Source organism: Pelodiscus sinensis, chromosome 2 (assembly GCF_049634645.1).
Source record: "Pelodiscus sinensis isolate JC-2024 chromosome 2, ASM4963464v1, whole genome shotgun sequence".
In the NCBI taxonomy this organism is placed as follows: domain Eukaryota; kingdom Metazoa; phylum Chordata; order Testudines; family Trionychidae; genus Pelodiscus; species Pelodiscus sinensis.
The window spans coordinates 151558257-151846614 of record NC_134712.1 but is presented as its reverse complement, the minus strand read 5'-3'; the positions used below and the strand labels follow the sequence as shown (position 1 = coordinate 151846614).

Here is a 288358-nt window from a genome sequence, read left to right as displayed (position 1 = left end):
TGTCAGGATCCAGGAGGCCCTGAGGGAGAGCGTTCATCCTGAGGAGCCCTCAGAGCCACCATGGCCCTCCCCACCAGGGACTTGTGCCCCATTCCTCCCTCATATCCTTCCACTTACCCTTCCCTAGCCCCCTTTCCTGATGTCAAATAAAAGACACGTATGTTCAAAAATACAAACTGGGTTTATTGAACAAAACTGGGAGGGGGGGAGGATGAACCTCTGGGGAGACTGGCAAAAGGAGGTGGGAGAGGGGAAGAGAGGGGGTGGGAGAGGGGAGGAGGATACCTGGGAGGAGGGAGCTGGAAGGGGGAATCAAGGGGAAGAAGGGGGAGGGGAAGCTCAGGGTTGGGAGTCTCACTAGACTAACTTGGTTTTAATGCAAACCTGATCCTGGGTTCGCATCCTGCCATAGATGGCCGCATTACTCCGTCTAGTGCGGAGATCATGGATGTTGGGGGCATCCCCCCCAAACTTGAATATACTCCATGATCTCCACCCTGGACCAGGAAGGCGCCTGCCTTCTCCAGCCCCTGGCAGGCTCCTGGAAGCTGGCAGACTGCTCCTGGGGAGCAGGGCCAGCCTTAGGCCGATTTAACCAATTCCCCTGAATCGGACCACATGCCTAAAGGGGCCCCACACCCTGAACCCAGAAGTGTGCTTGGTGCCATGGGCGTGAGTTAATATTCAGAGCCGGAGACCCTGTTCTAGCAATATTTGGAGCTGGTTCTCTCCCCCGACTCTCCCTGGAGCCATCCCTGGCCCCCACCTGCTGGCCCCCCTGCACATTTTCCCACCCCAGCCCCGACCCTGTCCCCATCCCGTCCCTGCTGTGCACGGCTCTTGGTGTGGCTCTCCCTCGCTGGCTGCTGCTGCCATGTGCAGCTTTCCCATGAGCGGGGATATGCCCAGGCGTGATGTGATGTCATGACCTGGGACTTTAAAAGTCTTGGCACTGCATTGCAGGGCGTGGCCTGGCTCCGGGTTCAGAGTCTGGGGCCAGAGCACAGACTCCGGCCCCGCAAAGTGTAAGGCAGAAGGTAGGAGTAGGGGAAAACTAGGGGGAGGGGATGGAAGAGGAAGGGGCTTGTGCAGAGGGAGGAGGGACAGGAAAGAAAGAGGAAGGGGCTTGTGTGGAGGGGGAGAGGGAGGGGGAAGAGGGAGGAGCTTGTGTGGAGGGGGAGAGGAAGCGGGGCTTTTGGGGAGGGGAAGGGGAAGGAGGGCTTGTGGGGAGGGGGAGAAACAAATGCCAGGGGGCCAAGTGCAGACAATGAGGAAAAGGGCAGGAGGGGAGGTGTCAGTGGGAGGGGGAACAGGGTGATGCTGGGAGAGGAGAGAGTAAGGGCATTGGAGGTTAGAGGGGGGAAGGGGAGGTGCTGGGAGAAGGCTTGAAAGAAGGGGTGGGCATGAGAAAGGTGTAGAAGGAGCAAGTCATGTGTGAGGGCACAGGGGCAGGAGGGGAACAGGAACAGAGAGTGGTGAGGGGGAGGGCATCAGGGAAAAAGAGGGCAAAGGAGGCAGGGGCAGTAAGGGAAGGGGGAGGCACCAGGAGGATGCAGGGGTAAGGAAAGGTGCAGGTGCCAGGGGATTCTGGGATGAAGAAGAAGGGACCAGCACCAGAGGAGAGAGGCAGGGCAGGTGTGTAGAGGGAGGTGTTAGAAGAGGGGATGAGGAGGGGTAGCTCACACAATCAGAGTGGGGCTACTGGAGGAGTGGGCACAGGGGGGACAGAAGGGCTGGTGGAGGGGGGCAGGTCATAGGAGGACTGAGGGCAATGAGAAGGGCAGGAGTCAGGACAGCAGAGGAGGGTGAGGAGTTGGGGGGCAGCAGGCACCAGGGGAGCTGATGGAGCAAGGGGATGAGACATGGCAGCAGAGAGAAAAGGTAAAAGTTTATAAGATATTTATTAATAACTTGGGTGCCACAGTGACACATCCAAACAAGCCACATGAACTCGGCACAGGTGCACAACACAAAATCCATTCTGCTCATGGGAGGAAACTCTTAGGCTATGTCTACTCTGGCAGCTTCTTGTGCAAGAAGTCTTGCGCAAGAACACTGCCATGTGTGAGCTGTGCTTTTGCGCAAGAGCATCCATGGCAGTGTGGACGCTCTTTTGAGCAAGAAAGCTCCAATGGCCATTTTACACCTGTTAGAAAAGAGCATAGCTCTTGCGCAAGACACCCTCTCTTACCACGCCGTACTATAAATTTCCTTGCACAAGAGCAGGCGGGCAGTGTGACTGCTCTGTGGGTTCTCGTGCAAGAACGCCTATACTTGCGTAAGAAACCGCGAGTGTAGACATAGCCTTAGAGGGAACACTTCCTCCAGCCTCTCTGCCCCCAAGTTAATATCACACACATCGGGTTAATGCAATTGCAGGATATTTGCATGAGAGGGGTTTGGTGGGGGCCAAACTAATCCCTGTTGGTAGGAAGATGGTGGGAAAAGTCCTTCGAGAGGGGTGACATGACACCTTTTACTTCTGGTCATGTGTCCATCTTGCCCCAAGTGTGTTGCCTCCAGAGGCCTGGTTGATGGCGGTCAGGGTGTGTGGCTAATGGGGGTCGTGGTGTGGTTAATGTGGGTTGGGGGTGTGGCTAATGGGGGGTTGGGGCGTGGTTAATTGGGTCAGGGAGCGTGGCTAATTGGGGTTGCGGTGTGGTTAACGGGCATCAGGGAGCCACTGCTGGCTCTGTGCTGGCAGGCTTGGAGCTGGCACAGGCACTGTGGCCAGAGTCTACCCCTTTAATGGCTGCGGGGCTCGGGAAGAGGAGAGTAAGTTTTCTACACAGCACTTAATTCGAAATAGCTATTTCGAATTTGGCATTACTTCTCGTAGAATGAGGTTTACCAAATTCGAATTAAGCGCTCCGCTATTTTGAAATAGCAGTTTGCATGTATAGATGCTATTAAAGTTAATTCAAAATAACGGCTGTTATTTCGAATTAACTTTGCAGTGCAGACATACCCCTAGGGATTTTGCTGTGGGCCAACAACAAAAGAAACAAGGCAGAAACCCAAAGAGACCTCTCCTCCATATCATCTTTCATGAGCACCAGCTTTGATCTCCTGAGATGTTTAACTTATCAGCTGCTTGCCCAAGTACATAAGAACCTAAGAACGGCCATACTGGGTTAGACCAAAGGTGCATCTAGCCCAGTATCCTGTCTACCAACTGTGGCCAATACCAGATGCCCCAGAGGGAGTGAACACAACAGGTAATCCTCACATGATCCCTCTGCTGTCATCCATTTCCAGACAAACAGAGGCTAGGGACACCATTCCTATCAATCCTGGCTAATAGCCATTGATGGACAACTTTCACCCCATCACATATGTGTGAACTGGCAACACAGGGAAGGGTTGGAACTACAATTCACTCACAAGTTTAATTTGCATGTCAATGGTTTGAATCAGATGGCTGGGACATTATCAACAAACAAACAATGAAGGTGCCTATGGTTCTTTGTCTGTGTAGATTCTGGTGTTAGTTTTCTTCCTCTCTAATAGCTAACTAATGGTCCTTATCTGCTTCTTTTAACTATCCAGTTTTGCCTGTTACATACCTGCTCAGTTTTCCCTTTGATATTTATATACCCACTGCTTCCTTTTGTCCCCCCCTCCCCTTTCTGCCCTTTATTTTGGTTCTAGGCATACAAAACTCTGGTCATCTGAAGAAGTGTGTTGTGCCTACGGAAGTTCATAATACCATCTACATATTTTGTTAGTCTATAAAGTGCTACCAGACTACTTGTTGTTTTTTAAGTTTATCTGTACAGACTAACTCAGCTACCCCTATGAAGCTGATATAAAATGGACTTTTACCTGGATTCATTTGGTTAGAATAGCTTTTCTCCTCTGAAATCAGCTGATTCTTGTGTCACCCAAATAGGGAAGGAACGGTGTTTTGGTTCTGGAAACATTTCTTCCGAGTTGGTTGGCAGACAAGTCAGCAGCACTCTTCACTTTGTTTCCAAAGGTCACTGCAACTGGATTCATGAGGCAGATGCCCTTATCAAGAAGTCATGTCTGCATCTGAGAGAAAACAAGTAGGCAATGAGTCACGATGGCAGTTTAACAGCAACACAATGGATAACAGGCCCTTGCTCCTCTAAGATTCAGAAAGCCTTTCCCCCGTGGTAATGACGGGCCTTTCCAATGCTAATCAATGACCTTTCTTAAGACACCAAGGTTGGGATTTTCAAAGGTGGTTAAGTTCCTAACTCCCACTTAAATCAGTGGGAGTCAGGTCCCTAACAACCTTTCTAAATTTCACCCTGACTTGGCAATCATCCTAGAGAATACAGTGGGACCTTATGTTTTCACAATGTATCGAGAAGTGGACCTCTACCTTATAGTCTTACGTTCTTCACTAGCCCTTTCTAGCAAACATGACGAGCCATACAATAGATGGTAGATCCTTATGAGGTTCTCCTCCCCAGCCAACATCAGCTGCTACTCTAATGGGAGACATCGATTCTTCAGTGATTCCAGTTGTTAGAAATATGTTTCATATATGCTGACACTTAAAATATTTTAGAGTCACACTTTTGGGTTTGATCCTTCACTGAGATCTCCATAAGCCAGTGCTCCATGCAAGACTTAGATGTGCACCCATGTGGGTCTCAAAGCAGGATCAGGATGATAAAAGGAACATGGTGATCGGATACCTGGATAGGCCACATTGAGAATGCCACACTCAGGACAGAGGGCAAGAAATAGGGTAACCAATATCCCAAAAGGGTGGTTTATTCTAAAATTAGATTATTCAGGCTTGAAACAAAACAGCTCTTGCAATACTACACTGGACAACAAGAAGCCAAACACAATCGCTTTTAGGCAATCCAGCCCTTGGCTTCCATCTGGAGAGCCAAATCTAAGAGAGTGAGGGATTTCTGAAAACCTGATTCACCATACCAAAGATCCAGATGCTTATCTCCAGGTCAATATGAGTCTCAGATCTCACCCAGTAATCATGCTGATGCCAGTCCTTTAGTAACTAAAAATGATGGTTTAATAATAAAAGGAAAAAGAAAGGCAAGTGTTGCAAATGGTTAAAAGATCAATATCCATACTGTAAAGCCATTAGATCCATTTCATTGCAGAGATGGTGAGGCTGCTGATTTGTAGAAGTCTTTCTGGAATCAATCTAAAGGATTCTAGTCCAATAGGTAGTCCAGGTGTAGTGTCTGTTCAAGTCCTTTCATGCATTTTTCAAGGCATTACAAATATTTATTTAGATTATCTCTGTCTTACAATTTATACTTGCCCTGTCAAATCTTAAGAAGACTAGAGATTCTAAAATCAGGCTAGAGACTTCTCTTTTATAGTTCTTCTAACAGGCTGATAAGCCTCATCACAGAAGTTATCACAGCAGGGCCTTCTTCCGCACCGATGAGGACTAGAAAATGCAAACTTTTGCTTTGAAGCTAATCTTCCATTTCTCCTGCATAAACTAGTTACACCCTTTCACAAAAGGCAATTAACTGGTTCTTCATTATAACAGAGAAAGTCAATTTGAAGACAGATAATATTAGATAATATTATTAGTTTTCCTCCAGTATCTTTGATCTTAAGCAGCTGCAATGTCTTTGATCATAAAGTTAACTGGATGCTGTCGCATACATAATTAAGGCAATTAAAACATGAAAGGGGGTTATCATCACTAGGCTAATCTGGTTATTTAGTTAAACTTCTAACAAGATATAGGTAAACATAAATGCACTTAGCATATACCTTTCATTTCTAGAACTAGTTGAACTTCACTGGTCTAGCACCCTGTGGACCTGGTGTAGACAGACAGGAACCCCCCTGTAACATCCATTTTTGCTTGCCTGGAGCATACAGGGCACACAGAGCAGTAAAAGCCTTGAACAGAAGGCCCGGATATGCAAGCTGCTGTGACCCTGGATGGCTATAAACAGAGATACGCCAATTGCTGACCAAGAGCCTTCCAAGGAGTACCCTTGACTGAAACCCATATTGATACGAACACACACTGTCCTGGGGGAGGAATCTCCCGCCCAGTAAAAGAATGTCCAGTACTCACAATTTAGTTATTTCTCTTGCAAGTGTAAATTAAGTTGAAACTTGCTTGTAAGAAAAGGTGTCACAAAGACGGAGCAACACAATTTGGCATCATAGATAAGAAAGAGGATATGGGCCCCTATGGGTATAAAGATGGGTCCAGCAGCACAGTTACTCTGAGTGTCAATCTACCATCTATCTGCTGGTTGGGTTAGGTGTTTGACCTCCCAAGGTTCCACGGGGACGCCCACCTCGTATTCGTCTTTCCTAGGAATTGAGGGACTGGCCCTGGCCTAATACGCTGGAGTTGAGAGGCACAGAAGATGCAGTTCTTTCAGAAAAAAAAAAACTCTTTTTCAAAAGAACCCTGTACAGCTCATTTTTTGAGGAAGAAGGGTTCTTTCGAAATAGGAGTTTTTTCCCCCAAAAGAACCGTGTCTAAACTACTTTCAACTTTTGAAAAATGCTCTGTTGAAAAAGCTATCGGAAGAAAGTATGTAAATTAGCGCCGAATTTGCATATCCCTTTTGAAAAATAAACATAGTCCAGACGTGCCCTGAGAGTGAAACAAAGAATAAATTCCTCTCAAGTAAATGAATGTAACAGTATGGATTAGCATTGTTTAAACTCTTCATTTTGAAACAGAAAAACAGAACAAAAGTCTCATTAATCAAATTAAATATTCTCCTGGATTGGCTTCAGTTCCAAAGGGAGCCCAAAGTCTCTTGCTTGTGTAACCCACATACCTAGTGTGGTTATTGAGCAATGCAAGTGGTACCTAGGCCACAGCAACAGTTAAGACCAAGAGACCTCTACAGCATGGGCTGGGAGCCCACTGGCTTTTAGCTCAGAGGGTAGAGGCTCCTATACTCTGCTTCAGAGGTCCCAGGTTCAAATCCACCTGGTGGTAGTTACACATGGTCAGGGCTTGCCAAGCAGTGGCCAGCCGTGCAGTTCTGCGCTCTGCACATGCGCAGATCGCTCTGTGCCGGCTATTTCGGGTTGTAATCTACTCGCTGTGGGCAAGTAGATTACATTATTAGTCAAGCCCTGCACATGGTAAAACACATTCTTCCCTTTCAAAAGAAAGAAACAGAAGTTTCCAGGGAGCTCAGAAGTGGCACAGCCTTCTAGTACCAAGACTGGGATGCTCTCAGTGGGGCCAAGACAATTGTTTCAGGGGACGAGCATGGCAGTGAATCTTATGTTTCATAAGAAGGGAATCGCGAATTCCCATGGGAACGCCTAGTAGCTAGAGCAATCTCATGTATAACTATTTTGTGAGAGAAATGTCTGATTTTATTTGATCAGCATTATTTTTGCAATGTGTTTCCTTGCTTATCAGGCTTCAGTACTGTAAATGGCACATTGCAATCCATCCCAGTATTTCCCCAATTGTCTACTATCAAGGAAGGTCCTCCAGCAAACCCTGGCAACAGAATTTGCTTCTGTAGTTACTATCTAAAAAAATGAACTAAAATGTATAGAAATGAATTATGCGTTTTCTTTCTTGGATGTCAACATGAGTGGTGGGTAAATGCCCATCTGGGAAAGACAAGCCCCACCCTGCTTCTTCTACCTAAGACCCCACCTCATGGAGCCAAGCCTGCTCCAATAGTAGGCTGTTGATTAAGCTCAGTTAACTCATGTGATTAACTCAGAAAAATTAATTGTGGCCAATTTAACTGTTAAGCAATAGCCTGATTGAAATATATTACATTTTTGGGTTTTCTACATTTTCAATATATTGATTTCTACTCACACAAATATAAAGTGCTCACTTGATATAATTTTATTACAAATATTTGCACTGAAAAAATTATAAAATAAATAGTATTTTTCAATTCACTCATACAAAAACTGAAGTGCAATCTCTATCACGAAAAATGTAACTTACAAATGAAAATTTCTTTCATTATTTACTGCACTCAAGAACAAAACAGTGTGAAACTTTCAAGCCTACAGGTTCACACAGCACTATTTCTTGTGTGGCCAATCACTAAGACAAACAAGTTTGTTTACATGTATTGGAGCTGCCTGCTTCTTATTTATAATTCTCCTGAAAGTGAAAACATGCATTCACATGGCACTTTTGTAACTGGCATTACAGGGTATTTATGCACCAGCTATGCTAAACATCCATATGCCTCCTCATACTTCAGCTACCATATCAGAGGACATTCTTCTATGCTGATGATGCTCATTTAAAAAATAATGTGTTAGTTAAATTTATGGCTGCATTCCTTGAGGGAGAATTGTTGTGTCCTGTTCTATTTTTTACATGCATTCTCCCATATATTTCATTTTATAGCTGTCTTACGTGATTACCCAGCACATGTTCATTTTAAGACCATTTTCACAGCAAATTTGACAAAATGCAAAGAAAGTATCAATGTGAGATTTATAAAAATAGCAACAGCACTTGACCCAAGGTTTTAGAATGTGAAGTGCCTCCCAAAATCTGAGGGGGCTTAGTTGTGGAACATGCTTTCAGAAGTCTTAAAAGAGCAACACTCCGATACAGAAACTACAAAACCCAAATGTGGAAACTACAGGACCCAAGCCACCAAAAAAAGAAAAATCATCCTTCAGCTGGTGGCCTCTGACTTGAATGAATGAAAATGAATATGCATCAGTCCGTACTGCACTGGATTATTATCGAGCAGAATCCATCAACATTATGGATGTATGTTCTCTGGAATGGTGGTTGAAGCATCAAGGACATATGAATCTTTAGTGTATCTGGCACAGTGTCATCCAAATGCCTATATTCACTTTCAGTTGATTCTACGAGCAAGGAGCAGGCAGCATTATCTTCTACATTTGTAACAAAACTTGTTTGTCTGATTAATTGGATGAACAAGAAATAGGACTGAGTGGATCTAGAACTCTGCAAATGTACAGATAACCACTTTATAGCTGCAGGAATCTGTATCTACGGATGTCAGTGGGGCTATCCACAGCTCATTTTTGCAGATACAGATGTGGCTGCAGATACAAATTTTGTATCCATGCAAGGATCTATTTGTAGGCTCTAAAGCAGTGGTCACCAACAGGTCAATCGCGATAGACTGGTCGATCGCGAGGCCTTGACCAGTTGATCGTGAGGCATCCTGCCCAGCCCTCCTTATTTCCGCCCACCCCCGAGAAGCCCCACTACCTACCTCAAGTGAAAATGGAGGTAGTGTCGGCTTCCCGGGGATGGACAGAAGTCCTGCAGCTTAGTGCCACTTCTGGCAATTCCAGAAGTGCGCTAGCTGCTCTGCTGGGCATGCTGTGGGAGGGAGCATTGGCTCTGGAGGAGGAGCACAGAGACTTCCCTGCACCGTACAGGAAGGGTGAGCCAGCCCCGGGGCAGGCACGCACGGGGCTTCCCTGCACCGGGGGAGGGAGGGGAAGGGGCCCGGAGGAGGCACACACTGGCTTCCGGGGGGGGGGGGGAATCCTGGGAGGAGGCAGATGCAGGGGACTTTCTGCCTCCACTGACCCCCTATGCCCTGTCCCCACTGCCCTATTCTCGCTCCCCACTGCCCAGTTCCCTCTCCCCAGCCACAGATCTCTGTCCCCACTCCCCTCTCCCCATCCACAGATCTCTGTCCCCACTCCCCTGTCCCCAGCTACAGAACTCTGTCCTCATTCCCATCCCCACTCTCTGAACTCTGTCCCCACTCCCCTCTCCCCAGCTACAGAACTGTCCCCATTCCCATTCCCACTCCCTGAACTCTGTCCCCACTCCCCCGCCCCCAGCTACAGAACTCTGTCCCCATTCCTATCCCCATCCCCACTCTCTGAACTCTGTCCTCATTCCCCTGTCCTGAGCCACAGAACTCTGTTCCCACTGGCACCCTGTCCCCTGCCAAAGGACTCACTAGCACCCTTCCCCAGTACTATGTCCCTTGTTCCCACCAACACAGTTGGGCCCACATTAGTGAAGCTTGGGGGAAGGGGGGGTTAAGGAGTTTTTTTTTGCATCTTACTTGTGTGGCCCCAACTGACTTTTCTTGGGTCAGTGACCCCTGACTCAAAACAGGTTCCCTGCCCTTCTCATAAATAAAGATAATGCAGAAACTTTTTGTTTGACACGGTATTTTATTTTAAAATGAAGCCTGACAAACAAATCCCAAATTGGGGCCAAGCCCCATCTGGACACAGCATAATAACACTCCTGCACTCAGGAAGGATGGGCTCCACCTAAACCAGGGTGGAACCAGACTGCTGGCACTAAACATTAAAAAAACCGTAGAGCAGTTTTTAAACTAAGAGATGGGGGAAAGCCGATTGGTGCAGAGATGCTCGTAAATCGGAGGGAGACTTCTCTTAGAGGAGAATCCATTGATAGAGATTCTCTAAGCTGTAGTCAGAAACAGAGGAGGGGAGAGGGCAAACCATGGGCCAGAGCAGACAAACAACCGCATATAAATGAATCCAATGCATCAGGGAAGGGCACACAAATAAGCAGTGGCAAATTTTTAAAGTGCTTGTACACAAATCCTAGGAGTCTGACTAATAAGATGGGTGAACTAGAGTACCTCGTATTAAATGAGGACATTGACATAATAGGCATCACCGAAACCTAGTGGAATGAGGAAAATCTGTGGGACACAATCATACCGCGATATAAAATATATAGAAAGGATAGAGTGTAGAATCAAATGAAATAAAAATATTAAATGAATCAACATGTTCCATAGAATCACTATGGATAGTAGTTCCATGCTCCAATAATAAGAAATTAGCAATAGGGATATATTACCGACCATCTGACCAGGACAGCGATACTGACATTGAAATGCTGAGGGAGGTTAGAGAGGCTACCAAAATAGAGAACTCTATCGTAATGGGGGATTTTAATTACCCCCATATTGACTGGATACATGTCACCTCAGGAAGAGAACCAGAGATAAAATTTCTCAATGGCTTACATGACTGCTTCTTGGAGCAGCTGGTGCAGGAACCCACAAGGGGAGAGGCAATTCTCTACTTAGTCCTGAGTGGAGCGCAGGATCAGGTCCAGGAAATAGCTGTTACAGGACCGCTTGGGAATAGTGACCATAATATAATAACATTCAACATTCCTGTGGTGGGAAGAACACCTCAGCAGTCCAGCACTCTGGCATTTCATTTCAAAAAGGGGAATTACACAAAAATGAGGAGGTTAGTTAAACAGAAATTAAAAGGCAAAGTGACTAGAGCCAAATCGCTGAAAGCTGCATGGAAACTTTTCAAAGACACCATAATAGAGGCCCAACTTAAATGTATACCTGTACCAGTCTCACTTGCCTTACTGCCACCTGTAAGCCCTCGTTGCGGGGCACCGAGGTATTTTTTCCAGGTGCTACTTTTGACGCCAACCGCAGGCTGGGGGAAAGGGGAGCCCGGGCCCGCCCTCGCTCACGGGCCCCAGCCCAGGGCCCTAAGGACACAGAACCACCTAGCTCAGGTCCGGCTGATGGGGCGTCCTGCCGTAACGCGTCAGCCCACCAGCCCAACTGGGCTCTGCCCTGGGCTGCTTCCTTTCCCCACCCCCGGCTTTCCCCTGCCGGGGTGTTTACCTTGCTCTTGGTCGACAGGCTGCCGGCGCTGCTTTACCCCTGCCCGAGCAGGGGGTTTTGATTACACCCGCCGGTTGGGGCTTCCATCAGCCCCATGGGTGCCAACTCTGGTTCTTGTGCCCTGGGCCTCCCCCCGGTTCCGCGTCCGCTCTCTCCCCCCCTCCCACCTTGGCTATGGCGGCGGCGTTTTAAATGTCCCGCCGCTGACGTCCTCCCTGACATCACAGGTCTGGGCGAGGATGTGGCCGACCGGCTTCGCCACGGGTTGGCTGCCACCCGGGACTCTCAGGGTGGGGAACTCCTCCTGCGCTAGCTCCTCCTCTATTGCCGCACACCGGCGCGAGCCGGTGCAGCGGCCGGCGCTTTCAGCCCCGGCGCGGCATGTAAACACGCTGCGCAACATCGGGCTGACCCCCCCAGGTGCCGAGCAGCGCCTGCTCGGCGGCAATCACGGTGCGGGGCTAGGCTGCCCCATCACACACACACCCTTTTAAATTAGTCACCGCTCCCGGTCCTGTGTCCTCCTCTCCTTCGTGCCATCTTGAAAAGAAGTCTGCGTTTTGGTGTCGGGTGCTGGCCCTGTGGGCTACCTCGAATGCGTAGGGCTGTAAGGTTAAGTACCAGCGCATTAACCGAGCATTCGAATCTTTCATAGTTTGTAGCCATCACAGGGGGGTGTGGTCCGTTACCACCCGGAAACGGTTACCTAAAAGATAGTACCTCAATAGGTCAATCGCCCACTTTACCGCCAAGGCCTCCTTTTCAATCATTGAGTACTTACGCTCCCGCGTAAACAGCTTACGACTGACAAACGACGGGATGTTCATCCGCCCCCTCCCCTTGTGACAGTACCGCCCCTATTCCGCTTTCCATAGCGTCCGTATAGAGGGTGAAGGGTTGGTTAAAGTTGGGCTATGCTAACACTGGGGCCCGTGTTAGGCTGTCTTTTAACCTCTGGAAGGCTTCTTCACATTCTGGGGACCATCGTACCTTTTGGGGCAGGGCGGCCCATGTAAGATCCGTCAAGGGTGCCGCTATTGCCGCAAACTTGGGGACGAAACAGCGATAATAGCCGTTCCCCCCAGCGGACCAGGGAGACGCAGAGTGGCTTTGCTCCCCGCGGCTTTGCTCTGCGTCTCCCTGGTCTGCTGGGGGGGCAGCAGACAGGGGGGAGGGGCAGGGGGCCAGCAGACCAGGCAGACGCGGAGCAAAGGTCCCAAATTAAAAAACATAGCAAGAGACCTAAAAAAGTGTCACCGTGGCTTAACCACCATGTAAAAGAAGCAGTGAGGGACAAAAAGGTATCTTTTAAGAAGTGGAAGTCCAATCCTAGTGAGATAAATAGAAAGGAACATAAACACTGTCAAATCAAGTGTAAAAATGCAATAAGAAAAGCAAAAAAAGATTGAGGAACAGCTAGCCAAAAACTCAAAAAGAAATAACAAAATGTTTTTAAGTACATTAGAAGCAGGAAGCCTGCTAAAAAAACCTGTGGGTCCCCTAGATGATCAAGCTATAAAAGGAGCAATCAAGGACGATAAAGCCATTGCGGAGAAACTAAATGATTTCTTTGCTTCAGTCTTCACAGCTGTTGAAGGATGTTGGGGAGATTCCCGAATCTGCACCGTCCTTTGTGGGTGATGAATCTGAGGAACTGTCCCGGATTGAAGTGTCATTAGAGGAGGTAACAAATCTCCGGGACCAGATGGCATTCATCCAAGAGTTCTAAAAACTCAAATGGGAAATTGCTGAGCTATTATCTGTGGTTTGTAACCTATCCTTTAAATCGGTTTCCGTACCTAATGACTGGAAGGTAGCCAACGTGACACCAATATTTAAAAAGGGTTCTAGAGGCGATCCTGGCAATTACAGACCGGTAAGTCTAACTTCAGTACCGGGCAAATTAGTAGAAACAATAGTGAAGAATAAAATTGTGAAGCAGGTAGAAGAACATAATTTGTTGGACAAAAGTCAACATGGTTTCTGTAAAGGGAAATCCTGTCTTACTAATCTGTTAGAGTTCTTTGAAGGGGTTAACAAGCATGCAGATAAGGGGGATCCAGTAGATATAGTATACTTAGATTTTCAGAAAGCCTTTGACAAGGTCCCTCACCAAAGGCTCTTGTGTAAATTACATGGCCATGGAATAAGAGGGAAGGTCCTTTCTTGGATTGAGAACTGGTTAAAAGACAGGAAACAAAGGGTAGGAATAAATGGTAAATTTTCAGATTGGAGAAGGGGTAACTAGTGGTGTACCCCAAGGGTCAGTCCTGGGACCAATCCTTTTCAACTTATTCATAAATGATCTGGAGAAAGGGGTAAACAGTGAGGTAGTAAAGTTTGCAGATGATACCAAACTGTTTAGGATAGTCAAGACAGAAGCAGACTGTGAGGGACTCCAAGAAGATCTCACCAAACTGAGTGATTGGGCAACAAAATGGCAAATGAAATTTAATGTGGATAAGTGTAAAGTAATGCACATCGGGAAAAATAACCCCAACTATACGTACGGTATGACGGGAGCTAATTTGGCTACGACAAATCAGGAAAGAGATCTTCAAGTTATCGTGGACAGTTCTCTGAAAACTTCCACACAGTGTGCAGCTGCGGTCAAAAAGGCAAATAGGATGCTAGGAATTATTAGGAAAGGGATAGAAAATAAGACCCAGAATATTTTACTGCCCCTGTATAAAACTATGGTACATCCACATCTTGAATACTGTGTACAGATGTGGTCTCCTCACCTCAAAAAAGATATTTTGGCCTTAGAAAGGGTTCAGAAAAGGGCAACTAAAATGATTAGGGGTTTGGAATGGGTCCCATATGAGGAGAGGTTAAAACGACTGGGACTTTTCAGTTTAGAGAAGAGGAGACTGAGGGGGGATATGATAGAGGTCTATAAAATCATGAGTGGTGTGGAGAGGGCCGATAAAGAAAAGTTATTTATTAGTTCCCTAAATAGAAGAACTAGAGGACACCAAATGAAATTAATGGGTAGCAGGTTTAAAACTAATAAAAGAAAGTTCTTCTTTACACAGCATGTAGTCAACCTGTGGAACTCCTTGCCAGAGGAGGCTGTGAAGGCTAGGACTATAACAGAGTTTAAAAAGAAGCTAGATAATTTCATGGAGGTTAGGTCCATAAAAGGCTATTAGCCAGGGGATAAAATGGTGTCCTTGGCCTCTGTTTGTCAGAGGCTGGAGAGAGATGGCAGAAGACAAATCACTTGATCGTGTCTTCGGTCCACCCTCTCTGGGGCACCTGGTGCTGGCCACTGTCGGCAGACAGGATACTGGGCTAGAAGGACCTTTGGTCTGACCCAGCACGGCCGTTCTTATGTTCACTCCCCTTTCCCCCTGACCCTACATCTGAGCCTATCATACACTGGAACCTCCTTCCCTAAGCCCCTCATATACCCCAACCCAAATTCCTGAACCCTCACATCCAGAAGTCTGTGGCTTGCTTAGTACCCTAACCCTACATCTGACCCCAACACTGCCCGGCCTGGCGCCCTCTCCCCGAGCCAGTGTCCCCTTATCCACCTTCTCCTGCATCCATATTTCCTCCTAGAGCTTGCACCTCTCACCTCTTCCCACACCCAAATCTCTCATTCCCACCCCAGGGCCTACACATCCTCTCTCAACCCAGCAAGGTTATGGCTAGACTGCAGGAGTTTTTCAGGATTCCGGAGATATCCCAGAAAAACTCTTCTACATCCAGGGATGCATTTGTTCTTCCATTTCTTTTAGTGGAAGAGCAAACACGATCTTTCGGTCACCTCTATATTCCTCTTTCCACAAGGAATAAGGGGGCTTCTAAAAGAAGGGGTTTTTCTGACATTTGGTGCAGTCTAGACAGGCCAAATGTTGGAAAAACCTCTTCCTACAGAAGAATTGGGGGGAAAAGCAGCAGTATAAGGGTTGGGGATAGCAAGTGATGGAGAGGAGGAGAATAGAGAGGGTGGAGTTTCAATGAAGGGGCGGGGATTCAAGGAAGGGGCGGGGCAGTAGATCTTGGCTTGTTCTGTCATTTTAAATGTGATCTGGGGTGTGAAAAGGTTGGAGACCACTGCTCTAAAGTTTTACATTGTTTTATTTCTGAATGCAGTTTTTCTACATAATTCTACATTTGTAAGTTCAACTCTCATGCTAAAGAGATTGCTCTACTGTACTTGTGATAGGTGAATTGAAAAATACCGACCTTTTTATTTTAGTAATAGAGAAGTAGCCATATTAGTCTGATCTTGCTAAAACAAATGGAAAAACTATGTAGCACTTTAAAGACTAACAAGATGGTTTAATAGGTGATGAGCTTTCATGGGCCAGACCCACTTCCTCAGATCATATTCTGGAAGAGAATTGGCATCACCATATATACCAAAGGAATACAATGAAAAAAGTGAACACATTATTAAACTGACAAATCAGATTTAGTACAGAAGCTGAGGTGAGGGGGAGAGAGGAAGGGAATAAGCTATTTGAGTCAATGAATGGCTAATCAGGGGTGACAAGTGGGAAGCTATCTTTGTAATGGTTAAGGTAATCAGCATCTTTGTTAAGGCCCATTTGTAAAGTATCAAACTTAAGCATGAAAGAAAGTTAGGAAGTTTCCCTCTGTAATCTGGTGTTAAAGTCTCTTTGAAGATGCATGTAGTAAGGTTGTTACCAAAAGGGAAATGTCTAGGTAGGTTGAAATGAAAAGCAACTCGTTTTTCCTTGTGAAGATGTCTGATGTCTGATTTGTGGGCATTGATTCTTTGGCAAAATGTCTGAGAAGTCTGTCCAATATACATAGCAGAAGGACACTGTTGGCACATGATGGCATAAATTATATTTCTTCTTGTTAGTCTTTAAAGTGCTACATAGTTTTTCCTTTTATTTTTGTAATGGAAATATATGTAATCAAAATAAATGTAAAATGAGAACACTTTGTATTCTGTGCTGTAACTGAAATCAATAATATTTGAAAATGTAGAAAACATCCAAAATATTTAAATAAATGATATTCTATTATTATATAGCTGCAAAACTGTGTATTTAATTTAATTGTGTGATTAATCACAATTAATTTTAATCACTTTCTTCAAAAGGTCATGGAAGACTGGAGAGATTCCACAGGGCTGGAAAAGGAAAAATATAGTGCACATCTGTAAAAAGGGAAATAAGTGCAATCCAAAGAATTACTGATCAGTCTATGCCCGGAATGATAAATGAGCAAATAATCAATCAATTTGCAAATACCTAAAAGGTATGAATATGAAAATTTACTGTCAGCATAGATTTGTCAAGAACAAATCATGTTAAACTAACCTAATCGTTTTCTTTGACAGGGTAACAAGCCTTGAGGATGGGGAAGCTGTAGATATGGTATACCTTGAGTTTAATAAGGCTTTTGATATTGTCTTGTGCGACCTGTTCATAAACAAAGTAGAAAAATACAGCCTAGGTGGAGCTACAGTAAGGGGAAAACCATTCACAGAGAGTAGTTATCAGTGGTTCACCGTCATGCTGGAAGAACATAATGAGTGGAGTCCTTCAAGGATCTGTTCTGGGTCCAGTTCTATTTAATACCTTCATCGATGATTTAGGTCATGGCACAGAGTAAACCTACAAAGTTTGTGCAGGCTACCAAATTGGGAGGGGTTGCAAATGCTTTGGACAATGGCATTAAGATTCAAAATGATCTGGTCAAACTAGAAAAATGGTCTGAGGTAAATAGGATATTTAAAAAGTCAAATGCAAAGTGCTCCACTTGGGAAGGAACCATCAGTTGCACACATACAAAATGGGAAATGACTGCCGAAAAGAGTACTGCAGAAAGGGATCTGGGGACATAGTGGATTACAAGCTACATAGGAGTCAACAGTGCAATGCTGCTGCTAAAAAACAACAACCAACATTCTGGGATATATTAGTAGCAGTACTTAAAGCAAGATACTAGATGGAATTCTTCTGCTCTATTCCATGCTGATTAGGTTTCAGGTGGAATATTGTGTTCAGTTCTGGATACACATTTTAGGATAGATATGGACAAACTAGAGAAAGTCCAGAGAAAAGCAACAAAAATGAGGAAAGGTCTAGAAAACAGGACTTATTTGGAAAAGATGGAGCAATTGTTTGTTGTTCTTTGTGAGGAATTTTGTCTGAAAAAAGAGAAGACTGAGAGGGGACAGGATAACAGTTTTCAAGTAAATAAAGGGTTGTTACAAGGAGGAAGGAGAAAAATTGTTCTCCTTAACATCTGAGAATAGGACAAGAAGCAGTTGGCTTAAATTGTGGCAAAGGCAGTCTGGGTTGAACAATAGAAAAAACTTCCTTTTAGGGTAGTTAACCACTGGAATAAATTATCCAGAGATACTGTGGAATCTCCATCACTGGAGATTTTTTAAGTAGAGGTGAGACAAACACCTGTCAGGGATGGTTCTGGTGACACTTGGTCCTATCGTGAATGAAAGGACTGGCCCAGATGATTTCTTGGTCCCCTTCAGTCCTATGATTTTATGATTCGTGCTTTTATTCACATTCCATATTTATCTGGATGTGGCAAACAATGCAGAAATGAAACATTTTGTAGCTGTGCTCATATACTGCAACCTTTCCCATTTTTACTTATGATTTTTTCTTTAAGGATTTATTTTAATAACTCTAGCCTATTGACTAAAATCTGCTTTTTATGGCTTTTTAGATTGAATTGTTTGGAGGTCAAAAGAATAATTCCTCTAATAATGTAGTTTCTGCCATTTCAGCAGTAGTACTCATGAAATCATCTTTCTTTTGCGGAGGTAATTTCCCTGTCTTTAGAATACTCAATTTCCCTTTTGGTCCGTTAAGCATATTTTAATTAAAAGTGAATGGATTAGTCCAATGTCACACCTGATCATTCTTTTTGACTTGTTCTCTGAGAGCAACAAATTAGGGAGGAAGCCACTTAGAATGTAGGTAATAGTCCTTGCCAGGATCTCATTTTCAGCTATTCAGAGACAGTTACAGATAGCAGAATAGCTGAATGCTCTATGATCATTAAAAGCAACTTAGGTGGCCTTAAAGTGAATTGCTTTGCAAGTATGGTAAATAATACAACTCTTATATTCCGAAACAGGAGCTTGTAACTAATGAAAGGGATTTTGCACATATACGTACAGGTACACTCACAGATACAAGGACAAATCCTGATCCCATTGTAGTCAATGGGAATTTTGCCATTGATTTTACCAGAGCTTGGATTTGACAATATATCCACAGTCATTTTACAATATATTCAAACTGTTCCACTATCAGTGACGACTTCACAGGCTAGGGCCACATTCTGTAATTATGTGCTACTGCCATAGAAGTCATAATGGTCAGATGAAGACAGCTAGTAGATACTGCACCAAACAGAGGAGGATCTAGCTGCTGCTAGCAAAGTAAAAGAAGAAAATCTGTGGAGAAAGATTACAAGTATTTTGTAAGTTCAATAGGCCAGATCCAGAGGGTGCTTGAAAGGCCTCTCACTGCTCTGGCTACTGATGATCTAAGAAGGCTCCCCCAAATCACTCAGTACTTAGATATTTTCAGCTGAACGTTTTCTGAGCCTCAGGAGTCTTCTATATGCTGCTCTTAAACAGTTCTAAAAGATTTGAATTTTTCACAAAACAACAGACCATTTTAGGCATCTACCACATCCAATACATTGCAGAGGTGTTTAAAATATGTTCATGGAGTGGCTGTTTTTGAAATTGGAAATTTTTGCAAAAAAGTTCACTACTTTTTTTTTAAATCATTTCCCCTAATTTCTTTTCTTCCAAATGTCTCCCTTTTCCAGTCCCTTTTTCAATGGCAAAATGGAAATGGATCTGGGATGGCAGGAAATAAAAAGGTAATCCAAGTATGGCTATCACACTCCATTAGAGTGCAACGGAACAGTCATATTCACACACTAATTCATCATAGAACCAAGGGCAAGAACACAATATTAGGAGTACAATGAAAATGAGTTATGATGATTCACTTTCTAATTTTTAATAACACTCTACCTTGAGGATGAAGTAATATCAGAATGTGTATCACCTGCGTAGCTGGAGAAATGCATTAATATCGTGCACTATATCTGAGTTATATTTCTTAAAAGCTTACAGAGTGGCAGTGCAGGGGGGAAATGAGAACGACAGGTGAACGAAACATCACAACTTTTATTTGGCCTGTCTCTGCCTGCCAATCAGGAAATCTAAAGTAATCTGACCACACGTGGACTGGAAAGCCAATTATTCGTTCTTTGTGTTACAGCAATGCCTCAAGGCTCCAGTCCCACTGTTAGACAACGCACAAATATAACAAAGAAACAATCGCTGCCCCAAAGAGCTTACAATCTAAATATAAGACTACAGGCAACAGGTGAATACAGCAAAGGTGGTAGAGCGCAAAGTAACAGTCAGAGGCTTGTGATCAGCATAAGTAACTGTCAAAATGCACCAGCTGCTTGAGTGTTCTGTCGCTATTAGGACAGAGGAGAGTTTTAAGCAGGGAATCGGAAGAACATAGCGGCAGATTTGTGGATATTTTTTAAACAGAGTGGAAGGTCTGCTACCCCTCATCCCTTCAAAGTTCAGCTGGTGCCATTTCATTTTTCATGGCTTTTGGAGATTTCCTCCTCATTGACTAAAAATCAATGGCACACTTTGCACATGGAAGGCTTTTTTCATGCGAGGCTCTTAAAGTGATTTACAAACTTTCCCAAAGCCTCATTACCTCACAGGGCATGGCTACACTTTAGTAATGAACAAAATACCTTGGCACCAGATCCCAGAGCCCAGGTCAACTGACACAGGTTGTGGGGCTCAGAGGAGCAGTAGAGACGTTTGAACTTAGGGTGGAGCTCAGACTCAGAGGCCCTCCCCTCCTTGTGGCCTTTCAGAGCCCAGCCTCCAGCCCGAGCCCAAATGTCTACAATGCTTTTTAGCCCATCAGCTATTATAATACCCTTTCTTTGCATGACTACATTGAGGCTCATGCAGCAGGGCCAACAGCCACTGCGTGGCCTGAGGTAATGCATGTGGGGGTGCCTCTGCACTCCCGGAAGGGGCGGGGCTGAAAGAAGAAGTGGGCAGGGCTGAATGCAGTCAGCCCTTAGCACCACCCAGACCACAGTACACGCACACACACCAATCTTCGGAGCCACACAGAATGGCACTCCAGCAGCAATTCAAAGTGGCCCCCGGGACTCCAGCCAACATCATTGCCACAGTAGTGGCAGCCAGAAACTCCAGGCCCCTTTGACTCTCAGTTGCCCCCTTTGCCCATCCTGTTTCCACACACCCCTCTCCCCTGGTCGATGGGCCTGGGCTCAGGCCCATTTTATAACAAGTGTGTCCTGATTCTGGGTGCCCTTAATATCAGGTGTCGTATGAACAGTACTCAAAATTAGTCGATATTTTTAAAATGTTGGTCTTACTTGCACACATGTATCAGTTCTCTAGTTCCCTGACAGAGCCAGGAACTGAACCCAGGAATCCTGACCATCAGTTTCTCACTGTAACCACTAGACACACTCCATCTATTGTGGCCATGGCAGCAGCTGGAGACCCGTACAGCATGCTCTGGGCAGCACTGAGGGCTGCTCGGGGAAGTGTAGTGTGCTCCAGGTGATGCTGAGGCTGTGGAGGGGAGCTAGCCCCTGCCCCACCCTTCTACCTGAGGCCTCATCCCTTCCAGGCATACAGAGCCAGGCCTCCTTTGCCTTGCCCAAGGGCCCGGCGAGTCTGTTGGCTACACTGTCCACATGGGAACGCTGAGTAGAGAGTTTTGTTGGGCTTCTCACTGCTAAAAATGGTCAAGTAATGCTTTTCATTAGTATTCCTCATCCTAGAACTGATGGATGTCTCTTTCTCTAGACAAAACTGCAATGAGAACCGAAAATAGAACAACATAAATCTGTTGTGGTGATAGTGATTGGTTGTGGCCAGAATAAGGAATGGCTCACATTTAACTGAACTTTGCTACAGTTGTAACTTTTGAATCTACTGATCCCTCCTTAGATGCCACAGAAGAATAGTGGTAGAATTTGTACACCTTTTATAGCACCATTTCTATCCATTTTGGGGGTGCTCACAGAGGTATATGAAAGGGTCTCTCAGTGGCAATGTTGTAAGGGAAGGACATGGTTTAGTTTGGAAATTATTTATAAAAAATAAAGATAATGGAAATGGGTGACTCTAGGTGACCCAGATCAGTAGCGACTACATATTGTGACCAGTTTGAGGAGGAAAAAGAAACTAGTGGAATTAATCTCATTTCTATTAAACAGGTGTTCCATGTCATGAGACCTGGCCCAGTTGTTGGGACCCTCAACAGAAACACTGAAAACTGAATGAACATTGATCTATTTTATAATCCTTCAAGATGTGTCCTTATGTCTGGATTCGTGCACAATGATAGGAAAGCCTGGCCTGTTCTGTGGCTAACCAGAGGATTTACTCTCAAGAGCTGTCATATCTTTCCCAGACATAAAGTTCTTTTAAAATGGAAAATTATTTAAACCATACACACAGCAAGTGAAAGAAACACAAGTTAATTCGGTATGTAGCAACCTGAATAGAACCTTTTGCACAAGCTGCATGAGAAAAGAATGTGGATAAGATTCCAGGGAGTCAATCTGTATGCATGTGGTTGGAGTGCTAGCCCCAGGAACAGCATTTCTATAAATAGTTTTCTTAATAAAGAGCCCATTTCATTTTAGAAACATGGAGACCTTTCCTCTTATTGCTCAGTCCATAATAGAGTAGTTTGCAATAACACATTCTGAGAGCCAGATCACATCCATGGAGAAGCCCACAGGAGAGTGTGAGGGGAGAACGCCAGAAGGTTTATCTAGCAGTTTTCAGGACACCGTCTTCTTTATAGGAGTGCTAGAGACAAAGAGGCTGATGAAATGGCAGAGGGCAAAGCTCTTACAATGCCAGAGATCCTTTGGAGCCAAGGTCTCCTTCAGATCCAGAATACATTCTGAGGAGAAATACTGGAATATACACCTTAACACACTCAAAGCCACTTCCACTAAGCTAGGACATTCCACCAGAGAAGGAGACTGCATCAGGAAACAGGCCACCCAAAGATCCCAAGAGAACCTGCTTCAATAGCAAAGTCACCTACCACCTCACCTTGGAACCCATATGGGGTGTCAAACTACAGCCCATACTCACCAGAAAGAAATATTTCCTGAAGCCCCTCTTCTGGCCTTCATCAACCCTCCCTCTCCCCCAACCTCTGCAAATTCATCATTAGAAGAAGCTTCCCCAAAGGCCAGAACATACAAACTCAAAGCAGCGACAGACCTTGCCATAACACCACATGCAAAACCTGCAGAATACCTCGCCTGCTACAATCATCAACACCACGTGCAGTGGCTGAACTTAGGGCTGGGGGAGGCAAGTCCCCAACCCTGCTCCTTCTGCCCAACGCCCCACTCTCCACAGGAGCCAAGTCCCTTCCCCCACTGCAGGGGCAAGCCTCCAGCCCAGCCCCAGAGCATAGGGAGGGTGGGCAGCACATGGCCCCAGACTTTCTGGCCTTAGAGCACAAAATGGTCCAATAAGAGATATTGTATCACCCTTCTCGTCCTCCAGATCCACGCAAGCAGTAGTCATTGCCAATGGATGGTTAAACCCCTCCATTGCCAATGGATGGCTCTGCTGTTCCCTTTCCCCCTGGCAGAATGCCTCTTGGAGTAGAGGACTCAGTAGGAGCCAGTGCTAATTATAACACCATGAATACTTCCACCCAGATTTCTTTATTTATAGGCAGAGCTGGAGATGCTGCTATAAGTAGACAAACTGCTTCCCCCATCCACCCTCAAAGCCTTATGGAGGGAAGCTCCTAAAGAACATCTACACAGGGTTTCCTTGGAGAGCAGAGGATGAGGTGGTATAGGCACATTCAATGAGACTGCTGAAAGACTATTGACAAATAGAGTGGGAAATAAAAGAGGAGGTGAAAGCGATACATTTCTCACTACCCACCCACCACCAGTTTGGCATTGTTACTGCCACAATGAGAGGCTGGAGGATTAAATAAGAACCATCTTGACTTTACAATCTTTTCCTTCAACAAAGAGAAGTTTCAGTTTCAAATTTACATGTTGCTGCCTAAATCAGAGTGTACCGTTCTGCTACTTGTCAGTAATTAGCTGACATCTCATCTCAACTGCTGCTGATCCATGTTTTGATGCCAATAAAATAAGATAATCAGTACATTGTTGATAGTTCTTCCCTCTACTTAGTAATGATTAGGCCTCAACTGGAGTACTATGTTCTAGTTCTTGATACTACATTTCAGGAAAGTGGTGGACACATTGGAGAGAGTCCAGAGGAAAGCAACAAAAATGATTACACATCTAGAAAACATGACCTACAAGGAAAGATTGGAAAAAGTGGGTTTGTTTAATCAGGAGACGAGAATACTGATTGGAGGGTCATAGTACATAACTTTTGAGTACATAACAGGTGGCTACAAGAAGTTTAAAAAAATTGTTGTACTTAATCTCGGAGGATAGCTTGAGAAGTAATGGGTTTAAATGGCAGTACAAAAAGGAGGTTTTTCTTAATGTCCAAAACATTTTTCTTAATGTCCAAAATGTCAGGGTGGTTAAGCACTGGATCAAATTGCCTGCAGAGGTTGTGGAATCTCCATCATTGTCACTATTAAATAGCAGTTTAGACAAACACCTGACAGGAATGGCCTAATTGTTACTTAGCCCTGTCATGAATGCAGGGGATGTGACTAGATGACCTATTAACGTTCCTTCCAGTCCTACCATTCTATGGCTACATCTAGACTATGTAGAATTTTCAAAAAAAGGATATGCACATTCCATGGGAATTTGCATATCTTCTTCTGACCTCACTTTTGGAAGCAGATCTTTCAAAAGTGAAAGTAGTCTGGACGTGGTTTTTTCGGAAAAAACCCTTTTTCGAAAAAACCCCCTTCCTTAAAAAAGGAGGTTTCCCGAAAAAATTGCATCCAGACTACTTTCACTTTTGGAAAGATCCTCTTTCAAAAGTGAGATTGGAAAAAGATATGCGAATATGGAATTTGCATATCCTCGTTCGAAAAAACGTAGTTTAGATGTGCCCTATGATTCGTGTTTGGAGTCTTGCTGTTATGGGCTCACTGCATCCTTTTCCCCCAGACATATCTTTTTTGGCTCCAGATTTCAGTGTAGCAGAATGTAAACTGACTGTGAAAATAGAATGCTGTCACTAGGTTGCAATCTCAACTCCATATAATTTTTGCATGGCAGCTTGATATCCAACACTTCCTAAATAACTCTATGTCCTTTACGCACATCTGACAATTATATTAGTCATACAGTTTTACTATTATATAAAGCATTGTGAATTTCTCATTCCATGCCAGCTTAGAGGTGCTCTACCAACTGCTCTTGGCTATAACATGTCAGAAAATACATTTTAGAGCCAAAGTAAGTGCATTACTGGCTCCAGCATGCTTTGGGGCAGCCATTTGGGATGCTTTTTTATACTCGGCAGCTCAGAATACATCAGCACTTATGGAATTATTACCTTTTTCCCCACTGTGTTTTCATGGTGGGGCTAAAGGCTTGCCAAATGAGGAGTTTTATTTTCAGTAGGGGAAACAATAGACAAGTCATCTGTACGTCCTAGTCTCGCCTCTATTATTTTTCAAAGATCTGGTGCCCCCAAGATAACTGTTTATCATCAGCCTCAGAGACAGCATCCCATTGTGGCACGAAAGGTGTTCATCTCACTCTTCTGTTTTTCTGAATTATTGTGTCGTAGAACAAGATTAAATCTTCACTTTGCCAAGGATCCCCACCCACAGAAGAGAAGCCACATCCAACCCCTCATTCATGAGCTCCTATTTCAGATACTTCAGTAGCTAGACTAAACTTTTGTCCACAGCTTTGTTTCTCAGTTTCACACTGCCAAAATTATCACTGTACTACTTATTTGCAAACTCTGGTGCATTCCCAGTCTAGATCAAGCACCTTGTATCATCTATGCCCCTTGTTCATTCAACTCTTTCTCCTGTCATTAGATGTTCCTCACTCCACCTTTTCTGAGAAAGTAAACACCAAGGCTGCGTCTAGACTGGCAAGTTTTTCCGCAAAAGCAGCTGCTTTTGTGGAAAAACTTGCCAGCTGTCTACACTGGTCGCTTGAATTTCCGCAAGAACGCTGACGATCTAATGTAAGATTGTCAGTGTTCTTGCGGAAATACTATGCTGCTCCCATTTGGGCAAAAGCCCTCTTGCGCAAATGCTTTTGCGCAAGAGGGCCAGTGTAGACAACATGGTATTGTTTTGCGCAAAAAAGCCCCGATGGTGAAAATGGCGATCGGGGCTTTCTTGCGCAAAACTGCATCTAGATTGGCACGGACGCTTTTCCGCAAAAGGTGCTTTTGCAGAAGAGTGTCTGTGCCAATCTAGATGCTCTTTTCTGCAAATGCTTTTAACGGAAAAACCTTTCTGTTAAAAGCATTTGCGGAAAATCATGCCAGTCTAGATGTAGCCCAACTGCTTACTGCCTTGGCTCGGGGGGATTTCCCCAAGATGGAGATGCTTTTTGGGGTGCACCATACCACATCCTGCCAAAGCTCTGGGCGTTTGCCATGACAGCTGTTCACTAGGCTCACAGGTAAGACAACGGAACCACTTAATTTTTCTGTGCCTCACTTTCATTATCTGTAAAATATTCCTCTCTCTCATGGAAGACCATAATCATTTATATCCAAATTCACAGTCAGGCTACCCACTGTAGACTTCTACAGAAATTGTGTGTATTGTTATCATAACTGCTCACTAGAGGAAGAGTTGATTGCTTAAATGAGGAGTCTAAAACTCTTTTGTTACCGAGAGACATATTTCTATCTGCTTCATATTACATTTAACATACACTGCAAAGTCATTGCAAAAACAAAACAAAACAAAACCCCACCAAGACTATGTCTACACTATCACTTGTGTCAGCAAAATGTATGTAACTCTGGGACTGAATAAGTCACCCCCCTAAGCGACAGAGTAACACCAACAAACATTTGTGTGCACAGTACTATGTCAGAGGGAGAGTTTGTTATGACATTTGTGAAAATGAGAATATAAGAGTGGCCATAGTGGATTAGATCAAAGGTCCATCTAGCCCAGTATCCTGTCTTCTGACAGTGGCCAATGCCAGGTGCCCCAGAGGCAATGAACAAAATAGGCAATCATCAAGTGATCAATTACCTGTCACCCATTCCCAGCCCTGACAAACAGAGGCTAAGAAAATCATTCCTGCCCTTCCTGGCTAATAGCCATTGATAGACCTATTGTCCATGAATTTATCTAGTTTGTTTTTGAATCCTGTTAATAAGAACATAAGAACTGCCATACGTGGTCAGACCAAAGGTCCATCTAGCCCAGTAACTTGTCTGCCAACAGTAGCCAATACCAGATGTCCCAGGGAGAGAGATCACAAACAGGTAATCCTCATGTGATCCCTCCCCTGTCGCCCATCTCCAGAGAAACAGGGGGTAAGGATACCATTCCTACTCATCCAGGCTGATAGATTCATGGAGGTTAGGTCCAGAGATGGCTATCTAGCTCTTTTTTGAACCCTGTTAAAGTTCTAGCCTTCACCACATCCTCTGGCAAGGAGTTCCACAGGTTGACTGTGTGCTGAGTGAAGAAGTAATGTATTGGCCCTCACAACATCCATTGGCTGGGAGTATCACAGGTTGACTGTTATTTTAAAGAAATATTTCCATTTGTTTTAAACTTGCTGCCTATTAATTTAATGTGGTGACCTCCTAGTTATTGTTCTATAGGAAGAAGTAAATAACTTTACCTTACTTACTTTCACCACACCAGTCACAATTTTATAGACCTCAGTCATATCCCCCCCTTAGTCATCTCTTTTCTAAACTAAAAAGTCCTAATCTTATTAATCTCTTATTATATAACAACTGTTCCAAACCTCTAATCATGTTGTTGCCCTTTTCTGAACCTGGTGGGGGTAGAGATTCAGGCTAATGGGAGAACCCTGTCCTGTTGGCCTGTATCTTTATCAGCACTGATGCAGCACTGGACAGGTAGACATAGCAGTGGGTCATGACTTCTTGAGTGCCCCAAAATCATTTTAAAATGTTTACATCCTGATGGAGAGTATTAAATGTGCTTTAGTCTTTCCCTTGATCTGAACTTGAGGTAGATAAAACCACGCTAAAAAGGCAAGTGTTTCTTAGGTACTTGCCTCCTCAAATTGCTATTTTTCTTGAAGATTGCTTTTTCAGTGGTGGGATTTTTAAGAGGCCCTTCATTCCTCCAGTAAACAAACAATAGCTTGCAAAAGACTTTGAATCATAAGCTGTAATTTGTCACCAGTTTATCATCTTTTGAAGCTATGTGACCAGATATGGGGAAACAGACTGACCAGGCTGTGCCCAATTTATTCAATACACTTCCTGCAAATACTCCTAGAAGATAGGAAGTGTTATACTGGATCAAACCAAAGGGTCATGTAGTCCTGTGTCCTGTTTCTAACACTGGCCAACACCAGAGGCTTCAGAAGTTAGATTTAGACTTGTTCATTTAGGCTCTTTGTATGATACACTTGAATGGTTTGAAATTACACTGTAGCATGCTGAGAAGAAAATTGAAGGTACAGAAATCACATTTGGTGGCTAAAATGCAACTCAAACTGAGACTATTACCAACTAGAGAGCCGTGAGAAATCCGTTCGAAGAGGTGGAAAAGAACAACTGTGAAATGATATGCTATTGGGTGGCCATCTAGTGGTAGTTTTTGGAACTGTGTGTGTGTGTGTTTTGTTTTTTTCCCTAAAACCTAGACTTCTGAGAAGTGTCAGGTGGTATCTAGGGAGCTAAGGTGATGCTGTTAGAAATAAAAAAGCAACATGGTGCAGATCTGAGACCAAAATGAAGATGTATGTGTGTTTGTAAATACAGTATTTAAAAACTGGAAAGCTAGCTCATAAGAGATTGGCTATTTTAAAAGATGTAAGTGTAACTTTACCATCTATGCGGATATTTGAGCAAACGAGGAAATCAATCAAACAGATCCCAGAGAAGGGAGACCTTATATGCAGAAAAACATTCATTGAGGCATGAACATTTACAGTGTTGGGTTCCACAAGTTGAAAATGGAAGCACATGACATTTAGGCCTTGACAATTATCTTGTTGACTGATGTGCAAAATCAGATTTGACTGCAAATCGTTATTGAACTGCAGATAAAAACATCTTTTTTTAGACACTTGGAAGTACTAATGATTCCTGTAGTGCAAATTCAGTGTGAATGCTGTTAGAGAGGAAGTTTTCTTTCATTTGACACAAGTTCTGACAATCCACACCTAATCTATAGATTCGGACATTCTTGTCAAGGCAAAAGAGCAAAGTATAAAACACGGGCTAAGTTTTCAGCTGGTGTAAATCAACTCATTCAAGTCAAAGAAGGAACAATGACTTATGCTTAAGAGTTGTCACTGCATGAGAATTAGAAAGCAACCCCAATTAAAACTCCAGATCCAAACACAGGAATTTCCATACCAGATCAGCACCCAGGTCCATCTAATTCAGTGTCATGCCTCTGACAGTGGCCAACCTCAGTGACTCAGAAGAAGGGAAAAGAACCCTGCAACAGGCAGATGTGGGGAAATCGGTCCTCCATATTAGATCTCATCTTGATCTTTATTGGCTAGGACAGGCAAGAAGCATGAAGCTTAACATCCCCTCCACACATTTTTTCATACTATTGACATCTCTAGAAATTCTTGATATCCAGACAAATCTCTAATCCCTTTTTAAAATCTTGCTGAATTCTTTACCTCAGTGACTTCCTGTGGCAATTAATTCTGTGGTTTGTTTATATATTGTTGAAAAAATTATTTTCCTTTTGTGCGTACTGAATTTTCCACCTTCTAGTTTCACCGATTATCTCCTGGCTTTTGTATTATGAGACGGGGGAAACAATATGTGATTTACCTTCCTATACTGTTCTTTATTTTATATGTTTTTATCATGTCTCCACTTACTCATCTCCTTTCTAAAGCAGCCAATCCCAGTCTTGTCAATCTCTCTTTATATATAAATTTTCCCAGGCCCTTTTCGCTGGATCCTGTTCATTGCCTTTTTCTGAACCCTTTTTAATTTTGGGGGCCTTTTTTGAGGTGGGGGAGTGACCAATCATCCCTAGCCTTTGGTGAAAGTTCAGGTCTAGATGTGGCTCTCAACTCTTTAGCTCATCCCCAGATTAGTGTGTGTTCAGCTCATATTTAGATTGAAGTGACACCTGTAAAGTAAAATTTGATTCATGCAATCACAAGGTTCAGAAGCTAGCCCCAGAGATGGCCAGCAGGGTATTACATTTTCAATCTAAATTCCTTTGTTCCCTTTATGTTTCCTACAAGCAGACAGCAGCTTCGCCTTTTTTCAAAGGTTCTGCCTCAGCAGGGGACTAAATGTCCCACTTTTGACTAGATAGGAGGTTCTGACTTTGTCAGTGTGAGGCAGTTAATGACATTTGATCTTTGACTCAGAAAAAGGTCAAGGCTAGGAAGAATAAGAAAGAAACCACAAAATAGTTACCTGGTTATGGTGTTGCCAGTCACTGCTAGCATCCATGGTTGTCTGGGCCTGGGAAAATAGTTCTTGCTGCTTTGCCTGCCTCCTGGCATCTCATTGCTCACTATGTTATAATCTTCCTCTTGGGAACGTGGCCTTCTGGCCACTCCACCATTTAAAGACCCCTTCTGGGATGACAAAATCCAATAGGGCCTGTGTTCAAATGCTTTTCTCAGATGGTGGTCAGCCCTAGTTTGGGGCGCTGTGCTATTGTACCAATGGCAGGCAAAGGGATCTGGGCCTGCCCACTATGCCAGGTACCCGCTCAGGAAGCTTACAGACAGCAGGCCAAGTCATCAGTCCCTACCCCTGTTGCTGTTTCCCTTAGCTCCTTCCTATCCAGCCTGTGTGTCTTCTCTGACCTATTTCTGTGCTTACCACAGAAGCCTGCCTATTCATTTCCCCATTGTGGGAAGGGGAGGGGAATTCTGGTGCTCAGCAGCATGGGTACACCATTGCGGAATGTCCAAACAACCAGCTGGACTCCAACTTGGCTGCTCTTCTCCTTCCTCCCCTGCAGGCACTTTCCCACTCTTTTGATGGGAAACCAGACAGACACGTGACCTACATTCTGCCGAGCCACCACAGGTTATGTAAGAGTTGCCTCACCAGTTGTAAAGTGCTGCCCTTCTGAGTGGCAAAGTTTGAAGCTGCTTAAAAGTGCATGCCAGCACCACAAGCATAGGTCTGGTGGTGGAAGGGTGAGTTTACCAGCACAGAAGAGGTGTGTTACCAGCTGCCATTCCTCCTAGCTGAAGACATACACACACCCACAATGATGCGGGGGGGAGATTGGACCGACCAATGCAAAGCAGAGCTAACATTGCCTGATCATGCCTTACCTGTGATACCATCTGGAGATTGGATCTGGAGCGGTCTCTCCACCATGAGGGTCCTCAAGCTGCAGGACATGGTAGAGATTCCCTAATCCTCCATTTCTTTCCCCAGGTCCTGTCCTGGGGAAGGGAAGTCACCTGTGTTGCAATCAGCATACTACTGCTTGTTACTTACCTTTAATTGTGGGGGTCCTTGTTATACCTTGGTTCTTAATCCTTTCATTTACCTTGTTCTGAACTGTTAAATAAATACCCTGTTTGTTTGCACCCATATTCTAATTGGTTTTATTTCTCCTAAGGGGCTGAGACAAACCCCAATTATAGAAGCGGGTAGTGAGAGATTCCTCTAGGTTGGTTCCCTTTTGGCCAGGTATAGCAGTCAACACCATGGTTACTTTGGCCCCTCCTCACCTCTCCCTAGACTCCTTACTCCAGAACTGGATCCCAGGACAAATTCTTTCCCTAGACTTCTTCCTTGTCCCTCAGCCTCGACTTTTTTCTCCACCTAAAGCCTCTTTCTGCTCTCAAATTCTTGGCTTTATAGTGCTGTCCCATCTCCTCCCCAGCTGGACATCACTCAGTTAAACTTGGCCTTCCTTCTTTCAGGTGATTTAATTGGCTGCTTTGACCCTCATTGACCAAATCAGGGTTTGATGGGCTACACACCCCATCACAGGAATATAAACACAAGTTTGAAGGCAACTAAAATACACACACTCACATCTGCATCCACTTGGAATTAATGAGGAGACAAAAATTCATGCCTAGCAGTTCACCCTTGAAGCCAATTATGTTAAACTAGGGATATATTTGGCCCAAAAAGTTATATTAGGAGATTACAGCTTGACAGGACAAAAGGCACAAGAGAACTGAAAAGCAGTTACTAGTGCTGTGTGGAGGTTTCATTTGGTTTGGTTTTGAATAGAGAAATGGAAGCATCTAAGATATAGCCACACTTTTGAGACTGACATATTTTAGAGAAATCAGCATTGTTTTAGGGGAAAATAGATCTTGTCATACAAACAATTCTTTTGATGTGATTACACATCTAGTTGGTAGAGGTAAATGTGTAGACATAATAAACTTCTGGACGGTATTTGACTTAGTATTGGTTAGAACCGTTAAAATCAATGGAGAACATATTAAATGGTTTTAAAAATGACTCACTGATAAGTCCATAAAGAAACTGTATATTGAGAACCAGCATGCAAAAAGGGATGTGTCTACTGGGGGAAACCAAAAAGTTTGTTCTTGACACAATGCTATTCACTATCTTCAATTATCTGAAAGAAAATATTAATCATTCTAATGAAGTTTGCAGACGAGACATAGGGGGAGTAATATATAATACTGAGGACAGGTCTGGTTTTCACAGAGATCTGGAACACTTGGTCAGATTGGACTTGACTCCTCTGGACATCATGCTTTTTAATATAGCCATCACATGCAAGGTTACGCATCTAGGAGCAAATAATGTAAGTCACTTTTACAGGAAGAGGGATTGCATCTTGGAAATAATTGACTGTGACAAAGACCCAGTTCAATGCTGTAGCAAAGAGTTTGAATATTATCCTTGGATGTATATTAAGGAGAATACTGAGTAGAAGCATGGAGGTAATGTGACATTATCTGAACTATGTGAGACACTTTATGATGTTATTGATAAAAATATTCTAAAATTGCAATGAATCTTACCAGATATGCCATGTAAAGTATCAACAGAAAAGTTACAATTCGCTAAATACAATAATTACATGTGTATGCATATATCATCTTTGTATTGTGAGTTAGAAATGTGAGTGATGGAGCAACTTCTCTGCAATCTGAATCTTTGAACAAAGATCTGACATATCCATCCAAGTTTTGGATGTGGTCCAGAGGGACTCTGCAAGACAGCAAACTCACTAATGCCGCTAAAAACCTCATATATGGACTCTGAAGTCTCATGTATGCATCTGACTTTTTAGACCATTTAACAATTCTCTTCTTGTTTGTTTGTTTTTTTCTTTTATGTAAACCTTTAGTTTTATATATTATAGGTTTGGCTGGCAGCATGGTATTTTGGGTGAGATCCACAGTAATATTGAACTGATAAGATGTCTCGGCATTTGGAAATCACAAGAACATTTTGTACGGTCAACAGTTTTTAAATGACTTCTCACTTTATTGGACCTACATATTGACGGACAGAGAACTAGAATTCAATAATGAGGTCTATGTGATTACTTTTTTCAGCTTCTTGATAACCACGTGGGGACCAGGAGCACAGTTTGTGACTGGTTGGTGAATCTAAAATCATTGTAAACTTTTGAGTGAATCTGCCCTTCTTTTACAATGTGCCCTGACCTTGGCATTTTCAGCAAGAACTACCCTAGACCCCACAAGTCAAGGTGGTTTTATCTTTGTACAGCACTGGTGAAACCATTATCAGAATTATGCCTAGTGCTGATGTCTATATTTCACAGTGGATGTTGACAAAGGGTTCAGAAGAGAACTGTAAGACTGATTCAAATTCCAGAAAACCTTCCTTAAAAAGTTAATCTAGCTTGATTACAAGGGGTGACGTTTTTTGATAATACAGAGCTCTTTAATCTAGCAAACAAAGGCAAAAAAAAAAGTCAGACGCCTTTAGATATATACATTTAGGCAAGAGAGAAGATGAACACTTTTAATACCAAGGATAACTAACTATTGGAATAACTTACCTACAGATGTGGTGGATTCTCTACCGTTTAGTTTTAAATTCAAAGTTGGATGTTTTCCTAAACAATATGCTCTAGGTCCAGGCTGGGTGCAGAAATGATTGTTTAAAATTCTTTAACCAATATTATACAGGACGTCAAATTAGACCATAATGGTTTTCCTGCCTTAACATCTGTAGATCTGATTTCATTTCTCCGTATCACCTAGAATCTAGGACACCTATTACATGATCAAGTATCCAAAACAAAAAATACAAAAGCTTGTGCCTGCATAGACACATTTAACTATTTAACATCTTCCCTGTTTACACTTGCAATCTATTCATTGTCACTGTAAGCTATAAAATCATCATCCAATGTATTTCCAAACAGAACAGAAATACTTATTAAACAAGCCTGCATTAACAACAATTTTAGCATACCTGTCTAGCTGTGGAAGAAAGCCTTTTGCAGGGAGTGATTTGTTTGTTCTATTTTTAACATTTCTTTTTGTCCTTAACCCTATTGGCTACATACATGGAGATGAATTACACTCACCAATTATATCTGAGAAAGTAAATGTTGACATATACAGTTGGACAGTTCACAAACGGAATGACAATCAAGGGGACACACTTGTCATCACTGTAGTTCTTCTGAAGTCCAGAGATCTCTAGGGTCAAACTTTGCATGAGGTCCTTTTTACACTTACTGTGATTGTTTCTATAATCACCACCACCAAATTTAGGTAATATCTTGCAGCCCAAAGAACTGCACAACACCTGAAATACATTAGCAAAGTCTTCACAGGAATACTACTACCCATCAAGAGTAAAATGCAAAATAGAACACGCCCATAACACTTTTTATAGTACATACCGATTTCCAGCTTGCATTATTCATGGAACACATTTTTAAATGAGAATATACGCTATGTCTTTATGCTAATGAAATCATTGTAAAGAGTGCACAGTATGAAGCCATGTAAATTGTAGGAGGTAAAACCTCAAGGGAGGGAATCGCATTACAAGAGAATCTCACAGAGATACAAGGGCACAATGCAAGCTGAGATGAACCAAAATGTGATGAGAGGCATGAGGTGAAGCTCTAGGGAGGTACGACAAATTAAAATGCCCTGAAAGCTTTCTGAAGTAACACTTTGCACCCAGACAGCATTGTGCTCTTCAGAGTGCTCAGTGCTTGAGTGCCTACCTTGGTTATTAACCAGTCAACATTCAGCAATTGAGATTGTGCAGCTATCAACTTATTGCCTATTCTAAATACAGGGGAGACCATGTGGTAACTGGTGACTGTTTAAATTCTAACAAGGAGCGCTGTTCATCACAACCTTAATCTTCAACGTGCTTCCCACATTTCCATTTATGGAATCCTTACAGTTCTCTTTGCAGACCACTTTACTGAGAAGGAACTGAGATAGAGATCTTAAAGTCCCTATTTTCAGAGGCATGAGGCACTGTAGCTCTTAGTTAGACCCTAAGTAATTTGTCAAGACCACACAAAGGCAGAATGGGAACTAGGACTAAATCACAGGAGCTTCTGGCTTCTAATCTCATTTTGACCACACCTCCCTCTCATGGAAATGATTGGTCCTGATTAGCCAATCCATTTATCAGCAAGTGATTTACTAAGGGCAGTTTTTGTAACGGGCATTTCTATCCCAATTCATGTCATGTCTCTCAGCAGCTACGTTAATCTGTTTTCTCTTCTTTTGACTGTCTCATGCCCTTTTCCTCACTCATCCACCTTAATATATGGTCTTGTGCACATCGTAGGAGGACAGGAAAACTAAGCAAAACAGAATACAGATCCACCATCTGATAGTCTCCATCTTTACACTAGAGCTGGAATAGACATGGGTCCTTAAGGGCTAAGACCAACATTTTATTCCCCGATTTAGTCTGGGAGATGGGCCTAAGTTGCAACATTCAGACACAATTTGCAGCTGACTCATCACTGGAGAAACATGGATTCAGTGCTCTGACTGAGGCCAGCATCTGTTTAGTAGGATGGGGAATTAAAACCAGCTGGTGGTTAAGGTAAAACTTTGTTTTCTTTATACCAAAAAACAAAAACAAAAAACACTCCACATCATCCTAAGAGGTGAGAGAGAAAAATCAATGCGGTATTTATCTGCACTGCTTGAAAACCCACAGCACCGAAACAGCAAAGGAAAGTGAGGAAAGGTAATTCATTGGGCATAGAAAAACAAAGTAGTAGTTTATTTAGAGGAGGCAATGTTTCTTTCTCCCTCTCCAGCCCAAAGCAACCAGCCAACACTTTGGAATGGCCATATTTTCTCAAGCAGGATACCTGTTCTTTTAAGGCTTCTAGTCCCCATTACCTCACTTCCAATTTCTTTTCTGCATTCTGCTTTTCATTTCATTTATTTTATGTTCATCTTGACCCATAGCTTCCCCAGATCTGATGCTTATTTTTGACTCTGCACTTATCTGTTAATCTGACCCATCTATCAATAGTTGGCTAGCCAACCTTCCAGACTGTTCAGCCAGGGATTTTACCCAGACTTTTATCATTTTTATGTGCACTGCTACTGTCACAAGGTCACTCCTGGAAATGATACTATGCCTCAGTGGGTACTTTTCACCTAATAAAATATACAGGACTCAGTATATCCATCATGTTATTTAGAAACCAAATCCTATGTGGCAAAGTTGAGAGAAGAAAAATACCAATCCATTTGAATCAGGCTGCCCTCCTTTAGACACCAGCTTTTGGCTGCAGCAGAAATGGTCATTTCTTTACTGATGTGTGGATTAAAAAAGCGGCACCGAGTGGACAGAAAACCTGGTCCTGGCTGTCTGCTAAAATAAATGGTCTTGTGTTGGTTGCATAGGCAATGATTCACATGTCCCCACACTCCTAAATTAAAAGACACTGTGGAATGAATCAAGTTGCAGATCCAAAATGCCAGGTCAAATTGCATAGTGAATATTCCAGGACGATCCTTCTGACTGTATTCGGGCAGGCAGGGACTCCCTTTTTGTTCCAATATGTGTTTGTACAGCACCTGACCCAACAGTCCCTTGGTTCATGGTAATACAAACCACACCCCAGTGAGGGGGTTGGGGATCTACTCCAGGAGGCTTGGATGTCTGTCAGAAGTCATGCCTGTGTAACCCACACACCTTCTGGGTATGGGGTAATGTCCCATCTGGTGGCACTGAGGCCACTTGCAGAGAGACTAAGGAATCTGCTCTATAGCCTGGCTACTAGTCAGCTGGGTTTTAGCTCATGCGGTAGAGGCTCCTGCGCTAAGCTCCAGAGGTCCCAGTTTCGATTCCGCCCACAGATGACTGGGGTCTGTCAGCATTACACCGGTATTGTATTCACTGCTTTTGGCCAGCACGGCTCTGCTAAGGCCTGCAGCACTTTTCCCTTTACTCGGAGCCCCTTAAGAAGTCCACACATGCCAGATATTCAAACACATTCCAGTTCTGCAGTCCAGCTGGTTAAGTGCAGCACAGTCTTTCAAAATAGAACTCTCACATCCACAGTCTCCCTCCCACGGTCAGCTGGGCTCAGCCCCTTCTCCCTGAGGGTCAGTCTTCCTGCTCTTCCCACACCTCTTGCCTGGAATTGGATTTTCCCTATTGCTAACTCAAGGCCTTGCAATGTCAGAAAGCATCTGCCAACCTGCAGCTGTTTCCCCCTTTATAAGGCCTATGTGCCTTCCCTGAAGCCTAGCTGGGTAGCAAATTTTCCATCCAGATGCACTAGGCCCCACTCCCTCTTATAAGGATCGGCCTTCTAGTTCTGTGCTCATTATATTAGCACCTCTTGATGTGCTTTTGTAAATTAAAGTGTGTGTGTATCCATGACGGCGTCAAGCATCACAGCTGTGAGAAATGGTGAACATTTTATAGCTGTAGTTAGTTACATACCAGCTTTGGTTCAAATGGATGATCAAAACAATGGAGTCTTCTACCTCTTTTTCCCTTTGGCAAAAAACAGAGGAAAGATGTAGTATGTGTTATGTTGTGTTGGCATCCCAATGTGTGGTAAATGCTGCCCAGATACAGAGGAAGACAATGAAAAGTCACCAATTAATATACTCAAGGGGGGACCCCCCATGGGCCAAGCGCTTAGTTACAAAGGAGAGGAAACCCCATTTTTAAATGCACAGACATCAGATTCCCATTCCCAAACCATAAAACAATAAAACCTAACAGATTTATCTAAAATTTACAGATAGTGAAGAGTCTTTTCTTGGAGCGAGACTTTTTTTCTGTGCCCCTCAATAGTTGGAGAGAAATTGCTCCGAGACAAAGGAGGGAAAACCCCAAAAATTCCTTTGTCCCAGTTTGAAATTCCTACCTACATTTCTATTGGCTGCCTGTTACCTGGTTAGGTAAGGGGCATAGTTTACCTCTTAGTCCCCAGGCTGTTGGCTAACCCTCATGGTCATGACAGTATCACAGATCCCACACCAAAGACAATGCTTGTAGTCAATCCTATAATAAACTAAAAGTTTCTTCACTGTGAAAAAGAAACAAGAGACAGTTACGTACAGGTTAAAGCAAGCAAGTGTATACATACAAATGGGTTACCAGGTATGGTTCCCAAAGAAGACAGGTATAGTAATCTGTAAAAACAGCGGTTCCTAAACAGACCAGTGCTGGGCTGTGAACTGCAGGCTGCCAAGTCACAGTAGCTCTGGGGGCCGGGATACACAACCCAGTGCCATCCCTCCCACCACCACCACACACATGTACTGCCTCACCTCTCAGCAAACCAGCGCTGGGCAGGGTCCCAACTATGGAAGAGCAATTTGCTGCCTGGTGAGAGGACTGTGCAGAGCCTGGCATGGCATCATTAGAGCAGAGACAACCCAGGCAGCAGCACTCAGCTTGTGGCTGGGAGGCAGCACAGAGCTAGGTGAGGGGGCAGAGTAAGCACTGGGAGCTCCAGGGATGGGGCTAGTGCTGGGAGATCTGGGGTGGGGGCTCTAAGAGGTGGGGGGCTGGCACTGGTGGCAAAGCTAATACTGGGAGGACCTGGGGTGGGGCTAATTTTTGGGGCTGGGGCAGTGTCTGGGGGTTGGGTGCAGTGAGGCTCTGGAAACAGGATGCTGGCACTGGGGGTCTGGTAGTGGGGGGCTCTAAGGAGCAGGGGGCCTGCACTGAGGAATTTGGAATGGGGGACTGGCACTAGAGGGCTCTGAGGGCAGGAGGCTGGTACAGGGGGCTCTAGGGATTAGGGCTGGCACTGGAGGACTCAGGGCAGGGACTCGGTGGTGACTGCTAGAGTTGAAGCCAGCTGTTTGCGGTGTCTGAGGACTGGGGCTTTTAGTGGCCCAGTAACATTTTATTTGCATATTTGCATGTTCATGATTTGCATAATGAATATGAAAATATGCAAATAAAATGTTACCGGTCCTCCAGAAGTTTGTGAACTTGCATGCTGCATTTCCTATGTCTCAGAGAGTTTGCTGGTCCGCAGTATAAAAACGCTTGGGAACCACTGTGTAAAAATGCCTTTCAGAGTAGGCCCGAGGTAACCTCTGGGGATCTCCATCTTAGGTTAGTGTCACTGGCTCTGAGAGTTTAAAGAGCAAAGAAGGGGAAAATGTTGATGTTACCCTTTTTTACCTTTTATATGTAGGGCACTTACAATGCTGCATCAGCACAGCCCTTCACTGAAGATGCTCCTACACTGATGAGCGAGCTTCTCCCAACAGCATCACTTATCTACCTCTTCAGAAAGCTCTCCTGTCGACCCAGCGCTGTCTACATGGGGGTTCCATCAGTGTAACTACATCACTCAGGGCCAGGGGATTTATCCCACTTCTGAGTGACATAGTTAAATTGATATAAATCTACAGTGTAGACTTGGCCTAAGCTCCCTTGCATGTTGTATTTCCAAAGTGAGAGAGAATCATTTACCATAGTAGTACATGTATCCATAGTAGTGTGACGTTCCTTCATGGTCCATTTAATCTTGACAGGCCTGTTGAATGGACCAGAGTAGTGTGGAAGAGGGGGGGAGAGTGAGTCCCATGTCTGGGTTCAGAAGTTCAGAGCAAACATTTTCAAAATTAAAAAGCCACCAATATTTCCTTGTAGCATAGAATGCAGATGTTACAAGTGAAATTCATGTGTCCAGCAATTTACAAGCATTCCATAGAGTCTGAACACTAAATCCAGTCTTAGAAGACTAATCCCTTTTTTGAAAAAAACTAATATAGAGGTGAGCTCGTTTGATTTCCTGTGATGACTTAGTCCTTAGCTAACACCTATGGCCTTGGCCAGAGTCAGCATTTGGTTAATCAGGGCCACAGGAGGAGTTATCAGTCCTCTTTTCCAGAACTAAGTCACAGTTCATGGCCGCTGTAGGAGCCAGTCATCTTCTCTGTAGCTGCTGTTGCTTCTTCAAACTTCTCAGACTTCTGTTTCCTGAGCATCCCATCACTTATTGCCAGGTTGCTTACCTCTGGCAGTCTTGGGTATTTCCCTCCGCTGCCTTTTCCCTACACCTTCCTGCTAGCTTTTCTGGTTACGTTGCCTAATTCCTCTCATCTTATTTTGTAATCAGCACTGGCTTAGCTCCAGGCTCTTCAATCCATGGAACAAGCCACCCTACTACAGAATGATACAATAGAAAACCTCAGCATCACTTTAGGTTCCAGGGTAAGGTAAATTTTTTTCTACCAGCTCCCTTATTTTCAGATGAGGTCAGAAAACACCTGTCTCAGTGAACCAACTTCACTCAGTTTAACCCCTCCCCAGAAAAATCAGCACCTAATAACAGTGCGGAGTGTTTCAAAAAAACATGAACAGCCTGTGAATAAAACATTAAACGTGGGCTCAAGCTACGATATTAGGATCCAAATCAGAATTTGTTCAAAGTTCAGGGATATTTGGATAGAGGGTTCCAATACAGACTACTACAGAAATGGTCCCAAGATATTCAATTTAGGTTGAAAAATCAAAATTAATCTGAATTTCCAGAGTTCAAAGAGAGGAGGTAGCTTTGCAACCAGCTCAGGTGCAGCTGTGGTTAACAATATGATTCATGGTCCTACTGCTTAGTTGTCCCACAGGGGGAGACCCAAGGAATTGCACTGAGTTCCCACAGCCTCCCAAGTGGAAATTTGAGACTTCAAGACCGTGTCGCCATTTTGAGGTCTACAAACAAATCTGTTAAAAAGATAGGGTTTAACTATTCTCCACTGTAGGCAGCATCCACAGGGCAGGGAGAGGAACAGATGAGCTTCTGGAGAATGCTGAAGTCTAGACCCTTCCCACAAAAGTCCTTTCACTTTCAAGTCAGAGCGAGAAGAGAGCCAGACATAAATGTTATTCCCTAGGAGAAAGCCTCCAAGAGGGAAAGAGAGACCCAGATAAAGTGTTCAGTGTGACTGGTGATGGAGGGAATGCAGAAAACAGGAGGGAGGGTGTCTTTGTTTAACAAAAGGACAGTAACAGCACTACCCATTGGTCACAGTGAGCAGGTGCCAGTAAAGGGAATTGATGACTTTTGCATATATTGTTTCTGCGGCAAAATGAAACTCATATAAAAACTAAAGAGCAGCACTTCCACTAGGCACTAAATAAAGTAAGTCAGCATATTCCTCCAAACTTGCGTCTTTCGAGAACTCAACTGACCCTTATACGGGTAGCATAAGAGGATTTCAGCTTCAGTACTGTTTTTCCTTCAATAATTAATTCAGTGTGTAGAATGAATTTCCCCTGAAGGAACTGCTTGGAGATACAAGCTTGGTAGGGCAGGGAACTTACCTTATCTAAGTTTGCAAAGTAGTATGTAAATATACAGTGTGAAATAAATGCTTATTAATTAAAATAATCCACAGTCTTTTCCTTGCACTTCCCTTCGAAAGCTGACCTAAGGACACAGCACTGAGTAAAGCACATGTCTCTCACTGGAATTTTAATCTATGTTTACAGAAGCCCATTTACTGTTAACAGCAGTTGCAGTCCCACCAGCCAGAGCCATTAGCCACCAAACTCATTTCATTAAGAAATGCCAGTTGGATAGAAACCAGAATCCCCAATGTGAACACTAACAGCTTTAATTTGCCATGCTCCTGAGCTCTTCCTCCCAATGGAGATCTCTGTAGGTGGTGAAGAAGGAAAGAGGCCATGGCCCTAAATTACCCTTCTACTATCCTAACAGAGCTACCAACTACAGGGGGCACTGTACATGCCCATACAGTATAAGGTGGAGCAGCAGATGTGCCTCCTTCAGAGACAGCAGCATCTGGCTTCTGCAGTTCCTGTCAGGGTCCCATCCCATTCCGTGTCGACCCCCATGTAGTGATTAGAGCTGGTCATACATTTTAAATGAAAGTGTATCTTTGAAAAATGGAGTTTAAGCAAAATTCAAGCCGTTCACAGGAACGTGTCAATCGCAACCAAATTGTCAAGAGAAGAACGCCAAAACAAATTATTTCACCTGTTTGATTTGGATGTCAAAATGTTTTGTTTCAAGAAAGTCAGACTGTTTTATTTCAATTTCAACATTCTGCTTAGCCTTTTATAGTATTTTGTAATGCACATTTTAGTGTTTTATTTATACACACGCGCACACACACACACACACACACATTACTGTATTTAATATTTTATATTATAAAGTTTTAATCATGGTGGTGGGTGAAGGCCTAGCTGGGAAAGGCAAGCCCAAGCTCCGACCCCTCTGCTTGAGGCCAACTCCTGGAGCCAAACTCAGCCTACCCCGAGTCTAATCCATCCTATCCAGCTGGAGGGCCAGGGAAGCTGGGCTGTTGCTAGGGATGTAAGTGACTAGTTTCCCTCACAAAAAAAAGCTGGAGAAAGAGGTGAAAAAACTTCAGCGACCTGATTCAATGGTGTTGGTGTGGAGACAGGAATTAAAGATCTCAGAACACAGTGAAAACATCCTTAAGGAAAGGTTGTCTTCTTCAGAGTTTCTTGGCCTTGCTATGGACGAAAGCCTGGATATCATTGACATCCCACAGTTATTATTGCAGTTACCACAGATGCTATTTGTCAGAGCAACAACTGCAGAGCTTGATGTGACGGAAGAATGAGTAGACATGGTTTCCCTGCAAAATGGAACAACTGGGGAGGAAATTAAAATCACCGTAAATAAATGGAAAATGTGTAACATACAACCGGAAAAAAATTACAGCAATAACAACCGACAGCTCTCCTGCCATGCTTGAGGAAATGAGGGCAGTAGCTTTCTGAAATGAGCACTGAAAACAGATGAGAATGACTTTGTTTTATTGCGTTGTGCACCAGCAAGAACCATTATTTGTAACATTTCATTCTTAAAATGGCATAATGACAGATGTAGTTCAATGACGTCAGGGCCTGGGATAAGACCACCAGCAATTCTGGCTTTTGTGTGAGGAGTTTGAAACCCACTATGGCAGGCCTGGGCAAAATACAGCCCGTGGGCCATATCTGGCTGGCCAAGCCAACAAATCCAGCCTGCAGAGGCAGCAGGGAGCCCCAGGCAGGCTCCCCTGCTTGCCCCGCAGCTCCACGCACCGTGCAGAAACATGGCTGCAGGGATCTGTTTCAGTTTTAAAACTGAAGGGGAGGGGCAAAGTTTCAGGAGCCATTCCACCTCCAGCACAATCCCATTGGTGGGTTTCTGGCCAGAAACTAGCCAATAGGAGCTGCTTGTCTGAATAACAGGCAGCCAAAAAGAACCACACCCCCTCTCCTCGGCTCAGTTATGCACTGAAGCACATGGCCAGGCAAGCAGGCAGGCTGGGTGGCTGGGAAACATTTTAAGCTCTGCAACCTTTAGCTCTGCAGGCAGGCAGGCTAGTTTGGCTGCTGGCTGGTAAGTCTCCTGGCCACACCCTGCTACTGGCACCCCAGCCCTTCCCTGCCCCAACCTGCTGTCCTTCCCCCCCGCCAATATACCCAAACCCTCTGTCCCCCTCTTATACCCATACTCCTTCCCAGATCAGGAACCCCAATCTCCTGCCCCAGATCACAATCCCCTCCTCCCCCTAGGTCACATCCCAAACCCCTGCACTCCAGTCCTCTGCCCTGGCTCACAACTGCCTCCTTCACCCAAACTCCCTCCCAGACTCCAATCTCCCTCCTTCACCCCAATCCTTTACCCCAAGCTCCCTTCTGCACCAACCTCCATCCCAGACCCCGCATCTCCTTCATTAATATCATGGAAGAGTGTGGCCCTCAGCCACTTTCCAAAATCTTGGAGTGGCCCCCCCATCAAAAATTATTACCCATCTCTGCACAACAGGGATTTGGTTTTGCATTCTGAGATAAATTGACTTTCATGAGGGGGAAGGCAAATACTTTCTGCAGATGTTTTTGAACCACTTAAACTTTTCATTGCTGGCCATAGAGAAACCAAACAATCTTTGTTAAATGTGAAGATGCAAGGCAAGAATAAGACTACATACAAACTACATGGCTGTCAACACATTCTGTAGTCACTACACAGGAGTGGGAACAAAACGTGACCACTGTCTTTTCTCAAGCATGCAGATAGTGATAAGGCAAAACCTGACAGTGCAGATGCTGTTCCTCAAATCAAAAGCAGTTTTGTGATGTGGTAGATGAGCTGCATTAGAATTATGATGCCAGAATCAATGATTTTTAAGAATTATGACTTTGGCTTCTGGTGAATAATTCCACTTAGGTAGCTGAAATGGAAGAAACATGCTCTCAACTCAAGAGGTTGCGGAACTGAAGTGCTCTCACAAAATGGCATGCAAGTTCCATCAACATTTTCCGGAAATTAGTAAGTCATCTTTCAGAAATCTCACAATTAGCCAGGAGGTTTATTTCAAGTTCCCCTCAACTTATAGCCATGAAGCACTTTCAAAGAGTAAAAGCAACGGGTGAAATTGTCTTACTCTTAAACACACACATGAGTCCTTTCTATTTGCCATCTCAAGCACAGACCCCAAATTCACTGAGCTTGTGTCTCAGAGGGAGAGCCGGACATCAAACTGACAGCCAGGCAATTAGATACATGCCATAAATAAGTTAGCTAAATGCAATTTCCACATTGTTGTGTATTTATTTAAATTTTTAGAGTATTTGGTTATATTTATAGTTATATATTTAATATTATTGCAGGTGTGTGTGTGGTCAGAAGGTCCACAGGGTATACAGCAGTCTTGTGTTTCTTGTGGTTAGTGGTGGTTGCAAATGTGGTTCCTGAGTCACCTGACTTTAAAACTCACTGATTTCAAGTTCTCTGTACAGTGGGTTAGGAAATGGTTTAAGTCTTATGGTGACAGGGGCACACATTTTATTTCACTGTGAGGAAGGGACTCTGCAGACAGACAGACATACCCAAGGACAACGATTTAGAATGGTCTTATCTGATAGGAAGCAGCTTATTTCAAAGCTTTACAATATAGGGTTGTATTACACCTATATTACATCTGTACTACAGGAAAACTGATTTTTGGAAACTCTTGGGCCATCTGCTGGTGGGTTAAGAAAATACAAAAAAGGTTTGTATGACTTTAAACAACTTATGAAAGTGTTGCTTACATCCTATGAACTATAAACAATGACAACCCAGAAAAGTACTACACAGAGAAGTACTCATGTTAAAAGGAGTGATCCTAATAAAGCCATCTGTTCATGTCTGTAAATCCCAACAATTGCCAAAATTGTAACACTTTTCACTTACCATGCTCTACTCCAGTTACTTCAGTGAAACCATATGGTAAGCTATTGCCAGGAAACGACTGGAATGCATGTAGACTTCAAGCTCTTTAGGGTGGGAATTGTAGCTCCTCTGTGTTATAAAAGTACCTTGTAGATGATGGTCACTACCAAAACTGATTGAGTAATTCCAGTCGTTGACTATGTTGCTGCTTATATCACAAGAGTAACGCACCTCACAGGTGTCAGGCAGACACTCTTCCCACTAGGAGTGGGCCTCTCTTGGACTCTCTTCAAGTCCTGTCCAGCTGCTTCATGTCTTCATGCATAGAATCATAGAAATGTAGGGCTGGACATCTCTCAAGATACCAAGGTCAGACCCGGGTGCTGGCAGGATCCAGTAAACCTAGACCATCCCTGGCAGGTGTTTGTTCAATTTGTTCTTTGAAATCTCCAGCAAAGGGGATTCTACAACCTTCCTTGGAAACCAGTTCCAGAACTTAACTATCCTCACAGTTAGAACGCTTTTTCTGGTATTCGGCATTATGGATGGTCCGAATAGGAGAGGCAGACCCCAAAGAGAATGGGGAGATGATATAGTAGATTGGCGTGGAGCTAGTCTACAGAAATTAAGCCATTCTGCACTGGACAAGGAAAGATGGAAGGAAATAGTGAGGGAGGCATCAGACACCAATAGGCATTGAGCCCATGGTTGTTGATGATGATGAATATCTAACTGGACTCTCTCTTGCTGCAGGCTAAGGCTTCTATGCTTTATCCTACCTTCATGGAGAGCTACTGATCACTGTTCTCTTCATAAAAGGCCTTACAGTATTTGAAGACAGTTATCAGGTCTGTCCTCCCTTCCCCCTTCTTTTCTCAAAGCAAAACAAGCCCTTAAAAAAAAAAACCTTTTCCTCATAGGTTAGGTTTTCTAAATCTTAACATGTTTGTTGCTTTCCTCTGTATCTTTCTTAAAGTATGTCTCTCAAAATTGGACCCAGTATTCCAGCTGAGGCCTCACCAGTGCCACACATAGTGGGATAGTTGTCTCCTAAATCTTACACACACCACATCTGTTATTACACCCCAGAATCATATTGGCAATTTTTCAACGGTATCACCTTGTTTTATATTCGGTTGTGATCCACTATACCCCCTAGATCGGGGTGGGCAAGATAGGGCCCGCAGGATGGATCTGGCCTGCCAAGCCATTTTTCCATCTTCAGTCCCCAATTCTGGCCCAATGGCACCTTTTCAAGTAAGCAAGGACTATGGTTGCTACAGAAAAGGTATGAGAATGGAAATGTGGAAAAGAGGGGAAGTGAAACTGTGAAGATCTCAAGATGAAGATGCCGTGAAAAATCAAGGGAAAAAGAAGGAAAGATGGAGCTGGAGGGACAGTAACCCACCTTTAAAATATACATGATTTTAATAGCTAGCAAACATAACCAGGAAAAGAAATAAATATGAGAAAAGAGGTCACTCGAAATCCTATTTCTTTTTTAAGTTCTCCCATATGAAAGTCACTTTTCTACATTTTATAATAAAAGGAGTGACAGGAAATGCTCTTCACTTAAATTTAAAAAGTAGGATGCAAAGTGCTTCCAATTTCTTTTTTAAAAATGTATTTTATGCACCATTTACATTTTCATTACTTATGGTGCTTTTCAGTAATCCCTCCTGCTGGGAAGGAGATGCCCAAAGGCCAAAGTCTGTTTACCTTTGTTTACGGCTCAGAAAACAAAAGACAGATTTGTTCAGCTTCAATAAGAAATCAGACTGATTTCATTATTACTTTTCTAATACACATAAAAGTTGTTATATCAATATTTTGCTTAGGAAAAACATTACTGAAAGCTCTTTATCGCTTTAGGGTTTTACTTGTATTTTTTGCCAGTGTAATAAAAACAGCAGAGATGAAAAAAGACTAAAGGCTAATTTGTTCTCTCGCATGTAAAACAGAGTAATGCCACTGATGCCAATGGTGTTATCCTGATATAAATCAGGAATGCGTAAGAGTGGAATCAGACTTGTAGGGCCAAATTCTACTCTGTGTCACACCCAGGCAAAGTCACTGATTTCAACAGGGACTGTAAAAGTGTAACGGGGTACAAAGGTTGGCTTCTCTTATGATGGTGTCAATCCAAAGTAATTACACTGAAGCAAATGGAGCTACACCAGAGTAAATAAGTGTTATCTGAGGTATGTGTACACTCATGCGTGAAGCTATCATAAAGGCTATCCATGGGATTCCTCCAGCATAGATCAATGTCCCTAGAATACTTAGATCAGGTCTACATTACGGGATAAGGTCAAAGTGACCAACTTCAACTGCATGATGACACAGTTAATGTACTTGGATCTACTTGGTGTGGTGTCTTCACAGCATTCTGTTGAAGGGAAACACTCTCCTGTCAACTTCCCTTTTGCTTCTTAGCTCTGTGGAGTACCAGAGTCGACACAAGAATGATCAACCATCCATTTATCAAGTCTAGATTCAATAACTTGACCCTCACTGGATTGACTGCTGTCCCATCAATCTAGCTGGCAGTGAATGAAAGCCCATAAGTGTCAGCATAGTTGGCTTTATGCAGCAAAGTTTCCAGCAGTAATGGTTAGTGCCAAGAATGCTCTTCTGGAGGAGGTGGCACAGATTTCTAGATGACAAGGCCAGAAAGGACCTAGCCTGACCTGTCGAGCATGGGCCACCGAACTTCTCCACATTCCTAGAGCAGATCTTCTAGCAAAATATCCAATCCTGATTTAAAACTGTCCGTGATGGAAAATCTACCACAACTCTTAGGGTGTGTCTAGACTACAGGGTTTTGTCGACAAAAGTGGACTTCTCGACAAATCTATACCTGCAGCTACACTACCACCGAGTTCTGTCGACATAACGTTGACAGAACTCAGCAGTTTTGTCAATGCCGGTAAACCTCATTCTCCATGGAATAACGCCTTTTGTCGACAGAGTTCTGTCGACAGAAGGCATTATTGCATCTACACTGTCCTTTGCGTCTGCACTCTCATGTCGACAAAGCAGCTTGCTTTGTCGGCAGATCTGGATGTAGTCTAGACTCTCTGTCGACAAAGCCTCTGTTGACAAAAGCCTGTAGTCTAGACGTACCCTTAGTGTCTGTAAGCCTCTGCTATTTCCAGTAGCTAAAACAGCTTTTGGGTCTCCTGGCAACCATGCACAAGTAAAGGGAACCCCACACCAGCCTCTGATCTTAAATATGTGGGGGTGGGCTGTTAATGACATTTTTTCTTTCATTCTCTTTATCATGGATCATCTTAGTTCATTCAGTAGGGTCTGATTCTGTCAACCTTCCTCACCCTCTGGGATGTGGTATGGCTCATGTATCTCACAGATGCAAAAAGTACTAACCATCTCACGAAATGCTACTCAGCATAAGAGAGTCCTTCCGCTCACTGAATTTTGGATTTGAGCTGAACAAGGAGGTTGGGTTTTTACTAGTGATTTTCCTTCACTTTTCAGAAATATTTTATTTTACAGGGTGGGTGTGTGAAGGAGCAATGGCACGGCCCGTTCACTCCATGCCTGAATTGTAACCACAGGCCATGGTAGGCTAAATGACAGAATTTTGAGAAGCACATCAAAACCACTGACTGCAGACAAAAGCTTCATAGCTCATGAAAAGACAAACTCCCAAAAAGGGATTCAAAGGAAAGTGGTTGAGAAACTTCACTGCTTCCAGCTAATACACTGAAAACATCTTTCAGGACACTTGGCTGGCGATTGAAAGTACAGAACATTGTAATACAACTAGTGGGACAACTGCAGCAGACAGAAATAAGGACAGAGAAACAAATGACCTTGGTACAGAACTCCTACAGCCCTTGGAAACGCAATGTCCCTGTGAAAAGATTTGCTGCAAATTCTATTACTCCCTTCCTATTAATACTTTATTTTACCTCCAGGGCACAATTACTAATGCAAATATACCTAATATGTATTCTGCAGCACTTTTTAATTTCAAGGATAATATACAGTATCTAATGTAGCATTCAGAGCTGATTAGCTAGCCCCCAAAAAACTCCATGGAAGAATTTGATTTCATTAGGATTCATCTCTTATTCATCATTCATTCCCATTTATATGGAGAGCCTGCATATCCCTTCTTGGTACAAACCCAACAGACTAATTGCAGGTCTATGCCCAGAACACAAGTAACCCCCTGTGTTCAGGGGCTAATCACAGGAAGAATGGAATTCTTCTCCATGCTCCTAGCAGCCTCCTCCGGGAGCAGCTTTGGATAGTGGGGATGATCATCCTCAGAAACGCACATGAAATTGTGATTAGAGTTGGTTGGGAAATGAGGGGCGAGTTCTGTGGAACATGTCAACGTTCAGTCACAAAGAGCAAAAACCGCCACTAGGATTTCTGCAGGCACATCCTCACTAATTGGAATTATTGCTTGGTGACTCCAACAGCATGTCAAGCAATGGAGAGGGCTGATAAGCTACCAAAATGGCCACAGAAGTTTGCTCTACCCAGCTACCTCCCCAAACAGTTTGGCTTCCTACTACATTAAACATTTTCCAGTGTTGCCTACCAGCAGTAGGTGGAAATGCACGCAAACCATAGCAGGAGACATTTGCTAACAGCTGAACTGACTTCACCTCTTCTCCCCTCTACCCACAGCCCAGACAGCTTCCACAGACTGACAGGACTAGGAGATCAAGCACTGAGTTTCCCAAGGGCCTCTTCTATTTAATGAAAACTTATAACCCTTACCATCTGGGACAAGTATCAGAGGGGTAGCCGTGTTAGTCTGAATCTGCAAAAGCGACGAGGAGTCCTGTGGCACCTTATAGACTAACTGAAGTGTAGGAGCATAAGCTTTCGTGGGCAAAGACCCACTTCATCAGATGCATGTACTTTATTGGTCAAAATCTAGAAATCCCTCCCACTTAGGCTACACTTTCCCCCATAACAAAGAGGTAGGCACCACTTACCAGGGTGGGGATCTGATTCCTTGCCCTCTGCCTATTCTTCACCAGATTCTTCAGTACATGCATCTGACGAAGTGGGTCTTTGCCCACGAAAGCTTATGCTCCTACACTTCAGTTAGTCTATAAGGTGCCACAGGACTCCTCGTCGCATCTGGGACAATAATTTAATTCTAGTTACAGATCTGGTATAAATCGATATCATTCTGCTAGTGTATTGAGTTGAAAAGATGGCAGTATATATGAAGATATGCACTTGTGCTTGCTGTACTCTTAATGGTGTTATATTTTAATAAGAACTGAAAAGATAGTTAAAATGAAACAATAGCACGTGTTCGATTTTTCTCCCCCTCCAGGGGTTCATCTTGGATCATATGTAGGAAGGGGAAGAAAGAGTTGCCAAAAAATGTGGCTTCCTCTCTAAATTAAAGATAAATATGTCCCAATTACATGTACTAACCTCCACAATAGTAATTTTATTGGTCAAAATCTAGAAATCCCTCCCACTTAGGCTACACTTTCCCCCATAACAAAGAGGTAGGCACCACTTACCAGGGTGGGGATCTGATTCCTTGCCCTCTGCCTATTCTTCACCAGATTCTTCCTTGGGCCTACCCTCAAGCTGGATTTTGGAAAACAGATCCAGGACACCCGCTAGCCAATCTGCCCATGTAAGCTGACCCTCCATTCCTCCATCATAGCTGTTCCTGAGACTCTGACTCCTCCTATGTTGTGGTCTCCTCCAGTGCCCTCCCTAACCTCTCTTCCTCCAGTCTGAACATCGACCCATTCAGGTTTGGCAGCAAGTCATACAGGACAATGGGCTCTATGCTTAGGATAGTGGTGCACCGCCAGTCACATTTTTCTTAGATAGGGCATATAGATAGAGTGTTGTCAGACTCAGCCTTGCAGTAGGGAATCTCTAGGTGTTTGGAGAAAGAGGGGATTTCAGGTGCTTCTCCCAAAAATCATGATTTCTCCTATACTCTCACCAGAGGTTAGCCAGAGCCCTGGTGTGCTTCTCTGGCCAGCTAGTAGCATCCTAGGTGTGTTTACTAGAACTAAAATGAACTGCACAGCAACTAGAGGCTCAGCTGTTGACCTGATGTATATGAACAGAGCTTCTAGTATTGAGGAAATGAGGGAAGTGACTAGATAAAAGGGCCAGAAGACACACTTAAGGGAATTGTGGGATGGCACTGGAGGATTATCTAACCACCAGCTTGGGTGCCCATGCTTTTGTGGCCTCCACACTACAAAATGGAAGAGTAGGGATATAGTTCAAAGCATAACAAACACTTTGCTCTATCCTCCCAGCAACACCTGAAAGTGAGTGTTCAAAACACACTTGGGCCTGTGTTTAAGGAGTTTGGGTGTGGGGAAAGAGACAACACACAGTATGCTTGCAAAGTAGACATACCCAGCGTGGCCAACTGTGAACATTGACCTCCGGACCCCTGACCCTTTTGTTGCAAGAGGGAGACACTGTATCTGGTTGTGGATGCTCTTCCAGCTACACCAGAACCTCTTACTGAAGTTCCGTCTGCTCTTTCTCTCACACTTCCTCTTTCACGAACATCCCATCTGTGGCTCCACAAAGTCACGAGACTTCTTTGTCAGCTTCCTCCTGGTACTGGCCAAGATGGCCATCCATCGCTCCAGGAGAAGGAAGCTGGATACCCGTGTGCACACTGCTACTCTTAGACCTATTTCTGTTCCCTGGTTCAGTCCCATTTCGGGTAGAATTACTCAGGGCAGTGTCCACTGACTCTTCAGATACATTTGAGGGGCAATGGGTGCTGCCAGAGGTTGTCTGCTAAGTGTCCCCTCTATTGATCCTTGAATTTCTGCTTTTGCCCTCACTTCCACTCCTATTTTTTTCTATTTGCTGTCCCCAAAAGTCAATTGCAGCCTGGGCTTAGTGGTTCCTCCCCCTTAATTAAGGGGCACAGGCCTTTAATTATGGGTGGATCTAGACTTGCCAGGCCCAGTACTATCCATCGTCCACACCTTCCAACTTATACTCACCTCATTTGTTGTAGAACGTGCATGAGCTGCAATGCAGTTATCAGTGAATTCTGTATGTTGATTTGGTTAATGGGGTATTTACTGTGGGATTATATTGATTTAGTGTAATGGTGAGGTGTACGGAAAACATGCAGAAAGGGAATGAACTAAGCGCTGGCTCATCCTGAGCCGTTAACAGTTGTGGGTTGCTATGGGATGATGACAGAGCTCTGAGGATTCCGGTTCAGCTTCCTGCTGAGGGATTTCATCCATAAAGGCAAAAGCCTGGGGAGTGAGAAAAACTAAATGACTCTGGCTGGGTCTCCATCTCTCTCAAAGGAGGCAGCTGGGGGAGCTATTCTGGGAAACCAGACTGACACAGACACAAACAGAGACTATCCAAAAGGAGTTAGACCTGTCTAAGCTCTCACAAGGGAGTAGTAAACGTTGGGTCAGAATGAGATTTGTAGCATGGTGCTTGACACTTTTTCCTCTGAATGTTTCGTTCCTATGGTTAAAATTAATCAATACTGTGGTTTGAAAAAGGCAGGTTGGTCCCCCCCCCGCCCCTTCCAGCACTGCTCTCAGACTCCCAACAGGAAGAACTACAGAGGCTGAGCTTGGCTGGCCCTGCTGGTTGGGTGTGGCCCACATCCTTTACACTGCAGCAATCTGTGAGAAAATCAGAGGGGAGTGTGTGTTTGTGTGCGCACATGTGTTGGAACATTATATCTGAGTATATGCAACAGCAACAAAGGAGGTGGTGATAAGAAGTCCATCTGAGGAACACCAATAGCTTCTCTATCTAATAGCTTTTGTTTAAAGGTTATTCATTGTTTTCCACATACCATTTTCAATGTTTGATACTGCTTACATGGTTTTCTGTGGGTATTAAATGTTCGTTAGTGTATGGTATTCTCTCTTTAGCATGGACTGGGAACTAGTAATACCCGTGATCAGGGCTTAACATGCAATAGCCATAATGCTTAACATTCTGAGTAGTGCTTTTTAAAACATCCTGAACAGACAGAATTCTAGTCTTTGCTTCAGCAAAGTGTTAAGCTGAGGTGCAGGAAGAAGGGGAGTGTAAAAGAAATATACGTACTCTTGCCTTTCCAGCCTCCTACCCCATTACTCGGGCACAGTTGGTACATGGGGTAGCATAGCCAGGGTCAGTGGGAAAATGTTGGCATTCCCCCTCCCAGAGAGGTGAAGCTCAAGATCTCAGAGACCAGGAAGGAGTCAGAGGTGCAGCTAGTCTTCAACTGTAACAGCTGGGCTCCTGCAGAAAACAGCATCCTGTTTATGCAACCCTGATTCAGCCCCAGAGCAGGCCCATCCTGTGCACTGAATGAGGCAGGGCTCTGGTAGGAAAACAAACAGTATGTGATCGTGTCATTAAATACTGATCACAAATATGAAATCTCTGAGGGTTTTTTTTAACAAACTGGAAATACATTAATTTTATCACATAGGAGCACACATACTTACATGGGTCATTAGCAGGGTTGGGACCTTTAGATCTACTACAAAGACCTCTGCCACTTCAGCTAACGGAGCAACAGGCAACAACCATAGGCTGATTATGGGGATAAAGCACTATTTCTGTCCCATGCCACCCTGACTCCTGTTCCTTGCCTCTCCAGCTTCTGTCTGCCACTGCTTTCTCCCCCTTCCAGCTTCTGCATATCCCTTGCCTCTCTATATTCATGTCAGTCTGCTTTCACCTTGTTGTCCAGGCTCCTCATCCTTAGTTCTGGTGCCCAGCACCACGGCAGCATGTGACAGCAATTGCAGGGAAAGACAGGTTCATACCCTACTGTCCTGGGATGGACCATGCTCAGTCACTCTTGTGAGGATATTACATGAACAGGACAATTGACATTCAGGAGTAGAGAGGATGGAGCTTGCTCAGCAGACACAGAATCTTTGGAGAATTTAAACATCTCTAAACTCTAACAAGCCTCTACAGCACATGTGTGAACTGGGGCTTTTCAAAAACTCACAACTTGACCCAATTCTGATGTTTTCCCACAAGAGCAACCAAAGAAACATCCCTTCTAATAGGTGACCACCTGCTAGTTTTGACATACCTGCTCCAAAGCAGAGGAAGTATATATAAAAGATAAACTATTCTTACAACAACTTGTTAACCCAGGCAAAACAATGTATTGTTTCCAACAATCAGTCTCAGAAATGGCTGGACCATTTATGCTGAATCTTTCAAAACAATAATTCATCCTGACGCAGGCATCTGCCACGGATAATGTCAGCCCGACTAGTAAGAGATTGGCAAAAAATATAAACAACTGAAAACATGATCTTTTAATGGAAAGTATCAGGGGCTCTTAACTATAGATGGCGCTACCTTACCACTTACACACACACACACACTAAATTAAGAAGGAAAGGAGGACAGGCTGGTGGTTACTGTAGCATTTGGGAGACCTCAGGTCATTTCCCCACATCCACCAGACTGAGTGATGTTGGACCATTCACTTGTTCCCCATCTGAAAAATAGGGTTAATAGCACTCTCCTAGCTCACAGACGGTTGTGAGGAGAAGTACATTGAAAGGATAAAAGCACTTAGCTTATGACATTATGGGCGCCATAGAAATACCTAAAATAGACAGAAATTACATAACTGAATAGGGCTATATTGTTTTGGAATTGTGTTCTCCAGCTCTTGAACTGCTATAATGTTATCCAAACTCTGCCTACTGTTCACACTTACCAACACTCTTAATAGTACAGAATGTCTACCCCCGAGAATTAAATAAATACATTAATGGAGATTGCCTATCTCCTAGAACTGGAAGGGACCTTGAAAGGTCATTGAGAACAGTCCTCTGCCTTCACAGCAGGACCAAGTACCATCCCTGACAAATTTTTGCCCCAAATGGCCTCCACAAGGATTGAACTAACAACCCTGGGTTTAGCAGGCCAATCAATGCTCACACCACTGAGCTATCCCTCCCCCTCAAATTGATTTATAGGACTCCTGTTGATTTACACCTGCTGCGTGTATATGTTGTCTGTGGTATCAATAAGCAGTATGCAAACATTTCAGAGTCCAATTCGAGCTGGCTGAAAAAGGCAGAAAAATGTTCATGAAAAAAATCCAAGATTTTTGCTGAATTTTCTAACAAGTTTGACCGCCGTATAAACTGGTCAAAACCAACAGAAGTGCACATATGGGATCAGGGGAGGGGATTGTCACAATCAAAAATTCTCAATCAAGTGTAATCCCAACATATATCTTCAGTGTCGCTCTAGTATGGTCATCGACATGGCAAATGTCAATTTTTCAATTCTCAAATAAGATTTAAAATAATACAGGCCAAATTTGCTAATACTGGAGGCCTTTGCCCGACTATACAAGAGAGTATTCCTTTGCTTAGTTTAAAGAAACTCTCCACCCATCCCGTACTTTGAATATCTCCTTAAAATGACAGACTTCTCTGGTAAAGCAACAATCAGTACTGTCATGAGACTTCTTTAATGGTATTTAAATATGCACAAACGACACTGTAATCGTCTAGGCTGACTGGCTATGCCTCTCATTTTAGCAGTGACACTCGTCACTTTGCTTAATGGAACGCAGGCTTTTCTTCCTATTCCTTGGCAAGCTCATGCTTTTAGGGGAGACGCTCTCTCCCTCTGCACAGCAGGACCTTGGCAGCTCTGCAAGATCCATAATCCCAGTTTGTCTCCTGGTGCAATCCATACCCAAAAGCACACAGCACAGAATCAAATCAGAAAGAAAATAATTTCTTAATGAAGGCAAACTCTCCCAAGAATGTGTCTTTTCAAAGCAAGGTGGAGCAATCCAAGCACTCCCCATCTGCTAGAAACTATAAATCAATAGATACTCAATTCACTCTGAAAATATGGGAGACATTTCCAACATGAAAGCTCCTTCCTTTCTATTATTTTATCCGATGTTCTAATGTGCCTATTTCAGACTGGGAATTGGCCAGAACAGTCTGAAAGCTTTCAGTTTGGTTAGTTTTGTGCATTTAACGGCAGAAAAGATCTGATAAAGCAGGATCCTACTTAGCTAACTAAATCAGCTTTCTAACACCAAGAAACGGATGCAGCTTCAAAATGAGCAAACTTTCCTACAGACATAGGCTTTGGGCCAAATGTTGTTTTTTCCCCTTCCATCTGCTAAAAATAAAACCTACAGAGTGACATGCCAGTCTATCATGGGATCCTTTCCAGTAGATTATTAATCAGGGCAGCTGATTCATTTTCCCACCTGGCTTTAAAGTTTAATAGCACATAGCATTGGTTTATGTGCTGTGCACTGCTGTGAGAACCGACTTTTCCCACTTTATTGCAAAAATAATATTTGTTGCCCTTAAGCAAGCATATAACATGAGCATACAGCATCTTTGCAGAGATTTAAAGGAACATGGCCCCATCACTGAAGTCAAAATGAACCACATAACATTAAGCTATACATGCAGAAAGAAAAAGAAAGACTTCATGCAAAGAGATAAATGAGCTAGGACATGTCACATTGCAAGCCGTTCAAATATGCCACTGATACTTTTAAGTTGAGATTGAGCCCGGCAAAAAGGAGGCATAGGGAGAGTGGGAATGGAAATTGATTGTGGGAAGGAAGGTGAAAGGAGGAGAAATTGAGGAGGGATTTGTTAGAGGGCAGACACTGAGTACACACAGGGAGTGATGCCATGTTCGCCTAGACACTAGCATGAGAAAAGATACAAAGTTCATCTAGGAGGCAGAACAGAACATGGACAGGAGCAAACTTTGAGATGAGATGCAGGAAGAGACAGAGCCTTAGAACGAAGTATGGGGAGTTTTCACTTTGGGCAGGAAGAGACAAGGAGCCAGCAAAGATATTTGGGTTGTGATTGAAGCAACAGCAACAAAATAAAATTAAAAAAGCATTTTGTCTGTTGAATGTAGACTAGCCTAGAGTAAAGGTAACAGTAATCCAAGTATGGCCTGGACCTAGGCCTTGGCACCAGGGAAAGAAAATAAGGGGCAGAAATGGAGCTGGTTGAAATTTAGGATTTCCAATTAACAAAAGAATAATTCATATTTTGAAATTTGGTTTCATTCTGACTCAGGAAAAAAAAAAACAGACTTTTAAAATATTCTTGTGAACCAAGAGTTTTGTTTTGGCAACACTGACACATGGTGTTTCTGAAATGAAATGAACTGAACTGAAACTGAACTGAAATCTGAAATGAAATTCCTGGATGCCCTCTGCTGATTCAAATTAACTTTGTCAGGCTCAACCATTGAAACTGACAAGCTTGTCAATTTCAGTCAGCAGCTGCCCAACCTCACAGTCTGCTGGTCTGGGGAAGCCTGGCCATAGGGACTGCCCCAGATCTGGGAGCCTGAGGGTTTCTAGACCCCTGTGGCTGTGGTCTGGGGGCCAGATACCCTGGGAATCAGGCAGACTCAGGAATCAGAAAGCCCTGACCCCAGGAGAGACTGCATAGAAGGCCTGCCACAAAGCTGCAGATCCTGGATGCCCATTCTAGAGAACTCATCTGATAAAGTGAGTTTTACCCATGAAAGCTCATGATTCTATATTTTTTTCTTAGTCTCTACAGGTATCTACACTATAGGACAAAGTCAAATTAAGATATACAACTTCAGCTACGTTAATTGCATAGCTGAATTTGAAGTAGTTTAAGTTGGCTTTTGGCACTGTCTACACTGCAGGAAGTCAAAGGAAGAGCACTGTTCCCTCAACTACCCTTACTCCTCATGACAGCAGGGTTACCAGCATCAACCGGAGTGCTCTTTTCACTTTGAATTAGCTGTCTTAACTAGACCACTAATTCAAACCCTGGAAGATCAACAACAGCAGCTTTGATCTTCCTCTATAGTGTAGACGTACCCTAAGGTGCCACAGGGCTACTAGTTTTTAAAGTTACAGACTAACATGGGTACACTTCAGACTGATACATGCATATAAACATTTTTTTATCTGAAATTCTAAATATTTGCTATGTATTTGTGCCACAAACATATAGTGATTCTTGGGTGACACACCTACAAATAAATTTGCATGAGTATTAAACATTAAAAAGGCCGTAGAGCAGTTTTTAAACTAAGAGATGGGGGAAAGCCGATTGGTGCGGAGATGCACGTAAATCGGAGGGAGACTTCTCTTAGAGGAGAATCCATTGATAGAGATTCTCTAAGCTGTAGTCAGAAATAGAGGAGGGGAGAGGGCAAATCATGGGCCAGAGCAGACAAACAACCGCATACAAAGGAATCCAATGCATCAGGGAAGGGCACACAAATAAGCAGTGGCAAATTTTTAAAGTGCTTGTACACAAATGCTAGGAGTCTGACTAATAAGATCGGTGAACTAGAGTACCTCGTATTAAAGGAGGAGACTGACATAATGGGCATCACTGAAACCTAATGGAATGAGGAAAATCTGTGGGACACAATCATACCAGGATATAAAATATATCAAAAGGATAGAGCAGGCTGGGTGGGTGGCAGAGTTGCACCGTATGTGAAAGATAATGTAGAATTAAATGAAATAAAAATATTAAGTGAATCAACATGTTCAATAGAATCACTATGGATAGTAATTCCATGCTCCAATAATAAGAAATTAGCAATAGGGATATATTACCGACCACCTGACCAGGACAGCGATACTGACATTGAAATGCTGAGGGAGATTAAAGAGGCTACCAAAATAAAGACCTCTATAATAATGGCGGATTTTAATTCCCCCCATATTGACTGGATACATGTCATACCAGGAAGAGAAGCAGAGATAAAATTTCTCAATGGCTTAAATGACTGCTTCTTGGAGCAGCTGGTGCAGGAACCCACAAGGAGAGAGGCAATTCTCGATTTAGTCCTGAGCGAAGCGCAGGATCAGGTCCAGGAAATAACCGTTACAGGACCGCTTGGGAATAGTGACCATAATATAACAACATTCAACATTCCTGTGGTGGGAAGAACACCTCAGCAGTCCAGCACTCTGGCATTTCATTTAAAAAAGGGGAATTACACCAAAATGAGGAGGTTAGTTAAACAGAAATTAAAAGGCAAAGTGACTAGAGCCAAATCCCTGAAAGCTGCATGGAAACTTTTTAAAGACACCATAAAAGAGGCCCAACTTAAATGTATACCCCAAATTAAAAAACATACCAAGAAACCTAAAAAAGAGTCACCGTGGCTTAACCACCATGTAAAAGAAGCAGTGAGGGACAAAAAGGTATCTTTTAAGAAGTGGAAGTCCAACCCTAGTGAAATAAATAGAAAGGAACATAAACACTGTCAAATCAAGTGTAAAAATGCAATAAGAAAAGCAAAAAAAGATTGAGGAACAGCGAGCCAAAAACTCAAAAAGAAATAACAAAGTGTTTTTTAAGTACATTAGAAGCAGGAAGCCTGCTAATAAACCTGTGGGTCCCCTAGATGATCAAACTAGAAAAGGAGCAATCAAGGACAATAAAGCCATTGCGGAGAAACTAAATGATTTCTTTGCTTCAGTCTTCACAGCTGTTGAAGGATGTTGGGGAGATTCCCAAATCTGCACCGTCCTTTGTGGGTGATTAATCTGAGGAACTCTCCTGGACTGAAGTGTCATTAGAGGAGGTTTTGGAACAAATAGAAAAACTTAATGGTAACAAATCTCCGGGACCGGATGGCATTCATCCAAAGGTTCTAAAAGAACTCAAATGGGAAATTGCTGAACTATTATCTTGGTTTGTAACCTATCCTTTAAATCGGTTTCCATACCTAATGACTGGAAGGTAGCCAACATGACACCAATATTTAAAAAGGGCTCTAGAGGCGATCCTGGAAATAACAGACCGATAAGTCTAACTTCAGTACCGGGCAAATTAGTTGAAACAATAGTAAAGAATAAAATTGTGAAGCAGGTAGAAGAACATAATTTGTTGGACAAAAGACAACATGGTTTCTGTAAAGGGAAATCCTGTTTTACTAATCTATTAGAATTCTTTGAAGGGGTTAACAAACATGCGGACAAGGGGGATCCAGTAGATATAGTATACTTAGATTTTCAGAAAGCCTTTGACAAGGTCCCTCACCAAAGGCTCTTGTGTCAATTACATGGCCATGGGATAAGAGAGAAGGTCCTTTCTTGGATTGAGAACTGGTTAAAAGACAGGAAACAAAGGGTAGGAATAAATGGTAAATTTTCAGAATGGAGAGGGGTAACTAGTGGTGTCCCCCAAGAGTCAGTCCTGGGACCAATCCTTTTCAACTTATTCATAAATGATCTGGAGAAAGGGGTGAGCAGTGAGGTGGTAAAGTTTGCAAACTGTTTAGGATAGTCAAGACTGAAGCAGACTGTGAGGGATTCCAAGAAGATCGCACCAAACTGAGTGATTGGGTAACAAAATGGCAAATGAAATTTAATGTGGATAAGTGTAAAGTAATGCACATCGGGAAAAATAACCCCAACTATACGTACAGCATGATGGGGGCTAATTTGGCTATGACAAATCAGGAAAGAGATCTTCGAGTTATCGTGGACAGTTCTCTGAAAACTTCCACACAGTGTGCAGCGGCGGTCAAAATGGCAAGTAGGATGCTAGGAATTATTAAGAAAGGGATAGAAAATAAGACCCAGAATATCTTACTGCCCCTGTATAAAACTATGGTACGCCCACATCTTGTACGCCCACTGTGTACAGATGTGGTCTCCTCACCTCAAAAAAGATATTTTGGCCTTGGAAAGGGTTCAGAAAAGGGCAACTAAAATGATTAGGGGTTTTGTTACGGGTCCCATATGAGGAGAGGTTAAAGCGACTGGGACTTTTCAGTTTAGAAAAGAGGAGACTGAGGGGGGATATGATAGAGGTCTATAAAATCATGAGTAGTATGAAGAGGGCTGATAAAGAAAAGTTATTTATTAGTTCCCTAAATAGAATAACTAGAGGATACCAAATGAAATTAATGGGTAGCAGGTTTAAAACTAATAAAAGAAAGTTCTTCTTCACACAGCGTGTAGTCAAACAGTGGAACTCTTTGCTAGAGGAGGCTGTGAAGGCTAGGACTATAATAGAGTTTAAAGAGAAGCTAGATAATTTCATGGAGGTTAGGTCCATAAAAGGCTATTAGCCAGGGGATAAAATGGTGTCCTTGGCCTCTGTCAGAGGCTGGAGAGAGATGGCAGAAGACAAATCGCTTGATCATGTCTTCGGTCCACCCTCTCTGGGGCACTTAGTGCTGGCCAGTGTCGGTAGACAGGATACTGGGCTAGATGGACCTTTGGTCTGACCCAGTACGGCCGTTCTTATGGTCTAGAGAGACTTTTTACAAGCTAGCAGATCTAACAGCACTGATCTTATACTGACCTGCAAACTCTGAAATTCATTGTAAAGTATATGATTTATTTGACCGATTAATAACTATTCAGTTCTTTTTATATTAATAAATTATAACAAATGCAGTAAATTGGTAAGATAGAAAGTATGTATACAGTGATCTGGATGAGTGGCTGATTCTTTGGAATTAGAAGGACCTCATGTACAGGGAATCTGGTTTTCAGTAATCTCTCATCATAAATATCAGAAGTTTGGGAGGTATTTAGGGCTGGATTGCCTAAGAAAAATGTTTTTAGCTTCTTGTTAACCAAGATACACGATGGTGATACAAGAGCTCACTTTTGTCACTGGCTTGGTGAACTCTGTTAGAATAACCACCAGTTTTTCAGGGTGTGACTGCTCTGAATTTGGCACTCTTAGCTGTGACCCATGTGATGGCTGGAGAGTAGGTACTCTGCTTGCTGCGCCACTGTGCTGGGGTGTGGTCCAGAAGACCCCTTGAAGCGGCTTCCTGGGGTGCTGACAAAGCCACTGACACTTGCCTCCTTGCTCTCGGGGGTTTCTCACCACCCAGTCCTGCTGGGCCAGATCTTCTGGTCTCTGCCAGCCAGGGCACAGAACTGAGATCACTGCCCCCACGAAGAGCAATGCAGACACTGAAACTCTTCAGGTCTAAGGAGAAGGCAGTTTGGGGCCCAGCTTCCAGGGAATCCACTCCCCAAATGGGATCAGAACCCCAAATCATTCCGTTAAGCCCCCTATAACAATGAGAGGAGGATGTACACACTGATTGCTCCCCCAGGTACCAATTATTTACACTGGGCTTGATAGTAAATAAAAGTGATTTTATTAAGTACAAGCAGCAGGATTTAAGAGTTTGCAAGTGGAACAGACAGAACAAAGTAGATTACAAATTTAAAACAACAGCAACTGCTTAGCTAGTACTAATACACTAAATGCTCAGTGCAAACTTACCCTAAAACTGTTCTTATTTCATCTAAACCTCCAGGCAAGAGAAGATCTTTTTCCCTGCGGGTCTCTGGTTTATTCTCTTGGGAGTGCCATGCCAGCCAAAGACAAAGAGACTGAAAAACTTTGCATCTTAAATAGCCTTCCTTTTAGGCTGGAATTTTTTGTTTCACATTCTCCCCTTCCACAGAAAATTACCTGGTGAGACCCTACCAGTTGGGAGGCGGGGAAATCACATGTCTTCCCAAGACCAACTGCTGCTTAACTTTAAAGGACAAAGGAGGCTGGTTACAGGTGATTACTCAGACATTGAGATGCCCCAACATTGGAAACACCCTTGGTGGCTTTCATTTGCATGTTTAAAGTCATAAATCATTTCCTATTCCATATTTCTAACTTTACCTACAAGAGTGATACATACACCAAAATAAGATATACAGATCCAGCAGATTGTGACATTAAAACTGAAAGGTTATATGAGGTATTTTGTCCAAAGCATCTTCAAGTTATGCATATTTGTATACATAAGACAGTCATACAGCATGGCGGAGGGTGAGCCAAACTGTCATAACCCACACCAAGCACAGCGCTTCTCTGCATTGTGACATCATTTGTCCAAAACCTTCCCTGTGTACCTACCTAAGATCCTGTGAAATTGTTATCCAGTTTATTAGTGCTAAACTAGAGCTACATCCAGACCTAACCCATAGATCTTGAGAAAGTTCACAACCAGTTCAACGCAGGTTGGGTCTCTCTTTAATGGTAACAATTAATATGAGATGCAAGTTGTCCTCTTCTGCCTGTCCATATGACCTTTATTCCGCTGACTTAAGAGTTGTGCAGATTTGTTGAGTACAATGGAGCCATGGGTGTCTGTGATTTCACTTTGTGTGGGGGCATGTCAAACTTTCCTCCCATTTCACACAACTGCCTCCAAATTTTATTTTATGGTTTTGGGTCAAAGTTGGACACTCCCTCGACACTCAGTTGTAGTCCCTACATTTTACCCAAAGTCTAAATCATGAAGAGCAGTGCACTTCAAAGATACCACACAATCCACATTACATTTCAAGATGAACATCAATAAAGCAAGGAACCTGGCCTGAACTTTGAGTGTGAAATGAACTAGAGACTGGGAGAGTTTCACCTACTTTTGGGTTTCATCAGGAAAATCTCAGAACTTCCATTTACATGCACTGAACAGATATGGAAAACTTTCATATATTAGAGTAATCACTTAAACCCATCTATAATGATCAATAACACATGCAGGTTAAAAAGTAAAGGACATCTAGAAAGGCCAGTTCAAATGAGCAGATCTAGCTCCCTACTATATGAGAACCAGACCCACTTTGAGCAAATTCTCGCTTTGTCACTGAAAACAAGCAAACTTTTTCTTCTTCAGGAACTTTTTCACCCTTGAGAGTGGCAGTGAGAGTTAATTGTTGTGACCATCTGAAACTGGGCCTGAATATGCCCTATCCTAATGATGTTTTGCTGTTTTGTAGCATGCTTTGTATTGTGGGTAGAAAGCTGCAATTCTACCAAAAACCACTGGATGGGAGTAAAATATCAAGCTAATTTTATATCAATCAAAAGGTGGACTGAGTTTCCAGTTATAGCCAGTAAACAGAAGGTGCTGATGGGAAAATATATTTTTTTCTGAATTAGCTTCAGTTTGCTGGAGTGGTCTAGGTTGAAGAATTTAAGTTACATGCTTCTGCAAGTGCTGCAATAAAACTCCTACCGCAGACAAATATACAGAACATTCCTGACAACGTAGAGGGAGCAGACCTACACCAGATACATGGTTGTTGCAATTTGAGGGAAATACAGGGGCTACAACATGGACTAAATATTTTCTTTTTTTCTGTTTTAAGTGCTCATGGGATCTTGGGTGGTGCTGATATCTATCATGTACTCTCTATCATTTAATTACTCGCATCCAACACTGATGAACAGAACACACGCACCTTGAACAAGGGCTACACATTTCCTGCCACACAGGAAAATATGGAGTGAAAAAATTAAAACAAAGGAGCATGCACACAAACATACACACACTTTTTGTGTTCCCAGGACCACTGTCTGGAACTAATGCTGTTTTCTCTATTTTTTTAAGAGGTGACTGGGGGGGTGGTGGTGGGTTCCCCCCCCCCCTTCAAATAAACTGATTTCCTGTTAGTTTCCACATACACTGCATGGGACAAATTCCAGAGACAGAGAACACATTTTCCCTTGAATTGGAGGGGAGCTGTGTTTCACCCTTGCATACGATCCACTGGGCTATATTAGAACAAGATGTCTCGTGCCACATGCATCGTAAAAAGTTACACATCTGAAAACAGCAAGCACCAACATGGAGACATTCTTTCCGCTTTGGTTTTAATTTTTCATTAAAAAAAGCAATTACAGTTAATTTAGTGTTGATGAATGGTGCTAGAAAGTGAAGCCATGGGACAGAGTACGGGTTCTCTTTAGGTTCTAAACTGGCCCTTCAATACAGTGGTATCTGAGTATCTTATGCTCATCCATGAATTTTAGCTTCCCAATAGCCTGTGAGGTTGGGAAGTATTAGCCCCATTACAGACAGGGAACTGAGGGAGCAGATAGATCAGATGACTTGCCCATGAACATTGAAAGTCAGTGGCTGAGATAGGAATTGAATTGCCAGGAGCCTACTCAAGTCCCAGTCAGTGCTCTGTGCTTTAGAGCTTCCTTTCCACATTCCCATCTTTCCTAGCAAGATCCCTTCTGGATGAGCTGTTAGCCAGCATCCAGGACCACTCAGACTGATGACTCTGTATAAAAGGGTATCAAATTCAATCAGTGCTAAGTGCAAAGTGAAGCCCTCTAGGAACAGGTGGAGACGGGCAACTAGTTTCACACAGAACCAATAGTGTTCAGATGGGTACACGTTTTATTCATTAGTGACCTGAGCTGGGTTTGGAACCAGAGGCCTCAAGGGAGAATAACGTAGCACCTCATTACCTGAGCCCAATTCCCACATTTCAGCTTCACACTGGAAGAAAATGCTTTTAGGAAAGGAGCTAAGAAAAATGGTTGGGAGGTTGCATGGGGAATAGCATTCGGGCCATATTCATTGATTACAAGGGTGCTGTGTCTGGACTAGAAATAGTCAAATTTTCTGTATTACACACTGAACATTCAATGCCAAAAAATAGGCCCATTCCTACCTCTGACCTCATGGAGAGGTTTTAGTGGGAACCAGTTCAGACACTGTTGGCACATTTATAGCTGACTCGGCACTGCTAATCCAGGCCTTGCCACTAAGCATTGGAAAGCAGGCAATTGAGCGGTGCTGGCAAAGGGGACTTGGGCCAATCCTGGAGAACAGGTAGTGAGGTGTGCAATTTATCTGTACCTTTGGACCTGGTGCAGTAGAATGTGCCTGCACATAGGACGCCACTGAAAATGCTCAACACTACAAAGTTCAGTTCCAGGTGCCTATCTGTCTGCAGCCTGTCTAAAGCCACCCTTGTCCCTGCTCTGGAGTTGTGCCACACTGTGGACTTAGTGCTGGTGACAACACTACTAAAAAAGGAGACAAGCTAAAGATGAAGGTTTGCTTCTTATCTGCTGTCTGGGCTCATGCCTGCTCCTCTCCCACCCTTCTTCATTCCCCCCTATTCGCCCCCTTAATATTTCTCATCTTTTCTCTCACTTATTTTTTTCCCCTGTGACACAACTTTTCTGTAGGTGGCAAACACTTAATACTTCCCTTTAATAAAATAGAGAATATCTTACTGCTTCTGTATACATCCATGGAACACCCACATCTTGAATACTGCATGCAGATGTGGTCAACGCATCTAAAAAAAGATATATTGGCATTGGAAAAAGTTCAGAAAAGGGCAACAAAAAAGATTAAGGGTTTGGAACAGCTGCCATATGGGGGGAGATTAAAAAGACTGGGACTTCTCATCTTAGAAAAGAGGAGACTAAGGGGGGATATGATAGAGGACTATAAAATGGAAAGGGTACAGAGAAGAGCGACAAGAATGATTAAAGGTCTAGAGAACATGACCTATGAAGCCAGGCTTCATGAACTGGGCTTGTTTAGTTTGGAAAAAAGAAGATTAAGGGGGGACATGATAGCGGTTTTCAAATATCTAAAAGGGTGTCACAAGGAGGAAGGCGAAAATTTGTTCCTCTTGGTTTCTGCGGACAGGACAAGGAGTAATGGGCTTAAAGTGCAGCAGGGGAGGTTTAGATTGGACATTAGGAAAAAATTCCTAACTGTCAGGGTGGTCAAATATTGGAATAAATTGCCAAGGGAGGTGGTGGAATCTCCCTCTCTGGAGATATTTAAGAACAGGTTAGATAGACATCTGTCAGGGATGGTGTAGACGGAGCTTGATCCTGCCTTGAGGGCGGGGGGCTGGACTCGATGACCTCTCAAGGTCCCTTCCAGTCCTATTATTCTATGATTCTATGATCATGACAGTTGTGGGGAAAAAATGAAGTTATTTACTTGTTCCCATAACACAAGAACTAAGGGTCACCAAATGAAATGAATAGGTAGCAGGTTTAAAACAAACATAAGGAAGCATTTCTTCACACACCACGCAGGCAACCTGTGGAACTCCTTACCAGAGGACCAGCGGCTCCCCCTGCAATTGCTGAGTATGTCTGACAGCCAGGAACTGTTCTCCACTGCTGACGGACAATAGCTGGTCTGAGCAGCCACTTTCCATGGATGAGAAAGCAGGGGATGAGATGCAATACAAGTGGCTGTCACTTGTGGAGTGCAGGGCAGAGAGCATGAAAAAGTGGGAGACTGGTTGTATTTCTGTGAGTTGCATGTATTCCTGTGTAGCTTATTGATATGGCTCAGCAGGATATTGATGCTCACCATGATCTCAATGGAATCCTATAGAAAGAGGCTATTGAAACTTTTGGAAAGATCCTTGTAAACTCAAACTCTGCAGCCAAGCACTGTGCCTCAGTGCTCCACCGCGAGCAAACAATTCCCTCTTAGAGTCACACAGATTATGCAAAGCGTGACGAGCTGCAATAACCATGGGAATATTATCCCCAGTGAGGTCTAGCCTGCCATAGAGACATCTCCGCCTCCCCTTCAAGCTCTCAAAGGCATATTCAACCACCGTGCGGCACCTGCTCAGCCTTTGTTAAACGCTTTTGAGTGCTGTCCCGCATACAGTTTCATGAGCCTTAGCTGTAAAGCATAAGGCGGGTTTACTAGGATCACTATGGCCATTTCCACATCCTCCACTGTAATCTTGTAGCTGGGGAAGAAAGTCCCCGTCTGCATCTTTCTCTGCAGGCCTTGGTTCCTGAAGATGGACTCATCATGCATCTTTCCAAACCAGCCTGCATTGATGTCTGTGAAACACCCACAGTGACCCACAAGTGCCTGCAGCACCATGAAGAAGTATCCCTTCCTGTTGATGTACTCGGTGGCAAGGTGGGCTGGAGCTAAAAATCAGAATGTGTGCATCATCTATTGCTCCCCCCCCCCCCCCACACACACACACACAGAGCTAGCAAATTCTATGTCTACAAAGCCAGCCACTATGTCATGCAATATTCCAGAGTCATGTGGGATTGATGGTCCTGCACACTTGCGGCAGTACAGCATCAACAGTATACTTCCCCATTCCAACCTGATTTGCAACAGACCGATAGCAATCAGGAATCACTAGCTTTCACACAGCAATTGCCACACGCTTCTCCAGCGAGGAGACAGGTCTCATTCTGGTGGCCTTGTGCCGGAGTTTAGGGGCCAGCTCTGCACACAGCTCCAGGAAGGTTGCTTTAGGCATCCTGAAGTTCTGTAGCCACTGCTCTTCATCCCCCAAATCAGTGCTGGTTTCCCTAGTCCAAAAGTGGCACTCTAACCTGTAATAGCTGCTCTGTGACTGCTAAATGCACTGACAGGTGGCTGCTGTCCATATCATGCACACTGCCAGGCTCCTCTGAGTCTTCTTCCTCTGTCAGTAACTTCAAGATTCTCTCTGCTGTCATGTGCAAGGTCCTCAGGACAGTTAACAGAGCATGCAAGAGAACTGCAGTAGCCATTCTTTCTCACTGTAGATGCCAGAGCACACATCGCTGAATGGTGGTTGGAAACAATGCATGAAAGGATGCCAGAAGCACAAAGTGCTGCCTGGCAGGATGTTTTACATGGTCCCAAGATACCCCGCACTCTGTTCAGAGGTCCCAGAACACCTTGCAACAGATGGTATCACCAGGCAGTGTGGGGGACATACCCACAGTGCATTGCTCCCACTGTCAATAGGGGAGCTAAAGATATAGACACAATCTGTTGACAGAGGGAGCAAGTGGAAATACACCTTTTTTGGCAACTTCTGCCTGTTGACTGTTTCCTGGACAAAACCTGGTAGCCTAGGCAAACCTTTAGGTCATTAGCTATTCATGACAGGGAGGGACAATGCCTTTTATTTGTCTGAAAAGCACCCACCACATTTGGGCTACTATGTAAACAATCAAGTAGATTTTCCTTTCAGATTTGTTCTGCATTATCTGCTCTTCAATTTCAACAGGTTAACCCTTTTTATGTGGCATAGTGGATCTCCTTCATAATTCTGAATGCCTCAGTTAAATCCCCTCGTGTTTGCAAGATCACATACACTAGTTCTTTGATTCATCTTCTAGCTGTTTTCATTGCCTTTCAATAGATCTTTTCTCTCTCTCTCTCTCACACACACACACACACACACACACACACGCACAAAGGTGAGCTGTCTGTAACAGAACAAGGCAGGATCTGATTGAATCAGGATCATACTGAAAAGACACAGGATTTTAGATTTTAGGGAGTAGGGGAGGGGGAGAAGGCAATGATAAAGCAATTACAGGACTGATTTCTTTTTTCATGCTTTGTGAAAGCAGAACTATTGCAGCAGATAATACATGAACCCAACCTGAAAGCCAATTTTTTTTACTATTGCAAGTCTCATTTACCATGGAGGCAGTGAATACAGCTATTCAGTTGCAGAACAATGAAGTACTGTACTCACCAGATTGCTCTGTTACTCTCAGGTTCCCCATTACCTGCGGAATGTGCTTCTTTCAGAGCACAAAAATCTCATTTCCCTCCACTCTCAGTGACTGCCAGAACTGGACTCCAAGCACCAGATGCCCATCTTCCATAGCAACCCTCCTGGCATAAGCCTGAGTGTAAAGATCAGGGCTGGTCACTGCACCAAGCAGCCCACCACTCTTAGCTCCTTCTCTTAAAGCAGCACTCTAGAAATACTGGACACTACTGACTCTTAGCGGCACCATGAATCCCACATCCAGCATAGACTTGGTTTCTTTTTATATTGTTTCCAGGGACAGGTGACACAAACCAAAACTCCATATCGAACAGTCAAAGTTCAGGTCTCAGTCCAGCCTTTACACCTCGGGTCCATGTTGGCCTGCTGGGCCAAAGGCACATATTTAACCTTCCCAGTTCTGGTAGAATCTGGGTTCAATCTCCTCAAATGGAAACAATGCACCCTATGGACTGAATGGTTCTCAAGTTCTTTGTAGTCTTTTATTCCACGTCTCCGATTCAAACCCAGGGGGACAGTCGGCAGTGCAATGGCCTTTGTGAAATCAGTTGGTGGTTGTACACCACCAAAAGATACTGCCACACTGGCAGCCTTATTAACTGCGTCTGCAAAGGCTAAAGGCTGAATGAGAATGAGGACTGCCACAGCTTCTTATATATATCATCTGATACATGGTGTTCCTCCCAGTAACACTTTGGATAAGTTTAGGTGGCAAGTACAATTTGCTCCCAACAACAGGTTCTTTGCTCAGCAGCTACATACGATTACAGCCGCTCCCCGAGTTGCGAACGGTCGAGTTACGACCGTTCACACTTATGACCAAAGCTCCCATGGAGCAGCTGTAAAGGCAGTCCCCAAGTTTCAAACGTGACCCATGCTTACAAACAGCGCGGTCGTGTGTAACTCAATGGGGTCTGAGTTACGAACGGATTGAGTTACGGCCAAGTGTTTGGTCCGTAACTCGTTCGTAACTCGGAGAGAGGCTTATTACTGAGTGAGATTCATGAATCACACAAGCTGGAACTTACAGTCGAAATAAATCCAGATATCAGCATAATTATACAAACCTAAAGTGATAAAGAGTCCTCTGGCACCTTATAGACTAACAGATGTATTGGAGCATAAGCTTTTGTGGGCAAAGACCCTCTTCGTCAGATGCAACGAAAGCTTATGCTCCAATACATCAGTTAGTCTATAAGGTGCTCCAGGACTCCTTGTTGCTTTTGCAGATCCAGACTAACATGGCGTCCCCTCTGATACTATACAAAGCTAGGTGCAGTAGAACAAAACGGCCCCTAGACTGCGTGTACATCCAGCCTTGGCTGATAGGAGAGAAAAATCTGCCAATGCCAGCATATTTACCACATTGTGGAGACCAGCCACACCAAAGAGAGCAGAAAAGTAGGCAGAGATCATCACAAGAGGGCTTGTTCTTACTCAGACTTCTGACATCTTTGTGTCTCCTGTGCCCTTTCGTCCCTCGCACATCTGGCACAGCCCGTCTGGGGATTATCACTACACTGCTGTGCTTCACAATGGTTTTCATATGTGGATGGTATTTCACTTCCTGATCACATGTACCAAAAATCCCATCAAAATCCACTACAGGTTGAGCCTCTCAACCAGGACTCTGGTCCAGCAGCAACACGGATGACCCAGGACCAGAGAGCCCCGGTGGAGGGCTGGAGGCTGGGAACCCTGCAGTGGAGCTAGAGCCCAGAAGCAGGGCTGCCCTATGGCAGCAAAACCAGGAGCCAGCAGTAGGGCTGCCCCCCTACGCTGACACTGCAGGGGAGGGGAGGAGAAAGGCGGGAGGCAGCGGGGCTGGAGCCCAGCAGAGAAACTGCCCATCGAGACTGGGAGGCATCAGGGCCCCCTGGCAGCACAACCAGTCCTGCTCCTGGTTGTGCTGCCAAGCGGTGCAGCTGTCCAGTGGGACTGGGAGCCTGGCCGTGGGGCTGCCTAGCAGCGGGGCCTGGAACCCAGGAGTGGAGCTGCCTGGCGGTGCAGCAAAGAACCCGGCTGCCCTGTTACCACCCGGTGGAGCTGCCTGGTGAGGCCGCGAGGCAGTGGGTTGCCGCCCAGCGAGGCTGAAGCCCAAGCGGGGCTTGTCACCCGGAGGTGCAGCTGGACCCCTGCAAAGCGTCTGCCCTGCGGAGCTGGGAGCCCAGCAGTGGGACTGTGCGTTCCGGCAGCAGGGCTGCCACAGTGGAGCCAGGAGCCCTGTGTGCGGAGGGGCCGGTGGCAGGGGGAAGCCGGTGGGAGGCTGGCAACAAGGCCATGGTTTGGGTGGCTGGTGACAGGGGTGGGCCCAGAAATGAGCTTCCCTAGTCCAGCAAAATTCCTCATCTGGGACTGGTCAGGTCCTGAGGGTGCCAGACCAAGGAAGTCCAACCCATATTTCATGCTCAAACTGCCCTTTTGTGGTTTATTTTTTTTAATCACAAAATACATATTGATAAACTATTTAATCCCAGGTGAAGCATATTAGGCTAATTATATAGGCTTTATGCTGTTTATGCCTTACATTATTGGGCTAGGCTGTATATTGTAAACCCTTTTTAAAATTTGGTTACCTTTTATTTCCCCTACTAGCAACATCACAGTTTTAATTGCTTAGATTATCACCTCGTAAAGCATTTCAGCATGTTTTAGCACCTGAAATGCAGTTTAATCCTGCACACCAAACTTCCCTAAGATCAGGTCGGTCTCAGGGCTGACAGGTCAGCATAAAAGCAGTGATGTGCGGCCGTATGGGGAAACGTATTCTGTTGTTGCCCATGCTGTTCCCTTTCCAAACTTGAACACCTGCCTTAGTACAATGCCGTCTTCTCTTGTTAACTCTGCATCAGACATTCTACTCTCTGGTTCTTCAACCTGCCTGACAACAGGACTGTTTGCTTTTCATTTCTTGGACTGGGTTTAGCAAAAAGAGCAACGTGTTAGGGATTGTGGAGCTCCTCAGAAATGCCTGATCCTAAGCTCCCCACGTAAACGTTTTACATGACTTCCCATCTCAGTGGTCCTCCACTGTTGCCATACCATGACCCCCATGTTTCAGAGAGAAAAAATCCTTGCAATCTACTTGCTACCTCCTCCCAGGTCATGACCCCAGTTTGAAAACCTGCCCCCCCCCCCCCACCTCTGAGGCTCGAGGGAGGACTTCTATCTCCAGAGTCACTGATCTGTCACCTTATCTCCATCGCACAGTGGACAGTTTCAACTTAAAGACTGATGCTCCCCTGCCTTACACCTTGTGCCATCATTAACCCTTTCATACAGTGAATGCAGGACATGCCTGTTCAAGTAGATTCAGGCACTGGCGTGTGCACGAGGTGTGCCCAGGCACACCCTAATGTCTTGGGCCGGCTAGCCTGAGCCATTTTTGCACCCTGGGCCCCACCCGGCCCAGCAGCACTGTGCGGTGCCCTTAAGGCACCTGGGAGCGCCCCTGCCCAGTCCAGCAGTACGGTGCGCATGGCACAGCACCGCTGAGTTGCCCGGGGGTGCCCCTCCCCGGCCCTGAAGCTTGGGCTGGCTCTGACTCCAGCCCTATAAGGCAGAAGCTGAAGGTAAGGGGGGGGGGATAAGAGGAAGGGGTGGGAGAGGAAGGGGCTTTTGCGGTGGGGAGAGGGTGGAGGGTGGAAGGGGCTTGTACGGAGGGGGAAGGGGAGAGGGGGAATAAAGGGGAAGGCACCAAAGGGACAGGGTAGAGGAGACACAAATGCTAGGGGGGGAGTGGAGACAATGAGGAAAAGGGCAGGAGGGGAGGTGTCAGTGGGAGGGGGGTCAGGGTGATGCTGGGAGAGGAGAGGGGAGGGGAAGGGCACTGGGGATTGGAGGGAGAGGTGCTGGGAGAAGGCTTAAAGAAGGGGGGCATGAGGAAGGTGGGGTTGGAGCAAGTCATGTGTGAGGGCACAGAGGGGCATGAGGGGAATGGGGGCAGAGGGTGGTGAGGGGGTGGGCATCGGGAAAAAGGGCAAAGGGGGCAGGGGCAGTGAGGGAAGGGGGAGGAATCAGGAGAGTGCAGGGGTAAGGGAAGGTGTAGGTGCCAGGGGATTCTGGGGGTGAAGCAGAAGGGCAGACACCTGCAGGGAGGGACCAGCACCAGAGGAGAGAGGCGAGGGAGATGTTAGACAAAGGGATGAAGAGGGGTAGCTCACATGATCAGAGTGGGGCTACTGGAGGAGCGGGCACAGAGGGGACAGAAGGGCTGGTGGAGGGGGGCAGGTCTCAGGGAGGCTGAGGGCAGTGAGAAGGGCAGGAGTCAGGACAACAGTGGAGAGTAAGGGGTTGGGGGCAGCAGGCACCAGGGGAGTTGATGGAGCAAGGGGAGGAGACATGGCAGCAGAGGGGAAAGGTAGATATTTATTAATAACTTGGGTGCCACAATGGCACATCCAAACAAGGCACATGAATTCAGTACTGGTACACAACACAAAATTCATTCTGCTCATGGGAGGAAACTCTTAGAGGGAACACTAAGAGTCCCCCCCCCCACACACACACACAGCCTCTCCACCCCTGCATTAATGTCACACACATTGAATTAATTTAATTGCAGGATAGTTGCATGGGGAGGGGTTGGGGGGGCAAACTAATCCCTATTAGTAGAAGGATGGTGGGGAAAGTCCTTGGGTCGGGGGTCACATAACACTTTTTACTTATGGTCATGCGCCCATCTTGCCCGGAGAGGGTTACCTCCAGGGGCATGGCTAATGGGGGTCAAGGGCATGGTTAACAGGTGTCAGGGGTGTGGCTAATGGGGGGGTCAAAGTGCATTTAAAAAAATTATTTAGGTGCACACCTTAATGAAATGTGCTGCGCACACCTATGAATTCAGGCAAATGCTTATCGGATAGTCCAATCGACTAGTTAATCCCCCACCCTCCTTGCTGCCTCTATCAGATAGAGGCTCTTGTGCCCTGGGCTCTTGTGCATTTCAAAGCAAAAGCACCCACATGGAGCCCGGAGTCAGCAGGACTTCCTGCTGGCCCTGGGTTGTACACAGGATGCCAGTTTTGAAATGTACAAGAGTCCCCAGCGGGGACTCTTGTGCATTTCAAAGCAGAAGTGCCCGCATGGAGCCTGGGCTCCATGCAGCGCTGTCACTTTGAAATACCGCACAGAACTAGCTGACCCCAGGCTCCACATGGCATTTCCAAGGAACCCAGGAATCCCCAGCTGATCCCAGATTCCATGGAAATGCCACGCGGAACCTGGAGTCAGTTGGAGACTTCCCAGATGATCCCGGGCTCCGCTTGGCATTTCAAAGCGGCAGCTCTGCATGGAGCCCAGGATCAGCTGGGAACTCCCCAGCCAACTCCGGGTTCCGTAGATATGCTGCAGGGAGCCGGGGGTCAGCTAGGGAGTCCCCAGCTGACCCCAGACTCCATACAGTGCTGCCACTTTGAAATGCTGAGGTGCTGTTTCAAAGGGGCAGCACCGCATGGAGCCTGCTTTCAAAGCAGAAGCACCCGTGTGGAGCCCAGAGTCAATGGGACTTCCCACTGGCCCCGGCTGCACATGGAGTTCTGCACTCCTTTGAAATATACAAGAGCCCCAGCGTGGGCTCTTGTACATTTCAAAGGAGGAATGCGGAAGTGCCTATCAACTAGTTGAGTAGTCTATGCAAATTCCATCAACTATTCGACTAGTCAATTAATCAGTATTTAACATCCTTAATTTCTAGCATTCTACATGTTTGCATTTAGTGACAAATGTATGGAGACGCAGTGCTTTTACATTAGCAGCTAATACTTGGAAAGGAACAGCAGTTGCGTGGCACAGAATTAGGACTCTCAAGGCCCTCAGTCCTATCTCCTAACCAACCACTGATTCCCTGTGAGACTTTTGGCAACTCAGCTATTTTTGGTCTCATTTCCCTCATCTCTAAAATTGGGAGGATGCTCATTTACTGTACAGGAAGGGTTAAGAGCTAAATTAAAAATGTTTTAAATATTTGGGCTCCATGTCTGAGAATGTGTTATGTATAAATGTAGAAGATTATAGCTACTCTGTTATTGTGCAACTATATTTTAATGAAGTAATTTTTTTCCAAAAGTTCACAATTGTATTGATAGAAGGGGATCATTACAATAACACTTTATGTTGATGCCGGTTCTCAAGAGTACATGGATATAGGAATGAGGATGCCAAAATGGTTTTGTCCTATAAGATTTTTTTCCCTCTTTATACTGCAGTTAAAACTGGACGTAACCAGTTGTTAGCGACATTCAAGTTTAGCTATGTATACAGTGATATCAAATGCCATGTGCTATGTAGATAGCAAGTAATACCACCAGCCAAATTCATCTAGAAAGGAAAGAGTTGGACTGAGGAATAACCTTTGAAGAAATAACTAAATGTACTGTACCAGAAAAAAAGCTATTCAAGTGACTTTGTGTTTTAATTCCAGAACATTAGAGACTGATTTAGGGGGGAAACTGCTATTCAACAGCAAAATTACAGTGTGAAAGCTTCTCCAACTCACTCTTCCACATAACAACACCCAGCCTCTATTTCAGTGGTTTTCCAGACAGGAACCCATTTTGACAATTCAGGAAAACTTGATGAACCAAGGAAATTCAAAAATGGAGGGAGGAGGGAGGGCAGAGCTACCTGGGGAGACACTTGGCGACGCTTTTGAAATGTAATGGCGACCCATATTTGGGTCCTGACCATAGGATGGGAAACCCTGCTCTATTTAAACAGCTTAGAAAGTGAAAGCTGGCCAGTACCTTCAAGGAACATCTTTATGAGAAAGCTACTGACTCTATAATAATACCACATATTAATTAAACTGCACACAGACTATAAACATTTATCATTGATTTTACCATTTTCATCCCAATGGATCTCAGATTACGTATGAGGCCTTATATAACACATGGCATGCTCAAACATCAGCCACCTCTCAGGTGGAGAGCAGAAGTAGTAGCCTATGGAGCAGCAAGTTCAGGGAAAGATTAACAATGCAGAAAAACAGCAATAAAAGTCAGTGTCTCTATTACAGCAGACAAACCTTTGGCTCTTCAGGGCTCATCTAAAGGAATTTTTGTTACTAGCACTAGTACCACTAATCATTTAGATTAGAAAGCAAAGCACAAGGACAGGAAATGTTCCATTTCACAGTGAACTCTATACAGGCTAAGGAAAAATTAATTATTATGATTAAAACTTTGGGAGTTCTGGTGCCCAGTTCTGCTCCTTCAGAAGACAACAAACCTAATTTCATTGACTTTAATGGGACCAAGACTGAGTTGATAGTCTATTCACAATGTTTAGGTTCCCTTCTGAATTGAGGGAGGCCTGGAAGACTCATAGGCTACATCTACACTGCAGCCTTTTGTCAGCAGAGACAATGCAAATGAAGCACTCATTAGCATTTGTCGCACTCTCATTTGCATATTCTCTGCTGACGCTTTTTGTGGAAGAGGTTTTTGTGCAAAAACAAGGAGTGTAGCCGGGGCCATTTTGCACAAAAAAACCTCTTTTGCGCAAGATCCCTTATGCCTCAAAAAAGGGATATGGCCTCATTCTTCCATGGCTGTACATTTGCATAAGCATTTCATTTGGCTGGTCTTGAAAGGCAAGCTGTGTTAGAGAGCAAGTCTAGCAGTACATTTAAAGATCACAGTTTACTGACTGGAAAAGTACATGCTCAAGGACCAAGTCTGTTTCAAAATCTCAGCATTGTATCACAGTGTCTGGAAATAGTAGAAGATATTTAAATTTTTAAAAAGGTTGGCAAACAGCAGAGTCCTCCATGGTGCTGTCATGAAGTCTGGGGTTGGTGGAAGGTTTAAGTGTTTGTTAGTGTTTCTGTAGATGTTCTTCTGGGACGAATTTGTCTCTAGGTTTACTAGATGTTATTTTGCAACCATACGATAAAAGCTCTATTAGCCCTGACATCATTTGCATTTAGAATATACATTTTTCTCTGTCTCGCCCTTGCAAATGTTCTTTTTCCAGCTGCTTGTCATTCATGCCTAAGGATCATGGTGATGTAGTCACTAAAAATGTTTAAACAGACAGATGCTACAGTTAACAGTACATGGTGCTGCCAGCTGTTCTGATTTTATTGCTAGTTTTGCAATACTTCCCCCTCCCTCCTGGTTGAATGAAGTGAATAGGTGAGAATCTCAGCTCTTATTTCATTGAAAAAACATTTCTAGTCCCGGTGATTGCTGAAAAGCTGGGGGAAAAAAACTTCAACTCCTTAAGATTCAACAACAAAGGGTAAAAAAAAAAAAAAAAAAAACCCAATGCATTTGTTTGTTTTTATTTTTTTTTAAATCTCGTGATTTTTAAGCCAGTCTTGGGATTTTGAGGGGTCTAATTCATAATGGTTTTATCTTCTGGGTTGGAAATACTGCATTTACCAACTGTCACCATCACGTATTGGAGATACCAGGCATTTCCATGGAACACATCCCAGCAAAAGTGAGAGAATAGACACTAATACAATGAATAGCTGAAAGGAAGATTTGAGTAGCCCAGATCATTAAAGGCTCCCCTGATAACAATAACAGGGAAAAAAAAAAGCAAGGAAGCTCTTTCAAGGAAGCAGTCAGTATTTTTTCTATCAACTGGTACAGATAACTGCATAAATGACACACAACAGATATTACTCAAGAAATTTTAAACAATTCCCCATTTCTATGCAAGAGGGATCTGAGTTTACTCTTTTCCTAGGGTTGCCAACCTTACATGATTATCCTGGAGTCTCCAGAAATTAAAGATGAATCTTTCATTTAAATGATTGTCAGGTAATGAACCCTCCAGAATTATGTCCAACCAAAACTGGCAAGACAACCTGGTATTTCTATAGTATCTTCCATCTGGAGTATCTCAAAGCACTTTATAAAAAAAATTGAGTAACACTAAAAACAGTGGGAAGTAGGGATGTATTGTCCCTTCTCACTTTTTTAAAGAAGACCATAGCCTGGGAAGTGAGGTAGTGACTCATGCAAGGTTGCAAAGAAATGCTATCTAACTGAAATCAGAAGCCAGATTTTCCAGCCCACCACTTGTGATGGTTTAATCGTAAATCCATCTCCTCCTGCTCTCATGCAGTCAGCCATGCAATTCTAAGAGTTAATACTTACTCTGGCCCATGTTACCCACCTAGTGCATATACCTCAGGGGTATGCATTACATTACTAACCAATAGTACCAGAAGGTTTTACATTTAATAAAGAAAACAGAACAAGGACGTAGGATGTGTACGCAGCTGGTTCAGATTAGTACTGCAGAATTTTCAGTGGCCAGTAACACATTCTTTAGACATTCATAACATATTTCAAAGCTTATGCTTTCCTACCTGTGCTACTCATGAAGGCCTAGTTACATAGTGAGGCCTATTTCTTGGCTTGCCATCTCTGCAGACCATAGGCACCTTGGGGAATACACACTGAAGAATACAAAAGAAAACCAGTTAGTGCTGAGGCTTGGGCCCAAGGGTGGAGGGAAGCAAAAAAAGCAATGAAAATAGAGAGGTGCTGTTAGGAGGATGAATTTCAGAAAATAAAAATAAAATTTGAAGGAAATAGTCTCTGGTGATAATATTTGTAAAAGACAGGACAGCCTTCTCTAGTCGGTGTATTGTAATGGGAAACCATTTGCATTGGCAAGTCATTGAAAGTAGCAATCATGCCGTCCAGAGACACAAAATATTTTATAATTGTGACATGTCACGTGTCCACACAGGCAAACAATATGCAGAAGTAATTTATTCCTATCCAGGAGCCCCTGTCAGGAAGCCTGTATTGTTTTCTTAGGTTGATGTAATTATTACTCCTCCAGGTAAAAGACTGGGATGCTGAGTTATAAATTTATTTCCCTAACAGTCACTTCCTTGGATCTCTTTAGAGTATTTTCTTTCCCTCCCCTCCCCAACCATTGAAGCAGAAGCATTGGTGATGTTATTGAAAGTGGCACACCAGCTTTTCCATCATTTTAATTTCTCTTATGGAGGAACGTACTCTCCATGGAAATATAAAATGATACATGACAGTATGCCATGGGTGCTAATTGAAAAAAGCAGGGAACTATTTCAGAGCATGGCCGGGAGGGTGACATGTTATGCAGTTTTCACCATTTTCCTTTTTTTAACCCCCCTTGCAAGGCCTCAATTCAAGTGGCATATTGTTTGACACTCACATCATTTCCCAATTACAATTTTTTTTTACAAAAATGGCTGTGAATATCTGAATCAATCCCAACATGGCTCTATTGCAGGACACAGCAATAACATTAGCCTCTGGGTACCCTTATATTTGTATTTGAAAAATCTTGTGCTTTGGTTTCAACTCTCTTTTTCTCTTCCAGCAGCTCTAGTTTTGCAATATGTTTGTATCTTCTTTGCTATAATAGTTTCCCCCATGTAGAACTCCTAAAACAAGGTTGGAAAGAAAAGGAAAAAGGAAAAAGGAAAAAGGAAAAAGGAAAAAGGAAAAAGGAAAAGCCTATGTAGATATGCTACATTGCCACAACTGCTCAGTAATCAGTACAATTTAGGTCTATAAAGGGTCTGAAGAAAAAGGAAGGGTTAATAGCTCTGAAAATTAACTCATTACGTTCAAGGTTCCCGATTACATTTGGAGGAGGAGAAAGGTGAGATTTTTCAAAGGCCCAAATGGGAATTAGATGCCCAAATGCCATTAATTTTCAGTGAGAGTAGGCAAGTTTTCACTTTCAAAAAGCTCCCTCTTACGTGCCAATCCGTGAAACACTTATGCACACACGTAACCAATTTCATATGATCCATTTCATCTCTCTCTAATGAGACTGAGTATGCAATTCATGTGTGCAAATGTTTCCAGGGTGGGATTCTTAGTGTATTAGCTCTGGAGTGTGTCTTGGCACAAGGCTGCGTTTTGATGTCCACTCCCTACTATGCATGTCTGATATCCATAGAATTGGATGTGGGATAGTTCTGGTTCTGTCTCAAGGAGAGCGGGGGGCAAGTCCAGAATGTCAGGGTTAAGAAATTATGAAGATATTAACACTGATGTCTCAAACTTTTTCTTTGAGCCCTGACCATGCCATAAACATTCCACAACCCACCTGTACCACAATAACCAGGCCCACCCATGGGGAAAAGGGTGGGCAAAAGGGACAGTAGCTCTGGGCCTAGTGATTCTAAAACATCTGGGGCTCCCGGCCACTGCCACTGAGGCAGCGATAGCAGCCACAGCCCTGGGCCCTTTAGAATTGCTGTCGGAGTCCCGCATGGTACGCCCCAGAGCCCCATGCCCTACGGGGAGGGGAAGGGGCACGGTGCAGTCCAAGTAGTGCTGAGGGCTGGCTGTGCACAGCTCTGCCCTTTCCACCCAAAGGCCCCGCCCCTTCCAGGAAGCATGAATCTGCCCTCCTCTTCCCACCTAGGGACCCGGCAATCCTGTCTGTGTTCCTGACAACAACTATTGTGCTGCATATCTAGTTGATTAAAAGATGCGCTAAATTAATAGCTCTATAGGTAAACACACACACACACACACACACACACACACCTACAATAAAACTAAAAAGGATATGTAGGTACAGGTTGATCCTCTCTAGTCTGGCACCCTGGGGACCTGGCCAGTGCCAAACCAGAGATTTTGCCAGATCGTGGCAGGTCAGTATTGTCTAGCAGCATTACCATCACGTCCACTGTTTACTGGGCTATTAGAAGACATTTAGGGGTAAATTAGAGCTAAAGAACAGCACAGAACACTGAGCACCCAGGACTAGTGGCTGTAAAACTTTATGAGACTACAGGAAACTTGGCCACACCTGTGCAAAGTGGAAAACTGGCTAACTAAAATCCGGCCCACGAATATTGCCAGACCAGAGAATGCCAGACTAAAGGTGTTCAGCCTGTACACGAAAAGCAACAATCTTATTTCCGTTTCACTTACTCAGAGTGAAACTTATTGCTGGTGCTGCTCCACAGTTCTGTCCAGGCATGGGAGTACTTTGACAAGCACATACACATGCCACGAGCACACTTCATCCTGGCTGGGAGCAGGCAAGGGCTTTTGCCCCATATGGCAGGACTCAGGCTTGGGCTTCCTATGATGGGCCCCAGTCAGTCTAATGCCAGCTCTGCTCTCTAGTTTATTTTGGCAGGCCCCTGCTCACAGCCCTCCAAGGGGCCACAGACACCCAGCTGAGAACCACAGATGTACAGGATGTATTTTTGGATAACAAAATAGGCTTCACTAGTTTATGATAATTCACGAGTCCAGCTCTCAAACATGGGGTTCACATTAGCTAGCCACACACTCAGTAGCAAGCTCAGTTTCTCACATTCTGACAGCACCCCCTTTGTGGAAGCCCGACAGAGCTGGAGTGATAGTGCCTGGAGGTATGTGCCTTTTCTATACAACAGTTGGGAGCCTGGATGCTCTGTCGAATGGGGCACTCCCACGCACACACACAGGCTTTCATTCTGATGCTTTAAAAAAAGAAGCTGAGAGAGAAAATCAAACTTGGCATCCTCTGTCCTCTCCCTTCCGCCTACAAATGTCTGAAAACAATAGGCCTCAATCACTTCCATCCAGCCACTGCTAATACCAGTGGGGGCTGCAGGAACATGAGTGACAGCAGAGTTTGTCCATCAACATGCAGGGTGAGATTCTGGGCTGCACCTCGCAGGAGACAGCATATGAGGAGCAGCTGAGCCAGGGGGATTTCAAGGTGGCTTTATGCTGCCTTTCTTTGCGCCCTCGGAAATCTAGGCCTGACCTCCACCACAATGCAGTGCAGGGCCATAGCAGGACAATTGTAGGAACTGGATGTTTGCCAGAACCAGAAATCTGAGCCCCAGATTTGGGGTATTTGATCAACAAAACCCAAAGCACTGCTCTTTTTCAGAAAGTGCTACGCCAAATCACCCAGCCCTACACAAGCCTTACCTCCAGGCAGGAGAAGGTGTTAAATTTTGAGGCATGAGCCAGCATGAACTAGCAAACAGGGCATGGCAAGGGAGTCAGGAGACATAGGCTCTAAATCCTAGTTCAGCCAGTGACAAGCTGTGTGGACTGAGGCAAGACACATCGTCACTCGTCATAGTGGTTTCCCCTGCCACTATTTGTCCTCTTTGGATTGGAAGCTTGTGGGGTGGGGGAGGAGGGGCTGCCTTTCAGCGCATGTTTGTACAACACCTCCTGCGCTGGGGTTCCTAGGCACTGATGAAATAGTAAATAAGTAGTGGTGCAATCTCAGTTCACCATCCAACTCTGATTATCGGGGAGGCCCTCCTGCTGTTGGGTACTGACATGCAAACCATCATGTGGCATCTCAAAGAGCACAGGTGGCCCAGAGCACTGACAGGAAGATTTTTAATGTGTTCCCAGCCCCAATTCCCAGGGACTGCACTAGAATTATTTTGGGGACACCCTGGCAGTGAAAGCTTCATTTCTCATAGTGCACCCGTGCGCAGAGCTCTTCATGCCTTGCTTTATCTGCCCCAAGCCAGCTGATAGATTTCCTCCTTTTAAAATACATTTTAAATTAACCTCATTTTAAATTCATATAATAAAATCCTGACGTTTAGTGTTTGACAGCCTTGGGCTCAGTGCCGCAGGTAAGAAATAAACTCTGAAATAATCTGAGTGCATCGTTGGAGGACAGGTAGAATGCTGAACTTTTTATCTATAAGGGAGAGTGGTCATTGGGGTCATTAGAGGCAAACATACAAGTGACAAAGAAACATCTGCCTGACATTTAGAAAAAAAAGTTAATAGATCAACGTTACTGATGTATGCAACGTGACCAGCCTTCCCAGCTGTCAGATCCAATTACCAGCTGAGCTTGGACATCGCTGTCTTATATTAATACCAGTGGAAACCCTTATTACATTCAGTTTATCATGATGTCATGTCTTTCTCCTCCAAGACTACATGATTAACCTCGAGCAAGATTCCTCCCCATTTCCAGGCTGAGCTGCTATTTTCATATTCTCTTTGGTAAGGCTAGTTTAAAGAGGACGGTCACAAAGAGAGCAGGAACTTCTGATATTCAGTCTTTCCCTTATGATTAGCTTTAGTCTTTCCAAAAATTCTCTTTTGTATCCAAATCAGTAGTTTATTTTTTAACACAAATTCAAGCCCTTGCAAAGTAGCTCCATTCTCATTTCAGTTGCACAGGCTTATAGCAAGTTGCTTAGGCTTATAGCAAACTGGTGTAGGTAGTGTAATAACCCTGTAAAACCGTGGTCCCCAACACGGTGCCCGCAGGCGCCATGGTGCCCGTGGGGGCATTTGCATGTGCCCACCAGGTGCTTGGGGCTGGCCTGGCCCTGGGCACATGGCGCACGGTGAGCGCCGGCCCCAGGCGCGCGGCGCGCGGCGGGGGGGAGCGCCGACCTAGGGTGCGCGGCGCTTGGCGGGGGGGGAGGGAGCGCCGGCCCCGGGCGCGTGGCACGTGGCGCTTGGCAGGGGGAGCGCCGGCCCCGGGCGCGCGGCACTTGAGGGGGAGGGTGCCAGCCCCGGGCACGCGGCCCTTGGAGGGGGCACCGGCCCCCGGGCATGCAGCTATGGCGGGGCTGCCCCCGGGCATGCAGCTATGGGGGGGCCGCCCCCAGGCGCGCGCAAGTGTCCCTGCCCCCTGGCGCCCGGCGGGCGAACGGCCACGCCCCCTGGCACCCGACAACCTCAAAAGGTTGGGGACCACTGCTGTAAAACATTATCCCTTTTTGATGTGAGCAATGAGCTAAAATTTGGGATCTAGCAGGTTGGAGAAATTGATCATAAGAGTCAAGTTGTGCCTGTGTTTTGGACAGGCGTATCTATTGGTTTGGATGGTCTAGACAGTACTGGATTCTGCCATGAGGGCAGGGGACTGGACTCGATGACCTCTCGAGGTCCCTTCCAGTTCTAGTGTTCTATGATTCTATAAACTCTTGTTTCATAGAGCAGCTTGATGCTATGCCTACCAGTTTCAATGAGGTTTCGCCAAACCCAACAGCACAACAATAGGAATGTAGCACTCTACAGATGAGTCACCATAGGCTCGAAGGCTAACACTCAAAGCTATGGTGAGTCATGCTTTCCATTGGGTCCAATTAGCTCCAGTTAGGGTGCAAAGAGGAGGGGGTCTCTCGGAGTTCCCAGGGCAGGAATGTCCTTAGGATTTATGGGGCCCCATGCAGTACTATTAAACTTGTGCCCCTATCCCTGGTGGTAGCCCGAGGTGATGATGTTTTTTAGAGATGTGATTTTATAATCTTCAGGAACAGACCAATGGAATAGTTTTTAGAGCAAATTTTAAACTCAAGTCTGTAGACTAACACAGTAAATTCAGAAATTGGCAGCATGTACCTAGGGTTGGCTAATGCCTGTTAAATGGCTTCCTTACCACTTGAGTGGCTCTTTCACAGGTTTAGTGTTCTGCTAATAGCTCTGGCAGGCTTTTTCACTTTCAAATTAACTAGATCCTCTCCAGAAGAAGCAGAGTCACAGATCAGGGACAGGAAGAGCGGGTGGGTGGACATTAAAAACCCAGTGCTCCCTCAAATGTTCAGATGCCCTAACAGCTGCATATTCTGCATCTGAGTAAGGACAGCCCTGCCCCTGGAAACTAGGGAGCTAATCGAAAGGTGGCGTTGGATGGAAACTTTAGGAATGGTTCAACTCAGGCTATGTCTATACTGGCAGCTTCTTGAGCAAGAACTGTTTTATGGAAGAGTTCTTGCACAAAAGTCTTCCACAAGATCACATCTACTCTGGCATGTGCTTTTGCGCAAGAGCGTCTATGGCAGTGTGGACACACACTTGCGCAAAAAAGCTCTGATGGCCATAGGGGTTTCTTGCGCAAGAAATTCATGTTGCCTGTCTAAACTGCCCCCTTGCGCAAGAGCTCTTGCACAAGAGGACTTATTCCTTGTAGGAAGAGGAATAATTCTTCCGGAAGAAGCCCTGTTTTCCGACACTAGACTGTAAATTTACGTGCGCAAGAACATGCGTGCAGTGTAGACACCCAGCAAGTTTTTGCACAAGAACAGTTGTTCTTGCGCAAGCAGCCACCAGTGTAGACATAGCCAGGGAGTAAATTGAGGACAATATTATGCTATCGTTTTTTGAAATACCTATAAAGTAAAACCCATTGATGGGGTGCGGTAGTCACTCTCTCAGGGTCTGATTGCTCTGATGAGGTCAAAGTAGTGTCACACTGAGATTGCAGGAAGTCCTGAGAGAGCCCTACATCAGATGCAGTACGGACAATACCAGCACATCTCCCTACATTGAGCCTCAGTCATGTAATCAAGTAGATCTCTGTAGTCATTTCCCATATGCCATCAATCAGTCATCTGCTTGCAACAACTTTCCCCACTGATGACCTCCAAGACAGAGGCTCTACATTCATTTAAAATCCTTTCTGTGCCCTACTCCCTTCAATGCCACCTATTTAAATGCTTCCATCCCAGGGTACCATCCATGTGACCCCATTCTATAAAGCAGGACCCAGGTAGCAATGGCAAGAGTTTCAAAAGCAGTCTAATGGCAGTAAATGGAACTATATTTGTACATAAATTAGCTTCTACTGAAAAATCTTTCCTGAACTTCAATTAAACAGTCTTCTGGGGCAAGAGCTAGTTGCAACCTTTTTCACTTTTATTCTTTAATAGTGAAGAGAGCAGTTAATTTGACCCCTTCGTAGTACTACATAACCACAAATGTAATAGGAGGATAGTTTTTTATAACTCAAGCTACAGATAACATATATCCTGGACTCCTGCCTAAAAGTGTCTCAGACACACATCTAGAAGGAACCAGTGAGCCAGACAGCAAAATTACATTATTATTAATTTGGGGGAAAATATTAGAGAAATCCAAACCCCTTCATATTTCAGGAGGGTGGGAGCATTCAACTTACACTCTGCAGATAATATTGTGCCTTCCTTTGTGTTTCCACTTCAGGTCCAAACCTGGAAGGGGGCTATATTTTACCCAGTGTAGATTGTGGCTAAAATTTTAAAACAACACTTTAAAAAGAGAGTGCTGCTTTTGATGGCAGAAATTGCATGAGTGCTGCTCAAAGTACAAGAATGCTACAATTCAGGCTGATGGAAGCCTGAAGTCTTTCCCCATAGAATACAAACTCTAGCCCTAACTTGGTGTCAAACTTAAACTCCCCCCCTATCCCAATATATCTAATCCAAATAAAAAACTACCTTGTCATCCCATCTGCATTCTGAATATTAATTAGCAAATACTTGAATACATTACAAGTAAGTTTGGAATAAACACAGCCTCCCACTGTGCATCCAGCCCTTGTGTTATGTTAACAAATCAGTTTGCGACTGTGCACCACTTGAAAACAGGAAGATTATTCTCCAGCTACTGTTCTGCTGTAACTTTATTCTTACTACAGCTGTGTACACAAGTTTGGCTTTTAATCTGAAATAAATTCATTTGACTTTTTCACATCTGTGAATATAAAGTGGAAAGAAAACACCTTTTGTACTCAGTCATGGGTGGTGGGTGAAGGTAGGACTGGGGAAGGCAAGCCCCCAGCCCCATTCCCAGTCCCGCCTCTTCTTCCGAGGCCCCGCCCTCCCCATGGGAGCCAAGCTGCTCTCCCTCCCCCTCCCCCACTCCTCAGGGAGGGCAGGTCCAGCTTCCCTGGGCTGGAACACAGGAAGGATGGGCGATGTGCGACCACGCCTCCCTGGCCCCAGAGCATGGGGAGGGTATGCGTTTGGTGACAGCAACACTCCACCCCAGAATGGCTATAGTAGACAATCTGGGGGTGGAGTGTGGGTGGGGCCAGGCTGGCGGCTTGGGACAGAAGAGCCTTCCCCCAACTAAACCACTGGACGCTCATGGTCTGTTTAAAAAAAATATCTAACATACATATCCGTCAAAGCAAGGTTGGGGGGATTGTGCCCCAATATACATTCTGGAATTTGGCATAGTTTTGCGGGGGAGGGCGGGAGACGAGAATTCTCAATGCTAAAGGAGAGATGACAGGTGGGGCGGAGAGAAGTGTTGAAAGTGAGAGTTTTATATTTGCTAAGGTAGAGAAAGGGAAGCCAATGGACAATACAAACCAAGAAGCGATACGGTTAAAGCAATAGGCTAGGGAAATAATCTCAGGAGCAGTATTGGGAATGAATATGACTGGACCAAGAGTACCCTGTCTGTCAAGGCCAGAGAGAAAGATGTTACAATACCAGTAATGCGAGATGCTGAACCTTTTTAAAGCACCCTGGACTTCAGCTCATTCTATTTCTTACCTTAGGTGAACATTATTACAGCTGCTGGGCATGTTTCCATAGTCTCTGACTCTTGTTTGGAAGGGGAGGTAGCTCTGCTTCTGACACCAAGTTCCACAAACTGAAGCTGATATTTATAGCAGCTGCTTTTTGTGCCTGGATGAAAGGTTGCCCAGAACTGTTCATACACTGTCCATTAAGTGATCTTAGTAGTTCCCAATTTGAACATGTAGGTTCCTGCAGAAAAGCACGCAGCTCAAATTATGAACTGTGTTAGATGCAGCCATGAGGATCTGATAATCCCTGGTTTGTTGTTTCAGTGTCTGAGTATCATGTAGGGCACCCTAGTTCTCACCCTCAGCTGGTGCCAGGCTATTCCAGCAGGGACAGTCATGACAAGAGGAGATCAGACATTTCATCCTCTAGAACTTGCACCTCATCCTAAAGGTGCTGAGAATCCACAATGCCATCATGCAGTGGACTGCGCTACAGCTGCCCAGTAAATGTTCAAGATTAAATCTGAGGAAAGCTATTCTGGTGGTCTGAAAAAATGACTTCTTAATAATACTTACAGTCTGGGGAATCTTCTGTAAGAAGCCACAGAATTAGACGTATGAGGGCTTTGCAGCAGGAAGTTGTGAAAAAAATGGGAGAATCAAAGATTCCAGGTTCTCCTCTTCCTGGATTCCCTTTTTCTCCAGAAGTGACAGTACTACACTTCCACTGAGCTTCAGGTGTCTCTGCTGTAAGAATTTACCATTATTTCTTTGTATAGGACTCCACCTGTGCAACTCAATGGCAGCATAAACAGCAGTAATATGCACAGAGCACAGGGAAAGCATGTAAAATCATTTTTAAAATAATTCAACAAACCACCTGTGACAGTTACCCAGCAAAGCATTTTTGAAAGTTTTCTAGATAATTTTGATCTTCACAGAATAGAAAGTTTATTGCTTCAGCTATGCACCATGGAACATTGTTATTTCAAGCCAGTAAAGACCAATGGATCAAACTCCACTCTGACATAAGCAGGCAACTCCCATTGATTGGCCTGCATACATTTGTACTAGAGTTCAATTTGGCTCACTAGCTTGAATTTTTTTTTCTTGTTTAGCACTAATGTCAATAATAAAAACCGTGTAAACATTTCCATTGCAAAGGGTCATTTCCAGTTGCCTAGAACTTAGTTCATCTTTTACAGATGGTAGGGTTATTTTTCCAACTTGCTATTTTGTTTCCCTAAGTTGTGGATTGCCCTCCATATTGATATCCTCATCTTGTTTGCCAGGTGGTATCCTTTTCTGTTCAAGGTGGGAAACCTAAGGAGGAAACAGGGTCTTGTGATCCGTGTAAGCTGCCTGGACTTTCCTATTATGAGACTCTAGAAGGACTGCTCTCTTCCCAGTGGCAGCCAGTGTATATTATGGTCTAGCCAAGACAACGGGTCAAGAGAAGATGAGAAGACCTGCTTACCCATTGTTCCTGACCCTGTGGTGGTGTCATCCTTGGAACCTTGTGCTGCTTTTGTGGTTCTATATGCCTGTCTCCTGGCATTCACTGTAGCCCCGGTGTGCTCCCAAATCTGAGAGTGGTCCTTGTCCTGTGAAACCATCAGACATGGTGATGGATTAATCTCCTTGATTTATTTTTATACCTACCTGAGTTATTTTGGGATCCTTGGCATCAAGCCAGTTTGTGGGTTAAGAGTGGAGTGCTTTATACTGTTTATATCTTATTTATTATTCTTGTTGGGGTCCTGTTAAATACATTTTTGTTCTGTTTGTACCTTATACTTGCTTCCTTAGTGTTGCAGAGTGTCTATCGTCCCCCGTGTTAGATACAGGATGGGGAACAGATCTGTAACATGGTGGTATGTAGATAAATCAATAGCTCCTGTTGAAATAATCTGTACCAGGTTAACAATACAGGCTGAGATTCAGCATATTTGTTCTCAAGCCCAAGTACAAAGTTCTCTTTAGAAGTTGAGTAGTAGTGGTTCAGCCATTTCTGAGAATTAATATGAGGAGGTGGTGTAGGAACTACACCTACACATACACACTTTTAATAAAAAATAACTAGTGAGTCGGTGTAACTAATATGGGGGGGCATTGTCAGATGGGCCATTTTATGGGCTGATGAATATTAATTGAGATTGTTCACTTATAAAGATTTCTAAAATATACTTTGCATCCATACATGAATGCACAGTCAGATGCCTCTGCACATAAAAATATATATAAACCATAGAAGAAGTAAACCATAAATTAATTCTTGTGGCTGGCTTATGCCAACTTCAGTGGCTGTCATGTCTTAGAAGAATGTTTAAAACAATGTCAGGGTTTAAGATCAGAAAATGTAGCAAAAAGATTTGCCTTAATTGTTTTGAAATGCTATACAGCACCTTAATGGCTTGCAGAAAAATCTCAGAAGGGGTTTAAAAGTTGGAAAAATTGTAACTCTCTTACTTTGACATTAAAAGGGTGGTGATAGTGTCAAGACCCTTTGGAATGCACGTAACTAAGTTGTTTTAAGATTAAAGCTTTAATAAAATAGAAATTTAGAGTTTAGATTTAAGATATACAATATGGCTGACCAAAATGGCATATATAGGACAATTCCATCTTTAAGCAAGACAGTGCGATGTAGTAATTCTATTTCCTGTAACATAATAGAAGATTCTATTTACTGTTGGAGATTCTATGTTCTGTTGCATAATAGGAAATTCCATTTCCTGTAACATAAGAAATAATTCTATTTCCTGTGATGTAATGGTAGATTTCACTTCTGGTGGGGAATAACTCATCGGAAAGCCCTCTTTTGACTGACAACTGACGGTTACAATAGAGATGCATGTAGCTGGGAGGAGCTACCAGTCACGTGTAGGTACACATGACTGAGCAGGTGAAGTTAACCAATATCTGGAAGCTGATTGGCTAAGTTTGGATAAACAACCAGAATAAAAGGCAGGCAGCTCATAAGTTGAACCTGTAGTGAGTTTTGGGCTTGATGGAGAGCAAGAAATAACTGTCTAAAAGGAGATTTAGGTTAGATGTCTACCTAAATCTCCTTTTAGCCAGTTATTTCTTGTCCTACTTTCAGTAGACACAGAGGAAGGTAGGTCACTTACCCTGCACAGGAACTGTAGTTCTTCAAGATGTGCCTCCTGTGGGCTGCTTGCTTCACTTCAGGTGCACACATGCCCATGCATCTTCATTAACAGTGTGTGTTTGGTCCATGAATGCAGCCTACTCTCATGCACTGTGCTGAGGCAATACAGGGCTGCACTGTGAAATCCCATTAAGAAAACTTTAAAATAGTGGGGAGGAGGCAAGGTAGAGGAGCACTTATAGGGACACATATCTTGATGTACCACATTCACTGCCCAAGGTGAGTTAACATGAGTGGTGGATAAAACTGCTGGTTAAGTAGGCAAGGGGGTGAGCAGGAAAGAGGGAAGAAAAGAGGGAGACAGTGGGGAGTGGGTGAGGCCTGGGCAGAGTGGGGGCAGGTCCTGTGGTACTGCCCCATATGCCACCCCTGCTCCATCTCAGTCCCTGACCCCACTTTGCCCAGGCTCTGTCCCTGCCTACTGTCTCCCTCTTCTCTTCCTCTCTTTCCTATTCACTCCCTTCCAGCCAAATCACTGAACCCAAATATAGCAAACAACACTTAAAAAACAAAACAAAACAAAAAAAGTTTTCACAATTTCTTTCTAAAGAAAATGGAGAATGTTTTCCATTGAATGCCAGATTGTGAAAACTGGACCTGCAGAAGGTACTGCATCCAAAGTACAACATTTGAGAATAAAAATGTTGTAGTTTTACTTCATCATAAATACTTCATATTTAATGCACTAAAACAAAGATATTATTTAAAATTAATCAGTCACTGCAGTTTAGTATGCTCATAACAAAGTTCATTGTTTTTAGTAAAGAGGAACATTAATTTATTGTGAGTGCGCTCCATAACAATAGATGTTTATGAAATGTCATAATGTCATCATATGTTTCCAAAGATTTTAGACCTAACAAAGGAGTTTATACTGATTTTGGTTGAGAGTTCTCTTGAGGTTAGATCATCAAATAGAAGTAAAGAAAGGGAAACACGTTTGTCCAGCTATCTGAAAGAAAATGGTGTTGTACCTTTAAGGCATGGGTTCCCAAACTGGGGAGGAGAGGCGTGAAGAAATTCCAGGGGGGCGTGAGGGCTTCTCAAAAATCAAAAAGGGGGCATGATGCCGAAAAGTTTGGGAACCACTGCTTTAAGGGCTTTCTTCAACAAGGCAGTGAAGGGAGTGTGATGGGGCGTTGCACCGCCCCACACTCTGCATTGAACAGCAGGGAATTGCCCTGGCCCAGCTGGCTGAAAGCGCCCCACCCTCACGGCCATGTTGGGCATGCTCGCAAAGGAGACCAGGTATAAAAGCCCAGGGAGCCACTCAGTCAGGGCAGACCACCAGAGAGGAAGGAGCTGAGGCCTGAACACCCCAGGAGCAGCAGCTTCAGCTGCCACCGCCCCAGCAACAGCCCCAGCCAAGCAGACCATCTAGTAGTGTCGAACCACTGAGCAATGCCTTGAGAGTGGAGCAGCATGCTGGAAACAGTAGGAAGTGGCCCAGAGTGGAGGATTATCCTCCAGGACGTCCTTCTCCTCTGGAAACTTGGCGTGTTTTGGCAGGAATCCCCAACAGGGCCCTGGGCTGGGACTCAGAGGAGCGAGAAGGCCCGGGTCCTTCCCCCCCCCCTTCCCCCACAACAACCCAGCTTCCTAGCAGTCAGGAGGCTTACCTGTGGACTAGGCCTCAGGGCTATATTATATATACCCTAGGGCTATGTCTACACTGGCATGATCTTGTGCAAATACCCCAGCAGACCAGGGAGACGCGGAGCAGCTTTTCTCGCCCCGGAGGACGCGGGCGGCGGGACCGCGGTGCATCTGGGCATCCCGCTGCTCACGTCCTCAGGGGCGAGAAAAGCCCCGTTCGTAACTGCGGATCTGACGTAAGTCGGATCCGCGTAACTCAGGGACTGCCTGTATTTTAGATAAGGGCAATAATTTGAAGAATTCACTTTAGAAAACCTATTTGTTTGAAGAGCCAAACTTAAGGGTAAAGCTGAATACTCATGTAAAATCTATGCAAGGATTTATAATCTTCAGCAACAAAGTAATGAAATATTTAAAGCAATTTTAAACTAAGGACTTGCTGACATATTACAGTAATGCATAACTGTTTTTGTCAATACGTTCGGAAACTGGCAGCATATACCTCCCAGTTGGCATATGCCTGTTAAATAGGTTACCACCTAATGGGTCTTTCACAGGTTCATTGTTATGCTGGGAGCCTGCAGGAATGGTCAGAATAGGGATAGGAAGAGAGGAAAGCTTGGGCACTAAGGGGAGGTGATGACTTTTTAACCTCTTCAGTGACTACTAAAACCAAGTAGTCATTAAACACCTTGGCCCTCTTGATGGCATCAATAATTAGCTCCACTTCTCAATTAAATTGTGTAACTACCATCTTTCATCTTTCTCTTGATCATAAAGCATCTATAGACTCCATTATTATTGCTTTTTATGTCCCTTGTGCAGTGAAACTCTTTTTAGCCATTCTGTTCCCCCATCATACTTGTGCTATTCTAACATCTTACTGAGAAGTAAAATAATGTGCCCATTTTGGTAAAATTCCTTTTTGAGTTTCATGTCATTGATAAGCTCCTAATGCAGCAATATTAACCTCTTATTTTTTCTTTTATCTGCATTAGGATAGTCTGCTGTTGTGTCTTTAATATTGTCTCTTGGAGAAACTGCCAACTCTCCTGAATTCCTTTTTCTCTTAAGATTTTCTTTTCAACTTATTCTACCAGTTCTTTGATTTTTATTCAAGGTTGCTTTTTGGAAGTCCTTTGTTGAGCACACCCTCACTAAACGCTTTAGAACTAGCTGTGGTATCAATTTCTTACACATGTAATGAGTCCTCCTCCATATTCAAGGTTGGAGTAAGACTGGACAAACCATAGATCAATGAGTTAATGGAAACATACCCATGGACAGGTAGAGATGTTCTGGAGTGAGTCAAGAACAGTGGTGCAAATGGGCCAATATGGTTGAGTACACCACACTGGAAAGTTGTTTTTAGACAGTATGACGTACCCGAAAGACTCCCTGCCAGCCATCCCCAGCCCCTCCACTGGCTGCTACATCTCTTTGAACAGGGCTGGGACCTGGTGGTGGGATTGGGAGTGCTAGGGCAGCCAGAGGAGCTGCCGGCATTCAGCTCCTTTTTCCCCTGCCCTTTCCAGTGGGAAAAGGAACAGAACAGCCAGCCCTGTCCCCCATCCCTGTACACCGACATAGCAGCTCCATAGAAGGGCTGGGAAGTTCACCATTGGGAGGTGCAAGGTGAAAGGAACAGAACTGACAGCAACACCTCTGGCTACCATACTGCCTCCAGGCTCCCTTCCTCCCAGGAACATGGGATGGGGAGTGGAGAGAAAGAGCAAGTGGGTCCCGGGATGGGGGCATAGCGGAGTCACGTGGTGAGTTCACATGGCCCCTGTTAGTTGGTGTGCCCTCCCTCTCCAGTACCAGTAAGAAATGTTTACTTACACCAAATGATCAAGGACCATCCAAGATTTACATTTCCCATATTTGGGGGATACCATGAGGAAACTCTTGAGCCTGATGTTTGTATTTGTCTCTATACTTATCTGCTAAGATTTTGTCTAGCTTCCCGATCCTTAAACCACAATGCTTAAAGAGAAAGCAGTCAAACAAGCTGCTCACCAGATGGCAAACTCTCTGCTCAGCTTGTCCAGCAAAATGCTGACTCACGTTACAGCATGTAAACCAGGGCTGAATTAAGCCTCTAAAAGCAGATTAAGAAGATTTCTGAGGAAAGGGCCATTTGTGGAAGCATGCTAAATCCACCATAGGCCTCTCTCCAGCTGGAAAGGTGAACCAGTCCTAGGAAAGCGCTCGGATTTCTCTTTCAACACATACACTTAATGCTGAAATTCTAGAAGGAGAAAGCTGGGGAGAACAAGGTCTGGGAAGAAGACCCGACTTGCAGCAATGCTGAAGGTCCAAAATTGTCTTTTTTACATGGGTGGGAGTGTGAGAAGCAGCCCAATGTCTAGTAGAGAGAAAGCTCTGTCAGCAAGCGAAGGGCTTTGAGTAACGTGGCTGGTTAAAAAACATCAGAGAGCAGGATGGTAAACCAGAATTCCAAGGAGCACACAGATGCCTATTATACAAACCTTTTGGGCTTCCATAATTTAGATTAGGTCATTGGCAGATATAATGGCTTCAGTTTAGCTGTCAATCCTATGTAGGATATTAAACTATAGTTATTTCCCAGTAGAAGTTGTTCTGTTCCTCTTTCTGTAATTTATCACCAGTCCATTGGTAAGGAGATCTGGGAGAAGGGCGGAACAGGTGCCGAACAAATGCAGATCTGGAAACAAAGTTCAACCATGCAATTTTCTTAGCTTAGAAAACTTGCCTCCTCTTCCTTATAACTGAGCTGATCACCTTCATGCTGCTTCTGAGTATTGCCCCCAATTAATAAGGATAGTATCATTAACCCTCTTTAGATTCCTATCCTTGTATTAAAGGATATTTTGATGAGCTGAAATTACTTGATACACTAATCACACTGAAATCCAAGTAAAATTCTAAGGGAGGAGGTGTTAACAACTGGGAGTTTTCCTTTAAAAAAAACCCCACCCACCAACCAAACAAAAAACCCACACCTCTAAAGCCTAATAACTTTTTACCAGGACACACAAACAAGTTTTGTTCCAGTGAACATTTATGGATTTTAGCAAATGCTACTGATTCAACTGAACCAGAATGAAAACAAAGGGAAGCTCAAAGGTTTTCCCTTCTACCAACAGAATTTGGTCCAATGAAAGGTAGCACCTCACCCACCTGGTTTCTCTCAGACCCTAGGATCAACACGGTTACATTCACACTGCAAACACCGATTCATTATGGCTTTTCTTTTCTGCAAAAGTCTGTTAGCATTAGTCATTAAACTAATGTTTTGTTAAGAAACTTCACACTGAATTACCGTAGTGACATAAACATTTATATAGGGGTGTTTTTCTTTTCTGTTTGGATAACATGAACTCTCCCTTTCCTCACTGCCCAAAACATTTCTTTAGTGACTGCTTAGGAAGCAGTTTATTGCCAGACCCATTGTGTTCTTAGGATGATTTGGGGCAACCACTCTGAATCCTGTGCTTTGGAAGCCCTGCTGGGCCCAGGGTGGATCAGGGGACTAGTGGGACCTGGAACCAGCAGCAGTGGTTGGGCCTGTCCCTGCTCTCACTGGCAGAAAACAGAGTGCCTGATCCAGGCCACTCCACTTGACCGGCACCAGCCATGTCGCTTGCGGGGGAAAGCGCTTAGGAAAAATGGCAGGACCGCTTCCTGCACATTACCAGCAGGAGCAGGAAGCAGAGCAACATGGCTGGGAGCCGGTGGAGCGGAGCAGGCTCCCCACCTTTTCCCTCAGCAATGTGGCTGGGAGCTGAGGTAGTAGAATGATCTAGAGCCAGGTCACTAGTCTTTCTGCAGCTGCTGCTGGGGAATATGGGGGCTGACCCCTGCTGCCAGCACCAGGTCCCCTGCTAGTTCCTAAGGCAGGGCAAAGAGGGAAGGCTTGGGGTAAGGGAGGGGAACCTTTTTTGGTCAGGAGCTGCTGACCCACAGAAAAATCTGTCAGGGCCACACACATTTCCCTCCCAGGATAGGGGGTTAGGGGGACCTAGGCTAATAGATTTTGTGTTCTCCAGCTCAGAGCCCCAAAGGCTGTATCCAGGCGAGCTGGGGGCTGCATTAAGCCTGTGGGTCTTAGGTTCCCCACCTCTGGCTTGGGGGGATGATGGAGTGGGGGAGAGGGAAGGTCCTGTAACTGAGTAGGGGGATGTCCCAGGTGCTGCATCCCCATAGGGGCAACCCTGTTTGTTGAAATAAAGGAACAGGTCTAAGCATGCTGCAACCCCATGCCTGTCTAGGCACACACAGACCATGTGTGTGAGATTGTACGGAAAGAGGCCTCAGAATGATTATCTTCAAGTCATCACAACTTTTTTTAATGTTACCACACTGTAGTGTTCTGAACACATACTACCAGTTCATAAACTTGGTTCAGCTTTCTTGAAACTGAGTTGTAATTTCAAGAGTAGAACCCCTAGCTTTTATTAAATTCACGGGAGTTTGGATCCAAGATTTTGGCTGGGGAGAATCTCTAGTTTAAATATAACTTCTATAGTAACAGATACAGTTTCCATCAAAAATGGTACAATCTACTGATTGTTTTACTTCATTTTCTTTACTATGCAAGTCTTGATAACAAATACCTTGCAGCAGCTTGAGTTAGAGCTCTCCCTTCAGCCTTTGGATCTTGGCTCTTCTTCTCCATCTCATTTCACTTGTTTAAAAACATTGATTAATCCTGGATATAAGTTTTTAATCCAGGGGTGGGCAAAATACAGTCTGCAGGCTAGATCCAGCAGGAGTTTCAGCCAAGCTCCCTTGCCTGCCCTGCACCCACATGCCACTCAGAGCAGCTGGCTTTGGGGCCATGTGCATCACTCAATGCTGCAAGCCTGGCGGAAGAAACTTTGTGCACTGCCCCCATCCCCAGCACAATCTTGTAGCTCCCATTGGCTGGTTTCTGGCCAATGAGAGCTGCCTGTTTGAACAGGGGGTGTACAAAGTACCCTTCCTCCTTCCCCCCCTTCCTCTTGGACTTGCAGCCTTGAGAGCAGTATACATGGCCCCTGGAGCCTTCATGGAAGGCAGAGAATCTGGCTGAGGAACCTGCTGGGCTGCTGGTTGGGAGTCACCCAGGTAAGCTCCTCCCAGCCAATCTCTCCCTCCCCCCAACCCTCTGCCCCCGAATCCCTATATCATATAACTCCTGCACCCATACCCCTTCACAGACCCTGCATCCCAAACCCTTGCTCCAGATCACAACCCAAACCCCTGCACCTCCTTCAGCACCTCAGTCTCCTGCCCTAGGTCACAACCCCCTCCTTCACCAAAACTCCCTTTCAGAACTCATACCCCCCTCCTGCACCGTGATCCCTTACCCCGAGCTCCCTTCTGTACCCAAACTCCATCCCAGAGTCCACACTTCCTCCATTAATATCATGGAAAAGTAAAACCCTAGACCACTTACCAAATTCTTATAGTGGCCCTGGCTCTAAGTTAATTTTGATGCATCCTTTCGTTGTTCTGGAATTTTTCCACACTTTGAACGGTCAAACTACAAAGTTTGCTAAATACTTTTTTTTTTATATACAGTACCCATTGATAAGACACAAACATACTAATAGAATCCTGATTATATAAATACCCTCTACCTTAACTATACTTTTAAGTGAATCACAGTGGTGTCCTTTTTCTATTGAACCAGGTTATCCAAACATGGACGACACCAAATACCATATAAATAGCATGAACAAACAGGATTTTACTGGACAAAACCAAATTCTAAATCACTTTTGATTAAAAAAAAAAAAAGAAACTCATTTTCATGTTCAACTATCACAACTCTGCATGAAAATAGAGTAATTTATATCCATTAGAGTCACATGATTGATTTATTAAGTTAGGCACATTATAGTCGCTAAGTGACATTTAATTTATTCAGCCTACCTGTCCTGACTAAAGAGAGAACTTGAAATCTTACTAATTTTTTAAAAAAATGAACTACTCTACACTGCACCCGCACCTGATTAGCACTGACAATTGTTCTGCTTTTACAATCACATTTCCTATTCTTTAAATGTGTTTTTTGTTTAATCTCCTCTCCTGCCTGTGTCATGTGAAAGAATCACACAAACAACAAAGCCCTGACTAAAACTGGTTGGCCCTTGATCCTTCTATTGATTGCATGTGAACAACCAGTTGCATCCACAAGGATGCCCAGTAAAGTCAATGGGACTTTTTGTGGACACAGACCTCTGACCATGGATTGCAATTGCAGGATCAATGACAAAGGAAAGATTGAAACAGACTACACACAATCTAAAGGCCATCAAATACACAGAAAATAGAGAACTATTTTTCTGAAAAGAGAAATGATTTTTTCACCAGTCTTTAAGTTAGTCATCCTAAGTGTTGCATGCACCAAATGCAAGTGAAAAGAAAAGAGAAAGAAATGTCATTTTTGCATGTTTAGCAGCTGAATTTATATGCACTCTGTTGACTGACATACTTTACTGACACAAGGTGCAGAAAGCAGTTGAAATACAATTATTTGACAGGTTTAAGCCATTTACTTTTGTAGTATATTGGCCCAACATTCACAGACTGAATTTAATAAAATTAGACATTAAAAACAATTCACAACTTACAAAAACTATTTAAGTTAATTAGGAGGTTACAGTGTCTAAAGGCTTCATATATGAGGCAGGAGTTGATTATGTTTTGACATAAGGCACCTTGGCCAAAAGTGAACAGGATTGGTTAAAATAAGATATACCACCACCGCTCATCCTCTAACTTCATGAGCAGTTACTTATTATTTTGAAATCACGTAGTTAAGGATCCTTCCCACTACACATTTTTATCATCCTTCAAAGATACTGCTTTCTCCCTTCAATAGCTGTCACTTTCATTAATCTCCCTTTGATCTGGAAACCACTCTGCTGGACCGCAATAATTATACATTAATATAAGTTACATGCCATGCATTGGTCTCAGTGGTTTCTGTGGATCAGCAGCTGCAGAAAATAATTTAATGAAGTTTTAATTCAGAGGCCATGGGGCATTAAAAGCAGATGCTTTGATTTAACTTTCATCCCTCTAAAGGCAGCCTGTCTGCTAGACAGGTAATGCCAACAGCAGGAATTGTGAAAAGAAAAATGGGCCTCCCTCTATCACAAAAAGAAAAAGCCAAAACAGTGGAAGTAGGGAAACGAGGGAGTGGCCAGAAGCTCAGAAGAAAAGGCTTGTTAATTTCAGTTAATTTACGTGAACACCTGAACTTTTGGACACTAATCCAAAGCAACTCACCACTGCCCGAGGTTTGCTTATTGCACATTTTGCTTTTGCTAAGTTCCATTTGTGATATTTTAGTGACCAATAACAATTTCTGATTATACACTAATTAGATGGAAACACTGGAACAGGTTTCTTAATCTAATTGCTACTCCCTTTGGCAGCGTGCCATCGAGATCTGTGTTTTGAAAAAAAAGCGTTAAAAATCAGGTAACTTTCTTACATTCTTCAGACATGTTAGGTTAACAATCCTCCATTTGTGTTTGAGAAAATATTGTATGTATCTTAGTAAACAGAATATGGCACAGTTCAGTGAAGTAAATATGCTGTATATAATGTCCTACGATCAGTAAAGCTTGTCATGTTTCAGCCATTAGAAAGTACAGGTTGATTACTGAAGTATGCAGTCCAATCACCAACAAAGGACATTTTTTCCTTTCTAAACAAACCGTTGTTGCAATACCCAACTGGATTCTACGTGTTCACAGCTGGGCCAGTTAAATATATGGTACAATCCACCCTTCAGAATAATGCAGCTCATTTAGTATAACACATAAAAAGCTATTACTGAAATCTGCAGCTGAATCAATTACACACACAGGGTTGATTAGTAAAGTATACACAAAGTAAATGACTTAAAAATGAAGCTTAATTAGTATGCGTGTGTCAATATAATCCAAGTAGTCAAGTGTCCCATTTAATCAGCACTATATGTACAAGGGGAATTAGCAGCATTTGCAGTACATAAACTAAATGTATTCCCCTAATATGTAGCAGGTTGCCTATTTGCGATGTACTTCTGTTTTATACGACATTTTTCTGTACCCTAAAAATAACCTTAGTTATTTACAAGTTCTGCAACTTCCAATGAATAATTTGCTGTATAACCCTATTAAATCTTCTGTATCTCCTCTACTACCAGAGTGATGATAAACTAAAAAGTTATTTTTCTTCTAGCTTAGGCTCTGAATAACTTTATATTAGCTCTGCAAATTGAATATATACGCCACCACAAGAGTCTGGGATTACAGCAGTATTCTTCAACTACTTTTGCACTGTGATTACTCATCACACTTTATTGCAAATGTATGTTGCAAACGAAGGACTTTGGAACCTAAAATAGTCCCATGCTGCACAGAAAGTTAAATGTTTCCATCAGATAGCAAAATCAATTTAATTCTTGGAGGAAAGCTACGTAACTGCAACCAAAACCTTATGCCCTTGGGAGAGGAAGGCGATTAGTCAATACATGTTATTTTCAAAACATGACAACAGTTTTGCTTATGCATTCAGATTTTCATGGGAAAGTATTTTGGCTTTCCAACTGTGTGTATAGATTGACTCAACCATGGAGTTTAGATGGTTTAGGAATTGTTAACGTGATATGGACCTTTACATTGCCATGTTATTGGTTCAAATCCATCCTAATCGGTAATAGAAACGTAATTTGATGGCTGTTTAGATTGTGCCCTCTATATAATGAGTTATTTATGTTAGTCCATTTCTAAGTGGAAAAGGATAAATGTCATGGAATCTACCATTCATATCTGATACCCTTGAAGAAGGGTCTCAGTGCAGACCATAGATGTGTAGAGATTACAGTGACCCATAGCACTGTGGTTAGGTAAATGCAAGACTGTCTTTAATCCTGTTTATACAGACATTTATCTCTATGTACCCCCTAGTTGGCCACCCTCAATAAACAAGAACAGCTATCACAACAAGGTGGATCCTCCCACGAATGGTGAGGAACCTAATATGGTGGCATGGAGATTATTGCATCATCAGTTCTTATACTGTACCTATTCCGTGAGCAGACTATTTCAGTCTCCAGTGCTGGCAACCCATTACCCTTTTTACCAGAACTAATGTCACTCATAACATTACAAATAGCCAGTGCATTTGCGATAAGTTTCATAGCAAAAAGACCTGTTCCGTAACTGGTGTTCTTTGAGATGTGTTGTTCATGTTCATTCTACATTAAGGCTACGTCTAGACTGGCAAGATTTAGAGCAAATACTCTAAACGCAAGAGTTTTTGCATTAGAGTATTTGAGTAAGAGAGCGTCTATACTAGCATGTACCTTTGCGCAAAAGATTTGCTTTTGCACAAAAGCATCCATGCCAGTGTAGACACTCTTGCGCAAGAAAGCTCTGATGGCCATTTTAACCATAGGGCTTTCTTGCGCAAGAAATTGATGTTACCAGTCTACATTGGCCTCTTGCGCAAGAGGACTTATCCCTGAGCGGAAGTGTCAGAGTATTTGTGCAAGAAGCACTGATTTCATACATTAGAATGTCAGTGTTCTTGTGCAAATACTCGCGGCCAGTGTAGACAGGCGGCAAGATTTTGCGCTAAATCTTGCCAATGTAGACGTAGCCTATGTGTGTGCTCACCCTGTGCTTGGGTGCTGGAAATTTCTCAAAGAGGTTGCTAAAGTCCCTCCCTTGCAGGTACTGCTGTGAGAAACTTCCAGCACCCAAGCATGGGGCGAGCACACAAACTTAATGTGGAATGGACAACACATCTCAAAGAACACCAGTTATGAAACAGGTCTTCTTCCTATGAAAAAATGGTTACTAACCTCACAACTGTTGTTCTTTGAGATGCATTGCTTATGTCCATTCTAATTAGGTGTGTGTATGCGCCACTTGCATGAATTCTGGAAGCTTTTAACCCTTAGCAGTATCCGTTGGGCCAGCCAGGGAGCCCCCTTGGAGTGGCACTGCTATATCGGTGCATATACACCCCTGCTGGCCCCTCACCCACTCAGTTCCTCCTTGCCAGATGTTCCAACAAAGGGGAGGTGGGTGGGATTTGGAATGGACATAAGCAACACATTGTGAAGAACCACAGTTATGAGGTAAGTAACCATTTTTTCTTCTTCAAGTGCTTATGTCCATTCCATTTAGGGGTCTCCCAAGCTGTTACCCTGGAGGAAGGGTCAGAACTTAAGAGGAAATAGACTGTAACACAGCCCTGCCAATAGCTGTATATTCCCCAGCCAAGAGAGCAATCACATAGAGGTTGGTAAAGGTATGGACTGATGACCAGGTAGCCTTACCTTTCTGTTTGGTATTATGAGAAGCAATCCCATTCCAGGTACATCCAGTTCTCCTGGCACAACCAAACCTTGACCTTGCTTTAAGTTATGGTAAGAGGAAGCTGCATAACAAATTCGGCGGTCCTAGCTCTTATGATTTAGGAGGAATTCTCGATAAAAACAAACTCTCTAAAATATATAGTAGATAAGCCAATTTAGCTATCACAATGTCAAAAAGTTGACCTGGATCCTACTTTTCCTCACATTTTCTGAAATACCAGAATATTTAAATTCTTCTTCCCTATAAACACTGTTCTAAATTTTAACTAAATCAAGGCATTTTTGAAAACAGACAATCTACAGAAGGATTTATGCTCTAATGTGTCATTTTAAGGATTCTAACGCCAAAATTTGGATTCTCAAATCTCCTACTTATCTGCCAGCTAAAACTGTAGAAACACTTATGTTTCTGCTAGCAAATCCACTAAGCGTGTACATTTCTCTGGCAAACGTGCACACATCTCCTGAACGCAGGCCTAAACTCTAGCGATATTCACAAACAAGGTGTTTGCCTACCACTATCACCTGCAGGATCTAGTTCAGTAACAGTGCTCTCTGGCACCTTAGAGTACACCCATTCAATTCAGCGCCCCAAAACACTGGTGGTGGTGCCACTGCTGTCCTTATACTCTACAGCAGGGAGAGGAAATAATTTTCAAAGCGGGGGGGGGGGGGGGGGGGGGGGAGGGGCACGGCAGTCCATATATTTTGGTACATCAACACAGGATGCACATTACTTTATCAGTGTAGGGGGTGTGGGGTCTGGGAGGGAGTTTAATGCAGGAAGGAGCTCCAGACTAGATCAAGGGATTGGGGTACAGGAGGGGGTGTGAGGTGCAGGTTCTGGCTGGGAGGTGCTTACCACAGGTGACACCCAGCTGGTGGTACAGCAGGGCTCAGGCAGGCTGTCTGTCTGCGGTGGCTCCATGCTGCTCCTGGAAGCGGCTGGCTATTGACACATCTCTGCACATCCTTTGGGGGTGGGGGGATGGGGGCAGCAGGTCTCCAAGCACTACCCATGCCTGCAAGCACCATCCCTGCAGCTCCCGTTGGCTGGTTTCCTTGTACAGTTGTACTCATAATAATTGGTGTATCTAGCTTTTTAAGGACATGATACCAAAAAAGTTTTCTGAAGGATTCTTAGTACATCTAGAAGCAAAGAGTGAGGGGGGATTTGATAGCAGCCTTCAACTTCCTGAAGAGAGGTTCCAAAGAGGATGGAGAGAGGCTGTTCTCAGTAGTGACGGATGGCAGAACAAGGAGCAATGGTCTCAAGTTGTGGTGGGAGAGGTCTAGGTTGGATATTAGAAAAAAAACTCTCTCACTAGGAGAGTGGTGAAGCAGTGGAATGGGTTACCTAGGGAAGTAGGGGAGACTCCATCACCAGAGGTGTTTAAATCTCAGCTTGACAAAAACCTGGCTGGGTTGATTTAGTTGGGATTGGTCCTGCCTAGAGCAGGGGGCTGGACTTGATGGCCTTCTGAGGTCTCTTCCAGCTCTATGATTCTACATGATGAAACTAGCTGCCAAGATCTCACAACACAATTAGTAGGTTGAAAAATGGAGACCTAAATTTCATACTCGTTTTAAAGATTTGATTTTGCTAAATGCTGCCCTTTGGAAAGATTTTTAGCAAGATCTGTTACCATTTCGAGAGCAGCAAATCATCTGCCATTTGCTAACAGTTTTAGCTGGAGGGAGAGATTGTACGTATTCAGACACAAATGAACAATACTGAATCAACAGCTAGCATCAGGGTTAGATTTAAAACAATTTTTGTTCATTTAAGATCGCTTGTTCTGGCTTCAAAAACCAAAATACTCTCAAGAACTTTTCCTCAGAAAGTGCACCGGTTCCTCATCTTAGTCTGTGATAGCATTTAACACATTTGTATCAACTACATAGATTGCTATCTTCTCTGATTAAGCTGCTATGATCTCTTTTCTGGCAAGATCAGTGTAGGCCCAAAATAGTGAAGAGATCAAGCATACATATGCTGCCCCTTTCTGGCGTCTGATCTAATAGGGATATAAGTGGTACAGAACCTGAAGAATCAGTGGGGAACCATGATACACTTTAATTTGCCTGGATTTGTTTTTGCCTCTATTTTAGTAGCCCCTGCTGAGAGTCTAATTACAATGCTGATAAAATGCAATTCCAGTCATGGTAACCTTGTGTACACAGTTGCTCTGGTTTAGTTGAACTGATGGGAATTTACTTGTATTTTAATGTTTTTTCAATATAGGCAAGACATGGGGGTCTCCTGTTCCCTTGCTCAAATTACAGCTGCAAGTCAGTCGGTGATTGCTATGAGCTTCTGAGTGAAAACCACATGGAGACTGCCACATACACAATAAGCAGCCAAAGGAAAAAAAAATCCAGGGATAATGAAGACCAATAAAAGAATATTGCAATGGGAGACAAGAGAGAAGTTTCCCTTTAAGAGTCACCAAATATTCCCTCTGTAACTGAAGAACAAGGTTTCTGGGAACTGAGGCAGGGAAAAACTCTGTGGGGTTTATGGTAAAAGAACAGATTCCAGAAAACAGAGGTGTTGCTTATGCATCCTTTTAAGGAAAGTAGCTCATTTTCCTGTACTCCTGTTCAAAATCATTAGATCCTTTATGTGGTTGTAACAGATTTAGAATGTATTCATACACAGGCAAGGAGTTTCTAATTATTTAACTTTCTCATCCTCTTGTAATTTCTTCTTACGTTTGCTGCTTTATTCATTCATCTATTGCCTTTTCCATCCTTCTGAACTGGATGTTGTCTGCAATTGTAGTGTGATTATAGAAGTTGAATGGGATTCCACTATCAGATTCCTCTTGCAGCCATGCACGCCTTAACTTTTCCACATAACCCTCCCAACACCTTCCTTCTCCCAAAATCCAATTAATCCACATCAATACCAATAGCACCTGCTAAGTAGTATTTTTTTCTGGGTATTGTCTACTTAAGATGTGACATTTTGGATTTTCCAGATCATCCAAACCTTTACTGTATAGTCACAAAGGTCACAGCCAACTGTCTCAAATGCCTCAGTCTGAATATTTCCAATTCTGAGGCTCCCACAGCAATGTGCGTTGGACTTGTGTCCATTTCCTGTGGGTTGGATACTAACCCAGCAATTTTTCTTGGAAAGTTGGGTGGTGATAATGCTTTTCTTTGCCAGAGTTGAATTTGTGGAAGCATAGTTCTATGATTTTAAAGGAAGTAGCATTAAACCTCTTAAAAAGGATTATCTTTAACCCCGGTATCATTAAAAACTAGAAGTCCTGTGGCAGTATCATTGGCAGTTAGACAATGACTCAACCCTACCTGTCCATGGGGCTAGGGCCCCAGAGCAGGAAAGGAACCAGCTGCTGGAACATCTGCACAGTAATAATTTGTATGATTAACTGATACCTGGATTCAGACATTAGATTATTTATACAGTAGCAATGGCAGTCTAATGTATTTGTTTCACTACATTCTGGAACCAGTGGTGTCTGTAGTTCTGTATCCCGTCTTCCAACCCTGGGAAATGCCAAATGCTCGAGGCAACACAATAAATGGGACACTTATCAAGTGATCCATTGCTGGTTGTCCAGTCCCAGTTTCTGCTAGTCAGAGGTCTAGGAATCACTGCATTCCTGCTAATCCTTTTTTTGAATCTATCTATACTTTTGGCCTTCATATCTGACAGTATGTTCCGCAGGTTGGCTGTATGTTGTTTGAAAAAGTACTTCCTTGATTGCTTTAAATGTGCTATTAATTTCAGTGGGTGATCCCTGATTATTGTTTTAGGCAAAGGGGTAAATGACACCTTCCTTCCTTCCCACCATTCACAATTTTATAGACCTCATCTCTTTTCTAAACAGAACAGTTCCAATCTTTACAAACCCTTCTCTGATAGAAGCTGTTTCCTGCCCCTATCACTTTTGTTGCACTTCCTCAGTATCTTTCCTAATATTTTTTTTAAATGGGGCAACCAGAACTACATCAAGTGTTCAAGGTATGAGCATATCATGGGCTCAGATAGTGGCATTATCATATTTTCTGTCTTACTTTAAACCCTTCCTAGTGGTTCCTAACATTGTTAGTTTTTTTTAAAAAAAACTATTGCTGCATATTAAAAGGAATGTTTCCAAAGAACTATCTTTGAGTGGCAACAACTAATTTAAAGCCTATAATTTTTATGAATACTTGGGATTACATTATGTACTGCACATTCCTTTGCATCCAATGTGTACTACTTAGCATTACTTATTGTGCATGGATCAGCATATTAATGAATGGAAATTAGCAGATGCAATTTACTGAGACTAAAAAGCCTTAAGAAAACCAAATACTCAGAATGAAAAGTGGTCTGTCCAAAGATTAAAAGTAGGCAAATGGTTAAGACAGGGCTGCTCCACAGCCATAGAGTAGGACTAATGCCTTTTATTAGAGGCATGTGTCACCTGTAAGAAACATGTTAAAATTTGCCAACAAAATTATATAAATTCGTAAAGATTATATTAGATGGTGAGCAACTCCAATGGCCTAACACCACCAGATCATTAGGCAGCATGAGAATAAATTCAATGGTGACAAATACAAGATATTGCGTATTGGACATAATAGTTTAAATTATTCATATCTTCTCAGAAAACTCAGATCAGGAGCGCAAACATCCACTTACTGCACTATGGCAATCAGATGATCAAACCAACAGTTTAGGATGCACAAAGAATAGCAAAGGAAATAATGCATAGCTTTTAATGTCATTATAGAACAGTATACCGATTACTGTTTTCAGTCTGGCCATCCAATCTTAGCAAAGATTTAGTAGAAATAGAAAGGGTACAGAAAGTGACCAAAAAACCCTTCCATCTGAGGTGAGGCTGAGCTTAGGCCTATTTAGAGCACAGATGACAGAAATACATCTGTACTATAATAGTAATAGATATGTAGCCCTGTAGTCTGGTCTATTTGAAACAAAAAACAGGACTATGTAGTACTTCAAAGACTAACAAGATGGTTTATTAGGTGATGAGCTTTCGTGGGCCAGACTCACTTCCTCAGATCAAACTGTGGAAGAAAATTGGCATGACCATATACTGTATACCAAAGGATACAATAAAAAAATGAACACATATGAAAAGGGTAAATCAAATTTCAGAACAGGAGGAGGATGGGGGGGGGGGTAGGTAAATGTCTGTGAGCTAATGATATTAGAGGTGATAATTGGGGAAGCTGTCTTTGTAATGGGTAAGGTAATTAGCGTCCTTGTTAAGACCTACGTGTAAAGTGTCAAATTTAAGCACGAATGACTGTCATTCATGCTTCCACAATTTGATCTGAGGAAGCGGGTCCGGCCCACGAAAGCTCATCACCTAAAACTATCTTGTTAGTCTTTGAAGTGCTACATAGTCCTGTTTTTTGGTGTACTATAATAAATAGTACAAAGGCACCATCAAGAACACTCCTATTTACTTTGCCATAATGCAAGAAGGGGACATATCATGAGAATGAGAGAACTCCTTTAAAATGAAAAAGGTGGGCTTTTTTTAAACATACCACCTCGCCTACCTATTTGCCCAGGGGTGGGCAAGACAGTATCTGTGCGCTAGATCCAGCCTGTGGCTGCCCTGCCACTCCCCCAGGCCAATGGAGACCTGAGGATGGTGGAAGGCGCAAAGTCTCCTCCCACTGCCAGGGGCACACGGTGCCTAGAGGGAACTGCCAGCTGTTCGAAACAGATGGCAGTTCTCTAGGCACCGAATGCATCCTGCAGGGCGGGAGAGAGGGGGCGGGGAGACCTCATGCACTCCCCACCCCCAGACCAGTCAGGGTCTGTGGGCAGGGGAGCATGCAAAGCCTTATGGCTCTGCCTCTTCCGAGGCCCCACCTCTTCCAGGAAGGCCCACAACAAGTTCTGAAATTCAAGAAGTGCCCCCCCCCTTTCAAAAATTGCCTACCCTGTTTTAGTCAGTATTGTAATACTGATTCCAAGAACTTGGAAGTTCAAAAAAGCAGAAATTTATATGGAAAAATCAGAAGATGATTCGCAATTACACGAGAGATGCTATAAAAATAAGCGATATAATCTCTCATGCTTCAAGTATAAACCATGCCAGGGTTAGGAAGAATTTTTTCCCTAAGGCACGAGCCTTACTGACTTTCTGCATCTTCCTCTGAAGTGCCTATTAAGGATTGCTTTCAGAGATAGCATGCTGACCAAATGGACCATTGCTATCATCTGGATATAGCAATTACTACGCTTACTACAAAGAATAGAAGGAAGTATTTTCTACCCAGAGGAGCACTTCAGATTCAGCAATTTGTGGAATTGCATCCCCAGATAGAATTGTTTTGAGTTGGTACAGCTACATTAATTGTAATCAGAAATGAACTGCGATATTCTCTTAAGTTTTTAAGAAAACAAGCTATGTTTTAAGGATCTGCATGTAGTCAGTCACCATCTAGGATTCCATTTAGTTTGATTTTCTTTTTTTCAGACTTCTACCCGCTAGCTAAGAAAGCTTATGAGAGTCATTGAGAGGTTTGGAAGTACCACAGGACATTTTGCAATATGTATCTGACCTTCACTAACCATCCTGGCTGCATTTAGCAAAATGTGCTACACGTTTGTAACAGACAGGTTATTTTCATCAACAAGCAGGTAAAAATAGTTCTCTCCTGTTTATCTTCAAGAGCTTGAAATGGAACAAAAAATTGAGGACTATTTTTGCCATTAAATCCTACTATAAAAGAATAATTGTGGCCAGGGCCGGACTAAAGGGTGGGCTAGCCAGGCAGCTGCCCAGGGCGCCAACCTACGGGGGGTGCCCGGCTCTAAGCAGGCTGCAGCGGCCGCCCGGGGCGGGGGCCGTGTTAACCTCCGCAGCACCTGCCAGCAGCGCCCTTCCCTCCGCATCCGCAGAGCCCTGCACGGCCAGGCACAGCCCGCGCCGGGGGCTGTGCACCATCAGTGGTGGTCTGGCCTACTGGGCAGCGCATGTGCAGTGCGTCTGCCCATGTGCCCCGGGGGCAGGCCCGTGCATGCGTCGTGCGCCCGGTCGGGCCGTCCGCCCCGGGGGCGGCACCGCGCGCCTGGAGCCTGGGGTGCCAAAATGGCTTGGGCAGGCCCCGATTGTGGCAAGAAAACAGATGGGACAGCAGCCAACTAAGTGAAGACATATAAATTTGCTCGATCAATCAGATTCAGAGTTTAGAATTCTAATCTACTCCTAAAAATCTGAAATGCATCTCAGAGGGATAGCCATGTTAATCTGTAACATTAACAATGAGTAGTCTTGTGATACTCTGGATATTAACCAAAATATAAAGAATCATGAGCTTTTGTGGGCAAAACCCACTTCATCACATGAATTGGAGTGGAAATAACAGAATCCAAGATATATATATAACAGCAGAAGTACCACCTGTCAATTGTAGAACCCATGTTAATGAGGCTAATTAAGTGGGCTGGCTGTGTTCCATACATCAAATCCTGCTATGGGTTGCTAACCATGTTTCTAAGGTGCTGGGTTGTAGAATTCCAATAAAATTTTGTAGAGAAACTTTATAGTGATGTCAGCTACACTAATTTTAGGATTATTATATTTTATTACAGTAGCATTTATACAAAACAGTTCCTTCCCCGCAAAAGTTTTCAGATTCACCTCAAACCAGGAGTGTAAATTTGACCAGACCAATGCATGAAATTAAATTCTGTCTGGATACCAAACCATATCTGAGGTTAAGAGAGAAGCCATGCTGAACTACATTTCTCTTCCAAAGCCCAGGCTGTTCCTGGTCTGAATGAATGACTCCTGCTGTGAAAGATCTGGGGTATTTTCTGCAGGTATAATGTGAGATCCTTGAGTAACAAGTCCACAGTGACTTCTGGGCCAAAGGAGGATTAGGAGGTCCACAACTCTCCTGTTTCTGCTTGTGGAGGTTGTTGTGCTCCTGGTGCCGGGATATATACAGTTGCTGGCCTGATAGAGGACTGAATGGGCTGCAGTGCTGAGGGGGCAGCCAGAGCAGTTGTGGCCGGTGCAGAGCAGTTATGGTCAACAACACTGGAACAATCGTCAGCACAGGAATGGTTAGGGCTGGTGCTGAAGATGGACAGGCCTCGATGTCAGGCCAAGGTCTGCTGTTGTCTGTGCCAAGGTCAACGACAAGCATAGAGGAGGAATGAAGTGTCTATAGAGAAAAAGGGATCCCCAGAAGCAGTGTTCCCTCTAAACTGCATGGCAGCAGAGCTTCACAGGTGATTAGTCCAGCCCTGCCAAGTGAGAGACTCAGGGCTCTGCATGGAGCTAACTGGGCAGGGCTGATTAATTACTTGTGAAGCTCTGCTGCCTCGCTTAAGGGAACACCTTAGGAACACTGCCCCAGGAGCCAAGGATATAGACTGTGCCGATGGTGCCAGCAACAACTCCACTGCTGGGGCGATTCAGGAAGTTTCTAGTGCTGAGGCTAAAGATGACAACCTAACTCTGTGATCTTGGGTTAAGCCTTGGGACTGATGATAGGCCCAAGAGCCAGTAAGGTCACTTGATGGGGGCCACTGCCCAAAAGGCGTGTGAAGATGCCAAGACCAGGACCTCCTAGTGCTGGGTCTTCTTGAGCAGTCGGAGCCCATGTCAGATTCTGACTTGGACGCTGAAAAACCAGGGTAGTGCAGTGCTGAGTGATGCAACCCCAGTGATCTTTGTGTCACATCCTGAGTTGACCCCAGTGGGGAACTTCACAACGGGAACAGCGAGTGACATGGTAGTGGAAAGGATGTACCATGAGATGGCACTGACAGCTGGCACAGGTGCCGCCTCCCTCCTAGAAAGTTCAGGTACTATCATCTGTATCAACTCCCAGGCTGCCTTGAAAGTTTCTGAGGTCAAAGGAAGTTGAATGTCAGCCCAGTGAGCATTCATGGGTCAGACTTGACTGGACTTCTTTTGGGGGCAGGAATCAACATATCCTGAAGTGCTGCAGCTGGTGTTTCTTCTGCCCAGTGGCTTGCCTTCTCTAGGGGCTGGAGTATCTACCCCAGTGGTCACCAGGATCTACCAGTAGATCTTGACGCCTCTCTCAGATGAACCTGACTAGTTTGGCTGGGAGGCAATCAAGTGCTGGCACTTCAACTGCCCCTCCTACCACTGCCCTGCTGTTCCTGCACAGAGCCTCAAAGCTTTCCCCCCAAGGAGCCTCCTGCTTGTTGTGCAGGGTGGGGGAGACAGAGGCAGGGGGCACTGATGTCACTCTGTCCCACTCCCTTCTATCCCATCTTCACAGAGTAAGGAGGGCAGCGCCTCTGCAAAGAGGTGGAGCAGGGGCAGGGACTCGGAGAAAGAGTGGGGCAGGGGTATTTGGGTTTGAGGTAGATCCTGGACTGACAAATTCAAAAAGTGATCTTGTGCTTAAAAAGGTTGGAGACCACTGATCTACTCCTTTCATGCCTCTGCTTCTGACACACATGGGCTGCCGATCTGCACCTCATGCCTCTATGGTTGGTGCTGGAATCTACTCAGTCCCGCATTGAGAGTCAACGGCACTGGGGCGCACTGCACAGACACAGTACCACGTGTTGGGCCAGATGGTGCTGACTCAGATTGGGGGAAAAAGAGCAGCCTCCATATGCAAGATTCTGAGCCTCTGGTTCATGGCCCTTTAGCGTATGCAGGCAAAAGCTCTTACAAATGTGGCACTTTTGACCTTTGCCCAGGCACTTCAAACATTGTGTGAGGGTCACAATTTGGCATAAGCTTGCCACAAGCCTGGAAAGCTTTAAATCCCAGGGATCAAGGCATGCCCCAGTCCAGAGAAAAGGAAAAAAAGGAGGGTATCCTCCTTTTAACAACTAACAAGAAACTACCAACTAGAACTATACTAAAACTATTAACTTAAACACTAAATGCTGCTAGGATTGCTTGCAACAGCAAGAGTGAGACATTGCAGATGCGATCACAGGGCAGTAAGAAGGAACTGGGGGATTGGCGGGTCAGCAAGGCTACATATCAAGTGCTGTAACAGTGCCACTCCAGGAAGCACCTAGGCTGACCTAAAAGTTGCTACTAGGCAAAAATCTTGTGGCTTTCATGTGGAAATGCACACTTATGTGGAGTGTACATGAACAAGCACTCAAAGAAGACACGTTCTAAAAGATTTGCCTTCCCAGTATATTTGCTTCCATAGAGTACGCAAGGCTCTAGAATGAAAGTTGAGCTGACCTTCAGCAGATTGTATTTACCTACCCACAAAAGGATTTTGGATGTGAACTGAGAATTGCATCTAATTTGCACTACATCAAGTGGTATGTCTTTAGAAAGAATTTTAAGAAGTGAATTTTGAGAAACCCATTCAGGAGATGAAGATGATGCACAGCACCAGCAATCCTCACCATTGGAGATAATTCTCTCTCAATGACCTCTCAGAATCGCTATCATTAGGGTAAAATTACAGCCATAGCCATGGCAGAAGTGAACAATTCTCAGCACTTGGATAAAAAAGTCTTCTTGATATTGAAATGTGGGTAGCTACAAATCCTTTATAGCAGCTATTCTTTTATTAATAGGGTCAGTTTCTCTGGAAAGCATACAGATTGGCATGTCATAGGTATAGGTGGGTAACGTGTGACCTGTGCCTTACTGTGACTACCACCAGCCATTTAAGACTCTGGGTGCATAGAGTACATCAGAAGAAGTAGTGTTGTGCAGAAACGGAAAGCTCTTGTTCACACAGTCATAAGAATTTTGAGAAAAATGTATCGCGTTTTCTTTAAAAGTGGCGAGGAGTCCTGTGGCACCTTATAGACTAACTGAACTGTTGGAGCATAAGCTTTCGTGGGCTTTTGAGTTTTCTTTGGAAGCTTCTGCTCCAGACTCTTCCCTCTCCTAGGGTAATAAGCCCCTTCTTGTGTTTGCTTGGTGTTGGTAGCAACCATCGGTCAGGGATGGTTTAGGTATACTTGGTCCTGCCACAGCACAGAAGGATGGAAAAGATGACCCGAGGTCCCTTATAATCCTACATATCTAGGATTCTATAATTTCTGTAAATACAGAGACACTGAATTAACCCCCCATCCCAGCTTCACTTCATTGGTCACTTTCACATCTCCTCATTCAATTTCCCCTCCCCCCCATGTGGTCCCTTGGCTGAAAGAAACTGAGAATAATTGAATGTTATTTCTGTAAGAGACAGGAGCACTTGTCTTTATATCTCTAGTGGAGGAAGACCTTCTGGAGACTGGTTTCTGCTCTGAAAACTGCCTCCATAGTTGCTGGATAAAAGTGTATCGAGAACTGTCTGAGTCCAAAAAAAATAAATCCTTATTGGATACCATGGGCTATTTGAGCTTCACAAGAGAACATTTTTATTGTCAATTTTTTCCAAATTTGAGAAATTGTTTCTGGGCTAAATTATTTTACCAGACCAGAATTGCAGGAAAAATAAACATGCCCTAAAGACCATCATATACCAATAAGAACTAAGGAAGAAGACCACAATTGCAGGAATGGTTGGTTATATATTAGAAGAATAATATGTAGACTCAGAAGACAACAGTTTCTCAGTTCAGAGCTTGAGAAATGTTTAGAGGCTAGAGAAGAGAAAGGATTCCTAGAAAGTAAGGACGACAACCAGATATACGAACAATTACACCACAACTCTTATACCCTCTTCATTGTGTAATTTGCCTTAGTGCCCAGTTTTCCAATATTCCACAACCGTCTCCAGGCTTCTTACTCACTCCTTTATATTGAATACTTACATAGACATGGTGCACCAACACCACCAATTCAAATCCTTCTGTGCCATTTGAGCAACTCCAATAAAAAACATCAGTGAAATATATTTAAATTGTATATTTTACCTCAACATGCTGTGCATAATATTTTGTTGAGCAACTGCATAATATTGTTCCCTGTTCTGCTTAATCATGTCTGTGCATAAGAAAACTCAGGAATGGCTGCAAAAAATTATGAAAAAATAGATTTCTTTGATTAAAGTACTATATAAATAGCAGACCTAAAGTGGTTGCAACAGTAGACAACAGCTGCAGCATCTTTTGCTTTAGTCTAAATTTAATTTACTTCACAGGACAATTGGTCAAACAATGACACATTATAAAAATATCTTCTCCATTATATTAATCTTTTCTCTAAAAGGAAACTTACTGAGTAGTCAGCATTTTTGGTTTGTTTTCAAGACTAGGTTAGCTCAAAGATTCAGCTTAAATGAAATAAAGCAATTCAGAAGTGCAAGATTAATGTAATGTGCACAGTCATACTGCTTTTGGCTATATTAATGTTAAAAACCATGCTAATTTAACATTTTTCTTCAGTTTTTATTAGAAAAAAGCAGCAGATCAACATTACAATTCAAGAATCTAATCTAAGTATGCACTTGACAATTAAGCACATCTGAGTATGAAGTGAAAAAAATTCCAGGAAACCTTCAGTTATGCCAATCTCCTATTACTGAAATAAATCATTTTGCAGGCTTTCTGATGAGTGGAAATCAAACAAAGAACAAAAGATTTATTGCTGTGAAAACAGATCTGTAGTACAGTAGTAGGAATTTTCGGCACTAAGCATAATCAGTCAAGTTAACTTAATCAAAATGCACTACAATCCTTTGTTTGGCCATGAAAATCCATAAGCTGGCAACCCAAGTACAACTCAAGTGGCAGGTCTGGACAAAAAGTTAGCATGTAAAACCTCCAGTTTTCAGACATTAATAAAAATGCATTACATTCCAACAGCTCACAAACCAAATTAACATCTAAAAGCGAGCTGCCATTCAAAGAGCCAATTTTTTGTTCTGAAGTTCATTAAATTTGCTTCCAAAATTATTTCAGACCCACCATGAACAAAAAAAAAAAAAAAAATCCATGAACTATTACAACTGAAAACAGAAAGAATTGCTTGACTTGGTTATTTTTTTCTCCACTGAGGTATAAAAATCTACATATAAATCTGATACTTTACTATAACAAATTGTACTTTTCATAGTTCCAATTTTTATTTCCTTTAAACCCTGTTTTACATATTTCTTGCTGTAAAAATCTTATTTCTTGATAGTGAATGTGGTCTCCATTTTTCTGTTCCATTTATTTCTGTAATTATAGTTAGTATGCTGGTTACCAATGCTAACCAGGAAAAACAAACAAACCTTGGAAGTCTCTTCACAATAGTACTTTCAGAGGTGCAAGCAAACTACAATGATATGCAGCTCTCCAGAGAGCATATTTCAGTGATTATGTTTCCATTGTCTAAACGTTCTCTAGAATGATTCTTTGATAAAAGAAACTCTCTTCAATCTTGTAAACATCAGCATGAGCAGTTTCACTAGTAAGTATATAGTTTCACGTCCTTATACAGAAAGGCTGGTTCACAGCTACTGAAAAGCTAGAAGAGTCAGAGTTCTAATATCTGATGAACTTTGCATCCTGCAGAGCAGAAACAGCTCCCTTTTTTGCTACTTAAGGATACAGCCAAAATACTTGCTGAGGTAGCCCAGTCAATCTTTTCTTTTGTAAAAACCGCTCAGAATATTTCTGGAAGGGTAACGTTGCGAAGTAGCCACTGTTGAGAGCGGCTGCCATTGCAGTCTCGGATGCTGGGTACCTGGCTGTCTTCTTCAGTGGCTTTGTCCAGGCACTGGTTACTGTTCACATGCAACAGGGTTAATTTCTTTGAAAAACAAAAACAAAAACCAAGATATTTCAGAAAAAGGCGAGGTAGAAAAAGTAAATCTAATTCTTTTGATTTTTTTTTTAAAAAGCATTTTGTGGTAACCAACTATACAATTAATATAAGGTGTATTTTAAGTCTACCACTGCAACACAGATTCAATATTCAATAAAATACACTGCGTTTGAAGGCAAATAAAAAAGTATTTCAAAATCTTGCAACTCTACCTCACTAAGAAATACTACTTAGTGCCATAATACACATAATTTCTCAGAATTCCATACTATCGAGAGACCCCAACTAAGATCATGCCCCATTGTATTAATATACACTAACATATACGTTGAGAATCCCTGCAGTGAAAAGCCTAATCTAAAAACACAAAGATGAAAAAGGGGGAAGGAAGAACATTATTCTTACCATTCTATACACATAAGTGGACTTACCTGAAACTACATATTAAATAGGTGTTAAAGTCAGGCATGTAACTCAAATTGTCCTATGTTCCATTAAAGTGCTTAAACCACACAATCCTTATTCAGTTGTATTTACTCATCATCTTTAAGCTGTTGTGTAACACACAAGAAGTAATATTTTGATTGTGTGCGTATAGAACCTCACATAGCTACTCTTCAAATTTATATTAGCAGAACATGTTTTAAACATGCTGCCAAGGCCCTTATCACTCTAGCAGAGGGAGTTCTCAGCTCAGCTTGGGGAGATGCTGTTTTATAATTTTCTGTTATAGCCCTCTAAAATCCTTAGTTCAATCCATAGAGAACAATAAAATGCATTATGCATCCAAACAATGCAGCTCTGATTTGTGTTTATTTAAATGAGGTCTGGAAAAAACACCAGTAGAATAAGGGTCTAAATTGACATGAAATTCAAATGATTTTTGAGTTAGGCTTTTACTGGTGGTTTAACCTATCGATCACCTACCAGAATACCACCCTAGACCAAGTAGGAGTTTATAAAAATGGGGAGAGTGAGAAAGATGACTGCCTGACTATACTAAACAAGAGAGCTCCCAGCAGTTGGGTATGTGCAGGAGGAAGGAACGCCTTGTGTGAGAAAACAGCCCACTCCAGCCTTAGTTAAAAGTTTGTGTAACTGAGGCCTGATCTACAATACAAAATGATCTGTGGCTAAATGCATCTGCCAGTAATCAAGTTAGTTTTGTGTCGGCTTTTCATTGCAGCTCACTGTGGGAAACCATGAAGTGTGCATTACTTACATGTTATGGAACTTAAGTCCATTACTGCACCACAAAACTCCCACCTATTCAATCATAAGTGCAAGAGTACACTAGGTACACACAATTTTCTTTCAGATGTACATAATTCTCAGTAGCCACATACAATACACCCTGTAAAAAAGCTGCCAATCCTATAGATTGTGAGATCTACCAGCAATGCCCAACGTAGCTCCCTATAAAATGTTCAGTCTACCACCATCCATTTACATTTCTGATTTGTTTCACTGCTAGTTTTAATGGTTCACATGTGCCAGGAAAAGTAGGATCTCATGGCATTCTGGAGAGCCAGCTAGTGCTACCTGTTTACACTGTGGCCTAGAATATATTAAAATGAAAAATACCATCTTAAGGCAGTGAGCAGGAGCAGCGGATTATTTATGAAATAAGCTTTAGTTAAAATCAGGGTTGGTTCTAATTCTTCTGGTTTTGTAACAGTATTAATGGTTGCACTCTTTTGTCCTTAGAGTGAGCTGAGCCCCTCTATATAGCCCAATGGGCTTCTCTTTGCCCTCCTTCTCCCATTTACTACTATAGAGCTACTGGGGATTGCATCATTCCTTATGGAGAATGGGAGGATAGGGTCAGGTAACAAGAGGTGCTAGTACCTCATAGAGATGAACACGGCTTTATTAAGAGGTGGAGAAACCATTTTAGAGGCCACAGGAAAGGGGAGTTTATTAACGAATCCCTTTAGATTCTAGAAAATCTCCTTCCCCTAGTCTAAGTGTGATTCAGGGAGTGGTTCTGACCACATCAATGAGCTTCTCTAAGATTTCTGCAAGAGGAGCTGTTTTTTCTCTTTTTCTATTACTGTCTCCATTGCAAGAATGCAACTTTCTCAAAGTGAGAAAAAAAATTCAGCCACAGGAACTGTGAAGTGTTTTTCCTCTCTCGGCTTTAACTGGTTATTTCCGATTTTCCTGATAAAATGCTGCCCAGATGCAACCTTGAAGAGCTCCACAGTGAGGCAGGAATCCAACTGAAAAAATGGAAGGAGGGACTTCTATAGCGTGCAAGCCAACCAAGGAATGCATTGATAAGAACCAAGAGGCGGCATGTAAGTTCTGCGCTGCTTAACAGAACAAAATAAGCCACTAGGTCCAAGACCTAGTTCTACTGGTTGAAGCTTTAGCAATGTATATCAAGGAATTATTTCAGATCTATGCTTCTGGCTGAATTTTATGTCCTACACACCCAAACTCAACGTCTGAAAATATATTTGTGATAGACACTGAAGGAAGGAAACACTCCAGAGAACAAGTCAGGCATTGGTACTCTGTCTGCTTTTGGGGGAAATGTGATAGCTCTTGCTAGCTAAGGAAATATCTTTGGGGAAAACAGATAGTATTAAATTTACATATTACTGTGGGAAGACAAAGGAAGGGCTTTTATAAAAAAAAAAAAAAAAAAGAGCTTGAAAAGATAATGCCTTCTTTCTGATGCAAAAAATGGACAGGACCTTCTGTCAAAAGAGCCACAACCCTTGCAGAAGAGCCAAAAAGACACTGCTCTGGTATGGTCCCATAAGACTAATGGGTGAGTCCAGGTATGTTTCATAAACAGATGACTACAACCACCTGCTTGAGTGACGCGAGGATGTCTAGACGGTTAGAGCTCTCTCAACCAAAAACAAATTAACTGCCATATCAGAGCAGACAAACTGTCCAGATTTGTCTGATACCCAGATGCTTTGGAGGAAGGTGCAAACTAGCTTAATGAAGAAACATACAACCAGGAAAGGTGAGACGTTTCTTTCCACTGTCAGGCTACTAATTGATTGCTTATGTCCTGATACCTTGTAAACTTTTAGATAACACAAGTGAAAATATTATTATTATTATTATTATTATTATTATTATTATTATTATTATTGTTGATGTCTAGCCATTCTTTTTCAAAACCTACTAAACATCTTATAGCATTGAAGTTTTGTTATTCAAAAGAATCTAATCTTGGTTACATGCCCACTAAGAACTGAAACTGTACAATTACTTCAGGACTTGGATGGTGTCTAAATAGTTCAGATTTATGCATGGCCTGTCAGTTATCTACATTTAATTCCATTTACTTGTGTTAGTTGAAATGCCTAGATTTAACTACTTCAAAAGTTCTTCATAATGATTTGACTGATCTATATTTTGGCAGCCAGAAATTTGCCACCTTATTCTTCAGTTCCTCTTATAGATAAGCAACAAACATAACATGGATATTTGTAAAAATCCTTTGAACAACTAATACATTAAACTTTCTTTTTAAAGAATAAATGAGTTCTTATTTGTCATTAGTAGTTTAGCCTCTCAACCGATAACTATCTTAGTTGCTTTAATATCTTTTGTGAGGTATTTTTAGCAAAGGCTTTTTGAAATTCCAAATAGGGTATCTATTGGTCCTCCTTTTTCTACTTATCCTTATCCTCCTCAGAAGTTATTAATATGTTGCAGGGATAGATTTTCCTTAACAAGAATTATCTAACAGTCATTTAGTATAGTAGCTGATTTTAAAAATTTTCAAAGCAAGAGGTATTCACTGGGCCACTGTTAATAAGACAGGACATCAAAAACGTCACACAATATGACTCCTCTCACCCTATACTAACATCTAACTGCATCATGTTTTTGGAAGCTGATATTTAACAAACTGTTGAAGTTCAACCTTACAGATTTATATTACATGAAAGCTTTCAAACGATATAAGTCATTTGTTTCTTGCTCTAGCAGTTTATCTGAAATTCCTATATCTCAACACGTAAAGGCTAAATAGTAAAGATTTATGCTCTTCAAAATTCAGTAACCTGACTTGAATAATAAAAATATTTGTTTCTAACACTGGCAGAGGCAAGATTTTAGATCCTGAAGTGTCACAAAGCCCATAATGTTGGTTTTATTTTAGTGGTTCAGGACTAAAGAAAAAAATTGGTTTTGGGTCAGGGTAATTTTCCCTTTATGATCTTGCTAATATAAAACCTTTCAGTAGAGGATCTTAAAGCAGTTTCCAAACATGAAGACTCAGTCCTGTGAGACAAGTAAAAGTTAAAACTGTTTTTGAGAAAGTTAAACTGAAACACAGCAACTTGCCCAAGTTAAAGAATTGATGGCACCTAAAAATACAATCCAGACTCACGGTGTCCTGTTCTGACCAACATACAATAGACGTTACTAACAGGAACATAATGTTTATCATAGGTTTTGTAAAAAATTGTATAAGAAATTAAGAGAAAGCCTTATTTCAGTATCACAAAGACTTACCATTGGATCATATTCCCAAAGTTGATTGCCTTTGAGGTGATGGCACTTGAGCATTGTAACTGGGCCATTAAGTTTTGAAACATCCAAGCATAAATCATCTGTTCGAATTTCTTTGTTGGCAGTATATGAGAAAACCTTTGTAGAAAAAATAATAATGTTCATCTACTGGATTCGGTAGAGAAAAAAAGCAGGATTGCATACCAGTTCATTATTATTTCATTTACAGCCAACTTAATTTCTTTACTTTTTTTTTTACACTATATACACAACTGTTTTCTTAGGAGACACATATCATCATACTGACAGTAGCAAAGTTTGTGTCTCAAAATTTCCCAAAAGGTAGAACAGGATGAGCTCCCTAAAAATGGACAATTTTGGCAAGTGGCAAGCAGTACAGCAGACAAAAAATTAAAGAGGGAAGCAGACAAAATAAAGTCCTGAGTGGAGAAAGACAAAAGTAAAAATGAAATCTATAAACATAACAGTATTTTTACGTCTGAATTTGCAAGAGACAAATCAACCAGAGAAAATCTGTAGAAAAGCAGTTCCAGAGATCCTACAGAATGGCTGCTGCATATATTACTTCTGGGGGAATTGTGCCAAAAAATTAAAAATTCTGTATGCAACACTTAAAACTATGCAATTTTTTGTCAAAATAACACAACATAATCACTGTCATTTCTATTACTTTAAAAAATTATTTCACAATTCCTATCAACAAGTATGTCTATAACAATAAAGACAACAGTAAAAAAAGATTCTCGCAGGAGTAGAATTAAAGAAACCTCGACAACAACCCAGTTCCCTCTAGGGCAGGGGTCTCCAAACTTTTCAGCCCGAGGGCCGCATTAACTATCAAACAGCAGTTCGGGGGCCGACTACACACTTGAGGTCCAAATAAAAAACAATCAAAACATGGATGTTGTTTTTAATTATTTATTTAATATTATTTTATTCAGTTATTATTTAATAACACATTCATACACTACACATGAACACCTGTATTAGTGTGAATGGTGAAATTGTTTCCTGGATGCCAAAATAGCAGACATTTCTGGCTTTAGATTTGTTGTCCCTAACATCAACAGTGACCTGAGATTATCATCGGACAAGTTTGTTCTCAAATTGTTCTTCACGTATTTCATTCTTGAAAATGTTTGTTCACACAGGTATGTTGTTCCAAAGATTGAAAGGTACCTTGATGCAAAAGTTTTGACATTAGGAAAGTCTTCCTTGGGCAAAAACTGGTAAAAACCCACCAGTCCTATTTTGAACTTGTCCCTAAGGAGGTCATTTGCTTGCAACTCAATGACTTCCAGCTGCAGTTCATCTGGGCAACTGGCCACATCTGCTTCAAATGGGTTTTGAAACAATCTCACTTCTTCTGCCTTTGAATCCAAAAAGGTCTCCACGGGCCGGATGAGAGGGCCTCGCGGGCCGCATCCGGCCCCCGGGCCGTAGTTTGGAGACCCCTGCTCTAGGGAATATGGGGGAGACAACAATTCAGCTATGGGGCAGCCCCCAGATCAGTATCCTTTTCCCCAAGAAATGGGCATACCTTGATCCCAGACACCACTATTCTCCCCATGCAGAGCCCAGCCCCGGGGCACCCTCAGTTCAGACACACACTCCAGAGCCTTTACTTCTCTCAACTGCTTTGCTATTCTGCCAGGGAACATGGTGTGGTGCAGCCCTGCCCTTCCTCACCCTTTTGCAGAACTGGGTGTCCTGATCCCTTTCATGTCCCTGGAAGAATTAGCATCAAGCACAATTTGCAGCAGTGGCAGGCCTCCTGTCTGCCCCCTTCCCCCACGTGGTTCACACACCGGGGCACCAGAGCTGCACACTTCCTCTCCCCCTCCCTCCCTCCCAGCACTTTCAGTGTGCTGTGAATTCTCTGATTCGTGCTCTATCCTCACTCCTACCCTTCTGTCCCAGAGCGGAAACACCACCGGGCTTTGGTGCCTGAGTGCACAAGAGGCATGTGAGGAAGGGGGCACACAGGGGAGCCGCTGAGCCGCAGGTAGAACACCAGTTTGTCGCAGACTGCTGCGGCCTACTAAGGTGAAAGAGGGCCATTCATGAGCATCACTCCCTATTCTTGATTACCCATCTCAGGGTATGCAGTCTCCACCCCAGTCAAGTTGGGTACTCTGTTCACTGTGAGCTTGGTTGCAGAAAGTCCAGTGGCCCTTAGCGGTGATCAACAGCCACTGGACTCTAGAGAATGTGCAGCCTCAATTCTGTGGGGGAAGCGGAATTTTGCAAAACTCTGCATTGTAAAGAATTCCCTCTAGAGTAACAGATGATACCTACCTACCTGATAATGGATAATATTTAAGCCCACTGATGTCACTAGAAAGACACCCACTGACTACAGTGGGTTTTGAATCAGGTCCAAATGACTTACATTGGGGGCAACAAGGTAACATTTTTAGGCACTCTTAATTCATCTTGCAGGCCACACCTCACATTAGAGTTCATTAAAAAGCCTATTTTGTGTACAGTTAACTATTGAAAGTGCTGAAAATTAAACAGATGAGTAATGTCATCTTGTCACCTGATTTCCACCCATTCCATGACAGTTAAATATTCCAACTTTTTCATTTTCCTTTCTTGCCATGTTATCCAGGCATTGATTTGTCTCCACATTTCTTATCTAGAAAAGAAATAAAGCGTAGCATACATCAAGACAGGTTTTTATTAATAGTTACTGGGGGAAAAGAATCAACCCCCAGAGAATGCCACTGGCATCTGATTCACAAATAGTGATGAATAAATCTTCTGAAAGTTGGAGTTTCAGTTGAGCTTAAGTGCCCCAGGATACAAAGTTTATAATAACTCATGTAAGATCATTCTCATGAGATTTCCTTGTTTAAAGTAGACCAGATAGGTATCTATGAAACCAGCCTCATATTACTTCAGAGCTTCTAATGCTAACGTGGAACCGCTCAATGCATAGGTACATAAAAACAAAATACAATTTTAAGCACAAAAGATTCAGGTTTGATTTAAGATTTTAAGGAAGGTTTTTTCATACTTGTTTTGAAAACATAATGCACCATGATATAAAAGAAGTTGTAAGTTACTTGGGTTAGTTATAGTATCCAAAGCAGTTTACCAATTGTATTTGTAAGTCATACTCCACTTGTTTCCTTTGGCTAATCATAAAATCTGAACATTTTTAGAAACAAGTCACTATCTTACCAACCGGTACCCCGGTAACCTTCCTCCCACCCCATGAATTATAATGCAAAGGATGGAAAGGTAAAGAGACTAAAGTAAAAATGTAATACCAAAAGATTTTACAGTATTGTGCAAAAATACACTTATTCTGGCAGTTAGCTTTATAAACATGTTCTTTTCATGGTGATCTCTCTCACTTTGTCCCAAATAATGGCCCTGTTTCTGGAAAAATTGTATATTATAGCAGGGCTCGACAAATAGTGTAATCTACTTGCCCGGGGCAAGTAGATTACACCCTGGAAGAGCCGGTGTAGAACGATCTGCGCATGCGCAGAACCGTACGGCTGGCGAGCCCTGCTCGTTAAGCAAAATGTGATATGAGAGCACGGGGAAGATAAAACTGTTTTGCACTCCATTCTTCTGCTTTCTTTTGGTTTGCTCAAACATCTCAAAAAAATCTTCAATTTATATTTGTATATTAAACTACAAGATTTATCTGGCATTGCTTGGGTTGGCAATGTCCCCATATGAATTGGGGAAGGAGGACCTTCAGTCCTCCCACCCACCCTAAACGGTGCTGGGGGTAGGGTGGGAGCCTTGGGTAGGGCTGAAAGATTCATTATGCAGGCTGCCCCAGGGAGAGAGGACAGCCCAGTCATATGTCACCGCAGCAGCTTGGGACCAGATGAGATACATCTGTGCATGGTCATCGCAACAGCTACAGATTGGGGAAGAAGATATGTCCTCCGTCTGGGGTTCAGAGACACAGAAACAAACTTTCTCAGATATATATTAGATAGCTGTCCCTTTCTGCCCTCTGCCCCAATGGGGTTCTAGCTGTCCCGGTTCCCACCTTAGGCTCCTAGCTGCCCCTTGTGGTCATTATATAATAACTCTCTTTCAGTGTTATGAGAAACAATCCCATTCCAGGCACATCCAATTGTCCTGGCACAACCAAACCCCGACCTTGCTTTAAGTTACGATAAAAGGAAGCTGCATACCAAATTTGGTGGTCCTAACTCTTACCATTTAGGACAGACTCATTTACAAACTCTAATATGGATTTATACATTCAGCCTTCAATTAAGACTAGTTTCACTGTACGTGCAAAATATTTAGTTTGCGTAAAACCAGAAACAACACTTGAAATTCACTGACAACTAATGCAATGGTAATGTCAAATATTATGCAACTTTAGTGACACTTGCTTCATACATACACAAAAGACATACTCCTGCATTTCCTTCTCTGTGACAAGCAGTTTGTCTCAGTTTCAGCTCATAGCAACCAACAAGGATGGCTTTGGCCCAGGACAAATTGTGAGAAGAAAGTACAGAAAGTACACTCACACATGCAGCTGCTTTAGCAATCCAGCCCAGGCATGCCAGCATACAGTCCCAACTGTTCCTGAAACAGCAACTCCTCAGCAGTTTCCTTTACTGGCGTTAAGGGGGTGGAAGGAGGCATGTGTGTGTTGGGGGGTGGGAGGGAGGGAGAGGGGCCCTGCTTTCAGAGACTTGGGGGGGCAGGGGGAGAAGGGACTGGCTCCTGCCTCCCAGTCACTTCCTGGTGGTTGTAGGAAAAATGAGAATCTCACTGTCCACACATCACTACTACTCCAGGATGGGAAGTCAGTTTCCAGTTTGAGAAACACTGCGCCGCTCGTGACTTGTTAGCTATGAGGTACTGCATGCCGCAATGAATAATTTGAACTACCCAGACACATTCCTAGTTTTTAAGGTAACTAAACATTTGGGAAAGAGACTTAGATAACATTGTAGTTTTTTATTGAATTAAGCACTCAAATGTACACAAGCAGTTAAATTTAATCTACGTACGACACTGTATATAAATGGAAAAAATGAAATGTGATTTTGTAAATCAAATGTACATTCTCTGGCTACTATGTTACCTTAAGAGACATGGGCCAAACAGAGGGGCCAAGATATAAGCTACAAAAATTAGAGACAGAAAAGACAGCCCCCTCAATAACAGATTTGCCTGTTTAAAGAGAAAGTAAAAGGGGTATAACAAAACCATCCCTGGCACTATAAAAGATGAATGGGGATGTACTATATGCCCTCCAAAACCAAGGAGGTATTCATTTAAATACAAAGTTGTAACATTTAAAAGTGAAAAGGATATACATGCTTGTAATTAATGCATAATTAGCCATGGTACTTGGTCACTAGATACAATGGAAGCCCAGAGCTATGGCTAACTCTACACTTCAAAGAATAATCGGAAAAAGATACACAAGTTGAAAACCAAAATGTGCGTATCTTTTTTTCACTTTTCTTTCGAAAAAGACTTTTCCAAAATTTGGCCCTTCTACACTGGGCCAAATTTTGGAAAAACATCCTCTTTCAACACATCCCTTCTTCCTCATACAATGAGGAATACAGGGATGGCGAAAAAACATCCGCTTTTGCAGAAATTGTTCCAAAAAAGCAGATGTGTTCCTTGGACCCAGAAAAGCTCTGAAGTCTAGACATAGCCTTCAAGTCAGGAGTACTTGAAGTCTGAGGCAGGGAGTCTTTAAATTTAGACAAGGAGTCCCACAGATTAAAATCACACCTCCCCAGCAAAATTTGCTTGTTGGAGATATTGAATAAACCTTTCTTCTGAAAAGGTTTATTTTCATTGTGGCTTTATGATTAGGAGTAGTGCTTGACTGTCTCTGCCTCTCCTGTTCATTTGTTGCAGACACCAGCAGAGACTCTCAAAGGTGCATATATGTTCCTGTTTAGGTATTGAACCTTGCTTGCTGGAACACAGTACTTCTCTGTTCTCTTGGAGGAGTGGGAGGAAGGGGACAGAGAAAAACGTTTTCCAGCCATTAGGCTTTGATCCCATCTCATCACCTTTTCATTGATGGACAAAGCCCTTTGGAGTGAGCTGCCGCAGCCAGGATATCAATTAGGCAATGCAACATTTATTTGAGCTCCCCAATCTTCAGTTCCAGGTTTGCAACGACCCGCTTCAGAAGGTCCTGATAGGTCCTGAATCACCTGCCAAACCTGTCAACCTCCTCAATTGTGGAGGATGGGGACAGCTTGAGATGGACGAGGGGTTCTTTCCTCTTCCTTCTCTCTCCTGGTACTGGGGGTCAGTGCTGAAGTCAAGTTCCAGTGCCAAACAGCTAGGTGCATGTCCTTCTGAAACCACAGAGTAGGAGAGAGGACCTGGCACCCGGAGAAACCCCCAAAGATTCCAGTTTGGCCACTGCATTGTCCAGTGACCTGCTGGCCAGGTGCCTGCACAGGGACTGGTACTGAACACTAGTAGTGCATAAGCTACGTACCAGTGCTGAGCTTTAGAATATTCTCCTTTGGAGTCCAAAGATAAGTCTTCTTTCATAGACCATGGCTCAGTAGTACCCTCCCACTTCTACCTTCCTAGAGTTCAGGGGACTGGCAACAAACCAGCGATCATGACACTGGGATCATAGAAGGCTTGCCCCCAGAAAGTGCCTGGAACAAGCCCAGTGCTGGCTGCTTGCTCCCTCCTTCTGCTCACCAGAAACGGTAAGTGTCCCCTTACAGTTTGTGGGACAGGCTGAGAAAGGTCCTTCAATGCTTGGAAAACCTCCAGGGTCAATGAAGCCATCAGACATCTGGCACCAGCCGGGCTTCTGGGTGTTGTGGGAGGATCTCACACTGGACTTAGGGTACGTCTAGACTACCGCGTTTTGTCGACGGAAGTTTTGTCGACAGATACTGTCGACAAAACTTCCGTCGACAAAGAGCGTCCAGACACATTGAGTTCTGTCGACAAAGCAAGCTGCTTTGTTGACAGAACTCCGTAGTCTGGACGCAACGTTACAGGCAATAACACCTTCTGTCGACAGAGTTCTGTCGACAGAAGGTGTTATGCCTCGTAAAATGAGGTATACCAGCGTCGACAAAACTGCTGAGTTCTGTCGACGTTATGTCGACAGAACTCAGCGGTAGTGTAGACGCTGGTATAGTTTTGTCGACAAAAGTCCACTTTTGTCGACAAAACTAGGTAGTCTAGACACACCCTAAGTGTTTCTCTTCTGCACAGATGAGTGTTCTCAGTATGCTGCTTCTTCCTTGGCACTGTAGCAAATGGTGTTGAGGAAAACTCCACACTGATATCAAATTGCTTACCTCAAAATCAGAGCTGCTCAGCTTTGAAACTGGCCTGAGGACAGCTTCCATGAGTCCTGATGTCCTTCAGCCTAATAGGTCTGACTTTTTAAGTGCAAGGTCAAAAGTCCAGGAAGATCTGACACTTCTCCCTCATGTGAGTTTCCCCCAGACATGAAGTAGCTTGAGTGTGGTGACTCACTGGCATAGACTGCTACCAGAGATACAGGGCTTGGAACCTGGGGCCCGTGGGGTAAAGAACTCCATTGACAATAGAAACTATTTATACCACCATGAAAATCACCAAGAGTCCAAAATCACTGGAAAGAAAGCCTTGACATTGTAAGAAAGGTCATTCTAGCATCCGTCATGGGAAAAAAGAATGAACTGAGAGACTGTTGGACCAGTTGGAGTTAGAGCCAGCCCAATGGAGAAAAACTTCAGCAACAGATCACGCAGTGTGCACACACCTAACATGAAATGGACATGAGGAACCACTCAAAGAATTCCTTTCTTCATGCTGTGTTTGTAATTCTTTGATGTTTTAGATCTAATGCAACTAAGGGCTTGTCTACTCTGTAGAGCAGTGCACACCTGCTAGAGTGCAATATGAACCAACATGTCATGCACTGTCTGTGGATTCTTGTGGCACACATTAAAAGTTTTTGTGTACACCATCAGGATTCACAAGCAGTGTATGACATTAAATTTACATCTCAACTGGTATATACTAATTTTCCATGTATCTCTAAATTCCTTGTTAGTTTTAACTCTTCGTGAAGCACTATGCACATCAATGAAACTGAATAAAACATTTTCTCTCCAAAGCTCTTCCATGCTAATTTAGTACTGCTGTAAAAGAGGGATAAAGAAGCCCAATCTTTGACTCTGTGGGTCAACTGCTTGGTAATACTTCACCCAACTATTCAGAAGTCAAACATATCAATCATTTTACAGATGAAAAACATGGAGCTGTGAGATACCAAACTTTGGTGCTGGAGACACTGACTTCAGTTTTATTATTCAAATGGAATCTAAAAAACTAGATGTTACTGTGGGATCCCCCTTACAAAAAGGAAGATTAAGAGTATGTAAATGAAAATAATTCTTACCTCTCCCAAAGAGAAATAATGGCGTGGAATTTGGGAATCAGGATACACGTTTTCTAGGTACCAAGAGAAAGGCTTGCATTGCAGTTTGTGTCTTAGCCCAAGACGTGATGATATGTCTCCATAATCTACCTTTGTAACTCCTGTAGAGAAAAAAAAAACAACTATTTCATACAGCAATTGCTAGTGAATTTTAAACAGCTGGATTTTGATTTAATTTTGCAATTGTGATAAATGCTCGAAATATATTTTGCCTATAACAAGCCAGCTATATATAACTATGGAATCTGGCATGGGATGGATATAAATGTAGGGATGAAGGATGAAATCACACTTTTAATTAATTATATCTATAACCTTATGAATTACGGACTGATTTTTATGAATAGGATTTTATAAATTAAACAATGTTAACCCCTTTAGAACAAATTTGTCAGTAGTCTGTTAAGAATTACATTTGAAGGATCTATTATTATAACTCCTTTTTAATACATTGTAACTGAAGTGACAGCATATAGTAACTGAACCCCATTTTAAACTCTGTACAGGCAGTCCCCGCGTTACGTACAAGATAGGGACTGTAGGTTTGTTCTTAAGTTGAATTTGTATATAAGTCGGAACTGGTACATATTGTAGGGGAAACGCTAGCCAAACATTTCTCCAGAGCTCAGTTTTATTCTCCCACACCTCACTTCCCTCAGGCCTTTATTCTTAAGCTGAGGTGTCTGCTAAGAAAAGCCGCTCCGCGTCTCCCTGGTCTGCTGGGGGGGGGCGCTAGCTTCGCGTCTCCCTGGTCTGCTGGGGGGAAGCAGCTAGTGTGGGGTTGCCTCACCCTGTTTGTAAGTAGGGATCCAATGTAAGTCGGATCAATGTAACCCGGGGACTGCCTGTACTGCCTTAACTCTGTTTAAAGATATAGAGGGACGTGCATGTGTAAGAAAAATGGAATCAATCCCCAGCGTCAACCTGTCTTGGTGACCAAGTGACAGGGCCACCTGTAAAACCACCCCCCAAGAAACAAACACACAAAAGCCCGATCTAGAAAAAGGGCAAAGCCACATTCTCTATTAACCAATATTCATGGTCAATACACTACCCTAGGGCTGTGGGACAGGACAGGATCTATGGGCTAAAACATATAAAAAGATGAGGGCAAAACTACAGAACTGGGACTTTGATTCTAGGATCATTCTCCAGGAGCATCAGTAAGCATCAACAAGACCCAGCTCCACTTCTCATTTTTAGGCCACCTGGCCAGTGGACTAGCATGAGCAACTAAGGTTGGTAATAATATTCTAATAATAATTTTAGTAGTAAGGCATAATAAATGAATTCTGCATTCACAATACACGTGGCATATTCTCTTCTCTCCCCCAACCAAGATTCTGATAGTTCTGCTTCTCTAAGTGTAACACAAAAATATAAGCCTTGGGAAGGAATATAGCATGTCACAATTCTCCTACTATTGAAGGCAGACAGGAGAACATCTGCTCTGTCATGATCTACATAGGCTCTAGGATGGCACCATTGATATGTAGAGGCACTCTGGAAGGCCCTGCCAAACCCAAAATGAGAGAACTCTCCTGGACATCTCAGTGGGAATATCAAGAGTCACAAGTAGTCTTTTTAAAATCTTGATAAGATCCTGAAGTCATCCTGAAACAGGTGCCACATATACAATCAAATAAAACCCCTATATTTTGAGATTAGACAGACTGGACAGCTGCTGGGCAACTGAACCTGTGACATATGCTGACTGGAAGTGAGGGCACTATATGTCAGTTCCCCATATATCTGTGTTCTCATTGGTACATCTTGAAGCTGCCCTAATTTACATAATTTCCCAGCATTTTAAAATTTCATCTGACTAGTCTGTTATGAGAATCTAATAAAAAAAATCCTTCTTTACACAATTTCTCCTGTGTATTCCCTAGAGATTTTTTACAACACCCAAAGGAATGTATAACAGAGTTTGGAAGCCCATGCATTTGGAAAGTCAAAAGGGTGAGGAACTGGGGAGGGTCTGGAAGCAGGAAGCATGCCCCACCGCTTTCCGTAATGTCATGGGTATGGCACATGATGGTGCTATAGTGTGTGTTATTTCAAAGGATGCTTTACTTTGTCCTCGGAATGTTTGCTGGTGGATTGTACAGGAGACGCTGACTTTTGAGCAGTTTGATTTTGGCTCCTTCAATGAATAGTGATCTGTTTTATGCCTCTCTTTCAGCACTGGAGAACAAATGATCGGACTAACAACTATTAATCAAGAACATCTGAATTACAATTCAGTACTGTTTAGGTTTGTATTATGCTATCTTTCACATAGAAGTTCATTGGTGGCCTGCTCTAGCCTATCGGAAAGTCGTAATTATTTATTATTATAGATTATGTTTTAGGTATATTGTATAATATTTTCTCAGGGCCTATTTGAAATTAATACAATAATTTGATGCGTAAATTGTTATTTGCTCATATATAATAATTTTTATAATTTTTAAGTATAAATTGAAGGTACTTTTTAATTATTTTTATATGATACATAACTCGTTTCGTTGAAATAAAAACAAGTATAGACCAAAACAATAAGGGAGAGACTCGGATCTCAGAATAATTGCTTCAGCCTGGCAAACAATAGCCTTTGAATTTTCTTTCAAGAAGCACGGTGTAAACCAGGTACATGCTGATTCTTTTTTTGCCCTGGAATGTAAATATGACATCTGTGTGAGCTGCCTTATTCTGCATCCAGACCCTACTCCCCCGCCTGCTCTGAGTGTCTATTTGTCCCCAGAAGGATTACCAAAACGAATCGAGTGGCTTGCAAAGCTGGCCTTTATGCTATTCTTAGGATTTCTTAAACTTTGCACTTTCAAAGGTACATGTAATTTTCTTACATATATAATCCATGCAAGACTAACAAGTTAATTGCCCTCTGGCTGGCTGATGTACAACTGAATATTTATTAGCAATACTGGTATGCCCCAGTTACCCTTGTCTGGCTGTTGGTAGTTTGAAATTATCCAGTTTTATATCTTTCTCCTTTTTTATCTTTAAAGCAGATGTTATTTGAGCTAAATAGGTATCATTCAGAAATTGGAAACCCATCCCTGGTTAAGACCAGAGAGCAGAAAATGAAATACAAATAGGTAAAATGTAAGATAGATATCAGGTGTGCAAAGTGGGAATTGATGAGCAAACAGTCAAAACATGACAAAAAATGGATAAAAGGAAACTTTTTTTTTTACTCAATTCATCTCTGGAACACTCTGTCATTAAATAGCAGTGAAGTCAGAAGTTTGTAAGATTTTTAAAAGGATGAATGAAGGCTTATTGATAAAGAAAACATCTAAAATACCATAGGTAGGATAAAAAACAGATTAAAACCCACTCACGTTTCAGATCACAAGCCAGCCACAAACTGGTGGGAGTGAAGAAGAAACATTCCCTATCTGGAGAAATCTGTCCACTGTAGTTTCTTGTGGACATGTGCGAGCACACACACACCCCATCATAAGACTCATCTTGTATTGGCCACTTTTGTAGCTACAATACTGGACTGGACTAGACTAGAGGGTCCCATTGTCTGATTTGGCAATGCCTACATTCCAAGGGAATCATATGACAAATATTAACACAGTACAGTTAGGTACTTAAAACTCAGGACATATGTGACACCAGGCAATTAACACTGAATTGCATGCTTGTACAAGGGGAAGATCTACAGGGCTGTGATGCAATGCCTCCCTCCTCCCCCAGAGCTAGGCACCCACAACCTAATGCCTCTCTTCTCTCCCAGAGCTAGGCACTCCCAGTCCCCCTAACCTAATGCCTGGGTCCTGGAGCTACCGTCGCCACCACATACTTCTTCCTCAGGTGCTAGGACGAGGTGAGTACAGCGGCCAGCTGTGAGCAGGCACTTGACTGTGCAGAGTGGCCCGGCCGGCCGTAAGCATGTGCTGGGCACCGTGCACAGCGCGGCCCGGCTGGCTGCAAGCAGTCACTGCAGCGCAGTGCACAGAGCAGCTGGCCAGCTGTGATCTGCACTCGGCCACGTGCTCTGAGCAGCCAGCAGGCCTCACTTTATTCTTTTATAAAATGTAGTGGCGGGCCACAAAAAACTTCAATTGGGCTGCATGCGGCCCTCCAGACGCCTGTCTGACATGCCTGGGCTACAGCAGTCCCCTGCCTGTGGTGTGTCATGGGCTGCTCTAGCCAGGCCTCCAGCAGAGCTGAAACACCCCCTACCCACACAGTCTGGATGAGCTTAAACATGCCCAGCCCGCAGCGAATGCAGGGGGTTGCTCTAGCTTAGCCCACCATGCCACAGGCTGCTCTGACGAGGCTGGGCCTACTGCTGACTGGGGCTGCTCAGGCCAGCCACCACACGAGCTTCTCCCAACCTGCCAGGCCACAGATTACCCAGTAACTGTTAAGCATCACCCAGTAAGGGTGATGCTTACCAGTGATATCGCTCGAAAGGACCATGCTGGATCAAAAGCCATATCAAATTATTCATATCATAAAAGTCCAAGATACTTGTGGACTTGTTTGTACAAATAAGAAAAGATCAGACCCAGAAAACACAAGAGAACCCTCAATGAGATTTTGGACAGGCTGGTGGATGAGCCAAGTGATTCTAATAACATTCTTACATCACAGCTGAGCATTCACATTTTTAGCTTTTACTTTGATGCTACGGTAGTTTAGATTTGCGTGACTGACAAACCCATGAGAAAGATGATCAGATTTGTAAATATGAGAGGAGGCCTTTGTGCTAATTCTATCAGGACTTCAAGCAATGACTGCCAAAATCCTTCTACTACAGGGTGGACAATAATTTCTGCATTTTTGACTCCACAAATTTTGGTAAGTCATCAGAGGCCAGCCATGGGCCCTTGGAAGGGGTGGGGCCTTGGTTGGAAGGGACAGGAATGGGGACAAGAAAGAAGGCAAGAGGAAAAGAGAAACAGTGTGTGAGAGACAGACTTTGTGACACAGACTGTCTGCATATGTGGCACAGACAGGGAGAGGTACAGACGGCGGTGGCTCTGCATTTGAAATGTAGTATGAGCCAGGTCGGATAGGCAGTTTGGCTCAGTCTCAGCTCATGCCAGGTTTGGAACCAACTGTGCTGTGGCTCTGCAATTTAAAAGGCAGTAGGAGCTGCGGAGGGGGGGAGGGAGGGAGGGAGAGAAGGTTGCCCGGCTCCTACTGTCTTTTAAATTGCAGAGCCGCAGCGGGGTTTGGTCACGCACCTGGAACTGAACCAGGCTACCTACCCAGCTGGCAGCAGTCCCTACCTGTGGCAAGGCTGCTGATAGAAATGGTGGTGGTGAGGGGGAGGGATGAGAGAATGGGTGTACATTGCCAGATGGTTTAACCAAAGAAGAATCGGAAAATACAGGACATTTTAGGTGTCTGGTATTTTCTGAATTCTTTTACCGGACAGGAGGCGAAAATACTGGACTGCCTGGGTCAATACCGGACACTTAGCAACCCTAAATGGGTGGCACCACGGAGACAGTGCTGGGGGGAGGAGGGGAGGAACCGGCTTTTAAGCTGGCTCCTACTTCTCTCCCCTGCCTCCGATAGAGGCAGCAGGGTGGGGTGGGGAGAGCGAGGAGTCGGCTAGTCGACTACTCCCTTACACCCTTATTTGGTGGCTCAGCTAGTGCACTCTCTGGTTTATGGGATCTTTTGATAAACATTCTTTAAGTTTGGATAGGTTTCCTCTAGGAAAAAATGTGTAGAGCTTCTGCATTTAATGAGTTATTTTTTCCACTCTGCTAGTTTATGTAAGCTATTGTTTGCAACAGTGAACAAATGGATGTTGAGCTTGATGGTATTAGTCTTTTAAACTAGTAGATTAATGCAGTTAGTAACTTCTTACCTAGTCCATCTTTTCAATGGGTAATGTATTGGTCCAGATGTGATTCTCACCCTGAGAAACTTGCATCCTTTGTAAGTATCCAGAGATGCTTAAATTGCAAGTCATATTTTTGGAATAATTTATAAATAAATGGACCTTTATGACTAAAAGCTGCAGAGGATTGTTTAAAACAATGAAGCAAGTTTTGGATACCCTGAAGCTTTCCAAAATCCTTTTATCCCAACTACTGATCCTTCCCTTACTGCTTGTGACCTCCCGGAATATTACCTATCAATCTCCAACAGGCCTCTATTATTCTTACTTTAGAAAAGGCTCCATTGGCTTCCCTTTCTGTACTCACCATTCTCACATCTTTTTAATAATTTTCTCGTCTGTTGGGCCTTCAAGTAAACTCCCCAGTTTAAATACTCTGAAAACTAATAACTGCCCATTATCATTATAGATGAACTACTTATTCCCAGGTGGGTAAACTCCTGATTGAGAGTTAACTGTATGACTATGAGAACAGTCTCAATGCTCAATTCTACTGTCCTACTAACCACTAAGACAGAAAATCAGGAACTGAATAATGGGATTGAAAGGAAAAGATAAAGGAAAACTAATCATGACTGATTTCACGGCTGACTGGTGCTCTTCTGGGAGCTAAATTTGTTTCTCCCCAGGAATTCTCACCCTCAAACTTGGCTACTCATTTCTTGTGGGCTAGATCATAAGCATCAATGGAAGAGCTGCTACATACAGGAAAAGAAAACAAAAAAGTTGAGGGGAATTAAGAGGGAAGAAGGAATTTATTAAGAAACATGAGAAAAAGTTAAAACGTAAAAAAAAACCACCTCCCCACCCCGCGCAGGGAAGTCCCGCGCGCACACCTGCCCCGGGGCCAAACACCACCCCCCACGCGGGGCTGACTCACCCCTTGAGGTAAGTAGTGGGGCTTCTCGGGGGTGGGAGGAAAATGGGGGCAGGGCAGACAGGACGCCTCGTGAGCGACTGGTCGAGGCCTCGCGATCTACCAGTAGCTCGCGATCGACCTGTTGGTGACCACGGCTTTAACAGAAATTTTTAAGTGATCTTTATTTTACTTGAAAGGCCTTTTCTCCAGAATTACTAGCATTTTTATTTAGCAAGTACTGACATTTATTTTTCACTCATATCTTCTATCTTGAATGGAATTGTTTCACAGCAAAGACTGCTCACCTGGGGAAATGATGTAAAAGAAATTCTTGAACTCATCCATCCAAACTTCTGCAAGACGCCTGTTATTTTTGTTGATAATCTGTCCTGTGCCACCTGGAAAAGTATAAGGAGTGGCTTTTCGGAACACGTGTCCAACATGCGAACAGGTTACAATTTCCAAAGTGCCCCCACACTGCCAAATCTGAAAGTGATAGAACAGTCACTGCAAAATTCTTTTTAAAAACTAAACCTAATTAAATGTCAAATTATGACAACCTATATTAAGACCTAAACACACTAAAATCATGTGAATAAAATATTCAAGCAGTATGCGTTTGCTGCTGAAGTTTTAAAGAAAGTTGAACCACAAACTGGTGAAAGTAACTGTCTTGGCACCTGGAACCAGAGTTTACTGAAGTGCTAAGCCAGCTTCTGACAGCAATAACCCCCATACAGATGAACAGATTCTTTAACTTCAAATGTATTTAACTAGTTCAGTTCAATGATTAGTTCATACAAAATAGAGAAACAGATAGAGAGTTGAAAAGTCAAAGGGCTCGTTTTCCACTTCAATTCTATGAAAGTAAAAGAAGTATTGAGACTGAAATTTACTAGTTCTAGAATCCTGAAATACATAGCAATGAAAAATAATCAGTTTAAGTTGCTAATTGCAGAAAATACTTCCTTTGTGTAATAGATCAGTTTTGAAGTCACCCAACATGGAATATATTTCAGAAATAGGGACAACATTAGGTAGATCACATATCTATAAAAGGATGCAACAACCAAGCTGTAAACGACAGAGGAAATACTAGCTTTTATTGGAAGGTTGAGCCACTAATATCAGTTTAGCTAATATCTCATCTCTCCAATATGCTATTCTAACAGAGCTTCTGAACAGGCAAAGCTTAATTGATTAATAGACTGCATAATGCAGTAGTGGGGCAACCTGCAGCCCACCAGGGTTGCTTATGCAGCCGGCAAGTCATTTGGTTTACCACTGCCCATGCACACTTTTGACAGAATCCTCTAGTTTCCATCCATGTAGTTTTCCTTTTCCTGGTATTACTAAAGCAATATGCATGTAAAGCAAGGGTACACAAAGTAAGGTGCTTGCTGATTGAACACATTGACTGTAAGAGCCATGGGCTATGGTTTACTGCTATGGTTTAGCCGGCCCATCCCATAAACTCTGGGTATGCAAGCCCAGTTAGTAAAACTACCTTATCCCAGGAGATTGTCTTGGTTATGACAATCTTCCAGCCCAGTGAGGTGGAGGGCCACTTATGTGGCCCACTCACAACCTAGGTTGCCCATCACTGACATAAATGGGCATTTTCCTTTACTGAAAATGCATCATTTTCAACAGTCCTCTCAAGAAGTTACATAAGATGTCATCTGCAGCAGGGCCAACAGCTTCACCGGGCCCCTGGGCAAGGGGGGAGACAGCTCCACCCTCCCGGAAGGGGTGGGCAGAAGGAGTGGGGCTAAGGCACCCAGCTTTCCATGCTCTCCCCTCCTCCCCCAGGCAGCCCTCACAGCCGCCCCGAGTGCATCACAGTAGTGCTCCAGCTGCCGTCGGCATGGTAGCGGAGGCTGGAACCTTAGGCCATTTTCAATAACCAGAACCCAGGTGCAATTGCCCTCTTTGCCACCCTCCTCTGCCCCAGGCAGGTTGGTCCTGGGTATCTGTGCTTGGATTTCAAAGGTATAAGGACTGCAACAGGTTACCATTTATACAATTTAAACTGTTTAAATTACAAAGCAAAACATTGAACTAAAAAGGAATTTCTGCTTACCCTGAAGGAAATTTCTAGATTTTCTCCTCCCCAAATATCCATTCCAGCATCATATGTTCCAATTTCTTGAAAGTAATCCCTGTCTATTGAAAAAAGGCCTCCTGCCATTGTGGGTGTCCTGAAAGATGACAAGTATGTTAAATCACTTTAAAGGCAAAATATTGGACATTTTGGATGCACACAGAGAGAAATCTATACACCAAATCCTTTCCATACCATTTAAGTATCTTTGCATTTTTAACTTAGTTTAAAGGGGCTACCGCACATGCACAGCCAATCCACCCCCAATTCCTTCTCTGCTTGAGTGTATCAGTGTGAATTCCAAAGCAGAGGAAGTGGTGAGGGAGGGGAGAGTGGAGAACCCACAGAGACAACCATGTCAAAGAATATCAGTGATTTTGTAAAGTAACCTTTTATTTTCTGAGGAGTCTCCCTGTGGGTGGATCCATTTTAAGTGGCTGTCGAACAATGCCCCTCAATAGAGGGAGGGGTTTTGGAACCTGTGGAAAGCACCGAACATGCAAACTGCCAGTAGAGGGAACCTTCTTTGCAAACCATCAACTAGGGGCATGCTACTGAGGTCAAGAGTGCTCTGGTGTAATAAGCCCTAATTCTTGATGGAGCAAGAATATTGTTCACTTGGCAGCAGAGGTGAATACAGCCAGAATTCCATTTCTGTCATCTTTGTTTAGAGATGTCCTTACCCTTTGATTGCTCAGTAGTAGACAGAAAAGGACATGGGGACTTCCTAAATATTGTTTTGTCTTGGTAGTAGAGAACTCTATGTTTGTTGTGAGTGTGAAGATAGGCCTTGATGGCATCAGTGTGTAGGTCTGGGGAAAAACACAGTAAGTATATGGGTTGATTCAAATGAAATGGGGAGGCTAATTTAGATATGAATTTGGGGTGGGGCTGTGTGACTGGTTTGGTCACAGAGATCCCCTTGATACTGTTACCTGAAGTGCTGAAATACCACTAAGCCTGCCTATCTATATTTTGGGGTGCCCCACCACTCTGTCCTGCTGAATCAGACTCTTCCTCCAGCACTGATACATAAGTAGAGTCCTTTGCAGGATAATACACTAAAATGAGTTCAGCTCTAGGAAGGCTCAGTCAAAGGAACTTGCCACAGAATTCAGGTGCACAGCCCCAATGGAACCATAAACCCAGATAAATCCATTTTACTCTATATAAAGTTTTATAAAGCACAAGCTCATATTATTTGACTTTTTTTTAAATAGAGAGAGATATGCACAGCTACCCCCATCAGGTAATTATTTACACTGGTTTTATTAATAAACAAAAGTGATTTTGTTAAGTGGTTGTAAGTAATAGCACACAAAGCAAAGTTACCAAACCAATACAATGAAACATGCCAGTAAAACCTAGAACAAAAAGAAACTTGTTACTGCAATATCTTACTCTAACAGCAGTTCTAATCATCTTTCACAAACTAGAAAGTCTCCCAGTTTGGGCTTAGTCCTTTTCTCTGTTCAGTCTAAGGTATTTCTAGTAGTCATCTTGGGTGATAGGCAGGGATGACTTCAGGTCTGGCAGCTGTCCTTATTGTTTGGCTTCCCACCTTTATATAGAGGTTCTGACAAAGGTTGGAATCTTTTCTGTTTGGTTTGGACTTTTCCATAATTTCAGAGGAAAAGTATTTGGAAGATAGGTCCCAGCATCAGGTGACAAACGCGTGTCCTTGTGGTGATTGAGCCCCTCCCCCAGCCACCTCACTAGTTCATAGGAAAAACAAACCCAATTACAGATCATTGTCCTTATCCATGACCCATCAAGTTTCTGAAATACAGTTTGAGCCTCTCTAGTCGGGCACCATCCATGGTCTGGAATGATTTTAGTTAGCCGGATGTCTACTTATATATGCGTAGCCAAATTTCCCCACAGTCCCATAACATTTCTTTATAGCCACAAGTCCTGGCTCAGTGTTCTGTACTAATTTACCCCTAAATGTCTTCTAAGAGCCCAGTAAGCAGTGGATGCATTGGTAATACTGCTAGCCAATACTGATTTCCTGTGGGTCAGCAAATTCTCGGGTTCAGCACTGGTGAGGTCCCGAGGGTGCCAGGCTAAAGGTTCAACATATACCCTTAAGGGCCCTGTTTAGATTAGTAAAACAGGTTCGCACTTCAAATTTGTAACTTCAAATACAGAAATGATACACGCAACCCCATCACAGGGGGTAATATTACTTTTGTTTTTATGAAATATGGATAAGATAGATGTGACATTAGAGCTCCTAAAACCTCCCCCCGCACCTGCCATGCCAATCTGATGGCAAAGATGACAACCTTCATAGACAAGTGCAGCAGGGAACATGCTTTCCCCAGAAGAACATGGAGCATGAAATTAAGATCCCACATTGGTCTTTCAGGGGTGAGGAGACATTCAGTAGACTTTTGAGAAAATGTTTGGATGCAGAGTGAACAAAGACAGAGGTGAAATCCACCTTGTGATAGAATGAGTGATTGTGGTGACTAAATGCACTTTTATGGAACTGTTGGAAAAGCCTGATTTTTTGTAAAAAGGCTTCAGATATAATCCATGATCTAAGGGAATGGAGTGAGGAGACAGATTAGCCACACACCAGAAACAGAATCTTAGCCTTTTGTGAGTATACCTTTTGCTTGTGCTTGGCTGATGACTATTCATGAGAATGCCTTTTACCTCCTCTGAGTAGTCAGTATCTAACTAGTCCACCCATGGAATAGCTAGGCCTTGAAGTTGAGAACCCGTAGGTTGGAGTTGGTGAATGAAGAGGCCCAAATTTTCAAAATGATTGATGAGAACTGTAAGGCTGAGATGTAGAAGACTGGTCTGGTGTCTACTTTAATCAGGTTTGCCTCTGCTTGCGATGTAGTACATAAAATGGGCAGAGGTTCAGAGTAAGATGCAGCCTAGACCTTTGGGTTATAAAATTTCCCCCATTTTTTTCTTGTTGCCAGGGACATAGATACTGACAATCTTAAGGTGGCTCAGGAATCCTTAAGGGTATGTAGGGACGTGGCTGTGGCCTCTGCAAACAGTTTTTGGCCCTCAAAAGGTTTCACAGTGGCCTGAAACCCTCTCAGAAATCTGGATAGATGGAGTCAGGATGCTCTGCACATCACCACTGATCTCACAATGGATTTGTGCAGTCCTGGCTAGCTCTAGAGACGCCTCAAGGACTATCTTGGTGATAAGGGAGCTTTCAGAGATGTTAAGTATCAGAGGGGTAGCCATGTTAGTCTGAATCTGCAAAAGCGGCGAGGAATCCTGTGGTACCTTATAGACTAACCAAAGTGTTGGAGCATAAGCTTTCGTGGGCAAAGACCCACTTCGTCAGATGCATGTAGTGGAAATTTCCAGAGGCAGGTATAAATATGCAGGCCAGAGTCAGGCTGCAAATGACGAGGTGGATCCAATCAGGGAGGATGAGGCCCACTTCTAGTAGCTGATCTGGAGGTGTGAATTCCAAGAGAGGAGAAGATGCTTTTGTAGTTAGCTAGCCATTCACAGTCTTTGTTTAATCCTGAGTTGATTGTGTCAAACTTGAAGATGAAGTGTAGCTCAGCAGGTTTTAAAAAAACCTCACAATCCCAGGGATTGTAGATGTTGGATCTGTAGGCCTTCTTGTCCTCAGGGAGATGGTCAACAAAGGATGACATCATTGTGAAGAGGTTGTGTGAGAATTTTTTTGAGTAGTGCAGAGTAATTCGTGAAGCAAATTGCAAAACTGGTGGAGGAACAGGCTTTCCATCCAAAGAAGTCAAGCTTTTTCCAGTCCTTGTCATAAGGGATAGACCTAGACTACTGTTTGCTCTTCTGGTTTACCACCTCCTCGATGAGAGAGTCAGGAGTGGGGTGAGTGAAAAGAAATCCAGCCTCTATGGCTGGGACATATTTTTTGTCTGATCATTTACAGGATAGGAGAACTGTAATGGGCATCTGCCAAATGGTAACTGGCAAAGCTATTTGAGCTGAAGAGGATACCTGAAGGATGTCCATAAGCTTCTGTTGCATTTCAGGGAGATTGGACAAGGAATTATCAAAAAAGCCACTACCCTCTTGAAAAAGCCCTGGAAGGACTTAAAGTCATCTCCGTCAGAATGGTATCGGAAAATAAAACCTTTCAGAGACTCAACAAAAAGATCTCCAAGTCCAGAAAAAGACCTGCTTCCTCCATTTCCCCAGGGAGAGCTAAGCAGCACAGACTTTCAATTTCTTCAGTGTCAGCCACTCCACAGCTGAGCACTTTTGACTCTATAGGCACCGACGGTGTGCCAGCAACTGCATCAAAAGGTGTCAAGGCAAAGGGCTTTTATTTGATTGCCTCTCAACACACACACACGTGGCTGCTTCAGTGGAACCAGTGCCAGCCTCAGGCTCACAGCAACATATTCAAACAGTGGGAGTGGTGCTTCCCTTTGATCCTGCTACTCCGCTTCAGCCTTTGATAGCCTCTGGAACAACTCTGGAAACTGGGAGAGCTCATCATGTTGAAACATAGGGTTTTATTTTGTTTTTAAAACAGGAAGAAGAAAAAAGACTGTTAAATGAAACTAAGTTAACTATGTATAAACTAAAAAACTATGTTGCTGAGGTGGGCGTCGTGACTGCTGTACTACATCTCTGTGACTGCAGAGTAGGAACTGAGGAACCCAGACTGTGTGTATGCTATTTATACATTGACAGCTTGTAAGCTAGGCAAAGCGTACGCTTGGTTGGAGGGAGGAGCAGTGGTACTGCTAGCAAAATCTCTAATCAGAAGCGCTAGGATGCACCTTGACCCGGAATGGATCACCCACAGGGACATCTCTCAAAGGAGAATCTTTTGTTTTCCTGTCCTTTCACACCTGTATCTTAAAGTACAGTAACTAAACCGTTTTCTAGAGGAGTAGAAGATGGCCTACGTGAAAAGTCTCTCACTTCCACACCAACTGTTCAGGCACCTCTCTGCAACTACTGAACGTTGTTGCTAACTATTGGCATAATAGCCTGAAGTTTAGTCAGCATCTTTACTCTAGTTCCTAGTCAATAAGCGTTCACCTGACATCTGAATTAGCACTATGTTGGTGAGTTTCAGCAGCAGGAACTTATCAGTCACAGAGTTTACATCAATTGTTCCTCCCTAAAGCTATTCTCTATAGGTCAGGACAGAAAAAGTGGGTGGAAAGCTGCTAATACTCATGGGACAGATAGAAATTCTCTCTCTCTAAGGCTGATATCTTACGAAAGGCACCAATTTCCCCGAAAGAAAAAAAACAATTTTCTGTATACCATTCCTCAACAAGAAATCATCATGGTCCAAGTACTGTTGCCAATGCTTACTTTCAATATCAGTGTTCAGAGAAACGAACACTATAATCAGGGATACATACAGCTCCATTACATACAGCTCCATTGCATTCCCCTTTCAGCTACTCAAAATGGTGCTAATTACTTGCTAATGATTTGCAAAATCTTCTAAACTTAAATTATTTACTTAGCTTTTTAATGACAAAATCAGTAATTTTATCACATATGCATGTTGGGTACTTTGACTACATTAAATTTGACAATATGCTTTTAGCACATATAAGACTTATCAGCAATTTCACTTATTCAGAAATGGTTTGAATTCAGTTTTTAAGAAATGACTGTGCACCTGCAATTAAACGTGAGTTCAATAAACTCTGACAACAACTGTATGCAAAACAGCTAGACAGACATCTATATAAGTGTTGTGAACCAATCTAAAATATCAAGCCCTGGAAAGGCATGAGTTTCTGAATCTGATGGAACAGAAGATAACAGCTACCTCCACATAGCTATCGTTAGTAATAGCTGACATTTTAATTTAAAATGAAACCACTAGTTGTAAAAGTACAAGTAGATACTCAATAGGTAAATATACAGGCAAGAGGATGAGAATTAGAGGACCTAAGTTTACTTAAGTTTAAATTAAAGCAGTATAATCAATCACCCTCCCTTGGCCTAAATAAAGAGATTGCATTGCAAATAAAATCAACATGTAACTGTCACATCACTGAATCTCAAACATTTCCTCTCCTGGACTAAAAAACAGGTAAGAAAAAGGGTAATTTTGTTTGTCAAGTATATGGGAACTTGATGCCTTCATTTAAGCTCCCCAGTAATCAAATTGATAGTTAATTACGTGTTACAATAAAATTAAGGAATCTGAATTTTTTTCTCTTCACCATAAATTTAATCTAAAAACATATTTAGCAGGGAATCTCATCACAATACAGCCTTCGTATTATTTCTCAAAACATGCCAACTGTTATATCATTCCTCACTAGTTCTTGGTATAGTAGAACTGCAAAGACATGAACACCAAAGTTATGGGCTGACCAGTCAACTAGATACCATAGGAACCAGAAGTAGACAATCAGCAGCAGAGACCAAAAAAAGGCAAATGCTGTACTGTGACTGTGTTGCATTTCACAGGCACATCTGAGCTGCCTGTCCCCACTTCTATCCCTACATGTAGGGCACCCACCTACAGCTAGGAAGTGGAGATGCTGAGATTTGCTGGCAAAGCTGCAAGCCCCCACTGCCAGCACAAGGCATCTGGAACAGAAGCAATACTGGGACCTGCACTGCTTTCCTGTAAGTCGTGGGTGTTGTTTTCATCTCTCCTCCCTCCATGTGGAGAGGGGCATACTATTTTCATCATCCAGGTTGGGACACAAGCTTGCCTGGCTCAGGGAAAGAAGCTGCTTGGCTGACTTTGGAACCTGACCTGGAGTGAGAACTGCTGGAGCTGTGTTTTGTTCAGTTAAACTCCATTCTCCCAAGTGTTCATAACTCTGAGGTTTTACTGAATATAAAAACTAATATGGAAAGGAGACCAAAAATAATGAATAATTTTAGATATCTGATAATTTAATATAATCAATTCTCCTTACCTGACAGGAAGCGTCCGATCACCTTTCCTTCGGTCCATTTCTCTCTGAGGAACAGGATACCAGCGGAAATTCAACTTCCAGTTGAATCCACCATAGGTCATATCAGAACCTGCCATATATTCAAAGGTGTCATCACTGATTACATCAATGATAGGACACACTACTGTTCTCCTAGAGACACAAAAAGAAAGAAGTGCCAAAATCTATTAGTACAAAAGACCAACAGCTGTATCTTTTGTGTCTTACCTACTATACATAGCTAGCAACCCTTCGAAGTACTAGTACACATGAAGCCTTTTTCAGTGGACAAGAGGAATGAGAATTTAATTAAGAGTTTTTACCATTCCATTTGTAACGGTATTTGCTGACCAGGGAGAGTGCATGTTTGTCCTGATTTTAGTAATGGCTTAATTTTTATCAATATTACTTGTGTACATATGAACAGCCATACTAGGTCAGACCAAAGGTCCATCTAACCTCGTATCTGGTCATCTGACAGTTGCCAATACCAAGTGCCACAGAGGGAATGAACTGAACAGGTAATCAAGTGACCCATTTCCTGTCATGAATTCCCAGCTTCTGACAAAGGCTAGGGACACCATTCCTGCCCGTCCTGGCTAATAGCCATTGATGGACGTATCCTCCAGGAATTGATCTAACTTTTTTTTAACCCTGTTATAGACTTGGCCTCTACAACATCCTCTGTCAAAGAAGTTCCACAGTGTTGTATGAAGAAATGTTTCCTTTTGTTTTAAATGTGCTATCTATTAATTTCATTTGACAACCCTTTGTTCTTGTGTTATGGAAACAAGTAGATAACTTTTCCTTGTTTACTTTCTCCACAGCAGTCATGATTTTATAGACTCCCCCTTTATCTTTTTTTCTAAGCTGAAAAGTCCTAATATTAATCACTGTCCCCATATGGCAGCCGTTCCACCCCCCCTAATAATTTCTGTTGCCCTTTTCTGAATGTTTTCCAATGCCAAGATATCATTTGAGATGACAGGACTACATCTGCACGCAGTATTCAAGCTGTGGCCATACCATGAATGTATATCAAAACAGCAAGATAGTCTGTCTCACTCTAACCTTTTTTATAAATGATTCCTAACTTTCTATTTGCTTTTTTTGATTGCTGCTGCACATTAAGTGGATGTTTGCAGTGAACTACCCAGAATGACTCAGAGCTCTCTGTCTCGAGTGGCAATAGCTATTTAATCTTCATCATTTTGAATGTATGGGATTATGTTTTCCAATATGCACGACTTTGAATTTATCAACATTAAAATTCATCTGCTATTTTGTTGCCCAGTAACGTAGATCCTTTTGAAGTTCTTCATAGTCTGCTTTGGACCTAACTATCTTGAGTTTTATATCTGCAAGTTTTGCAATTTCACTGATTTACCCCTTTCTCCAGATAATTTATGAATATGTTGAAAAGACCCCTGTGTGGCACTACTAGTTACCTCTCTCCAGTCTGAAAACTCACCATTTATTGCTGTCCTTTGTTTCCTATTTAACAATCCATAAGTGGATCTTCCCTCTTATCCCTTGGCAGTTTACTTTGCTTAAGAGCTTTTGATGAGGGACCCTTGTCAAAGATTTTCTGGAAATCTAAGGACACTATATCCACTGGGCCCACTTCGTCCACATACTTGTTGACCCCCCTCAAAGAATCTAGTAGATTAGTAAGGCATGATTTCCCTTCATAGAAACCATGTTGACTTCCCCCCCAACAAATTATGTTCATCTAGGTGTCTGACAATTCTGTTTCTATCATTTCAACCAATTTGCCCACTACTAAAGTTAGACTTCCTGGTCTATAATTGCCAGGGTCACTGCTAGAGCCCTTTTTAAAAAAATGGCATAATATTAGCCATCCTTCAATCATTTGGTACACAAGATGATTAAAAGGATAGGTTACAATCAACAGTTAGCACCGCAATTTGACATGTGTTTTCAGAGCTCTTGGGTGAATGCCATCTAGTCCTAGTAACTAGTTACTTTTTCATTCAGAGGCAGGGAATGTTTTTGGATAAGAGGTCACTGACAAAAAAAATATCAGTCAGGGGCTGCACAGAAATGAGAAGCAAAAAAACAAAAACAAAAAGCCTCATCAAAAACTCACTCACTGATATGCCCCACCCCAAGACAGACACTCCCCACATTCCCCTTGCATACCTGAGCCTAGAAAGGCACAGACTAGAGTTTGTGGGACTCCCCATGCTTTTGGGGTGAGGCAAAAAATGAGTGGGTTCAGTGTATGGGAGGGAGAGTGCAGGAGTGGGCTGGGAGGTGAGAGGGTGCCAGAGCAGGGTGGTAATGGGAGGGCTGGCCAGGCGGGAGGGTGCAGGAGCGAAGTGGGGGGTGCAGGCTGGAGATTGGGGGTCTGGGCAGGAGGGAGTGCAGGAGCGAGGTGGGGTGCAATGTCTGGGTAATGTATGTGTGTGTGGGGGGCGGTGGGGTGCTCCAGGGATGCACATGGCTCATTGTGCCCAGTTGCTGCCAGGCATCTATTGGCCATGATTACAGCCCACTGGAGTGGCGGGAGGAGGAAGGGGGAGTGGCAGCACATGGAGCTGCTTCCTCCCCGTCAGGCACAACCCATGGATTGGATCCAGCCCTGGCTTGCCTGACTCGAGCCAGCAAGGCTCCAGGGCTCCTCCCCAGCCCCCAACAGCAGGGAGCTGGTGCAGCCCCACAGGGGAAGCTGCAGTTGGGAGCCCCAAGCCTCCGGAACCAGATCCAGGCAAGCCATGTGCCTTAGATTCCCCACACCTGGTTTAATTTATCAATTTGTACTTACTGCTAATAATGTTTTATGTATTCAAAGAAGCATGCCAATATTAACTAAATTCCTCAAAACACTCCTGGAGTAATCAAGAAGTAGTAGTAATTATCCTCATCTTGCACATACTAAAACTGTGATAAAGTGATGAGGACTTTCCAATACAGCCATACAGCCACCCTAGATTATAAGAATTTTCCCTTCCTAGATGAATGCTCAATACATCTTACATGTTTTTAAGTAAATATTTGGTCTTTGCTCTGAAGGAATACTTAGACATCAACAACAAATGGATATAATGAAGTTACTCTGGTTAACACATATATACCAATGCCATGTAGAGATCTTCAACAGGAAGAACCTGCTTGTCCCTCATCCTGATCTTTAGGAGGGTGAATTCTGAGGCAGTAATTAGATTAATACTCTTGGAGATGCTTTTTGATAACTCTTTGTGGCCACATCCCCTTTCACGGAAAGTCACATAGCAAGATATGATTCAAAGGAGGGATAGCTCAGTGGTTTGAGTATTGGCCAGCTAAACCCAGGGTTGTGAGTTCAATCCTTGAGAAGGCCATTTAGGGATCTGGGGCAAAATCTGTCAGGGATGGTACTTGGTCCTGCTGTGAAAGCAGGGGACTGGACTTGATGACCTTTCAAGGTCCCTTCCAGTTCTAGGAGATAGGCAATCTCCATGAATTTAATTTAAAGATGTGTTTCAGTTGCACCTGAACCACAATTTATCCAACAACAACCACACAAGGAAAAACATGACTTAATACTAATTTCAAATAGGTGAGGAAGTGGTCCAGGCTGCAGGTGAAGGAGCTCCAGTACACTGTTCTCATTTTTATTATATTTTAGTGGAATGGATATTAGTATTTAACTTGAGGCTTGTCTACATTTATAGTGCTGCACTGGTGCAACTGTGATATTATATTGCTTACTGCAGACACTACTTACACTGATGGGACTTTCCAATACAGTCTTTCATCAGCATACTTAAGCTATCTGCATGAGAGGCAGAAGCTGTGTTAACGGAAGAAGCCATCCCATTGACAGCACAGAGAGCTGGGCCAGTAACTGCATCGCTTAGATGCATAGATTTTCAAAACCCCACAGTGACACTGTCCCTCTGACGTAAGTTGTAGACTAAGGCTGAGTCAGGGACATATACAAACAAAATATTTCATTGTAACTTTAAATTGAAACAGTGAGTTTTGCAAAAAGTTCCCTGGTATTAGCATTTGATATGAACACTAATTTTAATCACACATTAGTAAAATTCTGTGATATTACCTAATTAATCCACTACTTCAAATTAGTTTAGTAATATGTTCAGCTAAAGCCGATAAACCAAGTTAAGCCTGCAGTAAAAATGTTCCTTATTAACTTTTAGAAAGCAGATCACTAAAAAAATCACTAACTACCTGTCAACTTTGATCCGTGCCAACAGAGGTTCAAGCCACCCTACTGTACATTCACAATGAGCATCTAAGAAGGTGATGACCTGTCCTTTAGAAGCAGCCGCCCCCTTCAACCTTGCTCTAATCAATCCAGAACGTTGCTCCATTCGAATGACATAAACTGGTACTTTTAACTTTTTCACATAGTTTTCCAATGGTCTCTTCAGGAAGTCTGCAAAATATAATCGATCAATAAGAAATAAAATAAGTTAACATGGTAATCATATGACTAGCTCCAACAGTTTTGTATGTGTACAATGTACTGCAATGATCCAGAATCACAAGCAAACTTAGTAATCTTGTTTCAGAAATACTTTTAACTCAATAAGTACATTAAATAAAAACAGAAAAGATCAATCATATTGAAACCTACAGAAGGAATTATCAATCTGTGGGAAAGAAACCAAGCTGTTCCATAAAAGGAGAGACCTGGAGCTCACATACCCTAACATGGAAAACCACAAATCTCAAATGCTCATTTTTCTTTATTTCCATCTTTCACTGCATCCCATGAAAGAGACGGAGAATATAAGATAATTACATTAGGATCAAGTGAGATAACCAAGTTTTTCATCTGTAAAAATGTGCATCTTCTCCACGGCTACACAGGCCCAAACTGCATAGGTGGCTGTAGATTTTTATTGGTAAATATCAGTTTCATTTCACTCAAGCCGAAGAAAAAAAAGTATTGCCATAGATAATCAAAATTTATAGACAAAGAAAAATGCTGCTTGAGAACTTAGATATATGACTATTTACTTTGCATATTTGATGTGATGTTAAAACTGTCACTTTTAGCTTCTAAAAATCTCAACGTCTGCTGTCAGTGTTTGATCCCACCCCATTATCTGTTCTCTCCATAAACCTTCACAATTGTGAGAAATTAAGGAGATAAAAATTGAAAAAAATGCTTAAAATACTAAAACTATCCATCAAAATGATATAAAATTAGAACTCTATCAAGCCTACTTATCTATGGTGTGAGGCATTCACCTGACCTCCAGAAAGTAATGAAGAAAAAGGAGCAGACTATGGGAAGTTTGATGGTATGAGTTCTATAATTAAGGAGAATTTCCTTACATGTAGATTTAATAAATGGCTTATTTCATTTTTGCTTCCTTTAGAATTTCAGTTTCTTGCTAAGGTGTTCTTATTAATTTATCACCTCAGATCTAAAATAAAAGACAAAATCATCTAAGCATAAGGCAATATTTTAACTGCCAAAAGACCAACTAGCTCTCTAAGTAAAGGAACTATTGCAATATACTAGCTCTAGCAGACTACTAATCACCTACAGAATTAAAATTATTTGCATTACAATAACTGCCAAAAGACAAAAATCATGCATAGCTGGATTGTCTCTCTTCTCTGAAAAGCTAGTTTAGGATGAATGGCAACCAAAGGGAAAACAAACTATCCCGGGAATAGGGAAGAAAGAACATGATTAACAGATGTAGGAATACATGATCACAAACTGGCTATGTTCACAATTAGCAGATTTCACGTGTATCTTTTAGAAATGTAAACAAGTAATATATCGTATACTTATATTAAGAGTCTAGAATAAAAAATGGACAGTTATACTACTCATGTAGGAAAATAAATCTACAAAGGTACCAGTATAAAATAACTAGGTTATGAAATATATAGGAAGTGTAATGTTGCACAAAATATGCAATCAACTCTTAGTGTCTGTATTACAAATCTCAAAAAGCAGAGCTGACCCGAGGGTGACTACCATTAGTTGCCATTGCTCTGGCTGAATGAGCTCTAATTGACCCTCCAGTTGCAATGTAGGGAAGGGAAAAAAAAGTAGAATTACACTGTGATCCATCTGTTACACAAAACCTACAGGCAGGATAGATCTCTATCTTCGCCAGAGAATGAGATACTTCATTTTTATCAACATGTTCTAACAGGCTGAATAAAAAAATAAGGATTACCTGAGTGGCACAAACGAACTGAACAATGCATAATTTGATTGAGTACACAAGCCTGCTTACAAAAAGATTAATTGAGATTAAATAATCCACATTTTATCACAACCAAATATACTCCTCTATTTCAATTGCAGCCCTCCAGACACATTAAACAAACAGAACCGTGGGCCAACGTTAGGGCAATACTTCATTCTGATCTATGTGGAAGCCATGGTTTCAATTTCTGTGCTTTCCCTCCTACATTACCCAGCACATGAGAAAGAAGGAGTGTGTCATATTGATCAATGTGTTCTTCCTGTGGAAAAATTCAGTAGTTGCCATAACCTTTTAAAATAGTCTAACCATTTATAGCTAGATCAACATAGGCAACAACACTGACTTGAAGCATGCAAATGTAATACCAGAAGACTGGTAAAGTTCTAACAGAAAAAAGATTTTTAAAAACAAAGACAACCCTGACTGGCAAAGATTCAATGTGAACCATCTTGTTCTGCTTACAGAATAGTAAAAGGTACTGCATATAAAGATTAAAGAGTTACTATTATTTCAGAAAGTAAAATCTGGTCAAAAGTGTTATGAATTTTGAAATTTTTAATTCCAAAAATAAACATTCATGGAATGTTTCATTTACTTTTTAAACTAATTACAGAATTAGGGATGTTAATATAGCCAAATAACCGCTTAGCCGATAAAATGATGCTTACTGATTAATGGTAGGTATTGTTTACACTCAACTAGCTCCCAGGGAGGCAGCTTTGCAGTGGCAAGGCAGTGAAGCCTCCTCCCTGGAAGATGGGTCCATAAGGGCTACTCGTTCTGCTCCTGGGTAGGCTTCACTGCCAACTTTGCAATATAAAGATAAGCTTTATACTACAGAGCCCACAGTGTGCATAACAGCTAATATTTTTAGTGCACACACAATTACCATATTAAACTATTAACTTCCCTATATAGAAACAGGTTGAAATTTTTCAAGTTTTGTGAATTATCTAAATAAGGACAAATAATATTTTAACTGGAGTCCCAGGATACAATGTTGGGGCCTAATTTCCAAAATGAAAACAATGAGTAGTTCCAGTTCAACCAACTTCAAGGGGACTAGTCATAGTAATAAATACTCTACCCAGTCTTAAGTGTTTACAGAACTGGAACCTTACGTAGTATTCCAACTCTACTTGGAAGTAGGGTTGCCAGGTGTCTGGTTTTCTACCGGACAGTTCGGCGTTTGCACTCTTTGCCCAGTAAAAAAAAATTCAGAAAACACCAGACATGTGCAATTTCTGGTATTTTCTGAATTTCTAGCTGGGCGCCGAACAGAAGCCTGGCAAGGGCAAGGGAGCGACTGGGAGGCGGGGCTGCGATTGGCACTGGGAGCCTCTGGTTGCGTGCAGAAGCCGGGAGGGAGGAGTGGCCGGGAATCTCAGCCTCTCCCTCTGCCCTCCACCTGGCTTCTGCTAGCAACTAGAGGGAGTGCCTGCCAGGGGCTCGGCCCGTTGCACTCCAGCTGCAGCCAGTGGCTGCCCCAGCCCCACGTCGTCACTGGATCCCACCTCCGGCAAGAGACACAGACCCACCACTCAGGCCCCTGCACCAGGAGCGCTCTGGCTTGGCCAGGCTTGGGACCCGCCCCACGCACAGACCCAGAGCACCATGCGAAGTCAGAGACACATGGCATGTGTGGGCGCTGGGTCCTCACTTTAAGCAGGCAGCTCCTGTGAGCCCTCCCCCCCCCCCCCCGTAACCCCACAACTGCCCTTGCGAGTCCCCGGCTCCCCTTCTACATGCCTCCTCACAACCTGCCCCTGTGAGCCCCCCTCAATCCCCCACTTCATCCCAGGGTGCTTTGACAGACACCCCAATATCCTGCAAAGTCGAGCAGTGAAGTGACCCTGGTCTCTGTTTGCCAGATGCTGGGAATGGGCAAGAGGGGGTGGATCACTTGCGATTTTTGCACCCTCTGTCTGGTAAAAAAAATTCAGAAAATACCAGACGTGTAATGTCCGGTATTTTTTGTTTTTCTAGCTGGGCACTGGACGGAAGCCTGGTGGTGCCTCCTGTGATTGTGTGCTGAAGCTGGGCGGTACGGGGTTTTTTGTTTTTTTTTATATGCCCAACACACGTGGGTTTTTTTTTCTTTTTTGTTCGACAAAAAATTTTAGCCCATGTGTTTGGAATTTTTTGGGAGAGCATCTGGCAACCCTACTTGGAAGTAAAAAGGAAAAAAGTGAGAGTCTAGCTGCCTGACCCAAAACTTCCTTCCAGAGAAGTCAGGAAAAGAACCTAGGAATTCTGACTGACAATGTTCCTCTGCAATTAGTTGTGTAAGTCACTGTTGAAGAACATGTTGTTACCCAACTTCCCTCTCTGGGGACTGGCTTATACAGCAGAAGACTATTATTCTTTGCATTCTTTAGGTACAAACCGGCTCATGATCAATGCATTGTAGTTACTGATCTACCCATAGCTCGCTCTCAGACATCTTATGTGAGAGGGAGCAAAATTTTATCATGCTGCATATGTCTAAGAGGTCTGAATTAACATCTCAAACTTAATTCTGGTATTTTAAAACTTGAGAAACTAATTTTGCAATCTTTTCATTCTTTTATTGTAGATTTTTTTGTAAACAAAGAATTAAAATAGATACTTTATGGAATTTTAAACTAACTGCAGTATGACATCTAATGGATAACTTATGCCCTTGCCTTTGAATACAACATATCCTTTCTTTAGAATCTTTCTGTAAATATTATCTAGTTGTATGGGTTTTCAAGACTATGTCTAGTGAAACACTGTTTTTATTAAATTATATAGAAATTTTCCTCAGTGCCCAATAAATTATAAGCAATACATTGGTGTTTTATTAAAGGGATCTATAGGGAAGGAAGACAAAGCAACACAGACAAAGCAACATTAATTTTTGTTTACTGCCCATGACTTACTAAAAATACCTGTGACTAAAACATAGCCTTACTCATAAGGAACAAACTTTTGTGGAAGAGATTGAATAGTCTGAAAGTAAAACTAAAACATTTGATTTTTTTCTGTGTATATTTGACTAGCTAGTATGGTTTCACCTAGTAGTTTCTTTTTTGATCCTTGCTAGTACATTCCCTCTTGATGTGACCTGCAATCATCCTGTGCTGACCTAGTTCTTAGCACAAAATGAGTAATTAATTCAGGTGTGACATTGACAGATTAGTTGTCTGTTCACACCAAAGTCCCCATGTCTTAACTGTAAATACATAGCGCACGTACATGTTAGACTTGTTTAAAGAGCTATTAAGAGTTATAAGAATGTGTTTAGACCCATGGAATATTTGTAAGTTGTTGCATGCATTAATTTCACTTCTAGCATCTGTATCTCATATTGTAAGGTAACTAGTATCTGCAAGTTCTATATAAAAAAAAAGTTATCTGTTCTGTAACTGTTGTTTAAGATGTGTTACTTATGTCCATTCGAAGTTAGGTGTGTGCATGAACCACATGTACTGGTACCAGAAACTTTTTCCTTAGCAGTAAGGAACTGGCTATGGTGCTCCCTGAAGTGGCACCCTCATGGTGCAACATAAGGGGCACCTCCAGCTCTCTTCACCTTCAGTTCCTTCTTGCCAGAATCCTGCTAATGAGTGGAATGCTTGGGAACACATACATCAGCCCCCCCCCTCTCCCGCCCCCCGACTAGAGTAGAAGGAAGGCATCAGAGAGCTTTGTTGTTGTAATACTGAAGGGAACAAAACTGCATACAGTTCATGTTGTGCCTTGTGGCAAACAGGTCCACTTCAGGAGTTCCCCATCCCTGGAAGAGTATCTGGGCCATCTCTGAGTGGAGTCACCACTCCTGGAAAGATAAGGATCTGCTGAGACAATCTGCCAACATTTTTTTGTTGCTGAGATGAAATGCCTCCAGAGAATCATATGTTATATGCAGAACTCTCAGATATGAAGCACCTCTTGACAAAGGGCTGAAGAGCATACTCTTTCCCTTTCTGTTAATGAAGAACATGGAGACCATGGTGTCAGTCAATACCTAAACCACATGGTCCTTCAGTTGCAAGAGGAACACTTCACACACCAGGCAAATTTCTCTGAACTATTTGACATTTACATGTAATGTCAACTCTTCTGGGGACCAAGTACCCTGCATGTGCAACACTCCAAGTTGCACCCTACATCCAAGGCATCGATATCAGCAAAACTGATGGATGGACGCTGTCTAAAAAAAACACCTTGTAGGACCGTTCTGAGGTTGGTCCACCACTGGATTGACGCAAGCACATCTAGTAGAACGGTGACCACACCTTGTTCAGGTGTACCCTGAATAGGGGATAAACTCGTGCCAGCCAACATTGAAATGGTCACTTCTGGAGCCTTACGTGGCATATGCTGTATATGCATTCTGCCAGGTGGCCCAATAGGATCCCTTGTTCCTGAGGCCTTAGGGGGACTGCTTCCCCAGCTCCCGCTCTTCCTGCAGCAGGTTCTGCAATAGATTCTTGTGAAAGGGATCCCTGAAGAGGGATGGGGAGTGAGAGGAGGGCGTAGGGGTGGAAACAAAATGGAGGATAAAATCCTGCATCACAGTACTGTGGACCCAGTGGTTGGAGGTAATAGAAGCCCAGGTATGGAGGAAAATGGTAAGCTGGTTGGAAAAAAGAAGTAGGGAAGGATCCAGGATACTTTTTATAATGTTACCCAGGAGCAAACCCTCAAAATGTCTGCTGAGAGCTATACTGGAGATGGGAAGAAAATGCTTGTGCAAAGGCAGAAGGCTGCTGATCCTAATGGTGCTTGTAGGATTTCCCTTCCTTTTGGAAGGGATCCTGTCTCTGCTGGCTACACTACTGGGGCACAAGCAGTAACTTAAAACAATTTTTGGTTGACCTAAGGCATACAAGCTCGAGTGTTAAGTGTGTTATATGGGTCTTTGAGCCCAAACAGCTAATCAGTTTTCTCTGCCAACAGGGCAAGGCCATCAAATATAAGGTCCTACAGAGAATTTTGCACCTCCACAGGCTGTCCCTAAGATTGTAGCCACACACATTTCTTCAGTGATGGAATAGGCTATGGATTACACCACTGACTCAGCAGCATCTGAATCTGCTTGCAAAGCTACCCTAGCAACTCTCTGTCCCTCTTCTAGGATGGTGTGAAACAGTTTCCTAATGTCCTCTGGGGAGTCAACAAAGTTAGGCATGAATTTCCACAAATTAAAGTCATAGCAGCTTAACAGAGCCTAACAGTTGACAAACCTGAGCTGCAAGCTTATTGACAATTATTTTTCTCCTAAAACAGTTTAGTTTTTTAGGCTCTTTGTTCTTAGAAGTGGCACCTGGTTCGCCCTACTTTTTCACTCATTGACAGCTGAAATTGCCAACGAGTAAGCATCCATACCCCTTGGCAGGCATGTAATATTGCAAAGCTCTGCATGGTAGTGGAGAAGTCTGCCAAAAGGCTATAGTGATCTTGGCATCCCCTTCATGCACGGGCAGTACAATCCTGGTATGGGTTGCTGAGTTGAGGACACTGAAGAGGTAGTGTGTGCTGGCCCCTCCAGTGCCTCCACTGCCAGCCCCAAATGAGAGACCATTCACTGGTGAGCCACAGCATCTTCTTTGCGAACTATGGGCAAGGAATGAAGAAGATGCTGGTACTGTGGGTGATACTCCCTCTGGGCCTTGCTCTGTCTAGCCATTCTTCCCCTCCCCTGCTCCCAGTTGGATCTAGGAAGTTTCTGATATGGCACCAGAGCTTCTGGCACTGTTGGTCAGAAAATGGCAGCCAATGGCCTTCTGGAGGTTATTGAGACCACTTTTGAGCCCTGCAACTGTTGAGTCAAGCCTCATGGAGTCCACTGCCACTGGTCCTGAGGCCAAGGAAAATCTTGCAGTGCCAGTGGAGAAAATGTGCCACTAAGGGAGGACCTTGAACCATCTGTAAGGACTCTTCGTCTGACTCTGAGACCTGAGATGGGGATCAAGCTCCGGTAACTTGTACTGTGCAGAAACTGACCAGGTGTCCTTCTCCAATGGTGTCCAGTCTTTTCCTCTGACTGGGATCTGTAGGTGGGAGATGACACATTGCACGACACCGGTGGCCTCATTTGGCAGCTCTATGGGGATAGTTCAGCAAGTGATGCTGAACACTTCCTGACTGGTGCTGAAGTGCGGAGTGGAAATAGGAATGAGAACAAAGCTGTGAAGTTGAGCATTAGTGCAGTGTCAGAGACCTATGACCATAAGCTGGGGACCAGTACTGAGAATACCTGCATACATGACCTTCCAATTGTTATATGGATGGGGTATGACTCCACTGTCCACAGTACTGGGGAAGTGGGTAGGAACATGCTTCAGGAAGGCCATGCTGTCACACCACAGACTGATGCTTTGAGCCCATACTGTTGTGCCTAGAGATTTACCACTGGGGCTTCAATTGAGTGGCAAACCTGTGACCAGGGTGCTGCGGCTCACAGGACACTCCCTGAGGTGGTGAGTAAAACCTCACAAAGGGGTGAAAAGGAATCAGACACAAGACAGATTTCTCACAATTTGGATGTTGGCAGCAACAGAAGGGATAAGACTAAGAATCTCTTAGGTAATCAGCATTTCCAGGTGTCGACTGATACCGCTGTCCAGGATGATGGGTACATCTCTGGGAAGATGGCGCCCGACTCCTGCTTGGAAGCAATGAGCTGCCTATTATGCATATAGGCTCACCTCCTGCCCTTTTCTTGCTCTTACAAGGAAAGTCCTTTCACGGTCTTCTTCTAGGCCATGGGTTCCCAAACTGGGGGGTGTGAAGAAATTCCGGGGGGGGGGGAGGGGGGAGTGGCATGAGGCAACCCATTCCTCTCCCCCTCCCCCCCCCCCCCCAAGTTGTGCTGCTATTTTTTTTTTTTGGCCCCAATCAGTTCTTTTTTTTTTTTTTTTGCTCAAATCAAAAAGGGGGCATGATGCTGAAAAGTTTGGGAACCACTGTTCTAGGCAGCTGGTGTGTGGGAGGTTCATCTTTACTGTTCCAATGCTATTATGAGCTGGGCACTCTGCACCTCAGTTGTGTCGCTGTTAAGAGTCTGACCCTGACCACACTGGTGCCTGCTTCAGGGTCAACTCCATCAGAAATGCTATTAATCTGCTGCATTTTTCTTTTGCACAGTTTGAAGCTCTTACAAATGCAACGCTTGTCACAAATACAAATATCCCCCAAGCAGCAACTAGTACGGGGGTCACTAACCAGCAAAGGTTTTTTGCACTGGAAACAGTCCTTAAACCCCAGAGACTGGGACATGCTGTGTTCAAGTAAGGATGTTAAGAGGCGGGTAACTGGTTAAGTGTGTAGTTGATACAGTTTATAATTGACTACATGACTAGTTATAAGAAAGGCACTCTTTCCCAGCTTGAGCTGGGCCCAGGAGCTACCCCCGCTGCAGCTCTGCAATTTAAATGCAGGAGGAGTCAGGCATGTAGGCAGCCTGGCCCCTACTATATTTTAACTGCAGAGTTGCAGTGGGGGTAGTCCCGGACCCTGTGAGAGCCAGGACTGAGCAACACTGGCTCAGTTGTGGCTCACACCAGGTCGGGGACTGCTGTGGCTCTACGTTTTGAGGAGCCTGGGCCCAATGCAGGCAGAAGCTGCTCTGCAGCAGCCTTCTCTGCTTCCCCGCCTGCCTATAGGCACCAACACATGGGGGGCGGGGAGGGAGAGAAGGGGCACACTGCATAGCCAGTGCTGGGTTGCGCTGGCTTTTAAGCCAGTTCGTGCCCGCCCACTGCCTCTGATACAGAAGCAGCAAGGGGATGGAATGAGAGTTGTCGACTACTCAACTAGTTGCTTACACCTCTAGTCCCAAGGCTAAATCCTATTAGAGACACTAACTTGACTAAGAGTACTGTACAACAGAAAAAACTATTTACAACTGTTCACAGATAACAGGAGAGATTGCTAAAGCAATAGTGTGTTCTGTGCACTATTACTAGCAGTAAGAAGGAACTGAGGGTGGGGAAGCCTTCTTTGTTACTTACACCACACCATGTGGGCACTCTCCAGGGGGCCCCAGGGCCAGTCCCCTAGAAGTACCGTTAAGGATAAAAACGGTCACTAATGCATGTGGAGAGCACGCACACCTAAGTTGGAACGGACATCAGCAAATATTCTATCAACTGTATAAATCACCAGACAGGAGAGAGACCTAGTGTGAAATGCTGGTTGAAGACATAAGGTGATACTTCCCTGTCATTAAGGAAGGCCCTTCAATGAGAGATGGACTAATGTAGAACATTAAAGAGGACAAAAAACTTGTTTACTCTCCCCTGCCAATGCAGATAAGAAATGCGTTTGAATTCCCCCAATCAGCTGAGCCTGCAGCTCAGAGCAGGAGAAGGGACTAAAATCACCCAACACGGAACTACATGCTGCTTGGATTCGGGAGGGGGTGGGGGAAGAATTACTTGCCATAAGCAAAAGATCCCAGTGCTTAGCCTGAAGAACAGGCTTACCTCTGTAGTAAGACAGACCAGAGTACAGTACTCAAGGGGGCTGTCTGATTCCACACTACGGCTGTTGTGCCTGAGGAATGAACACTTGACAAACTGGTTGGTGAAACAAATACAAAACTCACAACCAATTTGGAGTTTGTGCTCTGGTTCTTAATAGCCTGCCCTGAGGTTTGTATTCTCACTCTTGGGCCACTGCAGGACATAAGATTCTTATTTTAACTGAAACAAAATACAGGACTATGTAGCACTTTAAAGACAAGATGTTAGTCTTTAAAGTGCTACATAGTCCTGTATTTTGTTTCAGCTACACCAGACTAACACGGCTACATTTCTATTACTATTTTAACCGGTTACTTGCTGAAAAAGTGTTTGATATAAAAAACCATCAACAAATACATAAAATTAATAATGCTTCAGAATTTTGTTCAGTAGCTAATGATGCAGAAGTAACAGATAAGTCTTGTTTCCCTTAATATTATTTCTTTCCAATGTAACTAGAACTGTGATATTATGCAAATTAACTTCGATCAGAGCAGACATTGGCAGATATACAACAGGCTCCAGGCAAGACTGACTGCTTACTTTATTCAAATTAAATTGCCTCATGCTAGAATCTGAAATCTACTCAACTAAGACGAACATCTCATTTTTTAAAAAAGGCTTACTTCAATATAACACTTAACCAGCATGTGCAGAAACATTTACTTTTTCAACTGTTGTGTCTTCCAGTCTTCATTAATTTAAAGCCAGGTTTGCCTTGAAATCAAACAGACCTGTTTTGGAATTTAAGGAGTGGAGAGAAAGCTTCACAACAACTGACAAAGGGATGAAAATGAAATATATTTAAGTGATCTCAAATTATGAGTACTGTACCATTCTCGACCAATTTAGAAACTAGTTTAGTAGTTTAACCCTCAAAATCTGAAACGTAAGTTTCCTTTTGGTTATAAAGAGAACACAAGTTTTCTGCTTTTCATACAAAGCAGAAAAACACTGAATTAAAAAAATGTAGGCTCCAAGGGTGCTAACAATTTTATAATGAAGGATTTCTAATTTTAAAATGAGATTGAATGACCTCTTCAATTAAAAACTGAAAAGATATGATATCTACCACAAGAGAAGTGAGGAGAATAATACACATATCTTAGTTTATCACAGTGCTTATAGGTCATTCCTCAATATTTTCAAGCTACAATTAAAAGTCACTCTACAACTGACCATTAGCACTGTTCTGATATAGTGCCAATTAAGATGTTCTATAGATGAAATAGTGAATTCCATTGAAGATGAAAACATAAGCTTGTTTTAAGTTTGTACATATTCTAATTAATTTTGGAAATTTACTCCTACAGCAATCCCTACTGTAATATGCGCAAATCAGAGTCCAAATTTGACGTGTTTGTTAAAAAAGGTGATGGGGATCTAAGAAATAACTAAGAGAAAAACAGGAGTAGGAGAATGAGGAGGAAAGGGAGAGGTTGACATTTTATCATCTGTCCGAGCTAGTATATAGGTAATTTTTCAGGAATACATTACATACAATAGTTTAGCTACACACTGCATTATCTAAAGTGCACATAAAAAATTTACAGCTAACATGTACAGAAATTAATTTGAGATATTCTGTCCACATGGGTGATCCCCACCACAGGATGTATGCACACCTGTGCACTCCTGCCTGGAGCCCTTTCTGTGCAACCTTAATATAATTTCTTTTCTTTTATTTTTTTCTCCTTATAAGAGTCCAGGACATATTTACATGAAAAATCTAAGCCTTATAATTTAGAGAATATTTTTCAACGGCCAATTATGAAAAACATTTTTTCAACCATCACCGTCTCACATAATTCAGGAATCTAGGTAGCTGAAGATGGAAAGAATACATCAAGGAGATGGAATTGATCTGTAATCTGAGAATGCAGAAATGCAATGATTTTATGAGTATTGTGTGACTTGGTCAGTGAATACAAGTTATTGTATGTTTGGTTATAAAACTTTCCCATATGAATAAACTGATTTAGCTTAACAAGGGCACCAGGAAGAATCAGCAGGAAGACAATGGCTCCAGATAAGAAAATCCCAGCACACAACTGAAGGACAATGAGCAAAGCTTTAAGAACTTTACAGACCACGTTTAAGGATCTTTTTCCAGAGTGAGAAATTAGAGATAAAAAAGACTTGACTTAGCTGTTAAATAGGGCTCTCCTGAACCATGGGAGACAGAAGATTTTACGAGTTAATGGGGCAAACTATGCCAGCCAAACTGTAGAGATCTTGGGCGTAAAAGGGGTTGGTATATAAGAAATGTAAATCATTGCACAAGATGACAATGTGGAAGGTAATTACTTATCTGGTAAATTAGATATCGGCTTTAAAAACCATTTTTATTTTGAATGCTTTTGTTCTAGGTAAATACGTTGTTTTAAAGAGGCTGTTGAGTCATTGCTCAAGGAAGGGACAGACTTGCAGGTGCTAGACACAAGACAGATCCTGTTCAGGTAATCTATGTTGATATACTAAACACTGCAACAAGACCTGGTTTAAGAATTTCAGCATTCCACTCCAAGAGAAACAGCAGCAAGAATATGGAGATGAACGAGGATTGGCATTCTAAGCGTCCATGAAGGCATCAAGGTGCAGTTAGCCCAGGCATTGTGACCTTTGTACCTAATGTCTAAAGGAATGCCATGGTATATTCCTTGGCAAGTTGGGGTTCCAATTACCTTGGAATTTTTGCACAAGTTGGTGCATTCTTCATTATACAAATGGGCTGAAATAAATCTGCCTGCCCATTCTACTTGCTACAGAGAAAACTTTACCAGTAAATAAGACAAGACAATATTTAAGTACACCACCAACTGATTTAGGGGAAAACAGACATTTGGGGACTGTATTTTCATCCTACCTGCACTCTAACACTAAGCATACAAATTCATGGCTAATAGGATGGAGCTTCAGTGACTAGAAAACATTTTAAAAAGTTTTTCCTGCAAGAATATAGTTGAATTTCCTTTTGTGCGTTATTATTCTCTCCATTTTTCTTATGCTATTTGTCAATTTAATATGTTAATTTCCATTTACCCATACTGTTCCATTCAAAGATAGTCATACTGAATCTCTGGACCATAGCGCTTATTCAGACTTTAGTTCCACTAGTTCACTGCCTTTTTGCTTCATTTCCATGCTGTGCTTTCTTTTACTTCAGCTAATACTCTGACTCAGATTAGATTCAGTAACTCTAGAGATGATCTTCAAAGCTCATTTGAAATCCTCTCTATTCACCTACTTAATTTGTCAGCCATTGCATTCACTATCCTCTGCCTCATAAGTAATGCTGCTATATCCTGTTATTAAAATAATCTTCATTTATATAACCAATGAAGGTAACAGGACAAGACAGTCAAACAACTGGTTAATTATTACTGTATATATTCATACAGAGACAGCATCTTACCTTCTTGTGCATATAGCCACAATATTGGAGAAAATCCTCCACCAGACAGCAGTTTTTTAAATTTCAAGTATTTTATTTTATATTTATCTGTTGCAATACAAATCATCAATTTTTAAGGATACAATTATGTCATAGTGGTCTCAGCTGCCATAAACCTGTGAATGGTGCTATTTCCAGTTCAATTAAAAGGTCACCTCTGTCACTTAACTGTGACATTTCCTATTTACATGGATCCTACTGCCACATACTATCAGTACTTTAGTTCGCTTTACTCTAAGTGGGGTTCCGCAGGGGTCTGTTTTGGGACCGGCTCTGTTCAATATCTTCATCAACGATTTAGATATTGGTAAAGAAAGTACGCTTAAGTTTGCAGATACCAAACTGGGCGGGGTTGCGACTGCTCTGGAGGATAGGGTCATAATTCAAAATGACCTAGACAAATTGGAGAAATGGCCACTTAGGAAGGAACAATCAGTTTCATACATACAGAATGGGAAGCGACTGTCTGGGAAGGAGTACGGCAGAAAGGGATCTAGGGGTTATAGTGGACCACAAGCTGAATAGGAGTCAGCAGTGTGATGCTGTTGCAAAGAAAGCAAACATGATTCTGGGATGCATTAACAGGTGTGTTATGAGCAAGACACGAGAAGTCATTCTTCCGTTCTACTCTGTGCTGGTTAGGCCTCAATTGGAGTATTGTGTTCAGTTCTGGGCACCGCATTTTAAGAAAGAAGTGGAGAAATTGGAGAGGGTCCAGAGAAGAGCAACGAGAATGATTAAAAGTCTAGAGAACATGACCTATGAGGGAAGGCTGAAGAAATTAGGTTTGTTTAGTTTAGAAGAGAGAAGATTGAGGGGGGGACATGATAGCAGTTTTCAGATATCTAAAAGGGTGTCATAAGGAGGAGGGAGAAAACATGTTCATCTTGGCCTCTGGGGATAGAACAAGAAGCAATGGGCTTAAACTGCAGCAAGGGAGGTTTAGGTTGGACATTAGGAAAAAGTTCCTAACTGTCAGGGTAGTCAAACACTGGAATAAATTGTCCAGGGAGATTGTGGAATCTCCATCTGTGGAGATATTTAAGAGTGGGTTAGATAAATGTCTATCAGGGATGGTCTAGACAGTATTCGGTCCTGCCATGAGGGCAGGGGACTGGACTCGATGACCTCTCAAGGTCCCTTCCAGTCCTAGTATTCTATGATTCTATGAATATTAACAGGGCTCACCGAACCGCTTGCTAGCCGCGCATGCGCAAATCGCCCGAACCCTGCTCTTCCGGGTTACAATCTACTCGTCCGGGGTGAATAGACTGCATTATTTGTCGAGCCCTGAATATTAAAGTGAAAATGTAAATTAAACTTTTCAATTTTTCGGTAATGTTTTGGCTGAGGCAAAAGGAATTTTTGAAATTGAAATTTTAACAGCGAATGTAATTTTTTAAGATATGACATTTTCCTATGGCACAGAAATATTATGTTTCAACTACTGTTAACCTGTGCACAATTATGTTTATATATTTGAGTTGTTTAGGTTTTTAGGGTAGAAAGCTGTCTGTGTTCATTTGACCAGGTGATACAAATAGAATTTTATATGCTCTAAAACTGAATCCCAATTTTGATTTTCCCACCGAGGACCCTTTTAGCATTTGATTAAATATCCTAGATCCTTTTTATTTCTGCTTTTACCACAATGTACCCAAGCAGCATGTGTATGCTCCTGCCAGCATGACCTCTCACACAGTGCATTATGCTATGCAGAACAAATGACATCCTCCATGTGGCAAAGTGTCAATGCCGTACTAAAATGTCCTGGCCCTGCTTCCAGGGACAGAGCCCTGTATAACCCACAATGGACTGCCATGACCCAGGCACCTCATTATAGGAACCACTACTTAAGGGCTTTGTGAATGCCCTAGAACAGGAGTGGGAACCTCTGGCAGCTCACCTGGATCCAGCCCCAGAGGCTCAGATCCCCACCCCCCACCCGCATTGGTGAGTCTGCACCAGTGCTCCAAACCCCTCCCCCACCCTGCTGGAAGTTGGAGTGCACAAAATGTACTAGTCTGGGCCCCCCTAGACTTTGTTGTACAAGGGGAATGTGGGACTGGTCTTTCTCCTTCTCAGTTGGGGACCACAGTGAGGGATTTTTCCCCTTGCTTCTCACTTTTATGATGCCCTCAACTGATTTTTCTGTTGGTTAATGGCCTCCAACCCAAAAAAGGTTCCTCGCCCCTACCCTAGAAAGTAAAAGAGTACTACAGATTGCACAGAATTTGACAACAGTAGTATAGCATCCCTTTTAAAAATAAATAAATAAATAGCCAGAACTGCTGGGTCCTTTATAATGTTAATTGTAAATGAATGGGCAGGCTTTTACTATGTATTCAACGTGGAATGTTCCAGATACAAACAAACAAATGTGGGCACTGTTTCATTACTATACATTTTCAAATATCCCCAGAACTACATTCCCTCACTAAACCAATTTCAAATCTGAATTTTTCAAAGCACTAAGTCATGAAGCCATATAGATGGCATGCGAATACCACCAACACAATACCACCATATTACCTCTTTCGCTGGCATCATCTACAAGTACAATTTCTTCCAGCAAGTGTCGTGGTGACCGATTTATCACACTATGGACAGTTCGTAAAAGTGTACTCCAAGCCTCATTGTGAAACACAATAACAACACTTGTTGTAGGAAGGTTGTCCAGATATACCTTTGTTTTACACCTGTGGACAGAAAGGTAAATCAAATACTTTAAAAGTTGGCTTATCTATTAATGAAAAGTTTTTATAACATTTTAAAAATCAATTTCTGGGTTAACATAAAATACACCTATAATATTTACAACTTTAAAAATTAAAGACTAAATTTTCTGATTTTAAAATAGCAAATAGATACATTTCTGCTATAACATTTCTCAATGTGTGTTCCAGCTTTCTGTCTCTTCTTAACATACATTGGTATAAGAGTTAAGAAAAGCACTTGCCACTATTATGCTCAACTGTTCAAAATCATAGTAGAGGGCTGGGAAAGGATGGAGAACTGAATGATCCAGTGGCTTAAGTAATGGAATGGCAAGCTTTTCATTTCCAATGCAAGTCTTGCTCCCTGCTCTGGTCAGCAGCCTTATAGCTAACTATTCAGTTATGTGCAGTGCAGGATTAAAATGGCATCCTTGTTAAGACCACAAACAAAATCACAAGATGTGCATTTAAACTATTTTCTCATTTTTCTTGTATTTCCATCACATGCTTGTTTTGTGAATAAGGAGAATCCATCTCCAAGGATGCCACCTCTGAAAACATACAATTAGACCTAGGCTCATTTAAGAAAAAAAAAGTTAGTTAAGCAAAAACTATACAGTCAACATTTTTACAACAGAAAAAAAAAAATCGAAAAATTAAAAGTATATTTGCAAAAAAGTAATTTGTTTGGAATATTGTATAGCTGAAGGAAAGAAAATCATTTAATATAGCTACTGTCATATATTTAATATAAGATGGAATACTTTTTAATATTTTAGTAGTTCTCAAAAGGTTGTCTTATTTTGGCATTTCAAACAAATGGTGCTCAGCCTTTTGTTTTCCAATTCAAGCCCTGCAATCCCCCCCCCTCCCCCCCAAATCCTCTGCATGGGCCAGGTACAATCGAGCTTTACATCACAATTCTCTGTAATATGAAGCGTGAACAAAGTTACCCGGCATATAACGAATATCACAAAATCTCTGGAAGAAAACATTATAGCCGTATGATGAAATGGTTATTTACTTTGTGGTTCTTTGAGATATGCTGTCCATACGTATTCCACTGATGGTACACAAACCAGTGAACTCAATTGTGGATTCTTTTGTCCAAGAGTGTCTATTTGGGACTGTCTCTATTCCCTGAATGCCCTTGTACTCCCAACAATGGCATAACAGGGCAACTTCAACAATGCTTCAATTCCTACACCAATATAGAATCCAGCTGTTATGAGACATTGTTGAGGGAAAGGACAATAGTTTGTGGATAGCACATCTCAAAGAACCACAATTACCTTGTTCACATGTAATCCACTGATGGTGACTCTCCTCACTGATCAAATTTGATGGAGGTGTGCAGTGGGAGACTAAATGACTGTAAAACGATCCTCCCAAAAGGAGCATCACACCACGTTCAGTGGACGAAATGGATTTGAGTTTGCAAACGAAGGCTGTCTCAGGTTAGTCACTGTGCTATCAGAAGATAGTCTCAGAAAACCTCTTTCACCGCGAATTCTCTGAAACTAGCTCTTCTGAGATGGATCACAGAAAAAGGCACAGGAGGACATAGGAAGGGTGTGATATAGATTAAGTATCCCAGTTTCATTATCTCCATAACCCCATGGAAATGAGAATAGTCGTTGCTAAAAAGAGGGGAAATAACTGAATCCACTACAAGTTTTATAGAGCTCTGAACTCGAGTCAAATTTGTTGCCTCACTATAAAAATGGGTGCCCAGAGGATACTGACAGCTTTAACATTCGTCTGAAATTTCTGACATTTCCGCAGCAACTCAGAAGGTCTTTGAGTAATAAGAGAGTCCTAGCTTTGACCCAGGACCTAATATCGCTCCCCTGACCCTTCTCAGAATCCTTTGAAGTTTGGCACTGAACAAACCCCATCTAAAAAAAAATATCCACAATAATCTATCCCTCCTATAGGTTGCTGGATGCTTATAGAACAGAATGACTGCGCCATGACCATATCCAATACAGTAATGACTGTCTAAAGAGAAGAGTGATCAGCTGGCCTTCCCAAATTTATTTAAATTCCTCTATATCCTATGAGATCCATAAGAAATTTAGATATCAAAGTCAAGCATTGCCAAAATCAGCTATAAGTTGGCAATTCCAATCTGTAAGTTTGCAGGAGGCTAATTACTATATCCAAACAGACCCAATATTTTTAGCTCCTTAACCCTCAGGGTAGATTTGGGGTACTTTTGCCTCAACATTTGATAGACTGTAGCTACAATCAGGGAACATGGAGCGAGGTGGTTATGAAGTTAAAAGTAGAAAGTGGAACTTGGTATTGATTCTCTGCACACTTGCATTTTAGAGCTATGTAGGCTGGCTTCTGCCAAAAGCAATTTTGAGGGATCTAGGATACATTTATGAATAGGCACCACTAGACAACCTGACATGGTATTGTGCAAAATTTCCAGGAGCTTGAGAGATCTCTTCTAGACCATTTCTGCTGGGATCTTCAATGTGTCCCGCAGCTCCAGAGCAACCCTTGGAAGGATCTGAAGTCATCTGGTTATAAGAATGACATGAGAGGGGATGACAGTCTCACTGGGAGACAATGTGAATGAGTACTTGAGAAGAGTCACTGGCTTGTAACTTCCTCACATTGTTCAAGATTCTCATCTCTAGGGGGCTTTTCTTGAGTAGTTTAAGTGCTAATCTCTGACAGAAAAGATGAAGATTTAATTTGAAAACACACTGAAGATGATTATCTCCTTGAAAATTGGAAGTCCCGTGGGGCCTGGTACCAAGAACGAGGGTCCCTGTGACTCTTAGGGTCAGGATAATGGAAACTGACCTAAATGATCTTTTAGAGATATAATTTATAGATCTTCATTCCAGGGAACGCAAAAAAGAGGAATCTACTACTACTAAAGGCTGAGGAGGAGGAGTTAACTATTGGACCTGACTGGCAGGATCAGTATATATACTCTGAATGTGACTTTTCACTGTACTTACACAACTTTTGAAAATGGATTTAGATGTTGCAACACTCAGATCAATGCCTTTAAATATCTCGGCTTTGTAGTGCATAAATAACACATTTCAAGTCTGATGGATAGCCGTATTAGTCTGTATCTGTAAAAAACAATGAGGAGTCATATAGCACTTTAAAGACTAATAGATTTATTAGGGCATACGTTTTTGTGGGTAAAACCCACTTCTTCAGACTAATTGGAGTGGAAATTACAGAAGTAGGGGTATATATAAGGAAGAAGTTTCTTGTGTTAATGATGCTAATCCAGTCAGGGTGGAAGTAGGTCATTCACAGCATTTGGTGTGGAGATGTGAATACGAAGAGGGGAAATTGCCTTGGTAATGTGCTAACCAACCGAGATCCTTATTCGGTCAAAAGTAGATAGTGCTGAATTTGCAAATAAATTCCAGTTCAGCTGTTTCCCATTGTAATCGGGTAGTGAAATTCTTTTGTAAATGAATGGCTACTTTCAAATCCGTTACTGAATGTCCCAGGAGGTTAAAATGTTCCCCTACAGGTCTGTGCGTGTTACTCTTCCAAGATTTTCTAGGCGTCTAAGGAATTAAAATCAATGATAAAGTCTAAAATTATGTAATTAAAAGTTAAGTAGTCTAGTTCTCTATATATCATAATACTCTAGCAGCAACATGTGCACCCTACTTTGTATATCAATCATCAAATAAACCAGCCAGTCTAAACCTGCCAACACTTCATGGTTTCTCTTGGGGTTATAGATTTTCAGTTCCTCTTATCTGAAGAAAGTCTATCATATATGTGGACAGACTTTTCATCTGAAACTAAAGCAGCAGCACTCCTGTTTGCTACTGAGGCTATCAGGGCAGAAGCAGTTCCAAAATAACTCTACACTTCCTGTTGCAGCTCCCAGCACTACCCCCACCTATGGCCTATAAGCAAGTGAAGAGCCTCCCCATGGCTGCTACTCTCCACAGGGCTGGGTAATGGAGGTTGAGTATCCTCCCCCTTGACCTGCTTTTTCTCTCTCAAGGCTGGCAGGTATTTGAAAAGCTCCCAGGCACTACTTTCCCCCAAAAGATGCAGAAGGTGGCTTGGGGGGGGAGTGGGAGGAGGAGACTATTTTACATTGAAACTGTGCTGGAAGTTTAGGTTTTAAAAAAAAAGAATAAAATCAGTGGCTTTAGTGACACATTCTTTTGAAACTAAATGCTAACACTGATAGGGAAGATGAGAGAACATGAAACACTACGGTCTCTACTTTTCTTCTTGCACCTCTCTAGAACTAGATGTATTTATGCAAGCTTATGTGAATGTTTGCAAACTGGTATCTTAAAACACTACAATACTGGAAGACATGCACTGCACGCACGCGCACAGAGAGAAGGAGGAATGATAAATAGAAGACCATTAAAAATCTAATAACTCTGACATGATCATTAACCCCCTCAAACTATTACCATAACTTTGTCATTATCCAAGAATGGAACAATAGTTGTGTCTATAGACAGATATATCATTACTTTATAGCAGGGATCATCTCCTTTCTGTATATGAAACACATCAGTACAACAGGAAATTTTATCATAATATAAATATTTAATAACAAAATAGCTATATATGTTACTAGAAATGTTCCTACTAATGTTTATAAAACCACAGTTCTTAAAAGACATAAAGGTATGAAGTGAGTCTATGAAAGATTTTTTTAAATTACATGTATTTGGTCCATGTCTGTACATTTTAAATTATTCAAATAGCAGAATGGCATACCTTTGGGGCTGGGCATTTGACCAGTCTAATCATAAGTGGCCAAGCGATTAATCAAATAAGGTCTAAAATGGTCAAATACTTTAAAGCAGTTATCAGAACAAGAAAGAACGAACTACATAAGTTTCTATCTAAGGCCAAGTTTTTTGGAGACTAAGTCCAATTACAACAAATTATTTATCTAACTCACAAGAGAGTTAAATTAATAGTTAATTAGTTAGCATTTAAATGTGAATATTGAAGACTGAACAACTACAAAATAATTACAGAAATAAAACATATTGCATTTAAAATTACTTTTCTTTTATAGTTGGTCTTATGTTTGATAGACAGCAAACAAACTTTGAGCACCTTGCTTTCAAGTTTTATTAATCAGCTTTAACTGCTTCTTCTGTCTTTGTCATCAAATTCATCAGTATCTTCTCTCTCTTTATCTGATGAACCCCGAGCCAACTTTTATCTGTCCTTTTCTTCTTTAATTTTAAGTGAGAGTCATCAGCTTCCTAGCAGTGGAGCTTGTCAATCTATTTCTGATTTTTTGAATAGATGAGACAGAGGTGGAGGAGGAGAAGGGGGGATGAGTGGTCTACTAGATTAACTGATAAGCCTAGCTTTATGGGTTAATCAACTAGTCAACTATTCATTCACATCCCTAACATGAAAGTTGCTTGGGCTTTGTTGATAAACAAGTAACTATATCAGACCCCCTGCAGGCAGGGGCTGCTGCCAGAGAAGCCTCTATCTGTAGCCAACTCAGACTGCCAAGGACAGAGGCTGCTCTGATACCCCTGCCACTCTTCACTGCTGTATCAAAGGCAGGCATGGGGAGCTGGCTTTTAAACTGACTCCCCTCACAGACCAGCTCCCACCTGGCACTGCTTTATCAGAATAGAACTCTTAGCAGTTATTTGACTATTCTATTACTCAATAGCTAACATCCCTATATTATATGTTGATAAACAAAATAGTCTTCCATAGACCCTATTCATTGATATTTTTAACTAATCAGCAATATATTGAGCTGTGTAGTGGTGTTCAGTTGTACACTGAAATGAGTAATACACTGGGTGTGGAGCTGTTACCATGAAGCTGACAACACCCTAACTGTGCTCCATCCAACACTACAGACACTCCCGCACAATAAGAACACCAACACTTTTTTATATTAGCTGTTTCACATTCAGAAGACTTCCTGCAAGTAATTTCTTAATTGGTATTTTATAAACTGAATGCAATTTGGGAAAAAATTCAAGTCCCACCCCTACTCTGCTCAGGCTCCACCACCTCCCTATTGTTCTCCTCTTTTCTCTGCTCCTTGATTCCAACCAAATCCCTGAACCCTAATGTAGCAAGTGATATTTGGAAAAAAACACTTTTACAAGTTCTTTCTGAAGAAAAGGGAGCACATTTTCCACTGCCCACCAGATTGTGAAGACTGGACATACAGAAGGTACCTAACTAAAAGCACTATGTTTGGGAATAAAAAATGTCAATCACAGGGTTTTGGGGTTTTTAAAAACTATATCTTGAAGTTTGTCAGGGATTTATTTGCAAAAACTCTGTAGTAAGGACAAGTCAGCTGTCCTGTTGAATACAACATTAAATATTGTGGAATATATGATGCAGCCCTTCTGTTATACATTTTCTTAATCAGTATTTCTAAGCTGATTTTATATTTTAAATATTCTCTTAAGCCTTCATAAAGTAATCATTACCAATTACTTCATATTTAAATTCACTGAAACAAAAGATATTTTAAATTAATCAGACTAATTACATAACACCACTGGTTTTAGGAAAGGAAACACTAATTTATTTTGGGTGATCTTCATAACAAGGCAAGTTTATGAAATTACACCATCTGTTTGTTATACCTAAAATGTTTGGAAACATTTTTAACAACGGATTTTATATCCTAATGAAGTTCTGGTTTTGATGGAGGGTTCTATTAAAACTATTTTATTGGTCCAGCAATCTGGAAGAAAAAGTATGTTGTACCTTTAAGGGTTCTCTAACAGGGTGAAAGGAGATTAGGTATGGATGGAAAGGAGACGACTTCGGAAGCAAGTTTTTGTACTACAGCAATTAAAATGGGTATTTTAGATAAGGTTAGTCTTTTTAAGAGTTTATTTTAAAATGTGTGTATCTGAAGATCCAAGCATTTAAGGCTAAAGCTGAACACTCAGATTTGGCATCTAAAAATCTATGCAAGGATTTTTTTAGAGACGTAATTTTATAATCTTCAGCATCAAACTAACGAAACATTTAAAGCAAATAAACTAAGGTCCTGTACACAGTGACACATGACTGTTTTTGTCAGTAAATTCAGGATTGGCACATGTCTGTTAAATGAGTTCATCACCATTTAATGGCTCTTTCACAGGTTCAATGTGTCATTAATAGGTTTGGCAAACTGGAAGGCTTGTCACTTAATTTTACAGATCCACTTTGGAGAAGAGTCACGAGTCTGCAAGTAATAACAGCCTGTTACCGTAGAAACTTTCAGGAATGGTCAGAATAAGCATAGTAAGAAGGGAGAGGTTAAGCACCAAGACCTAGGGAAGGAATTGCCTTCCCTTGTCTCTCATATCTGCCACCCACGCTTACCAGAATATGTATCTGTGGTGAAACAGGGAATCAGCTGATCAGTTTGCTAAGAACATTTTAGCTCCAATTTAGATTGAAAACAACCCCAAATGATTGCTGGTGGAAGTTTTACATTGCATGTCTATCCCTTTCCTGAAGAACTGGCCTTCAACCCTGTGAACTAAAGTGGTTCAGTATCATTACTTATTTAGATTGCTTATCGCTCCCAAAACATGCTAGCCACTATTAAAATGAAACTACTTTTCCAGCAACTTCCATCTAAATAAAAGAAAGGATAGGTAAGAGAAATGCAATACGCAAAGCAATCAGGGTGACTAGTCTTATTAATTCATTAATATATAGATTTTAATATTAAACACATTTAAGTTTCTTGCATTCTCTCATCAAATAAGCTTCTCATCTTATCCCACACAGAAATCTCCATCTTCAATCTCCCCAACATTTGATCTCGTGACACCAAACAAGTGAGAAAGCGATAAGTAGATGATAGCCACATTTCTTCTATAATCATGGAAAGAGTATTTAGAGAGCAGATATAAATGAAAGAGTAAAGACTCTGAGAAACATCTTAAAAGAAGGACATTCAATTAAGGAATAGACCACAAGAAAACACACACTGCTGCTGAAAAAATGAACAAAATGGACAACAAGGCTGGCATCATTGTCACAATCAAGCAGAAGGGAGAAGATTTAGATAGCAAAAAAAATGGTACATGAGGCCTTCAAGGGGATGAGATGCCTGAACTTATGGACCAGAGAAGTATATGGGAGTGCAAAAATTCTAAGAGGCATTACCTATCAGAGAGAGACAAGAAATGTAATCTTGAACTAAAAATAATCTACACAAATTTCCGAAAAATGCGCACAATCTTTTATCAAACCATTGAAAACAGTGCAAGATAAAGCAATATCATGTTGGAGTGTTTCTTTAGACCTCATTTAAATTATGAGATTCTGCAGATCAAAGTAGTAGTATGTATCTAAGAGAAAAAGGTAGCTGTGTAAATTGAATTTCATTCTCAATAGCTTCTGCCAGGACTAAAAAGCTATTAGAGAAAAACATTAAGCTACTGAATCTAAGACAGGGGTTGGCAATAATTGTTGATGTGGAGCCACTCCAAGAATTTGATAAGTGTTCAAGGGCCGCACTCTTCCATGATATTAATGGAGGGGGTGAACAGTTGGGAACAGACTTCTGGTGTGGAATCTGGGAAAGGGGTATGGATGCAGGAGAGAAATTCTCACTTGGAGGAGGTATGTAACAGTGGGTGCAGGGGCTGGGAGGGGATTGTGACCTGGGGTTGGGGTACAGCCATGTTCCCTCTAATCTTTTCCATCCATGTGCTGAATAAAATGTTTAATTGCACTGAGGCATGTGTGAATGTACACCACCAGTAGAAACAAAAAATACAGCTGTGGGCATTCTTCTAATCAACTAGGCAGCATCTGAATCTCTCCCCTCAGTGGTCACACAAGTAGGGGTGCCAGATACCTTCACAAAATAATCCCGAACTTGGCAGGGAAAGAAATTGGTTGAGAGGGAAAAAAAAATTGAATTACACAACCGTGCCCGGAATAACATGATTTCCCCAGCCAGCCCATTGCCGGCAGCTGCGCGGGGCTTCCTCCACCTCCGTGAAAGCGGCGGAGAGTTCATCGCTTGTCATGCCATTCGCCGCTGACTCCCCCCTAGCCGGAAGCTTTGCCCCCTCTCGCAGGCCGGTGGCTGGGTTTCCCCAGTTGGCCCGTCGCCAGCGGCTGCGCGGGGCTTCCCCCGCCTCCCTGGAAAGCAGCAGAGGGTTTGCCACTCGCCACACCGTTCCCCGATGACCCCCCCCCCCTTGCCAGACACAGTGCAGGTCCCGGCAGACCTGTCACAGAGGCATACTCCCAACCCAATCCCCCTTCCCTCTCCTCCCCTTCTCTTCTCCAGAGCCAAACACCTCCCCTCTGCTGTAACCCAGGCCCCTTTCTCCCCTAACCTTATGTCCCGGTCCCAACAGACATCACCACTTGAAACGCAATCCCCAGCTTTTCCATTATTTTCAATGGGAAAACTGACCCCACAACACGTTTTCACTTAACACGATCATTTTCTGAAACATATCTATAGTGTTAAAGGAAGAATTACTGTACAGAATTCACAGTCTCTTGGTACATAGTCCCCTACGTGTTCCTCCAGATCAGAAGATATTTTGATGATAAAAACAAGAGCAGAGAACAACAACATCCATTTGGGATCCCTCCATCCCACCAGATGTTTTAGTTGTATGGCATGCTAAATCAGGTGGTTGAAGTGGTAAATGCTGAAATTTTAACAGGACGCTAACAGTCTTTGCAACAAGTTTCATGCAAAATAAAACTAAGCAAAACAGAGATAAGAAATGTTGATTTAAAAGCCTATGATTTAACCCAGCTCTAAAGAATTTATATGGGGACAGTAAGGCTACCACTATACTGTAGCCTTCTTGCAGAAAAACATATACAAATGAAGTGCAGTGTGGAATATCACCACGCTTCATTTGCATAAGTAATGAGCAGCCGTTTTTGCGCAAGAGGCTTTTGCGCAAAAACAAGCCGTGTAGATAGCTCCTTTTTCCACAAAAACCCCCTCTTGCGCAAGAGCCATTCTTCCTCGAGGCATCTACACTGCTCGTTTTTGCCCAAAAGCCTCTTGTGCAAAACTAGCTGCTCATTACTTCTGCAAATATTCCACCCCATGCTTCATCTGCATATGCTTTTCCGTAAGAAGGCTACGGTGTAGCCGTAGCCCAACTGTTTCTTCCCTAGCCCCAGTATTATCCCCTTGCCAAGTATTTCAGTGTTGGTGCTAGAATTCCTCCAAATAATAGAATAGTTTAGGCAGCACACCACCTACTATAATGCAGTTTATATTTGTGAAAAAATATAAATTGCAAAAAATAGATATATAATTTAACTTAATTGGAATACAGATTACAGTATCCTTACATTTGCTATAAATTAACTATTTTCCACTGTGCATGAAGTTAAAAGCTCGATTTAAAGTATGATTCCTAAAGAAGAAAATCTTATTCCTAACTTGAAAATGTGTGATAAATACTGGTTTAATCTTTCCTGGACATCAACAGCCTCTTGAAGCTATTATAAACAAGTCCATTATTTAACAATGATCTTGACACTAGCTCTAGTATTCAGAAAAAAATACCCTAGAAGGCACCAAAAGGGAACCCATGCACTGGAATAATAATTTTAAAAAAACCACTATCATCCTGTAGTACCAATATGGCCAAAAGGACCAAAAACTAAAACATCAGAGCAAATAATTTAAAATCCACAATTTGCTGGACTTCCTTCAAACAAACACTTCATATGCAATCACAGTTTTAATTTATGGCAGTGTAAAAAAGCCACTGCGAAAAAGTCTATAACAGAGCCTTCCACTACCTCTGACAAGAGAGCTTCATCTATCTTCACAATCTCAGATTATAGCCTTTTATGTTAGAGGGGTCTGTTAATTTATACAAATCACAAAAATCTCTCAATCTTTCAACCAATGACCTGAGTGCAGACAAAACCTTCATTGTTTCCACACATTTTAATTCAACTTGCTAAATTCTCTGCCTTTATTAGGGTTTCATAATTTACCTGACATCAAGGGAATGAAATTTTCCTTTCGTCTTATTTCAAAGATTTGGATAGAAGAAAGGTCGCATAATCTCATGAACCAAGTAGAAATCTTCTTTAGACCCTGGAAACAAAATCCAAAATGGTCCTTAAAACCATTGTGGTTACAAACTTCAAGCAGAATTTCAAGAAAGGAACGTGGCCATTTACTAGTTTTGTTGGCATAACAAATTGCTCCTAGAAAAGCATTTTTTGATAGAAATACAGAAGGATTTGGTTCTCCAAATGAATGAAACAAACTTTTAAAGCCTCCCTTGCCAATCATATTTCTCATGTTGGAACTACCAAATCTCAATTAGTAGGAAAAATGATGGCTTGAACCAAACTGGATAATATTAGTGTCTCTGTACAAGATAAAAACGTTTAAACATACATTGTTTTGGCTTACCGCAGCAATCTTATTTTTAAAGTTTTACTTTTATTTTCTATAGGAAAAAAACAAGATTTATACGTACTGCTTTTTTTCAAGAAACATTAATCCAACAAGAAAACTTAGGTCAGATTCTGAAATATGCTCAAAAAACACTAAGCATTTTGTCTAACATGTAAAATATCTTTGAAGAGCCTCTTGCTCTTCACAGTAAGGCCAGATGAGAAAAGTATTCTAGACTGGAAAAGAAGCACTTGATCAGATGCTTTCACATTTTTGGCATTACTACGGTCATTGCATCAACTAACTTTCTTCAGTGTACTTATTAAACAGAGAGGTTAGTATGATTTTCACAGTATTACTGGTTGAACTTTCAAACAATTAACTTTAATTTAAAGCATCCGCTGCTTCGATCCTAAGTTTGGAGTGTAAAGCCTTCTCAAATAATGGCACTATTTAGAACTGATGGAAAAGAATGTTACACTTTTAGGGTACATCTAAACTACATCCCTCTTTTGAAAGAGGGATATAAATTAGACATATCAAAATTGCAAATGAAGCCAGAATTTGAATTTCCCATGCTTCATTTACATAATCACATCTTGGTGTTTTCGAAAAATGTTATTTCAAAAGTGAAACCGTGGTCTAGATGCAGTTTTCTAAAAATGAGGTTTATGGGATCTTTCAAAAAAGGCTTTTCTTTTTGAAAAAACTGCATCTAGACCATGGTTTCACTTTTGAAATAGCATTTTTCGAAAGAACGCCAAGACGTGATTATGTAAATGAAGCATGGGAAATTCAAATCCTGGTTTCATTTGCAATTTTGATATGTCTAATTTATATCCCTCTTTCAAAAGAGGGATGTAGTCTAGACATAGCCTTAGTTCCATCTCTGTCCTATTTTACATTATTAGAATCTGAACAGAACAATTAAATATGTCTTGAAGTATACAAAAATTCTGGTAGTTTATGGATCTAATCATGTCTCTATGGCCAGTTAATCAAAATATCAGGTATCAATAGTGGCTGACACACCTCTATATCCACATTTTCAATATTTCAATTAGGGATGTGAACATATAACTGAGTAAATGGTTAACCGATAAGCCTGGGCTTACTGGTTAAAGTTCACGGTTACATAAACACTCTCACCCTGCTCCTGGAAGCTGGCTGCCTCCCCATGCTGCTGCCTTTGTATCAGTGGCAGCAGCATAGGGGTGACAGCAGGAGCAGAGCTGCAAGTGCGAGCCAGGGCATGCCGGGAGCTGGCTTAAAAGCAGATTCCCAGCATGCACTGGCTCTCAGGGAGCCGGCTTGCCACCTCTGATACAGAGGCAGCAGCCAAGCACCCTGGGAGTGGGGCTGGCAGGTGGCAGCTGGTATGCACCTTGAGCTAGCTTAAAAGCTGGCTTCCAGCATGCACTGGCTCCCGGAGAGCCAGCTGCCACTGCGGGTGCTTAGTTTTTCAGTGGTTATGCAATTACCTGCTTTTTAACATCCCTAGTTTGAATATGCATGTATTCATACTATGGTCCTGACAAGAATTTGTGGTGATTTTTTAAATAATTCTGAAGATAAATTGATGAGTTCTGGCATGAGGTATAAGTATGCAGCTTTACTATACTCAAGCACAGGAGTAAGTCTAAATTTTTTAAAATGCTATCTGGGGAAAAAAGCATCTTTAAATATACTCTGATGGTTTCGGTTCTAATACACCTACTTAAGCAACTTAAATCAGAAAAAAAAATGTTTGATTATTTCTCTGCCAAATTAAATTAGGAGTTAAACAAGCTGTTACTATTACATGGCAACTGCTATTAGGGGCAGATCAACTGAAGATCTGGAAAGTAAACTTTAGTACAAAGTGTAAGCATAGAATACTTTGGGCGGGTCTATACTTACAGCACTTCAGCTTCATTGTTATAGCCCTTCAGTGAAGGCACTACTATACTCTACACCTGGGGAATGCAGCGGCCAACAAAGAATGTGGTGCCTCCACAATAGAAATTTGCATATCCACAAGGCTCTAACAATATTTTATAAAACCTATCAGTTTAAAAAAAAACTATAAATTTTCTAGCCCTTCTCGCTTGTAACGATAACCTTGAAAATTTGAACCAACTGAACTCCTACACAGTTTTCTGCAAAAAACCCTGCAGTATCGGAGTCATGAACTGCCCCCACTCAAGTCAGTGATTTAACTCAATCTTCAAATAAATCTGCATATCAACACTTAACTATTTTACTGCTGATAATTTTGGCACTAATATTAAACATTTACAGTGAAATAGCACCAATAGACAAATACCTCTTGTGCTAAGTGCTACACAATCATAGGATGACAATTCATGCTTCAATGAACAGATCTCAGGTTGAACTGTTTAATCTCCAATTCCTAACTGCCACCAAAATCTCCAATTGTATGCCATTCCGCTGCCATAACTTTCATCTAACCCAGAAAAAAGCCAATTACTTATGTATAATTGTAATTGTTTTTATTTAGGATGTGCGCATACACATGTAACTCAAGTACATGTATGCTCCGTGCACTGAAGTCAGAGAATGTTGCCTAGCAGTATCCATAGGTATGATGCTCACGTCTCTCCCTTCATAGCCAGTGCAAGGAGTATAAAAGGTCAGTGCCATTCTGGTTCCCATCAATTCCTTCTCAACCGGGACAGCTGTGGAGTCATGCCACTCTGAAGAGTGCTGAAGGAGGTACAATCAGGGTCAAACTCAGATTACTAAAAAAGACCTGATAACGCCAACTGTAGAACATAATCAAGAATTAGGCGCACAATTTTTACAAAGACAGTGCATAAAGTTACTTCAGGCAGAATAAAAAATACAGTGACATTTCTAACACTACATCTAAATTGTATTTTATAAACTCAACTACACTACACCACAGACTGAAGATGTAAAAGATACATGTTTTGTGTATACATTAGATATTTTAGTAGCAACATCTTGGTGCCCTTTTGCTATGTTGATTCTAAGCGGTTACTGCTGTTATGGAGAGTGTCTGACCAAAGGCACACAAATAATTAAGAATGTTTTGGTAGGAATAGGGCAGCCACATTCAGGATGGGGAAACCACATTTGTTGGGAATGGAGCTGGGGAACACCTAATCAGCAAGACAGAGGAGTGAGCTCAAGTGCAGGAAACAGGCTGAGTAGACAGCTTCATGGACCATCCTGGCAAAGAATGGATGGCTGGGAAGAGCACCATATGCAACCTGCAATGCGTGTTGGAAGGTATGGCTCCTAGCACAGAGAGCAGAGAATGGAGGCAGGAAGGGGACAGGTCAGTCAGTTCCTTGGGATTCATATCTTCTGACTACCCACCTCAAAACAGCACACTCGCATCCTGCCATCAGCAACCAAGATCAGGGTACAGCACAGTGCACAGGAGCTGCCTGATACTTCTGTAGCCAGACAGAAACCCCCCTGTAACATCCATTTTTGCTTGCCTGAAGCATGCAGGGCACACAGAGCAGTAACACAGCATAGTCTTTGAAAGCCTTAAACAGAAGGCCCAGATATGCAGGTTGCTGTGACCCTGGATGGCTGTAAACAGAGATATGCCAATTGCTGACCAAGAGGCTGCCAAGGAGTGCCCTTGACTGAAACCTATATTGATACGAACGAACACAGCCATCCGCGGAAGGAGGAATCTCTCGCCCAGTGAAAAGATGTCCAGTACTCACAATTTAGTTCTCTCTCCTGCAAGTGTAAATTAACTTGAAACTCCCTTGTAAGAACTGGCATCACAAAGACAGACCAACACAATTTGGCATCCTAGATAAGAAAGGATACGGGCCCCTATGGGTATAAAGATGGGTCCAGCAGCACATTTACTTTGAGTGTCAATCTACCATCTATCTGCTGGTCGGGTTAGGTGATTGACCTCCCGAGATTCCACGGGGACGCCCACCTCGTATTCATCTTTCCTAGGAATTGAGGGACCGGCCCTGGCTTGACTCGCTGGAGTCGAGAGGCACAGAAGGGGGTAAAAATTGTACCTGGATGTGGTCCTTTGTCTTAAGTGTACACATAGATTTAGAGCTCTTTAAAGATTAAGCTGTCACTTGGTACCATTATTTCTATTTTCTATCTTTATTTTCTTTGTAACCATTTTTAAGATCTATATTTGCTAGCAGTTAAGAAATAGAGCAATAGCCATTGTAACCATATGATTTATAAGCTTCTTTAATAAACCTGTAACTATTTAAGCTTTAACCTGACTCCTTCAGTTGCTGTAACAGAACCAAGCACAATTTAAAAGAACTTCAGCCGGTCATAAGGGACAGATATAGGAAGAGCTGGGACATTTGGATCGCGTCACTTCCAAAGGACAGATCCGTTGGGGCATCTCTCAGTCTTCCCTAGGCTGCCCACTGCGGAGGGATCCTGTATCCTAGCAGTCAAAGTCTGAGATGTAATAAGCTCTTCCTATAAACTCTGGGGCGTCTGTCAGCCTGTTGGCTGCCCGCCGCGACGGGACCCCGGTCCTAGCGGTAAAGGCACGGACGTTAAACGTCTCGGGATGCCCTTCAGCCTTTCAGGCTGCCCGCTGCGACAAGACCTTGCGTCTCAGCAGTTGAAGACTTGGGTGTGACGCGCGGACACACACACACACACACACACACACACAGTCAAAACAACACCGCTTCAAAACAGCAACCGTGTCCCCACAAACCTTCCAACTGTGCCTCTGCTACTTCCCCCAAGCCCAGCTCCCTCCCCCATTCCACAAAAAATCCCTCTCTTCCATGCCCTCTTCCCTACATATGTTCGTCATGCAGTCTGTCAGGAAAGCCCTGGAGTTTCACTGAAGGGTCAGTGTCTGCAGGGGAATGGAAAGATGCAGTTTAAGGGGACAATGCCCCTACATACTCCATCCTGATCTGTCCCAAGATGTAACTTCACAACTGTTGTGCTTATGCAGTTGCTACACTGACATTACCGAATGGGCAATTCACAGTACAAAAAGTGTTCCCATGGGAAATGCTGATTGTAAGTGGACATTGGTCTTGCAAGGTTTTGCTGCAAACAAGTGTCTACTGTACTATTTCTAATCATTGCACCACTCTCCTCTGCCAAAGCCAAAGATAAAACCTAGTGTTCCTGATTGATCACAAAAGTGCACTTGAAAACAAACAGCTGTATAGCCCATTGGCAAAGTATGCATTATATCCCTCTCCAGGAGTTGGTCCACATGGGTAACCGCAATTTTTCTTACAGCTCAAATGGTAGAGACCTGAATTGGGGATGTAAAGGTCTATAAATCAAATAATTCATGAGTGCAGATAGTTAAAAATACCATTAAAAACTAAAGTTAGTACAATTCACACAGCGAGAACACTTTTTTTTCCGAAATAGTTTGTTTTAAATAACTGATCACTCACATGTGTAGAAAATAGATTTTTCACACATCGGTCATTTGCGACCTATGTGGATGGAGGAGCATTCCAAGGTCTTTTCACACTGGAGGGCATAGATACTTCACTATCAATAGTGTACTAATATTCCGACACAAACTTATAAAATCAAAAAATTGTTCTTTACTGGATACTGGCAAGGAGGAACGAAAGTGGGTCCCCTGGGAAGCACAGATGGGAGAGAGCTGGTACCAAGAAGGGCTCTCCAAGGGCTGATACTAAGATAGAATTAAGTCTCAATATCGCTGAGTAGGAGATCAGCTGGCACAATGAAAGTCTGCAGCATCTGGGAGGAGACCATAGATGGCAATCAGTACTGTGCCAGAACATGCTCTAGTACCCATCATGATGACACGTATTCCTGGATCTAAGGAGATGGAAAGGTAATAGGGACTGCTCTTGGTTCCTCAGATGGCTGTAAGCACCTCTTAACTCTTACACCTTACTCTGTTCCAAGAAGAGAAAAACGATGTCAAGCTCTACCTTCTTTGGCAAGGTCTGAACTGGGGAAATCTGCACCAAAATCATGTGCAGTATGATGTAAAAACTACACCAGTCTTGAATCCTTTTCTTGGTATTCAGAGTCAGCACTTGGGGAATGAAGTCTTTGCTCCCAGAGCAGTGTGGAAGTCTAATTTATGGCTTTGGGGCCATGGCTTTTAGCCAAGGGAAGGCTTTTCCAGGTATGAGCTACACCTCAAAACATTCTTATTAACACAGACTGTGAAGTGAGATTGCCTCAACTTTCTGGTCAAAACAGAGAAGAACTGCAGTTAACTAAATATCACAGAGATGAGACTCCCCCAAGCAAGAAAGGCATCTGTTGTGCCCATAAGGTAAGGAGATTGGCCTGTCACAAGAGGGACAAGTCTTAACCCACAATGTCTTAGATTCCACCATGAAAATGAAGCACAAATGCCTGAAGAGATTCCCTGTGCAGAAAAAAAAAGGAAGGTGGAAAAATGCTTCTCACATGCAGAAATAAGCCACATTATTTAACACTATTACAGGCTGAACCTCTCTAAATCGTGACTCCCTGGTCTGGCAACAACACTGGTCCAGCAATATAATCCAGGTTCCAGGACCAGAGTCCCGGTGAAGGACTAGTGGCTGGGAGCCCTGTGGACTAGCGGGGAAATGGGTTGCCAGGAGGGAGCTGCTGGGCTGACCTGTGGGGCCAAGACAACTGGTGAGGCTAGCAGGGCCGATGGCAGATTCCAGCCACCAGCTGGGCCAGGACTGAGGAGGGAATAATGGCGAGGGGGCAAAAATGACTTCCCCTGGTCTGGCAAACTCCCTCATCCAGGACTGGTCAGATCCCAAGGGTACTGGACCTGGGAGGACCGACCTGTATTTTTATTTACAAAAGTGTATCTAATTACCAGACACTGTAGTTCTGACTTGCTTGTCATGTGCAGCAAGAGGAAACTGAGGGTCTCTGCTGAAGCATAGTTGGATCCAGGAAAGTCTTTCTACTCTCACCTGGTAGGAGGGAGGGAATGAAGACAAACAGCAAACAGGAATGGCCGCAAACAAAGCTACATACACCAACAGTGGGATCCATAGAGACTTGAATTCAAATTTCAGAGATGCCTAATGAAAGAGCAACAGCAAAACCAGTGTGTGTGTCTCACACGCGCGCACACACACACACACACACACACACACACACTTGTTTTGATACCAAAATTGGCATCACTAATATGTATACATAGCTTAAGTGGAAAATGGTCTATTGACATAGATTTCAATTGAAACAACAGATCCAAATCCTTGAATTCTAAACAAGGTGATAGCGAAACTTGTGAACATACCTCAAAATGGTATATATTGTAGGAAAGGCCTTCCTACAAAATCTAATACTGAAAAGACTATAGTGACAGCCTGATTTCAAATAGATAATTTTCTCTGTTCTTAAAAACTTTTAAAACTTAATACTCATTTTTAATAAATGTTGAGAAATCAGTACTCCATTCAATCCTTCCTTTCAAAAAATGTATAGTATAACTTTGAAGTGAAGTGATATTTACCCATTTTTGCATTCCATTTTTCATAAAATTTGGTTCTCAATATGAACTATTTATGCAGTCTCCGAACACAAGACGAACTATATATGTAGGAATAACCTGAAATGCTAGATTTTTTACTAAGTACAAGTGATTTAGTAATAAAAATCCACATTATAGCATATTGCAAATTAGAAGCTGTTTGTGTAATGCACTCCGACATCTTCGTTATATTCTAGCAAAAAGCTGAAGTGTCAAGTTCCATTCCACTGTTTACTCCTGGGGGAATTCTGCACCACTGCACAATGCAGAACTTTGCAAAAATTAATATTGGATGTGCAGAATTTCTTTTTTCTTCACTCAAAACTTAGCTGCAGTGATGACGGCTGCCACTACGGGCTACATATAGAAGACAAGACTGGGGCTATGGGGAGAGAACTGGAAGGGAAGGGTCAGCAAAGTAGGATCTAATTTATTAGAGGGATTTCTTTAACTCTCTACTTGAGGAATTTTTACATGTCTGTACTACTACAGAAATACTTGCTGACAGGTGTTTTTAAATAAGTTACCCAAACAATTGAAACTGACATGATTATATAGTATTATTTTGACAAAAATAATCTGCAGAATTTTAAAGTACCATGTGAAGATTTTTTAATTTCTTGGCACAGAATTACAACTAAGAGTAAATGCCTGGCAATTATTTTTAAAAATTCAATTCTGATATGTATCTTATGCTACAAATTTCAAATCAAACTATGTAGAAATATATAAAAACACTGGGTAATCATGTGTAAATGCCTTAAATCCTTTCTGAACTCAGTTTTAAAATATCATAGCCATCATTATTGTACGAGAACATCCAGGTGCAAAGACCAATACAAATCAGTTAAAGCAAAACGAATCTAGTTACTGCAGAAGATACTTAACATTTAATTCAAAATTCACTGTCATTTCATGGTATGTTTTGAAAAATGTTTACATTATAATTTAAATTTACTACATTATACCTTTTGTTTTAGGTTTTCAACAAAACAGTATGAAGGCCTACGACAGTTTGATACATCCACAACATAGTACCATCCGTTTGCATAATTTTGCTAGAAATTGTTAAACATGTCATTATGGGATCCTTAATCACCTTATCACACTATCATAGCATCATAACATGAATGCAAAATGAGTTTTTTTTTAAAAGCTGTTCACAGATATGGTGATGAATATCCAGAAAAACTTAAATTAAAAAGGTTACATAATACACTGCCTGGTATCAGATCATCAAGTCTAGTATCCTGTAGCAAAATACAGAAACTTAAGCAAAAAAGCCCACAACTACGTAATACAATGTTCCCTCTATTTTTTCTATCCACGTGTAGAATAAATTTTATGTGCACCAAGGCATGTGCAGATATGCAATGCATGCTCCCAGCTATGGGAGCTCTGCTAATCAGCTGGATGGCATCTGGGCGGCTGCCCAAATGTGTTATGCTACATAAGAAAATCCTTTTAAATTTTGTAGGTCAAATTTTAGATTTGAAAGTACATTAGGATTGCTGTTATTTTCTTAGTTTGCATAATTAAAAAGCTCTCTTGCCTTTTACTGGATAATTTAGATTGTCTTACCCTATAAAATAGGACTTGCAAATGTCTAAGTAAATAATCTTACACCTGCACACAATTAATTTAATTTCTCATGTTTGCACTAAACTGTAAAAGTAATTGAACCCTCTAAACTAGTATAAAGACTTTTTTCAAAGCAATAATGAGGTAAACTTAAAAACTGGTTTCATGTGCATCTCATAGTGTAACATGCCTTGAATTGAAACAGAACTTTAATCTTCCAAATGTGGCAATTATTTCTGAATTTCACTTCCATCTCTCCAGTAAAAAAGCTCTAATGACGAACATATCAAATTTAGACTAATTAAAAGCAATTGTAGATTATATTCCCTCAACAATAATCTTAAGAAAACCTTTTGAGCTCCTACAACTAAAACCATCTGGCATATTACAGTGTTAACCAAAAGTCTCACACACTGTACCTCAAAGATGCTCTCTTCTATTCCAAATAGCTTATACTATCAGGGTTATATCATACAAATGAATCCAAATAGGTGGAACCATGTGCCTTGACAGCACAAATCTATTTACAAGAGATAGCCATGAAGGAATAAGTGACACACAAGAAAGAGAAGAAAGGATGCAATTAAATATATGCAAACATATATACATATACATGAAATAGAAAAATCTGTGCATCATTCAAGAAAAGTTTTTGCTTATATCCCTCTATCGTACTAAAATAGAATTGAGCAGTAATAAACAAACTGCCATTTTGAAAATGAAGCAATCAAGCTAAATATAAATACATAATCTACCTCAGTTATTAAAAGTTAATTATGAACCCATGTCATTGAAAGCTAGATCTAGCTTAATACAAATCGATCACATTACAGAAAACTCTACCATCTCCTATACTACATACCCACATGCTCCTCAAGTTACTTTTGAAGTAGTATTTTTAAGTTGTAGAACTAGAAATTTCCAGCGGAAAACAATTATCTTTTTTTTAAACCCCTGATTACTTCCTTTAGGGTAGCAGGATAGAAGGGGGAATAAATAAGTCTAGCAACTGAACCCTGAATCAGCAGCAGCTCCAGTGGAGCTTCCAGAGGAGAGGGTTTTATCCCCCAATTCACTGAAAAGAATGCAGGCAGCAAAATTGGGAGAAAAGCTACTTCATGAGCTCTGCCCAGCTGAAAGTCCCTCCCACCCAAGTCATTAGGAAAAATACAAGAAGCTACCATTTTATTTCAGTCATTGTTAACTAAAATTGAATCTGAAAGAGTCAATAGCATGCAAGCAATTTCAAATGTTGTAAAGCCAGAATGACATTACAGAATTATATGGAACCTAGACAAAAATATGTATCAATTACATTAGATAAACTTATTTCAAATATACCATTTCTTGTTAAATATTTTCTCCTATATAAAAGAAGAATTAAGTTTGGTGCATTATATATTTGAGACTTCTGCATTCTTCAGATTTTCTCTTGAGATTTATTTTCCATAGCCGACTGATAATTTAAACCAATTTTAAGCATGTGTCCTACATTTGTTTGTTATTTTCCTAAAGAAAGAATGACTCTCACTGGCTGGCATAACCATTAAAATATTCATTTGCAACTAAGTATAGCCTTTAAACTAAATTTGATACCACTTGTTGATACTGTAATGCGAAGAATACACTATTTCTATACACATTTACATAGCTTAACAACCATTTATTCAAATATTTAATTTTTACATTGTTAGAAAATGGTCAGTTTTGCATTTTAATACATTAGATTATTTTTTATTCATTGTTTCTGTCAAGATGCTTTTGGATGTAAACAAATTCAATAAAAAATGCACAAAAATAGCATTCTGAATTTGTATAATAAAATTATACCCTAATGTGCTCAATACGTAAGAAAAGTTGATCAAAACATTTTGTATTCAAAAACTGATTAAACAAAAGGACAGTCTTGTTGCTAAAAGTCAGCTTGTGCAAACACCATTTGTCAGCACTTTTGCTAAGAAAATACTTCCTCCCCCCTACTCCTGCCAACAAAGCAGTGTTCCCACTTTCACTTGCCAAGGCAAAACATTTTCATTCTTGGGAGATTTTTTTAAGAGCCTGTGAATTACAAAAGCCTTGTTGATCAAGTGCAAGTGCCAACTTACCCTTAGATTAGTAGAAAATCTTTCTTGCTTTTTTTCAAATCCCAATCAGTTTTGCCCCAACTTTAAATGAATTAGCCCCATTGAACAGAAACAGCTGAATAAACTCATATGATGAAAATATTCTCTTTACACCTACCATATTTCACCAGTGAAAGCTTGTTTTGCACTTAAGCTCTGATCCCACTTAAAATTACACTTAGCTAGTAATTTATCAGTTTGGGGGCTTCACTTTCTTAAAAAAAAACTTTCATGCATTGCTTACTTATTTTAATAGATTATAGTAAATTTAGGTTTTAATGATAATACAATAAGTCATTTTTAAACTTAATTTTATATAGGATTTTTAGAAAGAAAAATGTGTTTTTAAAGAAATCTGGTATTTAATATCTGATTTTTATCTACTCTAAGTTTACTTGCCAAAAGGCCAGTTAAGTTTCTTTTCTTGACAAAGGTCTAATAATCATTATTAGATGATGAGCTTTCGTGGGCCAGACCCGAGGAAGTGAGTCTGGCCCACGAAAGCTCATCATCTAATAAACCATCTTGTTAGTCCTGTATTTTGTTTCAGCTACACCAGACTAACACAGCTACATTTCTATCACTAATAATCATTACTAATGGCATGGTTACAATAATAGTAAGTGGAAATTTGTTAGCTTTGCTTTTAAGTTGAATTTTACAAATGTAGCTCCAACCTCAGTAATTGTAACACTCTCTTATAACTTTCAAATCTACACTGATTACCAATATATAAAAGAACAATGATTACTATGGAGAATTCTTAATGTGTGTTCTTCAAATTAATGCATGCCTTTGATAGAATAAACGGTACTTACCCTTCTAACCTGACATCAGGTAATGATCTGTTAAGTGCAATCATTTCACTTGCCATTAAATTAAACTGATTTATTTTAAACATCTCTTTCATTTTTTCTTGATCCTCTTTAGGAATAACAACAGGTTTTCCCATTTCTCCCGGACCTTCATGTGGTTTCTGTACCGGTTCTGGAACTAACAAAAAAGTTTTAACACTAGACTATTCTGAAATTTACTATAGAGATAAGACTATTGCAGGCACACTTACATTTTCTTGTAGTTTATGTTTTACAAAAGCATATCCAATTTGTTTAATAATGCATTTTTCATAGGAAGCAAGACTTTAAAATGTCACATTTTTAAATACTGGAAAAATAAAGGCTTCAGACTTAAGATATTTAACAAGAGCAATTAAGTCTCATTCTCAGCAGCTGTTGTCCACCTGAAAGTCCAACAAGTACCTGTCTTTCTGTCCTCACATTTTACACTGTACAAATCTACTGCATCACAAATTTAACTCAATTCTGTAATAAACCTCTACCTTTTTATTATTTCAGACTTTCCAAGGGGGGGGGGGGTTATTTCATATCTAGTAACATCCACTTCTACATAGATTAGGAGGTTGGCAAATGAATTTATTTTTATACAAATTTCTACTTAACTGAAGACTAATCCCTTCAAATATGTATGATATACTTTATGATTTGCCATTCTGAAAGAATGTAATTTGAATTCATTCTTAAAAACAATCCTGTCTCAGTTTCCTCCGGATTTTAATTTTATCAGAATTTATTACAAATTGGAAACAATGTGTTAAGCTCATCCTGATCTGTAGCAACAAACAAATTTAATGTTACTCTTATAACTACACATATTATTTCTCATGCCAATTGTTTGCTAAATGAAAGATAAAATGAGAAATCGAACATTATTTCACTTTTATACTCCTCACAGGACGGGAGTGACTACTCCACATGGCTCCTTGTGGGAGCCTGGGGGGAGGCACCGTGCTGTTGTCCTCCTCTGACCAGCAGCTCTTCATGGAAGGGCAGGGGGAGAGGGTAAGGGCCAAGGCTCCCCTTCTCCATCTGGCACTGCAGCCAAGAGCCGGGAGGAGGGGTTGGGTCGTGGTCAAGAGGACCACGTACGAAGGCTGATGGCCGGAAATATTCAGCCCTCCCCAACCCTCTCTTCCTGGTGCAGCCATCCCAATGGTCACTCTGCAGTATAATTGTCCCCCATGCTCACTGCCCACTGTGTGCAGAGCGTAACTGTCCCTCCTATAAGACCCCTCCCTTTCCATATTATGGAAAACAATTAAATTCCAGGCACATCCCCTTTTCCAGACAAAAGCAAACTCTGACCTTGCTTTAAGTTAGGATAAGAGGAATCTGCATGCCAACTTTAGTGGTTCTAGCAATTACCATGTAGGAGTCCCTAAATGGACCCATGGATGAACAGATTCCGAGACAGACAAATGCACAAACTCTCAAATTATATATAGAGAAAGTAACAGTTTTATACTGTTAAAAATATTTTCTCTAAAACATTGAGCTCCATTGGGTAGCATATGGAAGCTATTCCTTGAAACAAAGGGGGTCTAGAATAGCAGAGCTTTCTTGAGGAACTGCGCTATAGAATAAAATAATTACTGTTTCAAAAATCAGCATTTATTACATCCCAATACTGTAGGGTTTACTGTACTAATTTTTAATAAATGTGGTTTTTGTTCCAACATTTGTTTGGTAATGAGATCACTGCCCTTCAAAATTATGATACTAGCTAAATACAGCTTAGTTACACAGCTCGAATGCTACTGATGTCAGTGGAGTTACTGTAGATTTACATTACAGCGGAGAAAGATTTGCATTACTCTGTTTTACGTTCTTATACTATCAACTTCATGGCAATTGATTACTAACAAAATGAAATTTGTCTTCAAAATGCCTCAGATGAGAGCCTACACAACCTCCACAGGTTTTTTTGTTCAAAATTCTGAAAACATTTGTGAGAGGTACAAAATGAAGCCACAATCATACTGTTGGGCATTATCAATGGGCAAGTATGCACTAACATTTAAACCAAATTTTAATTTATGAACATCCACTCACCATCTCCAGCAGGTAGGCCTCGTTCTTTTTTCTCATCACATTTGTTGCATTCACTGAAGTAAAGCAATAGAAACATATCCAAAAGGACCCAAACCAGTGAGGTGGCAAGAACCACCTTACAATATGCAAATTTTCTCATGGCACTTTAAGTAAAAAAAAAGTATGAATAAAAATGTCAACAAGATTGCTTTAATCCAGTTTGAGAGACAACGTTCTGTATCTGAAAAGGGGAAAAAAATAAAAGTTACAAAAATAATGCAAAATGAAAAGCTAACACCCAAAAAAAAAACAATTTTACTTACATTTTAGGATAACACATTTGTATTTCAAAAGCTGTTATCACAATAGTCTGCACACAAAATACTCTAGGCCAGTGGCTCTCAAACCATTTTTCCTAATCACTTGAGAATTTCTGAGCATCTTGGCAGACCACTTAATCCTTTCCCAATGTGTTTGCATCATATGCTAACTTTTGCAAAGCGTTTTGGAAGAAAGCGCTACATAAAGAAATCTTAAACATTTTGTTCTACAAATAAAAGCACACAACTCAAATTTTAGTATCAGTAGGGGTCTCTCCCCTGAAGCTGGGAAGAAGGGCAGTCTCTCCTCAGCAGCCACAGCCCTGGCTGGAGATCAACATAAAGGAAGTTACTCACCTGTGCAGTAAGGACTGTTCTTTGAGATGTGTCCCTCTGAGTGCTCCACTGTTGGTGATAGGTCACCCCCGGAGCCACAGATCGGAGCTTTTCAGAGCAGTTATCAGATAGGTCACACATGCACGAGAAACAGCCTGCATGCACAAGAGGAAGCGAGGAGGAAGGGATGGTAGTTGAGCACCCAAAGAGGGGACACATCTCAAAGAACAGTCGTTACTGCACAGGTAAGTAACTTCTGTTTCTTCTTTGAGTGATGTCCCCCTGGGTGCTCCACTGTAGGTGACCAGAAAGCAGGACTCCACCAGGATGGTGGGGCTCACCGTCACTGTAGAGAATACTGCTGTAGCCACCACTGTATCTTCTGTAAGCTGTGGCATAACAGTATAGTGATTAGCAAAAGTATGATCAGATGACCAGGTCGCTGCCTAATAGATGTCTTTAAGAGGCACATTTTTCAGAACAGCCATTGACATTGCCTTAGCACGAGTAGTGTGCGCTCTTGATGGAACTGGTAAAGACCTCTTACAGACAGAGTGACATCAAATGATATATGATGATATCCATCTAGATATATGCTGAGTTGAGACTGGTGTGCCTCGCAAGCATTCTGCAATGGACACGAAGAAGCGTGAAGTTTTACAGAAGGCTTGGGTTCTATCAATATAGAAGGCCAATGAGTGCCTTATGTCGAGGGTATGTAGCATAGCATCTCTAGGAGATGTATGGGGTTTCGGGAAAAATATGGAAAACACTATTGGATTGATGTGGAAGGAGGTGCAGACTTTGAGCAGGAAGGAAGGGTGTGAGTGTAGGGTTATTTTGTCCTTTGTGAAGATGGTGTAGGGTGGTCCCACCACCAATTCAGCAATCTCACCAACTCTCCTTGCCAAGGTGATGGCAAGTAGGAACACTTTCATCAATAGGAATGGAAGACACAGGTAGCCATAGGTTCGAAAGGAGGCCTCACGAGGCAGTCCAAGACAAGATCTAGGTACCTTATGTGGGGGGTACAAATTCTGAGCCTTTTAGGATCTTCTGGTGATAGTGTGAGCGTAGACCCAAAACCCGTCAGCCCACACATGAAGCGCTATTATTGCAGCGAGATGTACCTTCAGTGAGGAGATGAACAAGCCCCCATGGTTTAGGTGTAGTACATAATAAAGGATTGTTTGTGTCTGAAGTATGGGGATCAACCTGCTTTTGTTGGCAACATGAAGAGAACTGCCTCCACTCTCGCAGGTTAAGTGGCTCTGGTTGACGGACATCAAGTGTGCAAGAGCACCGTCTCACCTGCTCTGAATAGACAGTTTCATTGTCGTGGAACCAGAGAAGTGCCAGGCATGAAGGTGCAGGGTGTGGAGCTGGGGCTGCAATAGCCTGCCTTGATTTTTAAAGAGGAGGTAGTGGCAGTGAGGAAGCGGAATCAGTGGTTTGATGGACAGGCTGTGGAGGTAAGGAAACCAAGTCTACCTCAACCATGAAGGTGCTATCAAGATGAGCTGAGCCCAATCAGACTGAAGTTTGCGAAGGACTCTCGAGATCAATGGAACTGATGGGAGGGCATAATGCGGAGGTTCCCTCCTGGTGATTAGGAAAGAATCATCTGCTGATTCTTTACCCAGACCTGCTCGAGAGCAGAAGCAGGGGCATTTGGTGGTGTGATGAGTTGCAAAGAGGTCTATTGATGGGTTGCTCCATTCGCGCAAGACAGAAGCAAGGACCGCCGGGTGTATTTCCCATTCTCCGTCAGCAGAGAAATTGCAACTGAGAGCATCCACCATGGTGGTGTTCACCCCACGTAGGTAAGATGCACTCAAGGTGACTTTGTGATGAACGCATCAGTTCCACAGACACACTGCCTCTGTGCAAAGTGACCAGTACCGGGCGCCCCCTTGTCTGCTTATATAAAACATGGTGGTGAGTTGGTAACGATTGCCACAAAGTGTTTGCAGGTGTTCCTCGCAGCCCTGAGCTCGAGGAGGTTGATGTGTAATACTGTTTCATGGGGAGCCATCTGCCCTGGGTGATGTGATCGTGCAGGTGAGCAGCCCAATCTAGGAGGGCGGTGTCTGTGGTGATCTGCATCACTGATTTGGGCTGATGGAAGGGGACCCCAGTTAGGGATGACGTCCACCATTTGAGATAATGCAACACGCTTTTGGGGACGGTGACTACTTTATGATGTGGATGATGGGACAGCTTGTATATTGTTAGTCAATGTTGTAGGGCACAAAAGTGAAGTCATGCATGCTGTACAACGTTAAGCAGTGGCAGCCATGTGGCCCATAAGCCTGAGGCAGGTAAGTACTGTGGTAGGGGGCTCGTGGAAAGAATGGATACTACGCTGTTTCGATGTGCAGGACGATGTGGAGGGCAAGCTTGAGCCAGCGAGGAACTGAGGCAGGCCCTAATAATGTCTTAAACAGGCTCTGAGGTGGACTTGTGTTTGTTTATGAGTAGGTCTAGACAATGAAAAAGAGGTCTGGTCCTGGAAACCACATTGGTGGTATCTGCATGAGGTCATGCCTTTATAAGGCAGTCTTCCAGGTACGGGAAGATAACCCCACCCTGCTGTCTGAGGTAAGCAGCTACCATAGCCAGGACCTTTGAAAAAACCTGAGGGGCTGAACAAAGTCCAAAGGGGAAGACCTTTTATCGGAAATGATCCTTGCCCATGGTGAATCTTAGGAAGAACAATTTTCCATGTGAATATGCATCCTGTAAGTCAAGGGTTGCAAACCAGTCCCCCATCTCCAGTGCTGGGATAATAGAAGCCAATGTGACCATCCTGAACTGTTGAGTGCAGCTGGCCAGTATGCACTGTAGGAACTACCTGCAGACCACCTGAATGGGGAATCAGTTTAAGAACCTCTGCTCTAGACATTTTACAATTAGGATTTCTAAATCTGGTGACATGTTAACACTCATGCCTGCAAAATGCCAATGCCAGTGGCTGAAATGGCAAGTCTACTCAACGCAAAATAGAATATGTAACTACAATCAAATTAAAAGCCATTCTTTGAATTTGCACTCAATATATTGTTTACCTTTCAAATTTTGGTTAGCCAACATAATGAAAGGCCTGAATACAACGGTCTTTTCTAACTTTTCTTAAGACTGAAATACACATTGGATAGAAGGGAATTATTAACAGTACACAGAGAATACAAACTATTAGGATTAGCTTGTTGAGAAACAAGAAAATGAAGCAACTCTTGCTCCAGCCTTTACTGGCAAAAGTTTCAGAAATGCCAGTATTTTTTTAAGACTGCTGTAGAATGGCAAGCAACAGTTTTGTTTTGTTTTTTAATTTGCTACATTGCTAAGAAATAAGCAAGCTCTATTTTGCTGTCTCTGAAACACTTTCAGTTATCAGTTGCCAATATTCTACAGCAATTTTCAATTTTATTTTCAAAGTTTAAAGACTATAACTTACTACTCCACCTATAACTAAACATCAGGTGCCACACATGTAAAAAGCAGAATTTTCATGTTTTATTTAATACTTAGAATCACAGAAATGAATGTGTAGAAGGGACCTCTAGAGGTTAGCCAGTTCAGTCCATACTAAGGCAAGATAAGCTTAGAGCGCCAACAGATGTTTGTCTAACCGGCTCTTAAAACTCTCAAATCATAGGAATTCCATAGCCTTCTTGGACAAGCTTTTCCCAGGCTTAAATATTCTTACAGTTGGAAAGTTATAGCTAATACCTAACCTAAGTCTCCCTTAATGTACTCTCAGTGGATATAAAGAACAATTGATCGCTGATCTCTTCATAACAACCTTTTTACATATATGATTATTTATCTCCCCATTGACCTTCTCTGACCTAAATTATAGAGTTCTTTCAACTTCCTCATAATTCAGGGTTTCTAATACGTGTGTAAAAATATACAAAAACATTAACTGTATAACTGATCAAAATTCTATAGGTTACACACTTAAACGTTTTACTGGGGATGTAAGGGTAGGGAAAGAAAGGGGCCCAGAAGGGATACCCCCTCTAATGTCAGGCCCTCAGCTGCTGTCCCTCACCATGGCTGCCGGTCCTTGCATCCCCCAGTAGGATCCCAGCCACTGAGTTTAACTATTAACCAAACAGATAAGCATCATCTTATCGGTTCAACTTACATCTCTAGAAGCTAAACCACTTATTCTTACTCTCCTCCAGATTCCTTCCAATAATGTAATTACTAATTTCATATGTTGCCTTCAATGAAAGTTGGAATTAGTACTTTACAATCGGGGTCTCATTCCCTTACGCTACAATAGTCTCTGAAAAGTAATCACTCACTAAAAGTTTTCTCCATAATCCCCAAAAGATCCTATACTGTAACTATATTAGCATATTACATAGATATCAATCCAAAACTGAAAGAGCACTGAACACATTTGATATACTGCAATCAATTATTAATGTTCTTTTTAAAATATCAAATTGATTTAGACTTAGCTATTCATTTTTTAATAGGATACTGCTATTAAAAAATGTTCCAACTCTGACAAGCTTTTTATGCTAAGAGAATGAAGACTATTTTTATTAAAATCTCACAATATAAAATAGAAATTAAAACAAGAGACTGCTTATGGTTAATAGCTTGCTGCTGAATGTTTAACAAAGATCAAACTAAAAAGTGGCAAGTATGGCAAGATATAAAAAAAGGAAAAAGATTTTCAGAACAGTCTTATACTCATGCCCTCTTCTGCGCTAGAGAGAGGTGTCTTCAGAAAAAGTGTCACCACGAGAAGGCCATTGGTGAGCTTGAGATCACTGCCTACCCTGATTATCAATATTCTCTCAGTTGCCTGGCATTCCATCTGTCTCTTCCCTCATCTTGTACTTCGATTACATGCTTTTAGGTGTACAGAACTTCTTTTTGTTCTGTTTCTATCGCACTTAGAATAATGGACTCCTACGTGCTACACTATTGCTACTAAAATATCCCCAAAGCATATAATGCACCTTTGTGCACTATGTTAGTTGATAACTCACTTATATCAAGTAAAAAAACCCACATCCTTTGTTGCTAGGTTTTACCAAAGCACATATTGATTACAAGAACATTATCAAGTGCAGGGAAGGATCCAGCAATAGAAGTAATCTGGTAGACATCCAATGCTAAAGAAATCTCAACTAATAACTGTCACTTAAAATAAGAGTCCTTCTACCTTATGAGCTTGGAAGGAATCCAATCATTGAATCTAGTTTGACAAATTTGATTACTGAGCAAATATTTACTCAATTTTAAACTTAAAGTTTTAGAAATGAACCTTAAGGTCCACTTAATTCCACAGACACTACTGTAAATTGCTGTACTGAATTGTCAAAAAAATAATGCAACTTGCTTTCATGAATTGCTTCCAGCAATAAACTAGAGTGTTTATGCAGGAGAACAAAACTGTACAAAACTTTGGCTAACTGCTACAGTCTATCATTAAATTCACAAATGTTAAGATTTTACTAGGAAACTCTTCAACCTTGAGAAATTTCCTTTCTGGGCAACTTCTTCTGCTTCCTGGGCTGGAAAAAGTATTCACCATATGCATTGTTGCTATATATGCAATCTCTTCCTGAAGCATCTTTTACTGGGGATGAATTAGCAATTACCATCACAGTTAGAAACAAAAAACCATAGAAATAAAAACTTAAAACAACAGCAAATGGTCTGGTAGCACTTTATAGACTAACAAAACACGTAGACGTGACTAGGAGTCCTGTGGCACCTTATAGACTAACCAATTTATTGGAGCATAAGCTTTTGTGGGCAAAGACCCACTTCATCAGATGACTGGAGTGTTCATCTGAAGAAGTGGGCTGTGCCCACAAAAGTTCATGATACCATCTACACGTTTTGTTAGTCTATAAAGTGCTACTAGACTATTTGTTGTTGTTTTAAGTTTTTCCTGTTACAGACTAACTCTGCTACCCCATGAAACAGAAAAAAGATAACTCAAATACTAATACTCCATTTACTTAGGCAACTCATTATGGAACAAACACTGCCTTGCTTCCATATTACAAACCAATTTCCATAACATGGAAAGGTGGAGCAACTCCATTCTTGTCTAGGAAAAGGTATTCTGTTTGTAGGGTTGTAGGTAGGAGAGAGTTTAACCAATTAACTGTTTAACCAATAAGCGGATGCTTTTTGGTTAATGGTATCTGTTAACTCAGCCAGCACCTGGGGAAATGGCTTCACAGCAACAGGGCAGTAAAACCACCTTTCTGGGAGTTGGGTGGGCAAAGACTGCCCACTCTGCTCCCGGGAGCTGGGCCAGCAGGGGCTGGCAGCCCCATGCCTGGGGAGCCTTCTGCAGAACCTGCAGCACATGTAACTGCTAAGATTTTTAGCAGTTATATCAGGGGTCAGCAACCTGTGGCTCACTAGGGAGCCAGATATGGCTCTTCTGGAGTCCAACTCAGCCCCCTCCCTTGCTCCTCCCACAGCAGGAAGCCAGCACTACAGTCTTACATGGCCCTCCGCAAAATTGGAATGCCAGCACTAGCTTCCTGCCTGCGGAGAAAACTCAAAGCCTCCCCGTATCTGGCGTGAAGGGAACAAGCGGAGCAAAATAAAAGTCTCAGTGCACCGCTTTCCCGTCCCTCAGCATGTGGGAAACATGCAGCCAAAACGGTTCCACGCACACTGGCCTTTTTCATCAGCCAGGAAACACTTCCCTGGAGGCTTCCCCTGCAAACCCTTTCTAGAAGCTTCCAAAGAATGGGAGCAGCGGGAGGCATATTACAGGGTGCCTGCCACATGGTGCAAAAGCTACTAAGTGCCCCCCACCCCCTCACTCTCCCCCTCTCCAGTCCAGAATCCCTCCTGCCCCCACCCCCCTGGACAGAATCCCCCACCTTGCCCAGGCAGCCAGCCCCCAGCCCGCTCCTTGTCCTCTCCTACAGCCCACCTCCTCCCATCCAGATGCTGCGCTCTCATCCCTATCCCATTCACTGGCATCTGTCCCACACACATAACCCCTCATTTTTGGCCCCACCCCAGAGCCTGGGGGGGGCACAAAATCCACTAACCCCCCAGAACAATAAATCTGGCCTGACGCCTTCAACCCCGTCCTCCCTGTATCTCCTCCCATACGGGTCTGGAGTACCAGGGAAGTGAGGTGTTTCAGTTGGGCGGTCACATCAGTGAGGGCTGAGGTTTTTTTGTTTTTTATTTTGCTTCTCACTTGTGTGTTCCCTGACTGATTCTTCTGTGGTCAGTGATCCCCAACCCAAAAGAGGTGCCCCACCCCTGCCATAAATCAAGACAATGTTGAAACCTTTGTGCTGGACATAATATTTTACTTTATTTAAAAACAAAGCTTGGCCAACAAGTCCCCAACTCGGGCCCAGCCCCCATCTGGCCATAGGATCGTAACACTCCTGCACCCCCCCACACACCAACCCTGAGCCCATCATACACCTAAACCCCGTCCTGAGCCCCTCATGCCCCAATCCCCTGCCATAAAACTCCTGCACCTCCACACACACAAACCTTGCACCTTGAGTCCATCATACACCCCAATTTCTTGTCCTGAGCCCCTAGTACACCCCAACTCAGATTCCTACACCCCATCATCCTCCTGCCATAAGACTGACAGAAGAAATCCTGGATGTATGCATGAAGTTGGATTTGACCAGTTATGATGTATATTTCAAAGAAATGTGTGAAAAGATGCAGCAGAAGTCCCATTAAGTAAAAGTCTGAGTACAATGTTTCATTTATACCATTATCAATCATGTCAATTATCAATATTATAACATTGTATGTTTTCAGTCATGCATATGGGCAATCTTATACAGCTCTTTGTTGACCTCCTGTTCTGAATTTTGACATAGTTTGGCTCTTTGGTTTGAAAAGGTTGCCAACCCATGGGTTACGTGGTTACTGTATTAGATGGTGAGTTGCAGTGTGGGGAAGAACACAAGGCCGAAGTAATGAAGTTATACTATTTTTAAGTCAGATAAACCTTTAATTGCATCTCCTTGGAAAAATCTGATAATCCAGACAAGAAGGATGTCCTAATGTTCAAAGTGCTAACCTGGGACTCAGGGGATCCAAATTCAAACTTTCTGCTCTGCTGCATACTTCTTCAGTAACTTTGGTAAAGTTACTATCTCTGTCTCAGTGACTTTCAGACTGAGAACTTTGAAAACTAATCATCTCCAGAATTAGGCCAATCATTTTTCATTTCTCACACTTCATCTTATGACTACCTTGGGCTAGAGGAAGCTGGATGGAGAAGATAGATATTGTTACGATACAGTAAGACCCATCTATTTGTCTGCTTCATGCTGTAGGAAAAGATGACTGTAGTCAGACGAGTCCTAGGCTCAACATGAAAATGCATCTTCCTCCACTTAAGAACTGGATGAACATACTGACAGATTGCTCTGAAAATTATACTGTTAGAAGCTCAAAGAGCTTTTTTCTTTATTTATCCTCTAGCCTAGGGCATCACAGGAGTGATCAGGAAGAAGAAAATCTATGACTGTCACAAGATTTATTGAATAGAAAGAACCAGTGCTAATTCAACAGATTAGTTTCTTTTGGAATCTATGTACAGTAAAAGTGGTGTTATTTTGCACTTCACATACTGCCTCCAATAGCAGGTGCCGCCCCTGCAGCTCTCACTGGTTGTGGTTCCTGGCCAACAGGAGCTGTGGACCCAGCACTGGGGGGTCAGCACAGTGCCCCTGGGTCCATTCTCCCTAGGAACATTGACAGCAGCCAAATAAAGCTACAGATTATGCCTGTGGAGAGAGGCACCTCGCAGAGCCACCTGGCCATGCCTCTGCCTAAGAAAAGAACGGTTACTTACCTGTAACTGTTGTTCTTCGAGATGTGTTGCTCATGTCCATTCGAAGTAGGTGTACGCACCGCATCTTCCAGAGAGTTTTCCCTAGCGGTACCAGTAGTGCCAGCAGGGCACCCCCTGGAGTGGCGTCGCCATGGCGGGGCATAAGTACCCCTGCCGGCGCTGCCCCACCTCAGTTCTTTCTTGCTGGACACTCCGACGAAGGGGAGGTAGGGTGGGAGTCGAATGGACATGAGCAACACATCTCGAAGAACAACCGTTACAGGTAAGTAACCTTTCTTTTCTTCTTCGAGTGGTTGCTCATGTCCATTCGAAGTAGGTGACTACCAAGCTAACCCCACAGAGGAGGGGTCAGAGCAGTGATACCACCAGAGTCATGAAGTGAGGTGAACAATAAACGGATTTATTTGAACAATTCAACACTGATAAGGCACCATTTAAGAACAAAGACAACCGGAAACATATTTACATCACAGAATCGAGGACTGCAGAGCCCACCCTTGCATCCTCCCTGGCCTGCTGAGGTAGCGCATAGTGTGTTGCAAGCGTCTGAAGGGAAGACCAGGTGGCTGCCCTGCAAATTTCTGTGATCGGTACCTGGGCACCAAAGGCCACCGAGGATGCCTGCGCCCTGGTGGAGTGTGCCTTCACCCTGTGTGGGGTTTTACCAGCCAGGTGTTAGCATTCTGTGATGCACTGCACCACCCATCTTGATAGCCTTTGCGTGGAAATAGGCAACCCTTTGACCCTGTCCCCGAATGCAACAAACAACTGTTGTGATTTATGGAATGGCCCGGTCCTATCAATGTAGAATGCCAGCGCCCGCTTGGCGTCCAGGGAGTGCAGAACCCACTCCTTAGAGGAGGCATGGGGTTTTCGGAAAAACACCAGGAGATAAATCTCCTGAGACAGGTGGAATGGTGATACCACCTTCGGGAGGAAGGCTGGATGAGGCCGTAGCCTTACACTGTTATTGGAAAAAACAAGGTAGGGCGGATCTATAGTTAGCACCCTTAGTTCCGACACCCTTCGAGCCGATGTAATAGCCACGATAAAGGCAACCTTCAATGAAAAGTGCAGCAGGGAACACGTGGCCAGCGGTTCAAAGGGAAGTAGCATAAGCCTGTGGAGGACCACGTTAAGGTCCCAGGCAGGAAGCGGACCCTCACCGAGGGGTACAGCTTTTCCAGGCCAGTAAAAAACCGTTTAACCACTGGGTTAGAAAAAAGGGAGACTCCTGCCATACCAACATGGAAGGCGGAGAGAGATGACACATGGACTTTGATAGAAGAGAAAGATAGGCCACTGGACCGAAGCTGGAAATGATAGTCAAGAATAGTTGGAATAGGAGCAGAGGACGGGTGTACTCCTCTCCGGGACGCCCAAGACGAGAAGCGCAGCCACTTGGCAGCGTACGACCGTCTAGTAGAGGGTTTCCTGCTACTGAGGAAAACCATCTGAACCTCTTGGGAACATTCCCTTTCAGGTTGGTTCAACCACGGATAAACCATGCCATTAGGTGGAGAGACCGGAGATCCAGGTGAACCATGATCCCCTCGCCCCAGGGTTGAGTTAGCAGATCCCAGACTGGAGGGAGTGCTATTGGGTCCTGGACAAGCATGTCCACCAGGATGGGGAACCAGAACTGTCTGGGCCACCTGGGGGCTATGAGAATGATCGAGGACCGAAATGTCAATACCCTGGAAATTAGGGGAAACGGGGGAAAGGCATAGAGAATGCCCTCTGGCCACACGGTCGTCAGGGCATCCCCCAGGGAATATTTCCCCAGTCCCAGCAGGGAACAGTAGTTCCTGCACTTGGCATTGCTTGCCGAGGTGAACAGGTCTAGGTGGGGATAACCCCACCTGCGGAAAACCTGGCGGAGAGCAGAGTCCTTGAGGGTCCACTCGTGGGCTCTAAAGGATCTGCTCAGCGTGTCCGCTAGCAGGTTTTTGCACCCCGGGAGGTATTCCGCTTGAGGTGTGATACCGTGCGTGACACACAAATGCCAAAGTTGCAGGGCCTTTTTGCAGAGGGGAGATGATCACGCCCCACCCTGCTTGTTGAGGTAAAAGACCGCTGCTGTGTTGTCCATACGAACCAGGATCCAGCGGGGGGTGAGCCTTGGCAGGAAGGCTTCGCAGGCTCGCCTCACCGCCCGCAATTCCTGGACGTTTATGTGTAGGGCTCGCTTGGAGGGGGACCAAAGGCCTTGAGTTCTGTGTCGCCCCAGGTGCGCTCCCCAACCCAGGTCGGACGCATCGGTGACCAGCGTCAGGGATGGGGGAGGGGTATTGAAAGGGACCCCACTGCGTACCACAGGTTCCTGGGTCCACCATAGGAGGGAGTCCAGAATTACTTTGGGCACCGTAATTGAGTCCCAAAGACCGCTGGACTGGCTGAAGGCCTTCGCCAACCACGCCTGCATGGGTCTCATCCGCAATCTGGCATGGCGGACCGTGTACGTACATGCCGCCATATGGCCTAGGAGCCTGGAGTAGACCCGAGGGGTTGTTATAGGAGACCGAGTTAGCCCCGAGATCAGCTTCACTATGGAGAGGAACCTGATCTTGGGCAGGAACGCCCTTGCCACCCTCGAATCGAGGAGGGCTCCCACAAATTCTATCTGTTGCGAGGGAGTCAGGGATAACTTCTCGAAATTTATCAGGAGTCCTAACCTTAGGAAAAAGGGCTCTTCTGAGTGCCACGTGAGCTTCTACCTGCCCGTACGAGCGACTTCGGATCAGCCAGTCGTCAAGGTATGGAAACACGCGCACCCCTTATTTGCGGAGATATGCAGCAACCACCGCCATGCATTTCGTGAATACCCTCAGTGCCGTACATAAACCAAAAGGGAGCACCGTAAACTGAAAATGGTATTGGCCCACCGTAAACCTGAGGAACCTCCTGTGGCTGGGTCTGATTGCCATGTGGAAGTACGCGTCCTTGAGGTCGAGAGTCGCGTACCAGTCTCCTAATTGTAGCACTGGGATGACCGATGCCAGGGTCACCATTCTGAACTTGTGTTTTACTACCGCCTTGATTAGATCTCAGAGGTCCAAGATGGGGCAGACCCCACCCTTCGGTTTGGGGACAACAAAATAACAGGAGTAAAAAGCCCTTCCTCGCAGCTGCAGAGGAACCTCCTCTATCGCTCCTTTTTCGAGGAGCGCAGACACCTCCTGACAGAGGATGTGTTCGTGAGGAGTGTCCCTTACTAGAGACGGCGAAGGGGGATTTGAGGGCGGCGAGCCTAGGAAAGGGATAGAGTAGCCTCCACTTACAATGTTCAGAACCCAGGCATCTGAAGTTATTAAGGCCCAAGCATGGGCAAAAAAGGATAGCCTGGCCCCAAACAGGGGGCCAGGGCAGGAGATTGGTACGGAACTCTCGAACGAGGCATCAAAACTGAGACTTGCCCTGATGGGAAGGACCGTGAGGACCTCCACGCTGGGTATCGGTCCTGGGGCGATGACGTCGACCCCTAGCCCCCTGAGGGTGCGCGGCCGCCCCGGAACCTCCACCGGAGGCCCGGGAACGGCGACTCCAGTAATCCCCACAGGGGACCTGGGGCTGCGCCCTTCCCTGCTGCCTATAGGGCAGCTGTCGCCGCTGCGGAGCCGGCGTGTGGATGCCCAAGGACTTTAGGGTGGACCTAGTGTCCTTCAGGGTATGGAGCCTAGAGGCAGTGTGCTCCAAGAACAGAGCTTTGCCCTCAAAGGGCAAGTCCTGAATTGTATACTGCACATCCGGGGAAATTCCCGAGACGTGGAGCCATGCCCCCCCACGCATAACGACACCAGTCGCCATCGTGCGGGCCGCTGAATCCAGTGTCCAGAGCCGCCTGGAGAGCAGTTTGCAAGATGACTTTGCTCTCTGAGGCAACAGCCGCGAACTCCTGACGGTCCTCCACAGGGAGTCTGTCTCGGAACTTTTCGACGGCCTGCCAGGTGTTAAAGGCATACCTACTCAGCATCGCCTGCTGGTTTGCGATGCGGAGTTGAAACGCCCCCGTGGCGTAAACCTTACGGTCCAACAGGTCCAGCCTCTTAGGCTCCCTAGGAGAAGGGCCCGGCTGAGGGAGTCTTTCCTTTTGGGCCGCGGCCTGCACGACCAAGGACCCGGGGGTGGGTTGTGAGTACAGGTAATCATGCCCCAAGTTTGCGACGTAATAACGCCTCTTGACCCCTTTTAAGGTAGGGATCAAGGTTGCCGACGTTTGTCACAGGGCGTTGGTAATCTCTGATACCGTTTTGTTAAGCGGTAAGGCCAATCGTGCAGGCGCATCTTCCGTGAGGATGTCCACCATTGGATCCGTGTCCTCGATAACAGGTTCCACCAAAACGGCCAAGTTGGCAGCCATGCGGCGGAGGAGGTCCTGGTGCATGCGGGCATCCATTGACGGCAGACTTGAAGCAGGGTCTGCTAGTGCCTCGTCCGGGGGGGGGGGGAGAGGGGACGACTCCTGAAGTGGCACAGGAACAGTTGTCACCAGCTGCGGAGCCGTCTGAGTAGCTTGCGCTCCTGATGGGTCCACCTCCGGTGCCGGCAGTTGCGGTGCCGCTGGATCGGGTTGAGGTGCCCGGAGAGGGGAGGAAGGGGCTCAGGACAGGCACGCCGACGGTCAGGAACCGTGCCCTGAAGTCCCCGACCCCAGAGGAGGAGGCAGCTGACCTTGCCACTGATGGTAGGCCCAGGGGGTCAAGAAAGGCCACTGTGGGTGCGGAGGCCACGTTTGTTGAGTGTGGTCCCTCCTATGTCTGGACCTGGATCTATGGGTCGAGGATGCCCTCGAGGAGCCAGAACGGACAGAGGAAGCATCCGAGTCTGAGGAATAATCGGACTCCGGCCAGGGTGGAGCCGATGAAGAAAGTGGGGCAAACCTTGCCATTGACTCGGGCTTACCTGCATGAGTACGTCCTGGCCGCACTATCTGTGGGGTCGGGGGACCCATGCCCTGTGTCGGAAGGCTCGCTGACTGTTGTGGCACCGGGGGACCCAGACCCAGTGCCGAGGGTTCTACGGCACCCAGTTGCGGCACCGGGGTGCCCAGGCCCGGTGCTGGCTGAGTCGCCAGCAGCTGCGGCACCGGGGTGCCCAGGCCCAGTGCCGGTTGAATTGCGTCCGGCGGTTGTGGCACCGGGGTACCCAGGCCCGGTAGCTGATGAGACCACTGCGTCGATGCCGGTGCAGATGAAAACACGGAGACGGACGCCGGCTCCTGAGTGACCTCCATGGAGGAGAGAAAGGTCTGAGTGGACGCCACATGGCTACTCAGATATGGTACCGGCACCGCCAGGCGGGGAGCTGGCAAGGAGCTCAACTGTATCTCAGTTCGCGCATGGCTGGAAACTCCCTGAGAGTGACGGCTCGGCGACGAGAAGGGTGCCGAAGTAGCGACCGGTACTGACCCCACATGGGGTGGTCCCGACGCATAAGCCACTTTAGCATGCCGATCTGGGCCATGCTGGGGCAAAGCTGTAGCCAGCCGAGCCTCCGACGATGGTGACCTCAACCCTTCCGAGTCAACCGAGGATGGAGGGGAGGTCGTGAAGCTAATAAGGTCCTGCGCCACCTCGAATGTATCCGGCGTGGATAGGCGGTGTGGAAGTTGGCGACCAGAACTACCTATGCCTCCTCGGAGCAGACGGTGCGGAGGGGACGATACGTGCACCAGAGAGCCCACAGTGCGGTGCCCAACCGACACTGTCTTCTTTGAAGGGGACCTTCCCTGGGATTTCTTCACTCTCTTAGATGGAGGAGAGCGTGATCAGGGCCGAGAAGTCGACGCCGACGCGCGGTGCTGGTGAGGGGCGTCCCGTGTGGAAGCCAGTGCGCTGCGCACCGCAGGCTGTTCCGGCGGCACTGGCTGAAGCGCTGTCTCCATGAGGAGAAGTTTCAGGCGAGAAACCCTTTCTTTTCTGGTACGGGGCTTAAAGGACTTGCAGATTTTACAGGCAATAGCCAGATGAGCCTCACCCAAGCACTTAAGACAGCTGTTGTGTGGGTCGCCCCTGGGCATAAACTTCCCGCAGTCAGCGCACATCTTGAAGCCTTGCGGCCCTGGCATTTCTTACCCCCAAGGGGGAAGGAACAAAGCAAAGAACCTAACTATGAGAACTATTTACAAATGAATGTGAGAACGGGAACCATTAACTAACTAAGTAGGCTGGGAGATATGGAGACACTCCAATGACCGTCGCCATGGTAAGAAGGAACTGAGGTGGGGCAGCACCGGCAGGGGTACTTATGCCCCACCATGGCGGCGCCACTCCAGAGGGCGCCCTGCCGGCACTACGGGTACCGCTAGGGAAAACGCTCCGGAAGACGCGGTGCACACACCTACTTCGAATGGACATGAGCAACCACTCGAAGAACAGCAGGGACTTCTTACCGCTGGTACGGAGTCACTTGATCTGAGCATCACTTAGATCCAGCACTCCACAGATTCTCCTGCACCTCAGTCCACTGATCCCTCCCGCACCCCAAACACCCTACCTCTTTGTAAAAGCAGAATTTCTGACCAACAGCACTACCCCGGGCATCTCCATAACCTGTCAAACAGCAAATCTTTTACTGTATATTCCTGTGGGACTTCAGAGTCTGGTACTTGACTAAGGCCAGAAGTTATCAAAGCAAGTATGAAGGGCCGCAGAGCCCTACTGTTCCTGGATGAAGTCTCAGTCTTGGTTTCTTAGCCACAAAGAGATGGCTAAATCAAAATGTCAATAAATGGGTTGAAATTAGAGCTGCCTGTCATGAGAGCATACTTTGCTAAATCCTAAAATGGTTAATTAAAAGGGACAATGGCATAGCTCAATAGAAACTGTGTGTTGTAGTTATTGCCCCTGCTAGTATGTTTAGGGAAGTCTCTCTAGAGCACTTCTGGGTCTGCTTAAGGAAGTAATCCTTGAATATATAAGCTTTGTTCAACAGTGGCTGAAGAATAAATTGAGCATCTCTGTAAAACTAGATCTTGCTTCAGAAAAAAACACCTCCAAGTAGTTCAAAAGGCTTCTTGCAGTACTGCTGTAAAGCGAGGAAGGGATCACAGACACATGGCGAAGAGTAGGAAGCCCTCTTTGTTCATAGCACTGGATTGCACTTCCATTTCCAAAACTACTAAACAACCAAAGAAACATAGAGCTTCCATTAAAAACCCTCTTGTAAAAGGACTTTACCAAAAAGGTCAAATATCAGATGCCTATATCTTTATGCAGCTATCAAGATGGTAACTTAAAGACACAAATTCATTTAGAATGAAGTTGAAAGGAAAAAATGTATAACCTCAAGCAAGCTATGTTTGAAGGTCAGAAAAAATCAAATTTTGATATGATCCACTTGATATTACAGAAAAGGTCAACTTTAAATTACTGTTCGTACTGTACTATTTCTTTTCAGTTATTTGTTCCATCGGTAAGTGTACCACAGTAAGCTAAAAGTTAGATTCCAGTTCACACCCCCATATAATTGTGAACAAAAGTAACAGTCCTCTTTCTTCCATATCAAGCAAGCAGTCCTGTTTAACTGTGGACCGACCGTAACTTGGATTGCATTAATAATCTTCAACCGACAAGTTTATTTCAGGCATTACACTGCCTTTAATAATGTTTAACAGGTTTCTGTGCTGTATTTAAGCACAGATACAAAGCTGAATTGAAGCCAACATGAATGTCAGAGTTCTGGCTGAAAATATGTTGTGAACTACTACTAAAGAAAGATTTAAAGCAGTCAGTTTATGATTTGATCAGTTTCAAGTTTATCATTACAGAAACCATGTAATTTCTCAACTCCTTAACATATTAGACAGCAATGGCTGCCCTGAAATTAACACAGCAACATTCTAAGTCTGTACAATCTGACTCAGATTGATTAATTTAAGGAAAATCAATTATGTATTTTTAAACTACTGGTATCAGTAAGAGGATAGTGGGGCAACAGGACAAAGACTTTACCATTTCTATTTTCTTGTTCAAATATATATTTAAAGCTTATTATATTCAGCTCACTGAAGAAAAGGTTTATAGTAGCTGGTCTAAGAGTACTTACACTGAGAAGATTTGATAGCAAAGAGCTCTAATTCAACAGAAAGGCAGAAGACGACCCAATAGCTGGATGCTGCAGCTAGACATATTCAGACTAGAAATAAGGTACAAATTTTGAACAGTGAGAATAAACAACCAGAACCTATTTACCAAAGGATATGGTGGATACTCCATCCCTTGGTGACTTTAAATCTATATTATTTTTAAAAGTTTTTCCTGCAGGACGATAGAACGACATCATGTCACTCTGCATCCCACAGCTGCCCACCTCCTCCCTTCCCTGCTAACCCAGCAGGGGGGATTGGAAACCCATGGCTCCTGAGCAGCAGCGAAAATAATCTCCTGCTGCTGGTGGATTTCTGCAGGGGAAGGAGGAAAATTGGGAGGAAGAGGCAAGGGGGCCAGCAGAGGGGCCTGCTGTATGGGGAGGACTAAAAAAGTTCTGGTGGTGGGAATGGGGGCCAGCAGCCAGGCCCGTGGGGGGGGGGCAAGAGGTGCCCAACGGGAGAGGGGGCACCAGACTGGGGGACAGTCCAGCCCCTAAACTGGGCTGGGAGGTACCCCAGCCCGTGAGCACCCCCTGGAAGTGTTCCTGTGGCAAAGGGGGGGCGGGTGAGGGGCCGGCAGTGAGGTCATTGACAGGAGGCCCCGCTGCAGAAGCCCGATGAGAGGAGAAGGTGAGAGAAGGGCTGGAGTGGGGGGCCACGGTGCCTCTCCGTCTGGCCCTTGCCCATCCCACATTGGGCCTCTGCAGCAGGGCCTCCTATTCTCTCCCCCTCTCCCCTCCTGCCACGAGCCTTGCCACCACAGACACACCCTGTACCACCAGCCCCTGACCCAGTGCTGGACTGTCCTTCTGACAGCTGCCATGTGGGTGGGCGGCTGGCGGAGTTTAAATTGAGCCATGTGGCTCCTCCTCAGTTCGGGGCAGGGATGGGAGACACAAGCAGCAGCCGCAGGGGTTCAGGTGGGGAAAGGGAGACACATAGGACATGCACGGTATCGTTGGTCCGGGGTGGGTGGGAGCCACATAGCCTTCCCTTCACTGCTGGAGGACCGGGCCCTGTGCTCCTTTCCCCCTCCCTGCCAAAGGGAGAGAGCCCAGCCAGCCTCCATCCAGACCAACCTCCCCAAACTCAGACAGGCGGCAAGAGGAAGGGAGCCAGGTCAGTCTCAGTATGACCCACGCTCCCAGCAGCCAGAGCAAGGAGACCTGGGCAAGCAGCAGCCTCAGTCTAGCCCAACCTTCTGGCAGCTGGAGGGAGAGAGCCAGGCCCACTCCTACTCTTGTCTGGCCCAGCCCCCTGGGCAGCTGGAGGGAAGGAACCAGACCCACCGCAGCCCAGCCCAATCAGCCAGAGGGACAGAGCCAGGCCAGCCAAGGTCTGCCGCCACCCGCATCAGTGGCCAGAAGGGGGACAGCTGGGGCTGTCTACCCATGGTGGGGGGGGGGGCTGGCAAGCACTGTCACTAGTTGAAACTGAATTGGTATTTAAAAGATCTACTCTAGTTCAACCAGAAGTCAAGGGTTTGATCCTAGAATGACTACTTAAGGGACTTCTGCAACAAACATTTTAAAATTCTGCACATAACATTTTACAAACATGCAAATCTTATTTGTTAAAATATAGCAAGATATAATCATGCCAGTTTCAGTTATTTTGGAAATTTATTTATAAATGCCTGTTACAGACACATTTACTGACAAAACAGACACTTCTTGCCCCTCACACCCAAGAGCTCAGCTGGGGGCCAGACACTCAAAGCACTTCTCCACCAAAACCCTCACAGGACTATCCACAGGCCAGATAGTCACACCCTTTTCCCTCCTTCCCCACCCCAGAGACCAACCACAGGGCTCACTCCAGCCCACAAAAATATCCCTATCCTCCTAAAGTCGAGAGAGAGAGCGCGCGCGCCTGATGCTGCGTCCTAGGCTTACACAATTTCTTACATACTTCTGCCTCTTCCTTCTTTTAGGACATGCCAGGAACTACAGCTTTGTGAGCTGGGCCCTAGTGACGGCCAACATCTCTGCAGATCATTTCAGTATACGGAAACAAGGAAATTCTGTGCATTCAAAATGCTGCATTGTAGAGTTGCACAGACTTCCTCCAGGAGTAAATTACAAAGTGAGATTCTATGGCCTGTATTATGAAAGTTCAGACTAGATAAACATGTGATTCCTTTGCAAGGCATGGCCAATTTGGAGGAGGACAGTAAAGTCATACAAGATATGGGCAACCCTGAATAACTGAAATGGGATGAAATTCAATAATGCAGAGTCATGTGCTTAGGGATTAAAATATTTTTTTTAAAAACTATAAACTCTGGACATATCAGTTGGAAGAGACAGGAAAGAAAGACCTGGGAGTGTTTATTAATCATAGGACAACTGAACTACCATTGTCATATGGCCCTGAAAAAGGCTAATGTAACCCTAGAACGCACAGGTATTTCCAGTGGAGACAGAGAAGTGTTACCACCACTGTACAAGGAACCAATAAGACCATCTCATCTGGAATACTGTGTCCAATTTTAATTTCCCATGTTTAAGAATGAAGAATTTAAAAAGGAACAGGTGCAAACAAGGGCTACTAGGATAATCCAAAGAAGGGAGAACTTGCCTTATTAGAGTAGTTTTCAGGAGCTTGGCTTCAATTGGTTAAAAACAATGAAGGCTATGGAGAGATAGCTATATTAGGGTATCAAATTTGGGGAAAGTTAAACGGGGAGTCAGACAATTGAAAAAGGACCACTGGAGACTAAAGGTATTAAGAACTCTAGGGAAAAACTGCTGGAAAAAAAACAAACAAAAAAAAGTCACCAAGCATTATCTTTTCTGAGATGTATTGACAGAGAACTGCTGAGAAAATAACAGCTTACTCACTCCCACAAGCCTTCAACTGGTGAAAGGGTCCAAAAGAGGGACCTGAAGACTTGCAAAGTAAGAATGAAGGGCTGGTGCCTAGACCACAGAACAAACTTGGAAAAGAAATCAAATTAAATCTGATCTGTTTAAAAAAAAAAAACAATCAAGTTGAAAACATTTGGGGAATGATACTTTCACACATACTGAATGTGATGAAGATAAAAGGAAGTCTGTAATGCCTAAGAGGGATGCAATATGAGAACATATCAAAATGAGATGAGCTTTAAGGCAATGATACAAAGAAAAAAACTAATCAGATTTCAGGTATTACATCATGGCCTAACAAGATTTTATCTGAAGATTTTATTTTCAGTTTAACTTACTACCGGCTCTGTGTTCTTGAGGAATCAAGGCATAGTATTCAGCCTGTCTGACTCATGAAAGATGCCCCCTACAAGTTTCTGCTTGAATGAAAGCAGATTGGAAAAAAAGACTTACAAAAAGCAATGAAAAGACAAGGGAAAACACACCTAAATCCTCCAGAAACTTCCACAATTTCATTTCCAAAGATAGGACAGAAAGGCATCTTCCTTAGCATACAGAATGGAGAATAAATTCCAAGGCAGGAACTGCACTGAACTCTGGGACCAAGAAAACACTCCCTGATGGGAAATCTCTGCTCTTATGAGGTTGGAACACCAGGGCTGGCTTCCCACCTGAGGAAGGGGAGAAAGTCCTGAGCCACCCCACCGGATCCGGCTCACATGAAAGAAGCGGAGCCACAAGCAGGTCCGTGTGTGGCTCCTCCCATAACTGGCTTTCCCTGCTGCTCCTATTGGCCAGATTCCAGCCAATGGGAGCAGCAGGAGGCCATGCCTAGGACATGGAGCCTGGGAACAGCGCAGGGCACAAAAGCGAGTAAGTGCCCCTGTTCTCCTCATGCCCAGACCCCACCCCTGTAATGCCCCCCACCCCCAACTGAGACCCCACACACCCTGCTCCTGCACCCTCTCCCCTGGCCAGACACCCTATCCCCACCATTCTCCTGCATCCTCCCTCCTGGAGACACATTGAAACTTACTCTTACACTCTCCCCCAGACAGACACCCTACTCCCAGACGGCTCCTGCATCCTACCTCCCACTCAAACCTTGCAGCCTTGCCCCCTCCTCTACCTCACCTATGACCCAGACCTCTCACCCAGATCCTGCACCCCCATCTCTATTCCATTTGCTGGCAGCCCCACCCTGGCACACTGAACCCCTCATTTTTGTCCCATCCAGGAGCCTGGGAAGGTCCACAAAAATCCACTAACCCCAGCACCCAGATGAGTAAATCTGGCCTATGGGTAGCCCTGAACCTCAGCCCTCCCTGTTCCTCTCCCTCCCCTCATTGGGCTGGAGCACCAGAGGAATAAGGTGTCACAGCTGGGGGCCACATCAGTGAGGGCTGGGGATTTTTGGAAGGGTTTTTTTGCATCTCACCTAAGTAGTCCCCAACTGATTTTTCTGTGGGTCAGTTGCCCCAACCCCAAAAAAGGTTTCCCACCACTGCCGTAAATAAAGAAATAATTGAAACCTTTCATATTGGACATAAATTAATATTTTACTTTATTTAAAATTAAGTTTGAGAAAAAGTTAAAGCGATTAATCTGTTTTATAATTTAAATTAAATTTTCTTTTCTTACTGGTTAAATTAAACTGTTCTCCCTAGCAAAATGGCTCAGGTGTAATTATGTAATTAGAGTTTCCATTAACAACTGGGGGTCCACAGAAAGGTTTGCATTGAGCCAGGTAGGCCATAGGCCAAAAAGTTGAGAACCACTTATCTAGCCTGACTAAAACAAATTTGGAATACTCCCTTAAATCATCAGTTTACCCATAAATAATCTAGTCTTCTCCCTTGATAAGAACAGTTACTTACCTGTAACTGTTGTTCTTCGAGATGTGTTGCTCATGTCCATTCGAATTAGGTGTGCGCACCGCGTGCACCGCATCTTCCGGAGCATTTTCCCTAGCGGTACCCGTAGCGCCGGCAGGGCGCCCCCTGGAGTGGAGCCGCCATGGCGGGGCATAAGTACCCCTGCCAGTGCTGCCCCACCTCAGTTCCTTCTTGCCGGACACTCCGACGAAGGGGAGGTAGGGGGGAAGTCGAATGGACATGAGCAACACATCTCAAAGAACAACAGTTACCGGTAAGTAACCGTTCTTTTCTTCTTCGAGTGGTTGCTCACGTCCATTCGAATTAGGTGACTTCCAAGCCAACCCCACTTCAAGGAGGAGGGGTCGGAGCACCCAGAAAGAGAAGCCCACGAAAGCTGAACAATCCAAACAAATTTATTCAACCAAGCGAACACAGAAAAACTGTAGAAAGTGCAATGTGACACCGATAAAACATACATATTTACAATAAAGAGCTGAGGACTGCAGAGCCCACCCCTGCATCCTCCCTGGCCTGCTGCGCCAGCGCGTAGTGCGCCATAAAGATATGGAGCAACAACCACGTGGCCGCCCTGCAGATTTCAGTGATTGGAACCTGCGCCCCAAAAGCTACAGAGGACGCCTGCGCCCTGGTGGAATGTGCTGTAACCCGGGGCGGGACTTTCCCGGCCATAACTCTCCCTAATACACCTTGTGACCCAACTGGACAACCTCTGAGTCGATATGGGGAGCCCTTTCATCCTGCCAACGACAGGGATAAACAATTGTGTGGATTTGCGAAAGGCTTTAGTCCTATCAATACAGAAAGCTAGCACACGTCTAGCACCCAGGGAATGGAGCACTTGCTCCTTAGGAGAGGTGTGGGGCTTTGGAAAGAAAACCAGGAGGTAAATTTCTTGGGACAAATGGAACGGTGACACCACCTTGGGGAGAAAGGCCGGATGAAGGCGGAGCCTCACATTATTGTCAGAAAACACTAGGCAGGGCGGGTTTACAGTTAACACCCTCAACTCGGAGACCCTGCGAGCCGACGTAATGGCCACAATGAATGCAACCTTCATAGACAGGTGCTTCAAAGAACACGTGGCCAACTGCTCAAAACGGGGCGACAAGCCTAGACAACACGAGGTTGTGGTCCCAAGCGGGGAGAGGAGGTCTAACCGAGGGACACAACTTATCCAAACCCTTAAGGAACCTTTTGACTACAGGGTCAGCAAACAGGGAAACTCCTGCCAAACCAACATGGAAAGCGGAGAGAGATGTCACATGGACTTTGACAGAGGAGGTAGAGAGGCCACTGGACCTAAGTTCAAAAAGGTAGTCCAGAATGGACAGGACAAGTGCACAGGACGGGTGCACTCCCCTTCTGGATGCCCAAGACGAGAAGTGCCGCCACTTGGCTGCGTACGACTGCCTGGTAGACGGTTTCCTACTACTTAGGAGCACCATCTGTACCTCATGGGAACATTCCCCTTCTGGTTGGGTCAGCTACGGATAAACCAGGCCATCAGATGGAGAGAGCTGAGATTCGGGTGAACCATGGTCCCCTCGTCCTAAGGTTGGGTCAGGAGATCCTGAGCTGGCAGGAGTGTTATAGGCTCCTCGCTGAGGATGTCCACCAGTATAGGAAACCAGAACTGTCTGGGCCACCAAGGGGCTATCAGGATGACCGTGGACCCTGGTCAGAACCCTGGGAATTAGGGGAAATGGAGGGAAAGCATAGAGCAGGCATGTCCAAAGTCCGGCCCGCGGGCCAATTGTGGCCCGTGTTCCGGTTTAATACGGCCCCACAGGTAATTTGGCAATATCTATCTTTTATGGCCCCCAACAAATCCCCGAGCACCGCTCAGGACTAAGGATGAGCTCGGGCGTGTTCGCAGCTCCACGTACCCGAACCCGCCAGGAAGCTGATAGCGCACAGCGCTAATCACAGGTACTGAGACATTTTCCTGGTCCACAGCTTCAGAGATCGGGAAATGTCTCAGTACCTGTGATTGGCGCTGCGCGCTGTCAGCTTCCTGGCGGGCTCGGGCACGTGGAGCTGCGAACACGCCCCGAGCTCATCCTTAGACTCTTCACCACACACAGCCACAAAGGCAAGAGAATTCTTGTTGGGCAGTGTATTAGTGCTCGGACGAACACACTTAGACCAAAACCTCTGGCACTGCGCTCACATGATCCCTTCCCCTTCTGGTCAATTTCAAAAATGGCAACTGTAAATAAGAGAAGAAAAGTTGACAGTGAGGGCCGCCGCTTCCAGGACAGGTGGAAAGTGGAATATTTCTTCAGTGAAATACGGAATCACTGTGTTTGTCTGATATGCCAAGAGACTGTGACTGTTTATAAGGAATTTAATGTCAAGAGACACTACCAGTCGAGACATAGCACATACGACAAGCTAACAGGGCGCGACCACAGTGAAAAGTTGAAGCAACTTGAAGCTGTTTTAATGTCACAACAGCGATTTTTCACAAGAGCCCGTGAGTCAAATGAAAACGCCACAAGGGCGAGCTATGAGGTGGCAACGTTAATTGCTAAAAATTGCAAGCCTTTTGCTGAGGGTGACTTTATCAAAGAATGCGTTATGAAAATGGTTGAGAATATCTGTCCCGAGAAGAAGCAAGAGTTTGCCAACATTTGCCTGGCTCGTAACACTGTAGCACGGAGAATTGAAGAGATTTCATCAGATATTAAGAGACAGTTGACGTCCAAAGGAGTGGATTTTGACTTTTCAATAGCCTGTGATGAAAGCACGGACCTATCTGACACAGCTCAGTTGCTGATTTTTATGAGAGGGGTGGACGATGAAATGAATGTGACTGAAGAGCTACTTGACCTCCAGAGCCTTACGGACCAAACAAGAGGAAAAGATTTATTTGTTTCTGTTAGTTCCGCCATAGATTACATGAATCTGCCTTGGAACAAAGTTACTGGGATTATTACTGATGGGGCACCTGCCACAGCTGGTGAACGAAGTGGATTATCAACCCTAATCTGTAACAAGGTGATCGAAGAAGGAGGCAAAGCTATTAAACTCCACTGTATCGTTCATCAACAAGTTCTCTGTGCTAAACATCTCAAATATGATCATGTTACGAAACCGGTGCTAAAGACTATTAATTTTATTCGCTCTAAAGCCCTGTGCCACCGCCAGGTTAAACAGTTTCTACTGGACATCCAGACTGAATACGAAGATGTTTTATATCACAATGATGTAAGATGGCTCAGTCGGGGGTCTGCACTGCAACGTTTCTACTCTCTCAAAGGAAATCAGAGAATTCTTGGAAACAAAGGGACAACCAATGCGAGAACTATCTGATCCTATTTGTCTGGCTGATTTGGGGTTTCTAGTTGACATAAAGCATCTGAATGTACTGAACACGAGTCTTCGGGGGAAAGATGCAGTGGTGAACCAGCTTTATTCACACCTCAAAGCCTTTGGAACAAAGCTGCAACTTTTCATAAGGCAGTTGTCACAAACACAGCCCAATACCATACATTTTTCAGCGTTGCAGGAAATAATGAACAGTTTTCCACAGGACAATATCAGTGCGCAAACGAGCAGGTATGCAGCAGACATCGCATCTCTGGCTGGGGAGTTTAAACGGTGCTTTCAGGATTTTGCAGCTATTGAACAGGAGATCAGCCTTTTCTCCTCTCCATTCTCTGTTGATCCCGATGATGCTCCAGATCAGCTGCAGCTCGAGCTCATTGAGCTGCATTGTGACAGCGAGTTACGCAATCGTCACCAACAGCTCTCTCTTGTGAACTTTTACTGCCACCTGGATAAGAGCCGGTTTCAAGAGATTCGAACATTGGCTAAAAAAATGCTGAGCTTGTTTGGCTCAACATATATGTGTGAGAAGACATTCTCTGCTATGAACCGTGTGAGGACAAGACTAAGTGACTCTCACCTGCGTGACATTTTGCACATCAAAACCACTGCCTTTGAACCAGACCTAGCCTATGTGCTGCAGTCCAGATCTCAGTTTCACCCTTCACATTAGTGCAGGCAATTTTTTTTTTCCAATTGAGATGAATACATTGTAAAATCTCAGTTGGTCTAAATCAGTTATAAATATATTTGGACACAACATGTATATTTGGTGTTATGTTCCTGTTCATATTTTTTGAACTTAAAAGTTGACAGACAACCTTTATTACCAATAATATGTAATGTACTTTACAATGTTCCTGACATATATTTCAGCTTTCTGGATTTTTTTTTCATCTGGCCTTCAGATATGAAAGGCAGAGTGATTTAACACCGGTTTAGATTTGTCATCCATGTGACAAAATGAAAAGTATGCCGTTTGCAATAAACTTTGCATAAAATAGTTAATTTGCATTTAATTTTAATAGTTCAAAGAATGTCAGGCAAAATGGTCGGCCCTCACGCATGTTCACTTCATCAAATCTGGCCCTCTTTGAAAAAAGTTTGGACACCCCTGGCATAGAGGATGCCCGCCGGCCATGTCACCGTCATGGCAACCCCCCAGGAGTGTTCCCCCAGCCCCAACAGGAAGCAGTAACGCTGACACTTGGTATTGCATGCCGAGGCAAACAGGACAGCCCCACCTGTGGAAGATCTGATGAAGAGCCAAGTCCCTGAGAGACCACTCGTGGGCTCCAAAGGACCTGCTCAGAGCATCAGCCAGCAAGTTTTTGCACCCCGGCAGGTACTGTCTGCAAAACTATGTCATGCTCTACGCACAGATCCCAGAGGCGCAGAGCCTCACAACAGAGGGGAGGCAACCGGGCTCCCCCCTGCCTGTTGAGGTAAAAGACAGACGCCGTGTTGTCCATGCGGACCAGGATAGAGCAGCGAGAGAGTTTCGACAGGAAGGTCTCGCACACTCTCCTGACTGCCCTGAGCTCCCGGACATTTATGTGCAGAGCCGGCTCTGCAGGGGACCAGAGAACCTGGATCCCGTGACACCCCAGATGTGCTCCCCAACCAAGGTCCGAGGCATCTGTGACCAGTGTAAATGAGGGGGGAGGTACGGTGAAGGGAACGCCGCTGCACACTACCGCCTCCTGAGTCCACCATTGTAAGGAGGCTATCACCTCCGGAGGCACTGTGAGAACCGTGTCCCAAAGACCCCTGGACTGGTTGAACGCCTTTGCCAACCAGGTCTGCAGAGGCCTGAGCCTCATTCGAGCATGGCGTACCACATACGTACATGCCGCCATGTGACCCAGCAACCTCGAGCAGACCCGAGCGGTCATGATAGGGAACCTAGTTAATTCGGAGACCAGCTCCACTATGGACAGGAACCTGGTTCTGGGGAGAAGTGCCCTCGCCACCCTGGCGTCCAGGAAGGCACCTACGAATTCGAGGTGCTGAGAGGGAGTCAACAATGACTTTTCTTCGTAAGACTGGGACTCATGCTAAACGAAGAGGGTCCTTGTGAGGGACACATGGGCCTCCACTTGTTCGTAGGAACGACCACGAATTAGCCAGTCATCCAGGTACAGAAACACGTGTACCCCTTTTTTGTGGAGGAACGTCACTACAACTGCCATGCATTTTGTAAAGACCCTTGGTGCTGTTGAAAGGCCAAATGGGAGCACTGTAAATTGGAAGTGGCATCGGGAAACAATAAAAAGGAGAAACCTCCTGTGGCTGGGTCTTATTGCCACATGGAAGTAAGCATCCTTGAGATCAAGAGTTGCGTACCAGTCTCCTAACTGTAGAACCAGAATGACAGAAGCCAGGGTTACCATTCTGAACTTGGATTTCACGACCGCCTTGTTGAGGTCCCTGAGATCTAAGATGGAACGAACCCCGCCCTTGGGTTTCGGGACAATGAAATATTGGGAGTAAAACCCCTTGCCCTCCAGATGTAAAGGGACCCTCTCCACAGCTCCCTTTTGGAGGAGCACCATCACCTCCTGGCGGAGGGTGTCTTCGTAAGAAGTGTCCCTGAAAAGGGACGGGGCGGGCAGGTTGGAAGGGGGCGAGCCCAGAAAAGGGATGGTATAGCCACTCCGACGCCTGGGTCTTAAAGATAGTCAGGTCGTGATTTCTGCCCAGGCCTGAGCAAACAGATAACCTGGCCCCAAACAGAGGACCCAGGTGGGAGGCTGGTGCGCAACTCTCTAGTAGCCTTTCAAAATTGGTGCTTGTGCTTCTGGGAAGGACCTTGACCAACCCCACAGGAGTTGTCCCCTCTCGGGCGACGTCGATGACCCCTTGAGGACGAGGGGCCCGCAGCCACCCCCACAACCCACTAGGAGCACGAGGACGGCGTCTTTAGTAATCCCCATGGGGGACCTGGGACTGAGGTCTCCCCTGCTGTCTGTAGGGCAGCTGATGACGCTGAGGAGCCAGCGTGTGGATCCCCAAGGACTGGAGAGTAGACCTCGTGTCCTTGAGCATATGGAGCCTCGAGTCCGTATGCTCCGAGAATAACGCCTTGCCGTCAAAAGGCAGATCCTGAATAGTAGTCTGGACATCAGAAGGTATTCCAGACACCTGCAGCCAGGCACCATGGCACATAGCCACAGCTGACGCCATGGTGAGGGCTGCAGAGTCAACAGCATCCAGGGAAGCCTGGAGGGCCATGCGTGCGATGGTTTTACGCTCAGAGGTCATGGTCACCAACTCCTGACAGGTCTCAGCAGGCAGCTTGTCCTTAAACTTATCCACGGCCTGCCAGGTATTAAAAGCATAACAACTCAGCATCACTTGCTGATTAGCAATGCAGAGTTGAACCCCACCGGTGGCATACACCTTATGGCCCATCAGGTCAAGACGCTTGGGCTCCCTAGCTTTCGGGGATGGCACCGGCTGGGGAAGCTTCTCCCTTTGGGCCGCAGCCTGGACTACCAAGGATCCCAGGACAGGTTGGGAGTACAGGTGTTCGTGCCCCGACTGGGGAACGTAATAGCGCCTCTCGACACAGGGCATTGGTAATTTTTGCCACGTTCTTATTAAGTGGCAAATCCAAACGGGCGGGCGCATCGTCCGAAAGGATGTCAATAGTGGGGTCCGTGTCCTCCACTACCGGCTCCCCAGGGACACCAAGGTTGGAGGCCAGACGCCTAAGCAGCTCCTGATGTGCTCGGGAATCCATAGTAGGCAGTGTCGGTGCGGGATCCGCAAAGGCTTCATCCGACGACGATTTCTGGATTGGTGCCGGGCCCAGCGTAGCAACTGGTTAAGGTGCTGGTTGGGCAAGCGGTACCGCTTGCGGAAGCAGCTCCGGTACCGAGGTCTGTGGCTCAGCCGCGGCATCCGAGGCAAGCGACCTCTGGAGTGAAGGAGGGGGTCGCGGCAGCGATGCCGATGGTTGCGTTCAGCAACCCGAGGCTCCTGACACTACAGAGGAGGGAACAGGCCCCTGCTACTGGTGGTAAGCCCACGGTGTCCAGAAAGGCCACTGCAGTTGAGGCAGCCAAGTCTGCTGCACCCGCGAACGATCACATCGGTGCCGGGAATGGGATCCACGAGCCGAGGAAGCTCCCGAGGACTCCGACCTGAACGATGCCGCATCAGAATCCGACGACTAGTCAGACTCCGGCCAGGGAGGCGCAGATGACGAATGCCCTGTCACCGAAGGATGGGAAAACTTGGCCATGGACTCGGGTTTACCCGCGTGCGCCCAATGAGGGCGTGCCAGCACGGGGAAGACAGGTCCCAGTGCCGTTAATGGTGCCTGTTGCGGTACCGGGAAACCCGGTCCCGGTGCGGAGCCGGTTGCAGCACCAGGAGGACCAGTCCCAGTACCGATGCTGGTCGCAGTACCGACACGGAGCAAGGCTGCGTTGCCGAAGCCGGTACCGGTTGCGAGACGAACCCCGAAGAAGCTTACGTCACCATCGATGGTGGTACTGGCAAGGTCCACAGGGTCGATGCCGGTGCCTGCGACGGTGCCAACATGTGAATCGGTGCTGCCGACTGGAACGGCACCCCTGGAAAGCTGCCAAGACGGGGTCTGGGAGAGGTCCCAGCACCAAGGACGGTTGAGCCCAGTCAGGCGCCGGGTGAAGCCTGGTGGCCTGCGTCGAGACCGGCACTGATGAGGAGGCAAGCGGTACTGGTCCTACAGGGGACGGTCCTGCTGCGTAAGTGGCCGGAGCCATCTGGTCATGCCGGTGCGGAGGCGAAGCAGGAGCCAGCACAGACTCCGTTATAGGCGACCTCGACTGTTCCGCCTCAACTGACAACGGAGGGGAGGTAGTGAGGCTAATGAGGTCTTGCACCACCTCAAAGGTGTCCGGCGTGGTAGGGCGGTGCGAGGATAGCTGCCCTGGACTAGACGGACGTCCCGCTTCCTTACGCCGCACCGTGGAGGATGAGGACTTGTGCACCAGTGACTTGGTACCATGAGAGACCGGTGCCGGGCCCTCGACGCCGAGGCCCGGCCTCGGGATGGAGCATCTCGCGTGGACACCGGTGCGCTGTGCATCGCAGAGTGCCCAGCCGGTGCTGGCTGTAAAGCCACCTCCATGAGGAGAAGTTTTAGACGAGAGACTCTCTCTCAGTGCGCGGCTTAAAAGACTTGGAGATCTTACAGGCGTCTGTAAGATGGTCCTCACCCAGACACTTCAGACAACTGTCGTGAGGGTCTCCTTTGGGCATGAACTTTGTGCAGACAGCGCACGCCTTAAAGCCTTGCGGCCCTGGCATTCCTCACCCCCGAAGGGGGGAGAAGGAAAAACAAAGAGACACCAACTATCTAACTAATTGAACTATTCAGAACTATCTACAATGCCAAGAGAAACAGGAACCATTAACTGATCTAAGAGAGAGACACGCTCCAACGACTGTCACGGGCGGTAAGAAGGAACTGAGGTGGGGCAGCGCCGGCAGGGGGACCTATGCCTCGCCATGGCGGCGCCACTCCATGGGGCGTCCTGCTGGCGCTACAGGTACCACTAGGGGAAACACTCCAGAAGACACGGTGCGCACACCTAATTCGAATGGACATGAGCAACCACTCGAAGAACCATTGTTCTTTTTCCACAAAAATCCCTACCACGCTCATGTAAACTGTTTTATATCTAGATCTAAATTCTGCATTAGTTCCTTTGGAACTTTATCCTCTACTTACTGATCATGTTGGGGACTCAGCCTGCCTCCAACACTTTTGGCCCTCAACTACATCAACCACCTGAAAACCCCAATGGAGTCCAGCTTCATGGAGTGCGAGCTCTCTCTTTCCTCCTACCACCCCCTAGGCATAAGCCTCCTGAACTTGCCTTATGTGATAAATTCAGGTTTGCTAGCCCTAACTTTTGTAATCAGATTTTAAGTTAGATTTAATATTGTAACTGTTTTGTTTGGCTCCCCTTGTATTGTTAGTACTGAGCAATAATTTTCATGGTTAAGCTATTTGCTTCTCTTCCCTCGCCTCCCTCTCCAACCCCCATTTGGCGGTGTTATTTTTGGCTTTCCCAGTCGCTCTGCAGTAACCTTCTTGTACCTATGCCAAAGATCTCTATAGTATCCTAAAACCTCATGGGCTACGTCTACACTACGAGTACTCTCAGCAAAAAATACGCTAATGAGGGACTCATTTGCATGAGTAATGATCTCATTTGCATATTTATGCCAATCCGATTTTTCGCTAGGGTTTTTGTGCAAACACAGTGTGGATGTTTTCTTTTTGCGCAAAAACTCCTTTCCCACCAGATTGGTAAACCTCCTTTTTTAGGGCATAAGGATCTTGCGGGAAAAGAGGTTTTTCCAAAAAAGAAAAGAAAATGTCCACACCACTTGTTTTTGCACAAAAACCCCTAGGCAAAAACGGATTGGCAGAAAATATGCAAATGAGATCGTGACTCTGCAAATGAGTCCCTTGGTTAGCATATTTTTTGCTGAGCAAACTCGTAGTGTAGACGTAGATATGGTGTTTGCTCATCAAGTGGGTTACTAGCAAAACAGTTGTGGCATGAAAGTGGAACTAGGGTTGTACTGAACCTGGGGCATATGAGGGTGGCAACATAAACTGCTGTTCAGCCCAGCACACTGACTCAAAAGGCACAACTCTGCTGTCCAACCCAACCTACTGAGTCCAGAGACATAAGGGGTCAGCTTGTGAGTGCTCATTAACCAGTCCTCAGACATGCTCTGTTTAATGTGTGATTGTGTATTTTCATCTGATTCTAGGGTGGGAAGAACCCAGCCCTGGGTAACTGTGGAGGGACTATCCTGCTGTGGCCAGCCCTGGAGTCCCCTAACATGGTCTGTCCCTGAGCTCCCCAGATAGAGCCCTTGCACCTTAACCCTTTGCCCGAGCCTATACCCCCACACATAGCCTTTATGCCCTAAGCCTTTGTTCCAGACCTGAGCCCCTCTTCTCCAGCCCAAACCCAGACCTGTCACACTCCTGCACCCCAATCCTCTGCCCCAAGCCCCTTCCCACATTTAGAATCCATTAGCCCCATCCCCGCCACATAATTTTGTTATGTGCACCAATACGAAGGTGATGTGTCTGCTTCATATTGGTACTCATACGCTTCATATTGGCGTGCACAAAATTCATTCTGCTCAGGAGTGGGAAAAATTAGAGGGATCACTCAAATATGTATGTTTACACTGTAAAATATATTGCAACATGATACAAATTAGAAATATCAATCTACAAAGTTGTTTAGAAAATATCAAAATGGGATGTTTAGGAAATTGGAACTCCTTCCCCTCCCCCGCTTTTTTAAATGAAACAAAATTTTTGCAAAATCTACAAAATTTAATCGAGCATTTTTATTTAAATGGAACTTCACTCTTTGATGGAAAGCAGTTCCATCTACATTTTTCAGTTCCTGTTATACCTTCTGATCTTCACACTGATTTGAGAAAGTTTTTGCCACCTAGTTAAACTGAGTGAGTAATAATGTTTCTACTCTTTAGTGCAATGCCTGCATGCTGGGATGAGGGGAAATGCTAATGAAAACAGAATTTACCATTTGTTGCATTACATAACAGAACCAGAAAAATCCTTGAAGTGTGTGATCTGTAATTCATCATGTTTAAAGGACTCTTTTTGAAAGCTCGTGTTCGTCACATTTGTAGACAACCTTACACAAGTTTGAACACAATGCTGTACTGATTAAGCTAACCAGGGAAAAGAGTCGTCATGGTATCAAATGTGGTAGTGCTTTATTAGGTTCTGCTAACATGGCAGATTGTGTGTGATTGACTTGGGGAAAAAATTGACAGTCTTAGAGGTTAACTGTTCTGAAAAACAATGTACTCTAACTACTTACATATCAAGTTTCAAAATTTAACCTCTTTTTGGTTGTTTGTAGAAAATGTGGCAATAAGTTTATATCTTCATAATACTCAAAAAGCTATTGAGGATTTTGCTTACCCAACAAAAAATATTAGAAGAGAAACCAAAACAAGTGAAGTTTCAACCAAAAAGCTTCAAAAAGTGTGTGAAAACAGAAGGAACACAATGGTAACTGATCTGCAAACTCAAGTATGAATTAGCGGTTTGTCTGGAAATGGATGACAGCAGAGGGATCATGTGAGGATTAACCGTTGTCTTCCCTCTCTCTGGGGCAGCTGACATTGGCCACTATCAGAAGACTAGATACTGAGCTAGATGGACCTCTGGTCTGACCCAACATGGTTGTTCTTATGTAACTGGTGTGACAAGGTGGGTGATTTTTTATAGGACCAACTTCTGAAGCTGGAAAGCTTTTGAGCCACAGAAAGCTCTTCAAGTTTGTGAAAGGAACTCTTAGGGCTTGGATACACTGGCATTTTACTACAACGCAACTTTTTCGTTCAGGGGTGTAAAAACACGCATCCCCTGAGCACGGCAAGATATAACGCTATAAAGTGCCTGTGCAAATGGGTTCTCAGCACTGGGAGCTATGCCTTCCATTCAGGTGGTTTACATAGAGTACTGGGAGAGCTCTCCCTCAGCACTGGTGAGTAGCAATACTTTCACTTTCTACATTTTAAATTTAAATGTTATCATAGCTCTAGTGTCACAGAAAAATGCCAGGTGGAACACATTGTTTAGTTTAAGTACATACCACATAGTGTGAGGTACTAAATTCAGAATGTGATCACACCTATCAGGCCTCATTCTCAATGGAAACCTGCACACAACTTTCAAGACACAAACTCAAGAATTTATATTACTCTGTTATACACCAGAAATAATGGACTGAACAGACACTGGATTTATGGCTTATTACAACAAACTCTGGAAGTTCCTTTCCCAGACCTGAAGAGCTATCCACAACTCAGAAGTCTGTCTCACCATTCTCCCTTGCTCAAAAGGGGAAGGCCTGAGGAATAAAAGTAATTTGTTAGTGCATGAGAAAGTTGTAAGTAACTCTAAATAGTGAAATTGTATACAAAATGTCATGTCCAGAAAGCAAACCCAAAGACCAAGCAAATATTTATCCTTTTTTATTCCTAGTAATTTTATGGCTACTTGCCATTTCAGTAGGAAAAGAATTCAGAGAAATACATTTCAAATTCATGTCATCCATGCAAATTGTACATTTTATAATCAACTTTACAGCACCTGCCCACACTAAGAGAATTAATCTTTTGGAGTTTACTGGGTATCAGAGAAAGGGCTATGAAGAATCAATATATTTTGGGGACAGAACATTTTTCTCTTTTGTGCTGTTGAAGGGGAACTAGTTAGTCTGAAAGAGTCCTTTCAAATTTATATTTGGAAGTTAGTCTTTTGAAAGGTGTTAATTTTACTGTTCTAGTAAGCCTGTTATGGATAAATGAATTAATTAATAATCAAGACAACTAGTGGCGAATACCATCCTTCTGAATCAGAAGTTTTCATACACAGAATCCTCTGTCTGAAGAACAGACTTGAATTCAGGCTTTATGTTGAGAGAAGAATGAAAAAATTGGTGTTGCTTTACACCTCCTTTGAAATTCTAAATAAAGGATATTTCTAATCATCAGTAGTGAAGCAGTTATGAGTATAACTAAAACATCACTAATTAAATGATTATAGAGGAGGTTTTCTGCTAACTATTCATAGCTGACATGAGACAGAATGGCCTTGAAGTGACAGAGAGGGACTTAAACTGAAGTCCATGATGCCAAAGAATAAGATTCTGCAAATCCTCCTTTCATTCTGAGACACATTGGATATAGACAAGCCTTACTGTAGCAATGTCAGCTGGTTTATGTTCTAGATACTTTACACCTTAATTACTCACCTTTTCTGAAGATTTATAGCCATCTGGATGGTTTGCTAGCATTGATGCAAGTGTGCAATAGGATTGATCTGTTGCATTGTTGTGGAGAGCAGGTGGCAGGAGCCATTAAAAGGCAGACAAGGCTAGGCTGCTCTGGCATACACATAGAAGAGGATTTCTATCCAGAAGACCTTTATACTGTCCTAGAAGAACAAAAATCAAGTTAAGCGCCACATTCTTATCTTCTAGATTTCCTATATCAGTTTAATATCACAATTCTGAAGTTCTGAGGAAAAGAAGAGTGAGCTTACAATAGCTGTTGGATGGAAGCAGTGAATTCAATCTATATGAAGTGTTAGATCTAGCCTCAGAAGGGAAGAGAGTCAAATGTCACCTAAACTTTTCATCCCATGTAATTGTTACTGTAAATGGAGGTTTGAACTATTTAAATTTAAAATTAAAAGTTCCCTATTTATGACCATTTCAAAAATGTCTCTTTCTCCAGCCAGCCAAGATATGACATACATATCAGTTAACTAACAACTGTGTAAGCTGGCTGAAGAACTATTTCGCCATTTTCAAATGTTCAAATTTCCCATACTTGGTGAAGTCTGGTGTGTTTAGTCTAGGCACTTTTTTTTTCTTCAATAAAGCAGCTTATTTTTGAATTTTGAGCAACTTTTTCAATTTAATTTTTTAAAAGGATTATTAAAAGGCTATTGAAAAAAGCTGCTGCAATACTAAACTGATATGGGTATAGTGTTTAATGAGAACAAATGCCTTCATGCAACTTTATGGAAAATACTTTAATAGTGAAAATTTGCAAATGCAAACAAAAAAATTTTCTAAACCTATTCTTGTGTTATCTGTTAAGATTTTAGCAGAGCATAATGAAGCCCTGCTGGCTCTAAGATAGCTGCATGTTCTTCTTGCCAATCTGGTACATAAAGGGGCTGCTGCTGGGACAACTTAGATACAGGTAGTAAATTCCTGAATGAAATACACACTTTCCATAAGAGTGCTGTAATATCACACAGGAGAATGTTGGAAGTGTAAAAATGATGGAGCTAGCCTTTTTTGATGCAATCTTAGCCCACAAATACCACACTTTCTATTCTGAGCTAAGTTTCTCATAACATATGCTGTGAAAGGAGACTGATAATTTAGCATAATGTTTCTGTGTTATATTGTCCATATCCGTGGTATTCAACCAGTTTTGAAGTACAGGCAGTCCCCGGGTTACGTACAAGATAGGGACTGTAGGTTTGTTCTTAAGTTGAATCTGTAAGTAAGTCGGAACTGGCATCCAGATTCAGCCGCTGCTGAAACTGACCGCCAGTTCTGATTTACATACAGAATCAACTTAAGAACCCCAAGCGTCCCCGAGTCAGCTGCTGCTGAAACTGATCAGCAGCTGATTCCAGGAAGCCCGGGGCAGAGCAACTCTGCCTTGGGCTTCCTGTAGTCAGCGCTGGTCAGTTTCAGCAGCGGCTAAATCAGGACGCCTGGGGCAGAGCAGCTGGGGTGCTGCTGGGTTGCTCCAGTAGCGCTGCTCCTCAGCACTACTGGACCAACCCAGCAGCACCCCATCTGCTCTGCCCCAGGCGTCCTGATTCAGCCGCTGCTGAAACTGACCAGCAGCAGCTGAATCAGGACCAGAGCAGCTGGGGTGCTGCTGGGTTGCTCCAGTAGCGCCGAGGAGCCGCGCTACTGGAGCAACCCAGCAGCACCCCAGCTGCTCTGCCACAGGCGTCCGGAGAAAAGCCTAGTCTGCTGGAGAGGGAGGGGGGGCGTACTAGCTGCGCCCTCCCCCCACCCCAGAAGACCAGGAAGACACGGGCGGCGGACCGAGACGCACCGCGGTCCCGCCGCCTGGGTCCTCCGCGGCTTTGCTCCCAGTCTCCCTGGTCTGCTGGAGACCAGCAGACCAGGGAGACGGGGAGCAAAGCCTCTGAGGACGCCGGCAGCGGGACAGCCGCGGGGCGTCTGGGCTGTCCCGCTGCCGGCTTCCCTCGCGGCTTTGCAAAGCCTCGGGGAAGCCAGCAGCGGAGCAGCCCAGGCGCGCCTGGGGTGCCTCGCTGCCCGAGCCCCCCCGCAGCTTTGCAAAGCCGCGGGGAAGCCGGCGGCGGAGCAGCCCAGGCGCTCTTGGGTTGTCCCGCTGCCCGAGCCCCCCTGCCGCTTTGCAAAGCCTCGGGGAAGCCGGCAGCGGAGCAGCCCAGGCGCGCCTGGGGTGCCCCGCTGCCCGAGCCCCCCCGCAGCTTTGCAAAGCCGCGGGGAAGCCGGCGGCGGGGCTAAGCCCTGGCGCGCCTGGGGTGCCCCTTTGCCCGAGCCCCCCCCTCCCCCCCTCCGCGGCTTTGCTCTGCATCTTCCTGGTCTGCAGACCAGGGAGACACAGAGAAAGCCCCAGAGTACACGGGCGGCAGGACCGCGAGGTCCCGCAGTCCGTGTACTCTGGGGCAGCCCCGTTCGTAACTGCGGATCCGACATAAGTCGGATCCACGTAAGTCGGGGACTGCCTGTAGTAGCCACTATAGTGGCTACTGCTATAGCAAACTAGCCACACTCAACTGGCCAAATAGCCACTCTCAACCAGCCAAATAGCTACATGTGGCCAGCATGCTGAACACCACGGGTTTAAATAATATAAACTTAAATGGGGAGAAAAAAAGCAGACATTGATAGCAATAAGGACAAATCAGTACTTAGGAACTGCAACAAATACAAGATACAAAAGATACTAGTGAAAAAAGGACCCAGTAGGATTAAAAATCAGAAGACTTAATTCCTTAACTATATCAGTAAAAACCCCATATCCTAGCAATGTTATAGGTATGATCAGGGCTCGACAATTAATATAATCTACTCGCCCATGGCGAGTAGATTACAAGCTGGCACAGCCGCACAGCGCAATCACCGCATGCCGAACCGCGCAGCTGGCAATCGGGGCTCGCCGCGGCTTGGCGAGCCCTGGGTATGATAGTAGACAAGGATAAGAAGATTATAAATCATGGAGAAAAGGCAGAAGTATTCAATAAATATTTCTGTTCTGTAGTCTGAAAACAGGGTTATGTATTCATATGGCACCATCTTTATTAAATACTTTTTTTCCAACATTAAAGATGCAGTGTATTAGCAGAATTGTCTTACGAGCTCTTAGCTCCATTAAAGGTGATTCTGAACAAGTCCTGGAACAATAGGAAAGTCTCAGAGGAGTAGCAGAACCTAATGTTGTGTCTATACATGCAAATGGTAAATGAAATACAGGCAGTCCCCGGGTTATGTCAATCTGACTTACATCGGATCCCTAGTTACGAACAGGGGGGGTGCGCAGCTAGTGCGGGGTGCCTCCCCCACTGTCGCCGCCTCTGGTGGCGCTGGGGGCACTTCCCCCCAGCAGACCAGGGAGACGCGGAGCCCCTTATCCCACCTGTCCCGTGGCCGACCGGTTTTGGCAACTAGTTTTACTTACTTTGAAAGTGTACTTTTAAACATATTTAAAGTACAGGTTGAACCTCTTTAGTCTGGCACACTCGTCTGGAATGATTTTAGTCAGCCAGATGTCCATTTGTGTGTGACCAAGTTTCCCGAGGTCTCAACCTGTATTCTCTTTATGACATGAGGTTACACTGCAGCATTCTATTAAATCTTTGAGAAGTGGATGGGAAGCATACAGTACACCATGAAATCAATGAACAAAAAATGCTGTTCCAAGTAAAAAGGTAGCTGGCCTAACAGGAAAGCTGTAATGGCCAGTTAAGTTACAAGTGATTTTATATATTTATCCCTTTCCAATTCTCTTTACCACCTTTTAGGTCTTGCAGACTGTACATCCATATAGTACATACATCTCTTAAAACTCTAGCTTTATTTTAAATGGAGAACTCAAATATATACCTTGTGCCAATATTAAGATTCATCGCATGGAAAGATAATGTACAGTTGGTGGCTCCTGCTGTGCAGAAAGGAAGCAAGCAAGACAGGCAGGAAGCCTGGAGGGGCTTGCCAGTCCTGCTCCCCTGTCATCTGGCTTCCTGTCAGTCTCACTCCTCACTGCATAGTGGAGGAGTGAAACAAGCAGAGAACCAGAAGATAGATCTGTTCACTTTCTTGCTAGAAAGAACCCCAACATTGGCCACTTCAAACTGGATTTGTTCACTTCTCCAAAACAGCAGGAGAGCAGGACAGATAGAGATCCAATCATGGCAGTCAAGGCTGCCCAATCACTTCACCAAAAACCCACAATAGGGAAGTAAAGCTACTCTTACCCCTTCTCCCCGCCCACTGCTTTCTATGAGTACCAGGCACATCTTACCATACCCCAAACTCCTGCCTATTAGCCCTTCATTTTTGGTTTTTAAAAATTTCACTTGTTTTTTTAAAACTTCATTTATTTTACCTCTTCTCTCTCCCCCTCCCCCCAAAAAAACCTGAAAACAAAAAGGCATTATATATAGGTGCCTTCTACAGGATTTTTCCACCGTCTTGTAAATAATTTTATTCAAGCCATTTGTAGGTCCAGTATCATGTTACTAGAGAGTAGGTATATTAAGTTGTGGGTAATTGACTAATCGAATAGCCGATGCATCTTGCATCAACTAGTCGATAGGGCATCTCTGCCTTTGAAGTACAGAAACAGCCCTAGGGTTATTGCTACACTTTAAAGGCAAAAGTGCCACGTGGAGCCTGGGGTCAGCTGGGGACTCCAGGCTAAACCCAGGCTCCATGCGTTGCTGCCGCTTTGACATGCCTCAAGGAGCCTGACTCTGGGCTCCTGCAGCAGCGTTTCAAAGCAGCAATGCTGCACAGAACCCAGGGTCAGCGGGGACTCCCCAGCTGATCCCAGGTTTTGTGCAGCGCGCTGCTTTGAAAGGCCGCCGCAGGAGCCCAGAGTCAGGCTCCTCACAGCATGTCAAAGCGGCAGCAACATGTGGAGCCAGGATCAGCGAGGAAGTCCCCACTAAACCCTGGCTCCATGTGGCACTGCCGCTTTGAAATGCCAGGATGAGCCTGATACCAGGTTCCCACAGCTCCCATTTCAAAGCAGCAGTGCCGCGTGGAGCCCAGGATCCGGCCCCAGGCTCCATTGATAGAGGCAGTGAGGAGGGTTGAAGCAACTAGTCGACAAGTCCTTCAGATCCCTACTAGAGAGACCACTTCTTCTGATCCACTGAAGTGATTTCTATGTTCAAACAGGCATAGCAAGGATCACTGATAGCACTGCAGCCTTCTGTCCCCAAACTATATCTGGTACAGTTCATCTAGGTACCAAGGAGACTAATGATGACTAAGAGAAATAACTCAGAAATTTAAAAATGACTAAAATTGAGAAAGTATTTAAGTTGTTTAATATAACAATTGTAAATTTACAGTTTTGCAATTTATGCAACAAATCTTCTGAAAAATTAGTGGAAGATCATCAAAAACAAGGTAAGTCAATTTCAGAGTTCCCTCAAAAACTTAATTTCTAACAATTGCAGAAGACTGACACGAAATTTTATCTGTCCCCTCCACAGACTGGAATGTGCCAGTCAGGAAGACTTAACTCTCATACTTCATATAGTATTTTCTTTTTATATATTTTAATAATTTTATATATGAGCTTTTCATCTAAGAATCTCTAAATACAAACATAGGCAAATACTATCACAAATTTACAGATGTGGAAATGAAGTACAGGGAGATTAAATTCCCTGTCTATTGTAAAAGGTTACTCAGTCAGTGACAGAACTTTGAACAAAATTCAGGTCTCAACTCCCTACTTCTGGCTGCTACATTAATCTACTTTTTAAAAAAATCTTAAAAGGTATGACAATACAGAAGTGGTTGAAAAATACATCTAACAAAAGGCTTCTAAGGTAAATTCACAGAACTCAATTCCCTTTACAAAAGATGCTTTATTAACCAGAACAACGGGATCAACAATTTCAGGAACCTAAAAACACCTTGTCTTTTACAAGAGAAATTTCCAAAGTTTAAGACTGAAATTATTTCAGTTTCTTTTCGCTACTAGATAACAGCATCCATTTATTTGATCCGTGGCCAAAAAAAACCAAAAACTAGAATTAAGCAACTTCTGTCCATACAACCCCTTTATTTTATCTGTTTTGGATTGTACTGATTTCTCCTACCTCACCTTACATGTCTTCTCAGAAAAACTAATCACTGTTTCATTGGCAGCTAAAACATACAATTTGGTTATCTGCAAGGAAACACTGTGGTCACAATCTGAGCTACAGTCTCAGTCTTACAAGTACATTAAAATTAAATAATACTGCCTAACAGCATTCCTCTGTTTTTGTTGGACAACCATGCCAGTTTCTCATTTTTATTTTTGGTTTTACTGAGGGACACTTCGAAGTGTCTTAAATCTGATAATGGCAAACTGATGGATCTTCTCATAGTGCATTTTAAAGAGCAGCTGATGGATCTTCTCATAGTGCATTTTAAAGAGCAGAAAAATAGAAACTTCTTGTGAACAAAGTTTTCTGCTTCCATGCATTTCACGTAAGCTTCATGTATGCATAGGGAACTAATTCTAAACACTTCTAAAGGCTTATTTTTCAAATAAGTTACACAAAACACTTCATTTTTTTGAAGAGAAATCCATGGGCATGTTACAAAACTTGTAGAAAGTAAAAGAATGTTTATTTATGCTGCCTTCTTTACCATACTCTACACCAGTGGTTTGCAACCTGTGGCTAGGACTCTGACCTTAGACTATGTCTAAGATTTTCAAACATGTCTGCACATCCAAGCGAAAAAATTATAGGTGCCTGCAAATGAAAAAAAGTTAAAAATCACTGATTTAGATTGTATTAGCCTTACTTGGCTAATGTCTGCAGTACTAATCCATCAGCCTGAATCAGCACCTAGTTTTTTCCTACCCAAAACCAGGATATTTTCAAGACATAAAACATTTTTTATTTTGTTCCCTTCACATACCAACAGTCTTGGATTATTTTATTTTTATAAAAAATTATATGAACAGATAGCAAGTCAAGGACTGATTTCAAATTACGCTGTTTGATCCTGGCAACAACTGTAGCTAAGATTTCAACTGCAAGGCTGTAAAAAAAATTGAAACCATTTCCCTCAAATGATAACTGTCTTCTGCAGCAGCAACTAATCAAAGTGCTATTTATTTTACTACTAAGACTCTCTGGCATAGTTGACAAATTCAACTACTACTTGCCTTTCTGGTAGCCTTAACTGTCTATAGTGGAAAAGCCCAGACCTTGTTTTGCTCATATTCCCCAAGGATAAAAACAGTAACAAGTATCACATTGAATAGCTATTTAAGAGAAGCTCAGACTTGGGCATGTCCAGCAGTACATTTTTTCCAAGTTTCAAACACAGTGTCCCTAATATTGTGTATGTCACTATCAATTGGGCCCATCCCGTCCTCCTTTAACTAACATTCATTATACTGCTCCATCCCTGAATCAGCTCCATCCTCGTTGCTCCTCTCCCATTTAGCCCCTTAGGTCTCCCTCCCCTCTGACAGGAAGATATTCTTGTGCATGGTGTCATTCAGTCCATTCCTGGTTTGTTCTCCTCAAACCGGCAAGGAAATCCCTTACCCACTTGATAGTGCTTTAAACTCATCCCATTCTTCTGAACATAGTATCTATCTTTCTCCACCTGGTCCTCCCTCTTTGAAAACACTCTTTCAGCAGTTCCAAAAACTGCACATTATGACTAAATCAGGGGTGGCCAACCCACGGCTCTCAAACCGCACAGGGCTCTTTGCTCAAAGAAATGCAGCTCTTGCTAGTTCAGAGGCACGAGTCCAGACTGCTCACAGCTGCTCTGCACACATGCCCCAGCACCTAGAAGGAGAAGCACATGGTAGCTACAGAGAGACCCAGGCATTAGGCTAGAGCAGGGAGGCTGGGGGTGCCTAGCTCTAGGGAAGGGGTAGGTGCATTGGGTTAGAGCAGGGGGGCTAAAGCACCTTAAACTCAAAGTCTTCATGGATGCAGAATAAAGCAGCCAACACTGATGTCATATTTAAATTCCAGGGCAAAAAAAGAATCAACACGTACCTGGTTTACACAGTGTTCTTTTAAAGAAAATTCATAGGCTATTGTTTGCCAGACTGAAGCAATTATTATGAGATATGAACGTCTCCCTTATTGTTTTTGAACCTGTCATATTTGCAGTCTGGGACAGACCTGAATTTTTAGAACTATAAAAAGCCATAATCTTCATAAGATTTAAAAAAAGAGGAAACCATACCAGAGATCAACAAGCTGGAGTGAAACAGGCACTTCAAATTGTGCTAATTTACTTCTCAGTTCAGTTTAATTTAAAAAACTCACAGGACATAATAGGGCAGCAATGTTAAATTTAAAATACATGGTGGAGATGCTTATTTTTACTGTGAGAATATTACTGTATTTTCAAAGGGTTTTTTTTTAAATCTGATGTTTGTTCCTTGTCAAGTTCTCTGAAGATCTATGGACTGACCATGAATTTAAGTGACTAGAGACTTTTTTATTGGTTTTTGTCTGAAATGTCCTGTAATATTATTTTGAGAGAGGGGAAATAAATACATAATACGTGGTTCTTTGCACTCTATCCACGGCTATTGTGGCTCTTAGTCTATCTCAGAGCTACTCAACACGCAGCCCAAGGGCCACATGCAGCCCGCATCCCATTTCTTTGTGGCCTGCGGTGCAATATGGGTTTACGCGGGGATCAGCATGTGGCCCGCAGATGGGATCCTTTGAATATGGCCTCCACTGGAAACACACTTCACAACAGCAAGGCATCTCCCAGGCGGGGTGAGTACTGAAAGACGCAAGTGGATGGGCTGGCTGGAACAGATGGGTACAGGGTGTTGGCATTTCTAGCCTGCAGGGAGGACGTACCAGGAACACTGGGGCATTATGGGAAGTGTTGGCTGCTTAGCCTTGTAGGCAGAGCCAGAGAGGTGATGAGTGGCTCACACTAGCCACATTTGGGTCCAGCACCACAGTTTAAAGCTTAATCTTTGTATTCATGCCCGTCAGTGTGAAAGAAGCTATTTGCATTTACATGCAAATATATATGCAACCACACTTAAGTTGTGGCCCTTGGCATGTGCTGTGAGTATCACTGTGGCCCCCGGGACTTTCAGCGTTGAGTAGCCCTGCTCTAACTGGTTGGCCACCCCTGCCCTAAATAGTCATGCCATCAACAGATAGGGCTGGGGTGATGCCTGATGTCCAGTGTAATCAGTAAGCAGAGCACTTCAGCAGCCACCCAAGAGTGATTCAAATGTTGTTATATCTTAAAGTGACAAGTCATTTTGGATTTCTCAAGCTTTTTGGTGTCCAGCTTGACACATCTTAAAGGGTTTGGCTGTCAGAAGGACAGAGCTCAGTATTTTCTGAAAATCTAGCCCCTTCAAAACAGCTTGATATCCCTAAAGATAAGTATTTTTATTTTTTAAAATCTTCACCTTAATTTTATATTTCAGAAGATATTCCATGGTGTTTTGTATTCGTAAATGTGATATTGACAAAGTAATTATGTTAATTGGTGATTTAATGACATTTCAGTAATTTTTGACTTATTAAAATATGCTATTGCAAGTGTTTTCATAATTTGCATATAAGATGGAAGAACAATATAAACCATTATAAGTTAAAATACTGACATTTAAAAGATTTTGGAAAACAGAAAATTAAAATATTTACTTACGTACAGAAAGAGATCATCTAAGATACATCAGCGAGCAAACTGAAGAGGGAACAAATACAATCTGCCTAACAAGGTACAGTACTTCTATGTTCCAGGGACTCCAACCACTATTATTCCCAGGGCTCAACAAATTATGGAAAACCCTACTTGCCAGATGAAAAAGGGACTTGCCACCTCCTCCCCAAAAGTGTTTTTTAATGGCATAAATTCCTAATAAGAATAAGAATGGTAATTACTAATAAGTTATTAATAAATATCACCCAAGTCCTGCCCTCTGGCTCGCGCCCCGCCTCCTCACACTGCAGCTGCACGCAGGCAGCCCAGCGCTGAGAATCGCCGCACTTCCCCCTTCCCGGCAGCGCTCTGCTCCTCCACCGGCGAGCAGATCGGATGAGACCGCGCCACGCATAGTGCGGGCCGCGGCCAGCCTGTCACAACGGCCCAGTCCGCCCTTGCACTCGCCAGCTGGTAAAATCTACTCACCATGGGCAAGTGGGTGAGTATTTGTTGAGCCCTGATTATTCCAATTTCTATGACCAGACAAAGGGAGACCTACAAAGACCTCTGAGATCAGAGGTAGAACTTTTAACAGTACTTCTCTGAAATCATGAAGCTTGCCATGACCTACAGAGCTGCTGGATGATCAAAGTCTGGCTTATCAGTCTTAAAAATTAAGTTCCCAATAAAAAGGGCATTTTTTGCTCCTTCTAAAAGTAGTACTGTTTATTAGGGATGTTAAATATTGTTTTAGTAATCATTGTAGCCACAACAATTTTTCACAGTTACATGGTTACTAAAATGCTCCCCTCAAGGGCAGGGCCGGCAGCCAGTGCACTTAGGGCTCCACTCCCACGCAGGGCATCAGATTGAGTTGGCCCAAAAAATCGTCTCCTCATGCAGACCCGACTCCTGGCTACCACTCTGCACTCCTGCATGCTCTCTCAGACGGTGGGCTGAGACTGAGCCAGCCTGTCCAGGCTGAGTTTAAAATATAGAGCATATGGGAGGGAAGAAAGGTGTCAGTTACTGGGACCATTAACAGATAAGCAATCATTTATCGGTTAAACAGTTAGCTGGCTAGCCACTAACATCCCTACTATTTATTAGGCATGAAAGCAATTCAAGAATGAGGGCATACACGATTTTTGTAAAAAATGTAAAAGGCTAAAATTTATAGTGGATAACTTTAAAGGATACCAACCACCTTAAAATCGCATGTGTCTCAAAAATGTCTTATCTACAAATACCCTGTGGACACTAACTGAAATATAAAAAAATGTTGTTTTGTTTATTCACTTAGTATCCTCAGATTTTCAGTTTCCTCTGAGTAATCAATTTCCCCTTTTGCCTGTGTGGATTTTTCCACACAGTTAGAACCAAGAGAAATCATTTATAGAAGAAAATGTGATTGAAAACACACTAATATTGACAGAACTCACAGTCAGGTGACAACTTCTGAAACTTTGTACCTATTTAAGTTCTGTAAATACATGTTTAAATAAAACTCAGCTGGACATCATTCAGCCAATGAGGGTCTAGGTATTCTAGTGGTAGCTCTTTAGCCACATACACACTGATGCCTGGTCTACACTGCACAGTTAGCTTGATACAAGGCAACTTACGTTAACTGTGGCTGTATCTACACTTACATTTCACTCCTGCTGACGTAACCCCACTAAGCTAAGTGAGTGGCAGAGTGTCCAGGTCAATGTACTTAGGCTGATGAAGGAAAAAAAAATTATTATTAAATTAAAGCTTTAAAAGACAATCCTTCTAAAAGCGCACCAAAAGACTAAAAATAATAAAAAAGTGCACCAAAATGTCTCTCATAAAGTTTTAAGCTTGCAATGTAGGAGAAAGATTGGTTGGCTAACAGTTAGCAACCTTGAATCGTACTTAGCCAACCAATCTTTCTCCTACATTGCAAGCTTAAAACTTTATATTTGACATTTTGGTGCACTTTTTTTTATTATTATTTTTAGTCTTTTGGTGCGCTTTTAGAAAGACTGTCTTTTTAAAAAGGTTTTTTTTTATTATTTTTGTCTTTTTGGTCTTAAATCTGCTGTGTTTCAAGTAAAACTCCAAGGTTCATTTTGATATGCTTATATATTTTGACGTAGACTTTTTTACAACTTTTTTTTTTTGCACAAGGTATTTATATATTTGATGTAAATGAAAACCAGCTGTGTGTAAGGCAATGATAAAGTTTTTAAGGTGATCGACCAATTGTTTTGTTGGTGAAAAGGAAGAAGGCTTTGAAGACACTGTAATTCTAAGGCATCTTTATGACAAACAGTATTGCCCATTCATTTGTTTGGATCGATTTCATCGATCTCTATGCCTTCTAAAGAACGTATTCAACTGAGTGCCACAAATGGCTGAGTTGGCACAAAGTATTGAAAGCCAAGGATCACAACTGCTCTATCCACTGTGGTCTCTTGTAGTTTGTAGATGGTGACAGCATACGTATGAATGATTGGAAGCATTCGCCGCTCCACCAAGCCATATCAAAAATTCGCTTGAAATTGACGTGAAAGGTTTGGTGATGTGCTTTCTGACATTGCCTTTGAATTCAATTTCAACTTTAGAGATATCGGTTTTGTGAATTTAGGTGCGGCAGAAGTAGGGCCATATTATATTGGTGATGGTGTCAATTTTGATGTTGACCAAGCCTTTTGCTTGGTCAACATCGTACCGAAGCATAACTTTAAGCACCCAGGTATATTCTAATTCTCTTTAGAATGCCTGCCATTCGATTGATCTTTGTTGGGATAGCTTGATAAAGGTTAGGCATTCTTCTTCTCTGCTCAATGAGGGTATCTTGCACTGTGATTGTGAACATTTGGAGGTTCACATTGTCTAACCTGGACAAAACTTGATTATTGTGGTCACTACCATTTTACAAGATGGCGTGATTCTCAAAGCTCTTCCGAGTGAAAAGTCCCCTTGTTGTTGGCACCCTCACATTTACGCAGTAAAATATTTATTCATTCCCGTGTGAGTTTTTCTTCTTGAAGATTATTTATAATTTCGATAAATGTTGTATCCATTGCTGTCACATGTTTTCAGTCAATTCACAAAAGCTAAAGAGGCACCAGAGATGCACAGTAGGTCTCATTGAAACAGGTTGCTTATAAATAGGACTGCCTGATACTGATGGAAGTTGAAGGAGATCACCAAAGAGCAAAATGTTCAAGTCTCCAGCTGCTCCCAGTGTGGCTAGACTTGAACCCACCACCCTGTGCTCCCCAAGCAAATGGCCTATCCCCTAAACCACTCCAGAACTTTGCAAAGTCCTTCCAACCCTTCCATTATAAATACAATGCACACCCATATGTTTGTATACATATATGCATGTGTGTGTTAAATTTGAAAATCCCTTGACAGACAGACAAGAATGATAGACAATCTTTCTATTAAATGGCTAACAGTAACAAATGCAGTGATTACATTAACTGTTAGCTCTTGGAGGCTGCTATTCAACAATGCACCATCCTGACCTGGTCACCATTGAGAACTTAACTGCCATCCCCTTTAAAGAACCACAGATTTTGGAAATACTTTTTCCTGATTGGATGGTTTAGCAATTCTACAGTGTGATATGCAATTGCTCAGCTGGCCATACCAGTTCCCATGCTGCAGATGCATGCCCAACAGGAGTAGATAGGACATGCTGGATCTCGCAGATCTGGGGAGAAGAGTCTGTGCAGGCACAAGCTCCGATTAAGCCATAGAAACATGGACATCTACGAGCAGATTACTAAGGGCATGCAGGGGAAATGCCACAAAAAGAACCAGCAGCAGTGCCACAAGTGCCCACGGAGTTACAGCAGGAATACCAGAAGGCAAGGAAAGCCAACAGCAGATCTAGTGTGGAGATGAAGATACAACACTTTTACAAGGAGCTAGGTGCTATCCTTCCAATAACTGTGCATGCAGCATGCACAAACTTGCTTGGACTCAACATGAGCAAGCACTTGAAGAAGAACCAGGGGATCCAGCTACACAGTGTTCCAGGATGTTTTTGATTCTACTACAGTCCAGCCAATCTTGTCAGTCAACCATCGGCAAGCCCAAAGCAGGTGAAGGAACTGCTGATATTCAGTTTGCTTTGAAATTATAGGGATGCCTGGGGTAACCCCAATCCATGGCAGGCCCAGTGGAGCCAGAGCAGCCTCTTGCCCCACTTGTTAACCGGAATCAGTTAACCAGTTCACCTTTCACATCCGTAGTTTGATTTTACTACACAGCTATTTCCACAAGAAACTCCTTGTTACTCAGCTTTTCTGGCATCACATAATATGTAGCAATAGTGCACAGAGTCTTTCTGGGATCTGTTTGTAATATGATCCAAATTCAGCCTCTTCTTAAAATACTAACCAATTAGCCCGTCATCAGATGGGATTTTCAGGTCTTTCCTCAACATCCTATCCCCTTTCTATCTTGGTCTTCTCTCCTGAGCCTACAGTCTCTCGCTCCGTCTCTCTCAGCTCTCCCTCTCGGAGTGCAGAGCCCCAACGGCTGTTTGAATCACTTGCTCCCGCGTGGCAGCACGGCTGAGTGGCTCCCTGTGAGCTCCAGCTGCCCCCCCGCACCATTTCCCTTCACCCCAGTAATGATCCTGCACCCTCTCCCTCCCCCCTGCCAGGATCTGTTCACGGCCAGGGGGCAGGGCCTGGAGCCACCGTCACAGCGCACATCACCGCCCCGCCCCCCTTCGCCTCCCACTATGGCACTCGGCTGACTTCCGCGCTCCTCGGCCAGGCTGCCACAGGGGAGCAAGCAGAGCAAGCAGCCGTTTGGGCTCCCCCGCGGCGGCCCAGCCAAGTGGCGCAGAAGTGAGCCAAGCGTCACAGCGAGAGGTGAAAAGGGGCGGGGGCGTGCCGTTGGCTCCAGGCCCCGCTCCCCAGCCATGAACATCACGGCCCACCCCCCTACCCCGGCGCTCAACTGACTGCTGCACCGCTTGGCCGGGCTGCCGTGCAGGAGCAAGCGACGCAAGCGGCCGTTTGGGGTCCGCGCCACTCCCCATGCAACAGTGTCCCCCAGCCAAGCTGTGCTGCATGGGGAGCGGCACGGACCCCAAACGGCTGCTTGCTCCGGCGTGGCAGCCTGGCCAAGCAGCACGGTAGTTAGCCGTGCGCCACGGCAGAAGGCAACAGCGCCCCCCAGACGCAAGACTGTAAAGCTACTGCATTACAGACGCACAGACATTGGGCTACTATATATATGATTTCATCTACTGCCTTCTAGGGATGTTAGGAAGTGTCATGTAGCCAACAAAAATTGTTGGTTACACGATTAACTGGTAATTGGCTCTGCATTTAAAGGAGCTTGGGAGCCGGCACACAGGCAGGCTGGCTCAGTCCCAGCTTGCACTGGGTCCTGGCAACCACCCCTGCTGTGGCTCTGCATTTTAAATTTTAAATGCAGAGCCACAGTGGAGGTAGCTGTTGGGACCCAGTGTGAGCTGAGACTGAGCAGTGTGCCTGTCTACTGGCTCTCAAAATCCTTTCAATAGAGTTGCAATAAGGGTAGCTGCCAGGACCTGGCGTGAGCCAGGACTGAGAGAGTCTGACTGTGCGCCCACTCCCAAGTTCCTCTAATGCAGAACCACGGGGAGGGAGAGAGTTTTGCCAGTAGCATTAACAGATAAGCATCCACTTACAGTTAATCGTTTAACTGGCTACACTATTGCATCCCTCCTGCCTTCTTCAGGGTGCCTAACACTAGTGCAAAAAAGAACCCCAGCTTCTCAAGTTGAATAATCAGAAAACAAGGAATATGAAATTAGTGACCACTTGTGAAAATTGTAACTCATTTGTCCAGCATCAAAGAATATGCAGAGGCAGGGACAGAATCTAATCCCTTCAGGGCACCATACCCTGCCTCATTCATATACTTTCCAACTTCTGCAACAAATGATACAAGTCACACAGACAACAGTCTCCTTGACTCTCTGGACGAGGGGTAGGCAATAATTTTTTGCCGAGGGCCACTTCAGAAATTTTTGAAGTGGCCTTGGGCTGCTCCGAAAAGGGTGGGGGGGTTCAAGCACAGACCATGCTTCCCTACCCTCAGACCATGATTGGTCTGAGGGTGCGAAAGTACCTTTGCTCCCCCCAAAAGGTTCCCACTAGACGCAGTCTCCTCCCACTGCCAGGGGCATGAGTGCTCTCCCTTCTGTCCCCAGGCAATCAGGGCCTGGGGGAGGAGTGCACAAAGCCTCCTCCCACCCTGCCAGGAGAGAATGATGCTTCTAAGCACTCCTTGCAGGGCAGGGCAGGGCGGGGCAGGGCAGAGGAAGCTTTGCACGCTCCTCCCACCCCCAAGACAATCAGGACTTGGGGGAAAGAAGCACATGAAGCCTCCCCCGACCCTGCCAGGAGCTGTGTGCTTCTGGCATGGTGAAGGAAACTTGGTGCACTTCCATCTGGCCCCAGGCTCTCATTGGCCTGTGCAGGCCCTTTTACCCACCCCTGCTCTGGACTCATATATATTGTGTGGAAGCCTATAGCAAGAATACTGAGTACCCAGGAAAGTGTGCCCGGTGCCACAGCTGGGAACAACAACTGTAAGGAGAGTCTCGCTGAGATGATGCTTCCTTCAGCCAGATGGCTCTTGGCACAAGCAAACTAGAACAAACTCTAACAAGTTTTTACTGAGTATATGTACCTGATATTTCAAAGGCTTATCACTTGGCCAGATTTGAATGTTTCTCCCCTCACATCCTCCATAGTACAAGGGGTGAATCTGATAAAACCAATCCCCCAGACAAATTTCAAGACCTTGCTCCAAATCATAAAGGCACTAGAATTTCTGAACTAAAAAAGTTTCTTAAAAGACAATGCATTTTCCAAAAACATGGGCACACTTTCCCTGATTTCCTTCTCAGAAATAAAACTTTACTAAAATGTTCCAAACATTTTAACCCAAATGACTAAATTTTGGTAAAGTTATAAGCAACTAAGCACAGGGTCTTACGAGATGTAGAGCTACCTGAACTTTATATTATATAGAGCTGGTAATGCCATTTAAACAACTAGACAATTCATCCAGCATTGCTTGGGTCCTTAACTGGAATAAATTACTCTGGAACGAGGCTGGGGATTCTATACACAAGCTGCCCCGAAAAGAGGACAACGCCATCCCTCTCTCACTACAGCAAGCACAACAGTGTGAGGGGTGCATGTTAGTGATGTTAAAATTAGATTAATAAATAAAATAGTTGATAGAATGTCCATTGACTACTGAATTAGTCAATAAGAGCTCTTCCACTTTGAAATGTACCAAGAGCCCACCCAGCTGTTACCGCATTTCAAAGGCGAAAATGTCACATGGTGTTCCACCTTTAAAATGTACCCAGCAGGGGTTCTTGTGCATTTCAAAGACTGAAACTCAGCATGGAGCCTGGGACCAGCAGGAGACTCGCTGGCCCAGGCTCCATACGGTGATTATGCTTTGAAATTCACAAGAGCCCCAGTGAGGACTCTTGTACATTTCAAAGGTGGAGCATCACAGAGCTGGAGCGAACCGGCTTTTAAGCTGGTTTCCCTCCCCCCCCCCCCCCCAGTACCCTCTCCTCTTTCAGCCCCCCCTTTTGCCTCTTTCTGATAGAGACAGTAAGGGGAGAGGGGAAGCAACTAGTTAACTGGGGTGTAGGCTTTAGCTTATTGGATAGCTGACCAGTTGATTAGTCGCTTACATCCCTAGTGCATGTGCACCGGTTTGGGAATAGACAAACACACAAGCAGAACAAACTCTCTCAAAGATATAGTAGATAAGTAATGACAACAAATAAAATGAGAATTTGGTACACATTAGGCTACTCTCCTTCAGCATGAGGACACTCCTGATACTTCCAGTTAGGAAACTAAGATAGTGTTGCTTAAAGTATTTACATCTTTAAGTTAAGAAGTGACCAAAAACTATCAGCCAAAATATACTGTAAATAAGTTACCCATCAAAACCAGAGATGCTCAAAACTGGAAGCTTAAAAAAATGGTTTAAATAGCACCCAACATCATACAAAGTATTTTTCCCCAATAGAGAAGACACAATCCTTACCCAGAGGACCTGTCAGACTAATTTTAAACAATTCAATCAGAGTGCGCTAAATAAAGCGGTGCTGAGGATAAAGATGGAAAAGCAATCAATAGGATTGCACAGAAACTTAGGGAAGGCCAGAACTACAGAACACTAAACTTAAAGAAAATACGACAACCTAATCTAGTAAGTTGGCTGGAGGCATCACAAAATAGCAAATCTCCAGGAGGAATTTCAGAGGTAAGAAGGTAGGAATTGGTAGCTTAATAAGAGAGTTATAATTAGGTATGTGAACGAGTAATCAAGTAGTCAACCACGCAGGAACTTATTGGCAGGGCTCAACAATTAGGGCAATTTACTCGCCACGGGTGAGTAGATTTTAGCCCAGTGCGGCTGCACAGCGTGGTCTGCGCATGCACAGCGTGTGGTTCCGCTTGGCAAGCCCTGCTTATTGGGTAGCACTATCAACCACTCAATCTCTCACTAAGAGCACAGAGCTCTGTGCTCTTAAAGGGACAGTGGATCCAATGCACAAAGATGCTGGCTCAATCTCTGGTCCTCTGCTGGGTCTCAGGACAACCCCCACCCCCGGCTGCCACTCTGCATTCTGAAAGGGACAGACCAGCAGCAGCTGGTCCCACAGGTGTCTCTCAGCACAAGCCCCACCCCACGCCTCCCATTGCTGCCGCTGCTCTGTCCCTTTAAAAATGCAGCATGACAGTGGAGCAGTGGAGAAAACTTCTGGGGAGACACCCCACCCCCCAGAACCAGCTGCTGCTACTCTGTTCCTTTCAGAATGCAGAGAGGTAGCACAGGGGTTATCCTGAGACCCGGCTGGGGACCAGAGATCTTTACATGCCAGCTCCTATCTGTCCCTTTAAGAGTGCAGAGCAAGGGGGAGAGGGGAGAAGTTGTGCTGAGACCTGGAAGTGAGCACTGTAACTGCCTTTCCCTAACAACTAGTCGAGTAGTCGATGGACTACTCAACTCGCAAATTAATCACTACTTAACATCCCTAGTTACAATTTTCCTCAATTAAAAGGCCACTTTTCTTCATGTAAAACCAGCTCTGCTCACGGACTGGCTGCCTGTCGCTCCGTACTGCTGCCTCTGATACAGAGGTAGCAGTGTGGAGTGGCAGCAAACCCTGTATGAAGGGGGAAGGGTTGAGCTCCCGCACCCAACACGAGCTGAACCCCAGGGCTGTTGCTACACTTCAAAGGTGAAAGTGCTGTGGGGAGCATGGGGTCTGCCCATGCCCCCTGCGGCATTTCAAAGCATCATCGCCATATGAAGACTGGGGTTATCAGGGGATTCCCCCGATGACCCTGGGCTCCACACAGTGCTGCCACTTTGAAATGCTATGTGCAGCCCAGGCCAGTTGGGATCACAGGCTCCATGTGGCACTGCCACTTTGAAACACCCCCTTCTCTGCCCGTCCCCCTTGCTGCATCTTTCTAATAGAGGCAGCAATGGAGGGGGGAAGCGACTAGTCAAGTAGCCTGTTGACTATCCAATAAACATTTGCTCATTGTATAGTCAAGTAGTCATTCATATCCATAGGCTGGGGGAGGGAAAGGGGGGCAAGGAGGAATGTGTTAAGTCCATACGTTTTTGCTTATCGATTAATCAACTACACTATTACATCCCTAGCTTTTAGGAGAGGGTAGTTTGATGAAAGGCTATTTGCAAAAGAATACACAGGTGTTCAAAAACTAGAACCCTCAGGTGACAGTAAAGATTGTGAAGCAGTCTATGACGTATGACAGTTGTGAAAGTGTGCACCCATCAGTGAAGGAATATACAGTGCATATTGTCCAGCAACTTCTACTTTCCTTGCTTTTGTGGATTTATATCGCGTGTCTTATGTACAGAACAATACTGACTGCTTCCTAACCAAATCAGTGTATTGCTTAACTTTTTTTATTTTATGCTGATTTGGTTGGCAGCAATTGTATGTGAAGAAAGGGGTGGAATTATCAAGGGCAGACTAGAAATTGCTGATGGAGAAATTTTCACCTTCCAGCAGCTGTGCACAAAACCATCTAAAGTAGGATAAAATCTAACAGAAGGACTAGCTGCTGAGAAGTTAAGTGTATTCGGTTCTTACCACACTACTATATCCAATGCATAATTTTTAGTGATTATGGAAATGTCATTTTTAGCCATTAAATTCAAGTATTAAAAACATCTATTACTAATTACATTACAACTACTTGAGTCACCACAGTTTATCTACACATGTATTACTAATCTTTTATCAGACCAACTTTGATTAGTGAGAGAAGATTTTAAGCGACACAGATCTCTGAGAAAGATACTCCAAGCATCACAGCTAAACACCAAGTGGAACAGTCTGTTTAGCCAGTTAGCAAGGCCATTCCTAAGACAGAATAGGGCCCAGGACAACCTCCTTCCCAGGCCCAAGCCTCTGCCCTGCCCCCACTTCATGCCTTTCTCAAAGCCCCTGATTCCTACTCTCTTGAACAGCAATTGGAACCAGTGGAACTGAGATGGCCCCCATGCCACCCAAGCTCTGCATCTCCACCAAAGCAAGGAGTGGGGGGGGTGCAGGATGACTGCCCCAAACCATCTAACAGACTCTGGTAGTTAGCACATACTCTAAGGCAGCACTTCTCAAACTGGGGGTCCCAACCCAAAAGGTGATCACAGGTCTATTGTAGAAGGTTGCAAGATCAGAAAAATATTGTTCAGCGCTCAGGGCTGTGGAAGGTATATTAGTCACTATTCTCTATCAGCCATTCATGACAGACAGCAAGCTGCTACCATTCTGGTGCAGAAAAGTAGAATTACCACATCTTACACACCATATATGATTACATGCTTCATTTCATGCTCCTGTCAGTATGTACAGGCAGTCCCCGAGTTACGCGGATCCGACGTACGTCGAATTCGCAGTTACGAACGGGGCTTTTCTCGCCCCGGAGGACTGAAGCGGCAGGACGCCCAGATGCGCTGCAGTCCCGCCACCCCCATCCTCCAGGGCGAGAAAAGATGCTCCCCGTCTCTCTGGTCTGCAGGAAGACCGGGAGCAAAGCCGCGGACCACGCCCGCAGTGGGACAGCCCAGGCGCGCCTGGGCTGTCCCGCTGCGGGCGTGCTCCAAGGCTTTGCTCCCCGTCTCCCTGGTCAGCAGACCAGGGAGATGGAGCAAAGCCGTGGAGGACGCGGGCGGTCCCACCACCCATGTCTCCCTGGTCTGCTGGGAGGGGGGGGAGGGTGCAGCTAGTGCCCCCCCCTCCTCCCCCCAGTAGACTAGGCTTTTCTTGCCTACGCCTGGGGTAGAGCAGCTGGGGTGCTGCTGGGTTGCTCCAGTAGCGCGGCTCCTCGGCGCTACTGGAGCAACCCAGCAGCACCCCAGCTGCTCTGCCCCAGGCTTCCTGGAATTAGCCGCTGATCAGTTTCAGCAGCAGCAGCTGACTTGGGGACGCCTGGGTTTCTTAAGTTGAATCCGTATGTAAGTCAGAACTGGCATCCAGATTCAGCCGCTGTTGAAACTGATCAGTTTCAGCAGCGACTGACGCCAGTTCCGACTTACATACAGATTCAACTTAAGAACAAACCTACAGTCCCTATCTTGTACGTAACCCAGGGACTGCCTGTATAGTAATTTATCATCTTTTTTGGGGGCTGGAGATCATCAAAGTAGGGATGCAAGGGACTTGATGACTAACCAATAAGCAAAAGCTAATCAGATAGTCAACCAGACCCTCAACAAGTCACTTGCCCTCCCGCCCTCTTTGCTGCCTCTATCAAAGGCAGGAAGGGAGGGGGAGCTGGCTTAAAAGCCAGTTCCCCCCAACACCGTCTCTAGGGACGTATGGGGGTAGTGGGGACCGGGTACGAGCTGGGAATCAGCTGAGTCCCAGAAGCTGCACCTCTGCTTTTTAAGTGTATTAAGAACCTACCAGCTCTTAATACATTTAAAAATCAGAAGCAAAAAGCGGGGGAGGGAGGGAGAAAAGGGGCAGCATCAGCCAGGACAGCTGACACTGGGCACCCACATTGCTGAGCTTTAATCTTTTAAATGTATTAAGAGCCTACTAGGTAGGATAATTTCTCAAATGATTCTTGGCTCATGCTAGGTCCCCCACCGCTGTGCACCAGACTTTTAAATGTATTAATAGCCGACAAGCTCTTAATACATTTAAAAGGCAGAGCCGCAGCAGGGTTAGCTTCTGGGCAGGGAGCTAACCCCATTGTCGCTCTCCCGCTTATTGACTAATCAACTAGTTGATGGAAAAATCTATCAACTAGACATTTAGTTGATTAAACTAAATTTAACATCCTTACATCAAAGCCTCAAAAGAGTTACCAGAAAAAAGTTTGAGAATCCCTGTTCTAAGGAACCAAATTGCTGAAGAAAAATTTTAATCAAAACCCAAATTCAAATACTGTATTCCCTATTAAAACCTGGATGAAAAACATGCACCATCACAGAAAATTCAAGGCCAAAAAAACCTAACCATGTGCAAAATGTTACATTTGGTCACCTACATTGGTGGGGAAGGGGGGGAGAAGATAGAATGTGTATGCCATTTTATAGCTTTTTAGAATGAAATCTTATCATGAAAGTGCTACCAGATACCTCCATGATAGTAATACTACAAATCAGTTTTCCTCTTGGCCATTACAATTCATTTCTCATGCTTGATCAGCTACCTGGCAGTAAAGTTTTTGTACCCAACCTCTTTTTTCTCCTCCATCACAAACAATTCATAGCCATAGAAGGTCCCTTCTCAGCTACAATCGACCGATGATTTCACCCACTAACTTTACTACTCTGGTTCCCATTCACCAATGATTCCACTGATTCCTTGTTGAACTAAGAGTTAAAACTTCCTTATTTTCTAACTGAAGTGACAAGAATCTTGTTCTATCAGTTTCAAGAAAACCGTATCTCCAGTACAAAAAACTTTCAAACATGTCATTTATATAAATGTACCCATGACCGTTCATGAAATGGAAAAAAACCACCTCAATAGGTTTTTTTTGGAGGGGGGGGGGAGAGGGTTTTTTTTTTAAAAAAAGAGAAAATAGTATTTTCACACACTTTTTCAGAAATCATTTCTGACAGCCTAAAGGACAACTGAGAAACTTGAACACCATAGTGGGAAAAGCAAACAAAGAGATAGCCCCGTACAGGTAGTATCACCAGCAAAATGGATTGAAAGAAGTTAACCCAATGGGAGAATAGATTCAAAAGGAAAGGACAGATTTATGTAATATCTTAGATGACAACAAATTTGAACTTCAGAAAGAGGAGACAGCGATCAAAAAGGATGGTCGTCTTGTTAACAAACCGAGACACTCAATAACTGGGTTCAGTTTCAAAGCTCTACAACAGATTTTGCATTGTCTCCACAGGGAGCTCAAATTATGTTTTCCCTTTTGTAAAATGAGGATTATAATATAGCTGTATCTCACAGGGGTGCTGAATGTGACGCATGCATAAACTTCAGTGTTGAGGGCCAAATAATTTGATAGCAAAAAAAAGTCAGAGTCCAGTACCTTTCTGCAGGTAGCACCTGCAAGATCTGAATTCTACTGTGATGTATGATACAAGCTAAACAAGTGACTTGACAGGTAAATAGACCTGAGTCACAGCTGTATTAAATTTCCACAATCTCAATTACAGGCAGTCCCCGGGTTACGTACAAGACAGGTACTGTAGGTTTCTTCTTAAGTTGAATCTGTATGTAAGTCGGAACTGGCGTCAGCCGCTGCTGAAACTGATCAGTTTCAACCGCGGCTGAATCTGGATGCCAGTTCTGACTTACATACAGATTCAACTTAAGAAACCGAGGCATCCCCAAGTCAGCTGCTGCTGAAACTGATCAGCGGCTGATTCCAGGAAGCCTGGGGCAGAGCAACTCTGCCTCGGTCTTCCTGTAGTCAGCCGCTGGTCAGTTTCAGCAGCGGCTGACTTGGGGACGTCTGGGGCAGAGCAGCTGGGGTGCTGCCTGGTTGGTCCGGAGCGGCGCTGCAGGACCAACCCGGCAGCCCCCAGCTGCTCTACCCCAGGGGTAGGCAAGAAAAGCCTGATCTGCTGGGGGGGGCACTAGCTGCACCCCCCCCCCCCAGCAGACCAGGGAGACGGGGGTGGCGGGACAGCCCAAGTCCTCCACGGCTTTGCTCCATCTCCCTGGTCTGCTGACCTGGGAGACCCGGAGCAAAGCCGCAGAGCACGCGGGCAGCGGGACAGCCCAAGCGCGCCTGGGCTGTTCCGCTGCGGGTGTGCTCCAAGACTTTGCTCCCCGTCTCCCTGCTCCCTCCTTTCCCCCTGGTCCGCTGGACCCCCCCAGCAGACCAGGGAGACCGGGAGAAGCTTTTCTCGCCACGGAGGACACAGGTGGCGACCCGGCGCCCGTGAGCTCCAGGGCGAGAAAAGCCCTGTTCTTAAGTGCGGTTCCGACATAAGTCGGATCCGCATAAGTCGGGGACTGCCTGTACTATTGCTCGACACTTTTGATATATGACAAACTGATTTGTCATATGATTTCACCTATCACATGCAAGAAATTCTTTCACATGAGAAGTTATGACCTCAAGAACTGAGCAATAGTGATATGGACGTAATCCAGTAAATTTCACTCTGATGCTCCTTATAGGGAATTGCTATTTTGTAAGAACTGTGGGCACTTAATCAGTCTCCACTGGGAAATTTTACAAAAAAGTAAAGTGATTCTATCACCTGTGCAATTGACCTAGCCTTACAAAAGCTTCCTACATTTTTACTACTCAACTGAATCTGTTAAAAAAATCTATTTACAACCTAAAAAGCAAGTTTAAATCTGTAAGATAAACAAGGTCTGCCAGCTGGATCCTCATCTACATTAGTGCTGCAATAAATAAATAATATATCAACTCCTGTTTAGCTAAACAGAGTAAAACGGTCTTTCTTTGTTTTTTAATACTTCTTAAAGCAAGCAAAACTACAAAATGTTCTGTTGATACTATATGGTATATTGATAAAAGACTGAAAACACTTATTTTTCCACCCTTACAAAAAGTGCCCCCAGCAGCTGCAGTTGCTGCTGATCCTGCTCTCAGTGCTAAGGAAAGCTCAACAAGACCAGCAGCGTCAAAGACTATTCTACTAGTTCTGCTCACTAACAGCATCATAACCAAAATCTTCACCCATAGCATCCACCAACTGGAAATTTCATAAGAGCAGGGAAAAGGTGAAGATCGAGTTATGTGAAAACTTACTGATCCTCTAATGAGATAAATACTAATCAATAAAGCATTAGCCTGTGCAATATTTTCAAAACAATATTTAAAGTATCAGCCTGTCTAGTGAATGCACGTGTCAGTCTATAGGTGTGTTTTTTTCCAGTTAATGCTGTCTTAACTAAATTATGCCAAGGTACTGTAACAAATGTCAAACTCACGCACTGAAGCTCCTGAGATACATGAAATAGTATGAATTAAAAATAGTACTTGATTTCCTTCCTGGCACAAGTGTTTTAAATTGTTGCCTGAGACCCATTAATAGTTTCTCTGTTTACTGAATCTTCCTCTACCACTCACATACTGATTAATTTACTCTTCCAGTTGCAAAAGAAATTTCTGGAGCTGAACGGCACTCCTTTAAAGCAGGGGTAGGAAACCTACATTCTGTGAGGTGAGTTGGTGGAGCACAAGCATCAGCTCCCCCATTGCAGCGAGCAGCCATGAGCCTCACAGACCAGATCAAGGCAAGCCACAGACTGCATCTATCCCTGGGCTCTCCCTGACAGAGAGAAGTCATCAGCTCTGCTTGCTTCAGGAATGAATTTCCTGCAAGCATCTACAACCCCCTCCCCTCCGTCGCCGCTGCCGCTGCCTTTGGCCAGGAATCTCAGCCAATCAGAGCAGTGAGGGATGGTGCCTGCAGGCAATGCTTCCCTCCATTACACAGAGTTGCAGAGCCACCTGTGTCTCCTTGGGAACTGTGCCAGTTAGGTGCCCCAATTACTGCCACAGCCTGCTCTTGCACCCCATCTCCCACCCAGAACCCACACCTGCCCCCTACCTCCTGGCCCAGACCCACCACACAGCCAATCCTAGACCCTGTACCCTTACACTGAGCTTGCTCCCTGGTATCGCTCCCACACACTGAAGCCCTCATTTTTGGCCCATCCAGAGCCTAGTCCCAGGAGTAAGACCTGAGTCTTAGCACTTCCCTCCGTCCCACCCCACACTGTGGGGCTAGACCTTGAGAGGAACAGTGACTGTCTTTTTTTCCGGCTTCTCAGTTGGAGGCCACATCTGTTAGGGTCCACATCCCCTCCTCCCCTCCCACTTCTCACTTGTGCATGACCTCTGAGTTTTCTGTGGATCAGAGCCCCCCCAACACATAAATGGTACCCCATGCCCTACTTTAAAGGAACATCAACGTACACAAACTTTTTCAAGATTTTTTTTAACCCTAACGAGCATATACTGATATCTCTATCCAAGGCTCTATTAAAAATCTTGCACACACAAAAAAAGGGGGGGGGGGGAAGCTATGAGTTTCTCCAAACCAAATACCTAGTAAAACAAACGTTTTATTTAACATCCCCTTCCAAGAGTCCTATACCACTGCTACCCACCTAATTATGGACAAGGAAAGAGAAAGAAGCCTCTCACCACACTCTGAAAGTTCAACATTAGTTAAAAACATACCAAGGTAGGAAGTGAGTTACAAAGGCATACAACTCCAGTACCTCCTGACTGCAATTTCACCAGAATGTCCCACAGAATAAGTTGGCCTAAGATAGTTAAATATGGGCTATTTAGGTTTGCATAGAATCATAGAAGTGGAGGACTGGAAGGAACCTCTACAGGACAAAGTAGGACCATGTAACAGCCAGACCATTCCTGACAGGTGTTTATCTAACTTGCTCTTAAATAAGTGAGATTCTGCAATCTGCATAGGCAATTTGTTCCAATGCTTAACTACCCCGATAGGTAAGCTTTACTAATATCCAACCTAACCCCTTCTTCCTGCAATTTAAACACATTGTTTCTTGTCCTATCTTGAGAAATTAAGAACAATTTCTCTCTCTTCCTTGTAACAATATTTTGTGTACTTCTGTCCCTTCTCAGTCCACTTCTCCAGAAGAAACATTTTTTTTAATCTTCTCTCCTAGGTCATGATTTCAAGACCTCAAATAATATTTTAATTTTGAATGGGGGGGGTTGGGGTTTTTTTTTGGGGGGGGCACTTCTCTGGACTTTCTCCAATATGTCCACATCATTCCTGAAATTTGGCATCCAGAAATGGACACTATACAGTTGATGCCTTATCAATGCAGAGTAGAGAAGAATTACTTCTTGTGTCTTGCTTACAACTCTTTTGGTAAAATATGGCATCAAGAATAAAAGTTTTAGTTAACCCCAATATGAATGTAATTGAACTATTAAAGTTGCCTATTTTGTAAATAATTTTGTATTATCTGACTCACCATTCCCCCTCTACAGTGAGCTTCCACTGTGTTCTCCCATAGCTGCAGAACAGAAAAAATATATATAAAAACTGGAAAATGTGATTGTACTGCCACAAACTGGGAGAGTTGGTATATGAATATGAAACATTTAAATTGCTTTTACATTTACAGCATATTTTAAAATCAACCTCAAGGAACACTGAAGCAGATACACAGGTCCCCAGATCCTTCAAGGTCAGTCTATATTTAGGACAGGTCCAAGTTTCTTGGTCAAAGTATAGTCAATAAGTCTATAAAATAATGACTGATGTGGAAAAAGTGAATAAGGAAAAGTTATTTACTTATTCCCACAATAAGAACTAGGGGAGGGGTCACCACATGTAATTAATAGGCAGCAGGTTTCAACCAAACAAAAGGAAGTTTTTCTTCACTCAGCACAGTCAACCTGTGGAACTCCTTGCCAGATGATGTTGTGAAAACTAGGACTTTATGGGTGTATACACAGCAGGGCTTAACTTGAAATAAGCTACACAAATTGAACTTAGTCAATTGTGTAGCTTATTTCAAAATAACTTATTTAGAAATTGGGAGCATCTACAAAGGACTTATTTCGAAATCACACACTTCCTCTGACTTCCCTTACTCCTTGTACAATAAGGGTTACAGAAGTCAGAGTAAGAAGTTCTCCATCTTGACAGTATTTCATTACAGGCAGTCCCTGGGTTGTACAAGATAGGGACTGTAGATTTGTTCTTAAGTTGAATTTGTATGTAAGTCGGAACTGGTACATATTGTAGGGGAAACTCTAGCCAAACATTTCTCCAGAGCTCCGTTTTATTCTCCCACACCTCACTTCCCTCAGTCCTTTATTCTCAAGCTGAGGTGTCTGCTGAGAAAAGCTGCTCCATGTCTCCCTGGTCTGCTGGGCGGGGCTCTAGCTTTGCATCTCCCTGGTCTGCTGGGGGGAAGCAGCTAGTGCGGGGTTGCCTCACCCCGTTTGTAAGTAGGGATCCGATGTAAGTCAGATCCATGTAACCCGGGGACTGCCTGTATTTCAAAATAATTGCCTGTTGTGTAGACATGGACTAAGTTATTTCAAAGTAACGCCAGTTATTTTGAAAAGTTATGTAGATATACCTTAACAGGTTTAAAAAAAGCTAGATAGATTCATGGAGGTTAGGTCCACCAATGACTATTAGCCAGGAGGTGTAGGAATGGTGTCCCTAGCCTCTGTTTCTTTGGAAATGGATGACAGGAGAGGGATCACACAATGATTACCTGTTGTGTTCCCTCCCTCTGGGGCATCTGGTATTGGCCACTGTCAGCTGACAGGATATTGGGCTAGACGGACCTTTGGTCTGACCCAGTATGGCCATTCTTATAAGGTCCAGACTTCAAAGGGATAACAAACAAAAGGTGAGTGGGGGAGGGGAAGTCCAGATGTGGCCTGTGGTCTACCTATTGACGACTCCTGAACTAAAGGGACAGGAAATCAAGTATAAACTGCTCTTGGTCACCTAAACAGTCCAAGGTTTCAAAGTATAAACAAAATCTTGTTAGAGGGCACAGCTGGGAGAGGGGTACATGTCCCTCTCCTGGGGCAGGTCCAGGTTCATCTATCTCTTGCATTCCTGAGCCAGAGAGAGGAACGAATCAAATGGTGCACTTCCCCCTCAGTCTCTGATGAAAGGAAACAGCCAGCAATGTTCCCATACAAATCAGAGGAAAGGAGAGAGGCGCTTCAGCCACCCCCAATACCCTTAAGGGCCCCTGGGGAGTGGGAGGCTCTGGGCTGAGACAGTCCTGAAGAGGGGGATGCCCCAGCCAGCCCCTTTCATCTGCCAGGTGAATCTGTCTCTTTAATATACAGTATTATAAGAAGCATCCCGTTCCAGGCACATCCTATTTTCCTAGCACAACCAAACTCTTACTTAGGATGTTAAGGACTAGTTGACTCTCTGATAAACAAATGCATATCAGATAGCTGACAGGATAGGCAATTAATCCGTTTCCCCCCTCCCCCCGCTGCCTCTATTAGAGGCAGCGGGGAGGGGGGGGAGGAGAGAGAAAACGGGGTACTTCAAAGCTGCAGCACCGCAGGGAGCCCAGGTTCCGTGCAGCGCTGCTGCTGCTTTGAAACGTTGTAGCGGCGTTTCAAAGAGGCAAACCCACCCTATCTACTAATCGAATAGTTGACGAAAAATGCATCTACTACTCAATTAGTGAAATACACACTACTTAACATCCTTAACCCTTATGTTGTCTTAAGTTATGATAAGAAGCAGCTTCATACCAAATTTGGTGGTCCTAGTTCTTACCTTTCAGGAGGGGTTCTTGAACAAATGGATACACAGACTGCCAAACATACAGAGTTTAAAAATACATAGTAAGAAGACTTTATGCAATTTTCAAAGACAGTGGTTTTTATTTATATTGAAAAGATTTCCTTTAAAATCTTTGTACTCAGTTGCATAAACCCATATATTTAAATTATCAAAAAAGCAACCAATGAAAATGTTAACCAGCTCTTTAATATACTAACTCAAAATGTGTCAACTCCTTTAGATTTTATGATGGTTTATTCCACATAATGGACCAAATTTGATCAAAGATTTTTCCTTTTATAAAGTGTTCAGGGGTATTGGAGGAATACCTGTAAGATGTACAAGTCACATAGTTAAAGCATGCTTTACTCACATTTAGAAAGTCAGCGTCATGTTCAGTAAATTGATAGTACTGCAGAAGGTGATTTTCCCCAAGTATTATTTTTCTAATAATTTGTTTTATTCCTGGATTAAAAAAAATAGGAAGCTAAGAGTATCCCAAGGGCATTCTGTGCCAACAAATTAAGAATTCTGCACAAAATGTTTTAAAATGCTGCAAGATTTATTTGTCAATAAATACACAGGCTTCGCTTTGTCACTGGCTGCATGAAGATGAGAGATCACTCCCACCACAAGGACACAGACTCAGCAGTGAAGCTGCACTCATCCAAGGCCTCGACATACCCCAGAAACACCCTGAGGCCATGCTCATCTGTGCCAGGAGTACCAGGTATAGGGAAAACAGGTAGGCTCAACCAGGCAGAATCCAAGTGTGAAGGGCTCAGTGTGGAAAGACCCAAGTGTGAGGCAAAAGGATTCTGGGAAACACATGATGAGTGTAAGCACCTCAGTGTGGAGATATAGGTATCTATATGAACAAAGGCTTATGGGAAGAAGGTTTGAAGTGCAGGGGCATTGAGCCTTTGCAGGGACTTTCAAGTGAATATAGTTGGGTCTCAGCCAAATAATTTGGGTATCTCAGTAGTCTGGGTGGTGGGGCAGTGGAATTATGGGTGCAGCTAATTGGGTGTCAGGGGCATGAGAATATGGCTGTGGGGATTGAGTGGTGCAGGTGGTGAGGCTTATTAGGGTAGGTGTTCAAGCACAGAGCTTAGAGGGAGTGGTTTAAATGCAGGGGTTGAGGTTCATTGGGGTAGGGTTTGTGCATGGAGGGCTAAGAGGGATCTGGATGTACCAGCTAAGGCTTGGCAGGGATGTCTAGGCATGGGAAGTCCAAATGCACATAGGCTGGGTGGATAGGAGAACAACTCCCCCTTACAGCAAACTCACCCCTACAGTTGAGGAGCATTTGGGGCAGGAAACATGCAGCTGAGGAAGGTTTCTGGAGGTGGGTGTGAGATAGCCCCAGTTATTCCTTGCAAGGGGTGTCTTGGCCTCTCCTGCCTCAGCTAGAAGTCACTGGCTTGGATGTCCCTAAACTTGCTTTGCTTTACCCCCTACCAGCTACACTGGATGCATGAATCAATGCATCTGTGCTACCAAGGATGGCATGTGATTGTTCTTGCAGCTTCCTCTTGCTTCCATGTCAGAAAGTCATTTTCCTGAGGGGAAGCAAAGAAATCTGTGGGGGGACATGAATTCTACAGATGGGTAGTGGTGCAAAATTTTCCCAGAAGTATCAATAGACATATTTGAAATACACAAAATATTAGCACTGGGCAGACATATATTAGGAGCAGTGTTTAATATATTTTAACAAACCTGAATACAGGGTAAGGAGTGATATAGCAAAGCCTCCAGATTACAAAATTAGTTAAGTTCACAGAAAAATTCACGAAATTCAGAGAGACCTGTATCGAGTTAAGTCACCAACCAGTAGATCCCAGATCAACTGACAGATGATCCTGATGGGTTTTAGCCAGGAAGCTATCAAGTGCTGGCAATTCAGTTGCCCCTCCACCCACTGTCCTGGAGCTCCCCTCTTCCCCCCCCCCCCCCCCCCCCAGATCCTCCTGCTTGTGCAGGGTATGGGAGGGAGAAAGGTGGGGGGGGGCACTGAAAGTGACAGACATTTGCTTTGCCAAGCTCCCTCCACAGCGAAAAGGGGATGGACGGAGCTTGACAAAGCAAATCTAATCTGTCACTTTCACACAATGTGTGTGCCTCTGCCATTCTCACAAACACGCACTGTACTTCACTCTCCTACCAATCCAACACATACGTGGGTTGTTGTTGTTACTTCTTTTACGGCTCACAAAGTGTGCTATGTTTGGTTTTTGACTGGTCTGGTCATTTCATTATTTGCATTTCTCTCTCATGCTTAAATTTAATATTGAGTAGTGAGTTCTAAAATGCCTAACCTGTCATGGCTGGAGTAATTATCTCTATGGTAATTGCTGCTCCTAGAAGTGGTTGTCATGTCCCTGCAGCCTCTGAGAAAGGGAGAACAGGGAGTCTCCACATGCTGTCCTTGCCGGCAGACACCACTCCTGCAGCTCCCATTGATCAGTAATGGGAAACCATAGCCAGTATAAGCTGTGGACTCAGTGCCTGTACATACCAGCTGCTTTCAGGAGTAGTGTAGGGCCAGTGCAGGAGTAAGCTAGCCTTAACCCCAATGCTCCACCACCGGGAAGCCATCTCAGTTAAACGGTGCCCAACCAGAGCCTGCTTCCTGAACCTTCTCTTACACCCAACCTCCTGCCCGACGTGAATCCCCCAGCACCCAAACTTCTTCCCAAAGCTTGTACCCTGAACCCCCTCCTGGACTCCAAACCCCTATCCTGGGCTAAACCCAGGGCCCCTCCCACCCTCAGCCCAAGACCAGTGCCTGCATCCCAAATCCCTACCCCAGCTTCGTGAAAGAGAGAGGATGGAGTGAACAGAGTGAGGCCTTGGAGAAGGGGTGGAGCAAGGGCGGGGCCTCGGAGAAGGGACAGAAAGAAAGCAGGGCAAGGGGTGGAGCAAGGGCGGGGCCTCAGAACAGGGACAGGAAGAAAGCAGGGCAAGGGTATTTGGGTTTGAGGTAGATCTTATATTGCACTTCAAATTGAAAGAGTGATCTTGTGGTTAAAAAGGTTGGAGACCACTGAGTTAGGTGAACAGGAAACAGGATGTCCAATAAACTTCAATGTCAATAAATGCAAAGTAATATGAGAATACTGTGGATTGCATTTGTAATTCAGTATTCTAAAATAACCGTAAGCTCAGGAAAAGGTTCTGGGCAGCTCAAGGAATACCTCTGCTCAATGAAAGACTACTCAACAAGACAAATAAGATATAAGGATGCCCCAGGAATTGGGAAGAGAAAATGAATTGTATCATTATATACACCACTAGTTCAATCATCTTGAATATTATTATACAATATCTTGTAGTTCAATGCAGAACTGCACTGACAAAGTAATTTAGAGAACACAATTGTTTACATTTATACTGTACTGGTTTTGTGAATTGATAACTTTAGTGCTGGTGAAAAAAGTGCTGGATAACAGCAGACTGATGTCACCAAGACATTTAATATATAAAACCACTCACATTTTATATTTAACTGATAAATATTTGACAAATTAAAGTGTTTTTATAGTGTAATTTTAAAAAGTGACCTAAGATTTATTAGATGAGCTCTATTAATACACACTTATTTTCCCAAGAAAAGAATCTTCAGTCATTTAAGGTAAATAATTTAACATGAACATTTACATATACATGGGTTCTTGAATACTAGCCTTGCCAAAGAAAAGGGCAGTGAAGACAAACAGCCTTCGCTGACAAGATAGCAGCATCCTGCTCTGCCAACACAACAGTTTGGCACACATGAATCACTCTAAGATTCATCTCCACTTTCATTTTTTAAAACTATCTAGTCTGATTTGTTCCATTATCTTTCAACAAATTCAATGAGAGAAGACAGGAACATTTTTTAAAGCATATATGTAAAACATAACTGCATCACCTGAAAACTAAACCATCCTAATGCCAGTCATACAGTACTTGTGGAATTTCTGTGACACTTATTTTCATCTCTAAAGTCTACTGTCCATCTCAAACAAATCTTTATAAAATCTACCATTCTGAAAATAGTGCTCCGTAATAAAATTCCAAGAGCACTCTCGCTCCTGGATCCCAGAAGTCTCAGCTCAGAAACGATGCCGTTGGTGTGCTGAAGAAGCTACAAAGATAGCGTTCACATCACCTCTTGTTAACCGAGCATATGCAATTTTACCAACACCACTGGTTCTAGAAAGATTTGCCTGCTGAGCTGTATAGAGATTTTATAGCCAACTTAGCAAAACTAGTAATTATTTATTGAAATGTGATAACACCCTATCAAAATGATTTACTAAAATAGAACAATCCAGCATTAAATGAAGAACCAGAATAAAATTTTCCGACCCTGGAACAAGATGAAGCAATGGGAAATGAAATGCTTTCTCCACTATAAACAAGCTTTTGAAATAAAAATGGATTATCTGGTGCTTTAAGTGTCAGAAATACAACAGACAGCACGATTGCCACTGTTTTCACAAAGGATCCCTAGTGAGGGAGTAATAGAGTGTATAAAATACTTAGCTAGTTGCATAGTGTTGGCTTGAACAGCTGTTGGCTGCTGTAAATTTACAGTCACCAACACAATTTTATACAGAGAACAGAAAATTACGGCTCACTTTTTTCACCACCACAAAAAATATCTTCCAAAGCAGCTGCTGTACAGAAAGACAGCCTTTAGTCGGCCTCTCACCCCCAGAAGTGTAGCCGTAACAGGCTCTGGATGCTGAGGAAAGCAATGAAATACTGTGACCTAAAAGATATGGCCATATTTCGCAGCAAATCTTCTGAGAAAGAAGAAAGCTTCTTTCTTAAGATACCAGCTCACTAATAAAACAAGCAGCAGAGTCACACACACACACACACACAAACTTGTTTTAAAGCAACCGCCAAAACAAAACCCTTCGTTTTTTATCCTCTTCAGCTTTATGAATTAAAAAGGAAATAAAACAAATCCTCCTCACGCTGGATACGAATCTCAAATCTTAGTCACACATTATGTAATAGCCATTAACTGATCAAACTTAATGTGACAGTGGTGCAAAGGGGAAGCGCTGGGGGATGCAGCTGTTACTCTTCTGACCCCAGGCTCCAGAGCAAGTTCCGTGCCCGTAGGAGCAGATCTTCCATTCCCTAAACACTCCGTCCCCTTCCCACACCAGCTCTCCTGCAAGCCCCAGTCCGGGGGGGGGGGGGCAGCGGGTTTTTTCGCCCCGGGGGCTCCGAGAGGATCGGCTGGCTCCGCTCCTCCCGGGGTGATGACGAGGAGCCGCCAACAAGAACCAGTTTCTGCTTTTCACGGACTCGCTTCCTCGAGGCGGGGGAAGCGCCCGAGCCAGCGGCCGCCGCTGGGCCCCGCACGCGGGCAGGGGAGACGAGAAACAACCCCCACCCCGAAAGCCTCACTCACCTCAGCGCCCCGTCCGCAAGCGATGGCCCCGGCCCGCAGCCGAGGGACGTAGCGGCCGCCGGCCGGAGAGCGCCGAGCCCCCCGGCCCCGCTCCTGGGGACAGCGGCAGCAGCAGCCGCCCGGCCGCAGGGGGGCACCAGGGGCGCGGCGACGAGCCGGGTGAATCCTCCGGTGCCCGGCGGGGCGCGGGCAGGCTCCGTCCCTCTCGCCAAGTTCAGGCGCGGCTGGGGCTGGGGTGGGGGCCGCCTCCCGGCAGGCAGCGGAGGCTCCCCCCCGAGTCCCGGCGCGTGCGGCCGCTCCCGCCTCCGACTGGCCGAGCCGCCCCTTCCGCGGCCGCCGCCAGCGCCGCTCCGGGCGCAGCGCGAGTCGGTTACACGGGAAGCCGCCGCCCTCCGCGCCTCGCAGCCCGGCGGGACCCCTCCGCCGCCCCCCGGCGCTGCTCCCCGGCCGCCGCGTCTCCCGCACGCCGCTGCCTCCGGAGCCCTCCTCAGCGCCGCGTCTCCATGGCCGGCCGGGGGCGGCGGCTTCCTCGCGGGGTGGGGGGAGGGGGCGGAGAGAAGGGGCGGTAACGTCCCCGGCGCGCGAATACGTCTCCTGCGCCTCGCGCGCTGGCCGGGAGGGCTCCGCCCCCTTCACGCCTTCGGCTCCGCCCAGCGCTCGCCCGGATGTCCAGGGGAGCCACGTGGTGCGCTAGCGGCTGCGGGAGGGGGCGGGGCCAGGGAGGAGGCGAGCGATGCGAGGGTGGGGGTGGGGCGGGTACAGCGACTCTATTACACAGCATCACTCTCCCCGTCCGTGGACTTGAGGGTAGGAGGTTGCAAGGGAGAGTTTTAGCTGTGAGGCAGCAGGACCCTCAATAGGCCTGCTCTCGACCGCACCCTTTGCATATTTAATTGGAAGCAGTTGTCAGATATACAATTTTCACGTGCATTTTTACATAGTGTAGAAAAAGGGGTTTTGTTAGTCAAACGTGCATTTTCTTTGGTACAAAGTTCAGAACGTACAGGGAAGAGACAAAAGTATTGTCCTCAAGCCATGACAGAAAGCATGGGGCACAGTCTGTTTTGAATGTGGTACTGTGCACCTCTTCTTGTTATAGATGCACAAATATCTTTGTGATCTTCTAGACTGGTTTTCCAAAGTGACACATTTGTGCAAGGAGTTATTGTACTTGCACACTCATAGTTTGTAGATTTCACAGTAAAATTCTCATTTTTATGGGACTTGCTACATACTCACGTGGCCATCTCAGCCTCAGTTAAATCAGTAATCTGCTACATGCACCCACACTGTGTGCATTAGATTACCATGGTTCCAGAAAGCTGCCGATCAGTGTAATATGCAAGAATATTACAGGGCAGGGGTAGCCAATAACAACGATGGTTCACTAGGGTTAACCTCTGGCAGGCTGCCACCACTATATTTACATGCATGGCCACAGGTACCAGCAGTCACAGCTCTCCTTGGCTGACGATCACCTAATGCGAGCAGCAGGAAGCAGTGCAGCCCAGAACACCACTCCCCGCAGCTCCCATTGGCTGGAAATGGCCATCCATGGCCAAAAGTAGTTGATCACCGTTTGCTGGTATCTGTGGCCATGCAGGTAAATATAGCAGTGAGGGCCCATCAGGAGCTAACCCTGGCAGACTGGATCAGGCCCACAGGCAGGTATTTGCCCAATCCTGATATAAGGGGGTAGAAGAAAGTGTTTTAGCATTACTCCATGGCTGTATCTAGACTGCATCCCTTTTTCGTAAAAGGGATGCAAATTAGACACATCGCAATTTCAAATCAAGCGGGGATTTAAACCTCCCCCCCGCTTCATTTGCATAAACATGGCTGTCGCTTTTTTCCGGCTCAGAGCTTTGCCGGAAAAAAGCGCCAGTCTAGACGCGGATCTTTCAGAAAATAAAGCCTTTTCCGAAAGATCTCTTATTCCTCTTAAAATAAGGAATAAGGGATCTTTCGGAAAAGGCTTTATTTTCCGAAAGATCCGCGTCTAGACTGGCGCTTTTTTCCGGCAAAGCTCCGAGCTGGAAAAAAGCGACAGCCATGTTTATGCAAATGAAGCGGGGGGGGGGGAGGTTTAAATCCCCGCTTCATTTGCAATTGCGATGTGTCTAATTTGCATCCCTTTTACGGAAAAGGGATGCAGTCTAGACACAGCCCATAAGATTCTGATCCTCTATTTAGCTACGTAGAGACAAACCCCTGTAGATATGTGGAACTCCATTGTGACTTAGTGGGGATGCTGTCTCCTTCTGTAATCCTATACTCGCTCTGGTGTTGCATTCACCGTTTGCTTTATAGGATTATATGTGATACTACTGTCCTATGCTGCTCTGTAGTGACAGTGTGTGTGGGTGTGCCTCCGTTTCCCCAGACCCGGCAACACTAACTGCATGAGGAGGGGGAGGCTGAGTGAGACTCACTGGGGAAGTATGTGCAGCCTCTCACATCCTGAGGCCCTGGGGACAGAACATATCACCTTGGGCCTGGAAGGAGGAGGATGGAGGAAGCGGGGCTGCCTAGGGCATGTGAGCAGTGGCTGTGGGGGGTAAGGCAGTCTCTGTTGAGTAGGATGAGGAGAGTAGACTGGGAGCAGAAAAGGGGGTTCAGGGCCCGTGAGCCCTTCCCCCTCTCCCCCGCCCCGAGGACTAAGCCTGCCTACCCTGGCTCCTGTGCTAACACTGGTCCTAAGCTATGCTGTGTTTCTGTGAACCAGTAAACCTTCTGTTTTACCTGCCGGCTGAGAGTCACATATGCTTGCGGATGTGGGTGCAGAGTTGGGGGCTCCCCAACTCGCCATCACAGCCATTGCAATCATAGCTCTCTGCCTGTTTAACTCTTGTATGGGTAATTCCCCGGAAAACATTGTAGGAGTAATGCTTTTCACAGATACACTGGGTTAGATTTTTATGTAGAGAGCATTTAATTCAACTGGAAAGATACTACAAAGATTAAAGTCAGTCATTAGGCAGTGATATTTTCCAGTTGAACAGGGCTTCTGAAAATGACTCTAGTTTTTAGAACATACTTTTGCTTGCATACCTTTATAAATTGCTTGCTTCAGTGCCCTCTCTAATGTTCAAAACCTGAGTGAAGAAAATTTTAGAATTATGGTAAACAAATCTTTTATATGTTCTTTGAAACTGTGTAAAGCTTTTAATATTGTTTACATCACCCAAAAATGTACTAAGTGCTTTACAGATACATAATTAGATAGATCTGGTACTCTAAGAAAATCTACAGTTGTTTTGTCCTTTTTTTTCTACCATTTCCATCTATGTTTCCCTTCCAAGCTTCCTCAATCAGCTCTTGTGCTCCCCTTCCCAGTTAATATAGAACATTACCTGAGTTATTTCCTTTTCTGTAATTGTAAAAGTCTTTGTTGCCTCTTGCTCCTGGTATATATTACTGCTGTCGACTGTTGCCTCTTGCTCCTGGTATATATTACCGCTGGTATATTACTTCTTAAAGGGCCATTGTAAGTATTTATGCTTCCAAGTCACTGATTTGGGAAGTTTGTCTCCTCATAAGGATTTACGGAAGACGAAAGATAAGCCATGCAAGTTCAGAATGTATATATATTTCTATAGATGTTGATTTTATAAGAGACAATGAACATGTATTTGCAGAATCGAGCTTCTCGATATTTGTGGTCACACACGGTTGCTGGTGATATACAGTCCTGGGTTCCGGAATAGGTTTAAGACAATCACTAGATGAAATGTGCCTTTTTAAAAGGTAAGGGTTATCTGATGGAATGAGGAAGTTCCATAGTGATTGAACTCCAACTGTCCTTAAATTCTTGGTCTATGGAAACCCTGACCTAACCCCAGGGGACCTAGTGACTATTGGAATCCACAGGCTTCAATTAGACACCCAGAGGAAAGCACAATGCACAGAGAAAATTAGGTGCTTAAAGCCTGGTCTGCACTGGCAGGTTGTTGCACCAGAAGTATGCAAATGAGGCTAAGCGTGGAATATCGCTGAGCCTCATTTGCATAACTAATGAGCCGCCATTTTGTGGAAGAGCTGTCTACACTGCCCCTTCTTGCGCAAGAAAAACCCTCTTGCGCAATGCCGCTACGCTGATTATTTTCAGGAATAACGCCATTGCGCAAGAGGGTTTTTCTTGTGCAAAAAGGGGCAGTGTAGACAGCTCCTTTTAGCGCAAGAGCCTCTTCCACAAAAATAGCGGCTCATTAGGTATGCAAATGAGGCTCGGCGATATCCCACGCTTAGCCTCATTTGCATACTTCTGGCACAACAACCCGCCAGTGTAGACATAGTCGTAGAGCCTAAAATAAGAAATGTCAATGAGGTGTGTAGATCTACACCTGACTTACCAAATGGATTTAGGCATTTATATTGGGGGCAGAGGGAAGCATATCTCTCGCTTTGAGATTCACAGCCAAATAGGAAGAGGTGTTGTCACTCCTCTTATAACGTTTAACACACTGGGTAAAGCACTTACCCACAATGTGGGACACCCTGTTTTAACTTGCCTTGTTGCTGTGGAAAATGGATTTGAACGCAGGGCCATTCTCTTTGGCAGTATATGTCTGAACTATAGAGCTTATGGGGTGTTTATAGTTTCTCTTACATAGGATCCCTATACAAAGCATGGGGAGAGAGTATGTCTACACTAGAGGATAAGGTCGAATTAAGATATGCAACTTCAGCTATGTTAATTGCATAGCTGAAGTTGAAGTACCTTAACTCAACTTTTGGCACTGTCCACACTACAGGAAGTCACTCTCCCTTTGACTTCCCTTACACTCCTCATGGAAGCAGGACTACTGGAATCAACTGGAGTGCCCCTCTTGGTTTGAATTAGTGTGTCTTCACTAGGCCCACTAATTCAAACCCTGGAAGATTGACTGAGGCAGCTTCAATCTTTTCTATAGTGTAGACATACCCTTAGATGCTATCCACAAAAGTCAAAACACTAGCCAAGGAACTGCGTAAGAGAGTCAATGGTAGCTGCCAATGCCAGGCATGCATTCTAAGACCCCTCGCCCTCATGGGAATTTAGCTCTTAAGTCTGGGCTTCAGGGAGATACTTATCGCTGTGTAGGAGCCAGAGCTGGGAACCCCTTTCCTGGACTCAGGCAGTTTAGAAACCTAAACAGTTTCTTTTAAGATAGTAAAAAAGATTCAGGGGGTGGCCAAGTTAGTCTATAACTGGAAAAACATAAAAAATAAAAACAAACAAACAAAGAATAGTCTAGCAGCACCTTAAAGACTAACAAAACATGTAGATGGTATCATGAGCTTTCGTGGGCACAGATGAATGGAGTATTAAAGGTCCAATTCCAAAATATATAGGGAATGGGGGAGGGGAGAAGGAAAGGACAGAGGAGGAAAAAATGTCAATTAGAGTGTTCACATTACATGAAGCTGATAGAGAACATGAATGCTCTAATTGACTTTTTTTTCCTTCTATCAGCTTCATGTAACATGAACACTGTAATTGACATTTTTTCCTCCTTTGTCCCTTCCTTCTCCCCTCCCCCATTCCCTATATATTTTGGAACTGGACCTTTAATACTCCATTCATCTGAAGAAGTGGGTTGCATCCACGAAAGCTCATGATACCATCTATATGTTTTCTTAGTCTTTAAGGTGCTGCTATACTATTTGGTTTTTAAGATAGTGTTAGGCACCTGCCTAACTCCACACAAAATGTCAGGGAAGGGAGAAGAAGGCCTACCCTCAGTGCATTTAGCCCAGTGGTTAGAGCACTCGCTTTTAGAGATCCAAAATTGACTTCTCCCCTCTGCCTGATGAAAAGGGATTTGAATAGTGTTGTCTCACCCCTAAGGGACATGCCCTAAGTACTGGATTGTAGAGTGTAACTCACTGTGTCTGATCCAATTGATTTTAATTAAAGTCATAAGTATCTCATGGTAGTCCTTGGGAAGTGCACCATCTCCTTGTGCCCCTGCCAAAATTTTAATTGCTAAATGGGGTGTCCCCTCATGTCCCCTCCCACTGCAGGCACCAGTCACCTGTGATTAGAAGTAGAACACCGTTAGTGGCAGAAAATTGAGAAGCAGAGCGCAACAGAGCGAGTGCACTCAGCTTCCCCCGTGCTCCTGCCTCTACAGGGAGTGCGGGCACCCACTGCTACTGTGCAGCATCAAGTCTCCCCCTTCCCCCTCCACCACTCAGTGATCCCCAAAGCCACATCCTCAGGGACGAGGTTCTATGAGGGGGAGATGGTGGGAAGGGGCAGGGTTTGGCAGCCTGTAAATGAAATGTCTGTGTGCCCCCTTCCCCCCCCCGCCCCCCAGGTGTCCTGGGCAAGATTATGCAATCACTCTGGCTGGAGATGGCCTGTGGGCCTGGAGTTTGAGACTCCTGCCATAGTCCACTGCTTGGGACTATCAGATGTTCAAATCGCTCTCCTTATCAGATAGTGGGGAGAATTGAATTAGCAATTACCTATATCCTAGCTGTATACCCTAATTTGTATGCTACAGGATATGAGGACGAGAATCTTCTAGCTATATTTGTTTTTAGGCAGTAGTGGCCCACGCCTAGCACATCAGTCTCTGTAGACAAGAGAAATGGCAGAACATCTGTTTTCCCCCATTTTGTAGCATGCAGAAGAGCTTATGTGGGAGACAGGCATTAGAATACATACTTAGAATGAAACAACAGTCCACCTACCCAGAGGCAGAGTGTAACCAGGCATGCCTCACCACCACAGGCGTCTCCTGGTGGACACATTGTGAATTAACTTCTTGGTGTTGGACCATCCCCTTCTGGCCAGTTTCCCACCCACTGTTACTGATTTTCTCCACCTCTGGGTACTTCCTTAACACAATGTCCCTCACTCTGGAGTCCTCCCCCTCTGGGAACCCCCAATGCCCTATGCCCTCCTTGCCTTAGTGATCCACTGCCGGTCTTCATCTAGCCCCTTACTTCAGGGGCAAACTGCAGTCTGAAATGGCCACTCATGATTGGCAAGAGGGTGTGGACCTGCTGCCTTTGCCTGTCCTGGCTGCCTCCCTGCAGCCTTAGTATCCTGAGGCCTTGCTTCAGGCCTTGCAGCCTGGGAGTTTTCCTGGCCAGAACTTCCCCAGCTCTGCCTGCCTTTCCCCAACCCTCCTCTAACTAGACCCCTAGTATTCTCAGGTGCTGTAGCCTAGAAATGAGGTCAGGCCAGAGCTCCCCACAGCCCTCTCTGCACCTTCCTAGCACAACTCCCTCTGAACCAGCTTCTCTGGCAGTCAGGACTTTCCCCAACCAGATCAAGAATCAGTCTGTATCTGTCTTCTTCCCTCCAGGAGCCTTCATTTATACTCCCCTCAGCTGGGCCCTGATTAGCTAGTACCTGTCTCAGTTGTGAGGCTCTGTGCTCTCCCAGGGCTGGGTTTTATTCTTAGGCTACGTCTAGACTGGTATGATTTTCCAGAAATGCTTTTAACAGAAAAGTTTTCCGATAAAAGCATTTTTGGAAAAGCACGTCTAGATTGGCAGGACGCTTTTCCGCAAAAGCACTTTTTGTGAAAAGGCGTCCATGGCCAATCTAGACCGATTTTCCGCAAAAAAGCCCCGATCGCCATTTTCGCTATCAGGGCTTTTTTGCGGAAAACAAATCTCTGCTGTCTACACTGGCCCTTTTGAGCAAAAGTTTTTTGGAAAAAGACTTTTGCCCGAACGGGAGCAGCATAGTATTTCCGCAAAAACACTGACAATCTTACATGAGATCATGAGTGCTTTTGCGGAAATTCAAGCGGCCAGTGTAGACAGCTGGCAAGTTGTTCCGGAAAAACGGCTGATTTTCTGGAAAAAGAGGCCAGTCTAGACACAGCCTTAGGCTACATCTACATTGGCAAGATTTAGCGCAAAAGCAGCCGCTTTTGTGCAAAATCTTGCCACCGGTCTACAATGGCCGCGAGTATTTGCACAAGAACACTGACGTTCTAATGTATGAAATCAGTGCTTCTTGTGCGAATATTCTGATGCTCCCGCTCAGGGATAAGTCCTCTTGCGCAAGAGGCCAGTGTAGACAGGTAACATCAATTTCTTGCTAAAATGGCCATCGGAGCTTTCTTGCGCAAGAGAGCGTCTACACTGGCATGGATGCTTTTGTGCAAAAGCAAATCTTTTGTTCAAAGGCACATGCCAGTATAGACGCTCTCTTACTCAAATACTCTAACGCAAAAACTCTTGCGTTTAGAGTATTTGCTCTAAATCTTGCCAGTCTAGACGTAGCCTTAGGCTACATCTACATTGGCATGATTTTGCGCAAATACTTTTAACACAAGAGTTTTTGCGTTAGAGAATTTGTGCAAGAGAGCGTCTATATTGGTCCAGGACTCATTGTAAGAACGATTCGCTTTTGCGCAAAAGTGCGTCTACATTGGTGGGACATTTTTGCACAAAAGCAAAAGCCCAGAACCGTTTTGAAGAGGGCAAAAGGGCAGCAGCCCTTTCCGGGGGCGGGGGCTGGAGCTCCTTTGAGACACGTGCTAAAAGGGATCTCCCCGGACAGCCGTTTCTCTCCTGCTGCATGCTATAGGACCTCTTGCAGGGACTGACAGCCATAGCACTTCTATTTGTGGGTGCCCTCTGCATTCTTGGATATCACTGCCTTGTGCCTTTTAGTGCCTTTGGCTGATTTTTGGACCTCAGCTCTCTTTTTCTACCATGGAGCCAGGGGTGGCCTTGTGCCTGCTCTGGGCCCTTCCGGCCATTTTGGAGTGCCTGCAGCTGCTGCTCGAGGCTGCTGCACTCCTCCTCCAGGACCTTGAGGTGCAGGTCGCTCTGGACTCCCTCACTAGGGAGGCCATGGCATCCCTACCCCAGGATGGAGAGGTCTTTCTGGAGACTGGACACCAGCACCGACTGGTGGGACCGGCTGGTCCTGGGGCAATGGGACGACCAGCAATGGCTCCAGAACTTTCACATGCGAAAGCAGACATTCCTCGACCTGTGTGCCTGGCTCTCCAGAGAACCACCCCAGAGAACCACCACCCGGCTGCGGGCACCCATCCCAGTCGAAAAGAGGGTCGCCATCGCACTATGGAAGCTGGCCACCCTGGACAGCTACCGATCGGTGGCACACCAGTTCAGGGTGGGCAGATCGACCATCAGTGCCGTTGTCATGCAGGTAAGTCCCAGGAGGAGTAGCGGGGGGAAAGGGGAGGGTGCTGCACTCCATGCCCAGGGGCAGGCAAAGCTCCAGGCTGGGTCACCCAGGGGTTTGGGCCGTCCCTCCCTTGCACAGGCCTGCTGGTGGCAGGGGGCCATGGGGGAGGGGGCCCTGCCTTATGTGATGTGTTCCCCTGTGTTTCTCTGCACCCTTCTGCAGGTCGTCCATGCCATCAATGACATCCTGCTCCGGAGAGTCATTCGCCTGCGTAATGTGTAGGCTACAGTGGCCAGCTTTGCTGCCCTCGGATTCCCCAACTGCGGGGGAGCCCTGGATGCAACCCACATCCCTGTCCATGCCCCGGAGCATCAAGCGGCCTATTTCATAAACAGAAAGGGGTACTTCTCCTTTGTACTCCAGGCCCTCATGGACCACCGTGGCTGTTTCCTGGATATTTATGCAGGCTGGTCCAGCAGGGCACACAATGCCCACATTCTAAGAAACTCCGGCCTGTTTGAGAGGCTGGAGGCGGGCACTTATTTCCTCCAGCGGGAATTTACTGGCGGGGATGTGCCAATGCCCACATGTATTGTGGGGGACGTGGCCTACTCCCTGCTGCCCTGGCTAATGCGGCCCAACACGGGGTGGCCGGACCACAACCGGGCCCAGTTCAACGACCGCCTCAACTGGGCCTGCAACCAAGTGGAGTGCGCCTTCGGGCGTTGTTTGCTCACCCATCTGGAGATGGGTGAGCAGAATGTCCAAGAGGTAGTGGCCGCGTGCTGCGTGCTCCACAATCTCGTGGAGTGGAGGGGGGAGGCCTTCCTCCTGGCATAGATGGCAGGCGAGGGCCAGGCCTTCGAACAGCGCCACACAGGTGCCATCCGCCAGGCGCACCATGATGGGGTGCGCATCCGGGAGGCCCTGACGGAGATGTTCTCTCAGGCCACATAGTAGGGTCACCTCTGTCTCCCTTTACATCTCCCTCCCATCCCCTACCCTTCCCTCCTCCCCTCCCCTTACCTCCCAATAAACAACCAACACAGTTTTTTTGGAACACAACGTTTGAACTTTTTATTTACAATGGGGAGGGGGGAGATGTAGGGTGGGGGAAGGCTCTCAACTGGGAGGGGGGAGCTACTGCTGGGAGGGGTGGCCACTGCGATTGCTTCTGCGGGGGCAGATCAGCACATGGGGTCAGGCTGCGTCGGGGCAGGCAGCACTGGGAGGTGGGCAGGAGGGGCAGGAGCAGAAGGGGGCACGGACATTGCTATGGGAGGGATGGCGGGTGCATGGGGCAAGGTCATGCCATAATGTATGGCATGGCCAATGTGCATGGTGAGGGTGGAGATGGCATTTGCCATGCGCACACACTGGGCCTAGAAGGGGCCCCAAGCCTGCTGGCGCCACTGCAGGTCTGCCTCCACCCGTTCGACGGCCTGCATGTGCCGTCGAAGCAGCTGGTCCCACTGCTGGACCCACCGGCTTGGTGGTTGAGCAGCTGGGGGTGTTGCCGCTGCTGCAGGGCTGGAGGGTCTCCTGCTTCTGCTTGGTCCCGCTGCAGGGAACAGAAGAAAGGATGGGTCAGTCAGGCAGCCCGGCCACTGTCCCCACACTCCATGCCCTCCAACTCTGAGCCCAGGTGACACCACAGTAGTGCGGCTTGGTCCCACTCGGTTACCCCCTCCCCCCCATGTTGTATGTTTGCATACAGGACTGCCCCTGGAGTAGGGTCCTCCTCCATGTATTGTAACCACCGGTCTGTGTCCTGGCTCCTTGGAGGGTGGGAAGGCGCTTGTGTTGTGTTAACCTGTGGAACTCCCTGACAGTGGAGGCTGTGAGGCTTTGGGCTAATCAATGGTGTTTGACAGGGAGCAAGATGAATCCCCACACGGTGCCTGGGAGCACATATGGCAGACATGGTCTGGGTTCTCAAATCCCCCATCACGTTGCTGTCTCCTGGGCGGAACCAGGGGTGACTGAGGAGTGTACCATCCTTGCAGCGAAACTCAGGTGGCCCCAAGGCCAGCCCAAGCGCTTTCCCCCTCCCCCTCCCTCTAGCCTTCACAATACAGTAGCCCAGGGATACAATACTGTGTGGCCGCAGTGGGGACTTCCCTCAGGGAGCCAGCCAAGGCACTGGGAACAGGCGAGGGGCTCAGTGGGGCCCACGCTCACAGGGCTGTGGTGCTGCGGTTTTCCCAGGAGCAGCTGGCTGTGCCTCACAGCCAGGCATGGGACAGTGAGCCGTTCTGTGTGCTGCACCCTTGCGGAGCTGTGGGCTGTGGCCTGAACCCCTGGGGCCCTGGCTGGTTCCAGCCGGCATCCACCCTTCCCCCCTGGTCCGGACGTGAGTGAGCAGCATGGTCCCAGGCATGCCCTGGTGCTGCCTGCTGTGGCCACATGCCACTCGGTCACCAGGCTGCACATGCTGCATACTGCTAATGCTACACAGTGTGCAGCTCATGCAGCCTGAGTGACGCACTCTCCCACTCCCCCCCTCTGGGCGCCTGGCTCACTCCGCCCTTGTGAGTGCAAAGTAGATCCTTCCCAGGCCTCTCCAGTTGCAAGGTGACAGTGCTGCCCTCATCCTCCGACCTGCTGGCTGGCTCATCTTCTTCCCCCGCCTCACTGGGCCTGGTGACGGGGGGGCGCCTGCAGGTGTCCGCGGGCACGGATGGTCTGTGGGGTGGTGCCTGACCCAGGATGCGGTGGAGCAGTTGGTAGTGGGGGCAGCTGTCGGCTCCTGCCCTCTGGCCCGGACATAGCCCAGGCGCAGCTCTTTCACCTTAGCCTGGACCTGCTCGAGAGTCCGGGCTGGATGTCCCTGGTGCGACAGCGCCTGGGCCATGCAGTGGAAGATCTTTGCATTGCGGCGACAGGTGCCCCGGGTGTCGTGGAGGGCCTCCTCCTCCTCCCACAGGTCCAGGAGGGCCTCGAGTTCCCCCGGGGACCAGCATGGGGCTGTTCGCTTTCTGCTCCTTGGGTCCTCCTGCGTTGCAGGTGCAGATGGCTGTTTCCCCCCTGGAGCAGCTATCCTGGTCTGGTGGCTGTTGGGGACGGCAGCAGAGCCGCTTGGCAGAGCTCTGGGCAGAGGCAGCAGAAAGGTTTCTGCCTCGTGGCCTCTGCAGGCTTCGTCTGCCTTTAAGGGGTCTCGGGTTACCAGGAAATCCGGAGCTGCCTGCAGGTACAGAGCGTCCAAGCAGCCACTAGGGCTTTTTTCCATTTAGACTGTTTTTGCGCAAAATGTCTTGGCTGCCTGTCTACACTGGCCTCTTGTGCAAGAACACTTGTGCAAGAGGGCTTATTCCTGAGCAGGAGCGTCAGAGTATTTGTGCAAGAAGCCCTGATTTCTTACATTAGAATGTCAGCGTTCTTGTGCAAGAACTCGCGGCTAGCGTAGACAGGTGGAAAGTTTTTGTGCAAAAGCAGTTGCTTTTGCACAAAATCTTGCCAATGTAGACACAGCCTTAAAGGGCTAGTGCTAGGCAGACACCTCATCACAGAGAGACACAGATGCCTGGGAATTTGTACAGCAGAAATTTAGGCATCAAGTGAGTTGAGGTACCTACAGCATTAGGTAGCCGGTAAGCCTGTCAAGGGGCTGCGCACATCAGGAAGCCTCGAGGTAAAGTTTCATCCATGGCTACCTGTGACACTGTTCCCTGGGCCTCCCCACAAGGGGTCTCTGCATTACCCCTTTGTGCCTTTCCTGCCCCACCCCCCTTCCCACCTTCCCGTCCTCCTCTCCCGATAAACCAAATCTTGTGTTTTGTAACAAACTGTGTGATGTTTATTTGGGAAATATATAACTGGGGAGAGACTGGAGAAAGACTTGGGGGAGAAAGGGCTCAGGGATGGGGCTAAGACTGGCCTTGTGCGCGAGGCCTTTGGTGGCCCTGGGGGGAAGGGCTAGGAGGAGAAGCCAAGGGGAAACTGCTGTGGTGCAGCTGCTGGACCGCTCCATTGTGGCAACCATGTGCTCGTTGGTATATGCCACGCACATCACCTCATGCTGCTGGGACAGCTGCTCCCAGATGGTGCTGCACAGCTTCCGGTCAGCCTAGCACTCCTGGTTCTCCTCCTCAAAGGTCCTATTGAGGAAATGGAGGCACTCGAGGTGTTCTCTCGCCAGGTCATTCTGGGGTCAGCTCCACCGGTGTGTCTCGTGGGGTCAGGAGGCTGGTGTGGGAGGTGTTGCACATGCCCCACTTGCAGCTGGTCCAGCTGTGAAGAAAACTGACAAGAGCAGCCATTCTGGAAGACACTGTGCATGAAGCCTAGCCCTACTCTCTGAGCCAACACTAAGAGGTCTTGGTCCAGAGGACAGTAATGTGCTTCGAGCAAGGCCATCTATGGCCTAGACAGTGGGCACTTTCCTGCAGAGGCACGGACATCCCAGGGGAGCCTTGCTATCCCCAGACTGTAGGAACAAGCAGGCATGAGAAGGTGCCGGCTAGACCAGGAGCCTGCAGGCAGGGGGTGGGGCCGGCTTCGCTTCCCTCCTTCTATTTCAGAATAAGAAGCCTCTTATTTCAAAATAATGGGCTTGCTGTATGAATGCTCACCTTGTTATTTCGAAATAACGCTGTAGTGTAGATGTGCCTTGTAACAAGTGTATATATTTGTATTGGGAAGAGTGTTGAGATTTAGTGTTCTGGTATTGCAATCTATTTGGTTGATATTATATAAGAAAAAGTATTGTTCTCTTATGAATGTTTATATTGCATTTTCACTGGGCTAGTGGAGCTGAAAAATAGATCTTTTTTTTTAAACTTTTTTCTATTGGCTTGTAATTATTTCCATTGCATCACTTTCTCTCTCAGTTGAGTTTTATAGCCTTATTGCTCCTTCCAACATGACATGAAATGCATTTCCCATTAATGGGAGCTGTGCAAGCACTGAAAGTCAGTTTAGCCTTTAGGATTCCACCTAGATGAAACAGGCTGGGTTATAGCAGGAGAAAATAACTTATTAGAATTGTTTATTTTAGAGATTTCTTAATTTCACAAGCTGCTTGGATTAGTCTTTCATAGTCCTTTTAATTGGGAACTATTTTTAAAAACAATGTTTTCAACCTTTTGGGGACTCCTAACTGAAAATGGGTTAGCACTTTTTCACATAAAATCATTCAGATCAGGATAGGTGTGCCTGGCCCAAAGTTTTCTCCAAAAAAGTATGATTTTATTTTCCTTGCTCATTTGGGATCCCTTGCATCTTTTCTGGCTCTTATTTATTCCTTCAGCCAAAAAACAATTTGTCATCTTTCACCAGTTCTTCAGGAATAGAGATTCATCTGTGATGCAGAACAGCATAGCTTTTATGTAAGTATCCTTCCAATTATCTGATTACTTTCTCTCACTCAGATTTTCATGAAGCTTTCCTTCCTTTGCAGGTTGAGGGAGAACTGATTGTTGCATGTCCTCTTTCTCTGACCTGATCTGCCCCAGCATATCTTGAGCTCCATCATATGTAACATAAGAGGTAGGAGTTACAGCAGCCCCTGAAGCATTAGTGTAATAAGCACATGGTAAGAGAAAATGTTGCTGGCCATTTTTGTTCTTTGATTTAAATTACAATCTACCCCACTATCTTCTTTGTCTAATAGAGTGATGCTGTGTTTTCAAAGCATTAGTTCTGGAGTACGAGCAGTTAGAAAATACAAAGCCCCGATTCTGGAAATATTTAAGTTCATGCTTAATTTTGCTACCCTGCCTAGTCTTGATGACAGTTGTCAATAGGACTACTCTCAGCAATAAAATGAAGAACATGTATAAGCTTTTGCAGGATTGGGTCCTTAGAGCTCAACAATAATTTAACCAAATTTTCAAAAAAACAAGTTCACCTTCGGGCATAAGAATTTCAGTTTTAAACAGTAATTTTCAGAAAGTTACAAGCATTTTAAACAAGTTTTGGCATAAAAATGCCTTTAGCTATAGCATTTCCAGTGATCTCAATGGAGTGTCTAAGCATTTTCATTCCATATGTCATTATTTGTTTTGATAATTATTTCAAAGCTTATTTTAAACAAGGAAAACATTAAGAAAAGAGAGCTGTGTTTCCAGAATGTTTCTGGCAGAGTGACAGCGTGCTTTTATATATTGCAAAACACTCATGTAGTAAGATGATCCATGACTACAAAATATAGTTATTTAAACTACAATAGAAAAGTAACTGCTATGCAAATATTCCCTGTGACTTCAGGGGAATAGGATTTATCCCGAACAGCCCCAGGCTAGACAAAGTGAAACTGATTGATTCTATCCTTGAAGAATTGTCAGTGAGCTATCAGAGCTACTCTCTATTAAATATAGGTACACTTGGGGCAACATAAATGTGTAATAAGTCACTGAAAGATGAAGTCTCTATTTCATTTGTATTTTTAAGCTTTATGAATAAACAAAAATAAGATCTGTGTATGTAGCTGTTGGAAAGTTTGTAATTATATTTAAACTAACTCTTCTCTCATGCAATATTAAAATAATATAAAGCATTTCATTACATGATAGCCAGGGTTTTTTAATAATCTTGTCCTTGCTGCAGATTAGATCTAGGTATTCTCAGTTCCTATCCTTGCCGTTTGAAAAGGCATTATGAGTGATTAGAACTGGGGTGGCCACCAAATATTTTGACATGATGGCTTGTCACTGACATCTCCACCAGATGCTCTAATACATTCATTACTACTCATCCATAGTTACACCAGGTGGTTAAATAATACCCAGGCTTGTCTTGAAGTTGAAACAAGGAGACCCTTTGGGGGTTGGAGATCTCTGGGAAATCAACTGGTAGAAGGTCCACTTTAAAGTACAGGTACTTTCTGAAAAGTTACTGTGAAATGCCATCTTGGACATTCATCTTTGTCTCTTGTTTGTTCCTAGAAAAAAATATGATCAGTTTACAAGTAAAACAATAATTGCCCCCACAGTTGCAGATGTGCAGAGTCAATCTGTGTTCTTTCCTTCTCATCTATTATCATTAATTTAATTTTAAAAAATTCTGGGGGCCAAATTAGTCTCCCAGTCAGAATTTTTGATTCAGAAACTTCTGTGACAACTCTTAATCCATTTGCCTTCAATGACAGTACAGAGGCTAGTGATTAAAACATAGTATTCAGTTGTGTTGATAATGCACATGAAGCTCACTCTTTTTATTTTAACTTTGTTGACTCTGCAGAGCTAAAAGGAAGAAAAAAAAGCAGGAAAATCTACTCATTATTTGCCCAAAGATACCTGCTGATTTTAGTAGCTAAATATCTGTTCTCAGGGAAGCTTAAAAAACACTGAAAAAAATATCATTAGCTGCCTTTTCTACAATAGAGACCACATTGATTAGCATTAATATTTAAGACAGAGGATTCCACCCATAACTTAATGTACATATGATTTTTACTGCTTACAAGATATGAAGAAGTCAAAACGGTAGGTGCATATTACAACACAACAATTTCCAAATCATCTAGAATGCACTGCTGTGTTGCATCACATTTGCTATTTACATAAAAGCATTACCAAATCAATCATAGCTAAATATGGTTTGAGCTAATTTTTCAGATCGGTTATTTCCACAAGGTCCTCTTTTCAGTATAAGGGTCAATTTTTATTTCATCTGTTTTCTCTCCTGTAATTTTCAGGAGTTTAGATTACATCTTTAAAATTAGGGATGTTAAATTTAGTTTAATCAATTAGTCGATTAGCTGATAAGCAGGGGAGCCACAGCAGGGTTAGCTCCTAGCCCCGGGAACTAACCCTGCTGAGGCTTTGCCTTTTAAATGTATTAAGAGCCTGCTGGGAATCAGCTGTCCTGGCTCGTGCTGAGTCCCCCCTGCTGCACCTCTGCTTTTTAAATGTATTAAGAGCTGACAGGCTTTTAATACATTTGAAAAGCAGAAGCGCAGCATCTGGAGCTGGGCAGATGCTGCTTCCCAGTTCGCACCCAGTCCCCACTTACCTCCCTGCCTCCCCAGCCCTCCTTGGAGATGATACTGGGGGGAACCAACTTTTAAGGTGGGTCTCCCCAGCATCGACTCCTGCTTCCTCCCTCCCCCTTGCTGCCTCTGATAGATCCTTTTGATCTGATAGAGGCAGCAAGGGGGGAAGTGGCTAGTAGAGGGAATAGTCAACTAGTAGCTTACATCCCTATTTAAAATATCTCTGTTTTTTACAAAAGTTACTTTTATTTTAGGTGGATGTACCAGGCAGGCAGGTGGGCTGAAATATGAGACTACTGTAAATGTATGTGTTGGCATTATTCATTGCTTTCTACAGTTGGTGATCGCTGGTACAAGGTAAGTGGCAACTATCATCTTTTACCACTATATCTTGACTCAGTTTCCTTTTGATCATCTGGTACAGGCCTTAGGAATTCATCTCTTCCTTCCAGGGATTTGGTCTCTGGAACTTGTGGATGATACTAAGGTACTCAGATAATTCTTCCAAAGTATAAAGATGTCCTTCCCTATAACTCTGGGATAAGTGATCTCATTGAGTTCCTGTGTTAATGATTTTCAGCTTTCACTACTTTCACATTATCATAGCTCTGTTTCCTATTCTTTACTCTTTTCCACTTTCTTCAGCTCCTAGTGCACAGTCTGTTGGTACAAATATAAATCTTTAATTCAATATTCACATAAAAGGACTCTAATTATATGATCTTGGTGTTGTTATACTAGTTCTTGCCTTTCCACAAGTCACAGGATGCCCTGACTTTAGCCAGCACAGCTATAAATAGTGTTAATCTTTATTTCACAGGTTTTTCTCCAATGGTTTTACAACCTCTTAAATAGTGATGATTGTACATTTCAGGAACACACATCAGTTACAGATTAAGGGCCTAAGCTAGAATGCAGAGGTAAGGTAGAATGGGTACCATGCTCAGCATTTCCTCTATGTACATGGAGGCTTATAGGAAGCATAATAATGCAGTTCTGAAATATGGTCTCTGGATATTTTTTTCCTGTTTGATTGCTATTAGTCATTGTTTCGCTATCCAATGTGCTCCTTGTCTTCCTCACTTTTCCTACACTCCAGTCCCTCCTATCATTCATCTCTTCCACTTCAGTCCTGAGTGTCCCTTCAATCCCCCAAGATAAATTTTTATAATATAATGAAAATACATATTCAAAACAATTAAAAGGAACTAAGAAGACATTGATATAATCACTGCAGCTGATTCATAATGAAATGAGGAAGCCAGGAGAGGAAGGTGAAACTAAATGAGTTGCCAAGAAGAAAAGCTGAATGTGCTACAGATTTTTAACAATGCCACATAGAGATTTTTAGCTCAGATTTCACATTAATGAAAATTGATGCCATATGGAAACTATTTTAATGACTATGATACAATTCCTATAGCACACACCAGAACTGCAAACAGTGGCATGACACAAGGACAGTATGCAGTGATTAGAAGACCCCTTCTGCCCTGAGCATCCTGTCTCTTCTAAAGCTTTCCTTAATGGCAGGGCAGAGGGCTTTCCCATGGAACACAGCTTTGTTGGTTCAGTAGGATGCTCTCCTCTACACGTGGAACCACTCAACTCCTGCTGCCTTCAGAGCACTACACACCCTCTGACAAGGGGTCAGATATGCTCCAAAACACAAGACAAATCTTTTCCTCATTTTGTCCACTCTCATATTTGTTAAATTAAAACAAATGCATTACTTTTAAAGATATGAACAAAAATGAGCATGAGTAAACAAGGAGCTTTTTCATCTTGATTTCAGACCTGTGTACGTTTTTGCAGTATGTTTGCTTGTTAGCTCTCATGAAATAAAGTTGTAGCAAATATTCTACACAATGAACAAATTCCCTCTGCATGTCGAAGGGCCTAAACCTGGGCTGGACAAAATATGATCTGCCAGATCCAGCTCATGAGAGCCTCAGCCAGCTCTCTACCTGCCCAGCCCCTGCTCAGCACTCAGTGAAGCTGGTTACTCTAGGGCCATGTGCATCTCTGAATGCTGAGAGCCTGAGGGAGGGGGCAACGGCTGCTCATACTACTCCTACCCCCAATAGCTCCCATTGGCTGTTTTCTGGCCAGTAGCAGCTGCCTGTTTGCAGGACAGACAATACGTGAAGTGCCCCTTCCCCCTCATTCCCCAGGCTCACAGGCTAAGTCTACACTGGCAGCTTCTTGCGAAAGAACAGCTGTTCTTCCACAAAAACTTGCCGACTGTCTACACTGCACGAGCGTTCTTCCAGAAGTAAATTTCTAGTACAGCATTGTAAAACAGGGCTTCTTCTGGAAGAGTTATTCCTCTCCCCATGAGGAATGATCCCTCTTGTGCAAGAGCTCTTCCAGAAGAGGCCAGTGTAGACAGGCAACATGAATTTCTTGCGCAGGAAACCCCTATGGTTAAAATGGCCATCAGAGCTTTCTTGCAGAAGAGAGCGTCCACACTGCCATGGATGCTCTTGCGCAAAAGCACATGGCAGTATAGACACTCTCTTGTGGAAGAGTTTTTGCACAAGAACTCTTCTTCAAAAGAGTTCCTGTGCAAGAAGCTGCCAGTGTAGACATAGCCCCCGTGTTTGCAGTAACAAACATGGCCCCTGTAGCTGCTGTGAGCAATACAGGGGTATGGAAGGCAAGGATCCTGGTTAAGGAAGCTGCTGGCTGGGAGCCAGCTAGGTAACGTCTCCCAGCCAGAATCTGCTTTTAGCATCCTAGTCCCTTCCCTCCCCCACCTGCACCTGTACCCCATGTAACTCAAACCATCTGCACCCCTGCATCAGCCCCCATATACCTTCCCAGACACTGCGTTCCCTCTTACGCTCCTTCTCAGGTCAAACCCTCCTCCCAGATCTTGCTCCCCAATCCACTATCGCTGGTCACAGCCCAGATCCCTGCACCTCCTCCTGCACACCTGCTCCAGGTTGCAACCCCCTCCCAGGTCCTGCACTCCTTCCTTCTATACCCTTCCCCCAGGCCAGAATAATTTCCTGCACCCATATCCCTTCCAGACCTTGCACTGCCTCCTCTACCCCAGTTTGCTGCCCTAGGTTACAATCCCCACCTTCACCCAAACTCCCTCCCAGATCCCACATCTCAGTCCCTTACCCAAGCTCCCTTCTGCACCCAACCTCCATCCAAAACCCCCATACCTCCTTCATTAATATAACAGAAGAGTGTGACCCTCGACCACTTACCAAATTCTCAGAATGGTCCCCTATCAAAAATTACTGCCCACCCCTAAACACTAGGGGTGTGTCTAGACTACATGCCTCCTTCGACGGAGGCATGTAGATTAGCCAGATCGGAAGAGGGAAATGAAGCCGCGATTAAAATAATCGCGGCTTCATTTAAATTTAAATGGCTGCCCCGATCTGCCGATCAGCTGTTTGTCGGCAGATCGGGGCAGTCTGGACGCGATGCGCCGACAAAGAAGCCTTTCTTCATCGGCACAGGTAAACCTGGTTTCACAAGGCTTACCTGTGCCGATGAAGAAAGGCTTCTTTGTCGGCGCATCGCGTCCAGACTGCCCCGATCTGCCGACAAACAGCTGATCGGCAGATCGGGGCAGCCATTTAAATTTAAATGAAGCCGCGATTATTTTAATCGCGGCTTCATTTCCCTCTTCCGATCTGGCTAATCTACATGCCTCCGTCGAAGGAGGCATGTAGTCTAGACACACCCTTGGCAACGTTTCCCACAAAAGCAAGCCATTGCAGTGCAGCTTTTTCTATGTAAGAAAGGTACTCGAGGAAAAACAACACAGATGGATAATGAATGCTGACATCATTGGTGGAGCAGAGGTGCAGGCTGATCTAATTGGCTTTAAAAGACAAGAAGCTTGTGTCGAATTGGTGAACCAATGAAGGGATGTAAACAGGTGGATAATGTGGTTAGAGGGATGAGCCAAAAAGATATCACAAACATTCTGAGTGGATTTAAGAGGGCAAGACTGCATTTGTCACGACTAGAGAAGAAGATGTTGCAATAGTTGAATTGACTTTTATTTGTGTGGCCAGAGAAAGAAGTCTGGATGATAGGGATGTTTGCAGGAAGAAGCAGCAAGCTTTACACATGACCTGAATGTATGGATCTACAAGGAGACAGTCAAAGATTATGCCCAGATTATGTTGCAGGAAGGATGGTGGTGCTGTCCCCGGTAATAGAGAATAAGGCTCCTTCTAAGGCAAATCTTTCCATCTTTTAGCTGAACTAGTTCATTTGGGTGAGCATTAGAGTGAAGATCCCCATTTCAATTCTTGCATTTTGTGGTAGGTTCTCCATCACTGACAATTTTTAAATCAAGTTTTGGTGTTTTTATAAAAGATCTGCTCAAGGAAATTTTTTTAGGGAACCTCTATGGCAGTGGTTCTCAACTCATTTCAGTCCACAGACCACCAGGCCAATCAAAAAATTTTCATGGACCACCTCCTTTTTGAGACGTGATAAAAAAAAAGCAGACAATGAACATTTTGTTTTGAAATTTATTTCTTTTTAACAGATTTTTTGATTCTCTTCTCACTGACAAGCTTTTCAATGTTTGGAGTGGTACTTGATAATGCACAATGAATATCGCTTTCCACTGCAAGCCGATTCCTCTGTTTGGACTTAACATGCAACAAACACGAAAATCCAGTCTCACACATATAAATTGATGTAAATGGCAAAAAAAAATCTGACTGCATGTGTTGTCAGATTTGGGTAATTCCCGGTCACGCTGACCTAAAATTTCTCTATGGTAGACTGCTGGTACATGTCTTGAACTGCAAAATCATTTTTCAGATCCAAGAATTCCTCCTGCAGATGCTCTGGAACACTATTGACATCTGTTGTAAATGGATTCCTAATGAAAGATAATCCATCCCTTGTCCTGTCCACCTCCGGAAAGTATAGTTGGAATTCATCTCGTAGCTTCCGTAAATGATCGAGAATTTGTGTCCGAATGGCTTCCTTTTCCCTGAGCATGGCATCACATATGGAAATTGAACCGAATTATTGCCTTCGACTCTTACAATCCAGAGTTCCAATTTGTCAAGAAAAGCCTTGATAATGCTTTGGTGAGAGAACAGATTTTCACCTTCCCCTTGCAGCTGAAGATTCAGTTTGTTCAAGATTCCAAAAATATCAACAAGATACGCATGTTCTAAATTTGACTGCGTCAACACATTTTGGAATTCCTCTTTCCCTTGAGCCTAGAGAAATAAATCCAACTCCTCTCTCAACTGAAAAACTCTGTTGACTACGTTCCCTGCTGATAACCATGGTACAGAAATGTAGAACAGCAACACATCAAAGTCAGAACCCATGTTCAGGCAAAATTTTTTGAACAGCCTGGTATTCAGAGCCGATGATTTGATGCGATTTACCACTTTCACCAACCCTTTGAAAATGGCGTTCAGTTGATCAGGCAAGGTTTTTGACACCAAAGCTTCCCTATGAATGAAGCAATGATCTCTGGTTACCATTGGAGTGTGCTGTTTCACCAGCATTTGGAAGCCCAATCTTGAGCCCAGCATGGCAGGTGCACAGTGGTGACACCTACAAGATTTACCCAATCCAGACCATGTACGTCAAAGAAATCGTTAACAATTTCCATCACATACTGAGCCTTTGTGGTGGTATCAAGAGTCTTACAAAAAAGAAACTCATCTTTGAAGTCTCCCTCAACCATGTATCGTGCGAACACCAATAGCTGAGAGCACAATGAGACATTGGTTGATTCATCCATTTGTATGGCAAATAATGGAGACTTCTTTATTTCAGCCACAACTTGTTCACTGATGTTCTGTGATATCTCATTTATCCATCTTGATACTGTGTCATTAGAGACAGATATATCATTTGGCTTCTTTGCTGTTTCCTCGCCAAGAACAAGCCGCACCATCTCTTTTGCACAGGGGAGCACAAGTTGCTCTACAATGGTATGAGGCTTCTTGGCCTGTGCAACTTTGTATGCAACAACGTAGAACGTGCACACTGCATTGCTTGTCTTATTGTAGAATGCACTTGTTGAGTCGAGGCGCTGCCATTTCAGACCCGATAACTGCCACTCAAAATAATCTTCATCCTTTTGCAACAAGTTGGGGTGACACTTTGAGATGGAGTTTCAGCTTAGCCGGCTTCATTGAGTCATTCCCCAAGACTTTGAAACAAATAACACATTGTGGCAAATCCATGCCTTCTTTTTCTTGACAAGTGAAGCCGAATTTGATGTAGTCCTCTGAATACTTGTGCTTGACATTTCTTCCTGTCATTGCCATTATAAACAAACTACAGCACACCTGTAAAACAGCACATATAGCACAGGATGAACGACACAGCAACTGCTCAGCATGACGGCAGCAGCTACACTGACACTGAGAGCCTCAGACGGAAGTTACTGGCAACACAATGCGGTTGCGTCCTAGGTGACACTATGGATGACGCACTGCGTGCTTGTGAACACAGCGAAAAACAGCCTAACAGTGGCACCTGCTCACACCGTGTGACTTTGGACAATGTTCTTGTGGACCACCAAAAAAGTCACCATGGACCACCAGTTGAGAACCACAGCTCTATGGCCTGTTTTATACAGGAGGTCCGACCAAACAATCACAGTCTATTATTTAATCTAGTGATAGAAATGTAGCCGTGTTAGTCTGGGGTAGTTGAAGCAAAATGCAGGACAATGTAGCACTTTAAAGACTAACAAGATGGTTTATTAGATGATGAGCTTTCGTGGGCCAGACCCACTTCCTCAGATCAAATAGTGGAAGAAAGCAGTCACAACCATATATACCAAAGGATACAATTAAAAAAAATGAACAAATATGAAAAGGACAAATCACATTGCAGAACAGAAGGGGGATGCGGGGGGGTGGGAAGGGGGAGGAAGGAAGGTAAGTGTCTGTGAATTGCTGATATTAAAGGTAGGGAGAGTGGGATGTTTGTGAGTTAATGGTATTACAGGTGATAATTGGGGAAACTGTCTTGGTAATGGGTGAGAAAGTTCAAATTCTTGTTAAGTCCTTGTTGGCAAGTGTCGAATTTTAACATGAATGACAGTTCAGAGGATTCCCTTTCAAGTGCAGATGTAAAAGGTCTTTGTAGCAGAATGCAGGTGGCTAAGTCATTTAGAGAGTGTCCTTTCTGGTTAAAGTGGCAAGAAACTGTTTTCTCTTTGTGATCTTGTCTGATATCTGTTTTGTGGGCATTAATCCTTTGGCGAAGTGTCTGAGATGTTTGTCCAATGTACATAGCAGACGGACACTTTCGGCACATGATAGCATAGATTATATTTCTGGATGCGCAGGAATATGTGTTCTTGATCTTATAACTCACTTGGTTATAAGTGATCTTGATCTTATAACTAACCATTCTGCTGCAAGTGAACAGTGTAATATGTGAACAGAGGCGTAGTGTGTGTGTGTGGGGTGGGGGGAGGGAAAGACAGTTGCCCCCAAGCACTATGCTTGGGGGGTGGCAGGTTGGGGTGCAAGTGAAGCACACAGCCTCACGCATCACAGCAAGCCCAGCACTGGTGGGCCACACGCTCCCTGTGCAATCAAGCCTCCAAGGCAGAGCCAGGCAGCAGGAGCTGCCACTTCAAAGGTAGGATTACCTGTACCTCTGGTGCCTGGCTCTGCAGGAGGGGTGGGTGCATTGGGTTAGTGTGGAAAGACTGGGGGTGCCTGGCTCTGGGAGAGGGGTGGGTGCATTGGGTTAGAGCGGAGGCGGGGGTCACTGGCTCTGGGGGTGGATGCATTGGGAGTACTCATATACATATATTTTTAAAAGGGGTACTTTATAAAAAAAGGTTGAGAAACACTGCTCTAAACCATTCCTTTTTGGCCTTCCTGTTTTCTTTCTCCTTTGGCAAGTTGGGCAGGTAGCAGTTTTGGTAAAAATATATCAGACATGTGCACACAGTGCCTGCTCTACCTCAGCTGGTGCTGGATAATCCGGGCCTCAGTTCTAAAGGAGTTGGCATTACTGAGGTGATCGATACACGTTTTGTTGCAGATTTTCCAAAGAAAATGCTCCTGTTTTCCAAAGGTCACCCATATCTCACAGTCATAGCAGAGACTTGGGATTAACATGGCTTTCTCAACTAAAAGTCTTATTTGTGTTCAGCTATTGTGATTGTGCACACCTGGTGAGGCAATCTGCCAACGGCAAGGCTGGCCTTGAATCGACATCTATGGCTTTGGTTGAATGGCTTGTGTGAAATTTGGAAGAGCAGCTCAGAGAGACCTCTCTCCTTTACTTGAGGATAGAATTTCACAGCAGCCTGAAGGAAAAAGTCCTCGTGGCAGACAAAAAACCACGCTTAGAGTGTAACCTCAGCCTTAGGCTACTTATTGCTTCAAGTGCCTTTAAGAAAGTGAGGGTGATTCTTGTGTTGTGTGTTAGTTTTATTTAAAAGTTTTTCTGAGTGTTATTTTAATCGGTAAATTAATCTCTTACATTCATAACTATGATGTAGTTCATCACTGTGCGATAGTATGAAAAACAACTAGGTTAACAAGGTAAGTAAGTAGGCAGTTAGGAAGCATTACAGATTGCTTACAATAAATTTGATACGCTCAAAATCTTTTTACCTTTTATTCATTAAAGCAACAAGTTACTTGTTTGCTATAACAGTGATTTTTAATGCTTGATTGAAATATAGTGATCAAATTCATATTTAGGTTGTATAATATTTATTTCTCTTGTGTTTTATAAAACTTACATATTTTAAGCATTTAACATTTTTTATGTAAAAGACATGAACCTAATGAGAACGGGATATGAACAAATTAATGTAAACCACAAAAACTATTATTTATATTTGTTGTAATTATGATCTACTAACTGATCCCAGTATCAGTGGGTATTAGTGGCATTTGTTCTTTTTTTAATTTACGTTCTTATTTTTTGCTGACTTAGAAATAAATAACAGATACATAGTAACAAATGATTGGGTGGGAGGGCATAAATTTTGCCTTTGCCTCCTGACGCATAATGCTCTTGCTACGCATCTGGAACAGAACAAGTAGTAACTATTTCTAAGAGGCTAACATAGGTAGGTGCTTAGTGTAATACCCATGGGTAGGTGGGGGAAAAAGGAGGTGAGTGGGTGGATGCTGGTACTGGGGTGAGGTGGAAGTGGAAAGTTTGTG

The 288358-nt window shown here is 43.8% G+C and overlaps 1 protein-coding gene across 4 annotated transcripts; it reads right to left on the bottom strand.

Moving 5' to 3' along the window:
- Positions 1-115337: 115337 nt before the first annotated feature.
- GALNT1 (polypeptide N-acetylgalactosaminyltransferase 1) lies at positions 115338-262697 on the bottom strand. 4 transcript variants are annotated; one of them, XM_075921643.1, is made up of 14 exons: positions 262153-262697; positions 257107-257198; positions 227262-227443; positions 191771-191990; positions 189680-189854; positions 166095-166261; positions 149602-149809; positions 145387-145557; positions 138479-138596; positions 136701-136881; positions 129620-129759; positions 123770-123868; positions 121210-121344; positions 115338-116706 (listed from the first exon to the last, which is right to left on the bottom strand). In XM_075921643.1, the coding sequence occupies exons 4-14, from the start codon at positions 191907-191909 to the stop codon at positions 116560-116562; spliced, it is 1680 nt and encodes a 559-aa protein (XP_075777758.1). In that variant the 5' UTR covers positions 191910-191990; positions 227262-227443; positions 257107-257198; positions 262153-262697; the 3' UTR covers positions 115338-116559. The 4 variants fall into 4 exon arrangements, with proteins under 4 accessions (XP_075777758.1, XP_075777757.1, XP_075777759.1 ...); XM_075921642.1 differs by lacking the exon at positions 257107-257198; XM_075921644.1 differs by lacking the exons at positions 227262-227443; positions 257107-257198.
- Between the last annotated feature and the right edge of the window lie 25661 nt (positions 262698-288358).

Coding starts and splice junctions, on each gene's coding strand:
- GALNT1 (XM_075921643.1), bottom strand. CDS start 191,909: ATGAGAAAATTTGCATATTGTAAGGTGGTTCTTGCCACCTCACTGGTT. Junction 149,810..166,094: donor AGATGATGCCAGCGAAAGAG/GTAATATGGTGG, acceptor TATATTTTGCAG/ACTTCCTGAAGAGACCATTG. Junction 138,597..145,386: donor GATCGGACGCTTCCTGTCAG/GTAAGGAGAATT, acceptor GTCATCTTTCAG/GACACCCACAATGGCAGGAG.